The 266746-nt window shown below is 39.7% G+C and overlaps 1 protein-coding gene across 4 annotated transcripts; it reads left to right on the forward strand.

Annotated features, from left to right (window-relative positions):
* Nucleotides 1-18514: 18514 nt before the first annotated feature.
* afap1l1a (actin filament associated protein 1-like 1a) lies at nucleotides 18515-231487 on the forward strand. 4 transcript variants are annotated; one of them, XM_072590975.1, is made up of 20 exons: nucleotides 18515-18672; nucleotides 130223-130351; nucleotides 138741-138824; nucleotides 151797-151891; nucleotides 153088-153199; nucleotides 163296-163394; nucleotides 166870-167081; nucleotides 173277-173456; nucleotides 178267-178347; nucleotides 181435-181528; nucleotides 187648-187797; nucleotides 195424-195635; nucleotides 197296-197441; nucleotides 197886-197967; nucleotides 212795-212906; nucleotides 217797-217961; nucleotides 223562-223609; nucleotides 225426-225616; nucleotides 227333-227449; nucleotides 229222-231487. In XM_072590975.1, exons 1-20 carry the CDS (start codon nucleotides 18657-18659, stop codon nucleotides 229246-229248), a joined length of 2352 nt encoding a protein of 783 aa, XP_072447076.1. In that variant the 5' UTR covers nucleotides 18515-18656; the 3' UTR covers nucleotides 229249-231487. The 4 variants fall into 4 exon arrangements, with proteins under 4 accessions (XP_072447076.1, XP_072447077.1, XP_072447075.1 ...); XM_072590974.1 differs by lacking the exon at nucleotides 18515-18672 and adding an exon at nucleotides 114409-114594; XM_072590973.1 differs by lacking the exon at nucleotides 18515-18672 and adding an exon at nucleotides 121241-121324.
* The last annotated feature ends 35259 nt before the right edge of the window (nucleotides 231488-266746 follow it).

The following is a 266746-nucleotide window of genomic DNA, read 5'->3' on the forward strand; positions in this document are numbered from 1 at the left end:
ATTTCAAAATTTTAATCCAGTGATAGTGAAGGAGTGGCAATATAGTTCCAAGTCAGAATTTTGAGTGACTTGGAGAGAAACCTGCAGGTTTTCACACATCTGCAGGCCTTTTCATTCTAGGTGGTGGGTGTTCATAGATCCAAAAGGTTTCAATAAAGCTTTGAGGAGAACTCACTACCCAATGCCAATGATTGGATTTTTGTTAGTGCAACTTGCTGAGGCAAAACTCTTTACAATCCTAAATGTGAAGGATTGATACTGGCAAGTGAAGTTGGAATGAGAACAGTTTTCTGATGTTATTCAGGATACCATTTGGGAGGCACAAATAATTGTGCATGCTCTTTGACAATATTCCAGAAGAATATCAATACAGATAGCATAAGATAGTAAATGATCTAACCAAACTTAGCCACATTCATAGAGTTGTACAGCATGGAAACAGACCCTTCGGTCCAACTCATCCATGCTAACCAGATATCCTAAATTAATCTAGTCCAATTTGCCAGCATTTGGCCCATATCCCTCTAAAACCTTCCTATTCATATACTCACCCAGATATCTTTTAAATGTTGTAACTGTACCAGCCTCCACCACTTCCTCTGGCAGTTCATTCTATACACAAATTACCCGCTGCATGAAATATTTACCCCTAAGGTCACTTTATAGTGACATCGCATTCCTCAGTGACTAACTCCAGTTCAGATTCACTCCATGTGGATTCCAAATGAAGTTTTATCTTTCTCGTTACAAATCCACAAAGAATCATAGGTCTCTCCATGTGTATAGTACTCCTCAGACAGTTGTTCTCACTGCATCCTGAGATCCACACTCAGTGCCATGTGCCTCCATATGCACTCTTTTGATGTCTCTCTCCATCAGCATTGCTCATGATGCCTACCTTCTACCCGTACTTTCATATTATTTTCCAGCTCATTTAATATTCAAGAAACTTCTCTTCCTTACAGGCATTAAGGAATACAAGCTGCAACAACTCAAAGTTATCCATGGCCCTCTGGAAACTTCCTCCTCTCCCCTTCCCTCTGTCTCTAACCCTTCTCCTTACCCTACTTCTTCTTAGATATTCATTATGCCCTCTCACCTTCCACTCTCTATTCTGAGCATTCTGTACTCAGCAAAGGTCTTAGTTTTAGTTCATGACAGTCACTAATCTCATTTTATCTGGGCATCTCCCACCCACTGCCTTCAACGGTCATACTCACCCAACCCCATACAGCTATTTCTACTGTCTTCCCAAAATCCACAAACAAGACTGCCCAGACAGACCCATTGTTTCTGCCAGTTCCTGCCCGACAAGGTTTGTCTCTTCCTACCTTGACTCGATTGTTTTCTCCCCTTATCCAATCCTTTCCCACTCACATGCATTATTATTTGATGCTTTATGTCAGCTTCAGAAGTTCCATCTGCCATCTTCACTTCACCATGGAAATGCAATCCCTTTACATGTCCATCCCCCATTAGAATGGTCTTAGGCCTCTTTGTCTCTTCATAGTTAAAAAATAAAGACATGAACTGCCCCCATCCTCCACCACTCTCCTCCAACTGGGCATGCTCTTCCTTACTTTGAATAACTTCTCCTTTAACCCCTCTCACTTTTTTCAGGTCAAAGGGCGGCCAGTCCTATTTGGGTCTCTCCCCACAATTCTTTCTCAGGTACATCGATAATATCATCAGTGCTGCTTCCTTCTCTCATGCTGAAGGAAACATTTATCAATTTTGCCTCCAATTTCCCTGCCCACACCTTCACCTGGTCCATTTCTGAATCCTCCCTCCCCTTCCTCAATATCGCTGTTTTCATTTCTTAGGATAGACTAGTCACTAAATATCCACTGCAAATCCACCGACTCCTTTTGTTACCTGGACTTTATACCCTCATATTCTGCTTCCTGTAAGGACTCTATTCCATTCTCCCAGTTTCTCCATCTCCATCACATCTGTTCTGATGATGCCACCTTTCACAGGGAGATTTCAGAAATGTCTTCTTTATTACTCACCTGAGGCCCTCAGCCATGTCCAACACATTTTCTACATTTGTGCCCTCACCACAACTTCTTCACTCTTCTTCCCTCCCACAATGACAATTCCCCGGTTATGTTTGTAACCAGAAGATTAACACCAACAATTGAGAATGAGTGTTTATTATTAACTTAACTTGCGAGCATTTCAATCTCTCTCTACTTGGGAGTGAAAAAGTGTCAATACTGGATTCTGGGTAATCCAAGATGAAGGACAGGAAAAATTTCTGGCAGTAACAGCTGCTCCTTTTTTGAGGTGTTTTAGGTGCTGGAGGTGATTTCCTCGAATTCCAGGAGCAGCAATTACTGTTTTATATGCTGTTGCATTGTTTTGGAACTTTCGGGGGGAAAAAAAATCAAACAACAGCAGTTTTAAAAGTGAGAAGAACAGACAAAGGAAGCACATGGTGAGGTCAGTGCAGGAGAGAAAGAGAGAAAGAAACTGACACTGCCTTTGCTGTTTGAATTCATGTATCGCATGACATCGGAGTTAGTCTGGGAAAATTAACAAACAGTGAAATTCACAACTGATCTTGGGGGAACTGTTGGATGAAGTTCACAACACAGAATCAGATTACTGTATGGTTTTAAGTGGAGCCTACAGAAAGTCTGCAGTAGTGAGTAGAATGGGTTCTTTCTTGATTATATGTTTTTGGAGATTTGTCTTTTGATTAAACTTAACATATAAGCCATAACTATTAATTTAACCTGGGGCAGTGTTTATAGAGGAATAAGACAGTGTTATTTTCTGGGTCTGTAGATTGGGAAAAAGCAAAAATGGACATTAGTAGAGTGATATGTGCTTCTTGTCAGATGTGGGAGTTTAAAGAGAGTTGAAGGATTGCAGCAGATTATATCTGCCATAAATGCTGTTGGTTGTGAATCTTATCAGATCGCATGGATCGGTTGGAGAGACAGTTAGAAGCAATGAGGAATTTGCAACAACAACAGTATATGATGGATGGCAGTTATAGGAAGGAGAGAAAGTCGCAGATACAGCCACATGGATGAGTTAACTCCAGGAAAGATAAGAGGTAGGCACCTAATGCAGGAGTCTTTTGTGGCTATACCCATTTCAAATAAGTATGCTGTTTTGGAAAATGTAGGGGGTGATGGATTCTCAGGGGAACGTAGCATGAACAGCCAAGTTTCTGGTATTAAGACTGGCTCTAACGCCACAAGGGGTAGGTCAGGTTCCAAGAGATCAATTGTGTTAGGGGATTCTCTAGTCCATATAGACAGATGTTTCTGTGGCCAGCAGCAAAAAATCAGAATGGTGTGTTGCTTCCCTGGTGCCAGGATCAAGGATGTCTCACAGAGGGTGCAGAATGTTCTCATGGGGGAAACGGGCCAGCAAAGAGGTCATTGTCCACATTGGAACCAATGACATAGGAAGGGAAAAGGTTGAGAGTCTGAAGGGAAATTACAGAGAGTTAGGCAGGAATTTAAAAAGGAGGTCCTCGAGGCTAGTAGTATCTAGATTACTCCCGATGCTATGAGCTAGTGAGGGCAGGAATAGGAGAATAGACCAGATGAATGCATGGCTGAGGAGCTGATGCATGGGAGAAGGATTCACATTTTTGGATAATTGGAATTTCTTTTGGGGAAAAAGTGACCTGTACAAGAAAGAAGGATTGCACCTAAATTGGAAGGGGACTAATATACTGGCAGGGAAATTTGATAGAGTTGCTGAGGAGGATTTAAATAATAAGGTTGGGGGGTGGGGGGGAAACCCAGGGAGATAGTGAGGAAAGAGATCAATCTGAGACTGGTACAGTTGAGAACAGAAGTGAGTCAAACAGTCAGGGCAGGCAGGGACAAGGTAGGAATAATAAATTAAACTGCGTTTATTTCAATGCAAGGAGCCTAACAGGAAAGGCAGATGAACTCAGGGTATGGCTAGGAACATGGGACTGGGACATCATAGCAATTACAGAAACATGGCTCAGAGCTGGGCAGGACTGGCAGCTTAATGTTCCAGGATACAAATGCTACAGGAAGGATAGAAAGGGAGACAAGAGAGGAGGGGGGAGTGGCGTTTTTGATAATGGATAGCATTACAGCTGTGCTGAGGGAGGATATTCCTGGAAATACATCCAGGGAAGTTATTTGGCTGGAACCGAGAAATAAGAAAGGGATGATCACCTTATTGGGATTGTATTACAGACCTCCTAATAAACAGAGGGAAATTGAGAAACAAACTTGTAAGGAGATCTCAGCTATCTAAGAATAATAGGGTGATTATGGTAGGGATTCTTAACTTTCCAAACATTGACTGGGACTGCCATAGTGTTAAGGGTTTAGATGGAGAGGAATTTGTTAAGTGTGTACAAGCAAATTTTCTGATTCAGTATATGGTGCAAAACTTGACCTATTCTTGGGAAATAAGGCAGGGCAAGTGACTGAGATGTCAGTGGGGGAGCACTTTGGGGCCAGCAACCATAGTTCTATTAGATTTAAAATAGTGATGGAAAAGTTGAAGTTCTAAATTGGAGAAAGGCCAATTTTGATGGTATTAGGCAAGAACTTTCGAAAGCTGATTGGGGGCAAATGTTTGCAGGTAAAGGTATGGCTGGAAAATGGGAAGCCTTCCGAAATGAGATAACGAAAATCCAGAGAAAGTATGTTCCTGTTAGGGTGAAAGGAAAGGCTAGGTAAAAGGCTAGATATTCCTGATGAAGGGCTATTGCCCAAAACGTCAGATTTTCCTGCTCCACGGATGCTGCCTGAACTGCTGTGCTTTTCCAGCACCACTCTACTCCTGAAAGGAAAGGCTGGTAGGTATGGGAATACTGGATGACTAAAGAAATTTAGGGTTTGGTTAAGAAAAAGAAGGAAGCATATGTATGGTATAGAAAGGATAAATCGAGTGAATCCTTAGAAGAGTATAAAGGCAGTAGGAACATACTTAAGAGGGAAATCAGGAGGGCAAAAGGGGGACATGAGATAGCTTTGGCAAATAGAATTAAGGAGAATCCAAAGGTTTTTACAATTATGTTAAGGACAAAAGGGTATCTAGGGAGAAAATTGGGCCCCTCAAAGATCAGCAAGGTGGCCTTTGTGTGGAGCCGCAGAAAATGGGGGAGATACTAAACGAGTATTTTGCATCAGTATTTACTGTGGAAAAGGATATGGAAGATATAGAGTGTAGGGAAATAGATGGTGACACCTTGAAAAATGTCCAAATTAAGAGGAGGAAGCGCTGGGTGTCTTGAAATGCATAAAGGTGGATAAATCCACAGGACCTGATCAAGTAGCATGAACAGCCAAGTTTCTGGTATTAAGACTGGCTCTAACGCAATGAGGGGTAGGTCAGGTTCCAAGAGATCAATTGTGTTAGGGGATTCTCTAGTCCATATAGACAGATGTTTCTGTGGCCAGCAGCAAAAATTCAGAATGGTGTGTTGCTTCCCTGGTGCCAGGATCAAGGATGTCTCAAAGAGGGTGCAGAATGTTCTCATGGGGGAAGTGTACCCTCGAAATCTGTGGGAAGCTGGAGAAGTGATTGCTGGGCCTCTTGCTAAGATATTTGTATCATCGATAGTCAGGTGCCAGAAGGCTGGAGGTTGGCTAACGTGGTGCCACTGTTTAAGAAGGGTGGTAAGGACAACCCAGGGAACTGTAGACCAGTGAGCCTGACGTCGGTGGTGGGCAATTGTTGGAGAGGATCCTGAAGGACAGGATGTGCATGTATTTGGAAAGGTAAGGACTGATTAGGGATAGTCAACATGGCTTTGGGCGGGGGAAATCATGTCTCACAAACTTGATTGAGTTTTCTAAGGAAGTAACAAAGAGGATTGATGAGGGCAGAGCGGTAGATGTGATTTATGTGGACTTCAGTAAGGCATTCAACAAGGTTCTCCATGGGATACTGATTAGCAAGGTTAAATCTCACGGAATGCAGGGAGCACTAGTCATTTGGATACAGAACTGGCTCAAAGGTAGAAGACAGAGGGTGGTGCTGGAGGGTTGTTTTTCAGACTGGAGGCCTGTGACCAGTGGAGTGCCACAAGGATCGGTGCTGGGTCCTCTACTTTTTGTCATTTACATAAATGATTTGGATACAAGCATAAGAGGTACAGTCAGTAAGTTTGCAGATGACACCAAAATTGGAGGTGTAATGGACAATGAAGAGGGTTACCTCAGATTACAACAAAATCTTGACCAGATGGGCCAATGGGCTGAGAAGTGGCAGATGGAGTTTAATTCAGATAAATGCAAGGTGCTGCATTTTGGGAAAGCAAATTTTAGCAGGACGTATACACTTAATGGTAAGGTCCTAGGGAGTATTGCTGAACAAAGAGACCTTGGAGTGCAGATTCATAGCTCCTTGAAAATGGAGTCACCGGTAGATAGGATAGTGAAGAAGGTGTTTGGTATGCTTTCCTTTATTGGTCAGAGTACTGAGTACAGGAGTTGGGAGGTCATGTTGCAGCTGTACAGGACATTGGTTAGGCCACTGTTGGAATATTGCGTGTAATTCTGGTCTCCTTCCTATCGGAAAGGTAATTGTGAAACTTGAAATGGTTCAGAAAAAATTTACAAGGATGTTGCCAGGGTTGGAGGATTTGAGCTATTGGGAGAGGCTGAACAGGCTGTGGCTGTTTTCTCTGGAGCATCGGAGGCTGAGGGGTGACGTTATAGAGGTTTACAAAATTATGAGGGGCATAGATAGGGTAAATAGACAATGTCTTTTCTCTGGGGTCGGGGACTCCAGAACTAGAGGGCATAGGTTTAGGGTGAGAGGGGAAAGATATAAAAGAGATCTACGGGGAAACTGTTTCACACAGAGGGTGGTACGTGTATGGAATGAGCTGCCAGAGGAAGTGGTACAATTGCAACATTTAAGAGGCATTTGGATGGGTAAATGAATAGAAAGGGTTTGGAGGGATATGAGCCGGGTGCTGGCAGGTGGGACTAGATTGGGTTGGGATATCTGGTTGGCATGGACAGGTTGGACTGAAGGGTCTTTTTCCATGCTGTACATCTCTATAACTCTATGACGTTCCGACTACAAGCTACTTAAAACATCTCTCTCAAACCGTTTCACAATGTCTGCAAGAATGTCATTTCATTTGCAGAAATATAATTGGCAAGTGATGTACAAACAAGGAAAGCAGATGCACTTTGCTGACATGCTGTCTGGTGTTGAATTTCATTTAAAGTTGAGAATGCTAACACTGAATGGGAATTCTTCCAGATTCAATGAGAAGTAATAACAAGGCATGCTTTTAAAGTCAACAACTCAGCAAAGACGATTGAGCAGAGATTTATATGGGTTTTGAGTGATATGTACTACAGTTGCAGAATCAAATAATAATCAAACCTGTGTAAAGAAGGGTCACTGGATCTGAAACATTAACTCTGACTTCTCTCCACAAATGCTGCCAGACCTGTTGAGTTGCTGTTTCTGATTTTCATATTTTGGTTTATATTTAACCCAATATATCTGAGAGACAAGCACCCATCACAGCAATGATGCTCCCCAGAGAAGGATCATCAACCATAATGAGCAGTTACCGGATAAACTGCTAAAAATTGGTGTGCATGCCATGAAAAGCTTGAATGTTTTAGAGGTTATTTGCAGGTATAGCTAGAAGTAAGACTGATTCGAATTAACACAACTTTTATTCAAATAATGTTGCTTTATACTCCATTGGATAACTTGTAACTGCAAATGATAGTGCATGCAACTTCTTTTGTTTTTATACGAAAAAGAGCAAGCTTGGAGAAATGCATTCATAATGGCATCGTACACAATGACGTACTTGAGTCATGTGATCTCTGCTTTCATGTTAGAAAGAAGAGCCATTAAAGACCATACATGAAACACATTGTTCTTAGATGGATGTACAATCTTATCATTCATCTGGGTGTGAAGCAGATGTTGCTTTTTTCACATCTGAGGGCTCTAACAAATCTATGCTGCAATTTTCGTTCGACTTAATGTAGCCAGCATCTATATTGATTGCCTGTGGGAAAACACCACCTAAATAAACAAAAGTAAGGAATTAACATTATCATCACCACCATTCATTGCAAAATCTCTGACCACCCTATCCCAATCTCCCACTGGCCTAGTCGCAATCCTTATCTATCCCCCAGCAGTAACCTCAATCTCTGCAATCTTCCTAAACCCTCAATACTAGTCCTAACCAATATAGACAGTAACATGTTTGTTGTGCTTGGCCTATTTTTTAAGTGCACAAGCTGTTTAATTATTTTTCTGTGGCCTTATGTATGTCAAAAGGGCTGTGATTAAAGGGGTTGACTTGCACTTGTCCTGCATAGACTCTTTCAGGTTGCTACATGGCTGCAAAGCTTCATTTTGCTCCTGACCTCCTAGCAAATCTCAAAGAAGCTGATGACTCCCTTCTCAAATTCTCCAATGTTCCCTCAGATGGAGTCTGAAATTTACCTTTCCTCCTCCAATTCTTCACAATTTAACCTATTTACAGTCCTGAAAATTGAAGCATTTGACTTCTCATCTGCATTATGCTGGATTCAACGTAATCAGCAATAGCTACATCAACTCTAAAACAACATATACCTCAATGTAAACTTAATTCTGATCCTAGAAAAGTTCTGAACCAAATTATTTTCTATTCACAGCTATTGACTGGAATTTCTAATCTAGGCATTAAATTATTCTGCTTAAAATGAAATGTGTATGAGATGCAAATCAATCACTAATAATAGATTATTTTTAAAATGTAACCTGTTGGGTGAAAGATGTTTTGTTGATCTTTCATTTGTTTTGGTTGACTTGATGATTGTTTGAAAGATTGTTTATTGTGTCCATTATAAATGTCTGTCTTTGATTGGGCATTTCTTGAAAAAGCTCGTTATGATTTGAAATAATAATTTGTAAGGCTTGATTTCACAGATGGGAAAGAATGGCAAAGTGTAGATTGCAGAAAATAGGTAATATTACCATTTTGTCAGACAAAGCATTGTAATATTAAAAAAACCGAAAAATGGCATAGGTGACTGATTAGAGAGGGGCTCAGTAAAAGACAAAGCACCAATTCAAAAAGAAACTGATCAAAATAAGATTATCAAAGTGAAGTACAGAAGAGAAAAGCAAGTACAAAATAATTTAATCTTGTTACCAAAGTGATCAAGGTTTGTGTAAAGATTTGGAGATCAGCTGCTGGTTGCAATTGTCGTGGGTGTGTTTGCCAAGCTGGCAGGGTGGTTTGCAGATGTTTCGTCCCCCGTCTAGGTGACATCAGTCAGTGCTGTGGAGCCTCTTGTGAAATGCTGCTATACTGTGTGGGTTGGAATTTGTTTTGTTTCGTGCCCGTTGCTTCCGGTTGCCGGTTCTGGTTGTTTGTTGCAGTGGTCAGTATATTGGACCTAGGTAAATGTATTTATTGATGGAGTCTGTGGATGAGTGCCATGCCTCAAAAAACCTCTGGCTGTCCGCTGTTTGACTTGTCCTATTATTGTTGCGTTGTCCCAGTCAAATGCCGACCCTTGTCATCTGTGTATATAGCTACTAGGGACAGCTGGTCATGGCATTTAGTGGCTAGTTGATGTTCATGAATGTAACCAAATAAATTCCAACTGACATAGTACAGCAGCACTTCATGGGATGCTCCACAGCACTGAGGAACTCATCTAGAAAAGGGACGAAACAACTTCCCAGTTCGGCAAACATACCACAACAACTGCAACCAAAGTGATGCAGTGAATGGTAAATTATCCTTTCACTTTTGAAACATGGGTTCAAACATAACAAAAAGAAATATCATTCAAATATTTCTCTCCTTTGTGAAGTGTATTTATGAAATCTTAACTGCAGTTTTGATGAACACAAAAAGTGACATTATTTAGTCCACTTCACAAGTGAGATTGCTAACAGTGTTCACCCTGTGGACAGCTAACTGAATATTCACATGTATTATCAAATTCATCCTTGCATATTTCCAGGAGTCACTTTAATATGCTAGGATGTCTTGGAATATATGCTCTGTATTAGCTTATCGAACTATAGCAGAAAAAGTTTTGCTCTGTCAGCTTTGCTCGATTGCTAACATTCCCTAAGTCAAAATGTTGTTGGAGTTGAACTTCAGACAAGGACTTAAATATATATCTTTCTCGTAGTCAGGGTGTATCAAATTAGATGCTAAATTGGGATAAGGATTAACGATACCGTTACATTATTTTGTGAAAAGCAATAGGTGCTAACAACAATTTATCGCATATAGAACATAGAACAGTACAGCACAGAATAGGCCCTTCAGCCCACGATGTCGTGCCGACCACTGATCCTCATGTATGCACCCTCAAATTTCTGTGACCATATGCATGTCAAGGAGTCTCTTAAATGTCCCCAATGACCCTGCCTCCACAACTGCTGCTGGCAACGCATTCCATGCTCTTACAACTCTCTGCGTAAAGAACCCACCTCTGACATCCCCTCTATACTTTCCTCCCACCAGCTTAAAACTATGACCCCTCATGTTAGTCATTTCTGCCCTGGGAAATAGTCTCTGGCTATCGACTCTATCTATGCCCCTCATTACTTTGTATACCTCAATTAGGTCCCCTCTTCTCCTCCTTTTCTCCAATGAGAAAAGTCTGAGCTCAGTCAACCTCTCCTCATAAGATAAGCCCTCCAGTCCAGGCAGCATCCTGGTAAACCTCCTCTGAACCCACTCCAAAGCATCCACATCTTTCTTATAATAGGGTGACCAGAACTGGACGCAGTATTCCAAGTGCGGTCTAACCAAAGTTTTATAGAGCTGCAACAAGATCTCACGACTCTTAAACTCAATACCCCTGTTAATGAAAGCCAAAACACCATATGCTTTCCTAACAACCCTGTCCATTTGGGTGGCCATTTTAAGGGATCTATATACCTGCACCCCAAGATCCCTCTGTTCCTCCACACTGCCAAGAATCCTATCCTTAATCCTGTACTCAGTTTTCAAATTCAACCTTCCAAAATGCATCACCTCGCATTTATCCAGGGTGAACTCCATCTGCCACCTCTCAGCCCATCTCTGCATCCTGTCAATGTCCCGCTGCAGCCTACAACAGCCCTCTATACTGTCAACGACACCTCCAACCTTTGTGTCATCTGCAAACTTGCTGACCCATCCTTCAATCCCTTCATCCAAGTCATTAATAAAAATTACAAACAATAGAGGCCCAAGGACAGAGTCCTGTGGAACACCACTCACCACAGACTTCCAGGCAGAATATTTTCCTTCTACTACCACTCGCTGTCTTCTGTTGGCCAGCCAACTCTGTATCCAGACAGCTATGTTCCCCTGAATCCCTTTCCTCCTGACCTTCTGAATAAGCCTACCATGGGGAACCTTATCAAATGCCTTGCTGAAGTCCATATACACCACATCCACAGCTCGACCCTCATCAACTTTTCTAGTCACATCTTCAAAGAACTCGATAAGGTTTGTGAGGCATGACCTGCCCCTCACAAAGCCGTGTTGACTGCATTTAATCAAGCCATGCTCTTCCAGATGGTCAGAAATCCTATCCCTCAGAATCTTTTCTAACATCTTGCAGATGACAGACATGACCATTACTGGTCTTTAATTGCCGGGGATTTCCCTATTTCCTTTCTTGAAGAGAGGAATTACATTTGCCTCTGTCCAGTCCTCAGGTACAACTCCAGTGGAGAGCGAGGATGAAAAGATCTTCACAAGTGGCAAAGCAATTGCATTTCTCGTTTCCCAAAGCAGCTGAGGACAAATCTGGTCTGGGCCTGGCGACTTGTCAATCTTAATGTTTGACAAAATTTTCAGCACATCCTCTGTCTCTATCCATTCCAGCATGCACACCTGCTCTTCAAAGGTTTCATTCACTACAAAGTTCGTTACTTTTGTAAAGACAGAAGCAAAAAACTCATTTAGGGCTTCCCCTACCTCCTCAGACTCCACACACAAATTCCCTTTGCTATCCCTGATTGGGCCTACTCTTTCTTTGACCATTCTCTTATTCCTCACATAAGTGTAAAATGCCTTTGTGTTCTCCCTAATCCGTTCTGCCAAGCCTTTCTCATGCCCCATCCTGGCTCTCTTCAGACCATTTTTAGCTTCCTCCACCTTACGTAAGCTACCTTTTTCCTTTTGACGAGAAGCTCCACCGCTCTCGTCATCCAAGGTTCCTTTATCTTACCACTTCTTGCCTGTCTCAGAGGGACATATTTATTCATCACTTGCAACAACTGTTCCTTAAACAGTCTCCACATGTCTATAGTGCCTTTACCATGGAACCATTGCTCCCAATCCATGCTTCCTAACTCATGTCTAATTGCATCATAGTTTCCTCTTCCCCAATTAAATATCCTCCCATTTTGCCTAATCGTCTCCTTCTCCATAGCTATGTAGAATGTGAGGCAGTTGTGGTCACTATCACCAAAATTCTCTCCCGCCACAAGATCTGATACCTGCCCCGGCTCATTGCCGAGCACCAAGTCTAGAATGGCCTCTCCCCTCGTCGGCCTGTCAACGTACTGAGTTAGGAAACCCTCCTGAACACACCTTACAAAAACAGCTCCATTCAAATCTTCTGCTCGAAGGAGGTTCCAATCAATATTGGGAAAGTTAAAGTCACCCATTACAACAACCCTACTATGTCCACACTTTTCCAAAATCTGCCGACCTATGCTTTCTTCCATCTCCCTGCTGCTATTGGACAGCCTGTAGTAAACCCCTAAAGAGGTGACTGCTCCCTTGCTGTTCCTAGTTTCTTTATTACAATAAATGAACACAATATATTTCATAGTTAGGGGTCAGATCTGAAAAGGGCACAAATGAGGGCAAGTGGCCAAAGGCACTGCTAGCCTGTCAGATTTTAAAGAAGCTTTAAAAGATGAGAAGATAACAGTAAGGTGGAGAGGGTAAACTGGAGTAAGCTTTGGGAGAGGATTCCAGAGTATAGGGTGTTGTACAAGGGCATGTTTCTGAAGAAATTAATGTTGAATTTGCATTAAGCTCCATCCAATTTAATGATATCATATAGTCTGGAAGGCAGTGAAGTTCTCTACAATTTCCTGTGAGGAACAGATGAGTTCTGCACAGCTCCAGATAGTCCTAAGTAATTATGCCAAGCAAATTAATCCTGCCAATGATCTTAATGCAGGGAAACATGCAGAGTTCAAATGTGGAGGATGGAAGTATGGATGCAGGGCTGTAGCAAATGAGAGGACTGTGAAGAGAGAGTACTAAGGAATTTGTGATGATAAGAAGAATTTAGAAATGAACACAATGAGGGATGGGGTGACAATGGAGATTGGTAAAGAGACCATTGGGGTTTTATGTGAATTAGAATTTGAAAGTCTGGAATCAGTGTTAATGTAGTGTGCAGTTCAAAAAATTGGTGAGAGGAACTTGAGAAACGTTGTGTCTGGAGGTGACAAACGCTTGAATGATAGTTTCAGTGGCAATGGAATAAAACATGGTCAGAAACAAATGGTACTTTGTACCAGTAGAGATTGGCAGATTCAGTGATGGATTGAATGTTAAGGTTCAGATATTACATGTCCTCGGATTGAACTTAACTGGATATCCAGATAGCAGAGGGAATCAGAAGTTAAATTACTGCAGCAGTGGTGCATTGAGTTTTCTTTTGCCAGTATCAAAAAGAATGCCAGAATTAAACAACTTCAAGTATTTGTTTAGCTCAAACCTATTTCAAGGAACATCTTACCAGGTCTGGTGGCTGGAAAGATTATCTTCCAATGAGAAAATCTGCATTTAACTTTGAAAAAAAAGCTAACGTGCACATGCTTTTATCATGATGGGAAATCTAAAGTTGGATTTTTTAGGGCCACCTTTTAGCAGTAATGATAAAGTTAATTAAAACTCAGTTACCTCTTTCAACAAGATGTCATTTTTAAAAGATCATATATTTTTATTTCCTTCAGTTTTGGTTGTGGATTTAAAATGAAGACACTGCTTTAAACCAAGAAAACGATGGGAAAAGGTTGTTGCAGCTTTAAAAATCAAGTTTATTGGAGCATATTGTGAGTTGTATAAGATGCTGCCTTTTCCTGGAACAGTCAGAGAGAGAGCTGATGGAATAAAACCAATGGGTTCTGAAGGACCTCTGCTTGACCCCAATGTTATGATTGACTTTTGGCTAGGTGACCACAGCATGTGTGAAGCCAGTGGAGTAGGAAGATCTAGCCTGCAGAGACAATGTGTGAAAACCTTTTCTCTGTATCTCTGTCCAGTGGGGCAGTACCAGGAAGTCTCCAGTTGCAAATGGTTGGCTTCCTCTCACCTTTCCCTGCATATCTCCTGTTGATGGAGGAATAAAATGCCTTCAGAGACACTGAAAGGATGAATTCTCAACAGGTAACTGAAAGACTGAATGTTGGTTTGTATATAACCTTGTGTCAACATCAAAGAATGATAAGGACGTGAAAGAAAATAACTCATCCAATTCAGATTCATGCTCTGAAGCTATGTTTCCATAATTGTGTTCCTTTTTCAGCCTTAAAATGAATGTCTTACCTATTTTGTGTGTGAAAAGGAGAATTTGAAAAGGTGTGGAGCTAAATTATAAACCTATAAGTTAGCAATTTTTTTTTGACATTCGTTAGAGACAACTTGTTTGCAATACTTTAAAGTTAAGTACAGATAGCTGGTTAAAGCTTTACTTTAACCTACGTTCATCAGTCAAGTAAAGTGTGGGCTTTGCATACAATGGGTAAATTTTGTGATGACACTGGAAATGGTTGGTCTTGATTTTCCACACACTCCCCAATGGATCATGAATTTTCTTTAAGGGTTTTTACAGCAAGATTAGCAATGTAAGACTGGAGGTACTCACACTCAATTAATTTTTAACAGTACCATCTCGACTAGAGGGAGGTGTAGTACCTTAACTATGTATCTCCCTGAGATGACAGAAGCTTCTCAATTTCCACTTTATTCTGCTTTTATGTAGATGGTAAATAGGCATTAGGGAGTCAGAAGGTGAATTACTCAATGCAGACTGTTATAGACGAGGCTACACCCCCTCAAAACATTTCAAGAAAGTAGCCCAGATCCTAAATTTGCTAGTTTTTTAAAGCAGGTGTAACACAGATATTCCAGGAGGTATGCATTCGTCAAACCACGTAGTATCAAAGAAAACAGAATTTATTTCTCCTTTCTTAATTGAAGGAGGCAGCTCCATTAGCAGTTTGTCTGCTAATTCCAGCAATTTAAGTACCATTTAAACCAACCAAATTCAACATCCAGAACAAAAGACATTAACATCTACCACCTGCTGCCTTTGAGTCCAACAATCCTAATCCCAAATCAGAACTATCGAACAAATTCCACAAAGTGCCCCCAATTAGTTATGCACCAGGCCTGACCCCCTCAAAGCATTTCAAGAAAGTAGCCTAGAGTCTAACTTTGCTGGTTGTTTTAAGCAGGTGTAACACAGATATCCCAGGAGGGATGCAGTCGGTCAAACCATATAGTTTTTTAAAAAATGGAATTTATTTACAAGATTACCAAAAGGGAACATAATACAGAATAGTTTAACATATCCGACAACCCAACAGATCATCCCAACTTAATGATGTTGTTCCAATTGTTATGACACGAGGTAAACCCTCCTATTTAATAAAAAATCAGCAACACATCAATGATTTATCCCATGCAGTAATCTGTAAAAGTGTGAATGGCCAAGAACTACTTGAAGCAAAACTTATCAACTTTATTCCTTAAAGTATAGCAGAGAATAACTAACAACTATTTACCATTCCTTACTCTAACCTATCTGTTACCTTCCCTTCTATAATACTAGTCTGTTAGAACTCTCAATCAAAATTTACAAAACCACCCTTCTTATCTCAAAACCAGGCAGCTTTTGTTCTTCTATTCGGATCTTCCTGCGTCTTCTTTTCTTTTTCTTAGGAATTTCTGTGTCACAAGTTACTGATTGAAAAGGTACTTTTAAGAGAGCTATTTTTCAAACATGCTGTTTACATGCTAGGCTTGGCAGTTCTCCTCTCAACTGTTCAATTTTCCCCAGTCTTATATCCTTAAAGCATTAGATTGTGTCATTGGCTTTTAAGATTGTCAATATACTCAATTCAAATTGGATTGGAGTTTGATATTTTTGGGGGGTATAATTTAAACTGATTGGCCAAATTCAAATTTGTGCTCTTGTCTCATAACAATTCAGCGAGTGCTGATTGTTCTGAATCAAATGTTACTTTGTGAATTTTCCAGCACTCGGTGCACTTGCCAAGTCCTTCATTCTCTTCAAGGAACACCCACATCTTCATAACACAATACTTGCAACAATCCCCATAAACACCCCTTGGCACATAAGGTAAAATCAAACACAGGGACCTACAGGAGAGAAGGCAGAGAGAGGATCAACATGGACCTGCTTCTTTGGTCCAGCAGTTTAAAAACTGCCTGACTGCTTTCAGTGAATAGCCAGAATGCCAAAAACCAAATCAAACTAAAGAAAATCTGAGCTGGAAGAACTGGCCGTTCCCCTTTCATGGTACAAGTGTTTGCTTGTAAAAAAAAACTCAAAACTTTTGCTTGAGGCAGTATCTGTTAGCTATAATCAAATTGGCCCTAAAATCCTTCAACTTAGACTTTTCGGAGTCTGTGTCTTTTGCAATCTCTCTGAAAAGAAGCCAAGGACAACATAACCTTGTTAAAGGAGCAGCATTATCAGAGGACTTCCCAGCCTCTGACCTGCTGTTCTATCCACAATATGTCTGTTGTTGTTCAGTTTCTCTTCACTGGTAACCGCTGGATGTTGATGTGTCATTCAGCCATGGCATTAGTATTGGCAAAGTCATGCAGTTTCCAGGCTGCTTGTTGGAATAAAGATTGCACAGAGGCCTGGTGCAGGATGAACATGTTATGATTGCTGCCTGGTAGTTGGGAAGAGACCGGCATGATATGTTGCCTGTCATTTTAAAATAAAAATATAGAGGGAATATATTGAATAGCGGGCAAAACCTTGTGGGGTGGGGTCTATTTAACCCAACACCAAAAGAAATCTTTAAATTCAATTGTAGAGTCATACAGCATGGAAACAGACCCTTCTTTCCAACTTCTCCATGCTAAACAAATCCAAAACTAAACCAGTCCCACCTGTCTTGCTGGGCCCAGATCCCTCCAAATATTCCTTATTCATGTACAAAGTTAAAAATCACACATCACCAGGTTATAGTCCCACAGGTTTATTTGGGAGCACTAGCTTTCAGAGTGCTGCTTCTTCATCAGGTGGTTGTGGAAGGAGCAGTGCTTTTTACACCCCAATCCAACACCAGCACCTCCAAATCATAACTACCTATTCAGGTACTTATCCAAATGTCTTTTAAATGTTGTAACACTACCCACATCCACACTTCCACTGGAAATTTATTCCACACATGAACTAATCTCTGTGTAAAAACATCGCTTTTTAAAATCTTTCTCTGCTCACCTTAAAAATTTGCCCTCTAGTCTTGAAATCTCCCACGCTAAAAAAAGACACCTGCCATTCACCTTATCTGTACCCCTCATGATTTTATAAACCTCTATAATGTCACCCTCAACTTCTTACAAACCAGTGGAAAAAAATCCAAGCCTATTCAGCCTCTCCTTATAACTCAAACTTTCCATTGCTGACAACATCCTGGTAAATCTCTTCTGAACCCTCTCCAGCTTAATGGTATCCCCCCATAACAGGACGACCAGAATTGGACAAGACTCCAGACATAGTTAAGGAAGACGCAGCATGATGCAGTCTTCAGATTTTTAAATTGAGGATTATAGCATCTTCTGTTATAAAAGAACATTATGACTAACAAAGTTTTATTTAATTATGAAGTGAACGTGTATTCTTTTACATTTCGTCCTGTCAATTGTCAATCTTACTCTCCACCCTCTTGGCTCACATGCCTCATTCCTGATGAAGGGCTTATGTCCGAAACATTGATCCTCCTGCTCCTCAGATGCTGCCTGACCCTCTGTGCTTTTCCAGCACCACACTTTTGAATCTTACTCAGCGGTTGAGTTATAAATACCCTTTCATTCCTTGATAATTAGTCATAGAATCACAGAGATATACAGCACAGAAACAGACCCTTCAGTCCAACGCGTCCATGCCGACCAGATATCCTAACCCAATCAGTCCCACCTGCCAGCACCTGGCCCTTATCCCTCCAAACGGTTTCTATTCATATACCCATCCAGATGCCTATTAAATGTTGCAACTGTACGAGCCTCTATCACTCCCTTTGGCAGCTCATTCTATACACGTACTATCCTTTGCGTGAAAAAGTTGCCCCTTAGGTCTCTTTTATATCTTTCCCCCTCACCCTAAACTTATGCCCTCTAGTTCTGCCAAGTGAATTACTTTTAGTGGTTTTTGTACTATGTTCCTGATATGCTAGAAGTCATGAAATTAAATTCTCTCCAACTGTCTATTTGTGTGTTAGAGGGCGCTAGGACCCTGAGTTAGTTCTCTTTGTTTGTGGCTCTTGGGAGAACAAAGTTGAGAGAAACTTTAGGAGGATGCTCACTGTCTTAGGGAGTGAGGAACTGGGTGTTTTGATCAGTGTCAGCGCTGTTCTTTACTATGTTCCTTCTAGCTGCACCGTCTTCAGTTACTTGCAACCGTGAGCCTTGATTGACCATGGAGAAAAGCAGTGGTAAGTTTCTGTGTTCATTACTTTGAAGTTCTGTATCACAAGGTGGTCTGGCTAGCTTGAAAATAGCATTTAATTTGAGGCAAAATAAAACGTAACGTGTGCAGGAGTTTATAAATAATTATTTTGAAACAACTTAATAGGAAGTATTGAATGTTTAAAATATGTTGGTTACATTAATTGTTACTCCCCCCAAGTGATTCAACTGAAGCGTACCTGGGTTTTGTTGCAAAATACAATTTACCTTAGAATGTCGTGATTCATAATTTTTCTTTAAATGTCACGGCTGTCTGAACTCTTAATAGGGACGTTTTCGTACTTTTCTTTCTTCTTCAAGGTTTACTTTAGGCAAATGATTGACGCTGTTTTCTCGCTCTTTTCCACCCCCTCTTGTTTTTTTTTGTTTTTGGCTCCGACACAATCAAACACGTCTGAAAACACATCTGGCTGTTCTGGTGGATTATTGTAAGGTTCATATTAATTTTTAACTTTGGCAATGGAGTTGATGAAATAATTCAGCGCTGCTGGTCCATGCATTTTAATAATGCTGACATGATACATTACTTCATAAGTTTACAAGAGAGAAAAAAAATATTTCTTCTCCTTGTCTGAGACTGGAAAGGTTAGCTGTAAACTCGTTTCAGCGCAATCTCTTGAAATGATCACATGGTGTTTTAATTACGGTAGCCCAAACACTTAAACTTTGGTACATACTGTAAGTACAAAGGGGATATCCCTGCGGTTATATTGCAGCTGGTGTCTGAATAGCATTAACTATTATGCGTAGATACCATAGTCACTGAGCGGACTCACTGACCAACACCCAACAGCAAGGGAGCTCTGAGCATATGCACTTCGACCCACTTCCACTGCAGTTCACCCACCCACCTAGTAGTTTGCTTTTACTGTTATTGAGGGTGTAGGCTTGCATGCTTTTTCACAAAGTTAGAAGTCCCATATTTTGGAACATTGCAACGTGTGTTCGGAGCAGTGCTCCAAAAGTTCTAGTGCTTCCAAATAAACCTATTGGGCTATAACCTGGTATTGTGTTATTTTTAACTTTGTACATCCCAGTCCACCACCAGCATCTCCAAATCATTGGAGCTATGTTTGACACTACTGAGTAGAGCATCATTGATTGAATGTAGGTGGCTTTTGATGAACAGTTCAATGACCAAGAGTTTTCAATTACACTATGATATTGGACTTTACGTGATTCAGATGTGTCTCTATTAGGGCTTTCAGTCTTAACACAAGGAGCCTGGAGTCACATTTCCCTATTGCCTACTAACTTTGGCAGATAATTGGTAGACACCTTGAGAAGTCTATACTAAACCCTTTGGTCCAGGATTCTTTTTTTGTTTTTGCAAAACTCATTTTGAGCAACTGAAAGGAACCACCACCAAAAGCTGCTTAAATATTTTCCTTTCAACTGGTTCAGTTTTGGGTTTGTGGTGTTGTTTAAAGTTATGAAGTTGACAGGCTGCAGTGTTAGAGGTGGTAAAGACTTTGATTTTTTTGACCTTTAATGACTGTGGCCAGACCATTTGTTTTCAGTCATGGGTGCTGTAGTTACTGTTCCATTTGACCATGAGAAGAGATAGAGCAGCATCAACAATGATGAAGACAAGCTGCTCAGAGGGAAGTACAATTGGGCTTGCTCACTGGTTCTGCCATGGATCTCTTGTGTTGGTCTACCATGTCTGCTACACCAGTAATTAAGAGCAAAGCCTCTAAGAAATGCCAAACTATTCAGAGGGATGAACAAAAGGAACAGTGCAAGTAACCAATACTTGGCCTTCTAGCTGGGCTGTTGTGATAACCTCATTTGATTACAGTTCCACTGAAAACACTAGAAACCCCCCAATCTGCATCAGTCATATACTCTTCCATTCCCTCTGCCACTCACCATCTGTGTCTTCTTGATTAAAGAACAAAGAAAATTTACAGCCCAGGAACAGGCCCTTTGGCCCTCCAAGCCTGAACCGATCTACTGTCTAAATCTATCACCCAATTCGTAAGCATCTGTATCCCTCTGCTCCCCATGTACTCCTGCATCTGTCCAGACACATCTTAACTGAATCTATCGTGGCTGCCTCCACCACTTCTGCTGGCAATGCGTCCCAGACACCCATCACCCTCTGTGTAAAGTACTTGCCGCATGTAGCCCCCTTAACTTTTCACCTCTCACCTTGGAAGCGTGACCTCTCATTATTGAATCCTTCACCCTGGAAAAAAGCTTATCTCTATCTACCCTGTTTTATACCCTTCATGATTTGGAGATGCCAGTGTTGGACTGGGGTGTACAAAGTTAAAAATCACAGAACACCAGGTTATAGTCCTGATGAAGGAGCGTCACTCTGAAAGCTATGTGCTTCCAATTAAACCTGTTGGACTATAACCTGGTGTTATGTGATTTTTTAACTTTATACCCTTCATGATTTTGTAAACCTCAATCAGGATCCCCCTCCCTCAATCTCCTTTTTTCTAATGAAAATAAACCTAACCTACTCAACTTCTCTTCATAGCTAGCACCCTCTACACCAGGCAACATCCTCATAAACCTTCTCTGCACCCTCTCCAAAGCATCCACATCCTTTTGGTAATGTGGCAACCGGAACTGTACACAGTATTCTAAATGAGGCCAAACCAATGTCTTGTACAATTTTAACATAACCTGCCAGCTCTTATATTCAATACCCCGACTGATGAAGGCAAGCATACCATATGCCTCCTTGACCACTCTAGCCACCTGTGCAGCAACCTTCAGGGTACAATGGACCTGCACTCCTAGAATTCTTTGCTCATCAACTTTTCCCAAAGCTCTTCTGTTCATTGTATAATTCACTCTAGAATTAGACTTGCCTAAATGCATCATCTCACATTTCTCTGGATTGAACTCCATCTGCCACTTTTCTGCTCAACTCTCCGATCTATCTATGTTCTCCTGTATTCTTTGACAGTCCTTTATGCTTTCTGCTACTTCACCAATCTTTGTGTCATCTGAAAAACTTGCTGATCATGCCAACAGTGCCCTCTTCCAGATCATTTATGTATATCACAAACAACAGTGGCCCCAGCTCTGATCCCTGTAGAACACCACTGGTCACCTTTCTCCATTTTGAGAAACTTTCTTCAACTACTACTCTCTGTCTCCTGTTGCTCAACCAGTTCTTTATCCACCTCTCTGGAACACACTGCACTTTCTCTATTAGTTTACCATGGGGAGCCTTATCTAATGCCTTATTAAAGTCCATGTATATGACAACAACAGCCCTTTCTTCATTTATCAACTTGGTCACTTCCTCAAAGAATTCTATTAAGTTAGTAAGGCACAACCTCACCTGCACAAAACCATGTTGCTATTACTGATAAGCCCATTCTTTTCTAAATATAAATAGATACTATCCCTCAGTACCTTCTCCAGCAACTTTCCTACCACTGACATCAGGCTCACTGGTCTATAGTTACCTGGAATATCCCTACTACCCTTCTTGTACAGGGGGACAACACAAGCAACCTTCCAGTCCTCCGGCACCTCACCTGTGTTTAAGGATGCCACAAAAATATCTGTCAGGGCCCCAGCTATTTCCTCTTTCACCTCCCTCAGCAACCTGAGATAGATCCCATCTGGTCCTAGGGATTTGTCCTCCTTAATAACCTCTGGCCTATGCAACACATCTTCCCTACTTATGTCAACATGATCCAGACTAATCAAACTTCTATCTCTAATCGCAATATTCATCATGTTCTTCTCCTCAGTAAACACTGATGCAAAGTAATAATTAAGAATGTCACCTATTCTCTCAGGTTGGACACACAACCTTCCTTCATTATCTTTTAGTGGACCAATCCTTTCTCTAGTTACCCGCTTGCTGCTTATATAAGAATAAAATGCTTTTGGATTCTCCTTAATTCTGCTCGCTAAAGATACTTCATCACTCCTTTCAGCCCGCTTGATTCCTCATTTAAGACTGGTCTTATTCTTCCGATATTCCTCCAGGACCCATTCTGTTCTTAGCTGCCTGGACCTTATGTACGCTTCCCTTTTCCTCTTGGCTAGTCGTACAATTTCTCCTGTCATCCACAGTTCACAAATCTTGCCTTTCCTATCATTTGCCTTCAACGAGACGTGCCTATCATGCACTATCTTTAACCTATCTTTGAAAGCCTCCCACATATCAAATGTGGACTTCCCTTCAAATAGCTGTGTCCAATCCACATTTCCCAGCTCTTACCTAATTTTGATATAATTGGCCTTTGTACTCTTCCCTTAGGACCACTCTCATCTTTGTCTATGAGTATTCTAAAACTTTCAGAATTGTGGTCACTGTTCCCAAAGAAATCCCCCTCTGCAACTTCTACCACCTTGCCTGGCTCATTCGCCAACTAGGTCCAATATGGCCCCTACCCTCGTCAGACTATTGACATACTGCTCTAGAAAACTCTCCTGGATGCTTCTTACAAATTCTACCCCATCCAGACCTCTGACACTAAGTGTAGCCCAGTCAATGTTAGGAAAATTAAAATCTCCCATCACCAATTCCCTATTACCTCTGCAAATTTCCATAACCTGTTTACCTATTTGTTCTTCTACCTCACGCTCACTGTTGGGAAGCCTGTAACTGCACCCTTCTTATTTCTCAGCTCCGCCCATAATGCCTCACTACCCAAGCCCTCCATAGTGTCCTCCTTTAGCACAGCTGTGATATCATCCCTGACCAGCAATGCAACTCCACCCCTCCATCCCCTTTTACTTCCCTCCCTGTCCTGTCTGAAGCATCTATAATCTAGAACATTTAGTTGCCAACCATGCCCTTCATTCAACCAAGTCTGTGATTGCAATAATGTCATGCACCCAGGCACCAATCCAAGCCCTAAGTTCACCTGCCTCACACACTATACTCCTTGCATGAAAGTAGATGCACTTCAGGCCACCAGTTCTTTTGCGTTCATCTGCTCTCTGCTTACTCTTTCCCCTTATTAATGCTGTCTTCATGATTCTTACAGTCTCCGGTTTCCACCTCACTGTCTACTTGACTTCTCTTCTGGTTCTCAGCCCCCTGCCACTTTAGTTTAAAACCTCCCCAACAGCTGTAGCAAAGTGACATCCGGATTGACTAATGGCATCTGGACAATATGCTTTCAGTTAGCCTCATGGCTGAAATTAAAGCCACCACAAATGGCCATTCAGAATCAACTTGAATCCAACTTTCAATATAAAACACCATTGTTGCATCAGAGAATCCTGGAGCTTGCTGCCATGCTGTACATTTTTTCTTCCCAATCAGAAATTCTTCTTCAGAGTTCTTAAATCTGATGCAGGTGGCACTTACTTAGTGGAGCTAACCTAACTGACTGGGCTGCCTTGCTGAGGTATATAGCGCAACATATTATGTTTAGTTTTGGGCAACACATTACTATCACATCAATTGGTAAAACTAAGTTTGTCTGTTTTGACCATTGCAATGAACAGGCATGACTGCACAATGAGCTCTTTATGCCCATTCCCAGACTTTATCCATTTGTCCACCACTATTAATTTATATTTAAATTGTAACTTTAACATGAAAGCATGGGCAGATTGAACACTAAGCTTCTGTTTAAAGTTTCTTCAAAATGACAATGCAAACTACATCTATTATTCAATATGTATATATCATGTATGGTAATATATTGTGCTGATCTGAAACTGGCTGGAAAGAGAGAGAAAAGGTAGATAGAGATGGATTTGGATTTGTTTGGATACCAGCTGCAATGGTATCCTGCAGGAATTGGAGTTGGGATCACCGCTGCTTAGAAACTTATATAAATCATCTGTATTTTAATTGTTGGGAGATTGTGCTCATGACTGAATTATATTTAATCTGGAAAAATGCATGTGTATGCATTGGGCAGGGAGGATGCCCAATATGTGTACGTCTGTCAGGTAAAGGTATTAACAAAGGTGGAGTAAGTAAAGTATCTGGGAATTTTAGTGCATCTGTTTCTAGAAATGAATATAGACAATGCCACAAAGTAATAACTAGAGTGAATGAGATGTAAGAACACAAGGTTTAATTTGTCCATTTACTAGACCTCAGCTGGGCCCTATCAGGAATACATTCTCCAGTCTTGGTCTCTTCTAATGGCTGATATTGAGGCTTTGGAAAAGGTGTTGTGGAGGATTACTGGACTAATTTTCAGCACACGGAGTGTGAAGCAAAACTGATTTGAGGTTTACTTACAGGCATGGCCATTTCGTTGAATGTGAGGAAATAAATCTCTTAAAAATATGACAACAGTGGAGACAAAAACTCTGGAGTAGAAGCATGCTCTGATGGAGTGACAGCAGGATCCAAGGTCTTATTGGTAGAACTTAATGACTGTTGCAAAGGCAGAAGTTCCTGTTAAAGATGGCCAATCAGAAGGCACACAGCTCAACAGCACCAGGCCCAGTGATGACTGTTGGGGTGGCTGTTGAAGGATGAGGGCGTATCAATGGTTATACACTCGGGCAAATCAGGTAGTTGGGATCTGATGGCATGGGGGTCAGTCAGCCAGGCCCCAGCAATGTTGGAACATGGGTGTTTTTGATGGAGTGCAGTAGCATTGCTCTTGCTGTTAGCCGGCCAGATAACATGTGAAAAGAGAGGATCTCCCTCACCAATGGTGGAAGAAGAAGCGGTCTTTAGCCAATAGTTTAACTGACTCAAGTGAATCTCGGCCATCTGCCATCTTTTTTAATGATGTCATGTCCTTTACCTCCCAAGCCATCCTCAAAGGGATGGCAAATCCCACCATTACATATCAAATTAGGCTAAAGGTTTCAGGAAGCTACATTTTAGAGAACTATAGACTTTGGGATGATCTGATAGAGGTTTTAAAAGGGATGAAGATCTACATTTGCTTCATTATAATAGTTTATACTAATTAAACCATTTATGAAGAACCAAGGATTACAAATTTAAATTGTCTGATGGGAGATCTGCTTTAGATATTGAGAGATCGATCTTCTAGAGATCAGTTGATGTCAGGAACCAGTTGCTGGCTTGTGCCTGTGGATTCTGATTTGCTATATTCTTCAGACATGAAGACTGGAGGATAACAAATGTTGTTCCCTTGTTCAAGAAGGGAAGTCGGGACAACCCTGGTAATTTATAGGCCAGTGAACCTTACATCTGTTGTGTAAGGTGTTGGAAAAGGTTATAAGAGAGAGGATTTATAATCATCTGGAAAGGAGTAACTTGATTAGGGATAGTCAACATGGTTTTGTGAAGGGTAGATCATGCCTCACTAACCTTTATTATGTCAAAATGTGTTGTTATGAATGAGAGTGGTTTTCTGAATGGAATAGTGTGGGACATAGAACTTTAAATATTAGAACTATATTTGTTCTCTCAATGTGTTTTGGGGGATGTGGATACTCAATTTGCATGCTAGATGAAGGGATAAGGTTGGTGGGTGGAAGTAGGCACTAATTTGGCATCAGGGTATGAGAAACTATGGGGATAGGTCGAGGGCCAAAAGTTGACAGAAAAAAAATGAATGGTCATGAGGTGAGAACAGGGCTAAATTTGTCCAGGAGTGATGAGGGACCATGGCGTGTTGGCTTGGCATGGTTTTGATTGGATGTAGCAAGGAGAGACAGGGGAGAGAGGGAAGGACTGAAATTGGGAAGAATGCTTTAGACTATGTACACATTATTGGAGACAGGTAGACTTTCCTTCCAACTCCCTTTGGGATTTGACTCCCATCTTCCTCAATTGCCTGGCCCGACTGCCAACCTGACTGCATTTTCTGGACTGCAAATGGGAAGTTCAGGCCACCATTTTTAAAGGTCAGGTTCTTGGAATTAGGATTTCTCCTGCTTTTGTATAACTGATTTGGGAATGAAAACTTGGTTTCCCATGTAACTGTGATAATTTCTTCTTTGGAGCTTTTACTGATGGAAAATTAAAGATATGTTTGACCTCACTTAGAGTGGAAAAGCCAAGTGTGTGAAAGATAACAAAACCATATTCTTTCTTTCACATGTTACCTAAAATTACAGGCATTTAACTCTTACAATTAACTATTGAAAGACTATCAGTTCGATCAGATATTTGACATGAAACTCAATCAAATGTCTATAATACAAACAGTACACACTGTGCTGAAGTACAAGCACAGTCCAATACAAACATTCTCAACTTGTTAAAAATACAGTGTCTTATCATGTTCTCTTTTTGAATTGATACACAGGACATCAACGTTTTAAATGTAAACCAATTATTGTTGATCAAATTCATGACTTTTTTTTCCCTTCTCAGGTACTGAGTATGCATTTGTTAATACAATTGATTAAGGCTATAGAGGACTATCTCCTCCTGTGTTGAGCAGTGTTGTGTACCTTCTTGGAAATGGATTACACATAGAAAACACGTGATGCATATTAGTGGATTGATGGTGGGGTGTGATAATGTAAGAAGCCAATGGAAAATTTGCATTGAATTGTCTTCATATTGCCTTGTTGATTTTTGGGGTACAACATGAATAGCCTGTTTCTATTTTTAGACCTTCTATACCTGACATGGTACATAATATGAAAATGAGCAGAATAAATATTGACAACAAATTTCACCTTGCACTTTCCAAGCTTTTATAAAGCAGCAGATATAATTCAGAGGTCATTCTGTAACCTGACATGGGATGCTTCAACTTCTTTTGAAACAATCCATAATTACTTTACTCTGTCTCCTTTGCTATGCTTTTTAAATAGCATATTACCATTTCACATTAATGATTTACATCAGACTCTGAATATCATTTCATTGCAGCACATGGTTGCTACTATTTCATCTGATGCATCACCAGCCACAGTTAGTGTAAAATGGCTGGCTGATTGAACCTTGCATATACTCCTGTGCAAGTCAGATTTTGCAGATTTTCTGGCCTTAAAATCTATTGAAAAGCACAAGGTAAGTTTTTTTTTAATATCATACTATTTTTCCAAATATTGTGTAACATTCTGCAGGTTGAGTAAGTTACTATGAAGAGAATTCTTGACATATTTTCACCCATACACCATTATGAAATGTGAAATGGTAATCCTGATTTTATTGACATGTATTATCTCCACACCTGGAAATATAACACTCAAATCTTTTTAAATATCCTTTATTGCTGTTCGGAAGTATATGGTTTCATGGGAATGTACAAGAATCCATTCCTTCATCTTTAACCTGAACTGTGAATTTCAACAGACTTTTCTGGGTTTTTTTACTCAAATTCTTGTAATAATTGAATCATTTATTCTCATAATCTGGTCTTTTCCAATAGTAAAGCAAACAAATGCAGTACATGTCAGGCACACTGGGAATTGTATAACTTTGACATCTAGTCCATCCTGAGCTTAATGGTCTGTTCAGGCAACTGTTGCCTCAGGGCAGGGAAGACATCAACCAAAGCTGTTATTTTGTGCCTAGTGCCTTCAGAGAAAGAAAAATGTGTGCACTTACGAGTGAGGGGCTATTATTCATTGTTTCCTCACTAACTGTTTCCTCCTTACTGTTCAGATGTTTCCTCACTCACTGATGCCCATTCATTTTTCTTTAAGGCAAAAGTAAAAGAAAGATGAATATGTATCAACAGTGCTTCCAAACAAGGAGTTTTCTGATGTATTGGCAGTGTCTCTGGGATAGAAGGCTCCAATCCCACCTGCTATGGAGGTGTGTCATATACAGACCTATGGGGAGGGACATGGGGAAAGAGTCAGTAAATGAGATCATATACCTATATTGGGATTTGTTAAAATTGTTCCCAATTTAAAATGCTAATTCACTGGACTACTTACTACAGTGATTAAATAAATTGAACATGGACAACTAAGGTGATATTTTAAACATGCTGTTGCATCATTTCTGGAAAGGGTTTTCCTCTGTTATGCTGCTGGAATCTGCTGGATTGTCAAAGCATTGTCATTGATGGGAACCATGACAACAGTCACGGGTTGAACAAACTTAGAATTCACTGTTAGGTAGCATATATTAAGCATAACCATGTTCAGTAAGATCCTGATGAATTGAATCTCAGGGGAAACTGCTGTCAAATTTGTGTTAAGTGGCACTTTGAGATAGACAAGGAGGCCCTAATGCAACTTTATTTGCTAACAAACATGTTCTATGTCAGAAAAATGCCAAACAAAAAGGTTTATAGCAGTAAATAGGAGCCCAAGGTCTTTATTCAATTTTTACACCTCTTATAATGGCCTGGCATTGTAAAAAGCATTGAAAATATCAGGATAAAACTCCAGAAAAACTCAGTAATCTTTTTCTGCTTAAGTGTTCTGTTCTCAGGTGAGTATGATAATCAGTGCAGTCAAACATGTTTGCCATGTTTTCATACTGCAGTGTTAAATCCCAGCGCATCCAGATAGCTTTCACACCTTCAGCTAGGGAAACAGACAGGGTGGGTGGGCAGATGTTCATCAACCTTCTTCAGAGACTACAGGCCCCTCAATTGAACAGTGTACTGCAACTATGATTTTCTTATCTGGTCAGTTCAGTTCTTCAGTGTTGTTTGCCTCATTGTGCATTTACAGTTGTCTCTGTTGGAAATTCCACACCCAGCTTCTGGAGGTGAGCGAATCTATCATCAATTTAATTGGCCTTACTCTGCTCCTTGTTCTCACTGGCTTGCATAGTCTTAGAGGTTTTGTACTTACGGTGGTGAATTGTTGGCAATTGTGGCTTCTGTCACACACTTCCATGATATCTTTGTTATGAACATAGTCTGTACAGCAATTGTGTTGTTCTTTTGGTTCTTTTTTTTTACAGAATCTCTACAGTGTGGAAACAGGCCATTCAGCCCAACAACTCCACATCGACTCTCTGAAGGGTATCCTACCCAGACTCTTCCCCCTTACTCTCTCCCCGTAACCCTGCATTTCCCATGGCTAACTCAGCTAACATTCACACTCCTGGACACTATGGGCAATTTAGCATGGCCAATCTACCCAACCTGCATATCTTTGGACTGTGGGAGGAAAGCAGAGCATCCAGAAGAAACCACACAGACACTAGGAGAATGTGCAAACTCCACACAGACTGTCGCCTCAGGTTGTTTTGACCCTGGGTCCTTGGTGCTGTGAGACAGCAGTGCTAACCATTGAGCCACTGTGCCACCCTTGTTGATAGCTTTGCTAACCTGAGAAACCAGCTGCCTTGAATAGTGGGTTTTCATGTTCCTGATCATTCCTTGATCCATTGGCTGAAGGTTGTTTGTGGTCCTGGGAGGCAAGAATATCAGCGTGACTCTCTGTCAACTAACAATTTCAATGTGAGAAGGGCAGTTGTCTGCAGTGATAATGGTTTTGTACTATGCATATAGACCTGTGACAGTCAAAAGCAGTGTGGCTTCTTGGATCTTTCTGTCACAACAAGTATCAGTTTTTTGATGCCATCCATAATGGCACAGTGACCTCCTCCTTGCTCCACATTTGACCTTTAACCATCAAAGCAATCTGGCAAAAGACAGGAAAACAGTTGTTTCAACCATGTTAAAAATGTCTCTTAATGCCTACTTGTTCAGGATGTGGGCAATAACATTATGGATACAGTCATTTGTTAATGCTTCCAGAATCACTGCGTGCTCATGTCCTGCTGTATAGAAGATGATGCTGTGCCTTTTCTTGTATCGGTCCAGTATTCCATCATTCCAAGTCAATGTCTTATGGCTCAACCTCTTTGTCAGGCTGCCTGCTTCATTTCAGACTTGGTCATGAGATAAGGACTCAGTTCTCTGTCTGATACTGTGTTCAGATTGCCTTGAATCAGGTTAACAGAACATCTTCAATGATGAATAGGTAGGAGTCCCCAAACTCTTCCTTACCTAAAAGAATGCCTGCTTCTTGAATAATTCCATGATGTTCTGCTTGTGCTTCAGAATGGCTAATGAACTTGAGTTAGAATCTCTTGTTGCTTTCTGATGTCCACATTTTGCTTTCTGTCAGTTTTCCATTTCCTATAACAACTACACCTTTCCCCTAATTAATTTTTCTCAGGTTTAGTCATAATTACAGACATGACACAGCCTTTCACAGCCTTTAAATGATGACTTGCCCAATGCTTAATTGTTTTAGTGCTGTGTGGCCTAACGCGATTCTGGTCTTGCAGTCAGATGACAGTGACCTGTTTAGAATTTTGGCTTATCATAGGCAACATTCGTTTGGACTGCTTTTTCTCATGGTGGGAATGGTTGATAATTTTATGACAACAGGAGTTTTGTTTCATCTGAATTTGCCTTATTGTGACTTCACTGTATGCAGTTGTTATATTCAAACAGTATCAAAGTAAGCCTACTATGCTAGGTATTTGATTATTCCCTTGTACTGAATCTCCATTTCTTTGAAGCCTCTATTTATTTTTGCTAAATTAGGTTGCTAAATTAATATTTGCCAACTAGTGTGCATGATGTAATCCAACACCAGCATCAGTGTTGCAGCACACATCCACATTATCTAGAAGGTGATGTACACATCAATTGACTAGAATCTGTGCTTCTGTCCTGGAATCTTACTTTGTAATATAAACAATCTGAGTGTTGGTCAAAACCTTGGGCATAACAAATATATTGATAGGGTAATGAAAATCTGCCATCTCTACCCCATCTAGTCTACACTGCTTCAGATCTGCAACAACATGTTTGACTCTTAACTGTCATCCGAAATGGCATAGAAAACTGTTCTATTGTACCAAACCACTGCAAAAAGAAACTAAAACCACATGAATTTTCGTGGTTAAAGAAGGTAGCTACCAGGTTTCAATGATAATTGTGGCTCAATAATAATGCTCACATCCAAAAATTGAATATTTTTTAAAAAGTGTTGCTGGCACATGGTTAAAATGTAAAAGTATTTTGCCCTAGGGTATAAATAGTTGGCTGAAGAAGGAGCAAAGTTCAAAATCTCACAACAACAGATTTATCCTGATGAAGGAGCAGCATTCCGAAAGCTAGTGCTTCCAAATAAACTTTTCGGAGTATAACCTGGCGTTGTGTGATTTTTAACTGGTCCACCCCAGTCCAACACCGGCTCCTCCAAATCATAAGAAGGAGCAGAGAACTATCCCGAACATCCAGAAGTTTGGAATGAGAATTCAAATTTGCCAAGAGAATATATCTTAATTTCCTCTTATACTAAGACCTATTTAGTAACTCTCCCTCCTGAAATGAAGGCAGAAGATTATGAATGGCCAAAAATTAATTGCTAATGTGCATTCACAAGACAAAGTCTTCACAAATTGGCAAGAATTAAAGAAAAACCTTCCACAAGGCAGACTTTTCAAATAAGTACAGCAGATTTGTCAAAGATTTGATTTCAGAGACGGTTTTAGTGATTGAAACCTAATGAATGATGGCATTCTATGACCATTTCTATTGACTGACTGCTACAAGAAAAGACTTGGATTATTGCCAATGTGTAAAGCGCAATGAGTTGAGAATTTATGACTAATTTTATTCATTGTCATGAGTGCACAAAATTTCCTTGATTTCCTTCTCACAGCCAACAGCTCAGCTTAAAATGTTAAATGACTGCACCTCATCCTTCAGTTTGTTTGTCATTGATTTTTTTTCAAATCGGTGGAAGATTAATTTCAATGTGGGCAGGAACAAGATTAGCTAATCTACAAGGTTGTGAGAAAGTAAGGTCTGGAGTGGGATAGAGATTTCAGATGTAGCTTTTTCGCTGAGCTGGAAGATTCATTTTCAGATGTTTCATCACCATACTAGGTAACATCTTCAGTTGAAAATGAACCTTCCAACTCAGTGAGCAAACCTGCATCCAGAACCTCAACCTGAGCTACAAATCTTCTCAAAACTCGCTAAGAGATTTCAGAGTCCAAGTCCACATTCCAAGTATTGACAAATCATTTAAAAGCCTGAAGATGGATGTGGAAGGCAATGCAAAAGACTAGTGGAATGTTGGTCTTTAACAGAGGGGGATTGGAAAAAGAGGAAAGGAAGTCATACTTCAGTTGAATAGAGCCATCATCAGATTTATCTGGACTACAGTATTCAGTTTTGGGTACTGAACCTCGGATTATAAACTACTGGTGTTTATGGAGTTAGATTATGACAACCTATTTAATTCATTTGATGGATGATTAAGTGGAATATGATTGAGATGTTGTTTTGTGGGCGACACGAAACAAGAACAAGGGAATCTTACAATTAGAGTTTCTACATTAAACTAAATTCTAATTATTCTGCAGCAATTAACAACATCATACTCCAAGATTATAAGAAGTAGGAGCAGGAGTGAGGCATTTAGCCCATAGGGCCTATACCCTCATTTCAGTAGGATCATGGCAGATTTGATTGTGGACTGGGTATCATTAAATGCTGCTATGCAATTTTTGTAATGGGCTTTTAAAAAAACAATATGAGTTAATCTACTTTTTTTGTTTTATCCTCCATGTTTTATTGCAAATACCTTCCACTATGTAACATATAATTTGCCAGAATGCTCTAATTTGCCTCAGTTAGTCAGTGTATCAACAGTCTTAGACATGTATTCTGTGGTACAAAATATTTGCGCCACAAGCTGTTTGTTATTATATGCGCATGAGCCACACATTTACTGTCAAAAAAACTTGCCCACATTTTCTGATCAGACTGAAGAATGCAAAAGGCAAATTAGGCAATTTATTCACAAAGAATTCCAACATGCAGTACGTACTAGACAAAAAATCATATTTTTTTCTGTGCCCCTTCCTGTTTTAAACATTGTCTGCTTAGTGACATGGAAAGTTCCTTATATTGACTGAGGTTTAATCGGATATAGGTGGGACTGAAAAACTGAATTGTTTCCCCTGCTGTGATCCATAGCACTGCTGCTTCCCTAGGATTCTTTAATGAAACATCCGTTCTCTTTGATTGACATCCACTCAGTTCCTTCCTCATAACGCACATTTGTGCAAGTTTCCCTTCTAAAATCTGGGTGAAGGACAGGCCTTGAGATTGTTTGCTCGCTAAATAAGTGCTTCCTGTCCTCCAGGCTGAGAAACAGCTAGTCACGTTTACATTAGCAATGAGAAAGAATGCATCATTAAGCAAAGCAATAGTGACTTCACTACACATTCTCATGTGACCCCAACAGGGAGAGAAGGTCGGTGCCTCAAGATCAGGCTATCTGAATGTAATTAGGTGTTCTCTGTTAGAGATCAGAAAGCAACACCCTCACGAACCAACTTCATTTCTTTCTTTAAGGAAACTTGAAACAGAAAATTGGATACTACTTAAGACCAGATAAAACCATAAGATATAGGAGCAGAATTAGGTCTTTCAGCCCATCAAGTCTGCTGTGCCACTTGACCGTGATTGATATATTTCTCAACCCTACTGTCCTGCCTTCTCCCTGTAACCCTTACATAATAGAACATAGAATATAACAGCGCATTACAGGCCCTTCGGCCCTCGATGTGCGCTGACCTGTGAAACCAATCTGAAACCCATCCAATCTAAACTATTCCATTTTCATCCATATATTTATCCAAAGAACATTTAAATGCCCTTAATGTTGGTGCGTCTACTACTGTTGCTTAATATCCTCATAAGAAGCAAGAGTCCTGATAATGCCATCATAATATAATCAGTTTCCATAAAATAGCTGGTTTGATTGAGAATGGAATTAGGAGACTAAACTCATTCCTTGCTTTGCTGGTATGATTAAGAGACCTGAAAAAAAAACTTCTTTCAGGTTTGCAACACAACCAGTGGTTGAATGTATTTTTAATGTTACTCAGGATTAAGGAATATGACTTAATAATTTATTCTTAAGGTAATACCTACAAGGTGTGAGTTTGCATAATGTGGAAGATTTGCCAGTAATGCATGAATTATAAAATTACTTTCTGAAATTTTGAGTCACAGGGCTGACAGGCAAACAATTCTAGCAACTGGTGAGATATTTCATAATGAAAGAACAACTCAATTTTGATAGGTGGGAAAATACTGATTGTTTGTCATAATATTCATACCAGGATAATATTCAAATCCCATATGGTTTATAGGTTCCTGCTGAAATAAAAGACTTGGTGTTGACACAAATAGTTATCAAAGAAAAATGAAAAAGGTAAAGTCTCCATTGATGTACCAGCCAATATGGCTGCTCTCTCATTGGAGAAAAATGACTGTAGGTAGTTCAGCCTGAAGGTCTCCATATCTCAGGCAAGGGAAGAGGTTGAGAAGTGGCACTTCAAAATAGTGAATTGTAAATAAATGCTACAGAGAAAATAGAAAACAGACTAGAAATAGCCACCCCAATGGAAGTTATCATGAATGTGTGAAATAAATGCCTAGAAGTAGACTATCACATGATGCAATATTATCCAATCCAAACCAGTACAAATTATTCATACAGTAAATTGAATTATCTCTGTTCCTTATCAACAGTAAAGATCATTCAATGTGTTTCATGTCTAGTGAAATCAAAATACTGCAAATTCTGGAAATCTGAAACAAGCACAGAGGATGCTGTTATGGTAGTTTCTAGTGAGAGTAGAAATGTGGGAGTTGGATCAGTCACAATGGATCAACCCATCTCCTGCACTTCTGCTGTCACAGCTTTCCCTTATTCCCCAAAATAAATAGGGTTTCTCTTGGCATTACTTCCTACCCCACTTGTCTCTGCATCCATTCTCTACCATTTCCACCACCTCTAGTAGGATATCACCATCAAGAACATCTTCACTTTCTTCCACTGTCAGAATTCTGCAGGGACTGTATCCTCTGCAACACCCCAGTCCACTCTTCCATCGCTCCTAATGTTTCCTTCCTATTCAATCATGAAGTGTAATATTTGACCATCCACCTCCTCCCTCCTCACTGTCCAATCAGCAAACACACCTTCCAGGTTTCAATTGTCTTTCTTTAAATTTGGGCTCTTTTACATTGGCATGAACAAATGAAGACTTGGTGGCTGTTTTGCAAAACACCTCCATTGTGTCCAAAGGAATGACCCTGACCTCCCAGTTGCTTGCCATTTCAATAAACCACCTTGCTCTTAGATTAACATTTCTATCCTGGGAATGCTACAACATTCCAATGAAGTACAACACAAGCTCAGTTTTTGCTAAGTCACTTTACAGCCTTGAATTCTATAATGTCAGAAAGTAGCCACATTTATGTATGCTCTTCATTTCTTTACATTTTCTCTCCCCTACGTCCCACGATACATATACATAGCCATGTCATGTTTGTGTCTTTTTACATTGTACTTAATAGAGAGGACCGATTCTCTCCCTTTCCCACCTTTGCATGCATTTTACATCTCTTTTCTTTCTCCACCATTAACAACTCCATTTGTCTTTGCACTGGGTCTCCTCTATCAAAGATCTGTCCAAAAAAAATTCCAACACATTTTAGTTCTATACAGGTCATGCCAGACTCAAAATGCTAACTCTGTTCCTCTCCCCACAGGTACTACTAAACCTGCTAAGTTTGTCCAGTTCCTTTCCTTTGTGCACTAGATAATTGTTTCTCAAGCAAACACACTGCCATCAATGAACTAGTCAGTTAAATTAGCTCCAATGTTGACTTATTCCTCCATACATATTTTGGAAGATATGTTCTGAGAAAAGTACTGATGCCATCATACTGTGCCATATTGCCTATTTCTATGCCATAATGTATTTGTTTCTCATAATTATTTTTGTTTTAAAGCCATGATGGAAGGAGCAAACATCAGAGGAATTTATTGTGTATAAAGTCAGTTTAAGGGGTGAATCGATATTAATGAGTCAAAATTCATTTTTGTGCTATTAGGTTAAATATGTATTTTGGATGCATACTGTACTTGGCACTTGTTCATGCTCTATCCTTTACATGATTTCCAATATTCTGTATTGCTTTCCTGTAAGTGCTGACTCATATTGAGGTTTGACTCCATAGATACATACCATCAGGCTCTAGCACCTCACTGAAGTGGATATCTTCATATTTAAGGGGAAAGTGAGGATTGCAGATGCTGGAGATTAGAGTTGTGAGTGTGCTGCTAGAAAAGAACAGCAGGTCAGGCAGCACCCAAGGAGCAGGAAAATTGACGTTTCGGGCAAAAGCTCTTCATCAGGAATCAAGGGCTGATGAAGGGCTTTTGCCCGAAATGTTGATTCTCCTACTCCCTCGGATGCTGCCTGACTTGCTGTGCTTTTCCAACACCATACCATCTTCATGTATAAGATAGCTGGTGGTACATGACAAGTGATTTCATTGCCATGCCTACAATTAAGCCTGACCATGGACTCGATTGGCATATGCATACATCCAAACATATCCATCTACATTTTCCGACTCGAATCATTCGATTTATCCTAGGTTGCTCCAGGAAGCGAGAAAGGAAGTTACTAAGCCGCTGGCAAAGATCTTTGTTTTCTCACTCTCCACTGGAGTCATAATGGAGGATTGGAGGGAGGCAAATGTTCCTCTTTTCAAGAAGGGTAATAGGGAAATTCCTGGCAATTACACACCAGTCAGTCTTATGTCTGTGGTCAGCAAAGGTTTGGGAAGAATTCTGAGGGGTAGGATTTATGACTATTTGGAAAAGCATAGCATGATTAAAGGCAGCCAGCATGACTTTGTGAGGGGCAGGTCATGTCTCACAAATCTTTGAGGAGTTGACGAGACATGACGAAGGTTAGGCAGTGGATGTGGTGTATATGGACTTCAGCAAGGCATTTGATTAGGTTCCCCGTGGTAGGCTCATTCATAAACTCAAGAGGTATGGGATACAGGGAGATTTGGCTATCTGGATTCAGAATTGGTTGGCTGACAAAAGGCAGAGAGTGGTTGTAGATGGAAAGTATTCTGCCTGAAGGTCAGTTCTGAGTGGTCTCCTGCAGGGCTCTATTCTTGGGACTCTGCTTTTCACAGTTTTTATAAATAACTTGGTTGAGGGGTGGGTTAGTAAATTTGCCGATAACACAAAGGTTGGAGGTGCCATTGATAGTATCGAGGGCTGTTGCAGGCTGCCATGCGACATTGACAGGATGCAGAGCTGGGCTGAGAAATGGCAGATGAAGTTCAACCTGGACAAATACGAAATAATGCATTTTGGAAGGTCAAACTTGAATGCTGAATATAGGATTAAAGACAGGATTCTTGGCAGTGTGGAGGAAAAGCAGGGTCTTGGTGTTCAAGTGCATAGATTCCTCAAAGTTACCACCCAAGTGGATAGGGTTCTTAAGAAAGCATATGGTGTTTCGGCTTTCATTAACAGGGGGCTTGAGTTAAAGAGTGCGAGGTTTTGCTACAGCTCTACAAAACCCTGGTGAGACCACGCTTGGAATATTGTGTCCAGTTCTGGTCACCCTATTATAGGAAAGATACGCAGGCTTTGGAGAGGGTGCAAAGAAGGTTTACCAGGCTACTACCTGGACTGGAAGGCTTGTCCTATGAAGTGAGGTTAACTAAGCTTGGACTTTTCTCTCTGGAGAGAAGGAGGAAGAGAGGTGACCTGATCGAGATGTACAAGGTGATGAGAGGCATGGATAGAGTCAATAGCCAGGGACTTTTCCCCAGGGCAGGATTGACTGCCATGAGGGGTCATAGTTCAAAGGTGTTAGGAGGAAGGTATAGAGGTAGGTTCTTTATGCAGAGTTGTGAATGGATGGAATGTGTTGCCAGTGGTGGTGGTGGTGAAAGCAGAGTCACTAGGGACATTTGTAGCTGCTGGACATGCATTTGGAATTGAGGGGTGCATAGGTTAGGTTATTTTGTTTTAGATTAGGATTAATCCTTGACACAATATCGTGGGCTGAATGGTCTGTTCTGTGCTGTACTTTTCTATGTTCTGTATTAGAAATCCTAAGCACTCTTTTTCCTCTTAAGAATGGCTCTGTTATCATTTTTGGCTCATCTACAGCTACTCTGAACAGTTAACAAGAGTTCAAATATATGATCTGCTCTTTACAACTCAGTATTTCACTAACTGTTGTAAATGCCCAACAGAAAAGCTTGTTACAAAAACGATCTTATTCAAATAAATTTCATTCATTTACACCATTCAAATTCCTTTCCTTTGCATGCATAACTAAATTGTGCATAATTTATTTAAATAGTTTCTAACTTCATCACTTCCTACTATCTATGAATGAAGCATCCCCTTCTATGTGATCTGATTTATAGCTTGTAACTGATCTATTTAGTTCCTCTGTTTTAAGTAAGTTAATTTTATTAGAATAAACACTTGCTAAAGTAGTCTCTAAGTAATTTCTATTATATGTTGTGCAACAAGACAGCATTGTGTTGTCTATGGCATATTAATTGAATAGAGTAGTTATTCTCCGATGGATAGTATTAGTATAAACCTTGCAATAGGAGGGAAATATTGGAAAACCTCAATTAAATGTATATACTTATCAAATATTATGGTACCTCCTGCATAGAGAAACTTAGAGCAAAAGAAATATTTTGCACTTACTGTGTATTCTTTCTTACTGCATGTTTGGAATATTCAATAAATAATTTTATAACTGTAGTCACTGTTTATGTAACCAGGCAGCCAATTTACACAGTGCAAAATCTCCTAAATAATAATTGCAGTGGATACATTTCCATACAAACAAAAGGTGCTTGTTTGGCAAGATCTGTGGTGATTTAAACAGAGGTGGCATTTCAATCACTGACTGTTGTCTTGAAGGGTTGCCTATCTGAAACGTGAAGGGTCCTGACTGAAACGTTGACGCTGTTGCTCTTCAGATGCTGGCTGTCCTGCTGTGCTTTTTCCAGCGCCATGCTTTATCATCTGAAAACATAATGCTACCAATGGCACTTTCATGGAATCACTATAGTGCAAAATAAGCCATTTGGCCCACCAAAGAGCATCCCACACAGACCCAGCCTCCACCCCAACCCTATCCCTGTAACCTCACATTTACCGTGGCTAATCCACCCAGCCAGCACATCCCTGAACACTATGGGCAATTTAGCATGGCCTATCCACTAACCTGCATATCTTTGGATTGTGGGAGGAAACCAAAGCATAGGGTGGAAACCTACTCAGACACTGGAAACATGTGCAAACTGCACACAGATCATCACCCAAGATTGGAATCAAACCTGTGCCCCTGATGCTGTGTGGTAGCAGTGCTAACCACTGAGCCACAGTGCCGCCCTGCCTGCATTTCAGATTTCCAGCATTTGCAATTCTTTGCTCTCAAAGTTTTCTCAGTTTTAATTCTCATGGAATTAATAATGGGCGCAGAGTCAAGCAGGCTTCAAGGAGACTTCCCTACTTGTTGTATAACAACACAGGATGTTGGGAAAAAAACCTGAACTTAGTTTAATATTTCATCTGAAAGCGGATCCTCCAAAACTGTAATAGTGAAGTTAAATGTGGGTGTGATTAACTGGATCAGAAGTGAAAACATTTAAAGACAAATTTTAAAAGGATAAGTCCAATGAATGGTTAAGCATCACAGCCATGTTATAGACCCCAGAATACCTATGCAAAACACTGTTAGTACTTCTTTTACATCAAATGGAAAAGGAAATTCTAATTTTGGTAACATGCAAGTTGTTTGTGAAACTTTCCTCTTTCCCAGTAGATCAAAAAGGTTGTCCACTGTGATTGTTGTCTTACACAATGAATATATTTCACGGTAATGTCTGTTTGGAACTGTCTGAATTTCAGGAATGTTCAAACCGAAATTTGAACTCTCAAAACAACTAGTTGTTTATCTTTTCTTGATCACCACCCCTTCTCACACTCCATTTCTTTAGAAAACTGATTGCCAAGCCACACAGTTGGCCAAGAATAGAAAAGTAAACCTGTTATTTAACAAGTGAACTCCAGAAGCCTTGCTAAATTTACAGTGTCTCAAGAGGCATTGAGATATTACAGAAGTATTTCAAAATTCTGCTTCCATAGATACATTTGAATCATGGTGGTCCAAGCGTTACTTTCAGAGTCCTGTAATTCTCATCACTTCAACAGTAATTCTGGAATATCGCCTTCCTTTGAAAATCAATTTTCAGGCAGAAATTAGATATTTCTTTACACTCAAAACAGGTTTCACCTTGAAAACAAATGGAAGCCTTTATAGAAGTGCATCTTTCACATCAGGTCAATGATGCTACATGTTGATTGACTCTGTACTTTTATTCTGACAAAAGATAAAATCAATTTGTAAAGTGGTTGATAGAATTTCTGAGCCATTATAGATTGTATGATGAAAAAAAAATTGACTTACGTGAAATGATTTCCTATCAATAACAATAAAACAGCTGAACAATGTGGTCACTTAATGTAGTTCAATGTTATAGGTATAGCTTCAGAATGTGTTGTTATTTACCCTTTTTTTATTTATTCACAAGATGTGAGTTTTGCTGGCCATACCAGCATTTATTGTCCATTAATAATGACCTTGCCAAGGTGGTAGTGAGCTGTCTTCTTGAACTGCTGCAGTATCCTTTGTGCAGCATTACACATGGGAGAAGGGAGTTCCAAGATATTATCCAAGCAGCAGTATAATCTCACGTCTAGATGGTTTGCGGCTCTGAGGCAAATGTTTGGATTGGTATTCAATTGTGCCTGTTATCTTGTCTTTCAAGAAAGAAGAGGTCATAGGTTTGGAAGGTGTTGTCTCGGGAGCCTAAGGTCGGTCGTTGTAATGCACTTTTTCTGAAGGTATATACTGCTGCCTTTGTACAATGGCAATGGAGAAAATGAACTTTGAACATGTTAGGTGTGGCGTCAATCAAATGGGCTATTTTGTCCTGGGCGGTTTGAGCTTCTGAAATCTTGCTGGAACTGCACTCATCTTGGTAAGTGGAGAGTATTCTGTTAAACTCCAGACTTGTGCCTCAAAGATGGTGTTTAGACATTGAGTCAAGAGGTCCAACACTCACAAGAAAATCCCCAGTCTCTGAGCTGCTCCTGGAGCTATAGTATTTACATGGCTGGTTTAGTTCCTATTCAGTGGCACCCTAGTGCATTTGAGAATGTGGGATTCAATGATAGCAGTGTCATTTAGTGTCAGTGGATGATTACTGGATTCTGTCGTTGGTGATTGTACCACAAAAGAGTGCCAAGAAAGGAGCATGTTACTTGCAATTTATCAGCTGGAGCCTAAATATTGTTCCAGGTGCATTTGGGCACAGACTACTTCAGTATCTGAGGAGCCATGAATAGTGCTAAAACTTGCATCCGTGAACATCCTCACTTACTGACCTTATCTTCTTTACACTGTAATTCATGAAGTAACAGAAGATGATAAGGTCTTGGACATTACCCTGAGGTATTCCTGCAGTCATGTCCTGTATCTGACATGAATGATCTCTAACCACTGCAGTCTTCCTTTATGTAAGATATGACTCTGACCTTTACGATGTTTTCTGCCCTGATTTCCATTGATTCCAACTTTGCTCAAGTTCCTTAATGTCATACACTGTCAATTTCATTTATTCATTTGTGTGATGAGGGTGCCACTGGCTAGGTTAGCATTTATTGCCCACCCCTAATTGCCCAGAGAGTAGCCAAGAGTCAACCACATTGCGATGTGAGTAGAACCAAGTGTAGGCCAGACCAGATAAGGACTCCAGATTTCCCTCCCTAGGGTATTAGTGAACCAGATGGAATTTTGCAACACTCAGCAGTGGATGTATTCACATGGTTGCCACTAGGCCAGCTGTTTGTTTCAGATTTTGTTGAATTCAAATTTCTTCATCTTCCAGGGTAGGCTGCTGCCTTGTTGCCTCACCTTACCTCTGGAGTTCATCATTTTTGTTCTAAGTCTGTAACAAGGAGCCAAAAGAGCCTGGCAGAATCCAAATTGTTCACAAGTGAGCAGGTTATTATCAAGTAAGTAAGTGACATTTGTTAGAACCAATGATGGCACCTTTCATCACATTTTACTGTTGACTGAGAGGAGATTGATAAAGCAGTGACTGGCCAGGTTGGATTTGTCTTGGTTTTTGTTTATAGGAAGTACCTGGATAACCTTCCACATTGTCAGATAGGTGCTAGTGCTGTAACTATATTCGTGCAACTTGCCTGTGCATTGCTAGTCTGGAGCAAGGTCTTAAGCACTATTGCCAGAATGTTGGCAGGGTCCATAGTCTTTGCAGTTTCCAGTGCCTTCAGACACTACTTCATAGAGTGAATCGAATTTGACAAATACTGGCATCTGAGATGCTGGGGAATTCGGGAGGAGGTCACAATGGTAGTGCATTAGGTATTTCTTGCTGAATATGTTTGTAAATGCATCAAGCTTGATCTTTGAACTGATATACGAGGCTCCTCTGTCATTGAAAATGAGGATATTTCTGGTGCCACCTTCCATAGCTAACTGTTTTAATTGTCCCACCAACCTTCATATCTGGATGTGTCAAGATTGCAGAGTTTATACCAGATCTATTAGTTGTGGGATCACTCAGCTCTGTCTATTACATGATACTTTTGCAGTTTTGCATGCAAAGTCCTGTTTTGTAGCTTCACTAAGGTAATACCTAATTTTTGGAATGCCTTTGTCTCTCTGCTTGAATAAGGGGGACTATGATAGAATGAGGGAGGACCTTGCTAAAGTAGACTGGAAACAGAGACTTTATGGTGGGACAGTTGACGGGCAGTAGAGGACCTTCAAAGAAATTTTTCAAAGTGCTCAGCAAAAGTATATCCAGGTGAGAAGGCTGGACTGGAAGAGGAGGGGCTAATCTGCCATGGGTGTCTAAGGAAATAAGGCAGGCTATCAATGTGAAAGAGAAGGCATTTGAAGTGGGCAAAAACAGCAGGAATCTAGAAGATTGGAAAACTTTAAAGGTCAGCAGAAAGCCACAAAAAGAGCTATAAAGCAAAGTAAGATACAGTATGAGAAAAAAACTAGTACAGAATATAAAGACAGATAGCGAAAGTTTCTATAAATATATAAAATGAAGAAGAGTGGCTAAAGTAACTGTTGGTCCTTTAAAGGATGAGGAGGGACAGTTAGTTATGGGATATGATGAAATGGCTGAGGCATTGAAAAGGTACTTTTGCATCGGTCTTCACAGTGGAAGATACTAATAACATGCCAGTAAGTGATGAGACTAAGGTAGGTAAGGACCTGGAAACAATTATAATTACAGAAGAGTTTAGTGTTGGGTAAGCTAATGGAGCTAAGGATAGATATGTCTCCTGGCCCTGATGGAATGCATCCCAGGGTACTAAAAGAGATGGTGGGAGAAGTAGCATGTGGACTAGTGGTAATTTTCCAAAATTTGCTCGACTCTGGGGCAGTCCCAGCAGATTGGAAAATAGCAAATGTGATGCTTCTGTTTAAAAATGGAAGTAGACAAAAGATGGGGAATTATAGACAAGTGAGCTTAACCCTCTGTAGTGGGGAAGATGCTTGAATCTATTATCAAGGAAGAAATAGCAGCACATCTCGAAAGATATTGTCCAATTGTACAGACACAGTGTGGGTTCATGAAGGGCAGTTCATGCTTCACAAATCTTTTGGAATTCTATGAAGACATGTCGAGCAAGGTGGACAATGGGGACCCAGTGGATGTGGTGTACCTAGATTTCCAAAAGGCCTTTGAAAAGATGCCACACATGAGGTTGCTGCATAAGATAAGGATGCATGGTGTGAGGGATAGAGTATTAGCGTGGATAGAGGATTGGTTGATTGACAGGAAGCAAAGACTGGGGATAAATGAATGCTATTCTGGCTGGCAATCAGTCACTAGTTGTTGCCTCAGGAATCGGTGTTGGGACCACAATTATTTACAATTTATATAGGTGATTTGGAGTTTGCCGATGACACTAAGATGAGTAGCAGAGCAAAGTGTGCAGAGGACTGTGAAGCTTTGTAGAGGAACGTAGATACATTGAGTGGGCAAAGGTCTGGCAGATGGAATACAATGTTAGTAAATGTGAAGTCATACATTTTGGTAGGAGTAGCAGCAAAATAGATTATTACTTGAATGGTTAAAAAGTTGCAGCATGTTGATTTGCAGAGGGACCTGGGTGTCCTTGTGCATGAATCGCAGAAAGTTGGTCTGCAGGTACAACAAGTAATTAGGAAGGCAAATGGAATTTTGTCCTTCATTGCTAAAAGGGTTCAGTTTAAAAGCAGAGAGGCAATGTTACAGCTGTACAAGGTGCTGGCAAGGCCACACCTAGAGCAATGTGTGCAGATTTGGTCGTCTTACTTAAGAAAGGACATACTGGCACTGGAAGGGATGCAGGGGAGGTTCACTCGGTTGATTCTGGAGTTGAGGGAGTTGGCTTATGAGGAGAGACTGAGTAGATTGGGATTATATTTATCAGAATTCAGAAGAATGGGGGGGGGCGGAATCTTATAGAAACATATAAAATTATGAAGGGAATCAATAAAATAGAAATAGATAGGATGTTTCCATTGGCAGGTGAAATTAGGGCAAGAGGGCATAGCCTCAAGATGAGAGGAAGCAGGTTCAAAAGTGAACTGAGAAGGAACATTTTCATCCAGAGGGTTATTAATCTACGGGATTCAATTCCAGTCTTGGTTGACTGCCTATGTGCAGTTTGCACATTCTCCCAGTGTCTGTATAGGTTTACTCCAGGTGCTCCAGAATCCTCTCACAGTTCAAAGGTGAGCAGGTTAGATGGGTTGGCCATGCTAAATTGTCCGTGGTTTTTAGGGACTGCGGGCTAGGTGGATTAGACATGGTATATGCAGGAATACGGGATAGGGTGTGGGAGCTTGGTTTGGGTGGGATTCTCTTTGGAGGGTTAGTGCAGATTAGATTGGTGAATGGCCCCTTTCTGCACTGTAGGGTTTCTATGGTGTGGCATCCACATCCACAAAGATTTAACTTGAGTCTCTGGATTATTAGGCCAGTGACAAGGCCACTACAACATTGACTCACCCATGTTTTCTATCCTGTATTGTCCTCTTTGGTCTTCATATCAACCCATGCAAAGTTGCTGCAAGGCATTTCACAAGATGTTTCCCTATTATTTTATTGGTAATGCTATTTGTTGCTTTAGTCTGCAAACATGATTATCTACTTCAAGGCACAGGCAAGTACAAATTGGAAATATGGGTCTGTTTTGGTAACTGAAAAAAACTTGAGAAATTTATCATTGGATGGATTGGAATTTTCCATTACTGAAGATTACTTTCAATTATGTTATGCAAATAATAAAAACTGGAAGAACTGTGGAAACTGGACATCAGAAACAAAGATTGTTGGAAAAGCTCAACAGGTCTGGCAGCATCTGTGGAGAGAAATCAGTATTAACGTGACCCTTACTCAGTTCTCTTCCTCAACTCTGCTTTCTCCCTATAGATGCTCCCTATAGACCTGCTAGGCTTTTGCAGCAATTTCTGTTTTTAATATCCAAATGATATTTAATTACTGGTATCCTTTCACTGACCTGGGAACACTTAGTTGGTCTCCATATTTACTACTGAACTGGTTTATTTGCCTTTTACTTGCAAGTACGTCCTGGCTGCTTGAAAATCTGTGGAATTTTGGTACTTTTGAACGATCAATTCATGTTTTATTATGTAAACTGAGTACACTGATTAATTTTGAATAGCTGCTCTGACTTTTATAGCTTCAGTTCATGTATTTATTCATGTGATCTTTGCATAATAGCACTTTATATTTGATTTGTCTGCAGTTTACAACAATTATTAATATAACAATTAATAACATTGCTTTTAGAATGACTGCTTTATAGTTTTGTTTTCAGTGGCTGAAATATTGTTTGCTTTCAATTTTTATTTGAAATTTGAAAGCATCGCATAAAGATTCCTACCATCATTGAGACAAGGAAGTGTTGCTGAACAAAGCGACCTTGGGGTACAGATTCATAGTTCCTTGAAAATTGAGTCATAGGTTGACAGGGTGGTGAAGAAGGCATTTGGCATGCTTGCCTTCGTTGGTTAGTGCATTGTGTATAGGATTTGGGAGGTCATGTTGTGGCTATACAGGAGATTGATTAGACCACTTTTAGAACCCTGCTGTAGGAACATTTGTTAAATTTGAAAAGGTTCAGAAATGAATTTTGAGAAGATTTGTATCTCTGGTTGAGGCTCTGGATGTAGGTTTGGAAGATTCATTTTCTGACGTTTCGCCACCATACTAGGTAATATCTTCAGTGTGCCTCCGGACAAAGCACTGCTGATGATTCCTGCTTTCTATTTATATGTTTGGGTTTCTTTGGTTCGATGATGTCATTTCCTGTTCTTTTTCTCAGGGGGTGGTAAATGGGGTCCACATCAGTGTGTTTGTTGATAGAGTTCTGGTTGGAATACCATGCTTCTAGGAATTCTTGTGCATGTCTCTGTTTGGCTTCTCCTAGGCTGGATATGGTGTCCTTCCTTATCTGTATGTAAGGAAGCACACCAGTTCAACTGGGACAACACACCCATCCTAGGACAAGCCAAACAGAGACCCTCACAAGAATTCCTAGAAGCATGGCATTCCAACTGGAATTCTATCAACAAACACATTTTCTTGGACCCCATTTACTACCCACTGAGAAAAAGAACAGGAAATGATGTCACTACAGGAAATGACATCACTAACCCAAAGAAATCCAAACATATAAATAGAAAGCAGATCATAAGAGGTGCTTCATCTGGAGGCTCACTGAAGATGCTACCTAGTATGGTGACGAAACGTCAGAAAATGAACCTTCCAGCTCAGCGAGCAAACCTAATCCAGGGTTCAGAAAATAATTTACAAGCATGTTGCCAGGGTTGGAGGGTTTGAGCTACAGGGCAAGGTTGAATAGGCTGAGGCTATTTTCCCTGGAACATCGGAAGCTCAGAGGTAACCTTGTAGAGGTTTATAAAATCATGAGGATCATGGATAGGATAAATAGCCAAGACCGTTTTCCTAGAGCAGGGGGATCCAAAATCAGGGGGCATAAGTTTAAGGTGAGAGGGGGAAAAAATTAAAAGGGACCTAAGGGAAAATGCTTTCACACAGTATGTGTATGGAATAAGCTGCCAGAGGAAGTGTTTGAGGTGGGAGTTAGAAGGATATGGGCCAATGCTGGCAAATGGAGCTAGATTTAATTTAGAATGTCATAGAATCATACAATCCCCACAGTGTGGAAACATGCCCTTTAGCCCAACAAGTCCACACTGACCATCCGAAGAGTAACCCACCCAGACCCATTTCCCTACCCTATTACTCTGCATTAATCAGAGGTAAATGTTTCTAACCTAACATCCCTGAACATTATACTCAATTTAGCATGGCCAGTTTACCTAACGTGCACATCTTTTGGATTTGGGTAGAAATCAGAGCACCCGGAGGAAACACACAGACACTGGGGAGAACATGCAAACTCCACGCAGACAATCACCCGAAGCTGGAATTGAACCTGGGTCCGTGACGCTGTGAGACAGCAGTATTAATCACTGAACCACTGTGCTGCCTTGGTCTGTGTAGATGAGTTGGACTGAAGGATCTGTTTTTGTTCTACACAACACTATGTCTCTATAAGAGTAAGGATGTTTCTTGGTGACCTAGCCCATGTTCCTTATCAATAACCCTCACCAAAAATAGGTTGACTGATTTTTTTTATCTCTATTATTATTTGGGTGGCTTTGCTGGTTTAGGTTTACTATACAACAGTGGCTGCACTTTAACAATAATTTATTGACCATAACGTGCTTTGAAACCTCCTGAAGAAGTGATTTAGTGTTATATATTTCTTTCTTTCCCCTTCAATTGTGTACCATTAGCAAGAACAACAAAAGGAAGGGATTATAGATGCACAATAAGATTAGAATACTTACAGTGTGGAAACAGACCCTTCAGCCCAACCAGTCCACACTGAACCGCCGAAGCGCAACCCACCCAGACCCATTCCCCTATATCTACCCCTTTACCTAACACTACGAGCAATTTAGCATGGCCAATTCACCTAACCTGCACATTTTTGGACTGTGGGAGGAAACCGGAGCACCTGGAGGAAACCCACGCAGACACTGGGAGAATGTGCAAACTCCACACAGTCAGCCGCCTGGGGTGGGAATTGAACCCGGGTCTCTGGCGCTGTGAAGCAGCAGTTCTAACCACTGTGCCACCGTGCTGCCCAGTTAACAAAAATAAAGAACGAGCTGGATACATTCATCAGATCTGGTGGTATCTTTCATATTCAGTTCCCCAAATGATAAAGGCAGGCATGCCATACACCACCTTTACCACCCTATCTACTTGTATGACCACTTTCAGAGAGCTATGGACTTGAACCCCAAGATCCCTCTGTACATCAAAGCTGTTCAGGATCCTGCCATTAACTGTGCACTTCTCCTCAGGTGAATTGGCCATGCTAAATTGCCCGTAGTGTTAGGTAAGGGGTAAATGTAGGGGAATGGGTGGGTTGCGCTTCGGCGGGTCGGTGTGGACTTGTTGGGCCGAAGGGCCTGTTTCCACACTGTAAGTAATCTAATCTAATCTAATTTAATTTCCCAAAGTGCAGCACCTCCCACTTACCTGGATTAAACTCTCTCTACCGTTTTTCTGTCCATATCCGCAACTGATCTATAATCCCACTGTATACATTGACAACCTTCTACACCTATTCACAGCTCCACCAATCTTTGTATCATCTCTAAACCACCCATCTATGTTTTCATCCAAGTCACTTATGTGTATCACAGAGGTCCCAGTATGGATGCCTACGGAACACCATTAGACATGGACCTCCAGCCTGAAAAACATCCTTCCACGACTACCCTCTGTCTTATATGGGCAAGCCAAGTAGCCAAATCACTCTGAATCCCATGCATCTTAAACTTCTGGCTGAGCCTACTATGAGAAACTTGTCAAGATTCTCAGTAAAATCCATGTAGACAACATCCACTGTTCTACCCACATTGATCACCTTCATCAGCTTCTCGAAAAATTCAATCAAGTTAGAAAGACAAGACCTGTCCTGCACAAAAGCTATGCTGACTGTCTTTAAGTAGGTCATGCTTTTCTAAATGCACATAAATCCTATCCCTAAGAATCCTCTCTAGCAGCTTCGCAACCACTGATGTGAGTCTCTCCAGTCTACAGTTTCCTGAATTATCCCTATTTCCCTCCTTCAACAGAGGAACAATATTAGCTATTCGCCAGTACTCTGGGACCTGTTCATTGGCTAGCAAAAATACAAAGATTTTGATCAAGGCCCCAGCAATCTCCTCTCTTGCCTCTCTCAATAACCATTGGGCCCTGGAGACCTATCCACCTTAATGCTCTTCAAAAGACCTAACACCACTTCTTTCTTGATCTCAACATGTCCGAGCATATTAGCATGCTCCATATTAATCTCATTATCCTCTATATCCTTCTCCTGGTTGAATATCAACACAAAGTACTCATTTAGGATCTTGTCCACAAACTCTGCCTCCAAGCACAAGTTCCTTCCTTTATCCTTGAGTGGTCCTACCTTCTGCCAAGTTATCCTCTTGCTTTTAATTTGTGTATAGAATGCCATGGGATTCTCTTTCACTTTACTAGTCAAGGCGATTTCATGGCCCCTTCTTGCTCTCCTAATTCCTTGTTGAGTTCTTTTCTGCTTTCTTTATATTCCTCAGGGGTTCTATCAGATTTTAGCGTCCTGAACGTTATTCAGAACAACCTCGATTATCCAAACAAAATGGGTGGGGAGTATTTTATTCGGATAACGTTTTTACAGGACCTTGAGATTTTGTTCAGATAATCTGAATTTTGGATAACTGACATTTGGATAACTGAGATTGTTTTGTATTTGCTTGTTTTTTTTTCCCTTTTGACTAAATTCATAACCTTCTTCATTATCCAAGAGTTCCTTACCTTGCCGTCCTTGTCCATCCTCCTTACTAGAACATGTCGGTCCTGAACTCTGATCAGCAGGTCTTTAAACAACTCCCACATGTCAAATGTGGACTTGCCAGGGATGGAGGCTGAAGCACAGAGAGTATTTGGAGCCCGGTCACCAAAGTGGAAATAGTCAGGGCAGCTCGAGAGCCCGTCCACCCAGCTCTACTTCAGACCACACTGTCTCCTCTCCTCTCCTTCCCCCCCACCTAGACTACCACCATCTTTAATTTTGGGTATGGCCCATCAAATCCACACCAACTCTCTGAAGAGCATTCCACCCAGACCAATTCCCCACCCAATCCCTGTATCCCTGCATTTCCTATGGCTAATCCCCATAGCCTGCAGATCCCTGAACACATTGGCCAATTCACCTAACCTGCACATCCTTGAAACTGGAGCACCGAGAGGAAACCCACGCAAGCAGTGCTAATGTTTCGAGCACAGCTGGAATGTAAGATAGAGTTATTTAGGTATATCCCTTCTTACTGTGGAAGCAGTCTGTGACGCACAGTACTGCCTTAACAACTTTCAAGCTGTCCTATTAACACGAACTCTGTACTCAATGCATAGATGAAAATCTGCATCTTAATGCCCAGCATTCCAGTCTTGTCTTATTGCAGCTAGTACAAAGTGTAGGACTGATGAAAATCATTATTACTTTGACTCTTCCTCAAAAAAATGCTTCATCATAAGCTCAAAAGTCAAATTTTAGCTGAAGAAACATGATATTTCCATTCTCCAATTATGACTTCATTAAGTAAGAGTTCCCTGTTAGTATTAAACAATAGGCATTTTTGTACTAAGGTCTCATCCTCTGGGAATTGTGACGTGATTGTCCAAACACATTTTATTTATAACTGTGAACAACCATCAAAGTAAGGTAAAGTTTTCATCTCAGCCATAGGGGGACTCATGCTTAGAACTCAGGAGTGTTATATTAGAATTACATGCTAATCCATCACAACAACTGTTTCCAGGAGGAAACAGTGCGAGGAGGAAATTCTCATTCGTCAAGAAATGATCTTTTCTCCCTCACTATATTAAGTAGTTTTAGTGAGAAATAACAACCAGATGACCAATGGAAGTATTTTGCTGGATCACATTTCTTGGAACCATGAAATTTGAAACCTCTTTGTATATATTGATCATATTCCTCCAGTGTAACATGAGTGAAAATAGAGTCACGAGTCACACTACATGGAAACATATCTTTTGGTCCAACTCATCCATTCCAAACAAGTTTTCCAAACTAAAACTAGTCCAACTTGCCTGCATTTGGCCCATATCTCTTTAAACCTTTCCTATTCATGTACCTATGCAAATGTCTTTTAAACATTGTAACCGTACCTACACTGACCTCGCCCTCTTGCAGTTCATTCCACATATGAACCCCCCCACTGTGTGAAAAAGTTGCCCCTCAGGTTCCTTTTAAATCTTTCTCCTCTCACCTTAAACATCTGTCCCCTAGTTTTGAACTCCTTCACCCTAAGACAAAGATCTTTGCTATTCACCTTATCTATGCCCCTTATGATTCTATAAACCTCTATTAAGGCCCCCTCAACCTCCTACACTCCAATGAAAAAAGACCCAGCCTAGCCTTATAACTCAAAACCTCCATCTCAGCATTATACTAATAAATCTTTTCTGAACCCTCTCCAATTTAATACTATCCTCCCTATAGGAGGGCAACCACAACTGTACATAGCACTCCAAAAATAGCCTCACCAACATCCTGTACAACCTCAACATGACGTCCCAACTTTTGGTCTGAGAAATAAGAGCAAGGGTGCTAAATGCCTCCTTAATCACCCTGTCTACCTGTGATGCAGCTTTCAAAGAACTATGTACCTGAACCCTTAGTTCTCCCTGTTCAACAATGCTATCCAGGGCCATGCTATTAACTGAACAAGTCCTGCCCATGTTTATTTTACCGAAATACAATACTTCATATTTATCCAAATTAAACTCCATCTGCCACTCCTCAGCCCATTGGTCTAATTAATCAAGATTCCTTTGTAATCTGAGGTATTCTTCCTCACTGTCAACTATACCACCAATTTTGGTGTCATCTGCAAACTTACTAATCATGCCTCCTAAATACTTCTCCAAATCATTTATTATAAATGACAAACAAAAGTGGGCCCAGTACCAATCCCTGTAGAACGCTGTTGGTCTCAGGCCTCCAGTCCAAAAAACAACCCTCTACCACCACAATCTGTCTCCTACCGTCAAGTCAATTTTGTATCCAATTTGCAAGCCCTCCCTAAATCACATATGATCTAACTTTACAAATTAGTCTACCATGCAGAACCTTGTCAAAAGCTTTACTAAAGTTCATGTAACAACGTTTACTGCTCTGCCCTCATCAATTTTGTTTTGGTCTCATCCTCAAACAAAAAACTCAATCAAGTTTGTGAGACAAAATTTCTCAATCACAAAGCCATGCTGACTATTCCTAATCAAATGTCACACAACACCAGGTAATGGTCCAACGGGTTTATTTGAAAATACTAGCTAGTGTTTTCAAATAAATCTGTTGCACTATAACCTGGTGTCATGAAATGTTGACCTTGTCCAACCCAGTCCAACACCGGCACCTTCCCATCTATCCCTAATCAGTCCTTGCCTTTCCCACCACATGTAAATACTATCTCAGAATGGCCTCCAACAACTTACCCACCACTGATGTCAGATTCACTGGTCTATAATTCCCAGTCTTCTCCTTACAGCCTTTGTTAAATAAAGGCACAACAGTAGCCACCCTCCAGCACCTCCAGTGGTCTGTGGAACAATGGAACTGCCTGTAACAGTCTTACATTGTTAAAAATGTGGATCTATTTTAGGGGTACCTCACATCTGGCCAATATCCCTTCAAGTTAATCAGCAACTGTGTGGTTGCTAACTCCAGTTAAATGTATTAATTGCATTTTAAAAGATTTTTAAATACTTTCTGTGCTGCAATAAAGGAGTAATACTCCAGTACTTCCTACCCACTTTATAGTGTTAAAGATAAGCTTCCTACCATTGATTATTCTGAAGCCACGCTTCTCCCTGAATTTAACCTGAAGACCAATGGCCCACGATTGAATTCTCTTGCAGACTGGGTTGCCATTGGATGTGAAATATGTTGCCATTGGACCCAAAAATGCAGATGAGGGCTGAGGCCCAATTGTGGAATGGTTTTGAGCTCTTCTGGTATTTGTGCAGCATTGACTTCCAGCACGAGACCTCTAAGTACTTGATTCACAGTAGATTTTATACTGTGTAGTCAGTACATAAGTAGATTGCCAATATAAACAGAATATATCTAGTTATATATTGGATTAATTGGGTTATCCTCATTTGTTATTTTGGTTAATTAAGGAATTCCAACAGGTTAGAAAGGAATAATCTATTCCTTTTGACAAATGTACTTTCTCTTGAGATGCAGCATCTTGTAACCTTCTTTCAACCTATGCAATAGCAATTGGAACCAATCTCTTAAATCCACAGGATTATTGTCAGTAAATGTACTTTTCATGTTGACAGATCTTGGCTGTATTTAAAAATGTTAATCTTTGACAGTCCTGCTTGAAAAGTTGTTGTTTTGGTTGTCTGTACAAAGTAGGTCATTAGCAAAAAATCCGCAGTGTAAAATGCTGAAGAGAGAACTTAGAGATAATATTTTTCATCTTGCCTTTCATGTTCTGGATTTTCCTTATTTTTGATATTTGTCTGGTGCCATATTGAGATCTCCGTGTAAAGTAATGGCACGGAAACCCACTGCTGAACTTGGACTAGTAAAATTTCTCACTCCAAATCTCCTCCACTTGAGATGTGAGTAACTGACTTCACCCAACATCCGACCTAATTGGAGTCAGATATTGCAGTAGGTCCAACCCTTAGTAGAGGGAAAACTATGTTTTACCTCCCATTTTAAAAATAAACAGGAATTGTTGGCTGTTGGATGGCATTAGATGGATGGTCGTATTCTTTAAAACTGCCTTGTGATGATTGTAATTGCTGTTAGATATTCATTTTGAATGTTTTATCTGTTTCCAATTTGGTATTGTTTTGGTGCTCTGTAGATCCTTGAGAGACCCCCTTTTTGAAGATGATGACAAAGATGTTTGGGGAGGACAAGCTTATTGGGCACCATCAGAGGCATCTTCTGCCCACTTGCACATGATTATACGCTTACTCTGATGTGCATATCTTAAGTTCTATATTAGATAGTAGGTTGCATGTTTGATGTTAAGCCCATAGGGGAGATATATCCTCTGTTTGCCCCAGACATGGTAATTACTTCCAGCCAGAAGCTATTATTCCTACAATCAGTCAAAATAACCATGTTCCTCAGCATTTTTGCAGAAACGTCCCTTTAAGCTGCATTGGTAAACATACCTTAAATTAGTCATGTTGCTGTCAGCCAATGCATAAACTGAGTGAAAGATCTATTGTTTCAAAAACTTCATAGGTTATCAATTTTCTCCAGAGCTTGAACATTCGTAGGAGAGGGCATTAAATGTCTCTTAATTATACAGTTTAACATGGTGCAGGATGTAATGGATTGCACTCAGTTCCACACAATATCATGAGGTAGTTGATGGTTTTTCAGAAGAAACATGGGGGATGGAAGTAATTATTGCTTTGAGATGCAAGATTTTTTCCATTATTGGGCAAGGTGTGACGGCCTGCTTGTTACCATATGGTTGTGGTGTAAGAAAGCAAATGGAGTATAATGTGGGAAAATGTGAAGTTGTACTCAAATCCAATTACAACAAATGTCAACATCCATTAACCTTCCAAATTGTTCACTGCACCTGCATGTTGGTTTTCAGTGATTTATCAACAAGGACACCAGTGTCCCTTGTACACTCTGCACTTTCCAACCTCTTACCAGTTAAGAAATACTCCACACATCCATCAAAGTGGACCACCTTACATTTTCTTTCCACACAGTATTTCATCTGCCATGTTCTTGACCAGTCACTGAGCCTACTCAAATCCTTCTGAAACAGCTTTACATCCTCCTTACAAATCACATTCCCACTTACCTTTTATAGCATCCTCAAATTTGGAAATTGTTCCACACCTCATTTATATAGTGTACAGTGGGGGATAAGTGCCGATACTTGCAGTATCCCACTAGTCAGAGCCTGCCAGTGTAAGAATGACCCACTTATTCCTATTCTGTCTTCTGTTTGCTATCCAGTCCTTGATTCATGCTAGTACATTACCTCCTCTTCTGCATTTTTCAGTTTTGTTATCCAACATCCTGTGGGGGTCCTTATCAGAGACCTTCTGAAAATCTAAGTTTACCATCTCCATCAACTTACTTTTATCAAAGTAGGTCAAGCTCAATGTCGCGTGCACAAACCCAGACTGCCCAATCAGATCATTAACTAAGGCACAATCTTCCCAGCCAATGATGATGGGGGCCATGAAAACTTGGAAAAAATAGCATGAGATGGCCTGTGAAAAACTTTGCAATTTTGAGAGTAAAAAGACCTATTTTCTAACCAAGTGTTGAACAGTGAAATGAGATTCTCACTCATAAGCAGTGAGAGGCATTTTTGTGTGCAATATTACTTAATATCACCTCATTAACATGATTTTCTGTTCTCCCACTGCCAGAAAGAAGCTAGACAGCAACAATTCTTGACGTGAAAGTCAGATCAATTACTTAGCGACGCCAGTTCACAGCTTGCTGCTCCAGCCTCCATTTTGGACACCAGTCACTAACATTTCAGGGTAGAGAGTGTGGTGCTGGAAAATCACAGCAGGTCAGGCAGCATCCGAGGAGTAAGAGAATCAACATTTCGGGCCAAAGCCATTCATCAGGAAGTAATCTCCAGCACCTGCAGTCCTCACTTTCGACTAACCTTTCAGAACACGCTCCATGAGCAGCAACTACATTGACCTTGACATCTGACATGGACCAGTCTCCTTGCACTGATCATCGATCCACTTGCACTTAGAAGCGCATCAGCATTTTTCATTGCAGTGAAACTTTATATGCAGGGTCAGGCACATATCTCTTGGATTTCATTAGGCAGCATCTCAGGGCTTTTTGCATATTCTCTTAGCACTCATTCACTCTGTGCCTACTTCAGTGTTCACAGCATCCTTGCCTTTGCCTTTTTGCACTTTGTCCTCTTAGTCAGAACTTAAAGACATATGGTATTTCAGTGTCATCTTGCTACTTAGTGCAAGCACAAAGTCAGGCTATTGAGGTTTGGTTGTCAATAGTCATTAATCAAGGAGCTAACCATGTTGCTATGTCAATATCATACCTGCACCATCTGCTAATGGCCTAAGGAGCAAATACAGAGATATGTGCTTCAACTAAATGGCCTCGTCACAGTATTTAAGGTGAGTAATACTCCATCTAGTCAAGTTGGGTTGCCATCAATCAATCCTTGTGCAGTAATTCAAAGGCATTGACCAATCTCAGTTCAGAGATTGGAGATGGTTAGTCACCCTCTTGGGGCATTCCAGGTGCAGATGTCAGTATCAACACAATCCCAGAAATGGGCCATGTCAGTCCTGCAGGTTCACTGCATACGATCAAGGGATTCATGGTTTGTCAGTCAACAATCTAGCTGGGGCTATCCACTCAAATCAATCATGTGTGGGGTCACATTCATTCCCTCGAATCTACTCAATGGGAGTCAAGGGAGAGGTTATCTGGCGATACTGCTGTTTTAGGGAATTTGGGAAACTTAAATAACAGAATTTAAGGCATTACATTGAGGTGCAGAGGGGACAAACATTATGGAGGGGAAGTCAACATGTAAATGTGCGTGGAAGAGGTAAAGATGATACTGGGTTAAAGGACATAGAAGTTTTATCAACAGACACCTCAACTGTGGCCTTAACAGGGTGATTGTGCAGCGCGATGTGAGATCAACTAAACTCTAGATCTGGGGCTTAGGCCAGTAATGTTGAGTTCTGAAGGTGTAACTTTAGCTGGTTTTGGGATCACTTGAAAGCTTGATACTGATGTCAGGAAGAAAGCAATATGGAGATTCAAGGTGAGGGGTCCTCTATTACCAGGCTGAACCAAATGCACAGGGTGCCACTAGGATGTACGTTTCTTTACACATTCATCAAAATGCACACAACAAATGGAAAAACATTTGACTGACAAGAGGCCCTTCAAAGGGCAAGTGTATTCATCAGGTACTTTAATTGTATAGGTTGAAATAACCTTTAATTGTAGTGCCCTGCGTGTGAATCTCCTGCAGTGACCAAGTGTGTGAAATACAAATCCTAGTCACAAACAATCTTGATCTTGTCATTGGTCACTGCAGATTAACAAAAGCCATCTCAAAGTAATCCCAGATGATCTAAAATTAGCACCACAGGTCACAAAGCATGAAGACAATACAAAATTTCAGGTAACACTAAGGCATGGAGCTGACTTCCTCAAATCTTGAACTTCAAGTATTTGTCAACGTGCTCTTCTATGCAGTGATGCCATTCTTGGGTGAGGTAGGGATGGAAGCATAATGTATCCAATTTCATATAACACTAAAAACTCCTCCTCTCTTTATGGCATAACTTGTGCTGCATTCATTGAATACTTTTCAATTTTAAAGGTCCATGTGGAGGCATTCCGAGACCCTCCTTACACAGTGCCTCCTTGCAAAGGACCAGAGCCTTTTATCCACAGTGCCATTTCCTCCAGATGACTGAAACACAATGTCAGTGCAGGTTGATGAGGTACTGGAACACTGTCCTGGAACTATGCCAATTGCTGGACCAGGCTCTGCCACATGAAGGAGTGAGCGGCCATCTTACCCTGATGGCTAGCTGAGGTCAACCATTATGCAACTGGCTCTGTCCAAGGAGCCATCATGTACCTGCATGGCTACCTCACACCCTTGATCCAAAACATGTCAAGGCTTCGATCAATACAATTTGTATCAAATCACACTTCTTCATCACATTTCCCCATGACTATGTCAGTGCTTCAACTCGGGCAGTAGGCTTTGGCAGCAAAGCTGGCCTCCCATAGATGGATGGCACAATAGGCTGTACAGACATCGCACTGCAATTGCCATAATGTAGCTGAATTCATCAATAGGAAAAGATTCCATTCCATTATTGTACAAGGTCTGTGATTTTTGGTACTACTTCTTAGAAATCTGTGCCAGATATCCTGGGAGTTACCCTGATGCCGACAGCCTTGAGAGCTGTCTTGGTCCTGTTTCATTTGAGAGGCCTGATGCCTTACAAGGATTGTTACTGGGAGACTGGGGCAACCCTCTTCAACTGTGACTAATGACTCCATTGCACAACTCCTGACTGAGACAGATCGTGGAGACAATTCAGCCCATTATTTAACGAGGGCCAAGGTGTAGCAGAGGTTAGGTTTGCTCAAGATAAGGGTCCAATGCTTGGATCAGTCTATGGTGATGTTCCTTACAGTAATGTCTGGACAGAGTATGCCACATAAGCTAGCATGCTGTGCATACTCTGGACTGCAAACACTCGACTGGGAACTTGGTTGGGCTTCAAACATGCTGCCAGGAAAAACAAAATACTGGACATTAACAAGTACATCTGCCTGTGGTAGTGGGGTAATGTGACGAGAGGGGTGTGGTACATAGATAATGATCTAATTTTGGGACAACAGCACAAGAAAATGCTAGGCCTCACTGAAAGACCGCCTCTGTGAAACTCAATGAAAATGACACCACCAACTTCTGGTAAGATTCAACCTAATGTGTCCCATTTATCACATTGTTTCTGATGGATTCTAGCATTTTGCTTATGACTGATATAAGGCCAACAAGTGTGTAGTTCATAGTTTTCTCTCTCGCTCCTTTCTTAAACAGAGCAGTGGCATTTGCTAGCACACGATCTGCACGTTTTATTGCACAACCTACAGAATTTTAGAAAATGATCACCAGTGATCTATAGCCACTTCAAAATTCTGGGTGTAGACTATCAGGTTCAGCCTTTCCATGTATAGTAATTTCCTTCAAATCCTCATTCTGTTTAGTCACTTGGATCTCTAATTCTGGGTGATTTCTTGTATCTTCTGCAGTGAGAACAGCGAGACAGTAATATTAATTGTCTAATAGATAAGAATATGTTCTTTATGCAGCTAAATTTTCTACAAGAGGTATTGCCTGCTTTAGTATACCTGCTGCTCCAGGCATCCATGAGAATGAGAGATCAAGGGTACCTCTTCTATATGTAAACAGCAACAATTATGTCTGGAAAGAAATTGTCAATGTCTCATGCAAGATCTAACTCAAAAAATAGTTACAAGCTGTAGCTGTACATACAGTAGTATTTGTGCTATGTGCCTGCACAAGTTCACTACTGTCTTGCAATTGACAGCCATGAAAAAATAAAGGGCAGCTCAGAGTTTAGAGATAGAATGTGCAGTGATGTAGCATCTTTGTTCTCTAAAATGATTGACTAATGATGTCATGTAGTTAAAGTGGTCATTAAAGAGTGCTGAACGAGATATTTGTGGAAAGTATCTATAGGAAGACTGAGAACCTCTTTGTTCCTTTCCCACCCCCACCCCCAACTTGAATAAAATTTCAAAGTCAAAATCAAAGAAACCTTGTGCAGACTGACTACTAATGAATGAATTCATATCTTCAGTCTTTCTGCTCCCTCTAATTCTGACTGTCATTCGTCCAAAGGAATATAACTAATTTGCAGAGCAAGTATTGGTATGTCTATTAAGTCTTGATGCACCCTTTAGTTTTCAGTCTTAACCCTTGATTCTTAAAGAGTAAAATATTATGCTGCTGAAGCTTGCATTGCCTTGGTAAGTTGTAACAAACAACAACAAAAAAATTACTATTGCAGGATACTGACTAATGACACAACTACATTTTATAAAGTGAAAACAAGAAACCTAGGCAATTGCAATCTCTGGCAAATACCTCATTACCTGTGTTAAACTCTTGTCGCAAGAAATATTTAATGGACTGGTGCTTGATAGTGGACATTCCATGCTGTATTATTAATACAAAATTGTCAACATATGAACATGATAACAAGAACAACTGTGTTTGTATCGCACCACTAATATTGTAAAATGCTGCTCCTGTCTCTGTTTCCAAAGAACCAGAATTTTTATAGCAAAAATATACTTTATTCATTTTTTTAAAAATCATGTCTATGCACAGTTACTAAAGCAGTTCCATTCTACACAATCTTTGCATATGAAGAACAAACGTACCTGGAGTTTGACTTTCTGTACAGTTGTAACATACCCAAAGATATTTCTGACTTATGCAAGAAACTATTTACATGTATTTGAGGAACCAGGAGAGTCTGATAACTGAACAGACACCCATTGTACTTTGCTAGAAAGACCTTAGATCATGGTCTTTCCCCACTGAGCCTTGACGGCAACTGCCCCAAGCTTTAGTGCATCCCTCAGCACTTAGCCCTGGACCTTGGAATGTGCCAGTCTGCAACAGTCGATCGAGGTCAACTCCTTACTCTGGAAGACCAACAAGTTTCAGGCAAAGAAAAGAGTGTCTCCCCAAATTGCTGGCCTTCTACATGCAGTCAATGTTTGTCTCAGAGTGCGTTCCAGAGAACAGACCGGAGAGCCAGTATGTACTTTTTTTTAAGTTAGTCTTCCCTCTTTTTATATACCTGCAAATTGTCTGGCAATTTAACTGGTTTATCACAGGTTGGGATTCTATCACCAGTATGCTTTTCCTAACATTATAACAAGTACTGTGCTCTCATATGCGTTACTTACTATTTTCTCTCTTTCTTTGCTGTTTCCAATGTGATTCCAATTAAAATCCTAGGTGCCAGCAATATGCATGCAAAATGCATTGGATTTAAGGAACATTTTTCATTGGTGTAGCAGCAGTTATGGGTGGCCAATTAAAGAGCCAGTTTGTCAAACAGGGAAGCTATGCATCTCAGCCAGATTCCTACACAAGTCCACAGCTATGAACATAAATAATGAAAGCTTAGAAGTAACACAAAAATGCTTTTTCAAAATTAAATTTCATTTGTAAGTATTTCACATTACATATTTCACTTTATTCATGTGTGCATCATGATTATTTGTTGACATAAGCCTTGTAAGAACGCTAATTGTACTGGCACACTTTGGTTCAGGGGCTTTAGGGCATTATCTTATTTTTGGAATATAGAAAAATGAGGTGTGACCTTACTGAAACATATGTGATTCTTAGGGGACTAAAGACAGATCCAGAAAAGTTGCTTCCCCTTGTGGATGAGTCAAAGGCCAGAGACCTTAATGTCAAAATCAATGGTCACACATTTAAGACCGGGATGAGGAGAAATTCCATCTCTCAAGGGTGTGAATATATGGAATTTTTTAATGTTCGAAAATGGGTCACTGTGTACATTAAAATTGAGGCAGATTTTTAATCCGTATGGGAATCAAGAGCTGACGGGGGGGAAGGCAGGAAGGTGGAGTTGAGGATTATAAGATTGGCCATGATCTCATTGAATGGCAGAGTAGACTCAATGGGCTGAATGGCCACTTGTTTCTTGCTCCTACACCTTAAGGTCTTGAGGTCTTACTCTGGTCAAAATTGTGTTTCACTCTTTATCGGATATTCATGTTAGTGTCTAGTGTTGTACCCAATATTCTGTGAGACTCTGCCTGAACTTGCAGACTCAGCTGATACTCTCTACAATGCATTGTTTGTTGATAATGTGATTTTACAGTCTCTTTGGGGTAATTGAAATATTGTTGGTGAACTCGAATGCCTGTGAGGATTCTGCCAGCCAATACCCTGCGATTGATACATCTTGACAGAATGAACATCATTTGTTTGGCTCTTTATTTTCTTACACTGACTGTCCCCATCAACCCTTCCTGTTTTATCATGCCCTTCCCACTGTACTACTCCATGCCAAGGACTGCAATCTCTTTTTTTTTCTTCTTCTTCTTCTCCTCCATGCCTCCAAATCTACTCTACAAAGTTCTACACGACCAACTCCCCCTTATTGGTCCCGAGTTCTCCATGCAGTAGTTCAGTTATCCATTCTCCTCCCTTGGGCTATAGAATTAAACAAGGAAAAACTACTGATCTTCTGCACAAAGCTGATAGATGCATGCCTCCTTAAACAATTGTGAACTGGATGCCATGAAGTTTTTGTGGCTGTTGACTTTGGTATGATGGTGGGTTGTATTTTTAAAGGAAGCTTTTAATGCATTGTGCATGACATGTAAATGTATTGTAAATCGGAACCCACCACTGTCCAGAATAATGCCGAATGTGCCACAAACACACCACTGAGCTTATCTCTGCAAGGAGATAGTGAGGTCTGCAGATGCTGGAGTCAGGAGTTAAGAGTGTGTTGCTGGAAAAGCACAGCAGGTCAGACAACATCAGAGGAGCAGGAAAATTGACAGAGCCCCTCATCAGGAAAGAGGCTGGGAGCCTCGGGGGGGGGGGGGGGGGGGGGGAGGGGGGCGGGAGGAGAGGAGAGATTAATAGGAGGGGGTTGGGGCTGGGGAGAAGGTAGCTGAGAGTGCAATAGGTGGATGGAGGTGGGGGTAAAGATGATTGGTCAGAGAAGAGGGTAGAGTGGATTGGTGCAAAGGAACATTGATAAGTGGGACAAGTCATGAGGGTGGTGTTGAGCTGGAAGATTGGAACTGGGGTGAGGTGGGGGGAGGGGAAATGAGGAAAACGGTGAAGTCCACATTGGTGCCCTAGGGTTGAAGGGTTCCGAGGTGGAAGATAAGGCATTCTTCCTCCAGGTGTTGGGTGGTGAGGGAGTGGCAATGGAGGAGGCCCAGGACCTGCATGTCCTTGGCAGAATAGGATGGGGAGTTGAAATGTTCAGCCACGGGCAGTGGGGTTGATTGGTGCGGGTGTCCCGTAGATGTTCTCTAAAGCGCTCTGTGAGAAGGTGTCCTTTCTGCAAGTCAACCCACCCTGTTAGGGTGCAGAAAATATGTCTTCTGTTCCCCATTCTGTTTTTCCATTTTTACCTTGTCATGGCTCGCCTTTGCTGGTTTCTAAAATTCTTCCAAATCTCAAGCTTACCACCTTTACTACTTTACTGAAGGACTCTGATAGATTGTTGTCAACTTTCTAAAGTAATGATAAATAGTTTGGAATTTATTTTTTCTTCCTGATGGTGTTGACCATATCCTGGTATACAGAACTGTTTGTGCCAGACACCCACAAATGCCTTCGCAAGTAGTTATCTATTCATCTAGTCAGCATCAGTTTAAATGTGAGTGTAGACCAGGCTTGGCTACAATGCAACGTGTTGGAGATAAGTATGTTAGATGGATGCAATATTTAATGACTTTGAAAAACAACTGTGTAGATGATAAGAATGACATTAGCATTTCAGTAACTCTCCTAATAAGAACAAATGTGATCACTAAAGTTAATTTCTGACAAATTTGTCTGGTAGATCAAATTAATTAACAGTAGAATAATTGATTCCCAATGGATATGCATAAGTGAGTAATCTCAGATTTTGTAATAAAATAGCTGTGATGTTTCACTCTGACTTATGACTAAATTTGTGTTGGTACATAGCCACATTGTTTGTCCAGAAACTGCTCTCGTGAAGCAACACAGATCCAGCATTGCAATTAGATTTGGCTATAAACCCTGTGACCTTGAAATCAAATCCCAGCCTGACATCAAAGCTTGAATCCCCTTGGGTAGAAAGGAAAACCTACATCAAAGCAAGTAAATCACCGAGCAGGTGAATCTCAGTTTGGCCTCTAGTTTCATAAGGAATAGCTCTAATCCCTGAGCTCATGGTGTAATGCCATTTCATAGTTCAAATAAAATAGCTTTTTTTTAACTTGGGATACACTAATGTAACTCAGTCACATTTAAAAATCCACTTCATGTTATTATGGTAACAAGACACTCCGACCAAAGAACAGTGTGTCTGTCTCAGGGTTATTTGTGGGTGAGAGAGTGCGGACAGACGTCTGTCTAGAACTAAACAAGCTGTTGTTCAATACAGTCCGGGCCTATTCCTGCTACAGAAGTTTTAGCTATTTCCAGGAATTCGAACAAGGCTCCCTGTAGGAATGCCAGACCGTTGGGGTCAAGACCCAAATTCATCCAACATTTTTAAGTTTACCAAAAACGTATATGACATTTAACAAATATTTTAACCAAAACTTCCCCACTGAAAACTATTAATATTTCCTACATGGTTATTCTCACTTTTCTTCGCCAATTCCCTCCTCCCTTCCTTACTTCCTCAATTACCACAAGTTCGACTGCCTCTGCAACTCATGTGGTCAGTCTTCAAATGGACATTTCAGTTCATCCTAGGTGATTTCAGCATTATTTTAAACTTATCATCATTTCTCTCTGAATTCACAGTGGCTTGACCTGCCTAAATTCCTCACCAACCCATTGTCAAAGCTAGTCTTTTGACCTTGCTGTCTTACAAGGTCTTGCTCTATCTTGGTGTATCAATTACAAATAAGGCTGTCTCTTCCTTGTAGCATTCACAGTTTATGTCCGACTCCCACAAACCAGCCTAACTTCTTCATTATCTTCACTGGATTAATACACCCTCAAGTGAGTAACAACTGAGCTTTTAGGATCCCAATTGCTCAGTAATTGAACTTCCGTTTGCCACAACATTTATACAGCTACTTATTGGCTCGAAATCAATTTAAGATCTATTCTGGTCACCGTAGAAACGAGTAAAACTGTTATTGTATCTCGTCCTGATCAATTCCACTCACCCCCACCCTAACCCATTGCCAATGGAGCTTCACTCTCCATTCCCTAAACTCCAAAGAACCAAGATTCAATTGGATATAGCAGACAATGGGCAACTGGTTTAACCATCATACGTCAGATCTGGATGGACTACAGCAAACATGATTAGGTCCTGCTGTCATCAGTGAAAAGTCATGTTTATTCCTAGATCACCATGGAAAATAAAGGTAATTGCTTGCTTCTTTTATCTATTGCAAACCTTCTTCTTAAATTCCTGTTCCCTCCATCTGCCTCCAACAAGTGCAAAGAGTTCATGAACTTCTTTAAATGGTCCCAGTTTTAGTGGCAAACAGCTATTGTTGTTACTGTACTCCTTTGCACTATCCCACCTGGTCAAACATCCTTTAATTCACATGCCTTCCCTTAGTCCTGAACAAGCATCATCTTTCCTATCTCCCTCTTGCCACTTCTAAGCTCATCTTGTGCTTGTAAACTCCTCTTGTTCCCTTGATCCTAATCTTACTGAAATACTGACAACCCAATTATACCTTCTGATCCCTATATTTAAACCAATATTGTTCAGGAACTGTGCTGTTCACATTTAAATCTGCCATCATCATTATTGTCATCCCTATGCTTGAAAATCCAACCTTCAAACCTCATCTTTGCAAATTACAGCCCCATCCTAATCCTATTCCCTTCTCCTCCAAAATCCTTCCAGACCTGGTCCCATCTTTCCCAGAATGTCATGTTTGAATATACCCAATTAGGTTTTTACCTCTGCTGCAGTGCTGAATATTTTTTATCAAAATGATAAATTGCATTCCATGTGATTATTACAAAGGTAACTTTCTTTCCTCATTCTTCTGAACTTGTCTGCACTTGTCCCATCCTGAACTCTGTTCCAAGCCCTCAGCTCCATGCTCAACCCTGATTCAAGTTTTAAACTCAACCAGATTGTTATAAACTTGAAGTCATGTTTGATTCCAATATGAGGTTCTAGTTACCTATTACTAAAAGAGCTTATTTCCTCCCCATAACATATCCTGACTTTGCTCCTTTATCAACTGTTCCACTGAAACATCCAATTCAAATCTTTTGACATGACTATTTGGATTGACCAGTGCTATGAGGAAGTGGAAGTCTGGCTTTTGGGAGTTTCAGGAACGATGGGTTTGAATCATGACGACATGCTCAATGTCTTTGAAAAGGAAAGGGAGGTCAAAGATGGATTTATCATCACACTGCCTATGACACTGAAAGGAAATTGAATCACTGTTGTAATGAAACTGGAGGTTATTTGGAAGTGTGGTTACTGTTATAATGTAGGAAATGCAGCAGTCAATTTACACACAGCAGCTTCCTGCAAGTAGGAATTTGGTATGACCAGATCATATTTTATTTTGTGATGCTGATTGCAGGAGAATAACTCCAATATTCTTCTCAGTGCTGTGTAACTTGCAAATCGATCTTAGAGGGTAGACCGGGCTTTGGTTTGATATCATATCGAACAGTATTGCACAGCCTCAGCACGGCACTGCACACAAGTCTTGCTTACTGTGCTCAATAGTTATTACAAAACTCGAATCCACAATGTTCTGATCAAGATTTGAGAGTGCCAGCATCTCCGCCAAGGCTGACACCTCTGTGCTGAAGTAAACTCTCCTAAAAGCTGCACTCATTTTGGAGAACTGTAGTGTTTCTTTTAAAGGCATCATTGACCAGCTGGTGTAGAAACCTTTTAATTCTTAAGGACAATATCACCCAAACCCAGTTAGCAACAACCTAGAATTATATTGTCTGCAGTAGCTTAGCAATACAGTTTGAGCAGCATAATGCAAGTAGTCCTCCATTCTTCTCAACAGTCCATATTTTAGATTTGAACAAATTGTCAAGCCATTATATTTTCAGTTAATTTTTTAAAAATTGTCAAACTGAGGCAATAGCTTCCTCATATCTTTTTGGCTGTAGTGCTCTTGTATTTCTACTCCTTCATGCCTGATAAATTACATTACATTTCAAGCTTACAAACAGATAAATATATTTTATATCGCCTTGTATACAATTGGCTTATTTTGTATCAAACTGTGTCTGCTACATATTTCTATTATTGTAGTGTGCCTGAATTACTTGAAAGTCAATGTTGAGTGCAAGAACCTGGCTAGTTAATGAATCTGCAGTCTGAGAAATTAAGACAATGTGTTACTGTTATGTAATGTTCAGAAAGTGTCTTTCATTAAAATTCATATCTATCATCTTAACTTGTAATGCCAAAAAAATTGAGATCTGTGCCTAAAATATAGTTACATCATTAATACAAATCAAGTGTTATATTGTGATGGGTTGAAGCCAGATTTCATGTTTTCATGTATGTTCTTTGTTTCCCCACCCTGATGTCTCCAAGGGAACAAAAGTGAATGATACTCCCTGTATGTTGTATATTCAAAAAGAGCTTCAAGGTCAAAGTAGCTCAAATTTATCATGACATCAGCTTCAACTTTTAAGTTCATAAACTGAATGGTAATGCTTTGTACACTTTGAAAATTGTCTCTAATTATATCAAGTTGAATGAAGCAGTAGGCTTGTGTGGCAGTCGTATAGATCCACAAATCGTTTGGGAAGTAACTGCAAGCTCTGGTTTATAAAGACACTTATATTTAAAATAATGAGCTGCCAGAGATCCTTTGACAAGCACAGTACTTTTGCTAATAATGTGTACTAGAAATTCAAGGAGAAAACTTCAAACAAAAACCCATAAATATTTAATTCAAAATTTGAATGTAAAACCCAGGGTCTTTTCTTCTGAGTATATTATTCATTTTTTGATTTACTAATATTTTATTCTGGCCCAAACTTGCTTTTGCTCAATGGAGTTGGTGTGGGAGTTGATCATGTATGTGCCTGGGAGAGAATATCAGCATCCAGGTGGGTGGGACTGCACAGCTGCAGATTGCCTAGCCCACCTACATTTGCAGTTGTGTCTTCTGTGGCCAAGATATTGCACTTTATTTTAATTACAGATTTTCAAATGGGAGAAGCTGGTGGGAGTCTGACAGTATTAGCAATTCTGCTGTCAATTATGTCAATTAAGATACAACTCCCTTAAGAGATGGTCTTAACACAGCTGGATGAGATGATACAACAATGTACATTTAAGCGATCCCATCCAGGAGTAAGTTAGCTTTCACTGTGTGAGTTTATTAAATCTCTCAAAATCAACCAACAGAGTTGAATTTTGTATCTGTTCACCTTTATAAATTTTATCTAGAGGTAAATGATCACTTTGAGCCTGAAATGTAAACAGCCTCAAAAGAGGCACTTTGATTTAAATATTGGAGACAAAATTCTCACTTCAAAGTGCAAAGCCAATAAACCCAATTTGCATTAATCAGAAAGGGTTTTCTTACCACATCAGAGCTGCACTCTTTCATGAGTATGAGTGTGAAATGGAGCAGCATTTATCTTGACTAAAACCATTTCCTTTAAACTCTATGGGGAGCAGAATGTTGTGGTCTCCTGTGGAGGGCTCTATAAAATCTTAGGAATGACTTTCCCACCAACCCATCCCAAACTTGTCACAATTTTGCAAATGGCATGCAAGACCTATTATGGCCTATTTACACCAGTCGAACCCCTCAAGTATCCAATTTATTGTCACTTCCCATGCCAACTGCAATTTCTCAGTCAAAGGGGAGGATTTCGAAACAGGAGAAGCCCAGCAGGGGAACCTACTTGACCCTCCATTGAAAAAAGGTGGAATGTCTCCTTTACCCTCTGTGGTGTGCCCTTCACCCTGACCTTTGTACACTGTCCCAAGCCTCACCTCTTCCTTCCTCTACCAGCTGCACACCACTCCACCCCGCTCCTCACAAGCAAGCATCACATAGAACTTTCCGTCCTGGCCTTCCCAAGACCACAGCCAGTATTCGCTTGGATCTGATCTTTACTGTTTTTCACTGGCACCAAGTGCAATCCTACTGCATTCAGTGGTGCTGTTGAATTATCCAGTCAATCAATCTCAGAGGTGGAAAGTTCTGGGGTGGTAGGCAGCTTTAACTGGCTACAGAGCCATTGTTAACAGTAGAGGCAAACCCTTTGAAGACTTTCTTAGAGTCACAGAATCACAGAGATGTACAAAACAGAAACAGACTCTTTGGTCCAAATTGTCCATGCTGACCAGATATCCTAACTTAATCTAGCCCTATTTGCCAGTTTTTGGCCCATATCCCTCTAAATTACTCCTATTCATATACCCATCTAGGTGCCTTTTAAATGTTGTAATTGTACCAGCCTCCACCAGCTCCATTTACAGCTTATTTCATACTTGTACCACCATCTGCATGAAAACGTTTGCCCCTTAGGTGCCTTTTAAAATCTTTCCCCTTAGCGAGTTTTAAGAAGATTTGTAGCTCAGGTTGAAGTTTTGGATGTAGGTTTGCTCGCTGAACTGAAAGGTGAATTTCCAGACATTTTGTTACCTTACTAGGTAACGTCTTCAGTGGACCTCACGCGAAGCAATGCTGAAAATTCCTGCTTTCTATTTATATGTTTGGGTTTCTTTGGGTTGGTGATGTCAACAAAACGTCTGGAAATGAACCTTACAGCCCAGGGAGCAAACCTACATCCAAAACCTTTCCCCTTTCACCTTTAAACCTATGCCCTCTTGTTCTTGACTCCTCTATGCCAAGGAAACGACCTTGGCTATTCACCTTATCCATGATTTGGAGATGCCGGTGTTGGACTGGGGTGTACAAAGTTAAAAATCACACAACACCAGGTTATAGTCCAACAGGTTTAATTGGAAGCACAAATAACTACCACGTGATGAAGAAGCGACGCTCCAAAAGCTAGTGTGCTTCCAATTAAACCTGTTGGACTATAACCTGGTGTTGTGTGATTTTATACTTTGTACACCTTATCCATGCCTCTCATGATTTTCTAAACTTCTATAAAGTCACCTTTCAGCCACCAGCACTCCAGGAAAAATAGCCAGCCTATTCAGCCCCTCCCTATAACTCAAACCCTCCAACTCTAGCAACAGTTGTGGGGTCCTTCTCAGCAAATAGTAGCAATCTTTCCAGTCATTGACGTTAATGCAGATGTCTCCTGTGCCCTCTCCTGGAAGTGTTGGCCTTTTTGAGGGTTGAGAGAACAGAAACAAATTGGGATAGAGGTAGATGAGGGCAGTTTTTATTGTCTATACAGAGTGCCGGCCTGAATTTTCACTCCCAAATCGAGAGAACTCCCAGCTCTTCACACAGGATGTGGGAAGACGTGCTCTGGATGTTTGGATTTTTGTTCTAAAGGGGCAGATGTTAGCAGTTGATAAATGTTTCCAAAACAAGTTTGGAGGCAACCAGAATGGCTGCAGTGTGTAGAGATGTTCTTGATGAAAGGTGATCTAGAGTTGCTGTTGGGAGAGAAACGGAAAACAATAAACAGCCTTCCAGCGCTCTCCTCTCTCTTCATACACTGCACTCTCACTATGTTCCATCCATGCCAATCCATGCCATCACATATCCCCCACTGACCTCTATCACCTTCATAACTTCCATCCCTACCTATACCTCCCACTCACTTCTTACAGCCCTTGATAATCCCATGCCAACTTAGTGTAAACACATGCCAACTCATACCCTCTATACACCACTCTTTTCTCTTACATTCTTTACACCATCTCAGTCAATATCAGGTCTTACTTTGGTACAAGGCTGTGGTGACCTCAACTGATCTGTACCTTGGGACTTTTTTAAATTCATGGAGTTTTTTTTATTTCAAAAGTATACTTTATTCTTTTAAAAACCTTTTATATATTTATATTGTCAGTAAAGCAGTTAGCTTCTATATAGTCTTTCCACATGGAGAACAAACAAATATTATCATTTGTCTTTTCTGACTATTCCAACAAACAAACCTAAAAGGCATTTCTTATTATGCAAGATACAATTTACATATGTTTGAGGCATAGGGAGGGTCGATAATTGAACTGACTCCCCATTGTGCTTTGGCCGAAAGACCTTAGCTGCAAGGCTTTCCCCATTGTACCTTGGCAGCACCTGTCTTAAGTTTTAGGGCATCCTTTAGCACATAGGCCAGTAAATGCTGGTCTGTAACACTTGGTCTGGGTCAATGCTTTGCATTGGAAGACCAGTACATTCCAGGCAGACCAAAGAGTGTCTTTTCATTATTTCAGAAAGATATTTTATTCATAAAACTATATTTTATATGTTTACATAGTCACTGAAGCAGTTTGGTTCTGTACAGTAGCATTGTAAAGAACAAACAACCATTGCAGCTAAATCCAAGGCATTTCCTACTTGTGCAAGATTATATTTACGTTAATTTGAGGTAAGAGTTTGGGATCAATAACTGAATTGACCCCCATCTAACTTCAGCAGGAAGATCTTAGACGGTGGTCTGTTCCCACTCCACCTTAGTGGCAGCTGACCAAAACTTCAGTATGTCCCTCAGCACATAGTCCTGGACCTTGGAATCTGCCAGTCTGCAACACTTGGTTGAGGCCAATTCCTTGCTCTGAAAGATCAACAAGTTTTGGGTGACCAAGGAGAGTCTCTCACAGAGCTGATGGTCCTCCAGGCACAGTAAATGTTTGTCTCGGTTCATGTCCTGAGGAACAGACCATAGAGCACAGAGTCCTGCATCACAAAGCTAACCAGGACAAACCTCAACAAAAACCATTGCATCTTTTTTCCAGACCTCCTTTGCAAAGACACATTACAGCAGGAGATGTGTGACAGTCTCCACCCACCCACCTCCCACCCCTGACGTACCCCAAAGCCATTTCGAGGGCAATGTGCCATGGTACACAGAGTTAGACATTCTAAAAGGAGCTCATAGGTAGTGCCCTTCTCACCGTCAGCCAAACGATATCTTGGTGCTTGTTGGAAAGTTCTGGTGATAAGGTATTCTGCCAAATGATTTTGACAGCCTGCTCAGAGAACCAAGTGACAGGATCCACCCTCTTCTTTTTCCTGCAGGGTCTTGAGGATGCCTCGTGCTGACCACTTCACCAGTCCAAATTTGAAGTTGTCTGTTCCAGACTTTCTCCTCAAATCTTTTGAATTCATCACTATGAAACATTGAAGTTTCTTGCAATTTCAATTTGTTGGAACACATCCAGAGACTTGCAAATACTGAAACAAATGCTTTAGTCAGGTCAATTAATGCAATGATGAGTTCCCGATGGTGTTCTTGATACTCTCTTGATTGCTAAAACATATTGAAGAAAAGTGTGAGGATCTAAAGCCATACTCCGTCTCTCGGAGGATTTTCTCAGCTACAGAAAGTGTGTGATTCAGAGAACTATATATCAGAATTATCCCAGTTATGGACAAGAGGGAAATACTTTCCACAGCGTAATTTATATCCCTTAAAGATAGTTGCAATTGTCACATTCTGAAGTCAGGGCTGAAAGGAATTTCATTTTCCTGTCAAATACACAGGATAAGTCTGTGGAGTCTTGATGTGAGCAGAGATTCCCAGCTTTGAAGATCTCAGCTGGAATATTATCGGCACCCTAGGCTTTGTTATTTTGTATCTGTTTGATTACTTATTACAGCTTTCCCAGTGAAGGTGGCCCCCATAGACTTTAACCTTTGGAACAAGTGTATCTGTATCCACTTTCATCAGATTGAATTCATAGCTGAGATATTCTTCCCAGCATTGACTGATGATATTGTCATCTTTTAAAGCAAAAGCAATCCTGTCAGTGAAGGAGACTTTGTGAATATAAGCTTGGTCTATAACTAGCCTTGGTCATTTCAAAACAAACTTTGCATCTCATTGGTGGTTAGTAGGTTATTAGACAGTCTCTTAGGCGAAGACAGTCTCTTCTCACCACATATCCATGATCCTCCAGGTTTGTTTCTGGGTGGCAATCTTGAGCTGTTGGAATGCTGTCTACTTGTTTTGGAACCATGTGTTGTTCTGCAGAGCAATGAAGATTGTTTACTTTTGTCCCAAGAGGCCACACTTCTGAGTATTATTTTCATGGAACCATTCATTATGATGCTGATACTCGAACATAATAGTCTAGGCACAGGAACCTGATACAGCTGACTGTATTGGGCCCAGGTTTCTCTCTAGTATTGGGAGGTATACCAGCGCTCCTGAATCATGTCTCCCATGACATGGTGAAGATGATGACACTGTACACTTTCACCTCCCTGTATCTGGGGATCATGGTCTCACATCTGTGGATGAAATGGTGGCCTTTTGGAAGAATGCGAAGAAAGTGGCATTCCTGATATATATGCTCAAAGATCTGCATGCATAGAAAACTCTAGGAAAGAGCAATGCAGTAAGCAGTCTTCATGTTATTCTTGCCTCTTCATGAGCACCCTGATGATTTTTATAAGTAAATTTAGGAGCAAGGTGAATTGTACTACTTTTGTTAAACTGGACAATGAATTTGAGTTTACCTTTGGATCTCGAAAATATTCTCTTTTGTATATCGGTGAGACTCCATATGGAGTATTTTATATAATGCTAATGGTGGACTTAATAAAGGATAAAATTACATGAGAAGCAGTTCAGATATGGTTCCATGTACTCATTCCTGGGATTAAAGGGTTATTTTATGAGAAAAGTTTTGACAGGTTAGGCATTCATCCATTGGAATTTAGAAAATGAGAGGTGCTGTTATTGAAGTTATAGATTCTGAAGGAACTTAAACGTTGGTGCAGAGAAGAACTTGAACAGATTAGTGATCTCCCATTTAAATTGGAAATTAGCTATTTTTCCTCCAGATCATTGGTCTGTGAAATTCTCATCCACAGAAAGTAGTGGAGACGAGCTGATTGAATATATTCATGCTGAATTCGATTCTAGACAAGGGACTCAAATGTTATCAGAGCTAGATAGGAAAGTGGAGTTTAGGCAATGATAAGTTATTATGAAATGGTGGAGTAAGATTGTGAGAGCTGAATGGTCAACTCTTACTACCAATTTGTATGTCTGAATTGAGGAAAAGATGGGCCTTGCCAGCATGGCACTGGTCCAATGGGACTAATGTGAAGAGTGAACGGTGTTTGGAGATTAGAATAAACTAACAAACTGCGATAACCCAAACCAACGGCAGCAGGCAGCTTGCTAACTGATAGAGGTGGGAGATTTGATGGATTTCCACTGAACTGAACCGTGGAACAGAGGTGAATGTGGAGTGACTAGAAGAGGATTAGTACTCCTCTTGATGCCACTGAGGTCACGTTCGAGAGCCTTAAATGCTTCCACTCCTGCGGTAATCCTTCAGGGCTACTGGTCAGGTCAATCTGAGTCAAATACTAACAAAGTGCAATGTATTCTGGTTGCTACTTTTCAAACCAGGTAGAAATGATGTCAAGCAGATTGTAAGTATTTCAGTACAATTAATCCTGCGCTAGTGTTCCATTCCTGCCTTGAAAGCACATGGTTAAATATGTAAAATATATATTATGTTCTGGGATTTGGACTTGTAAAGAGGCAAAATAATGTAGCCAGTTTGGTAAAGGCTTTTTTTTAAAAAAGGTCAGAAAGTTCATTCGAAGCAGTGATTTAAATATATTAGTTCTAAGAAAGCGTATGACTATAGTAGACTGTCTGGGAGAACCCTTGCAGTGTCAATTGATAAATTGTACTGTTGGGTTTATGGCTGGCAAGAACAAATACTTTTTGACTTCAGAACAGAATGTTCAGTTTTAGTTCAGCAAAAGGCAAAGTTCAGTTCAGAAAACAGAAAGGTTTCTCTGAACCAGAGAATCAAGGCATCTCAGAGGGGGCAGTCACCTCAGCAGAAATGGTTTCCAATCTGTTGAGTTTCCAAACAAGGAGGTTTTGGATTGAAAACTTTCAGGTTGTTCAAACTGAAACAGTTCAGACCATTAAGAATGCCAGTGGACTTTGAAAGGAATCACAAACAAAAGGTCCACAATTTGAGAAAAAGAAACTTAGGGAAGCAGTTAAATAAAGATTTGCTCTTGAAAACTGAAATAGGAGTGATGTTTCTCTGGTATTGACTCTCTCTAATGGATGGTGTTGGGAAACAGGGTGAGACTTTGTTTTGATATTTTATTAAGATATTTCTAACTGTCTTCTATATTGAAGCTTTTTTTTGTTTAATAAATTGTTCTATTACTAAAGAATGCTTGCAGCCTTGAGTAAATATATTTCAGTGACTGACTACCATGTTAATCAACTGCAACAAAATGGTCTTTCATTCTGGGACCTGACTCATCTCCTGTTACCACCAACTGGTATCGTAACATCGTGATGAGAATTGGCCCTTTTTATTTCTGTTTTGGACACACCAGGTGACATTGCCTTAGTACTCAGATGTCAAACAGATTGTCTTTAAGATTCCTTTTAGCTCTAGTGGATGAAACAGAATGCACCTCCATAGCAGTTATAGGTGGTAATTTGAAAGATGCTCTTGTTCAAGGAAGAGGTTTCAATTTTACAAAGATCGCTGCTGAAATTAATTCTCAATTTAAACCAATTCATGTCATTTACAGAGATGAATTGACTTTACAGCATCAAATGCCTTTCAGATACAGTATTAAGCAATATGGCAATTGCTGGAGATTGCAATTCAGTTTGAATCACGCAAACTATTTAATGCCCAAATGTTTGTTGGGAAGCAAGACATAGATCGGACAGCTCCAGTTGTATGGGAGTTGGAGCCTTTAGTGAAACACAGACTCACAAGTAGTTCTTTTATATTACTCTTTCACTCTCAAAGGGACAAGCTTTAAACTGCAAATTCCTATTACCCATTCTGGGTGTAGCTATTTGTGAACATTATTTTTGAATTGATCTAAAATATTAATAAATACACAAAAAGAACTGAAAAAGACTGAAAACACTTCAAAGATTAATCAGCACCTGTGAGGGAAATTAAAATGCAAATGAAAATTTCAGGATCATAGCCTTCTTTCGAACTGAAAATGATGAGATCACAGCATCAGAGAAGTATTAGGCACAGAAAGAGGCCATTTTGCACATTGTGCCTACTCCGGTTCTGCCCCATTGGACAGGTTTGTTAACAATGTTAGCAGTGGAAAAGAAATAAATAAAATCAATCACTTTCAGTTGTTAACAGATGATTGAAGCAAACTACTAATCATGTACTAGAAATGAACATTTAAGAAAAAAAACAAAGGCTTGCTTTTTTTATGATAGTTGCTGTGGGTCATGTAAAAAGATGAAAAAAAACCCATTAAATATGTGAAGAATGTGTGAATGCAAATTGATTTGTTTTGAGAAGGTGCTTTTATATGGTTTACTGCAAATAAGGGCCATAATTTTAACACCAGAGGCAGCAATTCTGTACCAGCTCCAAGCCATGGCTTTTTTTTTATCTTGTTCCATTTCCTTGACCTTGTTTCACACCTATTGCAGAAAATATGAAATCCAATGTAAAATAGTCAACTACTTTCAGTATAATTTGAAATCCAGACTTCTGGAATCCAGCAACATCTATTCATAGAGTCCTTTTCCTACTGTCACTGCTATGTAGAATCCAAAATGAAGAACTCTCCTCCAGAAATCAATAACAAACACAACACTGACAATAAAAAAAAGATAGAGCAAAATTTCCAAATTAGGGATGCAAGGTAAATAAGTAAAACATAAATGTTTAAGCCTAAAGATAATAATATTTTATTGCCTTGTTGCTACATGTTGCTGTCACAAACTATTTCAAGTGATTTGGCGTGCACCGGTTTCTACATTACTATTAGTGCCCCCACAAGCATTATTAAATCAGCAGGAAGGAAGTGCATGGCAACTAACATTGTTCCATTACTGCTGTGATGATTGCTTCTTATTTTAAAGTTTTCCTACAGTAATAGTATGGTAAATGTGAAAGGAAGTTACCAATTTTCATTTCTATCAAAAGGACCAATCTTAACTACATGAGATTTGAAACACTAACAATTGATATTTTGAAAGATTTAGATCAAAATCCATTGAAAGGCTCCTGGATAGAACAAGTGACTCGAAATGAATTAGAAAAGTAAATGTGGTTCATGGTTAGCTTTGAATTGAATTGAACTGGGCTGGTGTCCACTGTCTTTCTCCTATTTTTAATTGCCTAAAAATGTTTCTTTATGACAAAGATAACTCAAATGGTTTTGTTATTATGAAATGTAAAACAAGAATTGGATGGCTTATTCTTCAGAAAAGAATAAAGGTTTTTTGTAGATTTATCTGTATTATGTTCATATCACATGATATTGAAAAGTAAATTATGTATAATCCAATGTTTCCATAGGTAGTATAAAGTTCAATGAGTATAGGAGATGAAAGGTGCCAGCATATTTGACATCAATGTCATGTAACATCAGCAGGGATCAAGAAAACATCCTTCATTCAGTTGGTTTATTTTACTTTGAACCATGGCTATCAAAACCGATTCCAACATCAGTGAAATTCTGGAACCCAAAATCAATGGTTCAGGTGACTTGTTTTTGGTTTTCCTCTCAAGTATAATCTAAATCTCTTAGAAAACAAGCAAATTGACATTTTTATAAAAAAGGTGAAGCTTTTATATAATCGAGGTAGGCATCAGACAATGCAACAAATCAGTTGCAAGTTAAGGTGCCCTTACAGATCATTATATTCATCATTTCTATTTATCATTGAGTATTCTAACACTTGCACTGATTTCCAACCCCCTTTCCTAATTTTTACAAAGTTATGATGATACATTATGTACATTCAATCAGTGTTCATTTTAAAAGGGACTCACAGTTTTCTTGCTATTACAATGCAAGAACCAGCCCTTTGATTTGGCATTTCTGCGCCAATCATGGTGCCATTCTAAACTAATCCCATCTGCCTGCATGTAGTCTACTTTTTGCAATTCTCTGCCTGTTCTGAGTCTGCCTAATTGCTTCTTAAACATTGCTATCATAGCTGCTGCTACCACCTCCCCTGGCAGTGCATTACAGGCACCTACCACCCTCTACAAAACTAAATGCCTCACACATCTTCTTTAAACTTTCTCCCTCTCACCTTAAACCTATGCCCACTAGTTTTAGACACCCTCACCCTCGAGAAAAGACCTTGTCTATTTATCCTAACCATGCCCCTCATGATTTATAAACCTCTGTAAAGTCACCCTTCAGGCTTTGATGCTGCAGGGAAAGTAGCCCCAGTCTATTCAACCTCTCCCTATAGCTCAAACCCTCTAACCTTGGCAACATGATTGTAATTTTTTTATGAACTCTTTCAAGTTTCATAACATCCTTCCTATAGCAGGGAGACCAGAATTGCATGCAGTGTTCCAAAGGTGACCTAACCAATGTTCTGAACAACCACATACCTTCCACCTCTTATACCCAATACACTGACCAATAAAAGCAAGCATTCCAAATGCCTCCTTCACTATATAAAAACTGAAAGAACTGCAGATGCTGTAAATCAGAAACAAAAACAGAAGTTGCTGGAAAAGCTGAGCAGGTTTGGCAGCATCTGTGAAGAGAAATCAGAGTTAACATTTCGGGTCGGTTCCCCAGTTCTGAGGAAGGGTCACTGGACCTGAAACATTTACTCTGATTTCACTTCACAGATGCTGCCAGACCTGCTCAGCTTTTCCAGCAACTTCTGTTTTTGTTGCCATCTTCACCATCTGATCTACTTACGACTCCGCTTTCAAGGAACTATGGACCTGCACTCCAAGATCACTTTGTTCAGCAACACTCCCCAGGATCTTACCATTAAGTGTATAAGTTCTACCCTGATTTGCTGTTCCAAAATGCAGCATCTCACATTTATCTAAATTAAACTCCATTTGCCACTCTTCACTCCATTAGCCCATCTAATCAAGATCCCATTGAACTCTGAGGTAGCCTTCGTCACTATCCACTACATTTCCAAATTTGGTGTCCTCTGCAAGCTTACTGACCGCTTGCCAATGTTTTAAACTCAGTGCCCTGACTGATAAAGATAAGCATGCTAGATGCCACCTTTACCACCCTGTCCACTTATATCACCACTTCAATGAACTATGGACTTGCAACTGAAGATCCCTCTGTATTATCAATGTATCATGCCATTTTTTTGTATACTTTCCCCTTGCATTTGACCTTCCAAATGCATCATTTCATAATTGTCTGGATTAAACCTTCCATCTGCCATTTCTTCATACAATCTTCCAATTGATCTATAACTTCCTGCATCCTTTGACAACCTTCCTCGCTGTACACAACACCAAGAGTTTTCATGCCACCTCCAAACTTACTAATCTGACCACCAACATTTTTATCAAAACCATTTATGTATATATTACAAACAACAGATGCCACCAGTCAGAAAAAACACACCTCCACAACTATCCTATATCTTCTATGATCAAGCTAATTTTAAATCCAATGTATCCATTCACCACGGAACACATATGACTTGATCTCTGGACGGCTGACCATGAAGGACATGTCAAATGCTTTAGTAAAGTCCATGCAGACAACATCCACTGCCCTTGCCTCATCAATCATCTTTGTCACTTCATTGAAAAACTCAATCAAATTTGTGAAACAAGACCTCCCCCACACACCGCCATGCTGACTATCCTCATAAGTCCATTCTTTTCCAAATACCAGGGAATCCTGTTCCTAAGAATCCTTTCCAATAATTTCCCTATCACTATTTGGAAGGCTCACCAGCCTATAATTTCTTGGGTTATCCCTGTTGCCCTTCTTGAGGAAAGGAACAACATTGGCTATCCTCCAGTCTTCTAGGACTTTACCTGTGGCTAAAAAAGATACAAAGATCTCTGTCAAGGCGCCAGCAATCTTCTCTGTTGCCTTCCTCAGTATCCTGGAAGAGATCCCATCAGGCTCTAGGGACCTAGCTACCTCAGGGAAGCTAACAGTTTTCAGTACCATTTACTGTCTAGGGTTAGTCCATTACAGGGTGTAAATTAATTGAAGATATGTAGATTTTTCACATTTACTGCTTTATATCTTTCATTTGATTTTATTTTAATGTAGAGTGCATTTGTTGGGAAATTTGTTTACACAGCAGCCCCTTCAAATCTCTGAAGGCTGCACTGAGCAACTGTTTCTGACATGCATTCTCTGTGATTAAACTCATCATAATTACACTGTTTGGCCAAATTGTTGCTTGGTCACACACAAATGAACATTGCTGAGAAAAAATGGTCATTCAGTTGAAGGGCAGATGGAAGGTTGTCAGATTTCAAAGACATCAATTTATATTTCTTGGAAAAAAAGGCTGTTACTTGATTGACAAGGGGACTGTGCTTAAAGCACAGCCTTTGCAGTAGCACCAAGGAATAATTTACCCCCCTTTCCGCTTAGCTATAGTTTAACATTCCAAAAAGGCAAGTCAACTCTGAGCCATATCCGGGTTGGAGTGCACAATGGAACAGTTGTCCCTGTTTGAAGAGGACAGGACCCTGTGTATGAGCATAAGCAGGAAAAGGGGCCCACATTACAAGTTGGTTAATTTGACTGCTAGTGTAGAACCTAGCTTGGGGATATTCGGAAATTGATGTCCCATATGTTATGTGATTGCTGTCATGTTGTTCTCAACCATTTCAGGAATCACTTCCTTTCTGGATTTTTATCTCTCTCAAAAGCCTCTTAATAGAATAACATTAAAAGTGCTAAAATAACTGGTTGCATAGGAAAGTGTAGTAGCTCACATCAAACTTCTTGACATTAAAGAAGAATTGGTCATATGATTGTGACAAAATTGCTTCCCATTAGCGAAAATGGAACACCAAAAATGGAAGCCATCAGATAAAAACACAAGTCACCTCTCCAATATGCCCACAAAGCTGAGATTTCCAAACATAAAATTACATAAATCTCTCATAAAACTAAACTGTAAAGCATTGTGCACCAAGTACAATATCTCCATTAAGTGAGACTTCTGTGCATACAATTCCTCAAACACAAAATATGAAATACCATACATTGCTCCCTTTAATTTTTTTCCCTTCTCTCTCCATTTCATCTCTATGTTCCATTTTCTTTCTCTCTACTTTTCCATTCAAAATCTTCCCTTTTGCCTGTCTTCTTACGTACCCTTTCCCTTTCATCTTGTCCACGATTGTTTTTGCTGTAGGAACATAGGAGCAGGAGTAGGCCATTCAATCACCCAGACCTGTTCCATTCTAGATCATAGCTGATGACCTGCCTCAATGCCCTATGCCACTGCTATCCCCCACATCAAATTAGAAACCAGAAATCTATCAATATCCATCTTGAGCGTACTTAATGATTGAACTTCCGCAGCCTTCTTGTATAAAGAATTCCAAACATTTACCACACTTTGAGTGAAGACATTCTTCATCATCTTAGGCCTATGTCTTGTATTCTGAGAGACCATCACCTAGATGTATCATAGCCAAGGGAAACATGGATTCTGAACTTACTGTGTCTGTCCCTCTAAGAATTTTGTAAATTTTGATGAGATAACTGCTTATTCTTCTAAACACAGAATGCAAGCACAGTCTCTTCAATCTCTCCTTTATAGGACAGTCCCACCATGCCAGGAATCAGTATGATGTTCCTATGGCAAGTATGTTCTTTCTTAGGCAAAGGGACCAAAAATTGCAACTGCACTCCATTATACAATGATCAATATAACTGAAGAAAAATGTATTTGCTTCTGTGTCCAAATCACCGTGGAATAAAAGCTGGTATACTGTTTGTCTTCTGAATTGCATAATACAGTGTAAAGGCATGAGTGATATCTTCATTCCTGAGGATTCAAGAGTTGCTAATGTTTTGCAGTACCACTTCAAGAAAAGAGAGAGTGGTACTTCAGGAACATACAAGCCAGCACATTAGTGATGAAGAAGCTTTTGGAAAGCTTTACTGAAGGCAAAATAATGTTTCATTTGGAAAGGCATAATTTAATCAAGGACTGCCATCATGGATTTGTGAAAAAAAAAATGTTTGATTACATTAATTCTTTGAAGTAATGAAGAAATTGTCTAAGGTGACACATTTGTTGTGGCATGTGTAGAGTTTGGAATGGCATTAAAATATCTCACATGAGAGGTTTTGTCAAAAAAATGAAAGCCCATAGAATTAAAAGGCATTGGCTCAGTGACAGGAAGCGTAATTGATTTGTTTGATTGTCACAGGTACCAAAGTACAGTGAAAAGCTTTGTTTCCAAACAGTACAGGCAGATCATAGTAAGCAAGGATGTACAGATCAAAAAGGCTTAAGCAGAGGCACACAGGTTACATTGCACAGGGCGTGCATTAGGCAAGGCGTTAGCAAGCTCAGCATTATGTTAGGCTAGAGAGTGCATTCCTCAGTCTAATAATGGCTGGAAAGAAGTTTAATAATAGGTGGTTGTTTTTCAGACTGCGAAATAGTATATTTTGATATTTCCCAAAGACCAGTTTTGGGTCAATTATCATATTAATTTTTTTGTAATTGACTTAGGATGTAGGGAGCAACACTATAAAGTTTGCAGATGATGCAAAATTTGGCAAACGATTAGATAGCAGTGAGAATAGTTACCAATTTCAGAATGACAATACAATACAGTGGAATGGGCAGACACTTAGCAGATGGAATTCAAAGTGAAGAATTGTACAATTTCAGAGGAATTAATGTAGAAAGATGATGTATACAGGGAGAACTAGCTATTTGGACACAGAATTGGCTCAAAGGCAGAAGGTGGTGGTGGAGGGTTGTTTTTCAGACTGGAGGCCTGTGACCAGTGGAGTGTCACAAGAATCAGAGCTGGGTCTTCTACTTTTTGTCATTTACATAAATGATTTGGATGTGAGCATAAGAGGTACAGTTAGTAAGTTTGCAGATGACACCAAAATTGAAGGTGTAGTGGACAGCGAAGAGGGTTACCTCAGATTACAACAGGATTTTGACCAAATGGACCAATGGGCTGAGAAGTGGCAGATGGAGTTTAATTCAGGTAAATGCGAGGAGCTGCATTTTGGGAAAGCAAATCTTAGTAGGACTTATACACTTAATGGTAAGGTCCTAGGGAGTGATGCTGAACAAAGAGACCTTGGAGTGCAGGTTCATAGCTCCTTGAAAGTGGAGTCACAGGGAGAGAGGATAGTGAAGAAGGTGTTTGGTATGCTTTCTTTTGTTGATCAGAGTATTGAGCACAGGAGTTGGGAGGTCATATTGCGGCTGTACAGGACATTGGCTAGGCCACTGTTGAAATATTGCGTGCAGTTCTGGTCTCCTTCCTACCGGAAAGGTGTTGTGAAACCTGAAAGGGTTCAGAAAACATTTACAAGGATGTTGCTAGGGTTGAAGGATTTGAGCTATAGGGAGAGGCTGAACAGGATTGGGGCTGTTTTCCCTGGAGCATCGGAGGCTGAGGGGTGACCTTATAGAAGCTTACAAAATTGAGGGGCATGGATAGGGTAAATAGACAAAGTCTTTTCCCTGGGGTCGGGGAGTCCAGAACTAGCAGGTATAGGTTTAGGGTGAGAGGGGAAAGATATAAAAGGGACCTTAGGGGCAACTTTTTCACACAGACGGTGGTACGTATATGGAATGAGCTGCCAGAGGAAGTGGTGGAGGCTGGTACAATTGCAACATTTAAGAGGCATTTGGATGCATATATGAATAGGAAGGGTTTGGAGGGATATGGGCTGGGTGCTGGCAAGTGGGATTAGATTGCGTTGAGATATCTGGTCGGCATGGATGGGTTGGGACCAAAGGGTCTGTTTTTGTGCTGTACATCTCTATGACTCTATGTATTAAAATATAACATATGAAAATGTAAATGAGCTTGATGTCTGTCTATATAAATTAGGGGAAGTTAAGCTGATAAGGCGGCACAGTGACTCTGTGGTTAGCACTGCTGCCTCATATTGCGAGGGACCCGGGTTTGATTCCATCCCTGGGGGACAGTCTGTGTGGAGTTTGCACATTTTCCCTGTGCCTGCATGGATTTCCTGCAGGTGTTCCAGTTTCCTCCCATGATCCAAAGATGTGCAAGTCAGGTGGATTGGGTATGCTGTACTGTCCAGGGATGTGAAGGCTTGGTGGGTGGAAGGGGTTGGGTATGGATAGAATGGTCTTTGGATGGTCAGTGTGGACTTGATGGGCTAGATGGCCTGCTTCTATACTATAGGGATTCTATGATTCAAGAAAGCATAATGTTTACTTTGGTTTATGAGTAAAGGAAGGTATATTACTAGTATTCAATTTTGTCTGACTGAATTGGGTTTTTTTATGGCCAGTTTATACAGCATGTTTTTAGTGGGTTTATTTGGGGGAGGTTACCTTTTGCACATGGATGTAAATGAGACGCATGGAGGACTGGAATTTCCAATGCAAGGGGGCCTACCAACAGCTAGTGGCGGCAGAGAGGGGTTTGGTAGAAAACAAAAACAGCAGAAGTTAAAGGGAACACAACAACAAAGTTATCCTGGCTAACAAGATTGTTTCTATGAGAGATGGGATGGAATTGATGGGAGGGATGAGGAAGGCAAAAGCAGAATGTGACACTTTCAAAGGAAGAATGACATGTGAGAGCATTAGCATGGGGAGAGTAGAATGGCATGAGAGGGGTGGATCAAGTGATGGAATTGGTTCAGTGTGGCAAAAATAAGGGGGCAATTATTTGGTACAATCTATTATTTGGCAGATTTATTTTGCTAAAAGATTCATTATGTTTTAATGAAACAGTTTTTTTTCAAAAACCTTAAGTCAGTTTAAAAAAATGCTTGGAATTTAATTTTATAAATGAAGATGTTGTCTATATTATATTGTTCCTACTCTGTCTAACTCAATGGACATGCCACCTCACAAAAATATGTGATCTGCCTGTATTGCTCGCAAGACAAAGCTTTTCACTTTGCCTTGGTACACGTGATAATAAATTCAATTCAATTCAATTCATCTTGTTGACAGCTCCAATTGTGCTTGGAGGGGAACTTGCAGGTAGTGGTGTTCCCATATATCTGCTGCCCCTGTTCTCCTAGATGGAAGTGGTCACAGACTTGGAAGTTGGTGTCCAAGTTTCTATATGCTGTCAGTGTTGGATTGACTCCTTGGTGTGCATACATTAAGACGTCTCCCTCTGTGGAAAGGAACAGTCATAATGTTGCCCTGATATTTGAGTCTGACGCAAAGACCTTGTCACGCCGTGAGATTGGTAGTTAAGTATTTTTGTAGATGCAGAAATTATTACAGGCAGATGCTGAGGAAAAAAGGGCATTCACTTCTCAACTAATATTGAGTTCGTCAGATGTAAACCTGCCAAAAACTTTTCCAATATAATAAAACAAAGAACTGCGGAGGCTGGAGATCTGCAACAAAAAACTTGAAATGGTGGAGAAAATCACTGGATCTGGAGACAACGCAGAGTTAACATTTCATTTCGGTAAATTTTTTCCTATTTAAACTTTCATATTTTATAATTATAAACTAATGACAAAATTAGATTCTTAACATTTTTTTCTTCTACTCCTACGCTTGTTTTTAAACATGAACAACTTTATGTCACTTTTTCCTGAATGGGAAGTTTTCATTTTTGTTGAAATCTTTGATAAAAATATAACTCAAAACCTTACATTTAAAAAAGTATGGTTTTAATAGAGATACTAATTTGACTGTAACTTTTTTATAGATCTCTATTAGTAGAATGCAAAAGTGACAACAACCTTGCTAAGATTTTATGAATTTCTTTTTAGGTAAGAGAGTTTGGAAATATTATCTTTGGGCTGAAAAACATTCAGTGGAACAGTCAGAGAGTTTCAAAATAATGGTATTTTTATAGCATCAATAGAGAATTAATTGTTTATTAAATATGTTGTTAATGGTCCAATTCACCTCATTTGTGTTCATTTTAGAAAACAAGCTAGACATTGTGAAAATTCAAATTGTATAAATCCTGGTGAATTCAGCTTGCCACAAGCTGTGAAAATTCTCCACAGCACCAAACATGCACCACCCACCCATGGAGATTGAGATCCGGCATTTGTCATCCCCTCACAACCATCATGCCACCTCTCCAATATATTTGCAGGACACTGAGGAAGCACAAACATGCATTTCGGGGCAGGTCAGGCACCAGCTTTAAAATGCATGGACAGATACCAAGTTCATGGGTCAGATTGCACCTCTGGCTGATTCCTTGGCCTGTTAGCACTCTCTTACTTAGCACCTACCTGCATGCCCATATCATCCATGCTATGTGAGCCAGAACCAGACGCTGTCAGTGCTGCTGTACTGATGGGCTTTTTAGTTGAGATAGACAAGTAAGCTGCTTATCAGTACCTGCCTGTCCATGGACAGAGACATGTTAATTTATCCATGCTAAGGAGTCAATCCAACACTGACAGCATATAGCAACTTGGACAGCAGCTTCCAAGTCCACGACTACTTCCATCGAGGAGAATAAGAGCAGCAGATATATGGGAACACCACTATCTGCAAGTTCCCCAAAATGAATTGAATTGAATTGAATTGAATTTATTGTCACGTGTACCGAGATACAGTGAAAAGTTTTATCTTGCGAACAATACAGGCAGATCACATATTTAAATAGCATAGATAAGTAAATAATAGGTAAACAGCAGCAATACAAAATCACAGGTACAGGCAAATGCTAAGAGTTTGTGAGTCTATTCTGTATCCTAACAACAGAAGGGTAGAAACTGTTTTGAAACCAGCAGGTGCGTTTGTTCAGGCTTCTATACCTTCTCCCCAATGGTGGAGGTTAGAGAAAAGCATTGCCAGGATGGGATGCATCTTTGAGAATGCTGGCGGCAAAATCTGCTGGATGTGGAGCAAATGGCAATCCAGGAGTAGTGTTCCAAGGATGACATGGAGAAAGAAGCCCTTCTTGTGCAAGAAGTGCTCAATTGCATAAGATGTTACAAGCCCCCTGACAGAACATGATTGAGGGCTGGATCCAGTCAATGAGAGCTGGAAGTAATTGACCATCATGGAGTGTAAAATATTGGTGGTCGTGACCCACTTTCACTAGTATCTTTACATACAGATGAGGAAGGTTACCACAACATATCCATCCTGGGCCAAGCCAAATAGACATGTATGAGAATTCCTAGAAGCATGAACTCTATCAACAAACACATTGACTTGGATCCCATTTACCACCCTCTGAGAAAAAAACGGAAATGACATCACCACAGGGAATGATGTCACCAATGCTAGGAAACCTAAACACACAAACAGAAAGCAGGTCACTAACACCAGTGTTTCACTGATGATGTAACCCAGAATGGTGGGGAAATGTCTGAAAATGAACCTTCCAGCTTAGCGAGCAAACTTATATCCACAACCTCAACCTGAGCTTACAAATCTTCTCAAAATTGGTGGTCATATTACCAGCACTTGGTTTGCATTATGGGGTCAAACCAATGCATGTTTTAGTTTTGTTTGTGTTCCCTTTTGATGACTGTAACTAAAAGCTCATATTTGGAGTTGTCTGATTGCTTGGATGCGTGCCATGATATTGCCAGTGAGAGACAATGTCAGATTGCCAACGCTTGTCAGAATGTTCAGAGGTCTTTTGAGCAATGGCATGTATGCAAGGACATCTGCTCTTTTGGTGGATATCCACTGAGTGGTAAATTGCTGTGGGACAGGTGGAATGGCACTGGAATCTTGTCAGAGCCAAGGTAGGGTAGATAGTTAATGAGACGCACCAAAAATCTTTCCTGTGCTTCTCTGCTTGAATTCCTCCAAACAAAAACCCAGTGTAACTCTCATTTCTCCTAAACAAAAAATGTATGATTTAGCTGGATAATTCACGACTTCTTCCACTATCCTTTCCCTTCTGATCATTTCTACCTCTTACTCTTTCCCTTATTTGAATCTTGAAAACATGATTTCATCAGCTGTTTAAAATTCTTGTGTCCAGAATACTCAGGTTTCTTCCTCAATGATGTAAATTTACTAAATGGTTGGCAGACTCTTCTCCAGTCAGAATAAAAATTAGTTCTTGAAGTTGTTCTTCGATAAAGTGCCTTAAGAATTTGTCCAATTGAATCCAAAAAGCCTGCAGTAGGCCACATCCTGTACAACCCTGACATTGTTGATTGGATGTTGATTATATATATTAATATCTGGCTTGGTACAGAGAGATGGCAATGTGCCTCCTGCAATAAGAAAGGATACTGTGTCACATTTAAACTGGAACACAAAAGCACTGGCATGTATAATATGTGACCTTAATTTTATAATGCATAACTTCAAGACTGAATTTATACTGGAGATAGTACTGACTGCAGATGCTGGAAGTCAGAGTCGATAAAATGTGGAGTTAGAAAAACACAGCAGGTCAGACAGCATCGGAAGAGCGGGAAAGTTGATGTTTCAACTCAGGACCTTTCATCAGAAGCCAACCTGGCCAAAACATCAACTTTCCTGCACCTGCACTGCTGTCTGACCTGCTGTGTTTGTTCAGCTCCACATTTTATTGACTCTGAATTTGCACTGGCTCACTGGTATTGCTCTCACTTTTCAATTCAGCAGGTTGTGGGTTCAAGTTCAGGGAGTTGAGCACAAATTCTAGGTTGATGTTTGAATTCTAGTCCTGCATTGTATTGAATGTGCTGTTTCTTCTATGAGATGTTAAACGGTCTGCCCTCTCAGGTTGGCTTTCCTTTTTGAAGAAAGGAAGGGTAATTTTCACTGGTGTCCTGGCTCATATTTATCCTCAACTAACTCCTAAAAGACTGACTAATCTGGTTGCATTGTAGTTGTGGGAGGTGTTTTTTTAATAAACTGACTGTAGCATTTTCTTCAGTAATAATTATAGACTAACTATTAAAAGTATTTTGATAACTATGAAATATTTTGGAATTCCTGAGCTGCTAGAAGGTATTAAATAAATAAGAGTCTTTATTTTCCATGCTTCTAACATCTGATGCATTTGTTATAAGATAAAGGAATCTTAGTTATAGGATTGAAGAACTTAAACTATTCTTGTGGTTTTATTCTTTAATCTGCAGCATTGCCCCCATCACAGTGCCCCATTGTAGCCCATATGTGCCCTTTAGAGTTTTGTCACAGTTAGTATATTTGACACTCTCACTTGAAAAACAAACTCATTGACACTCTCTAAAAAGATTCTTTTTTTTTCCCTTTTATGGGATTAAAAAAAGGACCTAATCGTGAAACTGCTTGTTCCATGAATGATTGATCGTGTTCTCCTTCATGTTGTACATTTTATTTTTATCAACAAGGAATGACAGAATATGTGCTATTACCTTAAATGGCAGTCTCTGTTTGGTGTTGTATTGCTATGACAAAGCACACAACCAGAATATTCATATTGGTAAAGGTTTATTGCTGAGAAATAAATCCTTCATCATACTGCCCAGGAGATTCATCTGAGTTTGATTAGAAGTCATCAGAATTGACTAGGTGATATGTTACTGCAAAAGAAACAAACCAGCCCTTAACTAAAGAACAAAATATCTAAAAGGCTCATGACTACTAATGTGAAATGAATGCTTCACAACAAGCTGCCTTCTCTCTTCCCTTTACATAGTGTGTATCATTATATATTAAATGACATTTGTAACAGTTTCTAATAGTGCATCCTTGTACAGCTTTTAAAAACCCCACTTCACAAATCAAAATGTGACTAGACATGGTACTTTGGTGGTGAGATTATGGGCCTACACCACAGGATGAGGCAGTGTCTTCAGGTAGAGGCGAGAATTTTTTTTTAGTTACTGGATGTGGGCATCACTGACTGGGTCAGTGTTTGTTGTCATTGAGAAAGTGGTGGTAAGCTGCCTTCTTGAACTACTGCAGTCCATTTGGTGTAGGTACATGCACAATGCCATGAGTAAGGTAGTTCCAGGATTTTGAAACAGCAACAATGGAGATCTATTTCAAAGTCAGGATGGTGAGTGACTTGGAGGGAACTTGCAGGTGTTGGTATTCCCACGTACCTGCTGTCTTTGTCCTTCTGCATTGTAATTAATGCTGGGTTTGGAAAATTCTGTCAAATGCTCCTTAGAGAATTTCAGCAGTACATCTTGTAGATAGCAACAATGTGTGCTACTGAGTGTCAGTAGTGGATGTTTGTTGATACAGTGCCAATCAAATGAGCTGTTTTTTTCCTGAATAGTGTCAAGCTTCTTAAGGTTTATTGAAGGCAAGTGGGGGGTATTCCATTATACTCATCACTTGAGTCTTGTAGGTGGTGGACTGGCTTTGGGGAGTCTGAGTTGTTTTTAGCAGAATTCCTAGCATCTGATTGCTCTTGTGGCCACTGTACTTACATTGTTTAGGATATTCAGTTTAAAGATTCCTACATCTTTGAACGTTAGTATTTCTCAATATTAATTTGTTCTTGTTAGCCTGATTCTGTCTGTTTTGTTAAGGAACAACATAAAGAGGATGCACTAAAAATGTTCCTTATTGCTGCTTAGAGTTAGATTTGATATCTTATTTACAATTTCTGTAAGATGTACTATCTATTTAAGAATGAGGAGAAAAAATCTTTTTGTCAATATATTGACATGTTATGAGGCAAACTTTTAACCTGCATTCCAAAAAAGTCATTTTCCCACATTTTACATCTTGTGATTACAGCATGCATATTTTCTTCCACCAGTGCTCTTTCCCTCAACCTATTTTTAATCATTAAATGCAATGCACACAGATGATCTGTTCTGAGATTTCTGTCTCAGCCACTCTGAAAATAACCTAGCAGAAGTACATGAAACTGGTACAGGTTGGCTGTTCCTGCTCTCCTTTACTTGTGAGGAAGCTCTTTCTCAAGTTTCAATGCTGTAGACTTTCAACTTGTTGCCCAAGTGTGAAGTTGTATTTTCAGATCAGCTACCCATCAATTCCAGTCACTAAGGCCTAACCACATGAAGGCATTACCGCCAGTGGTGGACAATGTAATTTGGAGTTGCATTAGAGAGCAGGGTTAATCGAATGAAAAGTTCTTATTGCACTATACAGCTGGAAGAAGGTTATGAAGCCCTGAGGGCATGAAGAGAAAATGAGAAGATCAAAGACTGTGTTTAGGCTTCCATTCCAACTAGCCAAATCATGAAATTAGCATCAGTTCACATTAAGGTAGGGTTTTGAATTTAATGAAATGCTCAGTTAACCTCTGTCATTTCAAGATTTGATATTGGAAATGTTAATGTTATTCCCTTCAAAATGAAATGAAAAATAATGTTGAAATCCCAGCCATTAAAATCTTAAGATGTCACTTATTAAGATTAACTGCTGTAGCTGTGAAAATAGCCATGTGTTCATTAATATATCAGAAAACATAAATGTTACTGGATATCACCATGACACCGATAACAGCTAGGGATATATTGCATCAACAAAAGATTCATGTGTTGCCATGTTTGGTTATGATAAAGAACGTGCAAAGCAAATATTAATTTTTTTTTCCTGAACTGATGATCTTCATCTGGTGTCATGATAGACCTGAATACACTCAGTGCTGCCTTTTATAAGTGAAAGGGGTTTTGTCAACATCTATAGGTTACTGTTTGCGGGGTTTTTTACGTATCTGGTTTCCAAAGCTTTTGTACAGAACAGAAAATAAAGTGAAAGGAACTTGTGCCTTTCTCCAACAATGAAAAAGATGGAAAATAACTAAGTTCAAAAATAGCGTTGCAGCTCCAGTTGTTTCCTCAAGTAAACAAAACTCTTTGATTTTGCAAGATGTAATTTGTATTCTTTTGGCAGAGAATTAGCAGTCACAGCACAGGAAGAATGCAACTGAGAGTGATGCTTACAAATTGGAAGAGGTTTAATGTGCTTTTGTAACATGGGTTGAGATGAGACTTTGGGGACAGTTTGTCCAGTAGGGAGTCCTGCCAATGGAGAGTGGATATCAGAAATTTGGACAGGTATTGTGAACAATTTTCCAACAATTAATTTAAGACTTCACACTGAGACTATAAAACTGCTGTGCTTTGCTCGTTTTTAAAAGCAGTCCAAAATCATATTAGATTTAATAATTATAGAATATACACTAGCATCTTGACTCCTATCCAGACACTTATATCACAGTAAGAGCTCCACATGTTTGCTGTGGATTCTGACATGTATTAAAACTTGAAAGTCAAACCACATGAACCTTTGGAATGAGGTTTAATATTGAGTGTTTGGGCCCCTGACTGATTGTTTGGAGAGTTGTTTTTCATATTACGCAAAGGTTTGACAGCACTTATTGGATTAGAAAGGTTTTGAGGTCATAAAGGATTCTTACTCTCTCCATTCACTATAAAATCTTTTGAGCCAAACAATTGAAAACGTATTTTTATTGTGGTAAATTGGCTGAAGAAATAGACTTATTCTTCACTCAAATTGGCTTCCTGAAAATTATATTTTATTCACTTACTACTTATCTCCTGTCCACTTTTATTTTCCTGAAGATGTTAATTCTTTGCTGATGGACATTTGCGAGTCACTTTTTATATAAGAGAGCTAGTGTCAGCAGATTATTTAATCAGGGATTGAAGGCATTATCACAGCTAAACCCAGAGTCCATGCCTGCCCTCGCAGTGATTTCCTTAACACTCGTCAAAGTTTATTTTATTCTCTATCTACTCTGTCTCAACTCTTACAATAATGCACGTCTCTTTCAAAATCTCCTTTCAACCTAGGCTTTAAGGATAAAATTCCTCATTAGATTTTTTAACGCCTACACCAACTAGTCTTTGGCAACATAATGCATTCAAATCCTCCCTATAAAATCTGATCAGTTAGAGCAAATGCTAAATACTTATGAAGATGCTGGGATCGTTAGAATGGGTAGAGGTGTTCTAACCATTCTCACTTAACCTTTGCTTGTATACCTAGCACAGTGCTGAAGGAACAGTTGAGAACTAGTCAGTTCTTTAATATTTTATAGAGTCCACAGAGACATTTAGTTTGCTTGAATAGTGTTCCATAACTAAGTCTGCACCCTTTTCTCACATCACTGGTCAATTATAGTTCTGGAATGAAATTAGGAAACAAGTGTATGAAAATTAATTTTTGACAATTGCTATAAACAGAGTTAAAATTTGAAGTTATTTGCAATGGAATAATTTACCTTAATGTTACAGATACAATTTAAAGGGATTACTGATGATCCTTATTTATTTTCTACTAATCACAATACTATTTTTTTCCTGTACACTTCATTAGATAGATTGTAATTTATTCCATGACCATGATATTATTTAGTCCTGTTTCATCAAAGCATGGCTAAGTAAATTTCATGATTAAAATGAAGAATGTATATTGTGGATTTATTCCAAAAGGAAACAGGATATTCTTCAATGATCATTTTATAATCAGTTTTTAATCGATAATGCAATCAATTTCACTCTCAGATAACTAACTGCATTCTTCTTGAAACATAAAAGGTCATGTATTTCTCACCAGGTTAAACAAGCCTGCTGGCAGTTCTGTTACAATTTCAATTTACATTTGAATAGGGTGAGTGAAAGATTAATTGTGCTGTGCCAGAAGTTAACAACAAATAATCTCACATAATTGCATCAACTAATCTGTGTGGAATTATACTGAGATGGTCAGCACTTTAGAAATTAGGTTTGTTTCCAAGGGTACATACAGTTGTAGAGGTGTTATATTTGGTGATAAAATGTGAAGGTAAGTTAATTCTTTGGGTCAAAGTCAAATATGAAGTTTCTAGATATTTTGTAATCAACCTGTTCAGAGATGTTATTTAGCATCCCAGGAGTAGGTGGGACTTTAACTTTGGCTTCTTTGCTCAGAGGTAGGGACACTATCGCTGAGTCACAAGAGCCCAAATATCAAGTTTATAAAGCTGTTATATTACTGGTACTGTTTCTTTAATCTAAGTTAGTGATGGAGTGATGAGACTGTGTGACCTCCTCTGCATTTGCCTGACGACAGGCTTAGGTGGTTTGTTTGTTTGTTACTACAGTAAAGGGTGGCACGTTTTGTTTTATTGGGAGGAAAATGCAAAACATTCACTCCTGTAGGTAGACAATGGCGAGACAAAATGTATGCTGCCTGTAAATGAACTGGTGGTCTCCATGTGACAGAGGGCAATGTTGAGAATGTCAGGTTTTATTAATGATTATACACCATATGATTTATTTAATAAGCTAGAATGCAGTCCAGAGAATAGCTAATAAATATTTCTACTGGATTCAAGGTCCAAGTGAGTAATGTTGCTGTGGGAATGTACTTTGGGAAACGAAGATCTTTGGGAAGGCCGCTGTAGTATTCGGGTTATAGCATAGTCTCGGATAATCCTAAAACTCAGTTGTAAATCAGCCTGAAAGAATCAAGAGAGCAGGGAGGGAGAGGCAGTCAATCCTATGCCTGAATCAGAGGAAATGCTGATTTTGTTCCTCACCATACAGTCTATAGCTCATGCTCAGATTGAAGAGACCAAATTCATGAATGAAGCTGGAAGTTTCACCTGGTTGTGGCTAGAGTGAAGACTTCCAGGGTTACCCTTGCGGTGGAAGTCAGTGCTGGAATTAAAGGTTTACCAGCTGGAATAGGAAAAAAAGCAAGTATTTCATCACAAGTGGAGAATAGCCTTGAACTTATTTCAGAAGATTGACATGTCAACTAAGGGGCAGAGTAAAGTATAATTTGGCAGAAAAATTTTAGTTATGTTAAAAGTGACCTAGGGGATCTTTTCTGTCATTTTAGGTATAAATTAGCACTAAATAGAAGTTCTATTTATGATAGGACAAGTCTTAAAGCGTGAAATCTTATCATGTGATACTTTTGGCCACTGAAAATTCAAATAGATTTGATAAAAGTCATCAGTCTCTAAGCAGATCATGACAGTGCTCGATTCTCTATACCCTTCTCATAGCACATTATATAACCAGTTTACACTTATACTTGAATCAGTGGAAGGAAAAATTCTGCAGAGATGATGCAAAGTAAGATGGAGCAACAAATATATGCAGACTTGCAACATTTACAATGATTATGCTACGAACAAATAAATAAGAAACTCATGGGCAGTTGTCATTGAAAAAACTTACTGGTAAAGTAGTCAAATGCAGAGCACTCCTTGTGATAATTAGTTCAATAAACAGCTGAATTGTTGATTCCTGTTATGATTTACTCTTCAAAGTTACCCAAAGTTTTCTTTAGACAGGGTAGCTCCTGATGAGGCCACGTGAAGTGATTCCATTCGCAATGGAAAATGAATTGTTTCCATCTTGTGCTTGTTTTGTTACAAAATGGTAATGCTTCCACAGGTAGTTAACTTTACACAATCAAGCAACTTGAGGGATTTGATACAGAAACAATTAAATCCACTTGTTGACTTCCTCATCCATTATAAGAACATGTAGTTGGATGGCCTTAGCAAACTCACTGGTAAGTGTCCTATCATGGAAGGATGGGAAAAGAAGGATATTTATGCGTGATCCTGCTGAAGGGCAACTTGCAGAACACTTTCCTGATTGCAAGTTAAGAAAATGTTTTTTTTTCTAATTCCTTCAGGCAAGGCTGATGTAACAGATAATCCAAAGCCTAAGAACATAATCCCTCTTTGCTTTGTGAACCATGAAGGTAACTTGTCCCTTATTTGTACAAACTGGTGTTCAGAGCATTCTGGTGGAAATGGTGGAATCTCCTTATTGACTTGTCTCTTATAAGCATGTGCTGTTCAAGGGCTAGATGCATCTCTGACAGCGAGGTAAAAACAATGACTGCAGATGCTGGAAACCAGATGCTGGATTAGTGGTGCTGGAAGAGCACAGCAGTTCAGGCAGCATCCAAGTAGCTTCGAAATCGACGTTTCGGGCAAAAGCCCTTCATCAGGATGAAGGGCTTTTGCCCGAAACGTCGATTTCGAAGCTACTTGGATGCTGCCTGAACTGCTGTGCTCTTCCAGCACCACTAATCCAGCATCTCTGACAGCACCCAGTTTGACAGGAGCTTGTGTGTTTTGAAACTGATGTAAGTTTGGCAATTTTGATTTATGTACCTGATTCTGATTCTTTATGCTAGATGATAGAGCTTTCACGAACCTCACCGAGCACCATCCCACAAAAAATACTTTAGTTCAGTATTTTCTATCTATCCAGTATCAACTGGGATTTTTTTCCACAATCAGCAGCAACTCTTTGGGGTTTTTTATCAGTCTGTGCCTAGATAACAAGGACAAAATAGCTGAATTCCAGAGGTGAAGTGAGAGTGACAGCCCTTGACATCAAAGTTGTATTCGACCCAGTGTAGCATCAGGAGCTCTAGTAAAATCAATGGGTATTGGTAGTTGGTGGGGTGGGGGGTGGGGGGGGTGCAGGTCCGTGATGGTTAGAGTCAAGCCTGACATATAGGAAGATGGTCGAAGTTGTTGGAGGCCAGTCGTCTCAGCTCCAGGACATCTCTGCAGGAGTTTGTCTGGGTATCATCTTCAGCCCAACCATCTTCAGCTGCTTCATCAATGACCTTCCTTCCATCATAAGGTCAGAAGTGGGGCTATCACCGATGATTGCACAATATTCAGTGTCCAAATACAACAAGGTCTGAACAATATCCAGGCTTCGGTTGACAAGGAGCAAGTAACATTTGTGCCACACAAATGCCAGGCTATGACCATCACCAACAAGAGACAATCTAACCAGCATCCCTTGACATTCAACTATGTTAACATCACTGAATCCCCTACTATCAGCATCCTGGGAGTTATCATTGATCAGAAACTCAACTGGACTCACCACATTAACACAGTGGCCACAAGGGCAGGTCAGAGGCTAGCAGCAGGTAATTCACCTCCTGACTTCCAAAAGCCTGTCCACTATCGACAAGGCACAAGTCAGGAGTGTGATAGAATACTCCCCACTTGCCTGGATGAGTGCAGCCCCAACAACACTTAAGAAGCTTGACACCATCCAGAACAAAATAGGCTGTTTGATTGGCATTATATCCACAAGCAGCCACTCCCTCCACCACTGAAACTCAGTAGCAACAGTGTGTACAGCCTACAAAATGCACTGCAGAAATTCAACAAAGATCCTCAGACAGCACCTTCCAAATCTATCTAGAAGGACAGGGGTAGCAGATATAAGGGAACACCACCACCTTCAAGTTCCCCTTCAAGCACTACCATCTTGACTTGGAAATTTATCACTGTTCCTTCACTGTCGCTGCAGTGTGTGTCTATCTACAGCACATGGACTGCAGCAGTTCAAGAAGGCAGCTCACAGCCACCACCTCAAGGGCAAATGGAGACAAGCAATAAATGCTAGCCAACCAATGACACCCACACTCCACAAAATGAATAATTGTCAAAAAAGAGCAAATTTCAGTCATACACCAAAAGGATCACTGACCCTGATTTATCACGAAAGCTCCCACTTCTTCATGCTAATGATTATTTTTAATGACAAAATCAAAATGATCAACGTGTTTGTTATTTCTGAGCACCTGCACAGAAGAAATAAGCTTAAATATCCTTCAGTTTCTATTATTGTATACATTATAGTTAAATGTAAACCAACAGCAGTGATGAATTTGAAGGTACGGCTATATTTGAAGGGAGATTAATACATTAATGCATTATACTCATTTTGACTTGTTTCCAAATAAGTAAAAGTGGCACACACTTGCTCCCATTCTATATTGCTTCGTCTTTGTTTAATAGTATTTGTCATTGATCTACTGTAGTTCTCAAGTTCAAAAAACATTCATTATGAATGTGTTTTAATGGCTTGGAGTTGGGAACGAAATCAGGGATATTGTTCCATTAATTTAGCTGTTTCGATGCTGTACTGCCAAATGAATGCGAGTACAGCAAGGAAAGGAAGCAGAAGGTTCTAAAGATATAATAACAACACCCAGAGTTTACAGGAAGGGCCATCTGTGAGCTGCATCCTGACTGACAATCTGAAACTAAACAGTTTGAAACAGTAGACAGACCCTATCCAAAAGGGTTCCATTCACATCTTAGTTGACAGCATGGGCCATTATACGATTTTTGTAATCTTTAAAACACAACTTTTATGGTTTGAGCAGAGCAGAGACTGAAATAATAAGTATTTTAAGTCAACCTTAGTGGAATTGAATTAACTTTATAATCTCCATTTTGAAGACCCACTTCATTTTCTTAATTTCCTCATCCCTGTGAATTCAGGGAGGAACATTTATTTCGCTACAACGTCATGGTGTTTGTCAAGGGAAATGGCTCTTTGATATAGGACACATTTCTCTTTAAAAGTGACTATGTAACCATTATTATTATTCCAAAATGCAATAATAAATTTTAATACATGAGAATGAGCAAGTTACTAACACTGCTTTCTTTTAAGTGCCATAGAACTCTCAAGTTAGATGAGAGTTCTGGTAAAGGTAAAGCCAACAAATCTCTTAATAGATTTTAGTAAGAAAACATTTGTTCACCTACTATGAAAAAAAAGTTTAGAAAGAAAGAAAATGTAAAATGATTCCCAACAAAAATTATATGTTTTCCCTTTTCTCCCTCCATCCATTAAGACATTTCCAAGGTTACGGTGCTAAACAACACCTAATGTCTTGCATGAGTGATATTAATCACTTCTGTACATGATCAGCTATTTAACAGAAAATAATATAATTGTGAGTAGCAAGACAAATAGCTAAGACCAGTTCTGTCCAAATACAATATCTGAATAAAATAATTTCTGATGAATAGTCAAATCATATTCAAAACGTTAACTCTGTTTCTCTTTTACAGATGCTGCTAGACATCTCTGGAATTCTCTGCTTGTTTGGCAGAGAAGGCAGGAACATGAGCCTGTGTGCTGGCCTCTATGTTCTTATTAGATTTTCTTTACAGAAACACACAGTGCTTATCATACTTCTTTTGTCAACAAATCCTTCTTTCATTCTGTTTCTAGATATAGATGAGAACAGGTGATCCTGGGCGGCATGGTGGCAAATGGTTAGCACTGCTTCCTCACAGCGCCAGAGGCCCGGGTTCAATTCCCGCCTCGGGCAACTGTCTGTGTGGAGTTTGCACATTCTTCCTGTGTCTGCGTGGGTTAAAGATGTGCAGGTTAGGTGAATTGGCCATGCTAAACTGTCCGTAGTGTTAGGTGAAGGGGTAAATGTAGGTTCTAGGTGGGTTGCTCTTCGGAGGGTCGGTGTGGACTTGTTGGGCCGAAGGGCCTGTTTCCACACTGTAAGTAATCTAATCCTCACCTGATCACCACTTGACTACATCTGAACCTATCAATGATTAAATGCATTTTTAAATTAGAAGCCAGGATAGTAATTGGGATAAAGAATTCTAGTGGACTTTTGTACTGATTAGTCAGTGCAAACTTAAATTTGAGCATCCCAACTATTCAAATTGACAAATTTTTGTTGTTCCTCCTTGGCATCCCAACAGGTTTCAACATGGTCTATCTTACATCCTCTTCCACTAGTGTTACCTGATTCGTGGGACTACACTTATTAGATTACATTTCAACAATGGCTTTTCTTTTTGCCAATCTATTAATCCAACACAAAGCAGTGGATTTATCTAGTCTGCTCTTCTTTCTTATCCACAAGCTGTGTCTAAACTCTGTCATACATGGAAAGCAAGTTAGCTTCTGTGGTCTGAATTTTCACCAGCTGGATTGGAAATGGGAAAAGGTTTTGGATCAAAATCCACTTTCAATAGAAAGTGAATTAATGTTCAGATTTTCTTAGGTAAGATTCGTTTAAAAATTGACTTATTGCCCATTTCTATCCAGTGGTAGCAGCAAATAGCAATAGGTAAGATAAAGTGTGCCTCTCATTTAGATTGCTCAGTGTAGCCATCACTGAGACTGCTGTTTGTCCTGAGGGAACGATATGCAGTTCCACAACACCACAGTAAAGTGAGATAGTACTGGGGAAAAAGAAGCCAAACATTGGGCAGGTTAAACTTTCACTTTATCAGTGCAGTACTGGATTTAATGTTGATATTGGGATGGAGAGGACAGAAGTCCACTTCATGGAGTTTGGCTGGAAGAGGCCAATTTAGCATGTACTGTATTGGGGAACCGCTCTGTTCAGCACTATCTCACACCACCTTCTGCTGCTGCATTTCTCTCACCTTCTTCTCCTCATTTGAGCCGTGACAGGCCAAAGCGTCACCACCCTCAAAGTCCATATCTCTTCAAAGCACCATGTTATGTCTCACTCATTGGCAGTCCTTCACAGATGGGAATGACTCTCCTCCACTCCCCCTTTCAGGGTGAGTCCATAGCCACAGATCGATGTGGCAACAACGGTCACGGGAAGGAGTAGGTGGGGCATTGGAGTGGCAGCTCAGTCCTTTCTTATCGCCTGGCTTCTGCTTTTTCCTGACAAGTCTCAACACCTTCCGGATGCTCCTCCTCCACTTTGGACAATGTTGGGCTATTGATCCCAGGTGTCTGTGGGAATGCCGTGCTTCACCAGTGAAGCCTTGAGGGTATCACTGAAATACTTCCTCTATCTACTGAGGGCTCGCCTGCTATTTCAAAACTGAGAGTAGAGCTCTCATGTCAGTCGTGTGGATGATGTACCCAGCCCATCACAGCTGAGATGCTGTAAAGAGCTTAGCTGACCACCACAGTCACTCACATTCTTGTAGGGGTACATTGGAGGGTATCCATCCTATTGAGCCTTATTGCCTTTCTCTTAAGACTTTCGAAGAGGGTTTTGTAAGATTTACAGGGTCTACCTTGTTCCCTAGATTCCATCCAAGCATTTACAGACTAGAGTTAAAATCTCAGACAGCCAGTAATCCTAATATGAGCAGATGAAGGATTAAAAGCAGCCACTCAAAGTGAGCAATAGACAGAGAAAGCTCTTGTTGTGATTATAATTGGACATTGAAGAATTGTTGATTTATCTCATTGACAAGTCAGTCAGTCCGTTAAATGCCTCACGGATTGTTTGTTATTTTGTTCATTCATAGAATGTAGGCATTACTGGCTGAGCCAGCATTTTGTCCCCAGCCCCAGTTGCCCTTGAAAAGGGGACAGTGTACTGCCTTCTTGAACTGCTGCAGCTAATTTACAATATGTAGACCTATAATGCTATTAGGCAAGGAATTTCAGAATAAACAAGATGATTCAGACCACTTGCTTGTGTAAGTGAGTATGCTATCCAACATCAACCCAGTGTGCGCCACATGTCGATATCAGTCCTGTTAATTTTGAAGCTTAAAAAGTTGACATCAAATAGGTTAGACTGTGTTCGGTGCAGACCAAGCTTCTAATTTTACCTCTTTGTGGTGTTCTCAAACCCAGAATTGGTTTGGTTTCAGTTCAGCTGCTGATATTTTGCGGTCTAGCATCACTGCAAATCAGAAACTGCTTCTCATTATCACAAATCATCACATCTTTCAGTCCTACAAATTTTCAGCTTGAAATAAGAACTTAAAAATAAATTTGCCACTGACTTCCTACCAAATGACCATCTGAGGTTTTTTAATAGACTTTCTTTGAAGTGATTGTGGTGGAAACTAGCAAGATCCTCACAATTCCTTACAAATTGAGGTTCATACAGTATCTTTAGGACCCAAACACCATTTTCATTGTCACCTCAAAGATCCTCACCTCCTAATAATGTAGAGTACAGGCTGTAAAACAATAGGTTCCAAATAAAGAAATCACTGGGAGCAGATCAAGGAATTTACTGAAGGAACAGCAATTCAGTTAATTTTGACAGCTCAAAACTACCAAATCAATAAAGACCTCATCCATTCAGAGTATATGCTTTTTGCTCCATTCTTTTCCCCCAACCTATATATCCCAGCCTTAACAATGCTGCTGCAGACACATGCTTAATGGGTGTCCTACCAACTAGACTTCCAGTTTATTGAAATATCGAACTGTTCCTTCTGGTGATTTTGGTGATGGAATATATTTATGGTGTGGTTCTGGATGGTCAACAGACCACTGCAGAAAAGGAATAGAGTGCACACGTTCCTTGATACTGACTGAATTCACAAAGTGGAATAAAAGTTGAAAACCACGAAGAAATTGATGGCCTGTTGACTTCGGCTGATGAAACAATTTGTGGTTAAAACTAAATCTTCACAGCAGTTGTAAAAATTGAACAAGACTGTGCTAAAGCTGAGGAGGCTCGAAAGAGCCATAGTTTTGCCAGACAGTTTGTAAAATCTCCCCAACTGCTCTGAAACACACAGCTGCAGAAAGTACTTTTGATCCAATTTCTGTGAATTACAAGCAAGGATTTAATTGAGGTTTTGAATCATTTCCAATTACGTTTAGATTGAGTGACTCTATAATCCATAGTTAAATGCGTTCTTATGAAATTGCACCTCTAAATTTGGACCACATTCAAATTAAAATCACACATCTTGCTACATCGGAAAAGCACATTCATATTCAGAGCAAATTTAACTAAAAGCGTTGCCTGAATGAAAAGCCAGTATATTTGTGATTGGAAGTCATCATAACATTAGATTTGCTTGTAGAAGTTGATAAGTCATGCTGAAATGGTACCATTCTGTTATAGATATCACAGTGAAGATTTCCCTTTTTATTTTGAAATAATCGGCAGATATCTTACAATTCAAGGGCAGGTGGGATCTATCCAAGGGTTGCACCTAAATAATCCAACCAGGAAAGGGACCACACAAGATCTGGTATTGGGGAATGAGCTTGACCAAGTGATTGAAGTTTCAGTGGAAGAGCATTTTGAGGAAACTGACCATAATTCTGTAAAGTTTTAAGTTAGGTATGGGTAGAGCGAAGAGTAGTTCTCAGGTGAAAGTAGTAAATTGGGAGAAGGCTGACTACCACAATATTAGGCAGGAACTGGGGAATATAAGTTTGGGGACAGCTGTTTTAGGGTAAGTTCACATCTGGTATGTGGGAATCTTTTGAATCTTAATAGTTCAGGACCAGCGTATTCCTGTGAAAACGAAAGATAAGGATGGCAAGATTCAGAAACCTTGGATATCAAGAGAAAGTGAGAACTTAGTCAAAAGGGAAAAAAAGGGCATACTTGTGATTTAGGAAACTAAAGACAGACAAAGCCATCAAGGACAAAGGAGGGAATTTATGTGTGGAGTCGGAGAAAGTGGGTGATATTCATTTGAGGAGGACATGGTGGATGGTGATTCTCAGGAGGGGTATGTTGATATTGTAGGGCCTGTCAGTATTAAAAAAGAAGGTATTAAGGTTGACAAGTCTCCAGGACCTAATGGGATCTATCCCAGAGTGCTGAGAGGGGCAGGTGAGGAAACTGTGGGACCTCGTACAAAATCTTTGTATCCTCTTCAGCCATAGGAGAGGTCCCAGAGGACGAGAGAATAGCCAATGTCATTCCTTCGTTTAAGAAGGGCAATAGGCATGATTCGGGAGATTACAGGCTTATGAGCTTTACATCAGTGGTAAGAAAATGTTTGGAGAATATTCTGAGTGATAGGATTTACTCATCTTTGGAAAAATATAGACTTATTAGCGATAGGCTGTATGGTTTTATACTGGGAAGATTGTGTCTCACAAATTTGATTGTTTTCTTTGAGCAAATGATGAAGATGATTGATGAGGGTAGTATGGTAGATGTTGTCTAAGTGGGCTTCAGCAAAGCCTTTGATAAGGTCCGTCATGGCAGGTTAATACAAAGGTGAAGTAATATTGAATCTTTGGTAAGCTGGTAAGATAGTACTAGAACTGACTTAGTCATAGAAGAGAGAGAGTAGCAGTGAAGGGCATTTTTCAGATTTGAAATTGGTTACCAATGGTGTAAATGATCTAGAAAGGAATGTAAGTGGCCTGATTAATAAAGTTTGCGGTTGGCACAAAGATTGAGGGAGCTGCAGATAGTAAGGAGGATTGCCAAAGTATACAGCAGAATATAAATAGGTTAGCAACTTGGGCAGAGAAATGGCAGATGGACTTTAAACTGGACAAATGCAGGATGATGCATTCAGAGAGATCAAACACAGGAGGCAAGTACAAAGTAAATGGCAGAACCTTTTGATAGCATCAACATAGCATGCTTGCCTTCATTGGTCCAGGCATAATGTATAAAAGTTAGCAAGTCATGTTGCAGCTGTGTAGAACTTCACTTAGACCACAATTGGAATATTGTGTACTGTTCTGGTTGCCACACTATGAGAAGGACATGGAGGTTTTGGAGAGAGGATGAAATTGCTTACCAGAATGTTGCTTGATTTGGAGGGTATTCACTATGAGGAAAGAGTTAATAAACTTGGTTTTCACTTAAATGTCGAAAAGAAGTTTACAAATTTATGAGAGGCATGGATAATCAGAGTCTTTTTCCCAGGGTAGAAATATCAATTGCTGGAATACGCAGGTTTAAAGTCAAATGTGATAAGTTTGAAGGATATGTAAGAGGCAAGTCTTTTACACAGAAGGTGGTATGTGTCTGGAATGCACTGCCAGAGGATGTGGTGGTGGATGCACATACAATAGCAAAGATTAAGAGGCATCTTGATAGATTTATGAATGAGCAGGGAATTGACCAATATGGACGGGATGGGGCAAAAGGTTTTTAGTTCAGAAAGGCACCATGTATCAGCACAGTGTTTTGGGCCAAAGGATCTGTTTCTCTGTTGTACTGTTCATTACGATTCAGACATGTTGCCCTGTTAAAAAGATCTGATGTTCAATCTGAAAATTCCAGACTCCTCTGTTCCTTCGTAGGATCAATAACTCCATCAAAAATTATTTTGCAAGTGCCTCGGTGAGAAAGACTAACTAGGCGTGTACTGGATAATTATCAGCACTATGACATTGGCTCAATATTTACTCTGGATTAGTGGTGCTGGAAGAGCACAGCAGTTCAGGCAGCATCCAACGAGCAACGAAATCAACGTTTCGGGCAAAAGCCCTTCATCAGGAATAAAGGCAGTGAGCCTGAAGCATGGAGAGATAAGCTAGAGGAGGGTGGGGGTGGGGAGAGAGTAGCATAGAGTACAATGGGTGAGTGGGGGAGGAGATGAAGGTGATAGGTCAAGGAGGAGAGGGTGGAGTGAATAGGTGGAAAAGAAGATAGGCAGGTCGGACAAGTCAAGGAGACAGTAACTGAGCTGCAAGTTTGAAACTAGGATGAGGTGGGGGAAGGGGAAATGAGGAAGCTGTTGAAGTCCACATTGATGCCCTGGGGTTGAAATGTTCCGAGGCAGAAGATGAGGCGTTCTTCCTCCAGGCGTCGGGTGGTGAGGGAGCGGCGGTGAAGGAGGCCCAGGACCTCCATGTCCTCGGCAGAGTGGGAGGGGGAGTTGAAATGTTGGGCCACGGGGCGGTTTGGTTGATTGGTGCGGGTATCTCGGAGATGTTCCCTAAAGCGCTCTGCTAGGAGGCGCCCTGTCTCCCCAATGTAGAGGAGACCACATCGGGAGCAACGGATACAATAAATGATATTGGTGGATGTGCAGGTGAAACTTTGATGGATGTGGAAGGCTCCTTTAGGGCCTTGGATAGAGGTGAGGGAGGAGGTGTGGGCACAGGTTTTACAGTTCCTGCGGTGGCAGGGGAAAGTGCCAGAATGGGAGGGTGGGTCGTAGGGGGGTGTGGACCTGACCAGGTAGTCACGGAGGGAACGGTCTTTGTGGAAGGTGGAAAGGGGTGGGGAGGGAAATATATCCCTGGTGGTGGGGTCTTTTTGGAGGTGGCGGAAATGTCGGCGGATGATTTGGTTGATGCGAAGGTTTGTAGGGTGGAAGGTGAGCACCAGGGGCGTTCTGTCCTCTCATGAGTGTTGAGGAGGTTTAGGTGGACTTGGCGACAGATTGGATGGAAGTGGGTACTGCAGATGCTGGAGATCAGAATCCAGATTAGAGGTGCTGAAGAAGCACATCAGGTCACGCAGCATCCAAGGAGCAAGAAAAATCGACGTTTCGGGCAAAAGCCCTTTATTCCTGATGATGGGCTTTTGCCCAAAGTGTCAATTTTTTTTTCCCTGCTGCTTGGGGACAGAGTGGTGGAGAGACTAAGATGAAGTGGTCAGAGAATGGTATTTTGACTCAGCAACTTGTGTCCTTTTCTTTCAAGCAGGTTTTCAGTCCAGACGCCAGCCTGATAGTTAGACATAGTATTCTGTGTTGAGCAGGAAACACTCCAGAGGAGGCCATTAATGGAGTAGATAGAGAGTTTACATTTGTGTTTATACTAGCATGGTAGGAGGGGAATGTGGTCACAGGTCAAGATTCAGCTGGAGGTGGGGGGGTGGGTGGACTGTAGTTGGAGAACTCTTGGAAATCCACCTGGTAAGGTTTAAAACTAGAAGATAATTTATATTTGAGGCATGGATCTATATTATATGTAAATAGCCAATCTGTCTTCTGGCATCTGGTTGTTTGCCTGCCTTCATCCTGCATCCATTAAGACCTGAATTGGCCAGTCTAATGGTAGGTTGAGTTTGAGTGTTTTCAAAACTTCACAACTGACTTGACTCCAATCCCCCTGTTTTTGGGAACCAAACTTCTCTCTCTTCTGTATAATTACTTTGTATATTTCCAATGCAGTTTATACCACAGTGACTAGTGTGGAGTTAAAAAAAAAACTGATCCAAATCAGTCATGATTTTATTAAATAGCAGAGTGGGCTAGAAGGACAAAATAGCCTAATGTTGGTTAGATTACATTACAGTGTGGAAACAGGCCCTTCGGCCCAACAAGTCCACACCGACCCACCGAAGCGCAACCCACCCATACCCCTTACCTAACACTACAGGCAATTTAGCATGGCCAATTCACCTGACCTGCAGGTCTTTGGACTGTGGGAGGAAACCGGAGCACCCGGAGGAAACCCACGCAGACACTGGGAGAACGTGCAAACTCCACACAGTCAGTCGCCTGAGGCGGGAATTGAACCCAGGTCTCCGGCGCTGTGAGGCAGCAGTGCTAACCACTGTGCCACCCACTGCCACTGTGCCACCCAGGTTCTAGGTGAGATTTGGTGAATAATAAAGTGGGGTGAATGGAGTGAATAGAGAGCTAGAGGAAGTGAACTGTCAGCAGATGCAGTATTCCGTCTTGGGCCTCAGTCTGATTTCACTCTGACCAAATTAGTACTGATATGTCGTTGAATTCAAAATATGGGTCACATGAATGCCAGTATCAGTTTAGAACCTGTGATCAAATGTAAATATTATATCTTTTGGTTGGATCTTTGATGGTGGGGTGACACAGTGGCTAGCCTCACAGCACCAGGCACCTGGGTTCAACTCCAGCCTTGGGTGATTGCCTGTGTGGAGTTTGCACATTCTCCTTATGTCTGTTTGAGTTTCCTCCCATAGCCAATCTACCTAACCTGCACATCTTTGGACTATGGTCAATTGCCTTGTCGTGTCCAGGGATGTGCAGGCTCAGTGGATGAGCTTTGGGAAATGTGGCACTTAAAAGACTTAAAATAGGAGGCTGGGTCTGTGTGGGATGCTATTCGGAGGGTCTGTACAGACTCAGTGGGCCAAATGGCCCCTCTTCACACTGTAGGAATTTTATGATTCACTGAATTTGGACTGGGTCCAATCTCCAGAATATTGTACAGTCACCTCAAAGTTTGCGTGACTGATTGAACCAAAATAGTTAATGGACAGTGAGGCTGAAGCAAGTCACACCCTTGCTGCATTTTGAAATATTGCTTAATAGTTAGCATATGTTCTATAATCTACCCAACAGGGGAGTAAACCGTCATTGTGTGTGAAGGGGAGGAGGGCAAAGCATAAATGTTTATCTTTTCAAGTCATATGGAGTTGGGAGTTATATTAAACAGACAGAATGCAGTATTTCTGAATTGTGTTCACCATTTGGGAACTCTCCAGTTTTTTATGAATTCAGTTCAATGTTTTACATGGGTGTAATAGTAATTTCTGCAGCTGGTATTGAAAGTCTCTGTAAAACCTGCATCTGGCACAGTTCTTGATCTGTTGGTCTGAAAGAAATGTAAGGAATTAACAACAGTGTTCACACCCTTGATTTGAAATTTGTGTTAATTATTCATAAAACTTATATCTGTTACATTTAGCAAGTGAAAACGATAAGTGCCTCAAAAAAGCTGATTCTAAAAAGAAATATATAATTTCCTAGATTGTGTGTAAGTAAAGGAAGAACATGCATTTATTTAGAAATTTTCACTTCACAATGTATTAATTATATTATAAAGTGCAATTACTGTCATTTTTGATTCAACTTCTGCACAATTAGATTTCACATACAGCATACAAAAATAATAATTAATTAACTATTTTGTACTGTTGATTCTGTGATAAATATTATTTGGTATAACATCCTATTTTTAAAATAGCAGCTTTTACATTAACCCCAGTAGGTTGTTGAAATTAGGCTGGTACTAGTGAGTGCATCCTCCAAAAGTGGTTTAACATAATATTAATCATGGGAAACTGATGTTTAGTATGCTGCAAAAGCTTGGAAATAGACACCATGTGGAAAGGGAGAACAATGCAACAGGTTAGAGGCCACCCATTTAATCACAAACTGCCATTTCAACTATTAACGCTCTGAACAGGTATATGATTGCTTTTCCTGTCACTCCCCAGTTGACCCGAAGACTTTAGTCTGGCCTATTCTATTCAATTCTAAGGCAGGGCCTGATAAAGGTAATGTGTGTCTGGTGGTCCTTGGGAACTGAGAACTGTCGGAAATCTGGAGGTGACAAAGCCAAACACACTCAGCAGGGGAAGTGATTTTGGGAAAATAAACTAACGCAGCCTTCCAAATCCACACAGCTTATCCTGAAACATTTTCATCCCCAGGAATGTATGACCTGAGCTCAAGCATTTGCTGAATTCCAATAATTGTTTTCTTTCCCTCTTACTGTTAAAATTTTATTTAATATTGTTTTGCTCAGTAAGCTCAAAGAAAATGCTATCAAAAGAAGTGTTAAAGCCTTGTGCAAGTTTCTTTTGAAATAATAATTACAGATAGTTTTGGCTTCTGTTATTTTATGATGCTTACCCACAGGAATATTTTTTTTAAATAGCAAGTTTCTTCTAATTCCTTTTATGTATTTTTTCCTCACTCATTTGAACATAAACAAAATCATTATGTTAATTTGGATCTGATGACAATGTCTGAATATCTATAAACTATTTTCTTTCTTGTGAGTATCATCTTATAAATATTATTTTACACATTTCCTCAAATAAGGAAACCAATACTGTACACGGTACACCCAGATGTGGTGTCTCCAATAACATTCTAAGTAACCTCCTTACTTTTTTGATTGAGTTTCTTTCACAATAAACGTTAACATTTTATTTCCGAGCTGTGTACACATACTTGTCATTTGCAATTCAAACACAAGGACACCAAAGTCCTGCTGCATCTCATAGTTCTGCAGTGTCTCTCCAGTCTTCCTTTTGATTTTTAACCAATCATTTAAGGAGCAGCAGAATGATATTGTGCCAGTCAAAAAATAAAGAACTATGTATGCTGGAAATCTGAAACAAAAACAGAAATACCTGGAGAAACTCAGATCTGGCAGCACCTGTGGAGAGAAATCAGAGTCAACGTTTCAGGTCTAGTGACGGTTCTCCAGAAGAGAAGAATCTGAAGAAGGGTCATTGGATTCAAAACATTAACTCTGCTTTCTGTCCACAGATGCTGCCAGACCTGCTGAGTTTCCCCAGCCATTTCTATTTTTGTTCAAGCCAATGAAATTGCCCAGAAAAAGGTCCGATCTTAAAATGATCCAAAGAAAGAGCCTAGCTGGAAGCAGCATTAGAACTCAATGTCAAGGTCAAAAAGCAATCCCAATTCTGCACTAGCTGGGAAGCATTTGTCCAGGAGTTATTTTTCCCTGGACAAAATATGCCAATTTGTGGCCTGGTAGGGGAGTGCTTTCTCATCCATTAAATTGGCAGATGGAATCTCCAAAGTTGAAAGGCCAAAAGAATTTTTGCCAGCAAAGAAGATGCAGAAACTTTCCCTACCAAATAACAGGTGGGGGATGAGACTTCTTTGACTTTTAAATTTTAAGATTAAAAATCGTAATTGTGGAATTAGATCCCTTCTTCATCTGGCATGTGGCTGCAGCTAAGGTACTGCAGGTGTAGGTGGAACCTAAAGGTGTGCCTAGAGTACTTATTCCCTGGTCCACCACCAGGAAGTTGACCCTACTCGACAGCCCCTCAGGATACCTGGAGGCCAAGTGTGTGGGCTTCACCTTCAGCCGTTGTTGAATGGCTGGTCCTGCCATCTCTCAGGGTGGAAAGTGGCCTGAGGTGAAAATGAATTGACATGCTGTCTGATGTCATGGAATCTACATCCTCCCCTCCTCCGCGATCACCTCCATCAGGACCAAAGAATCCAGTCCAAGTATTACAATTAAAACTTACTTTCTCTCAGCCATGAATCAACTTTCACAATTACCAGAGCACCAACTTTAGAAACTGAATTCACTTTTATGCAATAAACTTATGGGGAGCTGGACCAATAATCCTGTTGCTCAGGCTAAGGCTCTAGGAACATGAGCTGGTGCAATTTAAATATAATTAATTATATGTTTTAAAAATCTGGAATTGAATGCTACTCTGTCTAGTGGTGACTCTAAACCAATTATTTATTGGTCAAGAAAAAATCCAGTTCACTATTAGCCTTTAGGGAAGAAAATCTGCTATCCTTACCTGGTCCAGCATAAGTATGATTCCAAGCTCACAACAGTGTGGTTAACTCTTAACTGCTCTCTGGATTGGTAGCATAAGCCACTCTGATCAAGAGGTTTTTTTTCATTTAAGGAGTGTGGGTGTCAGTGGTCAAGCCACCATTTATTACTCATCCCTAAATGCCTAGAGGGCAGGTAAGTGTCAACCACATTGCTGTGGGTATGGAGTCATGTGTATGCCAGACAAGATAAGGACAGCAGTTTCCTTCCCTAAAGAACATTAGTGAACCAGCTGGGTTTTTCCTGCAAATTGACGATGATTTCATGGTCACCATTAGACTCCTAATTCCACCTTTTTTATTGAATTCAGGTTACACCATCTATCATGGTAGGTTCTGAACCCAGTCCCCAGAACAACTACCAGGGTCTCGAGATTAATAGTCTAGTGATAATACCAATAGGACATCACCTCTCCAAATTAGGGATGGGAAACAAATGCTGGCTTTGAAACAGACATCCACATCTTGTGAAAGAACCAAAAAAAAAGTCTCTCAAAATAGCTTCAAATGCTGGCTCTTGTATCAGTCATATATATTTTGTGTCTGCCTCTGTTTCAAGTCAAGACTGAAGATCACTGATTTCTGCAGCCCAAAGAAGGAATCTGGCTTTGGACTTTTAGTTTTGACTGCATACACAACAAATACTCAGGTGACAAGGAGGGTGGTTCCCTGGTGTTCTCAGCCTGAGTTTTTTTTTAAATGGAAGGAAGTCTGTAGACCTGCTGTGACCACACTCCATTGAAGGAAAAGACATTTGGGCTTGCTCTAAAATCGACCAAGTTAACCTTTTCGTAATGAAAGCAACAAACTGCAAAAATATTCTAAAAACTTTTTATTTTCACCGACTGAGTATAATGCAGGGAGATCAAGAAGTATTCAAGATGAGTAATATGGATTTATTTTAACATATTGCTATTGTATTACTTGGTACTCAAGAATTAATGATACAACTGGTATGAGTATAAACTCAATAAGCAAACAGGACAAGTACAAGTCATGACAGAATATGAAGTAGCTTAAATTACTAATTGAATTATTATTTAGAACTACAAGTCAGAACAGGTAGAAAACACCTCACAATTTCTAAATTTCTCTACTGATGTTTTAAGTGTAGTTTAAATTCTATACAGAGCTAATTCCTTTGCTACCTTACCTAAAGGGAATATTTTACATGTGTGATCATAACTGTCAATTACAGCCTGATTTGTTTTTGTCCATACTCCACACACATGCCCTTGCAATGCAAGTCACTACATAGCAGTCTGGAATGGAAATCCTGGAACACTATTCTCCTCCCATACCCAGGGCTGTAAGGTTACAGCTGCTCCTCTCACTTAGATCAGCTGAGACCAGGAATATGATACTCACTTTAAATAAAAACAGGAAGCAATATAAAGCGCACAGCAAGTTAAGTGGCAACCTGAAGAGAGAAGCAGAGATAATGGCCCTGGGATTTACTGAGGCAGGGTTTTATAGAGATAGGAGTTGCCCAAACCCACTAGAGTTTTAACTTCACTGTATATATAAGTCTCTCTCTCTTTTTTGAAATTAATTCCACCCAAGTTAATAAATTGGGTGGTCTGTTGAGTGGATAAATGTTTTAACATGAGATCACATCCCAGAAGCAAGATGATTTAGTGAGGTAGAGATCTTGGAGCAGGGTGTAGTACTGTAGACTGACTGACCTATTGATTGGCTGACTTGGGTGATTGTCAGTTTAGTGTACAGATATAAGGTTGGGTGGGATCAAGGGAGCAATTAAAGGTTGGGGAGAGGAGGGGATGTTTGCAAGTCAGAAGTTACGTGAAAGATCAAGGCTCTGTGATGAGATCAACAACAGTACTATCTCTTCAAATTGACTCAAGTAGATGGGTATTTTTAAGAACTGTCAAAATGTTTTTATTTTACAAATGAAAGTACTTTATGCAATATACCATAGTTTGCAATATAGAGCTATAAGTAATAGATGTAGTTTCTCCTGTGTGCTTGAATTCAAGTTGAATTGGCAGGATAGGTGAGGGTGAAAAGCTGAAACTGTGCACGAGCCTGGCATTAAGTTGGCAAAAGGGGTAAGAGAGCTTTGGGAATGGGTAGAGGACATTAGGTGCCATGGGTCATGAGAGGTCATTTTTTTAAAAATTATATTCTTTCATTTTAATTTTGGACACAGTGCTGGAGCATCAAGGCAGAGTTTCTGCCCTGAAGGTATTAGCAGCTAGCAGCCTCTTCAGCTCTTCCCAGGTCATTCAGTCCAATTTCTAATCTAGCCTGCAAGCCAAAATCAAAACTGGGGAATGCATATGGCTATTTTTAATGTTTGGGGTCACAGAGTTGGGCGTTGTCCTGCCTTTGAGTATCTGACCAGGAAACAAAAATCAGGGCTGAGTTAGGTCAACTTAAAAAGTCCATGGGAAGAGTTTCTATGTATAGTAGGATTAAAATGCAGCAAAATTGGCAAAGTTTGTTAGCTATTTCAAACCCTATTTATGTGGCATAGGAGAGTAATCAGAGTTAATTCTGGGATAAAGGGTATAACTTGGTAAGTTAGGCAAGCAAATTGGAATTCACACATTTGTGTCAACTTGTCTGCTGTCCTGTTTTACTAATTTTTGAGCATTAAAGAGCTTGTAATCTTGAAATAACTTGATTACTTTATTTATTTTCCAAGAAATAAGAATAAAACAAAAGAAAATGCAGTGGATTTCAGATTTCAAACTTAATTGCTATGCTCTGTTGCTGTAATAATGAGAATAGATGTTTATGCAGCAAACAGATGATGGGACATGGATAACATGGCAAGAGTTTATGCAATGATTTGGTCTCCAGTGACTGCTCTGAAGTAGAGACTTAGCTTTGGAAATATGTGACAAGTTTCTCTATGTTCTAATTGTGGGAAATTTCATAACAGTCCAAATTTGTCTGCACTGAAAAAAGCTGATTTTGGCTTTGAATGTAGGCAGGATCATACAACTTGCCTCAATGCTAATTTGTACCAAATAAAGGTAAAGTCGCCATAGTCCCAGAGAACCACAGGAGTGCAATCTCATTAAAGAAAGATGACTGGTAGCAAATTTAACTATCAAGTAGAGAAATAAAGAGCCAGCAGTCTTGCTGCTGATTACTATCTAATGATTCCTGCTGCAAACCGTACATATAGGTGTCAGTGATGATAGCATGGAGCTCAATTGTGATATCCATTGTGCAAGTTGAAGCTTGAACATGACCCCCCTCTATGTCAGGGTCTTTGAAGTTAGTGGAGTAAAATTGAAGAAAAAAATGACATATGCTGAATGAGATTTCAGTAAGGTCTACTGTGTGCATGATAGTTCTATTCCCATTGTGAATATCCTATTAATGGTATTGGAGACAAAACAGATGTTGTTAACTATTACATTGAAAATAGAATTACCAATTTTGGGTAAGATTCCTTTCTGAAATCTCGAAAGTTTCAAGGGAAAACTACAGATTTTAATTTCAAGAAATTTACCAAGTATGAACTGTGGTCTTTTCAATATCATTACACAGCACAGATCTAGTAATATCATATATTAATGGCAAGCAGATGATCTGGTGCCAGAAAAGGACAGCATCCCTTGGGATTAGCTGAGGCTGCGCTGAAAGGCATAAAAGAGAGGAACGTGGAATCAGAGAAACCAATCAAGTTAGTGTTAAGTTGCCAGTGGAGCAATTGTGGCAAGACACATCCCTGTGGGAGGGATCACAGCTGCTTGAAGAGCAACAAGAGAAGTAATCAAACCAAGGAACAGAACACTCTGCAATAACTGTTCAGTCTGAAGAGGAAAAAGTCCATGATCTGATTTAAAATATTCATTAGAATTACTTGTTGGATTTTTGTGTTAAAGATGTTGACTGCACATTATGTAACTGCTGAAAGTGGTAAGTTTTAATAATTAATTGTTTACTAAACCAACATATGGATTCTGTATTTTTTAATAGTACATTGCCCTTTTTATGCACTGTAAATGAAGTAAAATTAGTATAAAATGTACTGTAGCTTGAGATATGTAAGTCATTCTGTTATATAAGACAACTCCAGCTGCAAAAATCATAAATTTGCTTGTACTCAGCATATGAACTGACCCTCTCTTTTCAGCTACAGAGTGTGTTTTTTTTTAGTCAATGGCCTTACTTTCCATTCCACAATAGCATGTTTTACTCATTGGTATGTTACAACTGGGCAGAATGGATCAAGCAACAAAGACCACATGGTAATAAGCATGGGAGGTTAAGACACACCAAAACTTTGTGTGGAATTCTAAAGGCATTTCATAATAATGAGGACCCACAACAACCATTCACTTTTATCCTCAGTGTGTAATGTTGACTTATTTACCAAAACATACGATATTGTATATAAATCAAGAGTTTGCCAGAGTTTTGCTTGTGTCATATTTTTGATGCAAGTTGATATGACAGTATTTGAATAAAATTGAAATGTGACCTGCCAAAATATTATAACCCTTACTTTCCATTTTACAATATAATGGCAGTACCATAAGAAGAGCGTTGCTTTACTTTTTTCTAGATTCAGTATTGCTGTTAAGTGGTTCATATCATTAAATATATTTGTTGGGTGTAGCAGCTGCATTTTTTTTCTTTACTTTTTCATGACATACAGGCATTACTGGCAAGTTCAGCATTTTTTGCCTATCCCTAACTGCTCTTACACTGAGTGACTTGCCATTTGGTGACTTTAAACTTTGTAGAAATTGAAACAACCGAGTGGCTTGCAAAGATATTTAAGAGCCAGGCACATTAATGAGGGTCCAGAGTCTCGGGCCAGTACAGGTAAGGATAACAAATATCCTTTCCCAAAGGGCATAAGATTTTTGTAATAAATGATGAAAGTTTCATAGCAGTTTGATGAAAGTTTCACTGGGACTAACTTTTTATTCCAGACTCTTGAGTTGAATCTAAAGTATACCAAAAGACATGGTAAAATTAGAATTATTTCCCCCATTAGTCTGGGTATTTCCATTACTAGTTCAGTTAGATTACTACTATCACCATATGTTCCACTCTTGTATAGATTTGTATGTTAACTGGTGTCAGTCCGAAGTGAAACTGCTTTGCATGGAATAATAGTGCAGCATTAACCTACAGTTAACAACAATTAACACTGAATAAGAAGGATTGGACGTAACTGAAGATGTATCACTCCTTTTTCTTTTTAAGTCGAGTCTTAGTGCTTGATTTACAAGATGTGCATAATTGTGATAAAGTACACATGCAATCATAATACACATCAAATTCATAGCTTAAGAGATCACACAATTACAGGCATGATCAAATTATAAATGTGCCCTAAGTCATTTCAATCATTTACAGCCATCCATTGATATGCAACTCCAAACACATACTGCCCATCACCAGTTACAGAGCTTCATTTATGACTTTCACATTCACCTGCATTTGCTCAGATACTCTCTTCAAATAATAGCTTTTCTTTCATGTACAGCAAGAACCAAAATAATTCCTGTACTCTCTTTTAATTTTTGAGCAATTTTACAGCTTATCATGTTTTGTACTTGCAGTTTCTTTTAATGTCTTATGGCATAAGTATAGGTTATGTGAAAAGTGTGGGTTCTTACACATGCTGTATATTAGGCATGTAAATGATATGTAAACAAGTGCAACTTTAATTACCATAATTAAAGTAGAGAAATATATGATGCCAGCCTGGTACTTTTCTTGATCTGCAATTCTTTTTTGACCTACATTCATTTGATGTTGAACCTTATTCTAATGACATTCACAGGAACACTGATCATCGCATAGCATTGGCCAAATGGATTGGGAATGGGCACAATTTCAAGTTAAACGTCAGCTACTGGTGTAAATTGCCCAGAAATGTCGTATTTGAGAGTAAATTCTAAATGGTTTTACTCTACAAAAGAAAGATTTGCATTTGTGCAGCACTTTCAAGACCTCAGGATCCCAGGATCACTGAAGTATCAAGATTATATATGTTGAACAAATGCACTGTTAATCTAAATGTTTATTTAACACTGAGAAATCTGCTTTTATTGACAAAGCAGGACTGCCTTAGCAGTCAATAAAAGAGCATGTCATAAAATCCGAGTATCTTAACCATTTCAAACATATCATAATAGATTAACAAGTTGCTGGCAATTAGCAGCACTAAGGTCATCTTGCAGCATCACTGCCAGTGAGAGTGGCTAAGACTGGAATCTAACTTGAGAAAGTTATGTAGCTTAGGAATGAATCTGAAATTTTCTTTTTAAAGTGTAAATAATCAAAAGCTAATCAACATTTATGTGTGTTTATTCACAATCATTGTTTTACTGTATTAAGTAAAGTTTGCATTTAGCTGTGAAACAGCTGTCACATTGAGATGTTAGACCAGCAGTTTATCTGCAGGATTAATGCCTTTTCTGACCTATCATCAGTCTTACCACAACTTATAAAATATAAGTGTAGCAAGTACCTGGTTGTTCCATCCTTTACTCCATCTGCTAACATTTATAAGTTTTATTTTCAATTTTATTGAACTAGCATTTCTATGATTTTGATCTTTCTGACTTTGTTCTGAATCTGTCCATTATCATTGTTTCCTCATTTGCAAATACAAGATTCTTTTTACAAATACCATCTGTCTTCTGTTCTTCTATTCCACTCATCAGATTTTGAGGGATGGTTCTGACCGTCACTGTAAATCCCAGATGTACTGACATCAAACAACATGTCTCAATGTTAGATGTTCATCATAGATTATCTATTGATAACCAAGAACACAACACTTTATCAGTATCCCACAATCTATTTAACACATGGCTTCTCTCCTAAGAAAAAACAATGTAAGTATAGATTCTTGAAAATATCCAGAATTGTAAAATGGAGAGGAGCAAAGTAGGGTAAGTTCCTTCAGTTTCATAATCTATTTCAGGAAATATGAATGTGCCTTGCAAGCTGAAGGATTCTCTCCACATCACATGGACCATATGGCATTCTCAGGCAAGCCAAGGGGCGGTGGGGTACGCCGCCTAATTAGCACCTCCTGGTGCTCAGACATAGCGATCCTGGCAAGCCACTGCTCCCCAGATCTAGAATATCTTAGTGATATGTCATCCCTACTACCTACTGCAAGGGTTCACCTCCGCCATCCTGACAGCAGTCTACATACCATCCCACGCAGAGGTGAAGAATGCTCTGGATGAAATTTACACTACTACAAATGTTCTGGAGACAGAATTCCCAGCGGTCTTCTCCATTGTAGCTGATGACTTCAACCTGGCCAACCTCAAAAGGGTGCTACTAAAATACCACCAACATGTCTCCTGCCCCAATAGAGGATCGAACATCCTTGACCACTGCTACATAACCATCAAAGACACCTACCACTTCATACTCTGTCTGCACTTTGGAAAATCTAATCACAATGCTGTGTTCCTCCTCCGAGCTTACAAGCTGAAATTGGAACAGGGGGATCCTTCATAGAAAGTAGTACAGCAGAAGAGCTTCTCCAGAATTGTTTGGAATTGCTGGACTGGACCATATTCAGAAATCAGCAGAAAACCTAGATGAGTATGCCACCACCATCATGGACTCCTGAGCAAGTGTGTAAAGAACTGTCTGCCAAAAAAGTCAATCTTTATGTTCCCCAACGGAAAACTTTGGATGAACTGGGAAATCCATTGTCTGCTGAAGATCAGGCAAATAACATTCAAGTCGGACAACCCAGACCTATACAGGAAATCTAGATGTGACCTCCGCAAAACCATTAGAGATGCCCAAGAGGTAGTACTGAACCAAGTTAGAGGCCCAAACTAACCATAGGCATACCCGCTGCCTGTGACAAGACCTACACAACATAACAGGATACAAGATGAAGCAGGGTGAAACAGCAGATAAAAGCACATCCTTCCCTGATGTATTCAATGCTCAGTTTGAACAGATAACCAGTGGCACAGTGTCACCTGCCCTGACAGCCCCGGACGTACCTGCTCCCCGTCACCACGGCAGACGTCAGATCAGTATTCCTGAGTGTAAGTCTGTAGAAGTGGTGGCCCTGGGCAGATCAGTTGGCAGACGTATTCACTGACATCTTCCATCTCTCCTTGCTACAATCCAAAGTCCCCAGCTGCTTCAAGAAAAGCACCATCATCTGAATGACAAAGAAAACACATGCAACATGCCTCAATAACTACCTCCCTGTGGCTCTGACCTCCATAATCATGAAGTGCTTCGAGAGGTTAGTCATGGCCCACATCAACTGTAGCCTCTCAACCTGCCTTGATCCCCTGCAATTTTCCTACTGCCAAAACCGGTCCATAGTGGACGCCATTTCCCTCCTCCTACACTCATCCCTAGAACACACGGATAACAAGGATACCTACGTCAAACTCCTACTTATCTACTACAGCTTCACCTTCAACATCATAATCCCTTCCAGACTAATCTCAAAACCCCAAGATCTAGGTCTCTGTTCCACAACAAGATCCTCAGCTTCTTGACCCACAGACCACAATGAAGATAAGTAATAGCACGTCCACAATAATCCTCAACACTTGCGCCACACAAAGATCCGTTCTCAGCCCCTCACTGTAGTCCCTATGCATCCACAACTATGTAGCCAAATTCCATATGAATGCATTATCCAAATTCGCTGACAACACCACAGTGGTAGGCTGGATATCAAACCATGATGAGTCAGAATACAGAAAGGAGACAGAGACCTTGATGTCATGGTGCAATAATAACAAATTCTCTCTCAAAGTTGGCAAAACAAAAGAACTGATCATTGACTGAGGAATAAAGGAGGAGGACCCCCCCCCCCCCCCCCCACCCGTCTACATCAATGGATCAAAAGTGTCAAGTGACAATAACCAACAATCTGTCCTGGACCTTTGCTTCCTCAGGTGGCTTCAAAAATTCGGTGTGTCCATCAGGACTCTCGCCAACTTTTACAGATTCACCATAGAAAGCATTTTATCTGGTTGCATAATGGCTTGCTACAGTAACTACCCTGCCCAGGACCATAAGAAACTAAAGAAAGTTGTGTGCACAACCCAGACCATCACAAAAGCCAACCTCCCATCCATGGACCCCATTTATACATCTTGTTGCCGCGAAAAAGCTGACAACATCATTGAAGACCCCTCCCACCCAGTAATGCTCTTCTTTCAGGGAGAAGATACAGAAGCTTGAACGCACGCACCAACAGGTTCAAGAACAGCTTCTTCCCTGCTGTTATTAGACTGCTGAATGGGGTCCTCTCTCGTTTCAAATAGAGTTGATCTAGGTTTACGCTCTCCTGTGCAGCCATGAGCTTATGTACCTCACTCTGTCTAAGCACCCTATGATCTGTATGTCCTTGTTTTGCTATGATCTGCCTGTACTGTTCACAAAACAAAGTTTTTCTTACTGTACTTGGGTACATGTGACTACAATAAACCAAATGAATTCAGGAAAATAATGAGTTTCGTCACTGTAGAACTTAAAATGTGTTTTACATAAACCAGACCATGAAGTTAATCAGTTCTTGAACGATTGATTATTAAAGTATATTATTAATATGATGTATATAATTTAGTTTGGAGCAGGAGCCTAGTTGGTAGCACTCTTGCCTTGCAGTCTGAATTTTGTGTTCAAGTTCTAGTCTTGAACACAAAAATTTGGGCTGACTGACTTTCTCCAGACTGCGCTATTAAAAGCATTGCCTTTTGCATTAGACTTTAAACAGGTTCATTCTGTCCTCTCTGGTGAGTATAATAGATCCTATGATACCATTATTAAAAAGAAAGAAGTTGACTTTAGTGACTTGGCCAACATACCTCTCAATTATATCCCAATATCAGATTATCTGGTCATTATTGCATATTTATTTGGGAGAGTTAACTATATGCAGTCAACTGCTGCATTTCCTACATTACAACATTAACTTCAATTCACAAAAAACATACCTTGGCTATAAACACTTCCAAAAATTCCTGAGGTCAGGAAAGGTATTGTACTAATGCAAGTCTTTCTTTATTCCATGACAACCCTTAAAATCAGTGTGCATCACTTGGACAATTTTTTATTTATCTTCTTTATCTAGTTTAATTAATTAATTAATTCACCCTTCATTAGACTTTGGAATGAGTCAATATTCAATCTGTAATAATAGTAGCTGACTGTGTGATACTCAATAAACAGCCATTTGGAGATGGATGACAGCAGCCTTGAATGATTATTTGAGATCATGATAATGCCACTATGAAGCTCAGTTTTTTTTAATTTTTTCCCTTTTTTTGTTGTAATTTGGAAAATGGTTGCAAAATTAAATCAAGAATATACTCCAAATATTGAAGCACTGAAATGATTATGATATTTGATCAGATGATCCCTCTGACACATTCAAAGTACTGGATTTCTACTTTGATATCTTTTGACACATTTTCAAATCTTATTCCAGGATGAATGCAATAAATAATTAGTGTACTGAATAGCTAGTGATAGAGACCAGACAGCAAGCCTTAAAGCTTCAAAGAGTAGCCAATGAAAGATGCTTTTCACTTTAGCTTTTTTTAGAACTATTGACCAGAGATATCATATCTGCCCATGTCTGTCACACATTTTCGGTGCTGTAGCTGTGAAATTGTGGGTGAGTAACTCTTTACTTCACCTTATGCTAATGTTGGTTTGCTTCGTCTGATATATATTAGAGAGTTTGCACTGGCACAGAACTATAGAATGCTTTAAATATACAAAGACTGCTGCACCCTTATAATGTTAAACAGAAAATCTGCAGCCCATTTTAAGAAAATGGTATTAAGAGATAAATGTCTTAAGATTGTAGTCATAAAGATGAACAAGTTGTTTGTTTACAACACCAAACTAACCTGGGTTATTGTGAGCTTGGCTAATGAGATACTGAGCAATCATTAAGTTAAAGGTAATATGTCTTGAAGTAGAAGTCACTTATTTTTGTTATGGCCAATAGATGACATCAAAATCATTTCACTCAAAATGTTTATTGATATGATATTGAGTGCAGCAGAATATATAGTCATTTCAAATCATCCTTGTTGCAGTACTGCAATATTTATTCAGGAGAGGCCATTTCAATTCAGAAGCTTATGCATTCGGGGTGAACAAATTGTGTCTTTTAAAGTGTGTTTTAAACAAACCTATTTTATTGACTCAACAAGCTAGCAAATATGACAGTTACCTTTAGCAGTGCAATCATAAGCTGACAAAACAGCTTAAGTACTTCAATAACCTGAGGTATTTTCAGTGTTGTTTTTGAATAAATAAAGATGGACTGACACAACATAAAGCAAACTGTGGAAGAATTAGCCCAAACAAGCCACAACTGCAAACATGTGGTATTCAGCCCTCGGGAAGAATGTAGCAGTAGGTGGCGGAACCACCTGGGTTGCCTTGAGTTAAGACGGCGTATCTTTTAAATGTCAGCCCCGATTGCTGAAAATCTCTGATAAATCATGACAGCTAAGATAAAGAAAGAAGCCTGTTAACTGAAATTGCCTTAAATCCACTGTGACCTAATTCTTCAGCAGGTTTGAATTCCAGTGTAACTCATGACCTATTGCCCTACTCACATGAATCATTCAAAAATCTGCTTTCACTTGACTTCTGTTACTTTTAACTCTTAAGCCGAGTTTATGCTCAGAAAGCATTCGCCACAAAATGCACAATTTATTTTTCCAGGCTATAAATTAAACTCAGTAACCTATTTCTAGTCTAATATGGTAGGATACATTATTTAAAGTGTGAATGTGTCAAAACAATGCCTTAGTAATTGTACTTTGAGTAATTAATTGGCTATTTAGTGTTTTGGCATGCCCTAAGGATGTAAGAGGCATTGTATAGAAGATGTTTTGCTTTTTTTCAATCTGCTATTTCATCATATCTTTTTCCCCACTTTCAGTCGGAAAAGAAATTTGAGAACAAATGTTGAAAGTGTCAAATTGCCTAAACAATCATGCATGCCCACTTGCCTTAAACTGCAATGGTGAGTGTTTAAAAAGGGCACAGCATGGAATATTTTCAAACAAGCATCAATGGAATCACAGCTGTCGTTGTAAATACTGTATAAACCAAGGTATAGAAATAGAATTATTGAGAAACTTAAACAATACCACTCATGATTTTGAAAGTAGCAATGTCTTATAAGTGAAGCAGACCATCAAATTCCTCCTCAGGAAATGGATTGGACAAATCTTCACCAGAAACATCTTCACAGGAATTTGCTGCTGTGCATATCCACTTACTGTGTAAACATTATTGTGTTGGCCATGCTGAAGTTGGACTTATGAGTGTGGGTGCACCTAACTCTGATTTTGCAGTCAGTTAGAGGAAAGACAGGGCTATCGTAGTGTTACAGCATGGAAACAGATCCCTCAGTCCAATTTGTCCATGCCAACCAGGTTTCCCAAGCTAAACTACTGTCAATTGCCTGCATTTAGCCCATATCCCTCTAAACCTTTCCTATTCATGAACCTGCTCAAATGTCTTTTAAGTACTGTAATTGTACCTCCATCCACCATTTCCTTTGGCAGATTATTCCACAGATGAATCACTCTCTGCATGAAAACGTTGGCCCTCAGATCTCTTTTAAATCTTTTTCCTCTCACCTTAAAAGTATTCCCTCTCGTTTTGAACTTCCCCTAACCTAGGGAAAATACCTTTGCTAATCACCTTATAAATGCCCCTCATGATATCATAGACATCTTAAAAACCCCTCAACCTCCTACGCTCCGGTGAAAAAGTGCCAACCTATCCAGCCGCTCCTTATAACTCAAATCCTCTGATTCCGGTAACATCCTTGTAAATCGTTCCTGCACCCACTCCAATTTAATAATATCCTTCCTATAGTATACAGAAAGCTATTCCTTCAGATAAAGATAGCACTAAATTGACTAATAAAATTTAGGATTGCTGAAACTACCTGCTTACTATGGATGAATGACTTGCTTGGATTTGGTTGGCTAAGCAGGAAAAGTGTTAGTGGAAAATAAGTGTAAATGTTGGTGTCACATTACAGCATGCATATCAAACACCATCACAAAGCCTCTGATGAGATTATAAAGCATAACACGCTTCTGAAAAATATGTATCCTCACCCAAACACTCTTTACGGAAAAAATTAAATCATTGAAGGGGCGATTTTCAGTGTGGGATTAGGAGCCCAATACCTGGATATATTCTGGGTCTCAAAGCATCATTACGTGGATGCTCATTTTTAATTGACCAAAAGGTGAACCCAGCACTCAGTGAAAGGCACTAAAATACTAGTGTGTGGTTGGTGTAGTGGTGGGGGGTGGGGGTGCCGCCTTGGTGCCAATGGTAAAGGTACTGTTTGTTAGTGCCCTGCTAAAGTGAACTTTCAGAGGAGTTAACCTTTGGAGGGCCAACAGTGTCAGTCATTCAGAAGGGCTCATAGAGGAAAACCCAGTGCTTGCACTTCTTGTAGGTAGGTCTTCAAGGAAAATAGGTAGAGAACAAACCTTTAATTGACCCGGCAACAAATGCAACAGCTATGTGTAACATGTACCATACATTCAGGTATGCCAACGTGAAGGTTGAAAATTTCATTCTGCACTGAACATACCCTTTAATTAGATCCTTGAGAAGCTTAAGAGACCCTTATTTGGTGGTAAGCAGTCTGCTGTTCTCTCCCCAGTGAATGACCCCACCCTGTCACCAGCCCTATGGAAATTGCAAACTGACCCAAAGGCATCTATCCTGAGGGCAACTTCAGGGATCAGAAAATTTGAATCCTGCCTGCACTTGGTCCTGACCTTTAAAATTTAGTTCAATTTATTTCACTTTTAATTGGTGTACTTGGAATTCTCCACTGGTTGTCAACAGGTACGTCCCTTGAATTCTCACTCACTATAGTGGCTAATGGCTTAATTTGTGCATTTGTATCACTAATTTGATGAAATATGTAAAATGTCTTGCCCCCATCTTCCTACAGACTTGTAAATAAGGAGATTCAAGTGGCTAAAATGGAGAAGAAATTTAACTTGCACATCATGCATTAACTTGTACAGGTTTAGCATTTAGCAGGGATGCCTGATGAAGGGCTTTTGCCCGAAATGTCGATTTTACTGCTCCTTGGATGCTGTTGTGCTTTTCCAGCACCACTCTAAACTCTGATCTCCAGCATCTGCAGTCCTTACTTTTGCCCTTAACAGAAAGCTAGTTAATGTGTGCAGTAACAGGAGACAGAATGTTATTTAGCTTTTTGATCATTTACATTATAAAAATTGGAGCTATTAAGAAACTGTGTTTCATTGGTCACGACTTAGGGTCAAATCTTGTTGAGAGGTCTGGAGTCTCATTAGGTGATTTGGAGAGCTAATGACCTGCGTTGCTACTTTTTGGAAAGGCTTATCAAACCACTTACCAATGAATCATTGGTGAAGCTACCAGCAATTCCTTGTCTCCAGTCAGAGATCCTGCCCCAGCAAGAGCTGCCAGCCAGTCAGAAGTTGGCTGCTCTTTTGTGTCAGTAGTACCATGTAGACGATCGTGGCTATAGATGGAGGAACACACAACATCCCTCCCCCCACTGCCCCCCCCCCCCCCAACCAAATTCCCCAGATCACAGAGAACCCAAGACAAAAGTAATATGGTAGGGGGTGGTGTATTCTAGTTGGGGGCCATGGGAAGGGGAAGGGAGTCAAAAGCAAAGGCAGAGGGACCACTCCCAGCTATCAGCCCTTTGTCCAATGTCAAGTTTATCCATCAAACATTAATTGTCTTTGATCACTTCTGGATCTTTCCACCCAGGTCTTAATTCCGGCAGAGGTGGCATTGCTGCTGGGTTTAGGTATGCCAACACCTTATCCAATTAAAAGCCCTTCCAGTCTTCATGCTGCCTAACTTGAGGGCAGCATATTCCACTTTTGGTATATTTGAACATAATTAGAGCAGAATGCTGAAATTGTTATTGTTAAGATCCTGATGCAAGCTTTTTGCGGTTGGTATATGCAAGCAGGTCCGATGTTGTGTGAGGTACTATCCTAAACCCTTTGAAAAGGGTTGTATGTTTTGTTTTAAGTTAATTACCTTGAACGCTAGCTGGTGGAATCAGTGGATCTTAAGGCATTCTGAAGTATGGCCTGGCCTCTGAAATGCGCTGTCACCGTGCCCTTAAATTTATTATTATAGCACAGGCTATTTTAACACCAGCTAAGTACCAAGATACCTGATGTCAACCCTATTATTGTATTTAGCCCTTTTATGTGATTTCAATTATTGATATACTCCAGGAATTTATTATGGAGGCTTGGAGTTTAAAATGTTGGTAAATTAGTGATAAGTTCAATGACAATAGTGTTAATGAGTTTACTTTTTGACTCACCTTTGTGAAATTTAGTGTTCTTATGTTTTCCCAGTTCTGAGAAAATTGCACTTAAAAGCAGTTTGCTCCCACAGAAAGTGTTCAATGTTATTTATTGACATAGAAAATAGCCCCTGCTGATTGTTTGTGCTACTTATCTTCAGTTTGCTTTGGACTCTGATCTAGCTGTGAGGTACGATAAAGCCAAGAGGCCGAGGGGAGGAGGGCAAGGAGAACCAACCTTGTGGAGGTTGAAAGTTGTGTGGATGTGTTTAAAGCTGTAGTAATAATTTTGCTGAAGCATTTGCTGACTAGCAAAACCTAGATGATATTGATGACCACTTTTAACCAGATTCCTTAAAAACAATAAATTGAATCATGCAGTGGATATGTTGGACATTTTAAATTACCCATAAGAGGAAAAAAATGGTATTTTATCACTGAACTAATTCATTGATGTAAACAAGTTTTCTCACTGGTCTTCGGTAAAGTTTGCTAGTGGACATTAAATGTAGGTAGAGTTAAGTGACCCCACAATAAGTGGACTGCATCAAAACTGTCATCCATTTATGAATTGTGGTGGAGAATGAAGTAATGGTGGAAAAGGCCATCAAATGAGCACAAAGATAACACTAAAATGTTTACAACTATCTTTAGCCAGAAGTGTTTAATTGAGTGATTGTGTTAAGGTGGAGAGATTTAAGCCTGCTGATCTATATATTTGCAGATGAAGACTGCGGTTTAGGGATTTGAAAGTGTCTAATTATAACCTAAATCTCTACAGAAGTATTGTCATACAACAACAATTTATATTTATGTAGTGTATTTTGTAGGATAAAATAAAAATCATACAACACCAGGTTATAATCCAACAGGTTTATTTGAAAGTACAAGCTTTTGCAGTGCTGCTCCTTCGTCGGTCGGGCAAGACCATAAGACGCAGAATTTATAGTAGAAAGTGAGGACTGCAGGTGCTGGAGATCAGAGTTGAGAGTGTGATGCTGGAAAAGTGCAGCCGGTCAGGCAGCATCTGAAGAGCAGGAGAATTGATGTTTCAGGCATAAGCCCGTCATCATGAAAGGGCTTATGCCCGAAACATTGATTTTCCTGCTCCTCGGATGCTATCTGACCTGCTCTGCTTTTCCACCACCACATTCTCGACACAGGAGTTATAGTAAAAGATCAAAGTGTCATAAAACTGATGTGATGTGTTGAACAAACCTAGATTGCTGTTAAGTCTTTAATCACTTAGAATAGGGAAGCAGGTTTTGATTGATTAATAGGTAAATCCCAGAATTTCTTTCAAGTCTCAGCCCCGAGATAACTTAAGGTTTTATCAGTATTAAAAAAAAGGTAACATCTCAGGTCAGACAATACATTAAAGGTATAACGTTGGAGTCTGTATCCCAACCTGGATTCAGACCAGTTCAGTCGGTCAATGTGACATTTTATAAATTCCTACTTAAGAAATAGAATTAGTTTGAATCCAGGTTGGATACAGACAGACTCTAAACTCACATCTTTAATGCATTGTCTGAGCTGAGATGTCACCTTTTTTTTTAGGTACTGATAATACTTTAAATTAGCTGAGATTTACATATTAATCAACCGAAACCTGCATCCACATTCTAAGTGGTTAAAGACTGAACAGCAATCTAGGTTTGTTCCATACATTGCATCAGTTGTATGACACTTTGACCTTTTGCTATAAATTCTGTGTCCTATGATCCTGCCCCACTAACTACCTGATGCAGGAGCAGCACTCCGACAGCTTGTACTTTCAAATAAATCTGTTGGACTATAACATGGTGTTGTGTGATTTTTAACTTTGTCCATCCCAGTCCAACATTGGCACCTCCACACTATGATAAAATATTCTAAGCTGCTTCACAGGTGTATTATAAAATTAAATATGACACTGAGCCACATAAGGAAATGTTAGGACATATGGCCATGACTTTGGTCAGAAAGATAGATTTTAAGAAATGCCTTAAAGGAGAAAAGTGAGGTAGAAAGGGAGCTTGAGGCTTAGGTAGCTGAAGGTAAGGTCAGTAATAGCAGAACAATTAAAATAGAGGGCAGCATTAGACAACCATGTACATCTTGGGAGTGTTGTGGGGCTGGAGGGGAATACGGTGACACGAAGGAACAAGGACAAGGATGAATTTTAAAATAAAGATGAGAATTTTAATAATAAAGCATTGTTTAAACTGAAATGTAAACATGTAAAGATTATGTTCCAGTTCTTTTCCCCAAAAGGTGGTAGAGGCTGGATCTTTAAATTTATCCAAGGCTGAGTTGATACTCTTATGAAAGAGAAGGGAATCAAGAGTTATGGGTGCAGTCAGAATAGTGGACCTGAGAAAACAACTACAATAGCCGTCACACTATTAAATAGTAGAGTGGACTCAAAGGGCCAAATGACATATTGCTGATCCTAAGTCCTATGTTTCTATATTCTATCCTTCATCAGCTGAATATCAAATTAGTAACAGACTTTTCAATTTAGCTTCTTACTGAGGAACAATATCAAGGAATGGCTGCAGTCAGTATATACATCAAAATGCATGTGCCTGCTATCGTACTGAACCAGTCATGCATCTAACCAGGCTCTTGAATATATCTAGGCATGATCATATTGAATGACAGGATAGGCTTGATATTTTCCATGTTCCAATCTCCAACACTGGCATCTACCTGAAAAACTGGCAATCGTTTCCAGTATCCTGTTCACAAAGAAAAGGAAAAATCCTATTTAATGTTACTGTCACGGGTCAGATAGACACTAATATCAATGCCCAGTTGAGTTTCGTCAGGATCACTTCACTTCATGGAGAAGAAAATGAATTATAGGCGTGAGATGGGAGCCTTTGGTCTTGACCTCAAGCAACATATAATCAAGTGTGACATATTGAGAGAATGTTTCCTTTTGTGGGGAACAGCATGACTAGAGGCCATCAACTTAAGATGGATATCAAGAAATTAAATATAGGATGCAGAAGAAGATTCTTTATCCAATGAGTAGTGAGACAGGAAAATTTGCTACTAGAGGGAATAGTTGAAGTGGATAGTATTGATGGATTTAAAGGAGAATCTATACAAATAAAGGAAGAGGAGGGAATAGAGAAACACAGTGACCGATCTAGATGAGGAAAGATGGGAGAAAACTAAGTGGATCATAAACACTGGCATGTACTAGTTGTGCCAACTAACAAGTTTCTATCTATATATCCTATATTAGCGAGGAAACATGACCATCTGAAGTTCCCCTTCAAGCTACACATGAGTCTGCTTTGAAAATGTATCTCCTTACTACATATTCTCTGGGACAAAATCCTGAAAATCCTCATTCCATCACATGGAAGAATTAAAACAGGTGCCACGATGGCTCAGTGGTTAGCAGTGCTGCCCTACAACACCAGGGACCTGGGTTCAATTCCACCCTCAAAGGGTCAGTGTGGACTCAATGGGCTGAATGCCCTGCTTCCACACTGTATGGATTCTATTCTATTCTATTCTAAATTTTACCATCAAGTTCACTTTGCCATTATTTTTCAAGATGTTTGAGTCTGTTCTTTCAAATTTGAGGTTGTTTTCTGAAAACAACAACCTAAGACAAAGTACTCATGGTTACTGGTTTGTCACAAATGATGTGCCTATAGAAACAATTTGAGGTTTTGAATTAAGAGTATCATACAAAATATAAATTAGTATAATATTAAAACAGTTTGCTGCAATGTGTTTTTTGTATTTTTTTCCTGGATGGGTAAGTTACAAATATGTCAAAAAATCATAATGTCAGCACTGCACATGTTCTTCTGTTGATTTTCTCCACCTCTGTATCCCTTGTCTGATAACCTAACACTGATATTCTTCTCCTCACCCCTTCATCCTATCCCTTCCCTTCACAAATACCATCAGCTTATCTTTGGAGTTATTTAACTGAATTTTGTCTACCTTTCCACCTTCATGACTTGTTTTGATAACATTTCTCCTCAACTCCATGTGTAGCTGTCCATCCAAACCTTTTTATTCCACTCCCATTTCCCTATGTTTCTGACCCACTAGATCAATATCTTCATCATTTTCAAATGTTTTGAGGCTTTGCACAAGTTCCTGTTGTGGTTTATACTGGAAAATACAATTTGTGTTATGGGATTATTAAGGAACATGCTTTTCATCCTTTAGTGGTGGAGCAGCTGATCCCAGAACTGAGTCTCTTACTTAAGTTATTGGACCATGAGTACCTGAGTGCCACGACCCGAGAGAAGACGGTGACAGTGAGCAGCATGTTGCAGAGACTTCAGCCACCATCCGGTCAGTGACATCAGCAAACTGCTTTACTCCCTACATTAAATCAGAGTTCTCTAGTTGGGATTATGTCTTAGTTTATGAAGTATTAAGTTTTGTTTGCAAATTGTTTCCTTAATTTAGTTGTACACTCATAATCCCATTTCTCCCTCAACTGGGTGGAATGCACAATAATCTAGATTTTGTCACCATAACCGTCACTGCCACTGCATAGTGACCAACATGAGATGTGTCTTAAAGGAGTTAGCTCCCAAAATGAAAATCTCTGAATCCCAAAGGGCTTGATCTGACATTACAACTTGTCCCTAAGTTTGAATTAATAGTCAAGCTCATTCACTTTTAAAATACAAAACAAATGACACACCTGACCATAACGGTGCTCTTCTAGATATTTTTGAATTATTTTTAGATATAATATCTTCAAAATATATTATGACACACATCTCTGGAGCAGGTGGGATTTAAACATGGGCCTCCTGACCCAGAGGTAGGAATGCTATCACTGTCACAAGAGCACCAGGTTAGGGCTGAAGCATGTTGTTGGCAGAATAGGGGTTGCTATTGTGACATAATAGAGGCAGCTTTGTTGTACATTTATACATATGCTTTATACAATCTTAGATTGGAAACTTTTCACAGTTAATGCTTGAAATAAAATGTGTTCTATTCTCTTCACTGGTATCGCTCACCAGTTAGATTGTTAGTTGGGTTTCATAGAATCATAAAACTTCCACAACCCAGAAAGAGGCCATTTGGCCTAATGACCTCATGCTGTTAATGAAAAGCTACCCAGTGTAATCTCACCCTCCACCCCCACACCCCACTTTTGATTCTTAACCCTATAGATTTCACCTCTTCAGGTGATTGTTTCTCTTATGAGTATTTTCATACACATTCTCTTTAAAGTGGTGTCATCTCCTGTAATGAGAGTAATTGAAATTCCACTTTGCCATTGGAGCGGATATCACATTGCTGTCTAATTTTCAGCTATAGATTGAGAATGCTTATAACTTGTAGCCATCTGGTGATAAGTTCGCTCAACAGTTCTATAGTATGGGGCTTTGCATGGATCCATATGATAAAAGAGAATTATCAGTTTTACCCTTTATCATGTGACGATATGTGAAAAGAGCAAGTGTTTGCTTCAGTTCCTAGATGAGATTAAAGCAGTTTTGTTCTCTCTCAACAATTTCCAGATACAATGAGCCAAATGGTTTTACAGCTCTGAAGTTCTGCAGCGATTTGACAATGTCGTGCTGCTCAGGACTATTGTGAATTTCAGCTAACTCCTGAAGTGAGATTTATGTCAACCACGTTTAACTTATGTCAGAAAAATTTCAGTGACTGTTTCATTTACAAAACCCTAATCACTCAGATGGGTTTACAATAATCTGTGTCAGCATGTGGAATTCAATCATACTTATTTGGCAGCTCAGTAATTCGTACAATATGCCCACTTAAAATGTAATATTGCATTTCTAGGTTTGCAGTTTATCTTTTCAATGTAATTTGTGTTTTCAAAGCATCTTTTGAGCTGTGTAATGTTATGTGATAGTGATTTTTGAGAAGATTTGTAGCTCAGGTTGATAATAATTATGTAAGTTAGCTCGCTGAGCTGGAAGGTTTGTTCTCGGTTATTTCGTCACCATGACTAAGTAACATCATTAGTGAGAGTCTCCGGTGAAGTGCTGGTGGTATGTCCCGCCTCTCTCTTTATAGGTCTTGATTTCTTAAGGTGGGTGATGTCATTTCCAGTTCTTTCTTTCAAGGGAAGATAGATGAGATCTAAGTTGATGTGTTTATTAATGAAGTTCTGGTTAGAATGCCATGCCTCTAAGAATTCTCATGCATGTCTTTCTTTCGCCTGTCCTAGGATGTGTGTATTGTCCCAGTCAAAGTGGTGTCCTTCTCTTGTCTGTATGTTTGGAAACTAGTGATAGTGGGTCATGTCTTTTGGTAGCTAATTGGTGTTCGTGTATCCTAGTGGCAAGTGTCCTGCTTGTTTGTCGGATGTAGTGTTTTTTACAGTTCTAGCATGGTGTTTTGTAAACAATGTTAGTTTTGCTGGTACTATCTAATAGATCCTTTATATTCATTAGCTGCTGTTTCTGTGTTGGTAGATTTGAGGGCTACCATGATGCCAAGGGGTCTGAGTAGTCTGGAAGTCATTTCTGATATGCCTTTGATGTAAGGTAATGTGACTATAGTTTTTGGTTGTGTTGTGTCTACTTGTTTGGGTTTGTTTCTGAGGAATCGGAAGATTGTGGGTACTTGTTTTTCTTGAAAATGTTGTTATAGATTATTTTTCTTCTGCTGTTTGTAGTTCTTGGGTGCTGCAGTGTGATGTAATTTGTTGAAATAATGTCTTGATGCAGCTCTGTTTGTGCTGGGATGATTGCTTCTGAAGTTAAGTATTTGATCTGTGTTTGTTGTTTTTCTGTTGCCACTGGTTTGAACCTCTCCGTTAACTGTATGTTCAACTGTCACTTCTAGGAATAGGAGTCTGTTGTTGTTCTCCTCCTCCTTTGTGAATTTTAAGCCTGTCAGGATATTATTGACGGTGTTGTATGTTTTCTCTAATTTGTTCCATTTTGTGATGACAAAGGTGTCATCCACGTCGCAGACCCACAGTTTAGGTTGGATAGATGGGAGGGCAACTTGTTCAAGTCTCTGCATTACCACGATAAGACCTGATATTGGTGATCCTATGGATGTTCCGTTGACTTGTTTATAGGTTTTGTTATTGAATGTGAAGTGGGTGGTGATAGTTGTGGGTAATTGCCTTGGGTGAGTATTACCTGGAACGAATAAAGTCTTTGAAAAAGAATAATTGAAATATTTCACGAAATAAATGTTATCTCAGAACTTATGTTTTAAAGACACAGACTTTAATGATAGCAAGCTTTGTGTTCTGTTGATATTCCTCTGAAACCAACACTTTTCTCTGAACCTGAACATGTGCAGTTAAACGCAGAAAACCAGAAGTTGTTACCAGTGATGCTTTTCTTCTCAAAAGGACGCACTTTTGAGATTCCCCTTCCAGAATTTCCCCATCCTTTAATCTGCAATCAGTTGGAAATCCACAATTGACAATAGCCCACATTTATATTCTTTAGTTTTGCTATAATAATCAATTAAAAGGTTGCATCTTATTTTAATGACGTACAAAGTTCACGATTACTGCTAAACACCCTTACTTGTTCTGAAAGTGTCATTTAATATTTGCTGAATGTTAATTTCTTTTATTGTGATAAGAAATTCCATTAATTTAAAAAATATTACTTTTTCATAACATGAACATTTTTTATCTTCTAATTTAATCCCACAGGTATGTCCCAAATATTTATTTTGTTATCTGTAAACCTTAAAATTAAAATTAGAAACTTTCATTGTGTGTGTTTTTTAAAGTTCTTTTAGCTGTTGGAATATTTAATTGTGATTAGTTGCTTATTCTGCCTGATTACATCCCCTTGATTTGACACGAGAAATGAAGTGACATTTGGAAAATGGAAACCTGCGCCACAAAGATTGCTAAATCTTTCTTCAAGGTCAATTGAAAATTGATTGAAAATTTAGCCCAGTGATTGAAGTATGATTATCCTATAGCACTAGTTAAGGTTACCAGGAAGGACGCTCCTTCTCAACCTCTCCCCTTGCCTGAGGCATGGTGACCTTCAGGTTCAGCCACCTCCGAGCTTACTTTCACAATCAGGACTCCCGCTCACCTTCCAAGGACCCCTTCCCCCGCCTCCAACACACTCCATCCACCTAGACACCCCATGCTGGCCTATTACCCGCCCTTGACCAACTCCGCCAGGACATTAATCGTCTCAACCTGTCTGCCCCCCTCCCCCACTCCAACCTCTCACCCTCACAACGCGCAGCCCTCCACTCCTGCTGCTCCAATCTTGACCTCACCATCAAGCCAGTGGATAAAGAGGGCGCAGTGGTAGTCTGGCGCACTGACCTCTACACCGCTGAAGCCAGACGCCAACTCGAGGATACCTCCTCCTACCACCCCCTCGACCATGACCCCACCCTGCATCACCAAACCATCATCTCCCAGACCATACAGAACCTCATCACCTCAGGAGATCTCCCACCCACAGCTTCCAACCTCGTAGTCCAGGAACCCCGCACTGCCCGGTTCTACCTCCTTCCCAAGATCCACAAGCCTGACCACCCTGGCCAACCAATTGTCTCAGCATGCTCCTGCCCCACTGAACTAATTTCTTCCTACCTCGACACTGTCCTATCCCCCCTAGTCCAGGAACTCACGACATACATTCGAAACACCACCCATGCCCTCCACCTCCTCCAAGACTTCCGTTTCTCCGGCCCTCAACACCTCATCTTCACCATGGATATCCAATCCCTCTACACCTCCATCCGCCATGACCAGAGCCTCCAAGCCCTCCATTTCTTCCTCTTCCGATGTCCCCAACAGTACCCTTCCACCAACACTCTCATTCGTTTGGCCGAACTGGTCCTCGCCCTTAACAATTTCTCCTTCGAATCCTTCCACTTCCTCCAGACCAAAGGGGTAGCCATGGGCACCCGTATGGGCCCCAGCTATGCCTGTCTCTTTGTTGGCTACGTAGAACAGTCCATCTTCCGTAATTACACCAGCACCACTCCCCACCTCTTCCTCCGCTACATTGATGACTGCATTGGCACCACCTCATGCTCCCGTGAGGAGGTTGAGCAATTCATCAACTTCACCAACACATTCCACCCTGACCTTAAATATACCTGGACCATCTCTGACACCTCCCTCCCCTTCCTGGACCTCTCCATCTCCATTAATGACGACCGACATTTTTTACAAACCCACCAACTCCCACAGCTACCTGGATTAGACCACTTCCCACCATACCTCCTGCAAAAATGCCATCCGTATTCCCAATTCCTCCTCCACCATATCTGCTCCCAGGAGGACCAGTTCCACCACAGAACACACCAGATGGCCTCCTTCTTTAGAGACCGCAATTTCCCTTCCCACGTAGTTAAAGATGCCCTCCAACGCATCTCGTCCACATCTCGACCTCCGCCCTCAGACCCCACCCCTCCAACCGTAACAAGGACAGAACACCCCTGGTGCTCACTTTCCACCCTACCAATCTTTGCATAAACCAAATTATCCGCCAACATTTCCACCACCAGGGATATATTTCCCTGTCCACCCCTTTCTGCCTTCCGCAAAGACCGTTCCTTCCGTGACTACCTGGTCAGGTCCACGCCCCCTAACAACCCACCCTCCCATCCTGGCACCTTCCCCTGCCACTGCAGGAATTGCAAAACCTGCACCCCCATCTCCTCCCTCACCTCCATCCAAGGCCCTAAAGGAGCCTTCCACATCCATCAAAGTTTTACCTGCACATCCACCAATATCATTTATTGTATCCGTTGCTCCCGATGCAGTCTCGTCTACATTGGGGAGACTGGACGTCTCCTAGCAGAACGCTTTAGGGAACATCTCTGGGACACGCGCACCAGTCAACCACACCGCCCTGTGGACCAACATTTCAACTCCCCCCTCCCACTCTGCCGAGGGCATGGAGGTCATGGGCCTCCTTCACTGCCGCTCCCTCACCACCCGACGCCTGGAGGAAGAACGCCTTATCTTCTGCCTCGGAACACTTTAACCCCAGGGCATCAATGTGGACTTCAACAGTTTCCTCATTTCCCCTTCTCCCACCTCACCCCAGTTCCAAACTTCCAGCTCAGCACTGTCCCCATGACTTGTCCTACCTGCCTATCTTCTTTTCCAGCTATCCACTCCACCCTCCTCTCTGACCTATCACCTTCATTCCACCCCCATCCACCCATTGTACTCTTTGCTACCTTCCCCCACCCTCCTCCCCCACCCCCACTCACCTATTGTACTCTATGCTACTTTCTCCCCACCCCCACCCTCCTCTCATTTATCTCTCCACCCTTCAGGCACTCTGCCTGTATTCCTGATGAAGGGCTTTTGCCCAAAACATCGATTTTACTGCTCCTCAGATGCTACCTGAACTGCTATGCTTTTGCAGCACCACTAATCCAGATTCAGGTTAAACCATCACTAGTCATCTCTCTCTAATGACAGAGCAGCCCCATGACCTTATAAGATTATGGTAATTTATCCTTAATTTTACTACTTACAACACTAAATACATTTGGGGAGAAATAAATATGAAATGTCAGCAATTGTTGATTACCAGATGTAATAAGATAATGACTGATGATAGATTTTCATGCACAGAAACAACCTTTTCGTGCAGAGGGTGGTGCATGTATGGAATGAGCTGCCAGAAAAAGTGGTAGAGGCTGGTATACTTACAACATTTAAAAGGCAGCTGGATGGGTATATGAATAGAAAGGATTTAGAAGGCTATGGGTCAAATGCTGGCAAATGGGACTAGATTAATTTAGGATATCTGGTTGGCATGGAAGATTTGAACAAACGGGCCTGTTTCAGTGCTGTAGAACTCTATGACCAGATGCTAACTGGAAGAGTATATGAAACATATTTTCTTTTTCAATGAGAATAAAACAGTGATACCTGTTTCCATTTTAGTAACTTAAAATTAAACGGAACCTGATGTCAAATACCAGTGTATTGGGAGTGTGATTCTTTTGGAATTCTGATGGGAAGTTGGATGAAACTACGTAAGAATATTAAAGGGATATTAGTTACTAGGAAAGAAAACTCCCCTGAACTGAGATTAGGTGGGTACAAATTAAGAGAAGCTGTGAATTCAGGTCAAATTTACACCAAAGTTTACATGAACTTGAAGTGTTTTAACCCTTTCCCATCCAGCTGTTCCACCAGTTTTAATTGTTTTCATCAGAAATTTGAGATTGATTTATGTGTGTTATGATCTTAGACCAATTTCTTGAAGTCTGGTTAGGGCTATCTTATTAACTATCCTATTTAAAATAGCTCAAACATCACACGACACCAGGTTAAACTCCAATAGGTTTAATTGAAATCATAAGCTTTTGGAGTACTGTTTCTTCATCAGGTGATAACCAACTTCACCTGCTAAACTTCACCACTGAAAGCTTGTGATTTCAAATAAACTTGTTGGCCTATAACAGTATTGTGTGACTTCTGATGTTGTCCACCTCCGTCCAACACCAGCACCTTCACATCATGTCTGTTTAAAATAGATGAAGTTTGAAAATCCCAAATCCTTTATTAATAGAGTAAAGCTAGAGAATCAATGGGCTTTGAACCAAACATAATCACTACTACACCAAGTCAAAAGGTAAAATACCTCTCAATATCTCTATTACACTCCAATATGAGCATGAAATCAGAAATAGTTTACAAGTGGTGAAATAAGATATCCATAGATTTGTTAGCAACTTACCCAGAGTCAGTACACAATGAGTCATGAAAGTCTTGTTGACATTCAGATCTTTCTTCACAAGGATTTCACTCACCACCCAAGATTTTGCTTCATGATGTCACTTTGACATGGAGAGCCTGCACACTTGCTCACCTTCTAGAGATTCAATTTCATCATCTGGATGATTTTCTAATACCTACTCCTTCGCTAAACTCCAGGTCCCTGTGGTGTGCACACAGCCATGCTTACAGGCACCAATTCATTGCCTGGTACTTCTTCCTTGGTTCCTATGTCAGTCATTCAATAAGATCAGGAGATTTCTCCTTTACTTCTAGCTCTGCTCACCTTTTGTGATTTCTTTTGTTGTCTTTTGATTACTTTTAGAACTTCTGGATCCTTCTCATTATCTCCCTTTCTCACTCCTGGGAACAATGTTCAGTGATTTATTTTCCTGGTCACAGTTTTCAAAACTGCTGGATCCCTCTTCAGCTGTCTCAAGCCACCTTTGGAACCAGCTTCTCACCACCCTGGAATATTGGAACAGCCTTCTGTGCCCTGTTTGCTCTCTTTTTATACAGCACATACTGGGTCCTGTGACTTTTGGTTTTCCATGGCAGATCACTGGTGTACTCCCATCACCTAAATAGCCATAGCCCTTAAACATTTAAAAGAAATACTGAGCCTAGTGTTTATGGTCTGTCCCACTCTGTGATTGTGAGGGGAGTCCCAGGACATGCCAGGAATGTGAGTTCTCTGTTTTTGCCTGAAGACTGTGTCAGAGTTGTAGTAGATTTTTTTGTAAGATGCTTTAATATGAAATGACCTTCTCCCTAACCAGGCATAGCTAAGTGGGAGTTCCTAGAAAATAAACATTGGACGATGGCAGTGTATTACATGGAATGGTTTAGCTTGGGATACTACACAGCATTTTCTGTTCAGATTACTACTTGTCAAAGTTGATCAACTAACAGATGTGTAGAAGTTGAAGTTTCAGGGTATGATCACTTAATTTCTGACACTGTCATAATTAAAGTTTACCATTTCTCTTTCCACAGTTTCTGAAACTAATTATATGTATATGAACACGTCAGATTGTCGGAATGGGACAAGCTTTGTAGAATCCTTATTCGAGGATTTTGGTATGTCTATTTTTTTTCTATAATAAAGATTAACTACAGGACTAATTGTAAATTACTACAGTTATAAAGTTCTATTTCCAAGCTTCTACTGCTGTGGTGTCGTTACTTGAGGAGCCTACGAGAATCTTTTCAAGCCAGTTCTTATTATTTGGGAAATATAAACTCAGCAAATACTTTGTATGAGTCAAAAAGTGTGGCGCTGGAAAAGCACCGCGGCATCCAAGGAGCAGAGGAGCCGATGTTTCGGGCAGATGCCCAATTCTTGATGAAGGGCTTATGTCTGAAACATAGACTCTCCTGCTCCTTGGATGTTGTCTGACCTGCTGTGTTTTTACAGCACCATGCTCTTCAAAAAACACCAGCAAATCTGACATGATTTTTTCTTCATAAATCCAATATGGCTCTCCACAATAACTGTATTTTTCAAGTAACTAGTAATTGAATTCCAAACATTGTTTCAAGTTCTTGCTACTGACTGCTCTGTAATGGCTATGCTTATTCCTATAAGCTTTTTTTGAACAATGGCATAATGTTTGCAATTCACCAGTCCTTCAGCACCTCTCCAGACTACTGTGAAGATTGAAAGATGATTATTGGTGCCTCTGCAATTTTCAGTCTCATTTCCTTAAATATTTTCATATGCATCTCATCCAGACATGTTGCCTTATCAAACTTAAATGCCAAGAGCTTATCCATATCCTTGAATACAAACTAAAATTGCTTGTTGCTCATTGTACGCTAAACTATCAGTATCTTAGTCTATGTTTGAGTAATTAAATTTCCCCAGTACAACTACACTATGATGTTTGCATCCCTCTGTAATTTTCTTGTTATTGGGTCATTAATATATTGCATCAAGCAATGTAATTATACCTTATTTGTTCCATAGCTTTAGCCAAATTAATTCCAAGCTTGAATGCTCTAAGCAATATTCTTTGTCCATTGCTGTCCATAACCAAAGGTAGCACACCACCCTCTTTTTCCCTTTCTAATCTTTTCAAACTCCTTGTATTACTATATTACTCCCTGATATTCCTGTCTAATATTCTCTCCGGGATCCTATGCCTCTGCTGAGATAGTTTATATTCTCCCAACAGCACTAGGAAAATGCCCTGTAAGGAACTCTATTCCAAATTTGTTTAGGTGCAACCCTCTGGCTTGTACAAATGCCATCTTCCCTACAACAGTCCCAGAAACTGAACCCTACCCTCCCGTTCTATCGTTCCAGTCTCACATGCATCTGTCTTATCTTCTATTTCTATATTCGCTTGCACGTGGCACTGGGTTTTAATTTGGAGTTGACTTTATGATGTTGCTAATTTTCTGCTTATTCCCTGAATTCTGATTGCATGACCACATCCATCCCCTTGCCAATATCATTTGTCCCATTGTAGATCACAATCTCTGATTGTTCACTCTACCCAATAAAAATATCCTGAAGCTGTTCTGTGACATCTAGGATCATAATACCAAGCAGTCACACTGATGGCCACAGAAGCATCTCTCCAAACTAGAGGATATCCTATCAATCACTTAAACATTTAGTCTCTCTACCAACGATGCACAGTGGCAGCAAGATGCACAACAGCAACTCTCCAAAACTGCCAAATAGAGACACGCACAAGAATTCCTAGAAGTTAGCACTCCAACCAGAACTCTATCAACAAACACATTGATTTACCACTCACTGAGAAAAAAATCAGGAAATGGCATCACCACAGGAAATGACATCACCTCAGAAAATGATATCACCAACCCAAGGAAACCTAAACACATAAATAGAAAGCAGGCCATGCTGCCAGTGCTTCATCTGGAGGCTTACCGAAGATGTTACCTGGTATGGTGACGAAACATCTGAAAGCAAACCTTCAGGCTCAGCGAGAAAACCTACATCCAAATCCCCAAACCTCCTTCATAATCTTCCAACCCATGACCTCTACCATCTCAAAGCATAGGCAGCAGATATATGGGAACACCAACACCTGCAAGTTCCCTCCAAGCTACACACAACCCTGACTTGGAATCTTATTGCCACTTTTTCCTTCACTGTCTTTGCGTCAAAATTAATAAAGACCTTTCCTAACAACAATATAGGGTGTATCCATCCACCCTGGATTGCAGTAGTTCAAGAAGACAAATCCCCACCATCTTCTCAAGGGCAATTATGGGTGGGCAAAAGACACCAGCTAGTAAAGCTCGCATCCTGAGAATTAATAAAGGAAAATACATGATGAGCATCCTATTGTAGAGAGAATGAGATATAAAAACAAGAAGTTCCTTATGGGTAATTCAGATGACTTATTTCAAGAGCACAACTCTCTAAATATTCTGCAGTCAGCTTATATTCCACTTGATTTTAAATGAGAATACACAGCCAAATAACTATGGGTCACTTGCTTATTGATCAAATGTTCAGCATCAACTCTTTAATTACACTCTCAAACAAAATTTCTGGAAAAGCTCAGCAAGTCAGGCAGGCTCTGTGGAGAGAAATCAGAGTTAACATTTCAGGTCCAGTGACCCCCTTCCTCAGAACGGTTTTTATTTCTTCAATTACACTGTTTACTATCTGCTTATAATTTCTTCTCCCCTTTCTCCACTATAATTTAATTTTTATACATTATATAACTCTTAAGTGGCTATTCCTTTTGGTCAACTCAACCCACAGAGTTATTTTTGGTTATAGATCAATTGAGTCGTTTTGGTTTGAAGCAACTTGTATGATAATTAATAACATTTTGGATGGAAATCAAATTGGGAGTTAAAGCATCGAATGAAACTATCCAATTTTCAGGGTTTAAGCTCATGCTTCATAGTCAAGAATAGGTCAAATCAACTCATCAATGAAGATAGAAAAAATATTAGGAACCTACCCTACTGTAATCTTTGAGTCATTTCAAAACTAACAAGCCTTTTTTTGGGATTATCACTTAAATAATTCACAGTATTAAGTCAACATAAAAGTTAACTGATTGTATAAACATGTAAATGAAAATTATTAAGATGTGAAAGGTCAAATATGCAGAGCTTATCATTAGTCGATTTTTATTGCTAATACTGAACATCATATAGCTGTCAGATAAATGAAGGAAAGAATTGGTCTATTTATTTATATAGTCAATGGCACTTTGTCTGTAAATCCTTAGTGAGTGGTTTTTCCTCAAAAGACCAGCAATGGCTATATTATATGTGGAATAGAAAACTGAATATCTGTAATTGCAGGTTCTCATATTTCATAAAAGCCCTGTGTGGCCAAGCTATTAAAGGAAATTATGGAGACAAATATGTAACCATTATGGCTGATGACACCAAAAAGTGACTGCTTAATGATGCTGACCAAAGTAACAAGAAATACTTAAACAGTTTGAAAAGATCAGTTTCCTCTTCTCTTTCATCTGAAATATTCATCTCCAGTTTAAAACGTCAGTCACCCAAACTTTTAGTCATAGAGTCATAAGCGATGTACAGCATGTAAAAAGACCCTTTGGTCCAACTCGTCCATGCCAAACAGATATCCTAACCTAATCTAGTCCCATTTGTCAGCACTTGGCCCATATCCCTCTAAACCCTTCCTATTCATATTCCCATAAGATGCTTTTAAGTGGTATAATTGTACCAGACTCCAGCACTTCCTCTGGCAGCTCATTCCATACGCACACCACCCTCTGTGAAAAAGTTGCCCCATTGTTTCTCTTTCCCTTCTCACTCTAATCCTATGCCCTCTAGTTCCGGACTCCCCCACCCTATGGAAAATATCTTGTCTATTTATCCTATCCATGCCCCTCATGATTTTGTAAACCTCTATAAGGTCACCCCTCAGCCTCCGATGCGCCAGGGAAAACAGCCCCAGCCTATTCAGCCTCTCCCGATGCATCAAATCCTCCAACTCTGGCAACACCCTTGTAAATCTTTTCTGAGCCCTTTCAAGTTTTACAACATCCTTCCAATACAAAGGAAACCAGAATTCCATGCAATATTTCAACAGTGGCCTCACCAATGTCCTGTACAGCTGCAACATGACCTCCCAACTCTGATACTCAATGGTCTGACCAATAAAGGAAAGCATACCCAACACTGCCTTCATTATCCTATCTCCTTGCAACTCCACTTTCAAGGAATTATGAACCTGTATAAAGTCCAGTGCTTCAATCATTCAGTTCCTGGACTGAAAATAATGAGATATGATCAAATTGCATTCATTGACCTGTATATCATGACACAAATCCAGTGTTGCCAGAGGCATTTATTGGAAGCTTAACCTTTTGAGGAAGAATTTCAGCACAGCATTTTTGTTTAGAGAATGAATCAGCTGTAAACTACAGACTCCTGTTTAAAAAAGAACCAAATAATTTGAGGGAATAGTTTGAATGGCTGCTGATTATTGAGAAAAGTAATTCTTGCATAACAATGATGTTTATTCAGGATATATTGAAGCTGATAATGGGATTCACACAAATGGACTTGATTTAAATTTACACATTTACAAGATATTTTTAAAAAAGTCTTCTCAACAGATTGCAATCTATAGATTGCAATGTTAATACTGCCTGACCTACAAATTATTTTGCTTACCTGTCATTCATAAGCTGTTAAAAATCTCTGAATTTCTTCTAACTTGTTATGGACCAGGCCTGACCCCTCAAAACGTTTTTAAACAGGTAGCCCAGACTGTAACTTTGCTATTTGTTTCAGGTAAGTATATAGCGGACATTCCCAGAGTGAATTAGCTGATCGAATTGACAAGTTTTAAATCAACAGAATTTATTTACAAAATTACAGAATGAAATACAAAGAACAGAAAATAGAATACCAGATAACTCATCCTGTCCCAAAACCTGACAGACTATCCCGACCTAATGATGCTGTTTTAAAAACACTTGCAACAATCCCCATAAACAGACCCTTTAGGACAAAGAGTAAAAATGACACAAAAATCTTACAGGTCACAAAATCAGAAGGGCTGGAGGATGGAGAGAGCTTCCAGTTTCAACTGTGACTCTGATTCAACTAACCCCGACTGAACTGACCTGTGCAGCTGGAGAGCTGGCCACGCCACCTTGTTTATACCAGTTTTTTTTTAAAGATTTGCAAGCTTTCTGTTTGAAACATTATCTGTTAGGTATAAACAGAAAGAGCCCCAATAAAGCTTTCAAACCCAGTCTAGTTGGAGCCTGGCCAATTACCTCCCTCTGGAAAATAATAACCTTATAAAAAGACCAATATCATGACAAACTATTATGACCAAGTTATCTGTCTACACATGCTGCCAGACCTGCTGAATTTTTTCAGCACTTTTGTTTTTATTTCAGGTCTTCATCATCTGCAATATTTTGTTTTTATTTGAGCTTCTACCAAGGCTCTCCTATTTGCAATTATTGTATATCGTGCTCGGCAGATTGAAGAATTGAGCTCTTGACTCATGCATGTCAAGAAATGGGAAAGGAGTTTACTGCAAGGAATAGGAAAAGTGTAGGTAATCCTGTTCCACAAACAGGGTTACCCCTCATCATGAGAGAGTAGGCAAGACTGCCTTACAGTACAGATGGTTCAGATAAATGTGATTTTTTTTCAATATACTTTCCTGTGATATGAGCAGAATAGTCTTGACCTTTGCACATGTACATGACCAGTTTTCTGGACTTCAGTGGCCCAACACCACTCAAGGGTTACTGGAGATGGGCAGTAAATGCAGGCTGAGCCAGCGGTATCCACATCCTATAAGTGAATTTAAAAACAAGATGTACAAAACCCCTGTGGGTACGGGGGGACTAATGTTCCAAGACCTACTGTGGAAGCCCGAAACCACAGATAGGAACAAACCCATTCATTTAAATGGGAAATTTACCTTCCCAGCAGCCTCCTGGTCCATGGTTCCGGAAGGTTCCCCATAATGTGTTCAGGCTGTGGCAAACCGTAGGTAACTGAAACTGCGGAAAATGATTCCGCAGATACGGGGGTTGCTCTGTACTGTGCAAACATTTGGTAAGATGGAGCTAGAAACAAATCACAACTCTTTTAGTTCTCACTGAGTGAGCAACAATTGAAAGTAAATTTTCTTAGTTTCATAGATATGGCTTTGCATTGTATAATTACATAAGTATGTGGGTATACTATTTTCACTCGCATTGGTGAGCTATCTTGCGTGAGTTATACAAATAGTTCATAAAGTACACGCTGCATTTTCCTTTTCACCCAAAGTTTCAAGTATTATATTGGCTATTCTGAACACTTGGCACCAAAGTTATTGGAGGTTTTCAGGATGAAAAGAACTAAGTCAATCTAAAATACTTCACCATTGCTATATGTCAACTGTGACTCACTATTTGTTGCATTCTTGCCTCTTCAGTTCAAGTTCCACCTCAGGGACACAAATATCGAGGCTGACACGGCAATGTTTTCTTGAGGGTGCAATGCACTGTGGACTGTGCTTTTATTTAAAGAGAGGTTAAACCGAGGCTTAATTTTTCAACTGTTGTTGAAAAAGAATCCCATGATACTCTTTTGAAAAAGATCTGGAGAGTTATCTCTAATCTCCTGACCAATATTTAGCCCTCAATCCACATCAAACTGATTATTTGGTCATTATAACATTTCTGGTGTCAGGGAATTTGAGGGGAAAATTGCCAATATGTTTCCATATAATAGTGATGACATGTCAAGCAAATGCTTGTTTGTAAAGTGATTCGAGATGTCTGGTTATGAAAAGCACTCTTAAATATCACAGATTCCTGTTCCAGATTGATACGACTTTGTGTAAAGCACTCAGGTTATTTTTCAGCCCCTCAAATGATTATGATGCTTCTACTGGTCTTGTTATTATAACTGTGTCATCAATGGTAAGGACATCTCTAACCATCTCTTTAACAGACTCTACAACTTCCTTCTATTACATCCTTAGTTGACTTTCTCTGTTATCAGCCCTGCATTTTCTAAATCCCAACCAGCTAGCCTTTGCATCTTTATTCACCATACTATTTCTTCAGCTGCCAATCTTTTAAATATACCCTCACTTCCACATTTTCCCTTATCTATATGAAATCCATTACTTCCTCTCAATCTTTTCATTGTTTTGGTATGGCCCTTCCTCTGGTCCCCATATGTCCAAGGAATGTGGATTTGAAATATTGTTGTTGGAAACTGATTTCAACACTCATTGTCAGATCAGACAGACGACAAAAACACTCTTGGATCCTATTGTGTCCTGCCAAACTGCTTACGATTCAGCATCGTTCTAGAATGCAAAGGTTACCTCCAACATCTTTATGCCATTGCAAGTAGTCTTAATTTTTTCCTCCCACCACCCATCTATCTCCTCAATCAATGGACTTGCTCAAGGACATGTTTGGCATGAAGATTGATTTCAGCTTGTTCAAGATAACCCCTCTACACCGACTTGAATAGTGAACTATTTCCTATGTACCTTCATGCCCTCTTTAAGTCCATTAGCTACATTATTGTTACTGAGTTCTGAGAAAAGGTCACCCAACCCAAAATGTTAATCCAGATTTATTTCCACAGATGCTGAACTTTTCCAGCAATTTTTGTTTTCATTTTACAGCATCTGCAGTTCGTTTGGCTGTCTATTTAGAGTCATAGAGGTATACATCACGGAACCACATCCTTCAGACCAACTCGTCTATGCTGACCAGATATTCTAACCTAATCTAGTCCCATTTGCTAACACTTGGCCCATATCCCTCAAAATCTTTCCTATTCATATACCCATCCAGATGCCTTTTAAATGCTATAATTGTACCAGACTCCACCACTTCCTCTAGCAGCTCATTCCATACATGCACCACCCTCTGTGGAAAAAGTTGCCCCTTAGGTCCCTTTTATATCTTTACCCTCTTACCCTAAACCTGTGCCCTCTAGTTCTGTATTCCCCGACCCCAGGGAAAAGACTTTGTCTATTTATCCTATCCATGCCTCTCATAATTTTATAAGCTTCTATAAGGTCACCCCTCAGCCCCGGAGGGCTACAGAGAAAACAGTCCAAGCCTATTCAAACCTCCCCACTTAGCTCAAATCCTCCAAACCTGGCAACTTCCTTGTAAATCTTTTCTGAAGCCTTTCAAGTTTCACAACATTCTTCCAATAGGAAGGAGACCAGAATTTGCACGCAATATTCCAAAATGGCGTAACCAATGTCTTGTATAGCCACAATATGACCTCCCAATGCTCTGACCAATAAAGGAAAGCATACCAAACACCACCTTCACTATCCTATCTACCTCAACTCTACTGTCAAGGAATTATGAATCTGCACTCCAAGGTCTCTTTGTTCAGCAATACTCCCCAGGACCTTACCATTAGGTGTGTAAGTCCTGCTCTGATTTGCTTTTCCAAAATGCAGCACCTCACCTTTATCTAAATTAAACTCCACCTGTCACTCTTCAGCCCATTGGCCCTTCTGATCAAGATCCTTTTGGACTCTGAGGTAACCTTCTTCACTGTCCACTATACCTCCAATTTTGGTGTGGTCTGCAAACTTATTAATTATACCTCCTATTTTCACATCCAAATCATTTATATAAATGATAAAAAGCAGTGGACCCAGCACCGATCCTTGTGGCACACCACTGGTCACAGGCTTCTGGTCTGAAAAGCAACCGTCCACCACAACTCTCTGTCTTCTACCTTCGAGCCAGTTGTGTATCCAAATGGCTGGTTCTCCCTATATTCCATGTGGTCTAACCTTGGTAACCAGTCTCCCATGGGGAACTTTGTCAAAAGCCTTACTGAAGTCCATATAGATCACATCATGTGATTATGTTGTTAGGGTTGGAGGTCTTGAGATATAGGGAGAGGCTGAACAGGCTGGGGCTATTTTCCCTGGAGCATTGGAGGCTGAATGGTGACTTTATAGAGATTTATAAAATCAGGAGGGGCATGGATAGAATAAATAGACAAGATACTTTCTCTGGGGTGGGGAGTCCAGAGTTAAATGGCATAGGTTTAGGGTGAGTGGGGAAAGACAGAAAAGGGACCTAAAGGGCAACTTCTTCACACAGAAGGTGATGCGTGTACGGAATGAGCTGCCAGAGGAAGTGGTGGAGGCTGATAAAATTACAGCATTTAATAGGTATCTGGATGGTTAAATGAATAGCAAGGGTTTAGAGGGATATGGATCGAGAGTGTGGTGCTGGAAATGTACAGCAGGTCAGGCGGCATCTGAGGAACGCTGCCTGACCTGCTGTGCTTTTCCAGCACCATACGATCGACTCTAATCTCCAGCATCGGCAGTCCTCACTTTCGCTGAGAGGGATATGGGCCAAGTGCTGGCAACTGGGACCAGATTAGGTTATGATATCTGGTAACTGTTGTAATTCTTCTCTGATGTTGTCTATCTCGCTTCAAATTAATCATCATCAATCTCCCCTCAAAAAGGCAACACTTGATCCTTCTAATCGTCATTGTAACTATTCACCCAAATTTTCAATCTTTCTCTCCCAAGTCCCTGTCACCTCCAAAATCCATGCTGCTGTGACAGGTTACCATGGACACTATCTCCTTCAATGTCCTTGACTAGTCTGCAGCATTTAACGTGATTATTCACAAATTCTGCTCCATTAGCCAGTTTGGATATCACTCATCAGATTCCATTTTTTGCTATACAGTCGTACCCAGAGAATTATCTTCTATGACGTCTCTCCCACTCTCACACCAGTCTTTTTGCACTCTGCTATCTCTAAGGATCTACCGGTGATGACCTTTTTCTCATATTTGTGGTGCTGGCAATTAAAAAAATACATCAGCATTGACATTTACATAAAGGACACTCAGCTCTACACACCAATGCCTTTCTTGGTCCTTTCACTGACTCTTACTTACTAGATTGTTCATCTGTCATCTAGAACTGGATGAGCAGACATTTTCCTAATAGTATTGGCAAGTTCAAAGCCATTGTCTTTGGCCTCAGGCACTAATTCTAGTCTTGAGCCACTAATTCCATCTTTTAATCCTGGCAATTGCGAGAGGCTGAACTGGACCTTTTTTCAGTAACACACCTGACTCTGCTTTGCAAAACAAAATATTACACCAAATCCAATAAGATGTTCAAGCAGAACTTACATGGAGAATATATGGGGAGCACATGAAATAGATTAGATTCCCTAGAAGTCCACACCGACCCTCCAAAGACCCATGCCCCTACCAAATATTTACCCCTGACTAATGCACCGAACACTATGGGCAGTTTAGCATGGCCAATTCACCTGACCTGCACATCTTTGGACTGTGTGAGGAAACTGGAACACCCGGAGGAAGCCCACACAGACACGGGGAGAATGTGCAAACTTCACACAGACAGTTGCCCAAGTTGGGAATCGAACCTGGGTCCCTGACTGTGAGGCAATAATGTTAACCTCTGAGCAACCGTGCTAACCACTTGACATGAGTTTACATGAATGGAGCTGCTGGGAAGCCTACCACATCAATACGAAAGATAAGACTGAAGCCTTTGCAACAGTCTTCAGTAAGAAATGCTAAGTGAATGATCCAGAGATCCCCATCATCACAGATGCCAACCTTCAGTCAATTTATAACAAAGAACAGCTAGTCACACTGGATATTGCAAAGGCTATGGACATTCCCAGTATTTCTGCAATATTGCTAAATACTCGTGCTCCAGAACTTGCCCACATCCCTTGCCAAGCTCTTGTAGTATAGCGCCAACACTGCTATCTATCTGACAACATGGGCAATTATCCAGGTGTGTCCTGTACAATAAAAGCAGGATAAATCCATCCCAGCCAATTACCACCCATCAGTCTACTCTCGATCATCAATAAAGTGAAGGAAGGTGTCATCAACCGTACTATCAAGCATCATCTGCTCAGCAATAACCTGCTGAGTGATGCCCAGTTTGAGTTCCATCAAAGTTACTCTAACCTGACCTCATTACATTTTTGGTTCAAACACAGGCAAAAAAAGTTGAATTCAGAGGTGAGGTGAGAGTGACTACCCTTGACATCAATGCTGCATTTGACAAAGTGTGGCCTCAGGGAGCCCTAGCAAAACTGAAATCAGCAGGAAGCATGGAGAAAACTAAACTGGTTAGAGTCATACCTAGAACAAAGGAAGATGGTTGTGTTTTTTGGAGGTCCTCCACAGGGTATTGTCTGGGTCCAATCAGCTTCATTTATGAACATCTATCCATTGTAAGATCAGAGGTAGGGACGTTCACTGTGCGACTATCAATGTTCAGCACCATTCTCAACTCCTCAAAAGTGAAGCAGTCCATATTCAAATACTTCAAAACCTAGACAATTTCCAGGTTTGAGCTGACAAGTGGCAAGTAATGTTTGTGCTGCACAAGTGCTAGCCAGTTAACATCTCCAAGAAGAGAGAACCTAACCATTGCTCTTTGGTATTCAATGCATCACCAACATTGAATCCATCACGGTCAACATCCTGGGGTTACCATTGATCAGAAACTGAACTGGACTTATATAAATATAGTGATTGGAAGGTCAGAATTTAAGAAAACTGCAGCAAGTAAATCACCTTCTGATTAGCGAAAGCCTCTCCACTAGGCACAAGTTAGGAGTGTGATGGAATACTCCCCATTTGCCTAGATGAATACAAACCAAAAACCACTCAAAGCTTGTCATCTTCCAAAGCAAAGCAACCCACTTGATTGGCACTACATTAACAAAAATTCTACTACTAATGCTCAGTGGCAGTAGTGTCTACCTTAGGAATATTCATGGAAGAAATACACCAAATCTCCTTAAATAGCACCTTTCAAATCCATAATCATTGTCATTTAGAAAGACAAGGACATCAGATACATGGGAACATCATCGCCTGCAAATTCCCCTCTAAGCCATTCACCATCCAGGTTGGAAATGTTTCGCTGTTCCTCTGTGTCACTGGCTCAAAATCCTGGATTCCCTTCCTAAGGGTACTGTGGGTCAACATACATCACACACACTATAGCGGTTCAAGAAGGCAGCTCACCATCACTTTCTCAAGGGCCACTTGGGATGGACAATAAATGCTGGCCAACCAGCGACACCCACATTGCATGAGTGAATTGTATAAAAGGCATTGGGGTTGTGTTGGTGATCAATTGTGAGAGCTACAGATTTCATTATTTCTCTCATTTCTTTAAGGAAGTGCCAGCACTCTGAGGCAGGCCTTGTACGCACATTGCTCTGCTGCCTCTTGGGTTAATTCCAGAATTACCTGCCACAACTACTGTATAATCCAGCCTGTCAAAATGAAAATCAAATGTTTGTGATGGTAGTTTCTGGGTTGGGTTTGGAGACTCCTAAAATTACACAACCAAGTACAGCTCTCTTCAGTTCACAGATCGGGAGTGATATGAAAGATTGTTTGGATTATTACAGAATATTGAAGCAGCAACACATTTCAGGCTCCTCAATATAATATTTTTTTACAATATTTCTTAAATGATTCCAGGCATTTCTCTGCACTGTTTCATCAAGAAGTCCATTCCATACATTGATTACTGTGTTTACAAAGAAATTGCTGATATTGCTGCCAACATTGCTATGATATTATGGGATATTAGTCTATTTTTTAAAGAAAGAGTACTAATCAAATCAAATTACCTTTTGGCTATCTGACAATTGAGATGAATTGTCTGTGACTCTGAAGTCTTATATATCCAGCACAGGAGATCTCACGCAAGAAGAATGTGTATGGCAATTGCAATAATAAAGTTCTCTGGAAAAGAACGCTTGATACCAACAATGAGTATTGTGAAGAAAACACACTTTGTAAAATTTATTTCCTCTTTTGAGCACTGCCAGCACTCTGGAATCAGTCACTATCAGCAGCTTAATTAACGGTAATGAACCTCTTATCGTGCTGCCTCCTGTGACACATGAGCTACACAGAAAATGCAAAAAACCCTAATCACTCGATGCACTAATTGCTCGTGAACAATTTTGTGCTATTTTTAGAACAGTTACATTATAAACCTTGCTTGTTTAAATGCAGATTGTGAACTATGTGACCTTAAAGACATGCAGGAGGAACATAAGGATGGAAACCAGATTCAGATGCCTTCCCAGGAAGCTCCCCATTCCAAATCAGTGAGTTGAGTGTGTTTGGGCCCTTCCTAAATGCTGCTAAAATAATCAGTATAGGAAAGGAGCCATTATTTTTTTTTGACAAATCAAATCAATAAATACTTCTAATCTTTAATATGTTGACTGCAGCAAATCTTTTTACTTCCTCAAATCATTCTTGTTCAATTGCTAACTGTAGAAGTTTCCATTTTAGTCATAATTTTGATTGAGATTAATTTCTTTTGGGCAATGTAATTAATAAAAAGTAGAGTTGTCATTAGACAGTTATGTACTGAAGAATCAACAATGCAGTTTGTCCCCATAGTTAGGGAGTCCTGTTACAGTTGAGTTCTGCATAAATGTCATGTGCAAAATATAGTCTATAAATGAAGTCTAAAAAAGTCTAAATGAAGGACAACCAAAAAAAAAGTTGAACTTTTTTTATTATATTAGACTTTAGGACTTAAGTTGAACTTTGGATTCAGTTCTTATTCAATATGTCAACCACACGATTTAATTGACAGTTAAACTTGACCAAATTTAACCAAAATGTGAAGGACTTCTGAATGAAATATTTAACTGGCGGTAAGTATGCCTTCTCACATTTAAAAAAAAATGGAATAGCAAGATTCGAGGAAAAGCAGGAGATTTCTCTGTCTTGACTGGTATGTATGTTGTTACTCAGTGGCACAATTGTCCCCAAATTGCAAGGTTTCAAGTTCGAATCCTATTATGTTCATAAGAACCAAGACTGTCACTCCCGTGTAGTATTGACAGACCATTGATCAGTAGGAGGTGCTACCTTTTGGATGAAGTGTAAAAGAAGGCCCATCTACTTGCTTTCTGATAGAAAAGATCTCATAGCACTGTTTTAAAGAAAAGCAGGGAGGGTATCCCCAGTGAATTGGTCCATAGTTTTCCTTAATCACGAAAACCAGATTATGTGGTCAATGTCTCAATTATTGTTCACGGGAATTTGCTAACGGCAAATTAGTTGCCATATGTCCTACATTATAATAGGGACCACACTTTAAAGAGCACTTCATTGGCTAGAAAATTAGGTATCTGGTGGTGGTGAAGTGTGATATAAGCAAAAATCTTTTTTTTCAACCAGCATTATTGAAGCTGATTATTTCATCGTTATCAGTGTTTGTGAGACTTTGCGAATGTAATTGGTAGTACTGAAATTCTGATTTGTGAAATAAATTTCTCTTATTCAGGGAATGTCTGATACACCACCTCCTCTACCCACAACACCACCACCTGAAGATTATTATGAAGAAGCTGTACCATTAAGCCCAGGAAAAGTTCCTGAGTACATCACCTCTCGCAGTAAGTGTCTTGGTCATTTGAGGAGGAATCATGTGAATCTATCTTGTAATGACAGAACCACCATTTGTTTTCTTACTAAATCACTTAAATGATGAGCAATCTGTGAAAAGATTGCACCAGGTATGCTGGTTCCAAATGGAACCATGGGTAAAGGATTGTTACGTTAATCCTAGTTTCCTTTCAGCTTTCAAGCCTCATTTGGACAAGGTAACTGGACTTTACTTCTGGTTGTCAGTACAGTCAAATTGATGTGGGTATTTAAATGATAATTTTGCTGGACTAATCCAGAAGTGTGGAATTATTTGCCAGGGACATGACTTCAAGTCCTCCAATGGTAACTGTAGAATTTGAATTCAATTAATTAAATAATTAATTAGAATTAAGAAGTTGAATTAATATTAGTGACCAGAAAAGTACTGAATAGTTGTAAAAACTCATCTGGTTTACTACTGTCATTGACAGAAGGAAATCAGACAGTCTTATTCAGTTTAGCATATGTGTGACTCGTGACAATATAATTGTCTCTTAGCATTCCTCTGAAATGGCTTAACAAGGTATTCAGTGGCAGGTAAGAAGGTGGCTCACCAACAACTACATAAAGGCAATTAGGAATCCATAGTAAATTCTGCTGTTGCCAGTGATGCCCATATCTATAAATGAATAAAACAAAAAAAAAGATAAGATTCCAAGCAACAGTCTACATCTGTGAATTGTTACCTAAACCAGTCATGGTACTTGTAATATTTTCTGTGCAGTCAAAGAGAAAAGTCCAACGAAACAAATATACTCTGAAATCAGGAGGGGTGAATAGTTTGTTTTATATTGTGTAATTTTCTTTATTTATGTTGAAATTTTTAATTCCAGTTTATGTACTTGACTACAAATGAAGGATAAGATTTTACTGACTCAGCAGCTGATACCATCTAGTTGTTCAGCCAGAGCTGTGTGGTTGGAGTAGAAAGCATACAGTCAGCAAAAACCTCTAGTGCTTCCAGAAGGTTTGCAGAACAAGTCTCAGGTCAGCAAGGTTTAAATGCAGAAACAGCTAAGCTCATCTTCAGTCCAGAATTACATCATCACCATTAAGTATTTATGTTGTTAATAAAATATTGTAATGTCAACAACGTACTAAATAAACCAGTGAATACTACTTTCTCAGGACCCCATTTTGCAGTCTCAGTACACTTCAATCTGTATTTGATTAGAATTCTTCTCTGAAAGGTTTGCTTTCACATTGTGATGTCCCTGGTTGTCAAAATAATCTTGTGCTGAACAGATGGTCATTTTTGGAATTGTAACTATAATCTGGATTCCACACCGTAAATTGAATTTTTGTCAATCAAGTTATAAGACTAGGCAACAAATTTAATGCCATCTTATAAAATAATAAATTTAGTAAGATGGCCTGAAATGTTTACTGAAGCTTTGCTATTTCACTGCACAGCTAGGATAGAATCTATTTGTATATGTAAATAAATCACAAAAATATTTGCATTTTGTCTCTTCCAGGGATTGTTTCAATGTAGTGACATTTCCTTTAATTTTTTTATACACAGTATTTAAAAACGATTGTGTTCATTACATTGTACTGCTTGAAATACAATTGCGACTCAAATGCCTGCTTATGACAACATTTAAACATTTGTATCTGAAATAAAGCAATTACTCGGACTATCTATGGAATCTTTCCGCGGGGAATCGGCAGAACCCTATTGAAATTTAGGGTCAGTCGATCAATTATTGATCAAATGCAGTTTAGGAAATCAATTCCCCATTTTAAAGAAATCAATCTTGTTTGCAAATCTCTTCTGATAGAAGCCATGGGCACTTTGGAAGTTCAAAATTGAAGTTCAGCACTCAGTTAAACATGAGCTGCTTAATCAGTCACAAGACGGGCTGTCGTACTGCAGTTGCCTACTGCCTGGTCTAGCACATAGTAGACATGTATAAACCTGTTATGCAGTACATTGGATGTCATGCCAATTCATTCTTCTTCTTTTAAATTCATCAGCCAAACTCATCAGTAATCATTGCAGCTGCTTTTGCTGTATTCTGCTTGCAGTGTCCCTCCTGCTTGCTGACCTTCCCAGTTTCCACTTCCCTCTCTTCCTGTCTAGTTACAAACCTCTGGCATCCTCCCTCCCTCAGATGATCTCTGTCCCAAGTCTAAAGTGAGGATTCAGGAAAGGGATGGTCAGTGAGTGGGAGGTTTGGGTTTGTGAACAGGAGAGTCAGGAAGGGGTCAATAAGCAAAAGGATGGGGTGCACAGCAAGAAGCAAGATGAAGGGGAGGTTGGTGAACAGGAATCTTGGGGAGGCAAGGAAGTTAGCTGGAACTGGGAAAATAGTAGAACATAACAACTTCATTTTGTTTACTTTCCATTAAAATTATTCCCTAGCTTATTTACAACTGATTGCTCTATGTGGTTTTATTAACATAATTGAGAGTAGGTTTTTCATCACCAAAGGTGAACAGATTAATGAGTGTCAAGTCCTTGAACTTGTGAGTAACTTGATTTTATCATCACTGAGAATAGCTTTAAAAAAACAGTACCAAACTTTTTTATACCTTGATTTCTTTAACTTCTCAATTTCTCGCTTAGGAATTTTTATTTGACCAAACTTAAAGTGTGGTAACAAGTTCTGCACACCTGAAAAAATGAACACAATTTGTAGAGCCTTCCCAAACCACAGCATATTGCCAGAATCTCTCAATTCTGTCCAGGGATTTGTATAAATATTTAAAGATTATCATTAATTGCTGCAAGTTTAAAAATAAAAGAACTGTCACTACTAACATCAGTCAGAGGACTAGGTTACAGTTAATAAGGAAATGTAGAGAAGTAATGTTCTATGTATATTGAAGCAAGGTTACAAAGAACTTAACAATGTGCTCAGTTCCTAAAGTATTCATTTTTTCTAATCTTTTTTGTGACTTATGTACAAACATGTCTTTTTTGAAATTCTACTTGCAACCCAACTAACATTTTCCAATATTCTAATGATCCCCTTTTTTTTCTAAGGAATATCTCTAGTCTAGCAAGAATTGCTGTTTCCCAAAGTCTTATGCATCCATTTCCAGAAGATCTGTATTCAGTTTGGTTAGAAATCAAATGCAATAAAAAGTGAAAACATTTTTTCTTGTTTTTAATTCAACAACATAGATAAAGGGCCAAGGTAAATAGAACAGGATATGGCCAAAGTTGAAATGATAACAAAGCTGAGAGAAATTACAAAATGACAGTCAGTGAGATTTTCAAAACTTTTATGATTAAGTGAAGATCAAGGGACAGAAGAAATGCTACAGTTTGAGACTTGAGAAAATAAGTCGGAAATTACACAATCAATCTTCATTTCAGCTGAGTGAGCATAGTGGCCATATGGGACGCTATGCTTAGGAGAAGAAACACAATTTTAAAAGAACAGGAACAATTCTAGTATTTGTAAAATAGTGAAGATAACCATTGGGAGAATGGTGAGAAAAGCACTCTAGAACCTATCTTTGTACAAAATATTTTTTTGATTTGATAACTTAAAAACCATGTGGGCAGCATGGTGGCACAGTGGTATGGGTGGCATGGTGGCACAGTGGTGTGGGTGGCACGGTGGAACAGTGGTTAGCACTGCTGCCTCACAGTGCCGGAGACCCGGGTTCAATTCCTGCCTCAGGTGACTGACTGTGTGGAGTTTGCACGTTCTCCCCGTGTCTGTGTGGGTTTCCTCCAGGTGCTCCGGTTTCCTCCCACAGTCCAAAGATGTGCAGGTCAGGTGAATTGGCCATGCTAAATTGCCCGTAGTGTTAGGTAAGGGGTAAATGTAGGGGTATGGGTGAGTTGCGCTTCGGCGGGTCGGTGTGGACTTGTTGGGCCAAAGGGCCTGTTTCCACACTGTAATGTAATCTAATCTAATCTAAAACTAAGTTATTATTATTGCTATGTTATGTCATTTCTGCCATTCTCTTTGTCAGCAACCATTTTTCAAAATACAGCAAAATTATAACATACAATAAAGTCAGCTTTAGCTCAGTGTTGGAAGTTTTGCCTCTGAGTCAAAAGGTTGGAGGAGACGGGAAGTTTGGTTTTAAATTTCATTTAAAAGGCATAAGCATGTATTCTAGGCTGGCATTTACATTCAGTGCTGAGGGAGTGTTACACAGTCAGAAATGTTATTTTCTATCTGAATTAAACAATACTAAGTGTTTCCACCATTTCCTTATGGGTTCTGTTCCATAGAGGTCTATTTGGCTATCTCCTTTGTTTCTACAGATTAGTTTTGAATTTGCTGTCATTCAAGCTTGTTGATTTCTTGTTTCTGTCAAGTTGAAATAGCTTGTAGTGTATATCTAGGTACATGATGATTGGTACAGGTTTTGCCTGGAAGATTTAACTTGGATGATACCCCAGAAGCAGATGTTTGGGTCCTGATCCTAACTGATCTTTCCATATCCTATTCATCATACAAACATGAAAAGTAAACTTACTCAAATTAACTATTTCAGGTAAGTTGCAGTTTTTGAGGGAGTTGAAGTTTTCAGTACCACCAATGTAGAATTAGAATAAGGTCATTAGAATATAGAATATTCTTCCTTAACAGGTAGTAGAGACTTTGTCTTTAAGATTGAGTTAGTTAGATTTTTGATAGACAAGTGAGTCAAGGAATTTGGAGCGCAGATAGAAAAGTGAAGATGAAACTACAGCCTGATCAGGCAAGATCTGTTTGAAAGGTGGAGTAAGCTCAGAGGACTAAATAGCCTATTCCTGTTCCTAAATCCTATGTTCTTATGTTAATGTGATGCATATGAATGTAAGTCTTGCACATTTTTCATAGGGGAAGGCCATGTTCCAGCAGGTCTCTGTTTTCTCTTGCGAACATGAACAATACGTGAAGACTATATGCTTCAGCATTTTACCAAGGGAAAAGATTTTCAGCTATCCAATGATATCTTTTCCAGTCATTTTGTAGGTGCTTTATTATCCTTTCTAGAAAATGATGGACAGAACTGTAATATCAGCTAATTCAGGCTGGAACACAGATATTCGCTGACTTCAAATGATTTATATTTCCTTCATCTTAAATCCCATTGCTAGCTTAACATCTAAAGAAATACCTGTATAAGTTTTTTTTATCAAACAAGAATAAATGAGTGAGTCCATTATTCTTTCATGTTTCTTTTCTTTTGTAATGACAGCTTTTAAAGTTTTTAGACTGCTGCACGTTATTTTGGAAGGGAATGGAATTGTTTAAAAATCACAAAGGAAGCATAGTATTGTGGCCTTTGATGAATGGGCTAAAGTCAGAGAACAAAGCATGACATTTTTCATTTATATTGTTCTTGTGGAGTTGGGGGAGGGGAAGGTATAAGAAATAGAGCTTGAAATGTATTTTCATCTCAAAATGGCACAACTATCCTCAAGTGGTTTCTCTCAATGGGCTGATTGTGAATACTTCTCTTCATCTCAAATTCTCCCATCCGTCTAATATTGTTCTAGCTCACCTTAAAAATAGTGTACATGTTTTATATTTATTTTATCAATAACCAACAAATAAAATCTTACACTGTTTTTACAAGTAATATGATTATAACAAGCAGGCTTAAAACAATAATATACAACAGTCATATAATATATAACTGAGATGTGATTCTAATAGTAGGTTACCAAGACAACAATAGTCTTGCTGTATTTAGCCTTTGTCCTGTATTGTGCTTCCATTAGTATGATGTGCCAAACCAGAAACCAAGACTTTAAGTACTGTTTGCTCTAAGCAACATGGGCACGCAGAAACCCCCTAAAGACCTTTGGCAGACAACATGGTAGTTACAGCTTTACCTTTTTCAACAAAATAAATCAAAGGAGCAAAGCACTTCAATAAGTAACCTGTGCAGTTCACAAATGCAATAGAGAGAACGTATACACAAACCATTGCATACAGTCACAGGCACATGCACATATTCATGCACACACACACACACTCCTACCTCTCCGGCCCTCAGTGGAAAAGTCGGGTTGGAGTCTGCCAAGTTTACAAAACGCAGTGCCTCCTATACACCTACAATCATGTGCCATGTGGCCTTAAAAACATTTCTGACTCAAACCTATGACAACGCTGGAGCTTTAAGAGGTGTGTTTTGTCCTGGTTTCTTTTAGATAGAGATTGAGGAGTAGGTACCAAGCAGTCCATGAGAAGATAAACAACTTATGAGCCTTGGGTTTTTTTTTAATGTTAGAATAATAGAGACAGCATGGATGTTGTCAAGGTCTCTCAGATCCAGGATTTTTAGTTAGATTTCAGCAGTTATTGCTGGGGTCTCAGCAGCATCGGAAAGCAGTAAATCTCTTACAGCTGCTATATAATTTCTGAGTTCTCTCAGAATTGTATTTCAATGTTCTTTCTCCTGGATTGGAGAACTGCATGTCAGACAAATCTGTTTTCTGAATTTGACTTTTTGCCAAGGGTGCGTTTATGGGGTGTTACTATATTGAAACAGTTAATTAGTAATAGTTATTCATTTAGTATTCTGTTAAGCTTTCCATTAGAGTTAAGTTTCCAAATTCTTCTTCTTTTTGTTGTATTTTAACTATAGTGTTTGAATAAATTGTGTTTTGTTCAACATTGAGTAGTTTGACCAATTGAATTGTATCTAGAACACAGCACCTGACATTTATTTTTAAAATAAGAAAGCTTTAAAGTTTAGGCTACCTTTCTTAATCTATTTTGAGGGGAACCAATCTGGTCCATAACAAATTCCACTCCCCAACTGCTTCCAAACAGATGCCCTGCCCTCAATCTATAGAACTATGTTAATCACCAGCAGACAATCCATAGATGCTGAACTGAAAAGTACATCGAGTTATTAGATAGGGAGAGAGGGTGACTATAGGGAATGGTGGGGATAATTTGGAGTCTGGTGGGGGAGATACAAATGAGAAGTAGAATCTGCAGAGGGAATGTCCTCAGTGCCCACCGAGATCCCCAAAGAGTGTACAGCACCTCTCACGTTTTTAAACCCATGTGCAAAAATATTAGCTGGCCTCCTTCACTATTCCTGCCCAGCTGCACATATTATTATGTTGAGGCAGTTAAAGGCTTCAATGATGCCAAGGTTGGAGGAGTTGGCTGACATCTTAATATAATATGCAGTTAGTTCAGGGTTAGGAGTTATTAGAAAAGGTGAATACTCTCCATCCTGCACACTATCATGGCTTGCGGGGTTGTAAAATTCCTCCTATGCTCCACCACCCCACCATGTGTGAAGATTCCTCGTAGCTCCTGTGATGCACACAGCTCTATAGTTTGAGGGTCTGGCATCTGTTTTTGAAGCCAGTGGGGAGTTGAATTTGTTATGGACCGGAGCTGGGTTCTAGATACAATTCAAATGTCAAATTACTCAACATTAAGCAAAACACAATTTATTCAAACACTACAGTTAAAATACAACCAAAGAAAGAAGAACTTGGACACTTAACTCTATTGGAAAGCTTAACAGAACAGTAGATAGAATAACTATTACTAATTAACTGTTCCAAGATCGTTCCCACTCCTCTCTATTTAAACTAGGAAATTGCATTTTTTTTCATTAATTGATAGCCAGGATTCTGCAGTATAATCAGATGTGAACTACTCCTGTATTCACTATTATAGATCTCAGTACATTACCTTAATTCTGGCATTCGTAAATTGAGCACATCTTATTTAAGTCACAGAAATTATCACAGCCAAACCTAAATAGGTAATAAGATTTTACAAATTAGAATTGTTAATAGCACCAAAAAAAACTATTTTAAAGCTATAAAATCTAATCTGTTCTTTCAGTTGCAAATTGGGTACAGATGTGAGCAAGAGAGTGACAATTAAACATGTTTAAAAAATCCATAGTGACCAGTAGTAAATTTGATTCCTGCTTTGTTCTAAGTTAGCTTTTCTCAATGGAATATCAGGACAAAGTTTTCATCATTGCTACCCAATGATTCATTAATGGAAAGCATATGTGTGTTGGTATCTATCAAAGGAAGGAATGAGCTTACCAATGGAAGAATAGCTCTTATGGAAGAATAGCTTACCAAGATGAACTAACTAAAACATCACCACTGTTTGAGCAAGGTACTGGAATGCAGCCAGCACTGTTGACAGTGTATTCCAGCAAGAATTCGGCTCTATAAGAGGAGGCGCCTCATTTGAAAAAAATTTGAAGACATCAGTAAAACACAAAGATTTTAAATGATTCCTCCATAACACTAAAGATAGTGTGATGTAATCCTCAAATTATATCATTTGGTTGTACTGAGAAAGCTATGATTGGTAACACTCATGGCACATGCAGTTCCAACATTTGCTGTATGACAATATGCAATTCTATCCAACAGGAGGGGCTTATTACAAGGTTCAATGGGATATTCAGGGTATTTTGGCAGCCACTGAAGTGCAGTTCAATAGATTACAGACTGTTCAAAAAATTACATACAGTAGCATCTAAAGGTCAGTGAGCATCGAGTCATAGAGATGTACAGCATGGAAACAGACCCTTCAGTCCAACCTGTCCATGCCGATCAGATTGGAGATGGAGAGTAAGCTCCGTATGCTGATTTTTGAACTGAACAATGCAGGGGGAAGGGCTGAGCTAAGTCCCAAGAGCAGCTGGATAACTGTTCTGTTAGAACTCAGGCTATGTTCTTGGAGTTGTTATGTAGCTAGGTGTTGCAGTACGGCTTTGGAAAACTACAGGAAGTTTTGCAGGCTCATAAGAAGCTGCATGCAACTAATAATCAATACAGCTGAGTGTCAGAGTTGAAAAGCTACACACAGTATTTACTGCAATCAACTGAACAAGCTTAGAGCTTGGGAAAACCTTGGGACAGGTATCACTTGCTGAAACTAGTTGTCAGTGAAAAGCTGGAGTTTTAAGTCCTAGTGTAATTTTCAGAGCTGAAAGAAGTTTGGGCCCAAGAAAAGAACCAGAACATTAGCAGTCAATGAGGTAGTCCAAGATAGAATGGTTTTTAAGAGGAAGTGTCATGGTTCAGGTGAAGAATTGGAAGCCCTTGTGAAGTCTGCTGAGACGTGATAATCCATCATGTCATTAAAGTCTATGGAAATCATTTGAAAAATCAGTGGGATCTGTCTGATCATACTTATTGTTTGATGTGCACTGTTTTCTGTTTGGTCACACTTTATTACCCACATCTACCATGTATTAGTTTGAGTGTTATAATAAATTGTACAAGCACTATAGATTGTATTAATGTTTTGACTTGTACAGTAAAGCGTTATTGTTTGTTCAAACCTATGGAAACTTGTTCTTTTATTCTTTTAATAAGTCCTATGAATATCACCATTTGCCTACATTAAAAATAAACAATTATTCATTCCAGTGCAGATCATAACATAATTTGGTGGTCTTGTCTGGGATCATCCCATAAACTTGGCAGTCAGGTTTGGTTTTAGACCAAACGTGGTCAAATTTCAAATCTAGTCAAGCTAGTCCAGAATTTTAAATCAATAAATAAAGTCCAGTAAGAAAAGCAAATATTGAAATATTAATAAGGCGTTTAAGATAATAGTCTTCAAGGAAACAAGTTAGGAGTAATGTAGTTCTATTAATATTTCTGAAAACGCATAAGTAGAAGTATGTATTTGAAGACTGTAAGCGATGGAACCATTATTAATCAAGGAAGTGTAAAACATGAATAGAACACTGCACAAGTTACGCATTGTTGGAGGGCAAAATAGGCAAAAAATATTTTACAACCAGCTCATATTTAATAACTTTTAAAATAAAAGAATATTTATAAAAGATGGTAATAGTATTGTTTCAGTAATTCAGTGGAGTTGTTTTTGAGGGGGCATCTTGAATTTTTCATCTTGCTATTTGTGAGACCTTGTGCAGAATTTAGCTACTATTTTCTACATTGTAACAATGTTTACACTTTAAGTATTTCATAAACTGTGGGGTGCTTTGGAGCATGTTGAGGTTGTTAGTGCAAACGTTTTTTTTTTGTTTTTCTAAACCTATTTCAATTTAGTCAACATGATCAGCACTGGTTCAAGATTTTTTTTACAACAGGTATTTTTATAATTCTATATATTGCCTTTCTTTCAGACAGTTCCAGTCCACCAAACTCTATTGAAGATGGCTACTATGAAGATGCTGACAACAATTACCCACTTACCAGGATAATTGGGGAACATAAGCATTCATGTAGTTACATAATATTTTCTCCTTTATTGCTTACTTTAAAAGATTTAAATAGAAATAATTGTGTATAACATATGATGTGGTATGTCAAATGCTTTAGAAATAACTCACAATATTAGGTTTTTTAAAATGGCAGATAGGAAAATATACCCTCACAGCTGACAGATCCAATTTCTTTGCAGGTGGGGATAGGAGACAGGAAAGACATGACTCATATCGGAAAGAAAGACAAAATCATCAGGATCAAATTAAGTCAATAATTCAAACAGACCCTAGTTTGTAAGATGCAATGACATTAGCCTGCAATGTGGGAGTCATACATTATTGGAATTGATTAAATGATCTTGAGGCGTGCATAAAATCTATAAAACTGTCATGATCTGAAGTTTTTTTAGATCCCCTGCTCTTTAAACTTGATTTTTAAAAAAGTGTAGATTGCAGCTATCACTGATAATTTAAAATACACCTTTGCTGGACTGTTTTGATAATATTACCCATCTGCTTCAACTTAAAGAAAACTAATAGCATCTGGTCATAAAGTTTCCAATAGAGTCCTTTGTTAGTATTTCTCCAAAGGATATTATTTCATTGTGATTCTTCGGCTGAGTTTCAAAGGTTACAATTATCTCACCAGGGATTATAAATTTAGAGTTTTATTGAGGGTTTAATTTAAAAGATTATCCAAGATTGGTGGAGTGTCTGAACAGAAAAAAAACTTTGCTTTAATAAGAAATTAACCATGACAATTAAAAGTTTGTAATGTTTTATTTTTATGAATGGGAGCTTATTTCACTTATCAAATGTGTTGAAGTGAGAGCTCTTTTAGATGGTTTGAAGTTATTTTTCATTTCCACATGGCTGCTGAGGTCTGTCCATAGCAAGTACTCGGTGAGTGGCTATACAGTTGGCAGTGAAATATGAGTGCCCTTGGAAGATGGTAGGGGCCCTGAAATAATCTTGTGTTGGCATGAACAGTAAGTGGTACAATGACAATTGGGTTGGGGGGGTTGAGGGTGTATGAGCAGTGTGGGCTAGAGGATCTTATGCCTTCTGAAAGCAGTTAAACTCATGTTGAGGCCAAGGGTAATGGACCTAAAATGCTCACTCTGAAACTTCTGGTATGTCTGACTGAAATAGTGGTGGAAGCAAAAAAAGAGAAATCCAAAGGAAGTAGTAAGTTAGAGAATCGAAGCGAAAAGTACATGGAGTTCAGGGTTGTAAATAGAATGAAAGTGTCTAACAACCACAAGCTGTTTTTGAAGAAAAATCAGAAAATGCTGGAGAAACTTGGCATCTGTGGATAGAGAAACAGAGCTAACATTTTGAATCCAGAAATGCCAATTAGTATTTTTTAAAAACCATATATTTATTTTAACTTATAAATTCATGATTTCCGTTGACGTCAGTTATTTCAGGAGTTTTTGACTGCAAGTTAGAGATGTTGCCAGGGTTGAAGGGTTTGAGCTACAGGGAGGGGCTGAATAGGCTGGGGCTGTTTTCACTGGAGCGTCAGAGGCTGAGGGGTGACCTTATAGAGGGGCGTGGATAGGGTAAATAGACAAGGTCTTTTCCCTGGGGTGGAAGAGTCCAGAACTAGAGGTCATAGGTTTAGGGTGAGAGGGCAAAGATTTAAAAGGGACCTAAGGGGCAATTTTTTCACGCAGAGTGTGGTGAATGTATGGAATGAGTTGCCAGAGGAAGTGGTACAGGTGGAGGCTGGTACAATTACAACATTTAAAAGGCATCTGGATGATCTGGATGGGTATATGAATAGGAAGGGTTTAGAAGGATATGGGCCAAGTGCTGGCAAATGGAACTAGATTAGGTTAGGATATCTGGTCATCATGGATGAGTTGGACCAAAGGGTTTGTTTCCGTGCTGTACATCTCTATGACTCTAGCTCTAACGCATCTTGCAAATCCTCATTTCTTCAATTCGTGTTTGTGTTTTAAATTTCTGAATGCTTTTAATTATTTTACAAAATCTTTCAAAGGAATGACCAGTGAACCCATTTATATTTGAATGAAGGTGATATCTCAATCTATATGTCACCTGTGGAGTTTATAAAGAGTTTGCATAGTTTTAAAATTCTTTAAATAGGAAGCTCATGACTCACCACAGGGGTAACTGTACCCTACTGTGCAAAATCCCTTGATTCAATCCTAGCTTTGAATGTCATTCAAATTCAAGAGCATTCAGTAGTGTTGCCAGTTCTCAGCTGGGTTATTAGGCATAACACTTGAAGATAATATTTTGTTCTGCTTGTGGAATGTTCTACAATGAGAAGGCAGCTCTGGCTGCACGATTACAGAGTAGTATTGATGACGGCGATGGAGAAGTCAGCAGCAGAGGCTTTCATGCACACAATATGACATTTGGAAGGATGAGTTGTTCCAATCTGAACTCATATCATGTTCACTGACTGTTTTCTCCAAGGTTTTCACAATATTATGAGATCTATTGCCTGGTGAGCATTACAAAATACACAGGATATGCACTCAGCCATTATTCAATTCAGCAAAATTAAAATTTTAAAACAATGGCAAATTACAAAAGATATGAAATGAAAACAGGAAATGCTGGAAATACACAGCAGGATCATCATCCGATACTGGAAAAGATTAATTAACACTATAGGTGTGGACACTGTGACCTTGAAGCATTTCCTTCTAACAACTAAAGCCACATACTATCATACAGCTCTGTTGGACATTACTGCACTCAATATAAGAAGACTGCTTCATATGATCAATGAAGCAAGCAAACAAACCCAGGGTATTCTTCAGATAATTACCTTTCTTTCTTATTCTGCGAATTTTCTCACTTCTACGTACTATTGTAGATGCACAATTCTGGCATAAAGCTGTCTTGTTACTGCTCACAGATCAGTCAGCGCCTTGACCAAGTGAATAAATGCAAGTGGATATTATTCATGTACATTTTTTCAGAGACAATTTGATAATGAAAGGTATTACAACCAGGCCTTGTTTTTCAATTGTTGTTCACAATTGCATATTTCCATGCATTTCTTACCATCTTATGTCAGCTTTTCTGACAAAGGTTTTTTAATTGAGAGTTTTTCTTTCCTGATGTCAGTTACAAAATTGTTCCTTCAGTTGAACACAAGGATGGAATTATGTTTATAAAATAAGTCAATATTATTAGGATGAATAATTCTTTAAATGAAAGTTAAATATGCACTCTGTTCCATTTGACTCAGTCCAATGTTAAATATATGAAGAAAGTAGAATGTTGATGCATTGTATAGAATTATGATATAATGAGTTAGTTTGGCGAGGGGTCCAAAAGTAGCAGAGAGAGAATGAAGAATAAAAGACAAGATATACTGAGGTTAATAAAAATGTAGACAAGACTATCAAACACTACTTAGAACTATGTCTTGACAAATATATCAAAACTGCTGAATCTCCTGCAGATTGTAATGGTTTGTTGATAATATATTAATTGCTTCACATAGACAATGACTCGGATGTAATGAGCAGTGCATATGAATCTTATGATGAAGAGGATGAAGATGGGAAAGGTCAACGGCTGACCCATCAGTGGCCATCAGAGGAAGCCTCCATGGACTTGGTGAAAGATTGCAAAATCTGTGCCTTTCTGCTGAGGAAGAAGCGCTTTGGGCAGTGGGCCAAACAGCTCTGTGTCATTAAGGAAAACAGACTTCTGGTAAACTGATTGTTGAACTTTAAACTTGGAAGGGCTTACTGTTGAAACACATTAGAATTTTAACCAATTAACTGATAGGTCCAAGAGGAAAGGTTTCAGGACCAAGTCAAAATAGCCGCACGGCATTTTTAACAAAAATCTAAATGCAGCTTTAAGTGGAAACTATACTTTCGAAGATATATAATATTAGCTTGATGTGTACCACTTCTTGTGAGTAGATTCTTTGCACTTGTAAACTTAAAGCCTAATATCCCTCATATATAGAAACATCTATTTTCAAATTTAAATCCAATTCATGAACCAACAACTGTCAAGAATTCATAGTTTTAAAACATGCACTTTCTGAACATCTGAATTTGTTAGCATAAACTAGGAACTGTTGATGATACAACTATAATAATAGGCTGGATTTTCACAGAGTCAGTGAGATTCATTGGAAGTATGAAAATCGCAGTCAGGATTTCTAACCACATTCCTGGAAATTCTACTTAAATATGTAGGCTGGTTCAGGTTGCATGTCTGCACCCCAGGCTCTCAGCCGCACAGGCTCCATTGTAGAAATGCGCATGGTCTAAGTTGTCAGCAATTTTCGTGGAGTTGGGCCAAACTTTTAAAGGACTTGAGGTTCACAGAACCTCAGAAGTGCCATGATCCATATTCTGAATAATAGAAGCCTTTGAAAGGTAAGCTTAACATGTCTTTCTCATGTCACCTTATATAAAACTATGTCACCGAATCCAGCAAGACCTTTCATACCCCAAAAATCAAGCTATAGGACTTCAATGCCCATTCAGTAACCTTACATAACCAATGAACCCTACAGTGACAATACGATTTCTTTTAGAAGCTTTTAAATGTGTCTTTCAATCATAACTTTTCAATACCTTAAAAAAGTCTTTTCAGTACAAGATAATAAAATGGTCAATCATCCAAACCCTTTAAAGTACTAATCGCAGAAACTCTGTTAGGAATACATTGAGGCTTGGCTGACAGCCCACATATCACTAGACTGTTGAAACAGCTCAGCCTTCGAGAAAACATTGCTTGATTGACAGCTCTGACAGTGATCTGTTCTATCAATTGCATGATGCTTACTTACACAAGGTAAATCAGGTGCAAGTGCTTTCAGTTTCTGTTATTGATATTTTAAATGATGTATATGATTAACATTATTAAAGAAGCTGTTTTAAGACCATGGAAAGGTATAAATTATATTTTAAATAACATTTTAAACATATCCCTTTGTCAATGTCGGAATCATTGGTTTTATACAATGGGCATATCAATATATAAGTGGTATAGCTTGCCTTGGATAGGATGAAAGCCCGTGGCACAGCATGAGTTGGTATGGATGAGGAATGAAGAGTGTGTGGGGTGTGATGGGTGAAGTCAAGTGGGCCTTACTAGTTTCTTATAACTGTGATGAAATCCCACAGCACAGAAGTGAAACTTTTAAACAGTCTGCCCTCAGACCAGTTCCACTACAGAACACACCAGATGGCCTCCTTCTTTAGCGACCGCAATTTCCCTTCCCACGTGGTTAAAGATGCCCTCCAACGCATCTCGTCCACATCCCGCACCTCCACCCTCAGACCCCACCCCTCCAACCGTAACAAGGACAGAACGCCCCTGGTGCTCACCTTCCACCCTACCAACCTTCGCATAAACCAAATCATCCACCAACATTTCCACCACCTCCAAACAGACCCCACCACCAGGGATATATTTCCCCCCCCACCCCTTTCCGCCTTCTGCAAAGACTGTTCCCTCCGTGACTACCTGGTCAGGTCCACGCCCCCCTCCAACCCACCCTCCAATCCTGGCACTTTCCCCTGCCTCCGCAGGAACTGTAAAACCTGCGCCCACACCTCCTCCCTCACCTCTATCCAAGGCCCTAAAGGAGCCTTCCACATCCATCAAAGTTTTACTTGCACATCCACTAATATCATTTATTGTATCCGTTGCTCCTGATGCGGTCTCCTCTACACTGGGGAGACTGGGCGCCTCCTAGCAGAGCGCTTTAGGGAACATCTCCGAGACACCCGCACCAATCAACCAAACCGCCCCGCGGCCCAACATTTCAACTCCCCCTCCCACTCTGCCGAGGACATAGAGGTACTGGGCTTCCATTACCGCCGTTCCCTCACCACCAGACGCCTGGAGGAAGAACGCCTCATCTTCCGCCTTGGAACACATCAACCCCAGGGCATCAATGTGGACTTCAACAGTTTCCTCATTTCCCCTTCCCCACCTCACCCTAGTTCTAAGCTGCCAGTTCAGCACTGTCCCCATGACTTGTCCGGACTTGTCCTACCTGCCTATCTCCTTTTCCACCTATCTACTCCACCCTCTCCTCCCTGACCTATCACCTTCATCCCCTCCCCACTCACCCATTGTACTCTCTGCTACTTTCGCCCCACCCCCACCCTCCTCTAGCTTATCTCTCCACGCTTCAGGCTCACTGCCTTTATTCCTGATGAAGGGCTTTTGCCTGAAATGTCTATTTCGAAGCTTCTTGGATGCTGCCTGAACTGCTGTGCTCTTCCAGCACCACTAATCCAGAATCTGGTTTCCAGCATCTGCAGTCATTGTTTTTACCCAGTCTGCCCTCAGTACCCAGCAGCCCTTATGGCTATCTCTGAAATCCTTCTGGGGTCAACTAGCTTGACTGCAGCTTGCACATTTCAGGAATTTTCCCAATTCTCACTACCTTCCTTGAAGATAAAAATCCAGCTCAATGGATTGGTTCACCATGTTTCAGTTGACATAGCTACAGGAAAACACATGGTTATGCTTTAGAGGAAATACTGATGAGGAATTGTGTAGTGGGGAGTACTCGAGACTATCTGGTATGGCTATAACAGGTTCACAATACTGATTTGTCACTTGAGTTATACGTGGATGCAGGTCTTATTCTAACATTAGATATATACCTATATAATATGTAAAGTGTAGAATAAAACTTTCTCGACTTTATTGCAAAATATTTTCCTAAACGTGTCTCAGAGTTGTATGTACCCCGTCAGAGTGATACTCTGTTTCCCACATTATCCTGTGACATTCCTGTGATTGTTCTATTCTTTGCCAATTAAGACCAAACTGGGTTAATTTTCATAAAATATAGGTTCACCATAATGAAATTTTAATACACCTTAATTTCTTTTGATGACAATTAAGAATATATTTTTCTAATGCACCATAAACTTCTGGTTTAATTATGTTCAAGAACACTTCTTCAATGAGCTTCCAATATATATTCCTGCAACATATAATGTAAGATCAGAATGCAGGTGGGTTGGAATGCAAACCTGCTGTCTACTTATTGACTTTTCCATAAGAGTGGAATTTCAAGACCAAGGGACACATTTTCAAGGCAAGAGGAGAGAGATTTAAAGAAAGGCGTAAAAGGCCATTTTTTTCACACAGAGGGTAGTTCATGTGTGGAATGAACTTCCTGGGGAAATGGTGGATGTGGGTACAATTATAACATTTATAAGATGTTTGGATAGATACACGAATAAGTAAGGTCTGGAGGAATGTGGACCAGGAGCAGACAGGTGGGACTAGTTTAATTTGGGATTATGTTCAGCATGGACTGTTTCCATGTGGTTTGACTCTATGACACTGTGAATTTCTAACTTTAAATAGTCCATTGTGCTAACCTTGCAAAGGGACAGTTTTGGAAGATCTGTTGTTAGCAAACCTTTAATGGACAAATTTCAACCACATATATCCATGTTAAAAAGACCGATTAGCTAATATGGTGTAGTGTTTCAAAGGGAAAATGGAACAAAAAATGACTACACATGTAAGCCAATCAAGTTTTCAGTCTGAACAATTTGAAGCAGTGCAATTGGTATTCAGAAAATGAATTTGTTCCATAATTTGAATCTGATTAGAACATGCTTCTATGAGCAAATGATATTTTCCTTAACTTTAGTTGATACAGCAAGAAAAAAATTTAAATTCATTCAGTTTGCGAACCGAAGACGGTTTTGAAATTTTAGTTCATAATTTTTCACTAGTTTATACTCCATTTTGACACTAAAGCATGACTTATGCACTTAGTGAACAATGCTGTAGTTAGTCTGTAGCCCTGGCTTCTCTTGAAATGACGTGACATGGTATGAGGTAATTGTGCTGCTATGCTCTTAAATACAGGCTTAACATAGCTCTTTATTTCAATATATAGTTTTATTGATTGTAATTAAAGCTATCAGTCAAAAAACATGCAGAAATCTCAATTGAATTTTGAGAACATTTATAAAGTAATATACATATAGAAGAGTATCATCTCCAATGATGACATTCGTGATGATTTCAGTTTTTGACCTAATGCTAAAAATTATATTTGTAATGGAACATTTATAATACACAAGGCAGTTTCAGGTATGAATAGTTTGGCTACAGATTAATGAGACTCTGTTATTCATAGGGTGCTAAAGAACTGTTTCAATAGATGTCTGTTACTGGAAAGTTTGCTTCAGCTTTATTTTCATAAATCCCGATTGAGATGCAAGAATGAGTTAGATGTATTTAATAATTACAAGTGTACGAGATAACCAGCACAAACTGAATAAGTCGACACTGAAGCTATTCATTCCTGAGTTTCAGTGGACTTTATTGCTGTGTTTTCCAAAGCATTGTTATTTCACCTGTGCCCATTCTGAATACTTGTCTGAGTTTCAAACCCACTTATCTGAGCTGGAGATGCATTTTGTTGACACTTTTTTTAAAAAAGGATTGATTCTGTTTGAAATGGTCACCAAAGAGAAATTTGTTGTTTGTTTTTACAATAGAATAAGCACTTGTTAGGATTTACATTCTTTAAATTGTGTTCATGAATGAGTTTTTTCTTCAAATCAAGTGTGTGTGATCATTCTCTTAGATTGTCAGAAATTTAACTTTTTTTTCATTTTTACATAACTTTGGAAGCTTGCTCATGGTTAATACAAAGCTATGGAGGTGGCCTGAAAGGTTTGAGGGGGTATGATAGTGGCTTTGTGTTATGGGGATGGGTGCATATAAGTGAATGGGTAGATATGCTAGAAGGCCAATCTGCCTTTTATATAAGTTGGCAAAAGCATCAAAAAATTGAGACGAATCTTCAACAAAACCATGTCACCAATGACCTGCCTCCATGGATGCCATTTGGAATCTTCTGGACGGGATGGGACTAAATTGGCCATGCTTCAATCCCTGAAGGTAAAAAGAACTGCATTAAGAGATGGATCTACTAAATCAGGAGGTTTCCTGCCACAAGCTTCCCATCTTACATCTGAAAATCTGCCTCATACTTTTCAATGAGTTTTAGCTTAAAAGGAGTGATTGAGAAAAACTAAAATAAGACAAAGAACAGCAGATATTGGAGATTTGAAACAAACAAAATTGAAAATTTCTGGAGAAACTTAGCAGGTCTGGCAGCATCTATGAAAAAAAGAAAGAGTTAACAAATGCATTAACCATTCTTCAGAATTCACAAAGGATTACAGGACTTGAAATGTTAACTCTCTTTGTCTGTTCACAGGTGTTGCCAGGTCTGCTGAATTATAGAGTTACACAGCATGGAAACAGACCCTTTGGTCCAACCTGTCCATGCTGACCATAATCTCAAATTAAACTAGTCCCACCTGCCTACACTTGGCCCATATCCCTCCAAACTTTTCTTATTCATGCAATTATCCAAATGCCTCCTAAACATTGTAAACATCTAAAAGTTATACCCACATCTAACACTTCCTCTGGAATTTTGTTCCACACATAAACCACTGGGTAAAAATGTTGCCCTTCATATCCTTTATAAATCTTCTCCTCTCACCATAAAAATATGTCCCCTAGCCTCGAATTCACTCACCATAGGAAAAAGACACCTGCCATTCACTTATCTATATTGCTCATGATTTTAAAAACCTCGATAAGGTCATCCCTGAACCTCCTATGCTCCAGTGAAAAAAGTTCCAGCCTATCTAACATCTTCCTATAACTCAAACCTTCCATTCCAGGCAGCATCCTGGTAAAATAAAAATTTAACCCTCTCCAGCTTAATAAACTCCTTCCTATAACAGGGTGACCAGAACTGCACATAGTACTCCAGAAACTTACTGGGTTTTCTTTAATGAGGAAAAATAAGTTGCTTTCTATTGGAGTTTTCCTGCAAATTAAAGCAAAATAAATATGTATTTCTCTTTTTCTTAGTGTTACAAGAGCTCCAAAGACCATCAGCCTCATATGGAGTTACCACTCAATGTGTGCAATGTTATTTATGTGCCTAAAGATGGTCGACGCAAAAAACATGAACTAAGGTTCTCTCAACCAGGAACAGAGGCACTAGTATTAGCTGTACAAAGCAAAGAGCAAGCAGAGGAATGGTTAAAGGTACTGGTAGTAATTTATAATATGTGCAATACAAACCATGAATACCAAGATTTTTGTAGGACACCATTGTGCAAAATATTCCCGCATGTTTTGTAAATTTTGAAGTTTGAAACAATATTTTTCTGGCTCATACGATCATGTCAAAACTGCTGCTACATTTTTGGTTCTGATAAGCTCACAGAACATCTGCTGGAGGCTCAAATACAAGGTTGCTTCCAGCTGATTTGTTCACTGTTTAAGAGCTGCAGATGTTTCATTTGGAAGCGAAGAATTCGAAACAATTTATTAGCCAAAGAAAAGAGATTGTAGACTCATTTCATTAGTCCCATTGCTTCCTTCATCACTGCAGATCACTCCACTGGAATAAATCTCAATTGCTTACACTGTCCTTTATGATACTGGCATTTCAACTAATTTTAAATGTTCAAAGTGCCAATTTGATCAGACTATTTTCAATAAATGAAGATGATTACACTAATGCACCACTAAATGTAAGAAGAAAATTTACAAAATCTATATCACTCCAGAACTAGCCATGTCCCTGACTGACCTCTCCAGTTCAGTTGCACTAAATGCAACATGGAAAATTGCCTAGTTATATTTTGTTCATAAAAAAACAGGCTAAATCTAACCCAACCCCATATCGCCCTAACACTCACTCTCCATCATCAGTAAAATGAAGGAAGGAAACACCGACAGGGCTACCTAGTGTCACTTCCTCAAGAATAACCTGCTCGCCGTTGCTCAGTTTGTGTTCTGCCACTGTTACCTCACTTCTGACTACATTACAGCCATGATCCAAACATGGATTAAAAAGCTGAATTCCAGAGGTGAAGTCACAGTGACTGCCCATGACATCAAAAATGCATTGACCAATTGTGACATCAACGAACCCTACCAAAACTGGAGTTGACGGGAATCAGAGTGGGGGTGGGGAGATCTCTCCATCAGCTGGAGGTGTACCTGGCAAATAGGAAGATGGTTGTTGCAAGTCAATCATCTCAGCCCCAGGACACCATTACAGGAGTTCCTCAAAGGAGTGTCTTAGGTCTCACCATCTTAACTGCTTCATCAATGAATTTCTCTCCATCATAAAATCAGGATTATATTTTTTTTCATGATTGTACAATGCTAAGCATCATTCATGGCCCCTTAGATACTGAAGAAGCTCGGGTTCAAATGTAACAAGGCCTGGACAATATCCAAGCTTGTGCTGATAAATGGGGAAGTATGACTCTTGCAAAGCAACTGCCTGACAATTGCCATCTAAAATAAATCTAACCATCTCCCCTTGATGTTCACCTGCGTTACCATCTTTGGATCCTGTTTTGTCAACATCCTGGTGGTAACCATTGATCAGAAATTGAATAGGACTGGTCATATAAACATTGTGGTTACAAGAGTAGACCAGAGGCTAGGAATTGTGCGTTGAGTAACTCACCTTCTGGCTCCCCAATGCCTGTCCACTATATAGAAGGTGCAAATCAGAAGTGTGATGGAATAATATCCCCTTGTCCAGATGACAGGAGCTCCAACAACACTCAAATTTCTTGACACTATCCAAGACTAAACAGCCTGCTTGATTGGGACCCCACAAACCACCTTCAACATTCACCCTTTCACCACTAACACATTCTGGCTACAGTGTGTATCATCTACAAGATGATTTGTAGCAACTCATCTAGACTTCCTTCAAACATCTTCCAAGACCTACATAGCTAAATCATAAGGGCAGCAATGCATAGGAACACTACTATCTACAAGTTATCCTCCAAGTTTCACATTGAATTGAAACTATGTCACCATTCCTTCGCTATCACTAAGTCAAAAACATAGAACTCCCTTCCAAACAGCACTATGGGAGTAGCTACTATGGATATATTCATTACTTAAATTACAAGAAGATAGGTCACCATTTCCTTCTCCAGGACAATGAGGGATAGACAATAAATGCTGATCATCACTCACAGCCCATGAACAAATGTAAAGAAAAACGCTTTAAAAAAAAGTAGGCAGATGAATATTAAGGAAATAAGTTAACCATATATCCACAAATATCAGTCAATCGAACTATTGGAATACATTTAATATTGTCCATTCATCCTAACTGCACAATCATATCAATCCTTTCATAAACATTTGAGATAAAAAAAAGGTGTTTAGAACAGAATGGATAACAATGATTAAATTTAAAAAGTCAGACTTTGAGATGAATTAGCAGTCACACGTTCCCATCATCAAGCCAATTTATTTACACAACCATAAAGTTACCTGACTTTGCCACAGTCTCTGCCTCTTTGCCAACATTACTACTGGCCCTATCCTCATTCATATCTTTGTTAACTCCAGACCTAATTATTTCAGTGTATGCGTGACTGACCTGTCCTATTGCATTTGAGGTTATCCTAAAGTTATCTATGTCTTAATTTGCACCAAGTCCCATTCACTATCACTCCTGTGCTCTCTGACCAACATTGACTTCATTCAATAATAATACTGACTTTAAATTTGGATTTTAAATTTAAATACTCCACGACCACCTGATGAATGAGCAATGCTCTGAAAGCTAGTGCTTCAAAATAAACATGTTGGACTATAACCTGGTGTTGTGTGGTTTTTCACTTTAAATTTCTCAACCTTGTTTTGAAAATCTTCAGTGGCTTCATCGCTGCTTATCTCAATAAGCTTCTCCAGCCCCACAATCCTCAGAAAATCTCACATTCATCTAATTCAAGCCTCTTGATGATCTGAAATTTAATTATTCCTTAATGGTGGCTGCACCTTTAGTTGTATCGGCCCCAAAGTCTGAAATTCCCCCTCCGCACCTCTCTGCCTGTTTCTGTTTCATTTTCTTCCTTCAAGATGCTGCATAAATCTTATCTCTTCGATCAAGCTTTGGACATTTGACTTAATATCTCATGCAGTTCATTATCATTGTATTTTAAAATGCTCCTACAAATTATCTTTGGATGTTTTATTGTATTAAAGGCCTCTAGACAAAATGTAAGTTGTTATTCGTTAGAGTAGTGAAGGGTAATAGAGATCATTCATTGAATCTACGCTGCTGTCGCAAAGCGCACTTCTATATGCCTGTTGTAGTCTGCTGCTATGGATAGTGAGGCTCCAATTTGCTGTTCATTATATTGGCTGGCCAGGAGTCTCTCCTATTCTTATCACCTATCATTGATGTGTTTTAGAAGGATTTACAAGTTGATACTCAACCAGGTTTGCTGCACCATGGAATTAACCTTCGTTGGCCATCAGGCCTTAGGATAACACTTCTGGGTCAGAGGCACCCATGGTGCCACAAGACCTCTGTATTACAGTAATAATTTTCTCTAATTCAAACAGATGTCAAGCACATCATCTGAAAAAAAATTTAATGTACATTGAAATTGCTCTCTAAGGATATATTCATTACTTAAATTACAAGACTGGCAACTTGTTCAGAACATGAAGGAAGGGGTCCTTTCTAATAAAATAAATCATAGTATTATGTAACAAAAGATTACTTGTGACATCTTAATTCAAGGTTTTCAAATTAAATTAAATCATCTTGTAAATATATGTAGAAGATTGATTCTATTCCCCTGTAACTGCAGTATTTTAAACCATAACCTAAGGGAGTCTCTTTGAAGAAATCATATTTCATTAATTGAAACTATAGACAGCAAACTAAATCTAATTCAGATAAGTTCTCCACACGACACTTCTTTGATGACTCCGAATATAAGTACTGCCTAATGGCATTAGCAATCATAATAAAGGAAACCGTCGAAAAGGGTCAAAAGAATAATGATGTCACTTGCGTGTGAGTGTGCTCTACCACATTCTAACTAAATCTCTCAGTATTTCCATAGATCATCTTCAGAATGCTGGAGCAAGTTTAAAGGATTGTATGCATTAGATTTTGTTTGCGTCAGTCTTGAATTATAGCTTAGGGAAGCTGAGAAAGAAAATAGACACCCCTTCTGGAGTGAATTTTGTTTTTATTGGTGTGGAGCATAATTCTAACTACTTCTGTCTGATATCTGATCCTTTTGAATTTTCCACTTTGTTTTTTCTGCTGATCATTCACGGCTTCTCAGAGGGAATCAGAGTATTGGATTATTTTAGTCAGGAAAACCTTATCTCCCCATCGAGATGGTTTGATCCCACTCTAGGGCTATATACTTTACTGCAAAATCATATTGCAGTTTCCTTGCATTCTTTCACACATGGATTTCAGTGTTAAATGTTCAGAAAAATGCTTAAAGCGGAACGACCAGGCCAGACGTAACCTCAGCTGATCTGACCATAGACAGTCTACTGACCTAGGTCACCAAAGGAAACGTGAATGAAAACTCCAACTTGACTGACATATAGATCTGCAATTTGTACAAATATAGTTTGCATTTAAGTCAAAAATATATTGCTCTCTAAGCTCTCCCAACTGCATAATCCATCCCTTCACCACCAAAATGCTAACTCCTTGTAAAGTACACTCATCAACTTCTCCCTAATCCAGAAGTTTGATCCTTGATGCCTTTTGCAGTTTCTTTGCTCTTTCCTCACTGCATTCTCAAAGTTCTGTTCTAAGCTTGACTTTGTGCACCAAATTGGCCCTCATTTCTTTTAGTTAATATGCCTTCCTAATTTATGCAGCAAGATATATTGATTTTATGCTACATTTGCTGCCACTAAGTGCCTCAACATCAATGACATTAGTTTGAGAGAAACTTTTGTTTGACTTCAGTGGAAGTTAAACACGTGAGATGTAAAACAGACTGCTGACTTTCAAGTTTCATGTGCTTTGCTTTTATTTCTCTAGATCATTAGGGAAATATGCAGTCAGTGCAGTGGAACTGAGGGATCAACATCACCACTTCTACCAAAATTAGAATTGGAAAAGGTAAATGCATGATAGGTTTGAATTTAAATTATTTTTATGCTTAATGATAGACAACTGAAGTTCAGATTTATTTCATTCTGAAGATATTAGTTAAAAGCAAACTGGACTATGTTGACAATGGTGTGAAAGTGCTGGTGTTGTACTGGGGTGGACAAAGTTAAAAATCACACAACACGAGGTTATAGGCCAACAGGTTTATTTGAATGTACAAGCTTTCAGAGTGCTGCTGCTTCATCAGGTAGCTAGTGGGGCAGGATACGTGGGACACAGAATTTATACATACAAAATTAATGTGTCATACAGCTGATGCGATGTATTAGACAAATCCAGATTGCTATTAAATCTTCAATGATTTAGAATGGGAATGCAGGTTTCGAAACATTAACATGTAAATCCTGGAACTTCTTTCAAGTCACAGCCATGAGATAACTTGAGGCTTTATCAGTATATAAAAAAGATGATATCTCAGCTCAGACAATGCATTAAAGGTGTGAGGTCAGAATCTGTCTGTATCCCAATCTTGAGTCAGACTGGTTTTATTTCCAAAGCAGGAGTTTATTAAATGTCACATTGGCTAACTGCCTAAAGACTGTGTGTTTTTTGAACAAAATGGAATGTATCTGCAAATGCAAATTCACCCCATAGAATCAAATGTGAAGATTCACATGACCAAGGAGCAGTGCGCCGAAAGCTCATGGTTTTAGATGTACCTTTTGGACTGTAACCTGGTGTTGTGTGATTTCTGACTTTGTCCACCCCAGTCCAACATTGGCATCTCCATATCATATCTGGCCATTGGAAAGTCTTGGCTAATATAGTGCCCAAATGAATCTGTAGAGATGCACTATATAGTATAAGCAATCTGAGATATCCATCTTGGCATTTGATATGCATGAGCTATGTTATTTCAGCCTTGTTTGAGGGTTAAAAAGATCAACTGTTATTCTTGCTCTTGATTGTTTTCTACTGACCCCTATAGAAAGTCCATTGGTGAGGAATTAAGCTAAGGATAGCGTCAGGTATTTCTTCAGGTAGCATCCCTGTCTCTGAGCTAGGGGGTTGGGGTTCAAGTCCCACCTTCGCCAGCAGTGTGTAATACCATCTCTGAACAGTTTGATTAGAAAATATATACACATTAAGCACATATTCTGATTAAAATACGATGTCAGGTTTGTTTTTCTTTTTGAGGGATCTTGTGGTACATTGATTGTGTCCCTACCACAGAAGGCCTGATTTCAAGTCCCATTTGCTCCAAAGATGTGTAATAATATTTCTGAAAAGATTGATTTAGAAAAAAAAAGTCAAGTTTGGTTTTCCTGTTCCAGCTCCATTTTGATTGAGCTCCCCCTACCTACCCGCTTCCTCACCTCACTTTTGGTGGTCTGTGTTTTCGTTAATATATATAAAAAATTTGATTAATTAGAAACACAGGAAGTCTCTTATTGGTGGTGGACAATAGGTGAAAAGTACCATGAGTGATTTGGTGATTGGAAGAAAGCTGTTTGAGTATGTATGATAACACTTTTAGACATAAGAAAAACAAAGAAGTCAGGCTTGACTTTATGTTTGAATTGCTACTAATGCTACATAAGACCCAAATGGACCGAGTATCAGAAGGATGCTGATGGTAAACATATGGCGACTTTTTTTTATTCTAAATCAACCTGTTCAGAAATGTTATTACATATTTTTGGAGCAAATGGGACTCGAACTTGGGCCTTCTGGCCCAGAGATAGGGACTCTACCAATGTACCACAAGTGGCAGTGAATTCGTTGCCACAGCATAATTTTTCACCTTCATTGAACAAGAGAAGAATGAAGTGGAGAGAAAACAAAAGCTGTTGAGTACATTCCTCACATTCCATGTATTGGCAGGAATCAGGGAACAGATTATTTTCTCGTTTTCTTTAACTGGGAAACTGCACCAAGATATATGTAACACAATGAGTGAAAATAGAAGAAATATTTAATTTGTTTAGAGAAAGTATATTTAACTAAACATGATGATCACAGAAAACTAAACTAATTGAAACATCTGAAAATAGTCAGTCCAAAATGTTGCTTTCTTGTTCTTGCTAATGAATCGAAAGTGTATCTATTCACATTTAACTGGTTTTGGTTAATTTTATTTTGACAATGCATTTATTGCATCAACAGTTATTATTCCTTGATGCGTATGCACCTGTATAAAGACAAGATACAATGATTAACCTTTGCTCCAATGGAATTAGTCTAATGCACTATCAGAAAGTTTGTAGATTTCTTGGTATGGTATAAATAGGTGCAGATATTTCTTTCAATTAATCTGTTGTCAATTTCTTTTTATTTGAAGTCTTTTATTCATGTCTATTAGCTAAAAGTAAATAAATCACACTCTGTTATTGCCTCTCAGTGAATGAGTTGGCAGTAGATTTTGACCATATAATGATTTCATGTAAATAGGGTCAATTAAGGTTCTTAAGCATGCTTTCTTTTTAACTTTGGCTTTGACCAGAACTTTCTCATTGCTGTCAGAATACAAATCAGTAAATGGAAGATAAGGCTTCAACAGCTGTTCCCGTTAAATCTTAAATTACTAAATCTAACATAATGCTAACTATGAGGTAATGTTTGAAAATACTGCCAGCAAAAGTCATCTGCATGTATTGTTCCCCAGAAAGGTGAATATGAGTGATTATATCTTCACATATTTGCATAATGCTGAAACATATGGTAACCACATATGAGCCATAAGTATACAGAAGATAACAATTTTGCTAAATGGAAATCTTCAGATGTTTTATGAACAGAATGTAAAACTTTCAGATAGCATCTATAAGAAAATCCATCAAGAAGGTGCCTTTCAAAGCCAAAATATTTTTGCACCAACTTTAATGAAAAAGTAAACAAATATAAAGAGTAACATCTCACTATATTTTTATCAGAGTTAGCAAAGACCAGAATTTCAGCCTCATTGTGGGAATTGCTGTTCTTGCTTTTATCCCATTCACATCATGTACCTTGAGGCAGATGTCTGGGAAACAAGAGTAAGGCTTCCTAGTATTGTAAAAACAGAAGATTAATCTTGGTTTCCATGCCTTTCTACAGAGATTATCAAATGAAAAACAGACTTCAGACGCTGAGAGTGTAGTGATAGGGGAGAACGGATCTCCTCTTAATGGCAGAGAAAGTAGAGAACATGGTAAGTCATTACGTTGCAAAATAAACAATTGTTTTCTACTGCCTGGTTTCCAGTTCCATTAGTCTTTTCTGAAGCAAACCCTGAACGTAACATTACCATTATTCCATCAATGTGAATGAGGTGTTTCAAAATAAGAATTAAAATATTGCCTTGGGGCATATGACAAAGCACTAAAGTCTTTTTTTTCTTAATTTGACCTAAGATTGCTTCGCCTCTCCCAAGCTGAATGAGTAAGTAGGATGAGACTAGGACAAGCAAATGGTCTTTAACTGCCCTTTCTCATGTATCCATATACTTATACACACATACTTAAACTGAGAAAGCCCACTTTGTATCAGTTTGAAGTAATTAATGTTATTCAAATTACTAAATCTTCTGCTCCAATCTGATAAAATAAAACTTGGAGGGAAAATATACTTTTAGAATTTCAAAGAGATAGATGTTTATTTTGATTCTAAATATATAAAGCAATGAGATTAAAATATGGATCTGATAATTTATTGCAAATGAACCTAAGTATTAATAAGCAACTTGTACACAAATTCCAACTGTTTACTTATAATATTTTTAGAAGGTGAATAGATCAAATCCTTGTTTAGATTGCATTTTAATAAAATTTTTACAGTATACAATGGACCTCAGGTTAGCTGTCATCTAAACTCAAAGGTGCATAACATGTGCACATTGAAGTGATAATGCTTATCTTTTACAATGGGTTGATATCAGTAGGTCTGATCTGCAGACACTCAACATGTATGAGCACATGCATATAAAAAAACCGGTAATGCGATCACACAGGAGAGATATTCAAAGTAAATTATATCAACACAGAAAATTGGCATCTTTCATATCAGGTTTTTGAAATGTAGCTCTGAGCACAGCATGAACACAACATTGAATTCTCTCCTGAATTCCTATGTCATTAGTAACAACAAAAAAACTTCTGAAGTTCTTTCAGCATGCTAGAAATTATAGAACAGGAAGGGAACTTCTGAATAACAGAATGATGTTGGCATTCATATTGTGCTTTTGCATGCTCTGGCCATCTGAACACTGAATTGCTTTTGAAGTGCTTTCACTCTTGTAATGTATAAAACAACATTCTATGAACAGCAATGAGACAAATGACTAGTTAGTGGGGCAGCACGGTGGCTTAGTGGTTAGCACTGCTGCTTCACAGCGCCCGGGACCGGGTTCAAATTTCGCCTCGGGCAACTGTCTGTGTGGTGTTTGCATATTCTCCCCATGTCTGTGTGGGTTTCCTCCAGGTGCTCCGATTTCCTCCCACAGTCCAAAGATGGATGTTGCCAGGGTTGGAGGATTTGAGTTATAGGGAGAGGCTGAACAGGCTAGGACTGTTTTCACTGAAGCGTTGGCGGTTGAGGGGTGACCTTATAGAGGTTTATAAAATCTTGACGGGCATGGATAGGCTAAGTAGACAGTCTTTTCCCGGGGGTGGGGAGTCTAGAACTAGAGGGCATAGGTTTAGGGTGAGAAGGGAAAGATATAAGAGAGACCTAAGAGGCAACTTTATTCACGCAGAGGGTGGTACATGTTTAGAATGAGCTGCCAGAGGAAGTGGTAGAGGCTAGTACAATTGAAACACTTAAAAGGCATCTGGATGGGTATATGAATAGGAAGGGTTTGGAGGGGTATGGGCTGGCATCTGGCAGGTGGGGCTAGATTGGGTTGGGATATTTGGTCGGCATGGACATGTTGGACTGAAGGGTTTGTTTCCGTGCTGTACATCTCTATGACTCTATGTGCAGGTCAGGTGAATTGGCCATGCTAAATTGCCCATAGTTTTAGGTGCATTAGTCAGGGGTAAATATAGGGTAGGGGAATGGGTCTGGCTGGGTTTCTCTTCGGAGGGTCTGTATAGACTGGTTGGGCTGAAGGGCCTGTTTCTACTGTAGGGAATCTAATCTAATCTTTAGTCTGTTTGGTAAGGTGAGGGAGAGCTCCTCGCTCTTCTTCAAATACTGCCATGAGATTGAGGGGCACCATAAGAATGGGGTAGGTGGTTAATGAGGCTCATTGGACAAAATATGTTGAGAGATTTTGTCAGACCTTGTAGTGGGAAAAACAAACCTGACAAAACTGACACTGATACTGGATTAGTGGTGCTGGAAGAGCACAGCAGTTCAGGCAGCATCCAACGAGCAGCCTGAACTGCTGTGCTCTTCCAGCACCACTAATCCAGTATTTGGTTTTCAGCATCTGCAGTCATTGTTTTTACCAAACTGACACTGAGCCAAGAAAAGTAAGTTTCAGCCTTGCATTTATAATTTTCTAATGACGTAGAAAAGAATGTTGGAAATCTCTCTGAAACTTGCTTTGTTTTTGATATGCAAATAACTTCAAAAAAGCTTCAAAATACATGCCCAAATCTGTGTATGACTGTGTTGAAATCTTGAGCATGTAACTAACCTAAAGGTACAGGCATCTGAGGAAATTAGCTTAAATTCAGTGAGAGTCTGGTTTCACCAAGGAGGAACTTGTGCTCAATTCTAGTTCTGAATGCCTACACATCAATGGAAGGACAGGCTTAATTGCAATGATTTAGGCGCTAAAAAGTGTTTCCACCAAATTCCTCAGAAGCCAATTACTATAATTTATTTCCTAAGGGAAATGGTCAAATTATTGATTGAAGATTTTTTAAATGAGATGGTTCACTGTTTACAGATTTTATTGTAGGAAACACGGCTGGAAATGTTTTATGCAACTAGTGACATTTCCCTCACTGCAAGGCAGCCAGACAAAGATCACACCAGATCAGTGTGTGTTTATGTTAAGCACTCTATCATTGATAGCGAGATATTTCATTAGAATGAAACTCAAGCCCCTGCGGCTAAACAGTAGTATGCTTGGCCTGGATTTTACAGAATTCCTTGGGCCAGGTTGGAATTTGGTGGTTGGTGTAATTTTTGTGTATGTTGTTGGCACATTTCTTAGCACCTACCTGCCAAACTCATCACAGTCTTACCAGCATGGGAGGAGGCCTGCTCACAAGAGACCCTTAAATGGCCAATTAAAGCCACAGCAGGGTTTCATCCTGTAGCCACTAGGATTTAACCCTCAGCACAAGAGGCCCACACAACGTGTGCTACCTCACAGTTTTACTGTTCAGACTGGTGACCGAGTGCAAAAGAGGGGTACCTCTTTTATGAGCAGCCCTTACTCGTGGGCTGTCCCCCGGCCCTATTCACCAACAGCCCCACCCAGCCACCTCACATTCATCGCAATGAACCTGGTCCCAGCAATATTGCCCTCACCTCATGTCTTCATATCCACTCAGATCCGTCCATTGTTGGGGACTGGATACATCCCCAGCAAAGACCCCACTCTCAGTGATACTCTTGGACTAAGGGAGCTGCTGACTGCAGATGAGGCAGATGATGTTCCCCAAGTCAACTAATGGCACAACAGTCAGGGGTAACAAAGCAGGGGTGAGTACACCCCTGACCTTAACATAAGGGATGCAGACTCTGCATTCTGCTTTTCCATTCTGAGAAATCTTTTTCCATAAATGTCTATTTAATTTTGTATTGATTTACTTTTTGACTACTACAGTTTCACTTTGTCAAATCTTCATATCTTAAATCTAGGGGAAATCTTGGTTATGAAAGCTTTGCTTCATTATTTGAAGGCTTGAGAATTTCTTGTCTTTTTATTAATGTTTGGCAGAATCAAGTGAGCCATTAAAGCTGGGACTTTCATTTCTGAGCCAGAAACCTATCTGCCAGTTCCATTCTGGATCCTAACCCTGTGTAGTATGTTACAAACATGGTCACCTGGATTATCAAAGGGCTCAGGCCAACTGATGGCAGCAAATGGATTCTCCATTCAGTTAAGGATGCTAATCCAACCCTGAGGTCAGAGATCTGATGGGAAGCACCGATCTATTTGCAGTCAAGGTGTGAGCTGTGAGTTTGTGATGGAAAAGCGAGGCTAACTCAATGTGGAAGCACTCTGTGATGAAGGGCCAGTTTTTAAAAAGAGCACAGTTGGCTGGTCAGGATCATGCAAACAGCCCTAACCATCCTCAATTGGCTACTTGCCTGGAGGCAGTGATGTGACCCTGAGCCAGCCTCTCCCAAAATGGGTCAGGTCCCAAAGGGTGGGATCGAGTGAACTGGCATGACACAAGTGAAACTGGGGAGACTCATGGTCTCCAAACCTGACTGCCGTTTGCTTTTGAAATCTGACCATTATTGGCTAAAAATTGGTTAATTCGCTTGATAGTCTAACGAGTGGATGAAGGAATTGGCCATTGAAACCTGAGTTATAAAGAAGAGAAAGTTTGCATTTAAGCAGCTGAACTTGAGAGAAGACATCAGTTAGAGCCATGAAATGGCTTGGGCTGCAATTCAGATAACTATTGGTACCCTTAGATTTAGATTAGATTAGATTACTTACAGTGTGGAAACAGGCCCTTCGGCCCAACAAGTCCACACCGCCCCGCCGAAGCGTAACCCACCCATACCCCTACATCTACATCTACATCTACATCTACATCTACCCCTTACCTAACACTACGGGCAATTTAGCATGGCCAATTCACCTGGCCTGCACATCTTTGGAGTGTGGGAGGAAACCGGAGCACCCGGAGGAAACCCACGCAGACACGGGGAGAACGTGCAAACTCCACACAGTCAGTCGCCTGAGGCGGGAATTGAACCCGGGTCTCTGGTGCTGTGAGGCAGCAGTGCTAACCACTGTGCCACCGTGCCGCCCCCTTAAGGGAGATACATCAAAAGTAGATTAATGCCAAGAGCAGAGTAACAGTAAGTGAAGAAAATTGAAATGAAATAAAATGAAAATAAATAGACTATTAATTTTTTTCTGTTGAGTTATTAGATCAGAATTACAAGGCGACCCCTGTATCTGTGGAATTGTTGTCCACGGTTTTAGTTACCTGCGGTTTACCACGGCCTGAACATATTATAGGGAACCATCCAGAACTAGGGACCAGGAGGCTGCCGGAAAGGCATGTTTCCCATTTAAATGAATGGGTTCACTGTTATCTGCAGTTTCAGGCTTCTGCTGTAGGTCTTGGAATGCACCCTCCTCAGGTACAGGAGGATCACGATGGACCCAGATGTAGCTGAGTGATGGCAAGGAGGTGGGGTCCTAGGGTTTCAGAGATCGACATCATCAAGCAGAGAAAACCTGGCTCTCAACTTGCCCCTTTCTAATGCCAGATTCCTCAATTGGGCACTGAGTGCCTTTAATCAAGGCACCACCCTAAACCCCTTGCCTTTGTTTCACTGTCCCAGCATTACAAGTCACCTACTTACTGCTAGTTGAAACAAAGACAGAAGTTGCTGGAAAAGCTCAGTAGTGCTGGCAGCATCTGTGAAGAGAAATCAGAGTTAACGTTTCAGATCGGTGACACGTCCTCAGAATGGACCTGAAACATTAACTCTGATTTCTCTTCACAGGTGCTGCCAGATCTGCTGAGCTTTTCCAGCTACTTCTGTTTTTGTTTCTGATTTACAGTATCCACAGTTCTTTCCATTTTTATACTGCTAGTTGAATACTACTTATTTGGTGTCACAGCAGGCAGGCCATCCACTGACAGTCCTGCCACAGACTTCATTAGCGCATTAGCAACAAAGAGATGGAATCCCCACCCATCACCCTGCTGTTTGATTAAAGGCCTCTCCACCACAAAGCTCACCATCAGGGAGAACATAAAACTCCACTCATGTTTCTGTCAGGAATCTTGTAAACATTCTGTCCTATTTATACATTTTAAATTCGACACCCCAAGACTCATTAATCTCCTTTAACATATTGTCACCTCCCTATTTGTATGCCTGATGTATTTTAAATGCCATACTGAAATCTTCAAACTGTTCATTATTTACATTAGCCAGATAAAATACACAAATTATTATTTCACTTTAAAGTAGTAACTTTTGCTTGATACAAGCCAGGCTTTGTTACAGATGTAAAAGACATGTCATAGTCTGAAGAATGATATGATCTGTTGAATAATTATTCTCTATCTCACAAGAGCCCTCCTTAGCATTCCACAAGCAAAATAGCAGCTTTCTTTTTATGTAAGACATGCATATCAATGTGACCTGATTTTATTATTTATCATCATCTAGTGAAAGGGAAGAGAAGTGGTTTAGCCGAACTGAAAGGCACAGTTAGCAAGGCTGCAGGGAGGAAGATTACACGCATCATAAGTTTGGCTAAGAAGAAGCAAACTTCTGAAGAACAGACTTCTTCAACAGAAGAGGACATTCCATGCTGTGGTTAGTATGAGCCCCACCTTATGTTACCTGGATCGATAAACATTTTCAGCAAATTCGTGATGGTAACTGTTGTCATATGACCAAATATCAACCATGCTTATAGTACAATTTTGTCATAACACTAAGAAATACTCATCTTTGAGTCATCGCCATTTAGTTGAAGTACGTGCAGTACATTTGTCACTTAAGCTGCTGCACATGTTGCAAGATGCTGTCCAGCAACATGACCACCCTCTTGACTGATCATCACTGGGAAATGTGACAAGCTGCCTGGTTTTGTGCCTGTGATAAAAGGCAAGGCAGAATTACTGAGAGACTTCAAGTTGTGAATGAAGTGATAATGTACACAAAGACAAGGCAAGATAGAGGTCAGAGGTAGGTTCTTTACTCACAGAGTTGCGAATGCATGGAATGCGTTGCCAGCGGTGGTGGTGGGAGCAGAGTCATTTGGGACATTTAAGCGCCTGCTGGACATGCACATGCACAGCAGTGAATTGAGGGGTGTGTAGGTAGGTTATTTTATTTTACATAAGGATTAATCCTCGGCATAACATTGTAGGCCGAAGGGCCTGTTCTGTCCTGTACTTTTCTAATTTTCTATGTTCTAGAGATGCTGTGAACATCCAAGTAGTGAGTGAGCACCAAGAATATGAGCTAAAAGCCCTAAGATGCAACCTGTTCTAGTGCATGTGGTGGATGCCTTTTCCTGCACAAAATGGTCTGACAGCCACATTGCAATGTAGGTCATTGCAAAGTGCAGTATTGAAGTGATGAACTGTATCATAGGTGAAAGTATCATGCTGATGTGTTGAGACTTTGCTGATGCCAGACTCCATGGGTAGGGAATGCAGATGGTAGCTGTGTCTGTTAGGGAATGCTAGTGAAGATGGAAACCCAGAGAAGAGGCCAGCAAACTGCAGTCATAAGGTAACTACACTGACTTTCATATTGGGAATGGACACTACATTTCTCTCTGCTGCCTGGGGAAATAGCATATAAAAGTTATGAGGTTAGGTAATAATAAGATGATGCCACTGATGGTGACATTGTTGTAATGTCACTGGATTAGTAATCACAGAGCGAGGCTAAGGCTATGGAGAAATAGGTTTGAATCTCTTGTGGTAGATGGTGAAATTTAAGTTCTATTTTAAAAATACAGAATTAAACATTGGCCTGATAGCGACCATGTACCAACTGTTAATTGTCATAAAAGCCCATCAGATTTACTAATGTCCTTCAGGGAAGGAAATCTGCCATCCTTATCTGGTCTGGTATATGTGAAACCCCAGATCCACAGTAATGTGATTGGATCTGAACTGCCTTCTGAAATGAGCCCAAAATGAACCCCAATGAGCCATTCAGTTCAAGGGTTTATTAAGGATGGACAATAAACTCTGGCCTATCCCAAGAATAACTTTTTTTAAAAAGCTAATTGATGCAATTGGCAGTTTATCTCTTACTACCAGGATTCTCTTCTAGTCATTAAAAGCTTGTATGGAAAATCTAACTTCATCTTGACATTGAGAGTCTCACTTTTCCAATCTCACCATTATTTTCCCAACTATCTCACCATTGCCCATGTCATTCAGGATCTGGGAAAATTCTACCCATAGTTAAAATGACTATAGCTGTTTTTATTGCTCCTTGAAAACAATCATAGTTTCTAGTAATTTGTTCTACAATATTATCACCATTTTACAATAAAGTGTTGCCTATACTTCCTATTTTCTTAAACTTAAATGGTAGCCCCAATCCTCAAATCTTGAACTTAGCAACAAAAGTTACCAATAAGGTGGGTAACTTATACATGGGAAACATAGAGTTTTCTATCAGCTCTAACCTTATATTGAAGTACAGAATTTTATCTCAGCTCAATACTCGCAGCTTAAGTAACAATTGTTTAGCAGTTGTGTGGTCTCCAATCATTCTATGTTGTTCCCATTGTTTAGTGATCAAAACTGAAAACTTTGCTTTGCATGTGTCTTTGCAAAGCCTGATTGCCACAGTAACATAATTTCCTTAGACATAAGCAACCCCCTTAGTTTATCTCTCATCAGTACCTGTGAATGCTGAACCAAAACATCCAACAACATAAGCCCCAATACTTCTTTAATTGGTATAATGTCTTACTATTCGGAGTGTACCTTTCCTGAAAAATAGCTAATTGTAAATTTCACCTCTGGAGCAAACTAACCATGCACTCCCCCAGGTATGGGATATCGTGTCTTTTGCATGCTTTCCATAAATATAGCTCTGAACCTTCAATGGGTGGATGAGAAACGTTTTCATGAGACAATACCAGATTTAAAGTATTAAGCTGCTTTTTCTTATGGCAGCTAATGAAAATACAGATAAATCATTTCTAACAAAAGTTGCAATCGATTTTCATTTCATACCTTGAAAAATACCATATGCACTTTCCATACCAGTTTCATTGCTGTTTGATGATCATGTGAAAATGACAAACACGAAAAGAGCAGCTCATGATACCTCAAACAATATGACTCTTCTTACTCATGCCTGTAGTCATGCAGTCTCCTGAGAGAGAAAATAAACCAGAAGACAAACTGCCATCAGTAAATGAAAATCTTAGGAATTCCTATCCGTCCAGTTGAGGCAAAACAAACAAATCTTCTCATGTGGTGATACCTTTTTGTAGAAATTTTATTTGCAATAAATGAATTATTGCCTTTCTATATGCCACATCAAGCCCAGGTCTTTGTTGTAGTTTACTGGTTAAGTGTTTATTGGCTGCAGACATCTTTTCTCTCTCTCTCTCTCTCTCTCTCTCTTTTGACAAAATGATTAAACAGTAGGCAATCAAGAACTAAAATTGATAACTCCCTTACCTTAGGGTGTGGATTCCGAGAAATCAAATCCTACAGGTCTCAGAATGAATATGGGCCACCATGACTCAATGAGACATGGACGGGTAATATTGGGGTTAGCTGAGCTTTAAACAATCTGACTTTAGCCATACATATTTTCTTCAATTCCAAAAGTTTGTGACTTTTAAAACATGTATGCATTAATTTTGTGTCAAAACACAAAATTTAAAAGTCACTATTTCCCAGATAACTTGTGGGAAGAATAGAATTCAAAAATATTATAACAGTGGCATTTGCCGCTGCATCCAGATTGCTGTCAGTCAAAGTCATTATTTTCAAAATGTTTTTATTTCAAAGACCAGCTCTTTGCACTGTTGTGACCAATTGTAATGCCATTTCTGTTTTCCTGGTTGGGATTGGCTTAGCATGAATCCTGGGTACTTTCTGCTTTGTAATTCAGTACCCCACCAGGTATTGTATTTATTAGCTCAGGCATCAAGGAGATTGCCAACAAATTCATATTATATGATCAGTGAGTTATACCATTTATTAGACTTTGGTATTTGCCCATATGGTGTGGTCTGCAAATAGATGTAGGGCATTCTCCATATGTCAAGAGTCCTTTACAACCAATGATTCCACAAAGTGATGGTGTCCAGCACCCTGAAATGTACCACACAGGCCTCGTGATAAGTAACCAGATTGTGCTTGACTATGCAAAACAATTCAGAAACTGGATAATGAGAAACACTGGGCTTACACACCAACTAGGTTTAGAGAAGAGAACCCATTGTTGATAATATGGTGAGGCAAATAGCAAGGAGAAAAATTTTGAATGAAGGACAAGAATCTAGAAAACACGGCCTTTCGGTAAGAATAAAGACAATTTCAACTGAAAAGTAAAAGGACAAAAAGATTCTTATTGTTTCTCACCTACCCTAAGAGGAGCATTTGACTTTTTGGAAATCAAGACAATTTCAGTGACACAATTGCTGTTAAATCCATTACCATCCAGGAAAAATCAGCTTCAAGTCAACAAACACTCAATCATATGCCAGTACAGTTCGAGCTTTGAGTATGAGTTCCAGCGAAGGTCAGAATTTCAGTCTGTTTGCCATATGTTCAGTGGATATCATGAATTCCCACCAACCAGACACTTACCAAGGACACCTGCACCACATGACTAGCTAATACATTTCTCTTTTGCTGCTTCAATCTCAATAAAAGTTACACGGATGCTGGGAATAATTAAGATATCAATGCTCTAGACAGGCTGTCAAGAAAGGTTTACAAGGTGCCAGGAGCCATTTGACATGCAAGTAAACATAGTGAATATGCTGGGCTTTGAGGATGTGTACATTATGAGTAAAACTAGCTTTACAACATATTTGCATATATAATATCCATTAACAAGTGATCCTTTTTAAACTATACCAAATTTAAGCTTTTATTTGTAACAGAATAACAGGAGCCAGATGATACTGTCGGGCTAGCAATAATCACAGTCAGATGTTATAGCACCTGAGATGGTGTCAAAATAATCATTAGTGTAGACTTTTTCAAAAATAATTAAACTATGTTTGACTACTTCCCCATCACTCTTTCGATGCCAGCCGGGATCAGTCAATATTTTTAAGTGATGACTTTCCCTACCCTACGATTTCAGGCACGTATTTTGGATTGAAGATGAAGGGATAGACAGATTTCATGAGCAGGCTTTTCCAGTCCCAGGGTGACAGGCAGGGAGACTGAATGTGGTTGAGTGTTGGGGGGAATGAGAGCTGTGTTGGAGCTATTCCCTAACACAGTTCCATCACTAAGAAAGTCTCCCAGTGGGGAGGTTGGATGGTTGATGTTGGGGATTCCCAGCCCATTGACGTTTTGCTGGCAACACAGCAGCTCCCCCCTTCCCTCTCCTCCTGACACCCCATGGGGAGACCAGTACTTTTGAGCAGACTGTTTCCCTATAGCTAACACAAGGAGAGCCATAACTGGAGATTCCATGGAGCAGGGAGATGACTCACGGCACCAGTGTGTCCAGCGGAGCAGCCTACCCTTTTCAAAGCTTTTGATTTTAATTGTTTTATTTCTAATCTCTGATACCATCTCTATGTTGAGGTGCCCCCTCAATATCCAAAATTCCTGAATACTAGCCTCCTCTCTGAGTTGGATGGCCAAGGCTTCAAGGTTCCCAGCCTTCTGACTGGACCAGTAATATCTAAGTAGCATACACCACCTTTAATTAGATGGTGAGCCCAAAGCTGGCCAGTTAGTATGAATGGTCTTAGGAACCCATCTGGTCTGAATGGCAAGATCTTGAAACCTGCAGGAAAATCCTGCCCATGTTAATTACAATATGACGTGCCTCTTTTTAGTTGTCTTTAATCTGAAAATGATTTTCCAGTCTGATAAATCAGTTCACTTATTTATACTGCAGCAGGGTAGATACTGTGGTTTCATATAACTCTTAACAGTTCTAAAGTTTTGAGACAGGACAATTTTTAAAAAACTCCTCCCCCACTACCTGGACTAAGCTTTGGAAGCTCATTTGAATAAATCAGATTTCTTTGGTTGTTTTGAGATTTTTTTTCTCAGTGACATTTCTTTTCAGGAACAACTTATAGTGGGAAGCCGATAAAACTACAAACTGAAATGCACAGGTGTTAAACGTGGATCTGGACTCTGGATTCAGTTTAGAGTTTACATTTTTTTAAGCAATAGGATTTTGTCCATATTTCATAGGAAGGACGTACTGGCACTGCAGCGTGTCCAGCGGAGATTCACACGGATGATCCCTGGAATGGTAGGCCTAACATGTGATGATCGCCTGAAGATCCTGGGATTGTATTCATTAGAGTTTGGAAGGTTGAGGGGAGATCTAATTAAAAACTTACAAGGTAATGCATGACTTAGAAAGGTTGAACGTTGGGAAGGCGGGGAGACTCATCCTTGTGGGCACAGCCTTAAAATTAGAGGGGATCAATTTGGAATGGAAATGAGGAGACATTTCTTCACCCAGAGAGTGGCATTTATTGCCACGGAGCACAGTGGAGGCTGGGACGTTGGGTGTCTTGAAGGTAGAGATTGATAAATTCTTGATCTCGCAGGGAATTAAGGGATATGGGGAGAGTGTGGGTAAGTGGAATTGAACCGCCCATCAACCATGATTAAATTGGGGAGGGTGGACTTGATGGGCCGAATGGCCTTGCATCCACTCCTATGTCTTATGGACTTATTACTTTTCATTCACAACCATTCTTTTGCATTTTGCAAATTTTTCAATTCAGATTGGGATAATGGCACATAAAAATAAATTTGTTTGGTTTCACTGTACCTCTTATTGGGCAGTAGTTGTGTTGCAATATTTAACAAGCTTGCCCATTGAGTCTACAGGGTGCGAGTATGGACAATAAATCTTTCCTGCTCATTGTGATGAAGTTGAGTCTAAGACAAATTTAGCATCTATCTGTGTTTTGCAACAACACTGTTGTTCACCTTGGTAGCACCTTGCAGGCATGAAATGCAGCTCCACAGAATGGTGTGAGGAGGGTTTCTAATTTCAATTATCCAACCTCAGTTCTATCACTGAGTGGGTGCAGGGTAGGCACTTTGTTTTGAAGATGAAAGGAGGGATAGATGGGAAAACACCATCATCAGGTCATTCTTTGCTACTTCATGGCTGGTTTAAAGCAACATTGAAGGTAGACCATTGTCCCTGATAGTGATAATTGAAGATATCAGTAACCATTGTTCAAACATAAAATTTAGAAGGAACCAGTCTTTTTGAATTGTGTGTTTGAGTTGTCATATACTAAAATGGGATCCAAACTTCTCTGAGAGAATTAAGTGGATTTATGCTGCAACATCTATAAACAGAGCCAATAACTAGATCAAAATCATGATAAATGGCGTGAAGATTTGGAGATATGGTCCATTGTAGCACTGTCTGCAATGTGAAGCCAGAAGGTGGATGAATGGACCTTTTTCATAATGATGCTATAATTCTCAAACTGTGGGAACTTTTTTTGTTATTTGGTGCGTGTGTGTAGGTTTCAGGTTATTGAGTTAACAACTGGTGGATTTATCTGTGTGTCTGAAGTTAATTCTTAACTTATAAAGTATTTCTGTAGCCATTGTGATTTCTTTTCAAAAACAATTTCTCAGGCTAGTTGTAGAATGAATGGATTTTATGCGTTGCTACTGGACTTTTGTTTATTTTAGATTGTTTGTGATGCAATAAAGGTTTGTTAAAGGTGTGGTACTTGGCTTTTTTAAAAAAAACTTAATAGAAATGCCCTTTGCTGAGCGAGAAAGACTTGAGAGAGTTAAGTCACAAGTGACTTAAAACCTACTGCAGTGTTAAAACTTACACTGGTGTATTATATGAGTGGTATTTTGAGAACTGTACAAGAGGTGTGTTTTGGGTGATATGCAAAAGCTAATTTGCTTCTTTTCAATTTATAATGAAGCATTTTACTACCAATTGGATTATAATCTTACATGTGTTGGAAAATCTTTAATTCCAGATTATAAATAGATAGTTTGGATTATTCTATTTTATCTTCATTTCCTTTGTACTAAACTTCTGTTTTATTGTTGAAGCAAAATCTACAGCATTTTTGTCTTTATGGTTCAGTGGTAGACCACTTTGTTTCAATAAAAACAAATACAGTATGCTCTACCATACCAGGTCTGGAATCTGATTTGTCCAGTAGTAACATTATCTTGGATCATAACAGTTATATATAAATACTTATACCAGTCTATGTCATGCCTTATGCCTTTAACTCTATTCCAGGTTACTTGAATGTAATGGTTAACAACTACTGGAGAGAGCGTTGGTGTCGACTAGTGGGTAATACACTGTACTTCCACAAAGACAGGACAGATCTAAGGACACACATTAACTCCATTCTGCTGCAGGGGTGTGAGGTGATACCAGGCTTTGGACCAAAACATCCCTTTGCTTTTCGGATTCTTCGAAAGGGACATGACATTTGTGTGTTGGAGGTACAGTTATTTACAATGAATTAGACATTGATATTAAATAATTGGATAATGGTTAGTTTTTATTAAAGAACAAACTAAGTTAAATATGAAATTAAAGAAGATACTTAATCTCTCCAGCTTATTTCTGAGTATTTTAGTTCTTTTCAGACTAGTATCAAACTGCATTCAAAGCTTTATGAATATCTTTGGTTCCCTTAGATGGTACGGAGGATCATTCTATAGATACCTGCTGTGAGCACAGGGAACTTGTACAATGTTGTAATGAGAACAGACCAACATGGTCCTGGCTTTAACCATCACCTCTACTTCACATAAGCTTAATCAGGGCACTAATGACAGTTCTACATTTACTGTTAGTACCAAGTAAATTATAGCGGAGTATCTGCTCCTGATTGCTGGAAGTGTATCCATGTGAACAATAGATGGAAAAGGACTAGGTCTACATAGAGTTAGGGCTGGATTATGTTTTTCAACACTGAAATGGGTCTTTCAGCATGAAAGGCATTTGCCATTTTGCTGCTTTTTGTCAACCTTCAGACATGTTAGGACACTTCTGGGCAGGTGGGATTGAATCCATTTCACCTGGCACAGAGGTGGGGACACCACTACTGTATCAGCAGAGCCCTGTATGCCATGTACTGATGTTTGCACAAATATCCTCACATCTTTGAAAATGCCTCTGTTCCTTTCTGTCATGTGCTGGCCTAACATTCCCTAAGTACATCCATGCTATTTGCTTAAACCATTCTTATCATTCTCAGAATTTAATATAAGGTTTCTGCAGAGTTCCTTATTGAATTTGATAGTGCCTATTAAAAGTTTTGTCTAGGACCTGCCTCCAAGTAAAAACATCTTTTCAACATCAATCCTATCAAAACCGTTCAGAATGTCGAGGACTTCTATAAGGCCAGGTTTAATTGATAGATTTTCTTTCTTGAACATTTCACAGAGAAAGTAAATCAGAAATGAATGCAAATTAATAGAGAGCCTGGGTTTGATTGTTATGGTTCATATGGATAGCCTTCTGCTATATGCATCAAAGTTCACACTTGAAGAATGCCCATTTGTGTGAAGTATCTCACCTGAGAAATTAGTGTCTTCAGGAATAGAGGAACATAGAAAATTATTGAAACAAAAACAGTAAATCACAATATGCTAAATGGATCTTATAAAAGCTTTGGGCCAAATAATCAAAGGTCATTTTTGAGCATATATTACAACACAATGGCAGCCAGGTAGATAGATAGATAGATTCCTTGTGTATAAAACAAGACACATTATAAAAAGTTGGAGTTGAATATTAAGCTCAAGCATTGGTTGTCATTTTTGTGGCAATCCTCAACACTTTTGTAGCAAAATTAATTCAAAGCACAACCTTTATTTATTTAATTCAATTAATGTCTGTGACCGCATTATAAACATATCAATACCGCATACCAGCAATAAAGGAATACAATTGGCCTAGTCTTTCTATAATAACGTACTATGGAAATTAATGTTAGAATTAAAACAATGTACATCAGACATGTTTGTAAATCAATTTTAAAAATTCAAAGCGTGTTCTGGCAATGTTTTGAAATGACTTCCTTGTTAATAAATTTGTTCAGCATTATGATTTCTAGAGCATCATTCATAATGCTGTCTTGTGCCTCAATTGCAGACAAGCTCTTCTGAGGAGATGGGGAGGTGGTTAGGACTTCTACTTGCTGAGACAGGCTCCAACACAAAACCAGAGGCTTTGCATTATGATTACGTGGATGTGGAAACAATAGCAAACATAATGGATGCTGTTAGACATTCCTTCTGGTGAGAGCTTTATTCATTATTGTGAAGGTGAAGTTTCAAATTAACCTTTTTTTTGGCTTGTAGTTTATAATCATTTGTTTATTAAAAGATCAAATCCTTACACTGCAATTAGTATTTAGAATTGAAACAGTAAAATATGTGGGGAAGAAGCTGTCCAATTTTAATTAACATTTTTACTACTACTTTCAAACTAGCCTGTCGTCTTGTGTGGATTTTGATAGTGATCGTGAGTGAATCATTTTAATATGATGGCTCATATAAGCTAATAGTTCTTTGTTCACATAATATTGTGACGCATTTTCATTAGGGTTAACTAGACAGTAGGTAGAAGCAGAAATCTCCCCCTCCCTAATCTCTGGATGATAAAGTTAGTGGATATACTGTTGTTTCTGCATGTAAAATGTGGCCATGTTTAGGATTAACTTATTCTGTTTCAATACCTAGGTGGGCATCCTCCTCAAATAACTCAGCACTTTATCTATATGATTCCAGAACATATGATGATGTACCATATGAGAAAGTCCAGGTAAGGTATCCAATTATAGAGCCATAGAGATGTACAACATAGAAACCAACCTTTCAGTCAAACTCGTCCATGCCAACCAGTTATCCTAACCTAAACTAGTCCCATTTGCCAGCACTTGGCCCATATCCCTTGAAACCCCTCCTATCAGATACCTATCCAGAAGCCTTTTAAATGCTGTAATTGTACCAGACTCCACCACTTCCCCTGGCACCACCCTCTGTGTGAAAAAGTTGTCCTTTAGGCCCCTTTTATATCATTCCCTTTTACCCTAAACCTATGCCCTCTAGTTCTGGACTCCCCCACTCCAGGAAAAAGACCTTGTCTATTTGTCTTATCAATGACCCTCATGATTTTATAAACCTCTATAAGGTCACCCCTCAGCCTTCAACACTCCAGGGAAAATAGCCCCAGCCTATTCACCCTCTCCCTATAGCTCAAGTCCTCCAACACTTGGCAACATCCTCGTAAATCTTTTCTGAACCCTTTCAAGTTTCACAATGTTAAAAGTCACACAAGATCAGGTTACAGTCCAACAGGTTTATTTAGAAGCACTAGCTTTCGGATGCTTCCAAATAAACCTGTTGGACTATAACCTGATGTTGTGTGATTTTTAACTTTGTCCACCCCAGTCAAACACCAGCACTTCCAAATCAAGTTTCACAACATCCTTCCTGTAGGAAGGAGACCAGAATTCCACGCAATATTCCAAAAGTCGCCTAATCTATGTCCCAAACAGCTGCAACATGACCTCCCAACTCCTCTACTCGATGCTCTGACCAATAGAGGAAAGCGTACCAAACACCTTCTTCAGTACCCTATCTGCCTGCAAAGCTACTTTCAAGGAACTATGAACCTGCACTCCAAGTACTCTTTGTTCAGCAACACTCCCCAGGACCTTAACATGAAGTGTATAAGTACTGCTCTGATTTGCTTTTCCAAAATGCAACATGGTGAGAAATGTTCTGAAGAAATATTTAAACAGAAACCAAACAGGGGGCAAACCATATAGTTTTTATCAAATATTTTAAAATTAGCAGATTTTGTGACAGTGATAATTATGAGGCTAACAGCACAGGATGAATCAGCCAGAAACTTTAAACATCCACCCTTACAGTTAACTGCAAAAAAAAACTCCTCCTTCAAAAACTCCTAGGGCATACTGCTGTGGCTCCCCCCACCCCACGCCCTCCCTTCCCCCCCACCCGCCCCACCGACCCCCCCCCAAAACCCCAATCAAATCAGCGTTGAAATTGTTTCAGCAGGCTTAACTGGAAACACAAGCCATCAAGACTACTATCAAAAGTACTGAAAATGTTAGAGTTAATGCATTCAGAAGAAAGATTTTAATTATATAAATTGTTGTTACTGTTCATCAACCTATTTGGCCCTGAAAAGTTGAGTATTGCATTGGAAGTTAAACAACACCTATTTTTGTAACTACTCTTCCCTGTCCCTCCATCCCCCACCCCCCCCCCCCCCCCCACCAACCCCCCCCCCCCCACCCCCTTAATCACAACTACAATTCACAATCCCTATTTCACATTTTGTTCATGATTTAAATCAATTTTAGAGTTCCTGCTGCTTCATGATTTAACTGTTCCGTCTCTTAATGAGATTTTTTTTCAGTCTGTTTGGATAAAGAACCATGCTGTTGGACTTGCACGATTCTGAGCTAACATTGGGTGGATTGGCTCAGGTTCTGGATTGCCGCAAGTCTGTAAATTGAAGCATGTGAAATATTTCAGGGCTGCTGTCAGTAATGTGAACAGCAAATGCTGTTCCTTCATCAATGAGACCAAAACATTGTCTACTTGCATTGTAGGCACACTAGCTTTACTAAAAAAATGTACTCAGAACATTCACTTTGTAGATTCCATCCATCCTCCCTCCTGCATTACTCCAGTAAATGACTTCTCAAACTCAAGAAATTGACTTTTAGTTCAGCCAATTGCAGACTGGCATAGGGTGATTCAAGGAGTTAGTGCTTGGCTGGAGGACTGGTGTAAGAAAAGTAGATTTCAGTTCACGGGACACTGGCATCAGGACTGGGGAGAGTGGAATTTGTAGTGTTGAAATAGTCTACTCCTGAACGATGCTGGGACTGGTTTTCCTGTGATCTTCATAAGTAGAACCACAGAGAGAGTTTTAAAATAAAGAAAGGGAGAGGGGGGCATTGGTGAAGGTGAAGAATCAAGCTTGGATATATGTAAATCAACAGGTAGAACTGAAGCAAAAGACGTGTACATGCATTACTTCCAAATGATCTCTCTTAGAATCCTATGGTATCAGATCATAGGGATTTTGTCAACTTTTGGAGACAATTAAGGAAATAATACATTTTTTCTCTGCTGATGGTTGTTGCTTTATATTTATCAATTTTATTAATCCTTTAGTTAATATCTAGAATGTAATTTGTGCTTTCCACTGTGAAGATGCACAACTTCCTTGTTCAACATCTCAGTCATTGCTTCATAATGTTGCCTGTCCCTCCTTTTATGGTATCAATATTGACTTGCAATATTCACTCTTTTATAATTATGACTTCTTTGAAATATTTATCCACTGTCAGGATATTAAGTTAGTCACAAGAGGTTAGTCACAAAACCACATTTTATTTTTAAGGCGAGTTGAAATTGAATGGTTTGCATATTTGTAAATGGCACAACTTTCATTCACAACTGACCTTACATCCCTAGAAAATGCAGTTTATTATTTTAATTATTTCTTTCGTGTGTTTCATTGCACTGAAGTCATATTGCTTCCAGTTGAGTGAAAGTAGTAACTGAGCTGGAATTTATTTTTGTCGTGAGTTCCAGGTAAGTAGTTATTATAAAATGTAGCCTTTCAAAATAACTATTACGACTGACCTCCTAATAGCACACTGATGTGTAACAGTATGACTACAAGGTCAGTTGCATCTCTGTTTGACAGCTTAAAAGTTACCATTTTTATCTGGTTTTAATTGTAGGGTTGCTCATTCACATCATGGATTATTATTTATCTTCCTCACAGTATCATGATCTAACACTAGTATTTTGCTAGTCTTAACCAACATTGTATTTACCTTGTCTAGTTCCTCCTTTAAACAGACAACTCCAACCAGAGTACATTGAACATAGAACGTTACAGCACAGTACAGCTTTTGATGTTGTGCTGACCTGTGAAACCAATCTGAAGCTCATCTAACCTACACTATTCCAAGATGATCCATATGTTTAGCCAATGACCGTTTAAATGCCCTGAAAGTTGACAAGTCTACTACTATTGCAGGCAGGGAATTCCACACTCTTACGACTCTCTGAGTAAAGGAACTACCTCTGACATCTGTCCTATATCTACCACCCCTCAATTTAAAGCCAAGTGCCCTCATGCTAGCCATCACCATCTGAAGAAAAAGGCTCTCACTGTCCACCCTATCTAATCCTTTGATCATCTTGTATGTTTCAATTAAGTCACCTCAAACTTCTTCTCTCTAACGAAAACAGCCTCAAGTCCCACAGTATTTCCTCATGAGACCTTCCCTCCATAAAAGGCAAATTCTGGTAAATATCGTCTGCACCCTTTCCAATGCTTCCATGTCCTTCCTATGATGCGGCGACCAGAGTTTTGTACAGCTGCAACATAGCCTCATGGCTCCAAAACTCAATCCCTCTACCAATAAAAGTTAACACACCGTATGCCTTTTTAACAACCCTATCAACCTGGGTGGCAACATTCAGGGATCTATTTAAAACTCTCTCTGTGGTTCTACTTAATGAAAATCACAGGAAAACCAGTCCCAGCATGGTTCAGGAGTAGACCATTTCAACACCACAAATTCCGTTTTCCCCAGTCCTGATGCTATTGTCCCATGAACTGAAATCTATATTTTTCTCACACCAAGATCTGTACACATACCTGTGCACACCCACACTACCAAGAATCTTACCATTAGCCCAGTACTCTACATTCCTCTTACTCCTTCCAAAGTGAATCACCTCACAGTTTTCCGCATTAAACTCTCAGCCCAGCTCTGCAGCTTATCTATGTCCCTCTGTAACCTGCAACATCTTTCCGCATTTGTCCACAACTCCATCAGTGTTAGTGTCATCTGCAAATTTACTAACCCATCCTTCTACACCTTCATCAAGGTCATTTATAAAAATGACAAACAGCTGTGGACTCAAAATAGATCCTTGCGGTACACCACTATTAACTGCAGGATGAACGTTTATTATAACCCATCAACCATCACCCTCTGCCTTCTTTCAGCTCACCAATATCTGATTTAAACCGTTAAATCACCGTCAATCCCATGCCTCCATATTTTGTGCAATAGTCTACCATGGGGAACCTTATCAATGCCTTACTGAAATCCATATACATCACATCAACTGCTTTAACCTTATCCACCTGTTTGGTCACTATCTCAAAGAACTTAATAAGGTTTGTGAGGCACGAACTGCCCTCCACAAAACTGTGTTGACTAACCCTAAGCAACTTATTTTTTCTAGATGATTATAAATCCTATCTCTTATAATCTGTTCCAACACTTTACACACAACCGAAGTAAGGCTTACTGGTCTACAATTACCAGGATTGTCCCGATGCCCCTTCTTGAACAAGGGAATGACATTTGCTATACTCCAGTCTTCTGGTACTATTCCTGTAGACAATGACGGCATAAAGATCAAAACCAAAGTTTCTGCAATCTCCTCCCTGGCTTCCCAGAGAATCCTAGGATAAATCCCATTCGGCTCAGGGGATTTATCTATTTTCACACTTTACAGAATTGCTAAGACCTCCTCGTTATGAACCTCAATCCCGTCTAGTCTAATAGCCTGTATCTCACTATTCTCCTTAACAACATTGTCATTTTTCAGTGTGAATACTGACAAAAAATATTCATTTAGCGCTTCTTCTATCTCCTCAGGCTCCACATACAACTTCCTACTACTGTCCTTGACTGGCTCTAATCTTGCTCTCATCATTCTTTTATTCCTGAAATACCTATAGAAAGCTTTAAGGTGTTTCTTGATCAGACATGCCAAAGATTTCCCATGACCCCTCCTGGCTCTTATTAGCTCTCTCTTTAGGTTCTTCCTGGCTAACATGTAACTCTCAAGCGCCCTAATTGAGCCTTCACATCTCATCCTTACATAAGCCGCCTTCTTCCTCTTGGCAAGAAATTCAACTTCTTTAGTAAGCAACAGCTCCTTCGCTGAAGCACATCCTCCTTTCCTGACGGGTATATACTTTTCAAGGATCCATAGTAGCTGTTCCTTGAACAAGCTCCTTATTTCATACACGCACCACCCTCTGTGTGAAAAGGTTGCCACTTAAGTGACTTTTATATCTTTCCCCTGTCACACTAAACCTATGCTCTCTCGTTCTGGACTCCACCCCCACCCTCCACCCCCCCTCCACCCAACCTCTCCTCACCCCATTTCTCCTGTCCATACACCTCATGATCTTATAAACCTCTATAAGGTCATCCCTCAGCCTCTAACACTCCAGGAAAAACAGCCCCAGACTCTCCCTGTAGCTCAAATTCTCTAACCCTGGCAACATTCTTGGAAATCTTTTCTATACACTTTCAAGTTTCATAACATCCTTCTAATAGGAAGAAGACCAGAATTCCATGCAATATTCTGAAAGTGGCCTAACCAATGTCCTGTACCACTTCAATATGACCTCCCGACTCCAATACTCAATGCTCTGACCAATAAAGCAAAACATACCAAACACCTTCTTCACTATCCTCTATACCTGTGACTCTACTTTCAAGGAACTATGAAGCTGCACTCCAAGGTTCTTTGTTCAGCAACCCTCCTCAGGACCTCACTATTAAGTGTATAAGTCCTGATGTGATTTGCTTTTCTAAAACACAACATCTCACATTTATCTAAATTAAACTCCATCTGCCAATCTTCAGCCCATTGGCTCTTCTGATCAAAATCACATTGTAATCTGAGGTAAACTTCTTCGCTGCCCACTACACCTCCAATTTTGTTGTCATCTGCAAACTTACTAAGTAAAGCTCCTATGTTCACATCCAAATCATTTATATAAATGACAAAAAGCAGTGGACCCAGCACCAATCCTTGTGGCACACCATTTGTCACAGGCCTCCAGCCTGAAAAGTAACCTTTTCTATCACCACCCTCTCTCTTCTACCTTCGAGCCAGTTCTGTATCCAAATGGTTAGTTCTCCCTATATTCCATGATATCTAACCTTGCTAATTCAGTCTCCCATGAGGAACCTTAACGAACACGTTACTGAAATCCATGTAGTCAACAGCTCTGCCCTCATCAGTCCTCTTTGTGAGTTCTTCAAAAAACTCAATCAAGTTCATGAGACATGATTTCCCATGCACAAAGCCATGCTGACTATCCCTGATCAATCCTTACCTTTCCAATTACATGTAAATCCTATCCCTCCAGATTCCCTCCAACAACTTGCCCACCACCGATGTCAGGTTCACCAGTGTATGGTTCCCTGGCTTTTTCTTTCCACCTTTCTTAAATATTGGCACCACGTTTGCCAACTTCCAGTCTTCCAGCCCCTCACCTGTGACTATCGATGATACAAATATCTCAGCAAGGGGCCCAACAATCACTTCCCTAACTTTCCACAGAGTTCTAGGGTACACCTGATCAGGTCCTGGGGATTTATCCACTTTCATACATTTCGAGACATCCAGCATCACCTCTGTAATATGGATATTTTTGAAGATGTCACCATCTATTTCCTCACATTCTGTATCTTCCATGTCTGTCTCCACAGTAAACGCTGATACAAAATACTTGTTTAGTATCTCCCCCCGTCTCCTGCGGCTCCACACATAGGCTGCCTTGCTGATCTTTGAGGGGCCCTATTCTCTCCCTAGTTACCCTTTTTGTCCTTAATATATTTATAAAATCCCTTTGGATTCTCCTTAATCCTATTTGCCAAAGCTTTCTCATGTCCCCGCTTTCCTCCTGATTTCCCTCTTAAGTATACTCCGACTGCCTTTATACGCTAAGGATTCACATGATCCCTCCTGTCTATACCTGAAATATGCTTCCTTCTTTTTCTTAAGCAAAACCTCAATTTCTCTAGTCATTACAGCGTTCCTTACACCTACCAGCCTTTCCTAACAGGAATATACTGTCTCTGGACTTTCATTATCTCATTTTTGAAGGCTTCCCATTTTCAAGCTGTCCCTTTACCTGTGAACACCTGCCTCAACCAGCTTTTGAAAGTTCTGCCTAATACTATCAAAAGTTTAAGTCCTTCTGCGCAGCTCTAGCAAACTTTCCTGTCAGCATATTAGACCCCTTCCAATTCAAATGAAATCCATCCTTCTTGAACAGGTCACTTCTACCCCAGAAGAGATTCCAATGATCCAAAATGTGAACCTTTCTCACCTGCACCAGTTCCTTAGCCTCCTATTTCTGCCCTCACTAGCTCGTAGCACTGGAAGTAATCCAGATATTACTACTCTCGAGGACCTTCCTTTTAAATTCCTGCTTAACTTTCTATGTTCTCCCTTCAGAATCTCATCCTTTTTCCTTCCTATATCATTAGTTCCAATGTATACAACAACTTTCTGCTGGTCCCTCTCCCGTTTTTGAGAACACTCTGCACCCTCTCCAAAATTTCCTTGATCCTGGCACCAGGGTGGCAACATACCATTGTGATTTTTCACTGCTGGCCACAGAAACATCTGTCTGTGCCTCTAACTAGAGAGCCCCCTTACACAATTGATTGCTTGGAACCTGATGTACCCTTCTTTATGTTAGAGCCAGTCTCAATACTAGAAACTTGGCTGTTCGTGCTACATTCCCCTAAGAGTCCATCATCCCCTACATTTTCCAAAACAGCATGCTTATTTGAAATGGGGATAGCCACAGAATGGGGCACCTTACCTCAGTTCCAACCTTCCAGCTCAGCACCATTCTCATGACCTGTCCCACCTGTCAATCTTCCTTCCCACCTATCTGCTCCACCCTCCTCTCTGACCTCTCACCTTTACCCCCATCTCCATCCACCTATTACACTCTCAGCTACCTTCCCCCAGCCCCACCTCCCTCCCATTTATCTCTGTACCCCACCCGAGGTTCCCAGCCTCATTCCTGATGAAGGGCTTTTGCCCAAAACATCGATTTCTTTGCTCCTCAGATGCTGCCTGACCTGCTGTGCTTTTCCAGCACTACTCTAATCTGGTCTCTAATCTCCAGCATCTGCAGTACCCACTTCTGCACAGAAGCCTCCTGCACTATCTGCCTACCACTCCTACCTTTCCTGGAGTTAACCCATCTACCTGACTGTATCTGTGGCTTTTCTTCCTTCCTATAACTGCCAGCCATCCTACCTCCTAGCTCTTGTAAATTCCTCATTGCCTCTAACTGCCACTCCAGCCAATTCATGCCAGCTGATAGGATTTGCAACCAAAGACATTTCCTGCAGACATAATCCTCAGTATCATGTAAACTCTCCCTAAACTCCCACATCTGACAAGAAGAGCATATCACTCTACTAAAGGCCATCTTTGCTCATTCACAATCTACAGACCCAGAAAATAGCATCATCCATCGAGCTTCTGGATCTTTCCATAGCGTTAGCCAATCAGGAGATCCTGCTTAATGGTTACCAATAGTTTGGATGGCTTTGTTCATCACTAAATGTCCTGTTAATGTTTATTCCACTGATTTAGGCTTGAGTGTCTGGTTCTTGGCTGTTAATATCAATTCTTTGTTTAGTTGATGGGATATGGCTACTTACGGTAATTACTGATAGGATGTGTTCGTTAAACTATGCTAATACATTTAGCACCTAATTGTTGTTTGATGCTGCTTTCTGGGTTTTATGACTTCAGAGTTTTCCTTGGCCAACTTACCCAGCATCTCTTGCTGTCTGGCCAAGTTAGCATTATGTGATTTAGCAGCCAGGAGCCTGCTATATTACTTTCATCAATAGAATAGGATGCCACACTTGTTTGGAAACCATGCAGTCGTCATTGATTCAAAATTCGATAAATCAAGGTACTCCCTGACAGTTTAGCTATTCAAATAAGCTCCATAATTCAGAAGGTCCCAATTCATGCTGAATTTGTTGAACTAACCGTAGTGATTGTAAGGAGGTCAGCCATTTGGAATTGACAGAATATGAATTCCCTGATTGAGGCTGTTAATCTGGTCCAATCATGGAGCCCTGACTGACAGATATAAACAGCAGTGTCAGACACCCTGATGACACTGACAGCTGGCTCCAAAGAAGCTAGATTAGTGTCAAGGACTCTTCATGTATAAATAAAGGGTGACTTGATGACAGGATATTGGACCCTTTGGAGTTATTTGGCTGGCCATGCTTCAAGTAGCCTAAAAAACCTTGGCTACAATTGTCACATGACCACTGATGTAAGGCCAACTCACAGCAGAAAATATTATGCTTTTTTTCCCTCATGTGACAAAATGTTTCTATAATGGAGAGTAGAGGAAAATAGGAACAGAAGTAAGCCATTCAGACCTTTTTTGAGTCTGCTCAACCATAATATAATTTAACCATGTCTATTCAGTAATTTCCTTATCTACAATAGGCTTGATACTGTTACCTAATAAAAAAAATCACTCTTGGCCTTAGAAGCTCCAAGTGACCAAACATTTGCATCTAGAATTCTAGATTTCTGCTACATTTTTTTGTGTAATGGTACTTCTTGGAATTCCCTCTTAAATAGCTTAACTATAGTCTCAACATTCCACCCCTTTGTTTTTGATTCCTCCATCAGAGGAAATAGTTTCTCTCAAGTTTCACTAATAAAGTAAAAAATTTTTAAATTCTCAGTAAATTTTTGAGTTGGGCTGTGAAGTACTTATAATGCATACAAAGCTAAGACTTAACAAAACCATTAGTTCTAACTTCAGTTAATTGTTCAGACATCTGGTGGATATTGCAAGTGCTTGTGCACGTGCTTAGAATCACTATTGAAATATATAAAACTGTTCTTACTTTATGATGCCAATGATTTAGACTCAGTTAATGTGCCTTGACCCAAATATTGAAATCTTTAGCCTACAAAACCAAAGTGAGTCTCAGTCACACCCATTTTGGCAAGCGTCCTTCCCATAGTTTAAAATACTGTTTCAAATCTGTTTCCTGATGAGCAAGAAAGTGTTCCATTGCTGAAAGCTTTCACAGATGTTTCCACCAGTCTGTGACAGTCTCTATCCTGCACCTCAACACAATGGCCATTAAAACCAGCAGTCCATTGTTCCCTGTACAACAAATGCCCAATATTGCTCTATCTGGAACATGGTCAAGAGAACATGACCAACTGTTACATTTCACTTTCTTCTCGGAATAACGAATTTTAATAGAATGGTTGGCTAAGATTTTTTTCAACATTTCTATATTTTCACAGTGTGACTTTCACACTGTTACCTGTACATCATCCAACTATTCTTCTGAATGAGTTTTAATATTGCATTTTAAATGAGTGATCTGAAATTATTTGATTTTCCATCATATACGGGAGAACCTCTATTATCCAGCATGCGATTATCCGAACATTGGGTTATCCAGCAAAGATCGCAGTCTCGATGCTTGGCTAAACCATGTTATCTGGCATTTGATTATCTGGATTTCGATTAACTGGGCAGAACACTCCCCGGTCATGTCCTTCGGAAAATTGAGGTTCCTCTGTAAATAAAACTGTTATTGTAGATGGGGACGGGGTTTGGAATTGCCATAATAGGACATCCTGTCCTAAAAGAGAGAAAGACGTGTATCAGTGTGGGTGCGGTGGTCTTCAATTGGTATCCCATGAGAAGTTAAGAGTGCAGCGAAAGTTTCAGAAAACTGAGCATTAAGGCCATGTCATGCTCCTGCTCTCCTCTTGATCCTCAGTACCTTTTATTGAAGGCAGTATCTGCTGACACCAGGCACCCCACCCACTGTACATTTCATATCTTTCCAATTCCACACATGCACTGTCATAAAAATAGTTGTGTCGCGGAATTGCTTGTCTCACTGATGTTTGCTTTGATTCTGAAAAGGTTGGGAAACATTGAAATGCAATGTGTTTGAATAATGTGCCTGACATGTTTGAGTAATTGGCAGTGTTTGAAAGCTGAGAGAACAGGCTGTGAGACTTGTAGGAGTGCTATGTGTGAGGATGAGACAAAGCTATGAATGTTAAGTATGAGTGGGTTTTTTTGAGAATGCTGGCAGGTGAGTGAAAAATGGGTGGTGAATGTAATACTGTGAGGCAAATGGTTCATTTACAAGGATATGGCATTTGAACCCTGATCAGTTATATGAAGTCACTAATCCTCTTTCCCACCAGTCCTCAGGCTGAGCTACTTGCAGTGATGGCATTGGGTTTCTGGTCCCACTGCCTTCTTTGCATCTGTCTGCACTGGAGGGCACTAGTCTCCGAGGGATTCTCCTGCACTAAGGTTTCTAGTGCTGCATCAGAAAACCTGGATCAGAAAACTTCTAGCATCAGCCATAATCCCCACCTATTTCAAGAAGACCACTATCATCCCAATACCAAAGGAAACACATGCAACGTGCCTCAATGACTATGCACGGTGCTTCAAGAGAATAGTCATGACTCATAACATCTCCAGCCTCCCAGCCTGCCATGATTCCGAGCAATTTGCATACCTGTGCAACAGGTCCATGTTATACACTCATCCCTAGAACATCTGGATAATAAGGATATCTATGTCAAAATTCTACTTATTGACAACAGCTTTGCGTTCCACACGATAATCCCAACCAAACTAATCTCCCAACTCCAAAACCTAGGTCTCTGCAACTGGGTTCTCAATTTCTTCCCCTCACAGACTGCAATCAGTGAGAATAGGCAACAACACCTTGTTCACAACAATCCCCAACACTCATCCCTCGCAAGGATGTGTACTCCGCCCCCTACTGTACTTCCTGTACACTCATGACTGTGCAACCAAATTTTGTCCGAATTTCATCTACAAGTTCACTGACCACATCACCAATGTAGGCCGGATCTCAAACAATGACAAGCCAGAATACAGGAAAGAGAGAGTGCTTGGTGACATGGTGTAAAGATAACAGTCTCTCCCTCAGTGCCAGCAAAATGAAAGAGCTGATCATCAACTTCAGGAAGCAAAAAGCAGGCACCTATCTACACCCATGGAGCTGAGGGTTGAGAGTGACAATCACCAACGATCTGTCCTGGACCACTCACGTTAATGTGATGGTCAAGAAGACACAACATCTCTTCTTCCTCAGAAGGCTAAGGAAATTCAGTATGTCCATAAGGACTCTCTCAAACTATTTGGATGCATCATGCTTGGTAAGACAACTATTCTGTCCAGGACCATAAGAAACTACAGAAAGATGTGAATAGAGTCCCGTCCATCACGCAAGCCAACTTTCCATGCACTGACTCCCATGCAATTTGCTTACCTGTGCAACAGGTCCACACTGTACACTCATCCCTAGAACATCTGGATACTAAGGACATCTATGTCAGATTTCTACTTATTGACAACAGCTTTGCCTTCAACACTATAATCTACACTTGGAAAGGCAGCTAATATCATCAAGGTCCCCTTCTACTCTGGTTATAATCTCTTTCAACCTCTTCCATCAGACAGAAGATCCAAAAGCTTAAACACGCATACCAACAGGTTAAAGAACAGCTTCTTCCCTGCTGTTTTTGGACTTCTGAATAAACAGCTTAAATTTCAAATCTAATAGTTATCTTGCATTTTGTGCACTTTTTTGTAGGCATAACTTTGTATTCCTCTCTCTGTTCAATCACCCTATGATCTTTGCATGTTATGATCTACCTGTACTGCACGGAAAACAAAACTTTTCACTGTACTGAGGTGCATGTGAAAATAATAAATCAGAATCAGTGCACGCTGGTTTTCAGTAGAGCTGGCTAGCCTTAAGTGGTGCTAGTGTCTCCCAGATATGCCCCCCCCCAAACTGGGAATCTTACTGGCTCCATTGTGTTTTGCATGTCTGTTTCTGATATTATTAGGTTTTTTGGCAAAATTTATCAGAGTTGGAGTGATGAGGCTTTGGGCCAATTAAGTGAAAGCAAATGATTTTATTCTCTCCAAGCTAGGGTATGGGGCCAGGAGGGAGATGGTGATAGGTCAGGGGTGGGTGGGTGCTAAAATTGACTCCAGATGTTTTTTCATAACTGAGGAGATAAACAAAAGGAGATAAAACAAGTTTGCATTTCATAATTGGATCCTTCATCAGAAAATGAGCAGTTTTAACACTGTCCTTACATAATTAGATTAGATTAGATGACTTACAGTGTGGAAACAGGCCCTTTGGCCCAACAAGTCCACACCGACCCGCCGAAGCACACCCACCCAGACCCATTCCCTACATTTACCCCTGCACCTAACACTACAGGCAATTTAGCATGGCCAGTTCACCTAACCTGCACATTTTTGGACTGTGGGAGGAAACCGGAGCACCCGGAGGAAACCCACGCAGACACGGGGAGAATGTGCAAACTCCACACAGTCAGTCGCTTGAGGCAGGAATTGAACCTGGGTCTCTGGCATAAGAAATATTCACCTATCTTTAACCTTTCCTGATGACCTGTTTGAATCTTCTTTACAAGCTCTGTTTTTCTTTCAGATTCCTAGCATTTGCAATCCTTAATTCATACCTTTAAAACATTAATTTTATAACATGCAAAGCACTCTTTTCAATAGTTGTGCATTTGCTGCAAGTTTAAAACGTGAGTATGTAAGGTATTGACAGGTGTGGCATTAAAAAAAACATACTGTTAACCTCCAGGGGCCCATGGCTTCCTATGAGTCTCATTTAATTTATGACCACAAAAGCTCCACCTCTGATCTGAGAAGTCTCTCCCATAAACTTCCACAGGAACAAAGTCTTTTCCTACTTTTGCCTCAAGGGACTATTTCCCAGGCAGGAGGGACAGTATGGTGGGAATTTATACCATCTTACAGAAAAAACAGCTGTTTTCAAAGTCACTCCCTCCAGATGCAAATGTGATCTGAACCCTGTTGTGTCTGCACAACGCCAGGCTGCTTTTGGCTTTGTTTTTGCTAATCGTGGCTGATTTGAAAGGATGTGATAACTCAATTCTGGTGAGATCAACAGACGAATGCTTGAGGCCATAGATGTATTAAGTGATTTTCTGATGCTATAATGCCCAAAAGGTCTAATGACATACACTGTAATGCACAATGCTTCCATAATTCTGTTATCCTTCGTCCAAGGAAATAAATTTCCTTGACAATGGGCCTATATCCTAGAAATGGGAATGCCCAGCTATTAGGCTATAGCTCTGTTGCACAGTGAGCAGCTGCGTTCTTGGACCAGAAACGCATCAATCACATTTACACACATCTTGAAAAGTACAAAACTTTGAATATAATTAGTGTGTGAAGATTTTCCGTAGGAAAAGAGGTGGCACAGATGGGAAGGATCAACACTCCTGCATCTCCCCCACTCCTTTCTCCCAGTTGGCCCCCTTTCTGCAGAATTCACTTGTCCTGGTACCTGGTACAAAATTTAAAAGGCGCAGTGCAGCAAGGGGTAATTTGACTTGCCACAGTTATGATGATAAATCTGAAAGATCCATTTAGATTTTTCCTTCTGGGTACATTTTGTCTACATGTTGCATGAATTACACCTATTTTCAGTGACTAATGTACTTAGGCCCGAATTAATAAAGTTCTAATGGCCTCATCAATGCCTTAGCACAAATCAAACATCAAAGCTTATTGATTTGTGTTGCCAAATTCCACATCAGGCTGTGCATTTGCTCGTTTCACTTTTTAAGAGGCCTGTGGTTCACAGTTTTGTTTTTGCATTATTCAGATTGAAGAACAGAAGCGGCCTGTCACCTCTCAAGTAAAGCGCCAAGCTTCCATGTCAAATGATGCCTCACAGAGAACTAATTCTCAAAATAAAATTAAACGCCATGGCTCAAGTAAGCACACAGCCTTATTCTCAGTTTCTTCTTTTCCTATCGTCTGTTCCACCTTTAAGTAACTCTCCTCCTAAAGTTGATTTTGGGAAACAGAAAGGGCGGTTGAATGTGTAAAACAGAATACTTGAAAAAGTCAGCCCCAGGAATTGTCATGTATAAAGGTAGAAGCACTCTCAGCTGTTGGTTGGTGCACGGATGGCAGTTCAGATTGACGAGGTGAACCGTTACAGTTCAATAATAAGCTGGGTTTTCTTATTCGGTTCAGAAGTTTAGATTTTGTGGGTGTGGAAGGGGTCTGCAATTATGAAATAAAATGACACTACAGTTCTACATGAAGTTCAGCTGTTAAATCATTCACCTGAAAAGAGAACCTTGACCGATTTTACTACGTTATTTGGTTTTATAAAATAATCTATGGAGTTTTTGATAAAGTGACATAACTCTGTTAAAAGGACCAATTGCTGTTGTTTAATACTTTTAATTTTTTTTTAACTTGAGCCATCACGCAATTAAAATGAAATTGCAATTATAGTTCTGAAGTGACAACGGTATAGTTTACATACAGTTTGGTTCACAGTTCACTATAGCCAGGTTCAAGCCAGGTTTGACATTTACTAGAATATAAAAAATAGCTCCTCATATTAAAGGCTGCATTTCACTTTTTTAAAAATGTATTGAGTTAATGATTTTCTCTTATTAGTCCAGTATTGATTATTCCTTTATGTTACCTGCTTTGGAATGCAGTTTTTTTTTCTACAATCCAGCAGGTTAAGACTGGCAGGAGTGAGATTGTATCTTGATTTGTTGTGTTTGCTCTGTTTAGGATGAAAATCAGTGGGAACAGAATTATTTTATTTCAGGAACCAGACTTTTCATATCTGTAAATTATTGATATTTTCAGATACTGGACTCTAGATAGACATTTCAGTCTAATTCAGGATGGCTGCCAACCCTAACAACACTGGGGAAAAAAAAGTGTGACACGGAGAGGGTAGGATCTCTGATCCTAGTATTCCATCACCATTTTAGTCAACATACATTGTTTCAATACTGCTTTTGGTTTTGAAATTTGTTTCAAGATTTGCAGAATTCCTCTTGACTTACCATGGCACCTTTGATTCTGGGTAACTGAACATAATTGAAATATACTTTCAGCCTGTTTCTTCTGTCCCAGAGAATATCAAAAAGTGGCAAATCCGACAGGCTTTGTCACTAAACCAATCCTGATGAAAGATTCTGACCTGAAATGTTGATTCCCCTGCTCCTCTGCTGCTAGACCTGCTGTATTTTTTCCAGCTCCCCCTTTTATCAATTTGTCACTAAATCTGACATGCATAGAGCCAAGATAACCATTTCTGTCTCATAATTAAAATAATTTCTGGTGAATGTATTTTAAGCAATTTAGTTATGTTAAATTAGATCTTGCATTTAAAAATTGCAATGAAATGCACAGATTTAGTTCATTTGAAAATAATCATAATATTAGATAATATGGGCGGCACGGTGGCACAGTGGTTAGCACTGCTGCCTCACAGTGCCAGAGACCCGGGTTCAAATCCCGCCTCAGGCGACTGACTGTGTGGAGTTTGCACGTTCTCCCCGTGTCTGCGTGGGTTTCCTCCGGGTGCTCCGGTTTCCTCCCACAGTCCAAAGATGTGCAGGTTAGGGTGAATTGGCCATGCTAAATTGCCCGTAGTACTTTTTTTTTTAAGGGGTAAATGTAGGGGTATGGGTGGGTTGCGCTTCGGCGGGTCAGTGTGGACTTGTTGGGCCGAAGGGCCTGTTTCCACACTGTAAAGTAATCTAATCTAATCTAGATCCCACGACACAGTGAGTAGGTTATTGTTACCTGTTGTAAAAAATGTCCAAAGCTGAGGTCTCCACAGCAGGTCTAAAATTTCTAAACTCAAAAGAAATATTAATGTGATTATTCCTTTTACCAAATGTCGAACATATAATCTGTGCATGTTAGGTGGGATTTCAATAATAGTAAAACTAAACTGCATCAGTCAGAAAATAATCAAAATCTTTTTACTGCAAGCTTGCAAATAAAAAATATCTGAACCACGATTATATTTCATCCTAAATACACCAGTGATTTGTTGCTTAAAGTCCAGAGAAATTGAACTGAATTTTCATCTAAAAGTTTTGATGACCACAGGGCTGTCATAAAACCACAGCTTTCTGTGTGCTGCTAAGGTATTGGACAGGCCTGCAATTCACAGCTGAATGTTATGATTACAGATAGACACAAAAAATGATAAAACTGTTCTTGTGGCAAGGTGGTTGCTTTATTGATGTTTCAGCTTCTTTGCAGATTGTCGTGTATATTCCTTCAGGGTTAGAGCAGACAATTCATTACAGCAGAATGATATTAATTAACAATGGTTTATTACAATGAGATTGAGATGCAGTTTGAAGCGCATCCCAGCTCCATAGAGCATTTCTGGCAATTCTCCTTCCTTATCCTTCACTCACCCCTATCCACCTTCTAATCCTCCTCATTACCCCCATCCCATTCAAGTATTCTATTTCCTGTTCATGACTCCTCATAACCACCAAGTCCCCTCAATGCCTTTTCCATTTCCCCTAATACTCCCATGTCCTCCCCATTCTTCAAAATACCTCCATCCATCCATACTGGTGAAATCCAGTATTTACTGTGGGCAGTCTTCAGGATTCTTTCTATCTGCTATCAATGTAAAGGTAAAGCCAACTTCCAATCAGCTAAGTATTTCACTTGTGGACCAGGCCAAACCTCCTCAAAATATTTTAAGAAGGTAGACTAGACCCTAACATTTTCTTAATTTAAAGGCAGATACCAAGTGGATTGTCCAGGTGTGATGCAGCTGGTCAAACCACTTGACTTTGAGCAAAACAGAATTTATTTAAACACTACAGTTGAAATACAAACAAAAGAAAATGGAATTTAGTATGACTTAATTTTGGAAAATGTAACTGACCCAATACAGTAACTATTACTAATTAACTGCTCCAATTCAACAACATCCCTTAATCACACCCCTTGGCAAAAAGGTACATTCAAACACAGATTCTTACAGGCAGGAGGGAACAACATCCAAAGAGATTTCAGAAGGTCAGAGGTGTTGCTTACTGAAGCTTGCAGCTCCCTTGGACTCTCACATCTTGTGACTGCTGCAGCTAAAACAAACTAGAAAAACCTGAACTAGGATAACTGGCCACTCCCCTTCCATTGTTAAATGAGATCCTTCCTAGACTGTTTGGCACCTCTGCCTTTACAACCTCTTTTCAAGAAAACCAAGGACAAAATAACCTTTTTTAAAGTGACAGCATCATCACACTTATAGTTGATAATTGGCTAAGCATCCAAGCTTGGCTGTCAAACCAAACCTGAGAAAGCTAAATAATGGAGCCTATTTAAATTACTTCAGGTTTCCTATCATAAAAGTATTCCAGGAGTATGTAATTGCTTTTTGTTCGCTCTTAATTTAAAATGGCTGAGCATTTGAATCATTTCAGATTATCAGACTAAAGATCGCAAGCACTGTTTCCTTCAGTATTGAATGGATAAAAGCATCTTGTCAATGCGAATAGTACTCTTGTGCATCTCAACACTTACCTGACACTGATCAAAGCAATGGCCTATTTCCCTTTGCAAGATCAACTTATGTAGTTGAAAAAAAACTTTTTCTTTGTACTTCAATGTCTGTCAATCAAAAAGAGTCCAAGAGCAAGTGACTGTTTTAGGTCCCCAATTGCACTGATTTTCCACACAGTTCACAACTCCTGGAGGATGATACACTTCCTGAAAGAGGGAACTCAATTTTGTTAAGATTACAGGGGGGGTGGAGGGGGAAGACAAACATGTATTTGGAACTTGAGCTGCTCATCCCTGCAACAGAAGGATTGTTACCTTTACGTGTCACACAGATGAACATTGCTGGAAACAGAAACGGCATGAGGAATCTTGGACATCCTACCTGCCATTTTTAAAGGATGCCTGAGTTGACGAGACTCAGTGAAAATCTTGCCTTAAGTTTGTCTTTTCTGTGGTCTGTTAGCATTTCAGTGTCTATTTTCAATACCTGTTTAATTGCAGCTGCAGTTCCATCTGATGCTTAAACTTCTTCAGCATACAAACTGCTCCTTTACACAAGACAATTATAAGCCTAAAATCTGTTTTATTTTTCCGTGTAAATTTTTGTATGATTTTAATAGGAGTTGGCTATGTAAATTTGTCATGGCACCTTGTTGGCAATGGTGATACTGAGGCACCAAAGTTTTATTCTTTCAAGACTGCTATGACTATTGCCATTTAGACCAGCTGGGCTCACTTTAAATTTTTTTTTTGGCATGAGATAGAGGGAGGAAATTTTTAACCAGATATAATACAGAAAACAAAAAGAATTCATTATGTAATAACAGACCACAATAGGGCAATCAAACACAACTAAAGATAAGGAAAAACACGGTTGGTACGGAAAGATTCATTTGTGAATGACTGGGAGAGGTACAAAATTTTTTTATCAATTCCAAATTATTAGCTGCTCACATCTAATTATTAACCTCAGACTAAAAATTGAAGGTAAGACATTACTGTCCATATTAAATGAAAAGATTCATTTATTAATTTAACTATTTGCAGATTTGATGAATAACATGTTTTGGCAGATCTTGAAATTTTTGATACATATATGAATTATTTTCATAGAAATATGCATCTCTCCCCCATTGCACCCAACTGGGAAATTGAAACCAAATTGCAGTAGGGAGAATGGAATTCAAGCATGACTATTGTATCATTATGAAATGAAATGGGGATCAATTTGAGCTGCAAACCAAAATCTATTTATTGAAAACAAGTTTTCAATTTACTGCCTGTAGCTTGATGCCATCCATATCTTTCAGATGCGACTCAGTCCAAATATGGGAAGACACGAGCAGAAGAAGATGCAAAGAAATGGCTGACCGAACAGGAGGCACTTGAAAATCAGAAAGATTCAATTCGCAGAGAACTGATACAGCTCCGCAAAGAGAAGAAAGAGTTCCGTGAAGCCCTGAAAGCACTTAAAGGTACAAGCATTCACACTTACTCCCTAAAATTAGTAATTTTGGAGCTTAGTAATGGATTTGAATCACATCCATTTGTCACATGGGGACAGGAATCAATCAGTTGTTAAATACTGGATAAATAGTTAAAGATGTAAAGCCTTTTCTTTCAGTACTTTTGTTCTCAGAAGTGCCACGGTGAGTTAAAGATTTTTAACCTTAATTTCTATTACATCACTTTGGAAAAAAATAACTTAGGTCCACATGCAATTACAATTTTAATTTGTGTTCATTTTCAATTCTTAGCATCAGGGTGCCACTTTCATGCAACAGAAAATAAAATATGATCATCTTTCTCAATAAGTCAGCTAATACAATATAATCAGTGGAGGCTGAGCCATTATGCACCAAAGCTGAATTTCTGATTTGTGCTAAGTTAAATGATCAGGCAATTTCATGCCATGGACATAACAATTGACCCCACCCCATGAATTTATCGTTAAGATACTGGCCTAAAACTGCTCTTAAAGCACAGTAGATATGAACTAATCTTGTCACACAAAGTTAAGATTTGTCTAATCCAGTCTAAATACACTTTGTGCTATGTGATAATTTAATTTCTGAACAATAATTATTTCAAGGTCTCTGGCAAAGGGATGGTGCTCAGACTGACTTTGTAGAAAACAGCCCAAAAAGATCTAGTGGCTTGTAGAACATCAATTTCCCACATTCCAACATGGATTTGGAACTGTAAACGTCTATAAAGGGATCTGTGATATAGACCAAAAAAGAAAGTGCACTCATCAACCCAGCTGAGCAACAAAATTTACATTCTTACAACAGTTAACCAGGAATTTAAAAATTGTTCTTAAAGATCAAATTATAATTAACAGTTTAGTCATTGAACAGAAGGCAATTTAAAGATTGTGATGAACATATATCTTGAAGTCAGAACTGAAATATCAAATAAAAGAAATATTTGTTTTAAAATTTGTGTAATTTTCATAGAATCCCTTGTGTGGAAGCAGGCCATTTCAGCCCACCCAATACAGAAAAGCATCCCACCTAGACCCAGCACCCTATCGTTTCCTCATATCCCATGGCTAATCCACCAAACCTGTAGGTCTTTGGACTATGGGAGAAAACCAGAACACCCAGCAGAAACTATGCAGACACAGGGAGAAGGTGCAAACTCCACACAGACAGTCGCCAAGAGTGGAATTGAACTTAGGTGCCTTGCACTGTGAGGCATTAGTGTAACCGCTGAACCACCGTGACATTCCATATTTATCAAATTAGTTTTCCACAGCCAGAGAAGCTGTTCAGTGATCAAGACTCAGGACACCATCAACCCTTCAGTTCAAACGGTTTTTGCGTTTTCTATGTTCTACTGCAATGCAATTGGTGCATAAAATGTTGCATTTTATTTCAACTTACAGATTCTGATTTGAGTGCATCTGCAAAGACAGAAATAGTGCACCCAGTAAGGAGCAAGGTGTCGCTGACTGTAGTTGCTGGATTTTTGTTTAACTGTGCAGATGAGAACACCAGAAGTTGCTGTCAGTTTTACACAGGCAATGCAGAATAGTGACAGTTTTGCAGTCATTGGAGCCACATGTTGGGCCATCAAATTCATCCACTTTGATTTACACTACTTTCAGTCTTAATTTCATAGTCCTTCACTCTAAATTGTCAAGTGAATACACTATTGCTAGCCATGTTCATCCAGATCAGTGATGTCCTCTTTTCCTTACTGCAATGTCATTATCAGCTCACACAGTCAGCAATTCCTCACACAAAATATTTAAATACTCCAATGCACAATGGCAAATCTCAATCATCTGTTTCACATCTTTTTCTGTAACATCTATTGCCATCTGGTGGCCAACAAAAGTATACTCACCTTCTTTCAAGAAAAACCTTTTTTAAGTTATCCAGACCCCATCCATCAAATCAAAAAATCAGAAAAGATCCTGCGTTGGTTGATATTAATCCTCCAATCAACTGAAAACATTAAAAAACTAAATTAGCATAAATACACAAATAAGTAGCAGTAAAACAACAAAAATAACATAGACCAAAAGTTTTTTAGTGGTTCTGAAAGGATCAATATTGCAGATTGTATTAGGCAAAACCCAATCTGATGATACCAGGGAATAGAGGAGTCCAACTCCAGATCCCAATGAGGTCAGAAGTATCATCTTTGCTCCTGATACATTTAGAATAATGTCTAACTAACGAATGTAACTTGTAAATACTACTATTTTGCAATAAACTGCATTTTGTTAAAATGAATGCCTCTTCTTATTGTTAAGAAGAGGTTCATTCTCTACCACTGTTATCCAAATAGTCCCTCCAAACCTCTGAATCAGTGTAAAAAGGATTGATGATGACTTTGTTAGCCCACTGGTGGTTTCCGTGCCTCTGAGTCAGGGTGTGTCATAACATTTCTGAACAGATTAGTGGCAGTACCCTATCCAAACCACAAGCACCTAACCACACTGTCAAAATAAAAATAAATTATTAAAATGCGGCAGGGCGGCATGGTGGCTCAGTGGTTAGCACTGCCGCCTCACAGCACCAGGGTCCCAGGTTCGATTCCAGCCTCGGGCAATTGTCTGTGTGGAGTTTGCACATTCTCCCCGTGTCTGCGTGGGTTTTCTCCAGGTGCTCCGATTTCCTCCCACAGTCCAAAGATGTGCAGGTCAGGTGAATTGGCCATGTTAAATTACCCATAGTGTTAGGTGTTAGGGTCTGGATGGGTTACTCTTCGGAGGGTCGGTGTGGACTTGTTGGGTGAAAGGGCCTGTTTCCACACTGTAGGGAATCTAATCTAATCAAAAAAAAACTAAACATAAGAAGTGATACAGTAAGTATGTGCATAATGTCTTGTTTCAATTTGTTCATACCTCACCTTGAGCAATGGAAGTATTTAAAAATGTCTGAAAAAGCTCAGGAACTTTCTTCAGCTCAGTGTCTCTTCAAACAAGTTGATGCAGTCTGCAATTTTTTCAATCCAATCAAATATCTTTTCCATGTTTTCATGCAACAGTGCAAACATCCGGAGCTCGTCCATGGCCTTAACAGTATGTCAGTGGGCAGGCATTCGTCAGACTCTTCAGGATTACAAGACCCCTCAGCCATACTTGTAGGGATTCAAAGAGAGCTGTCAATGTCTAATGATGACTTGATGTTGATCTCACACAGTAGTGATGCTTCATTCTGTTCTACTTGGCTCATGTGTACTTATGGCAAGTTGGCACAAGTTGCGCTAATCCAGAGTTAGTTAAAAATCACGCAACATCAGGTTATAGTCTAACAGGTTTATTTGGAAGTACTAGCTTTCAGAGTGCTGCTCCTTCATCAGGTAGCTATGGAGCAGGATCGTAAGAGATGAAGGAACAGCGCTCCAAAAGCTAGTACTTCCAAATAAACCTGATGGACTATAACCTGGTATTGTGTGAGTTTTAACTTTGTCCACCCCAGTCCAACACCAGCACTTCTACATCATAATTCAGAGTTAGATAGTCTTTTATTGGAGATGGTTATTACCAGACATTTGTGTGGTGTGAATTGGTACTTGCCACTTGTCAGCTCAAGCCTGGATATTGTCCATATCTTGTTGGGGTATTTGAATATGGACTAAATCTGAGCAGTCATGAATGGTGCTGAACATTGTGCAGTCATTGGCGAGCATCCCCATTTCTGACTTTATGGAGGGAAGATCATTGATGAAGCAGTTGAAGATGGTTGGGCCTAGGACAGTACCCTGAGGAAGTCCTACAGAGATGTCGTGAAGTTGAGATGACCGACCTCCAACAGCTACAACCACCTTCCTGTGTGGCAGTCATCACTCCAACTGGTGGAGTGTTTGATCCACGCCCGCCCCCATACCTGGTGATTCCAGTTTTGCTAGGGCTTCTTGATGCCACACTCTGTCCAATGCAGCCTTGTTGTCAAGGGCTGTCACTCTCACCTCACCTCTGGAATTCAACTATTTTTGTCCATGTTTGAACCAGGACTGTGTTGAGGTCAGGAGTTGAGTGGCCCTGGCAATACCAAACTGGGTATCACTGAGCAGGTGCTGCTTGATAGTATTGTTAGTGACACCTTCAATCACTTTACTAAAGAGTAGAGTGATGGAACGATAATTGGCTGAGTTGGATTTGTCCTGCTTTTTATGCACAAGACACACCTGAGCAACTTTCCACATTGTCAGGTAGATGCGAATGTTGTTTTCCTACTGGAAGAGCTTGGACAGAGTGTGGCATCAAGGAGCCCTAGCAAAACTGGAATCACCAGGTATGGGGGGCGGGGGTGGATCAAATGCTCCACCAGTTGGAGTGATGGGAGCAACAAGTTCTGAAGCACAAGTCTTCAGTACTTTTGCTGCAGTGTTGTTACCCTTTGCAGTCTCCAGTGTCTTCAGTCTTTCCTTGATATCACATGAGTGAATCAAATTGGCTGAAGACTGGCATCCACTTGACACATCTGGCTTAAGATTGCTGCCTTATCATTTGCACTGATTTGTTAGGCCCTTCCATCATTGAGGATGGGGATATTCATGGAGCCTCCTTCTCCAATGAGTTGTTTATTGACTACCATCATTCATGATTGGATATGGCAGGACTGCAGTGCTTAGATCTGATCTTTTGGTGCGGGATTGCTTAGCGCTGCCTATCATTTATGCTGTTTGGTAGTTTCACAAGGTTAACACTTCATTTTTAAGTATGTCTGGTGCTACTTCTAGCATGCCTTCCTGTACTCTTCACTGAACCTGGGTTGATCCCTGGGCTTGATGATAATGGATAAGTGATGGGCCATGAAATTGCAGATTGTGCTGGAGTACACTTCTGCTGTTGATGACCCACAGCACCTCATGGATTCCAAATCTTGAATTGCCAGATCCGTTCAAAGTCTGTCCCATTTGGCCTGGTGATAGTGCCACACAACACACTGGAGGGCCTTCTGAATGTTAAGGCGGGACTTTATCTGTGCAGTAATCACTCTTACCAATACTGTCATGCATGTTTTTCCCCTTCTTGTTGCTTCCCTTTGCCACCTGCCACAGACCCAGCCTAGCAGTTATATCCATTAGGACTGGGCTAGCTCGATCAGTGGCGCTGCTACTGAGCCACTCTTGGTGGTAGATATTGAAATCCCTCATCCAGAACACATTTCACACCCTTGCCAGCCTCGATGCTCCCTCCAAGTGCTGCTCAACATCGAGGGAGGATGGTACATGGTAATAACCTGAAGTCATGAGATTTCGTGGGGTCTGGAGTCAATGTTGAAGAGTCCCAGAGCAACTCCCTCACAACTATGTGCCATTATACCACCATGTCTACTGGATCTGTCCTGCTGGTGGGACAAGACACATCCAGGAATGATGATAATGGTGTCTAGTATCTATCATTCAGTGCATCTGATGTAATCTGTGTGATAAGCTGAAAATGTTGACATCGAACCTGCTCACAAATAATGTTATGAATATTACACTCCTTGATTCTCCAAACCTTCCCAACTTGCCCAATCATGATTTTACTCATGCAACACAACCCCTTGATTGTTTGCTGTGTCAGTTTCAAAGCAGTTTCCTCAGTACAAATATTTTATGTCTCTAGGTGAAGACGATACAGTGCTATCACCAATGTCACTGGAAAGAAAAAAAGGTAAGTAAATTACATTTAAAGCATATTTAAACACTTATAAGAATCCATGCATACTTTCGTTGTGAATTTCTATGTGTAAGCAGAAATGATCCAGTTAATAAAAGGCAAAGTGACACAATGATAAACCATTGGAATATTGGTGTGTATTGCCATGAAATTGAGGTACATTTACTTGTTCACCAAGAGACTGGAGAAATGGGAGCAGTATGCTCCTCACTGCATGTGGCGAGAAAGGCTAATATTTGAATGACAAAAACAAAATTGCTGGAAAAACTGAGCAGGTCTAGCAGCATCTGTGGAGAGAAAGCTGCGTTAGTATTTTGGGCCCATTGTTCCTTCTTCAAAGTAATTGGGTGAGTTGGCCCTGGCGAGGTAATTGTTCACTTCTCACCCACTCAGCAATTAAGTGCCGGTTTCGAAGGTCCATCAGGGATGTTCTTGACTCACTGCCACTGAGATTCTTAAAGAGGGAAATCAATGGCATCAACTCACCATCTCCCTGTTTACTTAACTTCCCAACAGGTAGGTCAAGTGACTGGTTTCCCAACTAGGTAACTGGAGCAACATGCCTACAAGGCTTGAGGAGGTCGGAGAAAAGGAGGCTCCAGTCTAGAGCCAATCAGGAGCAGGAAAGCTGGGGGGGGGGGGGAGAAAGCGGGCGTTGGGAAGAAGGTGTGCAGGGTTAGCACACACTCTTGCCTTTGCCTCTGAACTCCTCTGAACTCTTGACTCTCTTCTCTCCACACACCACCAGACCCAAAAAGATCAGATCTATATTCTTGCCATTTGGAAATCTTCAGGTGATTCGGTGACCTTAAGGTCCCAGATGCTGGCCTCTGGCTGATGTATTTTGGGAAGACAGGACTTTAACACTGCAAACTGTGACTTGCTGAGAAGCTCTTTGCTAACTGATCGAAGCCCAATCTGACAAACTCGCTCATTGGTGGGATGGGGTGGAGAATTTATTACTACACCTCTATACGCAATCACTAGAAAATTAAATATCAGTCTTAAAGATGGAAAATGTGGGGAAATGTGGTCAAAGTGAAAAAAAATTCAAATTATCTTTTTCTATCAAAATTTCAATTTCCCCTTTGAGGTTTAAATGGCACGTTCAGAATCTTGTTCATGAACACCAACCTTATTTTAATGCATTGTCACCTCATTATTCACCCAACCAACCTCACTTCAATGCAGCTTCAAATTCTCCATTCCTTCCCTGAGAAATAAGATGATGCCAATATCTAACATGAGAGTCAGAGCAATGTCTCGCTTTACACTTTCTTGAAAACTGCCAGCCTCTCTGGCTTGCACTGAATTATAGCACACAGGGAGATGCAGGCAGTTCGTAACAGTGTGGAGCACTGAACGATTGAGAGGTGGACAGGTTGCTATATGGTACTGTGATACATCAATGTCACATCAACAGCAAAAGTCAGCTGGCTTCTTTTGCAAAACACACTGCAAGTGCTTCAGCCAGATGGTGAGGCCCGTTAGTAGAATGGAGACTAACATTATTGCAATTCTAATGTGATAAGCTGTCAACAGTGTCAGAAGAAATGGTGAGGAAATTAGCAAGGAAAAAGAATGAATGTACCAGAATAATATCAAGGGATAGGTACTCATTCTCAATTGATCCTAAGTAATCCATAACTGAAACTTCCTATAAATTGAGAGTGGTTCAATTCATATAATTTCAGATTAAGCTACATCTTGTACTTGGAATTCTTTAGTAACTCTTTACAAAGGTTTCATTTTAGATGTTAAAAGGAAATATGAATCATGCAGATGGTAATTCTGTTTATAATGTTCCCAGGTAAAAAATCTCAAATTGCTCTCGAGGAGAAACTCAGATTATTGGAAGAAAAATGTAAAGATAAAGAGGTTGAACGGGTGGATGTGGAACTCAAATTAACACAAGTAAAAGAGAATCTGAAGAAAGCCGTTGCAAGGGGAGCAGAAATTAATTCATCCATTGACTCCAAATCAGACACTTCTGGTCTACAGGTACTTGAAAAATACTATTTTGCAAAAAAAAAATCAATCATGAAAAATAAAACAATTAACCTCATATGTGTTATCTAGAAGAGGTCAGTTTATGGAAATTTATTCTCTTTGAGTTAGGAAGTTGTCTGTTCAAGGGTCACTCAGTTACTTGATCACAGCTTAGGTTCCGATATCAGTACAAGATTGACAAATGCAATACTTCCTCAGTCTATCAGTTTTACTAAACTCCCAGTTGCCTCTTCAGTTAAGTGTAAAATATATTATTATACTATCTGTAAGTGACAGCAGGTTCTTCTGGTGTTCTGACCAATATTCCTCTTTCAATCAGCAACAAAAACAAGTGAACAGATCAGCCATCTTATTGTACCATTTTGATATGTGCAAAATCTTCCAACATGTTTACAAAATGAAGCAGTAATCTCATTTTGAAGTAATTAAATTGTATATTGAGTGCTTCAATGCATTTCAAGAACTATATTATCAAAGTCCCAAATAACATTAGTCCTTTTACCATTCAAGGAAAAGAAAAATTTCCAAAAACTGTTCACCTAAGCTTGAAAGTGTTTCCCTAAGAGGGTAGATTTTGTTCACCAAAATTGAGTTCAAAGTGAAAGTGATGCCCTAGATAATTTTTAATATCTACAGTACAGATTCAAGTTTTTCCCTCACCTAAAAGGTTATTTTAAAGATTCTATTGACCTCTGAACTCCTAAGCTAAAGAAAGGGTTCTTTTGTTTTGGAGGGGGAGGGGCTGCTGCTATGAGTGAGAACTTACAACCTTCATGTTAATGACTTGTTCCAAAATATTTATCTTAAATGTTAAATGAGGCAAGATTCAGTATATACCTGAATTTCTATTCTCATCTTGCTGGGAGTACAAAAGTAGAAAGTCTTCCTTTTATGTTTACACAACAATGGATTGTATTAATGATTCCCTAATAGCTATACTATCAAATGCACTGTCTGGAATGTGATTAAGCTACATACCGAAGAATATCACCGGTATCATCTCAAACTCACCTTTAGCTGCCTCATTAAAGCAATGGGCAAAGGAAGGGAACGATAAACCTAGATACTCAAAATCCCTGATTTATCACCAAATTTGTTTGGAAAGTGTACTCATTTGAACATGATTTGGAGGTGCAGGTGTTAGACTAGGGTGTACAAAGTTAAAAATCACAATAATCACCAGATTATAGTCCAACAGGTTTATTTGGAAGCAATACTTTCGGAGCGCCGCTCCTTCATCAGGTGGTTGAACATTTCAGCTAAAACAAATGATGTTCTCATCCAATGTCTTCAATATTTACATATACCACCAACACAAAAACAGATCTCTTACCTGACCATTTATGTGAACTAACAGAGGATTTTTAGTCAGTGTGACTTGGCACTTCCAAATAGGTCCAGAAACAGAGTACAAAATCTATGCTGCAGCAAATGAAATGGTGGCTTGGTGGAATATTTTGACCAATGGCATTAATGTTCTCTTGGTGAGAACTGTACTCAAGCTTAAAGTGAAAGTATTTGGCTTCCACTTGCAATTGTGTGGTCCAGCAATTCCTTTTCACATTTGGTATGTATTGTCACATACTTAGTTTCGGAAATAAATGAACAGATAGAATGTGTTTTTGGTGGAAAATAAGAAAAATCTCTGCTCTTCACTGCTATTGGTAAGTAGTTTAGTTATTAAAATATTGTCTTGTGTTCCCCCAGGGTGAGAATAGTTATACAGAACACCATTTTCTCCCTGTGAATTGTGCTTCAGAAATGAAAAGGAGAGCTCCCACCATGATATCTTCCAGTAAAGGATGTGTGTTACAGAAGGCCAAGGTATCAGCATGTTTTGATAGCTTATCTTTAGTAGGAAACAAGACAACATGGATTTAACTCCAGCTTTCCACCATCAGTACGCCAATTACATTTTTATTCAAATGACAGTTTCTCATCAGTATATAAATGTGTTCCCCATCACGAGGAACATGACTGGAAAAGCATGTGCACAAACAGATCCATCCCAGATCACAATGTACAAACTGACCTTCAAATAATCCTTTTGAAAAAAAAACTAGACTTATATATTGATTATAGAATATAAACTACCAGCATTGGTGCAGAAGAACATTTCTATTTCAGTTGTCATGTGTATACATACCTTAAACACATGGCAACATGACCTATCTTGACTGTTCAATCCTATCTGCCAACTTCCAAGACAAGTATAACCCTAAACATGCATTGGAGCTGAAAAGATTCATTCCAACACTTACTGGGAGTATAGCCATAAAGACAAATTTATCAGCTGAAAAGTAGGATCAATGTATACACTAATTCTGGGCATAAACATGCATTTTGGGAGCAAAAAAATGCATATTAAAACTATGCATGTCAGTATACTTTTACGTCATTATCTATGCTGAGTTCTGCATTAATATCATTTATTACACATGAATTTAATGGAAAATCATTTATGGAAGAGTATTGTACAAGATGAATTGGATTTCTGCATTGTAAAATCCTTAATTTATGGTAGTGTATCCAAATATCTTGCAAACATTTTCATACAGCACAGAAAATATGTATTGCCATTCACCTTACCCCCAGCACTCCTCAATGGTTCCCTTGGCATTGTTACACAGGATCTAACTCAAGTGAGAGTTAGAAAACTTCAGATATTCAGTGCTACATGACTCTGGTAGTAGGTAGCATGCTGGGAGATGTTTCATTGTTTGGGATGCCTCTTCATAGTCAGATGGTGTAGCAGAAAACAAATTAAATTCACTTTAATCATTTCTACTTGTGAATGTATAAAAGTAGTGATATATTTCACATGGGCTAATACATGAAAAAGCTGTTTATTGAATTCAGTACAAAATGTGTTCAGATTTTGCAGTCAGTTGTGATTCAATAGCACAGATTTTAAGCTGTCCACAAAAACTTAGCACAAAAACCTAATTTGAGTCTGGAACAAAGATATGGGGATCTCCAGACATCCAGAAATAGTGACACCATCAAACAGGGTAAGCAGCCATTCACTCCCATTGAAGGGTTCCAAGAAAATAAACCAAGAAAAGGACAGCCTTCATACTTCATAATTTGCGAGCAAAGCTTTTAATATGTACATCCAAAATGTTGACAAAAAGATAGTTTGGTTCATAACATTAAAATAATAGAAACACAAATAGCATTATACAACTATAAAATTAGTGTTTCATGGCCAAACATTGGCACAAGTCTGCATGTGACTTAACATGCCATTAAGAACTGTTACACTTCACAAGGTTTAATTTGCTCGGTTTTTAAAATGTAGTATCACAACAAGTCCATAAAGATGGAAATGTGGCCTGTGGTGGAGCAGAAAATTGACAGTAAACTGGATTTTTTTTACATTTAACCACACATTCTGTTGATTTCAAAAACAAACACACTCATTAAAACTGCAAAAGTTGGGATCCTTGTACAGACAAATCAAGTCAAAATAGAACCTTTGAGGGAATAATATCAATCAAGCAACATTCCAAAGCATTAAAAAGGACAGTGAATTGTTTCATGATTCACAACTTGATTTGCCAAATTGTAAAGATTTGTTTTGTTTTCAATTATAGGAATGGGAGAAAAAGACAGGAACATGAAATGGATTGAAGAAGGTGGATGCAAAGTATTATTTATTAAAATGGAAAAAAAAGTAATAAATTTGAAGTGTCAAAAAATTTTCAGAATGTTGCAAATGCAAGATCTTCCTACTCCTTCAGAAACAGCAAATGGGAGCATGTTCAGAAAATGAAATGCGATAGGATGTGGAGTCATAAGGGATTGTCATAGTTGTATTATTATTGTATTTCAATACGAAAATCTTTCTTCAGATTGTGTTTCAGAATTTCTCCCATATGTCACAGAATTCATTCCTTTATCTTGTAGTGACTATTCTAATTAAGACTGGAATGAAAATCCAATACGTTCAAACATTAATCAAAGACAAATTCTTATTTATAAAATTGTACATTTGCTATAGTAAGTGCGTGCCTTCAGGAATAAATCAATAAATGATCATAACAATTTATCCTGATAAGTATGGATGATGATAGTTGGACTAGCCTTTAATATTGTTAGGTTAAACATTAAACAAGATTTTAACAAAAAAAAAAATCACTGACTCTTTTTGTATAAACTGTGAACGATGAGCACTTTGGGATGGAACCTAGACTGCTCAGTTAATGGGAAAAAAAAACCAAAAATATTTTTAAATGTCTGAAATTAATTTGGGACATCAATGCACAATTCACTCCCAAGCATAACTACATCATGGTGATATTTCACTCTAACCTCCCTTTCCTGCCTCAGGATCTTTATGCTCTGATCTATTAATGGCATTAACATCTGGAACCTAAACGCCTTTCTCAACAGCTATGCAAAATTAGTGTTCGGGTTATCTGTCCCACAATGTTAGGAGATAAATTTCTTATATCTGTTTCTCTTTAAGTATGTAGGTATAATATTATCAAGCTCTATAAGTCCAGACAAAGCTCATAACACCACATTTACCCCATCGTACATAATGTATGGTTCTGATGTCAAATTTTCTTAGACTTCTTCCTTCCAATGAATAAAAGGAGTTAGTTGTTCAATTTGGTGTCCATATTTCAATTAGATCAATGGATTGAGACAAATCATAGCCTGATCACTAAAACTATAGGTAATCCAGAAGTATTTTGTTAATACCATGTCACAGAGGTAATGAATAATAATACTTCATACGATTACTTTTTATAATTCAAATTATTCATAAAATGTGGCATGGTGTGGCTATGATTACTGTAAAATTACAATATATATATTTTGAGAATGAAAGCAAAATAGCAATACCAAACCACCTAAAGAGATTAGATGGCATGTAGAAGCCTTTAGTTAAAATAGTATCTTTTAAAAAATGAAGTAAAAACAGAATTCCAGAGCTTTAGGTCCTGGGCAACTGGAATTGCAAGCAGGATTGGTGGAATAATATTCAAGAAACCAGGTTAGATGAGTCAACTCTCAGGATTGTGGAGCCAAGAGAAGGTTATAAACAGAGAGAGGGAGACATTGCTACTACCATATTGCTGCTATTTGACAAAAAGGCTAAACTAGATGGGGTTCTAATATCACCAGAAAAAAGCCAGAAGAAATATTCATTTTGAACCTTAAAAATGTTAAATGTGAAAAGAGTTTTGAACAAATTGTAGCTATTCATTCAGTACCTTTTGAGAAGCTGCAGGATTCAAAAATTGTGTTAATCTTACAATCTTCAAAATGTAACATTTCTGATACTTTAATGCTATTACCATAAAAATATTACTGGTCAAAAATATTCTGAAACTCCTGTTTTGTTTAAAGCATTTTCTGAACTAATTTCTAATTTTTAATACTTGGATCAGAGCAACAAATCTTTCCTAAAAAAATGCATATCTTAAAAACAGGTTGTAAATAAGTGGAATCAATTTGCAGTGTCTTTATATGTTTCAAATGAGAATTACCATGTTTTCTTAAACAACTGTCCACTTGCCTTATTCACATAATGTTACTGGTGTCTGCTTGTTCATTCCATTTTATAGTGAATTCTTCTGTGTACCTGGATAAAAGTAGGAACCAATGCTGTTGACGTTTTTTACTCTGATATTTCTTGCCAGTTGACTGATTTGATATTCAGTCATGTACAATTTGATTGTCAGTTTTCAAACTTGCAATAAATATGGATTAATTTGTAAGCACTTTAAAGGGATAAGATTCTGCATATATTTAAGGACTAATGAACAGTTTTCTTAATTAACAGTAACAGATCGGGTTATCATGTAAACTCCCTGCCCCACCCTCAAAAATAAACCTTTTGCATAACAATGTTATAATTGAGTGCACTATGTAACTGCAAACCATTTCCAGGACGTGAAATGTGACTAGTTTGTGCCATGACGCGATCTCTAACATGACAGGTTGAACCCTGTGCTTTTGCTACATTTCTGCTTATTACTCACTCACTGACTATATTCTTAAAAATAGTTCCTGGATCACAAGCAACAGAAAGCATCAACATTTAGAAACGTTTGGAAGAGTAAGCAGTGAAACATTTAAAGTTTTCCCTCTGCTTAGTGAATCAGTAGGAAAACAGGAGAAAGTGAAAGTAGACTTCTGTTTCCCTGCTCATCATAGTCAAACTTAATCCAGATAACCAAGGTTTTGACCATCAGCTGGAGATCCAGAGGGAACTCCAGAATACCTTCTTTCTGGCAGTATTGAGGGGTTACCTTCCCCAGGGCAAGGATCCGGAGGGGCAGAAATCCTGTTTTTTGTAAACTGTTAGCCAGTAGAGCTCCATTTCAGATGGTATAATCAGGAACAGTTGCAGTTGTCAGCAATACACCAACTAGAGGCCCAGGATCAATGATGTTCTTACTGTTTAGTGAGGGCAGTTTGGGGCTACATGGAAAAGGTCTCTGGGTTGGGTAGGGGAGGACAGGTTGGAAGAAATGCAGAGGGCCCCTCATGCATTCTTCCTGATGCCTTGATCATCCTTCAGATCAGGTACTGGGTGCCAGCTGATGAGGAATCCTCTGGGACCTTGCCAGAAGGATTTAGTTTTCCTTCCAGAATGTTCAATGGAAGCCAAAAAGAAGTGTTTGCCCTTTAGAACTGGAATGTATTTTCTGCTTATCCTGTTTTGCCAACTCCAGTCAAAGCAGGACTTGTCACCTGGGCCAGTGTTTAGGATAGTTCAGAAATTGCCTGTGGATTGAATTGATTTACTCATAGGGAATAATTTAGCATGATTAAAAAACTATAGAAAGAACCATTTCCATGTAGTGACCAGAATAACGGATAAACAAAGTCCATCACTAGAGGCCACAGTATTACCATGAGTAAAGGTCAGGGTAGCTGAAATTCTTTCGGGGGTGAGAATAATTCAAGGGAATTGCTTAGTATGCCTTTATTAAAGCTGAAAATGTGTTGCTGGAAAAGCGTAGCAGGTCAGGCAGCATCCAAGGAGCAGGAGAATCGATGTTTCGGACATGCTCCTTGGACGCTGCCTGACCTGCTGCGCTTTTCCAGCAACACATTTTCAGCTCTGATCTCCAGCATCTGCAGTCCTCACTTTCTCCTATGCCTTTATTAATTCAGGTTCAGAAAGCAGATTGGAAGTTAAGTTAGTAAACATAGTCAGCTCACATGGAAGCAAAGACTGGAAGAGTTCAGGAGGGTTATTGTATTGAAGAAAGTGGAGATACCATAACAGACTTGCAAAAGAAGAATGTATGGCTGTTCATTAAATAATGGTATTGCTCAATTCTTGTAAGGAGAATTGAAGAATTAATAAATTCCTATGGCAGAACATATAGGAATAAAACATCATAGAATCCCTACAGTGTGGAAACAGGCCATTCAGCCCACAGAATCCCTAGTGATCCTTTGGAGACCATCCCAGCCAGACACAACCCCTATCTTGCATACCCCTTGGCTCATCCACCTTGCCTGCACATTCCTGGACACTACAGGGCAGTTTAGCATAGCCAATCCACCTTACCTGCACAACATTGGACTGTGGGAGGAGGAAACCGGAGCACCTGGGGGACACCCATGCAAACACTGTGAGAATGTGCAAACTCCACACAGACAGTTGCTGGAGGGTGGGTGACAAGTACTGCTAAACCGGTATGTTAGCTGGTCAAGATTTCAAGAGGATGTAGTGCAATTCTACTGTACAATAGATAATGAGAGTTCAGAGACAGTATGTTCCTGTTAAGGTGAAGGGCAAGGCTGGTAGGTGTAGAAAATGCTGATTGATTAGAGAAAAATGGAGGTTTGGTCAAGGAAAATAAAACATATGTCCAGTATAGAAGGAGGAATTGAGTGAATCCCTAGAAAGGTATAAAGGCAGTAGAAAGAGTATACTTCAGAGGAAAATCAGGAGGGCAAAAAGGGGGACATGAGACAACTTTGGATTCTCCTTAACCCTATTTAACCCAAAGGGATTCTTCAAATAAAGGAAAGAATAGGGCTCCTTAAAGATCAGCAAGGCCACTTATGGGTGGAACCTCAGGAGATGGGGGAGATACTAAATGAGTATTTTGTGGAGAAGGATATGGAAGACAGACAACATGGGGAAATAAATAGCAACATTTGAAAATTGTACATATTACGCAGATGGGGTGGTGGTGATGGACTTCTTAAAATGTATGAAGGTGGATAAATTCCCAGGACCTGATTAGTTGTCCATTAGAAGCTAGGGAAGGATTGCTTGGACCTTTGCTGAGGTATTTGGATCATTGATAACCACAGATGAAGTGCCAGAAGACTGGAGGTTGGCTAACATAGTGCCACTATTTAAGAAAAGCAGTAAGGAAAAGTTAGGGAATTACAGATCGGTGAGCCATGCTGGTGGTGGGGCAAGTTGTTGGAGAGAATCCAGAGGGACAGGATTTACATGTATTTGGAAGGGGAAGAGCTAATTAGGAATAGTCAACATGACCTGATGTGTAGGGAATAGTGTCTCACCAATTTGATTGAGTTTTATAAAGAAGTCATGAACAGGGTTGATGAGGGCAGAGTGGTAGATGTGATCTGTATGGACTTCAGTAAGGTGTTTGAAAAGTTTCCTTGTAGGCTGGTTAGCAAGGTTAGATCACATGGAATACAGGGAGAACTAACCATTTGGATATAGAACTGGCCGAAAGGTTGAAGACAGAGGGGCATAGTGGAGGGTTGCTTTTCAGACTGGTGAAGATGATACAAGGCAAGGGTTCGACTAAGTCCCAACACAAGGGACATTTGCCAGCAACATTGGGCATGCCCACAACTGCAGCTACAGCCTCTTTGCAACTTTGTTGGAATCACCGACTCAGCAGACCTTGGCTGCAGAGTTCGTGAAACTCTGGGAAATGAATGAAGTGTCAATCAAGGAGAGTCACACTTGGCTGGAACCGATTTCGACCATGTTGCTAAAGCACAATCAGGAGCTTGAAGGGCTTGGAAAGCAAATGTAGGAGGTAGAACAGCAGACTGCAGCAACGGAGACCATGATCGAGTCCACAACGCAGTGGATCCAAGCCCTCGAGAGCCAGGTCCAGGCCTTAACTGAGCAGGTCGATGACCTCAAAAACAGACAAAGGAGAAAGAATATTCGTGTCGTTGGGCTGCTGAAGGGATTGCTGGAAAAGCGCAGCAGGTCAGGCAGCATCCAAGGAACAGGAGAATCGACATTTCGGGCATAAGCCCTTCTTCAGGAAACGTCAATTCTCCTGTTCCTTGGATGCTGCCTGACCTAATGCGCTTTTCCAGCAACACATTTTCAGCTCTGATCTCCAGCATCTGCAGTCCTCACTTTCTCCTGCTGAAGGGATTGTCAGACATGCAGCCAGCAAGTCTTTTTGAAGACTGTCTGTCACGATTTCTTGGTTGGGAGGCCAATGCAGGCTGGGTTGCAGTGCGCAGGTCTGGTTCGGACCCCTGGTCCTAGTGTGATTCCAACACTACAGGGACAAGCATAGACTTATGGAAGCTTCCAGAATGCAGGGGAAGGATCTACAGGCCTTGATTTACAAAAGGAACTAGGATAATATTCTTCCAGGACTTTTCTGCAGCCATGATCCATAAAAGGAAGTCTTTTGATGAGGTTAAGAGAAGCCTGAGGGACCTCTGTATTGAGTATTCTGTAAGGTACCTGGTGCTGCTTTGTTTTACAAATGATGGGACTATACGCTCATTTGATTCTTCGGAAAAAGCGAAAATGTTTCTGGACACTTTAAAATAGATTGGATTGTCTAACGGATATGGACAATAATGTTTTTTCTCTTTTTTTTGCACCTCTCTTTCTTAAAGAAAATGTTGTTGGATTTTTTTTCCCAATGTTTATTGGGGTTAATGTATAGTTGGGGATGGGTAGAGTGCTCACTTGTAACTTCTTTATTAACATTACTTTTTTTTCCTTTCTTTTGCTTGAGTTGGGGTGCAGCTCAAGCTAGAAGAAGTTATGCAGGTGTATATGGGATACTTAAGCGATCTCTGTAGGCAGGAAGTAGAGTCCCCCATTAAATGTCTTTTGTATTTGGTCTAGTTTGGTTTTTTTTTGTAGATGTAGTTTTTGAAAGTTCTGTTCGTTTTTTCGATGTGGTAGTTTTGGTGTGTGTAGTTTTTAGGCTCCATGAGTATTTTTCCATTTATACTCTGCGATTTGCATGTCGAATGCTTCCTCTCAGGGGTTTAAAGGTTGTTATTGAGGGTCATGACTAATTGTGTTCTCAAATATTGTACCTGGAACATTAAAGGAAGTCACTTGCTGGTCAAAAGGACAAAAGATACTTGAATCTTAAAAAGGAGAGGGTTGATATTGCCCTATTGCAGGAAACTCATCTTGATAAGGAACATTTAAAATTACAGCAGGGTAAAGTTTAATTAGGTGTTTTTCTTTTCATCCTTCAATACTAAGAGCAGGAGAGTGGCCATACTTGTTCAGAAGAATCTCCCATTTAAGTTATTAGATTGTATTAAAGAGGAGTATGGGTGGTTCATAATTCATAAAGCCTCAATATTCAGTGAAAATACAGTACTTTGAATGTTTATTGTCCCCCAGTGCAGCCCTTAAATTCCTGATAGATGCATTCTCCAAATTGATTGCCCTTGCATTGCGGCATTTTATTATGGCAGAGATTTTAACTGTTGTATAGATACCACAGTGGGTAGAATACCCAAAGACATCCCAAACCTTTTTCTGCAATCTAAGCAATTAGTTGATTTGTGTGTGGAGTTCGGGCTGGAGGATGTTTGGAGGCATCTCCACCCTACGGATAGGGACTTTACATTTTGTTCTAATCCACGCAAGTGTTACACTAGGATTGATCTTTTTCTAGCCCCCGCAACTTTTTTGGATTCTGTGACATCCTGCAAATTGGGAATATTATCATTTCTGATCATGCAGCAGTATCCTTAATGGTCAAGATTAAGGGCAATGTAACAGGTTCATTGCACTGGCGAATGGATCCCTTTATTCTCAGGGACAGTAAGTTCATGGAGTATTTCTCTAATAAGTTTAAAGCATGCTTGGCCATCAATTTTGATATGGCTAGTGACCAGTCAATTCTCTGGGAGACTGCTAAGGCTTATGCTAGGGGGATAATTATCTCCTACACAGCCAGTCGGAAGCGACAGAAGGGAGAGCAGCAGCGTCTGCTCGAGGCACAGCTGAGGGCAGCCAAGATGGCATATTTTGAGCAGCCATCAGTGGCTAAGTTGCAGTAGGTCACGGGTCTTCTGTTGCCTTGAATTCCATGCTCACACAGACAGCGAGGAGGGAACTTTCTTTTGCGAAACAAAGGTTGTTTGAGCATGGTGATAGGCCAGGCAAGTATTTGGCATATCTGGCCAGGAAGAAGAACATCCCCCAATCTACTACCTCAATCAGGGAAGGGACTGGGATTCTTACTGGTGATTCTAAGAAGATCAATGCTGCATTTCGGAGCTTTGACTCTGAACTATACCACTCAGAATGCTGGGAGGACAAATGGGCTAAAATAGAGTCCTTTTTCAAGAACCTGGAGCTTCAAGGCATGACTTCCAAACAGGCATCTCTCCTTAATGCCCCTTTAACAATGAAAGAGGTACAGGAGGTAGTAAAGCAGCTTCAAAGTGGAAAGTGCCCGGCACTGTAGTATTCACTAGGAAGACCATCAAAGAATTTATAAATATATTGTTAGGGCCAATGCTGGACATGTACAATTGCTCATACAGTTATGATTGCCTCCCACCATCCTCGATAGAGGCTAATATCTCTCTCATCCTTAAGAAAAGGAAAACCCTGCAGGATTATCCTTCTTACAGGTTAATCTCGCTTCTAAACTCTGATTTTAAAATTTTGTCCAAGATTCTTGCATTAAGGCTGGAAGCAATGTTACCTTCCATTGAGAAAGAGGACCAGATGGGTTTTATAAAGGGCCGCAGATCCTTCAACAATGTTAAGAGGTTACTTAATATGGTCGAAGTGTGTCAGCAGTGATTGGTTCAGGGATTAATGATCTTTTTAGATGCAGAGAAAGCATTTGATCGGGTTGAGTGGCCATATCTTTTTTTTATACCCAAGAACAGTTTGGTCTAGGTGAAGTCTTTATTAGGGTCCTTTATAGCGATCCTCTGGCTGCAGTTCTCACTAATGGTGAAAGATCCAGTAATTTTAGTATCTGTAGGGGCAGTCAGCAAGGTTGTCCCCTCTCACCTCTACTTTTTATGTTGGTGATTGAAAGACTGACAGAGGCCATCTGTGGGGATCCTAAATAGCTGCCCCAGAAGTGGGATCAAAGGCTCAAAAGATCACACTATATGCGGATGACATACTTATCTTTTTGTTGAACTGAGTAGTTTCTGTACCCCATTTGATAAAATGTATTAATTTATTTGGTTCTATTTTGAGCTAGAAGATTAATTATTCAAAATTAGAGGCTATGCCGATGGGAGGTCTTGGGGAATATCTGACGTTGAGGGTGAGTCACAGTTTCCCTTTAAGTGGTCACAGGGAGGTTTTCTTTATTTAGGCATTTTTGATACTCCAGTCTTCAATCTGTTATTTAAGGCTAATTTTGTCCACTTGTCCATTTTTCCCAGGCAAACATTTCGAAGACTTAATGGCTGGTTTAGTTCTTTTATCTGGCACAACAGGCAACCCTTTATTAAGCTCACCAAATTGCAATTGCGCCAAGGCCTGGGGAGGGGTGGGGGGGGGTGGGTGGAGTGGATCTCCTGGATATTAAAAGATAAGCAAAGAAGGTTACCTCAGATTACAACAGGATCTTGATCAGACAGGCCAATGGGCTGAGAAGTAGCAGATGGAGTTTAATTTAGATAAACATAAGGTGCTACATTTTGGGAAAGCAAATCTTAGCAGGATTTATACACTTAATGGCAAGGTCTTCGGGAGTGTTGCTGAACAAAGAGACCTTGGAGTGCAGGTTCAAAGCTCCTTGAAAGTGGAGTCGCAGGTAGATCGGATAGTGAAGAAGGAATTTGGTATGCTTTCCTTTATTGGTCAGAGTATTGAGTACAGGAGTTGGGAGGTCATGTTGCGGCTGTACAGGACATTGGTTAGGCCACTGTTGGAATATTGCGTGCAATTCTGGTCTCCTTCCTATCGGAAGGATGTTGTGAAACTTGAAAGTGTTCAGAAAAGATTTACAAGCATGTTGCCAGGGTTAGAGGATTTGCGCTATAGGGAGAGGCTGAATAGGCTGGGGCTTTTTTCCCTGGAGCATCGGAGGCTGAGGGGTGACCTTATAGAGGTTTATAAAATCATGAAGGGCATGGATAGGATAAATAGGCAAAGTCTTTTCCCTGGGGTCGGGGAGTCCAGAACTAGAGGGCACAGGTTTAGGGTGAGAGGGGAAAGATATAAAAGAGACCTAAGGGGCAACTTTTTCACACAGAGGGTGGTAGGTGTATGGAATGAGCTGCCAGAGGAAGTGGTGGAGGCTGGTACAATTACAACATTTAAAAGGCATTTAGATGGGTATATGAATAGGAAGGGTTTGGAGAGATATGGGCTGGGTGCTGGGTGACACTGAATTGGGTTGGGATATCTGGTCGGCATGGACGGGTTGGACTGAATGGTCTGTTTCCATGTTGTACATCTCTATGATTATTTATTTCCTCAACTATAAGACTGTATCAATACAATGTGCCTCATTTCTTTCTAAGAAGGATCTATAGAAGGGGTATTTGCAAATGCCAAGAATTAAAGAGAGGCCTGCTTTTGTCATAAATAAGTTATATCACTCGCAACTCATACCATATGAGTTAAAAATTACCACATCTACCTCCCAAAGATTTAACAATCTAGTTGCAGTTGAAGTCCCTGTGTAATTTACATTGCAACATTTTCAAAACCCAATAAACACAGGGGAAGAACATGCAAAACAATATGAAATACCTTATTAAATGATTACAAGTATTATTAGTCATAAATTTGGCCAAAAAAGCCACAAAAGTTAAAAGTAATTTACCTGTGACATATAGGATAGGCATTAGGTGTTGCCATGAACAGGCTTTTAGGCTTGTGGATGCTTTACCAGATATTTGTGTACAATTTCAGCATGATAGCCATACCTTTCAAAAGGTTTGTTAAAGAAACAAGCAAAAAGGGAATGGTAGAATGCCATATAGTCTTAGAGAATCTGAAGGCAATCTTGCTCCATTAACCTGTGTTAGCCACCCCTGACTTTTCCAAACCTTCATAAAAATGGTGGTTAATACTAATGACTTAGGTTGGTGCCATCTTGTTACAACATACGGAGTCAGGAATACAGAAGTCAGTAGGATACTTTACCAAGAAACTAAACCAGTACCACAGGAAACATACTCGACTGTAGAAAAAGATACTTTAGAATTGGTGTAAAACTTCGAAGTTTTGAAGAGCTGCATCCAACAGGATAGCAAAGAAACAATACTTTATAATCAACCATAATCTATTGGCACTTCTTGAAATATTTAAAACTCAAAAATGTGTGGCTATTCAGGTGGAGTTAATTGTTTCAATCATTTCATGTAAAAATTATTCACTGGAAAAATGATGCAATTGCCAAATGTCTGAAGTGTAAAATTACAGAAAAAGTTAAAAAAGATTTAAGAAATACTGGTAGACATAGGATTGCATAAGTGTTTTGGTGGGGTGGGGGGAGTGTGGAGGGAAGTGAATGGATGCAAGTCTCACGCTTTGATCTTTATGTATCATATACCTCCTGATGAAATGCATTTTTGAAATAGGATTTCATCTCTTAAGGATGGTGGCCTATAAACACCACCGTCTGTTCCTTTACATTGGATTATGAACCCAAATGGGAACAAGATGCTGCTAATAAACAAAGGACTGTGCAAGCAGCAATTTTAAGAGGAAGTTAATGGACCTTATTGTAAAGTTGTGTTTGCCCTTGTTGCTTTGTTGAAATAGTGTGGGAAGATGTCTAGGGATCCACAGTACTGTTGGTGTAAGAACAATGCCCAGAAACCGAGTGCTGATTGTTCAAAATCAGATCAGGATCAGTTGTGAAGATCAGAAGCCACCTGGATAACAATTGATTGTTCATCGTTACCAGGTGAACAGAGAAAGTGTGTGAACAATACAGTGGCAGAAGCCTCTGGACTGCAACAAAGGAAGAGTTCTCATTCTCCCTCTGCAGTTACATAACCAAAACCTGGAAGATAGCTATTGTCTCCCACGATTTGTTGTAAGTTGTCATCTCTAACCCATTACTTCATGACTAAAGAATTTGAGTGCCAATTGTCCTGTGGCTGCAATAAAAGGACTGAAGGACATTTTTGAAACAATGAGAAACTTGGAGATGAGAACGGCTTGAGAAGCACAAAAAAAGAAAGGACAACTTATCAATTCCCACAGACTGGTGCTATTGAAGAGAGTTTCCTTAGTACTTCTTTCTCCACAATAACATACAGGTCACAGAAACAGGAACACATGAAGGCAACTGGAGAGGATGATACAAAGTCTGCAGAGGAATATAAATGAATTAAATAAGTGATCAAAAACTGGTCAGATGGAAAATAGCGTGGGAAAATGAGATCAGAAGAATAGGGCAGCTTAATATTACTTAAATGGAGAAAAGACTGCAGAAAACTTCAGCACAGAGATTTGGGAGTCTTCAGCATTCAAATTCAGAAGATAATAGGGAAGGCAAAAAGAACGTTGGCCTTTTTTTGTTCCATTCATATTTTAAAAGAGGGAAACCTTTCTAAAATTAAAATTAATCAACACTAATCGGACTACAGCTGAAATACTGTGAACAGTTTTGCTCTCTTTATTAAAAGGAAATATATATTGACATCAGAGGCAGCTGAGTAAGGATTCATTAGGTTGATCACCACTATGGAGAGATTTTCTGATGAGAAGTTGAGTAGGTTTGACCTGTACGCATTAGAGTTTAGAAAAATGAGGGAGACTCAATTGAAATGTAAAAAATTCTTAGCGGACTTGATAGGGTAGATGCTTGGGGTTGTTCTTCATGCTCAGACCAGAGGACATAATCTAAGAATAAGGGGTCACACACTTAAGGTAGAGATGAGAAAAGTTTCTTCTCTCGGGGGTATTGAATCTGTGGAGCTCTTTATCACAGAAGGCTATTGATGCTGGGTCATTAAGTATATTCAAGGCTGAGAGAGTCTGTTTTTTTACAAGAATCGGTGAGAGAATCAAGGGTTGTAGGGAAAAGACGAGAAAGTGGCATTTGAGGACAATCAGATCAGCCACAATCTGAGTCTGTTCTGACGTTCAACGGGCCAAATAGTCTACATCTACTGCTTTGGAAAGGAATGTTTAATTGTTCATTCATCTATATTTCTGTGTGTACAGAGGTTTAAGAAAGGGGTTAGAGTTTTATCAATTGAGTTACATAGGGATAATTCAGTTGTGTTTGCCCGTGGTTGGAATTGATCATTTTTGTGATTAGTATTAGGTTCTTGTCTAGTGCAGAAACCAGATCAGTTTTTTTTCCTATTAATTTGAATTCATCAGGCATGAAAATTGGGAATTGCAAATAGTTTGATTAATCCTTTAACTATTGTGATGACCCTGGGAGTAGTGGGTCAAATATCACTTTCCCAAATGGGTCATGACAAATGTGACTTTGACACTTGTCTATTGACAAAAGAAACCTTTTAAACAATTTCAGATTGTGTTGATGCTTCATTTTCAGCTCGAGGACTTCTTGTAAAAACAGACTCCATTTGAACAAACCCAACTTTGTTTTTAATATTCACACATGGGATGTGGATGTCACTGGCTGATCAGCATTTATTGCCCAGCCCGAGTTGCCTTTAAGAAGGCGATGCTAAGCTGCCTTCTTGAACAAATGCAGTCCATATGTTGTAGGTTGACCCACAATGCCCTTAGAGGAAGTTCCAGGATTTTGACCTACCAGCACAGAAGGAATATTTCCAAGTCAGAACGGGTGGGTGGCTTGGAGAGGATCTTAAAGATGGTGGTGTTCTTAGGTATCTGCAGTCCTCATTCTTCTACAAGAAAGTGGCCGTGGATTTGGAAGCTGCTGTCTAAGGAGCCTCGGTGAATTTCTACAGTGTATCTTGTAGGTAGCACACACTGCTGCTACTGAACAACAGGGTGTGGGGGGGGGGGGGGGGGGGGGGGGGGAGTGGATACTTTTCAATGTACAAATCAAACAGGCTACTTTGTTCTGGATGAGGTCACACTTGAGTGCTATTGGAGCTCTGCAATCGTCCAAGCAAGTGGGGAGTGTTGCATCACACTCTTGATTTATGCCTTTTAGATGGGGGATAGGGTCTGGGGAGTAAGGAGGTGAATTACTCACAGTAGTATTCCTAGTCTTTAACCACTTTCGTGTTTATGCGCAAGTCCAGTTGAGTTTCTGGTCAATGGTAACCCCAAGGATATTAATAGTGGTGAGATTCATTGATGGTAACACCATTTAATGTCAAGGGGCAGTGATCAGATGATCTCTTTTCAGAGATGATTGTTGTCTGGGACTCACGTGGTATGAATGCTACTTGACACTTATCAGCTCAAGCCCAAGATTGAGCTGCATTCAAAATTGAGAGATTTGCAATAGGGCACATCTCAAAAAAAGTCATTCTTTAGTCTGTTTAAAAATCTAACTGGCAGTTCCAAAAAGCATTTAAATAATATAACGAATGGCTAGTGGTAAAAGATTCTAATATTTTCTAAAACAAGCTTCTCCCCACACCCCGCCTACCCCATTCCTTGATACTTCATTACTTAAATAAATAACGAAGTTGCTGTGGAATTAGAATCCCTGGGAGTTTGGTTGCCTTAAACAATCTGCCAAACTATCAGCTTTTAAAAGGAGTGAAGATTATTGTGGTGATATAAAAATTGAATGCTCGCCACTCACCCTTCTCCAATATGTGCTGAAAATATAATGTATTGTCTGATGCTAAATTAAGCAAGCATTTCATTTTGCTAAAGTGTCTCCATGCCAAAGCTTCAACAAAAGTGTGAAGAGGTGCCTATCACAGCAAAAAAACTTTGAAAACTAATTGTTAAAATATTTCTAAGACTTCAAATATTTTAATATCCAACTGTCAACAATGCAAAATGAGTTTGAATATGACATTAAAACCTCATTGTAACAAAAGTGCTGCATGCAAATACTGTCCCTATCAAAAACAAAACTTGCGTTTGTATAGCACCTTTGATAGCCATAGAAATGTTCCAAAGTGCTTCACAGCTAGTGAAGTACCTCTTCAAAATGTAGTCATCATAAACAGTGCCATGACAGATTTTACACCTACAGAGGGTTGACGAGGCAGGTTGAGCAGATGACTAATCTCTGGGGGTCCATGTCTGTGTTTTTCTTTGAGGGTTGGGGTGGGCTCATTGGCAAAGTAGCACCAGGACTGACAGCAGTGCCACCCACTATTGTCATCTCATTCATGTGCTATCCATAGCCTCCAAAATGATTATGTACCACTGCCAACCTCTATCAGTGGCTACCAACACTGGCCATAACACCCTCTCTATCTTCAAAATCCCACATGCGTCCCATTAACATGTGTGAAAACCACCGACTTGAGCCTCTGAAGAGGAGAGTATGAAGGCCTCAAAAGAAAGCATTAGCAAGGCTGCTTCCTGCATCTTCCACCAGCTCAGATACTGACACCTCAGTCCAAACCCTCACCCTTAGTTTCTGCAAATGGACCCAATGGACTATTTATGGCCGACTCCCTCGATCGACATAACTGGACAAGATGTGCCTAGCCCTCTTCACTAGTCCCAAAAAATCTCCCTGATCACTTTAGACCTACCCCTGGACTTGGTGTTACAGCAACAGCAGACTGACTGTGCCCCAATCCCTGCACTGCAGAGGTACAAGATCCTTGATTGAGACCCTCCCACTCAAAATACACATCTAACCATGGCCAATGCCCTTAACTGGTATGGAGGCTGCCCTGGATTCACTGTGCAGGGACCCCCTGACTGACACTAATTCAGTAAGGTCTACTCCTTGAAGAGTTGAATACATAGCTGTAGGCTTACTGCATGTGGTGTTTGTATTTCATACACTACAGACACATTGTGCTACATCAATCTCCCACCTGCACAATGCCACACAGCAAGCTATGCACTGCTAAGCTGAGTGCTGCATAGTAGTAGTGCTAACTGCCACATTGTGTGACTGTGCTAATTGGCAAGACAGATATTCTGATAACCTGGGTTCAACTCCTGCCACAACATTTGGTGGAAATTGAATTTAACAAGAATCTAGAATTAAGAGTCTAATGACAACCAGAACAATGTTGATTGCCAGAAACGCACATCTGGTTCACTAATGGCCTTCAGGGAAGGAAACTGCCAACCTTACTTGGTCTTAGATTAGATTAGATTCCCTACAGTATGGAAACAGGCCCTTCAGCCCTACAAGTCCACACCGACTCGCCGAAGCATAACCCACCCAGACCCATTCTCCTACATTTACCCCTTCACCTAACACTACGGGCAATTTAGCGTGGCCAATTCACCTGACCTGCACATTTTTGGATTGTGGGAGGAAACCAGAGCACCCGGAGGAAACCCACGCAGACACGGGGAGAACATGCAAACTTCACACAGTCAGTCGCCTGAGGCGGGAATTGAACCCGGGTCTCTGGCACTGTGAGGGAGCGGTGCTAACCACTGTGCCACCGTCTTGCCTACATACAACTCCAAACCCATAACAGTGTAGTTGACACTCAACTCTGGGCAATTAGGGATGGACAAAAAAAATACTAGTCTATGAAGCCCACATCCTGTAAAGGATATTTTCTTCACTTAGCAGTAGTATTTGCCTCGTCTGTAAATAAAAACTTTGGTTGAAGAAAGTAAACTATAACTGACAAAGCTACAGGCTGTTCTGCTATGGTGCACCTTTTAGCAGCACAAGTTGGCTACAATGCAATTGACGAATTGTCAACATGGTTTGGATAATGCAAACGTTCTACTGAATGGATATAGCAATTTGTATTAGCGATCTTCGACAGTTTGATTTTCTCTAGTAGTTTTCCACACAGCGAGGCTGCAGAGGCACATCTGTCACATTATAGCAGAACGACCTGTAGACAGCACAGGCAGAATGACATGCAAATGGAATGCTGAAAGTACTCTTAAAATGGACGTCAATGCATTATGGAACATATGTACAGCAGAAACCAATACGTCTCACTTCAGAGCAGACCACCATGCTTTGCCCTTAAATTCCACTGGATTAATGAATGACCTTAGAGTTAAGGCACCCCTAGGTTACAATGAATACATTAAATTTTAAAGAAGATTTTGTTAAAAGAAAACTTCAAAACAGACAAAGGAGGACCCACCATCTATGGTCAACAAAAGAAAATTAGCGAATGATCAAACTTAAGGAAAAAGCATATAAAAGGTTGGCTGGTATATCAGACAATTGATCAGAAGGAGGAATGACAAAGATAAATCAAGAGAAAAGAATTAGAATGCAAGAGGTTGCTAGTTCAGAATGTAAAAGCAGATAGCAGAAGTTTTCTACAGTTATTTAAAAAGGGAGAGTAACCAAAGTGAATTTGATCCTCTTAGAGGGTGAGAATGGGGAGTTAACAGTTGATAATAAGGAAATGACACTGAAATGAGCAAATCTGTTTGCCTTCATGACTGAGGACGCAAACAAATCCATAATAGCTGTGAATCAGAAAGTGGGAGAGGGAGAGTGGAATTTAGCAAACTTACAATTTTGAGCAAATTAATGGATGGAACTGTGGGCTGACAGGTCGACAGGTCTAGATGGACTTCATCCCAGGGTCGTAAAAAGGCTACTAATGGAGGTAACAGATGCTTTGATGCTAATTTTCCAAAATTCCCTCAATTTAGGAAAAGTTCCATTGGACTAGAAAGAAGCAAATTTCTATTTAGGGGTAGGATGGGAAGAGAGGGAGAGGGGAAATTACAGGCCAGTTAGTGAGATGTCAGTCATGGGAGAAGGTATAGAATCAAATCATTAAAATTGTTATGGCTGTGCATTTAGAAAAGCTTAAAGAGGCAAAAAAAAATTATGAAGAGCTAGTTGGATTTTCTCAAAAGGGAAATTATGTTTAAACCAATTTATGGGAGATCTTTGAAGGAGACATAACATTCCTGGATTTCCAGTTGGCATTTGATTAAATGCCGCAGAAAAGTTTTGTGGAAAAAATGCTACAGGGGAAACATATTGACATGGAGAGAAGACAGATTTTTGCAAGGCAGCCACAGTATGCATAAATGGATATTTGATTGATAGAATTTGACAAGTCAAGTCCTACATGGATCTGCACTGGGGCCTAAACAGTTCAAATCATTATGCAAATATAGAGGAGAGTGGATTGTCTTAGGAGGATAAGTTAGGCAGGTTAGACTTGTTTCCACAAGGAGTTTAGAGAAAAAAAAAGGTGAGGAGTGATTTGAAGTGCAAAAACTCCTGAATATTCTTGATAAGGTGGACATGGAAAGGATATTAAGTAGAAAATGCTGGAGAAACTCAGTACATCTGGCAGCATCTCTGGAGAGAGAAACAGAGTTGATATTGACAGTCTAGTATGACTATTGCTCAGGACTGAAAAATTGCCACTCTGAAGAAGTCCTATCAGACTTGAAGCATTAGCAATTTCTCTCCACAAATGCTGCCAGACCTGCTGAGTTCTTCCAGCATTTTGCTTTTATTTAAAAATGGAAAGGATGGTTCCTCAAGAGAGAATCCAGAACTAGGAGACAGTGTTTGAAAATGGGGCCTGCCCTATCTGTACAGGGAAGGAGAAAATGGAGGATTGAGAGATTTAACTCTGCCTCAGAAGGTAGTGAAAGCAGGGTCAATGAATATTTAAGACAGAGTTAGACCGACTTATGTTAGACAACAAAAGCAAGCGTTAAAATCAGAAGTAAATTGGAATTTGGAACAAATAAATCAGCTATGATCTTATTGAATGGTGGAGAAAATGCAAGGTGTTCTTCACATGTTGAAGAAACACGATCAGATGGGCCAATGGTTGAGAAGTAGCAGATGGAGTTTAAATTTAGATAAACGAGAGGTGCTGCATTTTGGGAAAGCAAATCTTAACAGGACTTACACACTTAATGATAAGGTCCTCAGGAGTGTTGCTGAACACTCGGAGTTCAGGTTCATACTCCTTGAAAGTGGAGTCGCAGGTAGATAGGATAGTGAAGGTGGTGTTTGGGATGTTTTCCTTTATTAGTCAAAGTATTGAGTACAGGAGTTGGGAGGCCATGTTACGGCTGTACAGAACATTGGTTAGGCCACTGTTGGAATATTGTGTGCAAGTCTGGTCTCCTTCCTTTTGGAAAGACGTTGTGAAACTTGAAAGGGTTCAGAATAAATGTACAAGGATGTCACCAGGGTTGGAGAGTTTGAGCTTATAGGGAGAGGTTGAATCGGCTGGGGCTGTTTTCTCTGGAGTGTCGGAGGCTGAGGGGTGACCTCAAAGGTTTATAAAATTATGAGGGGCATGGATAGAATAAATAGACAAAGTCTCTTCCCCAGGGTGGGGGAGTCCAGAACTAGAGGGCATAGGTTTAGGGTGAGAGGGGAAAAGATATTTTAAAAAGTTTACGAGGCAACTTTTCACACAGAGGGTGGTACCTGTGTGGAATGAGCTGCCAGAGGAAGTGGTGGAGCTAGTACAATTGCAACATTTGAAAGGCATCTGTATGGGTATATGAATAGGAAGGGTTTGGAGGGATATGGCCTCCATTCCTGATGAAGGACTTTTGCCAGAAACATTGATTTTCCTGCTCCTCGGATGCTGCCTGACCTGCTGTGCTTTTCCAGCACCACTCTAATCTAGACTCTGGTTTCCAGCATCTGCAATCCTCACTTTTGCCTTGGTGAGATATGGGCCAGTGCTGGCAGGTGGGACTAGATTGGGTTGGGATATCTGATCAGCATGGATGAGTTGGAAAGGAGGGTCTGTTTCCATGCTGTATGTCTCAATGACTCTATGACAACCAGCTCAGAAGCTAAATTGCCAGGAGAAATGCAACCTGACGAAAAAGAAAGTCCTATAGATTCTGGAATGGACATTAGACAGGGTGTTGAAAATGTGCAATAGTATTGTTCACAGTTCTCTGACCTGCTGAGTCCCTCTAGTTTTCATGTTCTGGCCCAAAATAAAGGACAAGATTAGTCTATATCTCGATGACTTAATTCTGTACTCGCAGCTTCTTTTACTTCTCAGATCATGGGTAAAAAAAGGTTAGTTTTTTATTCCTCTCTGCTACCAAAAGGTAGTTTTGACTGCCATTCTTATATAAGTTATTTAATTATTTGACTCGGAAGAACTGAAGACTGCAGATGCTCGAGATCAGAGTGAAAACGTGTGGTGCTGGAAAAGCACAGCCAGTCAGGTAGCATCCAAGGAGCAGGAGAATCGACATTTCAAGAGTCAGGTCTTCATCAGGAATGAAGAAAATATGCTCGAAAAGTCAACTCTCCTGCTCCTCAGATGCTGCCTTACTGGCTGTGCTTTTGCAGCGCCACTCTTCTTGACTTTATTATTTCAGCCTATTTACCAGTTCACACAATTGGCCCAAAGCAGCTGGTGTTAGAAATGCAAATATTATACTTAAGGAACTAAGCAAGATTCTCTCACTCCCAAACACCTCAATTCATATTAATTCTAACCAGACTAAAACAATGGTTGTGCAATTAGAGGCAAGTTACAAAAAAGGTTTCAATTGCATTTTAATTGATAATGCTTCAAATGTACATCGATGATAAACCTACAGGATTGGAAGGCAGGTTTTAATTAGTTTGGACAGTGTCATCTAAAAGCATGATTTTCCTCACAGCATGTTTGTTCATTAAAATCTCTTCACAATGAAGCGTTTAGGGAATGTTGTTAAACACTTAAAAAAATTAACTGACTTGAAGCTTATATTCGGCTTCTCTCTCTATGGATGCTGCCTCAGTTTTTTTGTAGCGCTTTTTCAGCTTTCCAATGTCAGCAGTAATTTACTTTTGTTTTTAAAGCTGACAGCTGACTAAAGAATTTTTCTTAAATGTACTGCAGCCACAAGAATAAAAGGTCAAATACGTGGCGGATATTAACAGAATTGAACTTTCAAACATGCCTGCTGATGACTCACTAGTGTCACGTGATTCGCTTTTGTGAAAATAAATGGGACATTCTCTCAGCATAGCAAACACCAACTATAATACAACTAATTGCCCAAAGATCTTTAATGCTTTAGTTGGGCTATGTTGCAAAACAAACTTGTGCCTAGCGTTTTCAAATCATGTTTTTCGGTAAAGCAGGACTGTGAAATGTCAAAGTCACCTACGAACCACATGGGGATTTTGGGTTTTTTTGTGGGCCAACATTAACAGAAAAAAAAAGTGATGGAATAAATACGATCATTATGAAACAACTACGTGAGCAAAGAGGATTGAACCTTATGAATCAAATGCCGATTTGAAAACATGGTGAACATTCAGAGAATTAAGTCATCATTGCTTTGTACAAAGTAGTATATCAGGTAATGTAGATACATTCTAGAAATTCAATAATCCCGCCTTTAAAATTGCACATCTAGCTGATAAACATGAAGAATAACATTTCGTATTCAGATAAGATATTGGTCATTGGTTTTAAACACTATAGTACAACCATTTCATTTCTGTTGTTTATATTGTCTGTATTTATCCTGAAATGCCATGAAAGGATTGCGTCAGCTCAGCATGCAGTTCAACTCTGATTTGCTCTTCAAACGTCAAACTCAGTAGGTACTGACCTTGAACTTGGATTGGCTTTTAAATTTGGATTTCGCAAATGAATTTTTTTTTAAAACTCAATAGGGACGTATTTGCATCTGGACAACGCATCTTTGCATAGCCTGAATACTAACAGGTGTTTGAAAGATCCGCAAAGATTCTCCAGTTGGGATGGCAGATTCCAAGAGATTGGTGCAAAGGTTTTTAATTTGCTAACCTTGCCATCTTGTTTGCAATTGTACACAACTGCCACCAGGTGGAGCCTGGGTACTTTAAATCTTTTAAATCATTCTTAAAATGAGTTCCTTGCATCTCGACATTGGATGTCCGAAGGTAACAGAATTGAAATTAGTGATAAAACAAATCCTTACAAATAGTCACCTACACAAAGCTCAACAATTGGACCCTCCCTTCAAATTTGGAATCTGCTGATGATGCAGAATACAAGAAATAGGAGCTGGAGTAATCAAGTTTTTCCAATACGATCATGCATCAAGTCCACTGAAGCGCTCACACTATCTCGTTCTCAAAATAACCAATCCTTTCTGTCTCCAGCACTTCTTACTCCCTCACTGGGAGTACTGCAACTTGCACGGTTCTGCATGCTCCTGCACCCATTTCCGTTATGCTTAAACCTGAACTCACTGCAGAATTGTGGAACGGACAGAAGCCCAGGACTGTTTACGACGATGGGTTCCTTTTGCTCCGTTCCTTTCAGATGAATACCAACCAACCCTAACATTTTACGCTGTATAATTTGCTCTCCAATGTCAAAATACTCCTCTCATACAAATAGCAAACAGGGAACATCAATGAAGAGGTTCCAGTTTGAAATCCTTCTTTCTGTTGTCACTGGAAGAGTGAGTGTGTGAGGCTACAACGTAGCAGTACGGCATTCACTTAAACACTGCACCAGTCAGTGAATTTTCTATCTAGATTATGTTTGGGACACATCTGGCAAGCATAAACTGATATGTCCACGGTAAATCGAGGAGGAAAATGCAGGAGAAATTTCACACTAAGACAGGGTGAGTGTGTGTGTGTGTGCGCGCGTATTGGGGTTGGGGGGTTTAGGTAAGCCGGTGTTTCCCGGTAACCATCCTTGTTAAAAGAAAAAGACTGTTATCTGTGAATGTTTAATTACGCAAAAATCACAGCGGCTCCAGAGATCTCTCAAGTGAGATCCAGCAGTATTTTACTTCAGATTCCAGTCTTCCGTTTTCTTTGAAAGCCATTGTTGATGTAAATGTTGAATGTCACACCGCTTATGAAAACCAACTTTGGTCAACATTACGTTTAGTCATTTTATAATGAGAGGTGTTGCAGGATAAGATGCAAAAAAATCTTAAAGCACAAGAGAGAGCGAGACACACACACAGATGTTTGGTGGTGTTTCCACCCAAGGGTCACGATGCCTCAGGCGAGGTTGAGAAGGCAGGATCTTTATTTTAACTGAAGGCAGTGCAGGAATTGAATTCATACTGTTGTCACTCTGCATTAGAGGCCAGCCATTCAGCCAGCTGTGTCAGAGTCAGAGCTGTACAGCATGGAAGTACTCTTTGGTCCAACTTGTCCATGCCGACCAGATACCTAACCTAGTCTAGTCCCAATTGCCAGCATTTGGCCTATATCCCTCTGAATCTTTCCTATTCATATACCTATCCAGATGCCTTTTAAAATGTTGTAATTGTACCAGTCTCCAGGAATCCCTCTGGTAGTTCAGTCCATACACACACCACCCTTTGCGTGAAAAAGTTGCCTCTTAAGTCCTTTTTAAATCTTTCCCATTTCACCCCAAGCCTGAGGAAAAGATCTTGTCTATTCACTCTATCCATGCCCCTCATGATTTTTCAGTCTCCATAAAAGGTCACCCCTCAGCCTCCAACATTCCAGGAAGAGTAGCCCCAGCCTAGTCAGCCTTTCCAAAACCGGCAACATCCTTGAAAATCTTTTCTGAACCCCTTCAACCTTCACAACATCCTTCCTCTAGGAGGGAAAAATGAGGACTGTAGATGCTGGAAACCAGAGTCTGAATTAGAGTGGGGCTGGAAAAGCACCAAGGAGCTCCTGCTGACCTGCTGTGCTTTTTCAGCCCCACTCTAATTCAGACTTCCTACAGGAGGGAGACCAGAATTGCACATAGTTGTGCTAACTGACCCCCTCCTTCTCAATCTCACCAGGTGATCCTCAGAATGAACTCACCAACAGTCACTCCTCTCTCTCTGATGACCAGCCCTATGGTCCTCCAGGACAATGGTAACTTGACCATATGGAAAACCTGTCAGTAGCTGCATACTCGAGCTCTGGGCATAGAGTCTACCCAGCCCCTGAATGACATGGGCATTGGCAAGAAAGTTAGGAAAATAAGGCAAGGGTAAAATGTCTGATTCTGTAACTAAGTATTCAATGTTAGTCAAGAATTTATAGCTAGTGAGTGACAGACTTCAAAACACCTCAATTTCACATTGAATATGGGCATTTATTCTCCCACCCATTGGTTAGGAACCAAGTGACAACAATTCTCAATATGAAGTCAGTTACTTTGTGACTCCAGTTCACAGATGGCTCCTCCAGTCTTGGACAGTCATCACAAAGCTCACAGCATTGTCCATGGGCAGTGAGTGCACACCTCTCCATGCACAGGGATTGACAGATATACCAGTCTTAGCACATGAAACATCTTAAGACCATTTCCAATATACACCTTAAATATTGCACTTTAGAGTACATGGGTCCCTTTCCCTGGAATGCTACTGTCAGAACATTATGCATGCAGGGATAGGCACCCAAATCTTGGTTAGGCCCCTCTCACTTGCTCTTCTAATTGCTCACTCTTGTGCCTACTTCAACAGTCTCAGAATCTGTCTTGATTTACTTTTTGGTGTAAGTACAAAACTGGGCAACGTATCACAGGATATTAGCAGTAATCTTTCAATGGACTGGACATTACCATGCTATGCTATGTCAATCCCACACGTATACAACATCTCAGTAAACTCACTGTACGTGTATCAAACTAATGGCATATCTCAAAGGCTTAGGAGAATAGAGTTTGGTCAAGTCAAAGCTCGGTGTCATAGCATAGTAAATCAGGGGCAGCCTCCAGATCAAAAATGTTGTTGACATAGTCAGTCACTAGGAGCAGTCAGAGGCAGAAAAGGGGATAAACACTGCACTACCATAATTGATATGATGTCATAGTAGCGATGTCATGCCTGAGCCTCAGTTAAATGGGGATATGAACAGTTAAATAAGCAGGTTGAGTAGGAATTTGGGAAAGAATAAAGCAAATGAGGTTGACAGAGATAATTAAAAAGTGAATATTTGGGGAATCATTTAGACTGAGACAAAGTCAATGATGCACTCTATAACATAACAGTTATTTCCTTCTTTCGTCATTGAAATTGCAAATGTGAAATGGAGATGGGAATGGATGCCACAAGCCAGTGAATGGTTGAAGGGCTTTGCAAAGTCCTTCAGGGAGCAATAGCATGAAATATATAACCATACCATGCTATATGAACTTTACACTTTGACTAGTGTGTGGAATCCAAATCCGGGCCCACATACTCTTTGCTATTCATGAAAATCAATGCTGCTAATGGTATTTATGAACAAGTAATGTATTCAAGTCTGGAAAGACTTACCCAAGTTGCCAAAGTAGCAATCACCTTCTGCAGTCTTATCGCCCAGTCTGAAGGAGCTGCTCATGTCATACCTTGGACCTTAAAGCAATGCATCACCACGGATGGTTAGATTCTGGATCTTAAACATTTCAGTTCTAGGTAGCCAGGCATTTACAAAAATGAACATAGAGTCAGAGATATAGAGCACGGAAACAGACCCATCAGTCCAACCCGTCCATGTTGACCAGGTATCCCAAATTAATCTAGTCTCATTTGCCCATATCCGTCTAAACCCTTCCTATTCATATATCCATCCAGATGCCTTTTAAATGCTGTAATTGAACCAGCATCCACCACTTCCTTCAGCAGCTCATTTCATACATGCATTACCTTCTGTGTGAAAAAGTTGCCCCTAAGGTCCTTTTTAAATCTTCTCCGTCTCACCCTAAACCTATGCCCTCCAGTTCTGAACTTACCCACCACAGGGAAAAGACCTTGTCTATTTATCCTATCCAGGCCCCTCATCATTTTATAAACCTCTAAGGTCACCCCTCAGCCTCTGACACTCCAGAGAAAACAGCCCCAGCTTATTCAGCAGCTTCCTATAACTCAAACCCTTCAACCCTGGCAACATCCTTGTAAGTCTTTTCTGAACTCTTTCAAGTTTCACAACATCCTTCTTATAGGAGGGAGACCAGAAGTGCACACAGTATTCTAAAAGTGACCTAATCAATGTTCTGTACAGCCACAACACAACCTTCCAGCTCCTATTTACAGATGTGAAGGCACATCTAAAAGTAATTTAATCTGTGCAGAAAGACCTCTTCCTTCCCCTCCAGCATAGCCTTAATACACTCCAGATTAGCTCGCTGTCCCATTGGCCTTTCTCTGGTATGTGCCTAGAATAAATTTTGACTGAGGTTGCTCTTTCAGCTGGGACCCGAATGACACTGCCGGGTTTCCTTCTGCAAAGCGAGCCAGGTCTCCGAAGGTTTTGCGGTGGCAATAGTTGGAGCGATGGAGTTTAAGGCCACACAATAATGCACAGTAAACAGACGGAAGATACCCCTTGGACAGTATGCTTTGGATTAAAAGTGGATGAACTCAACTCCCCCCCGCCCCCCCAAAACCAGAAACGAAAAGGTTTGGCTGCAGGAAGCATCATTCCACATTTGCCATTTTCTGGTCAAACAAGAAATCATCTCACGGGCCACAATGTAATTAAGGAAGCACTGACTGCGGTCACTACGAGAATGTTAAGAATTAAGTAAGAAATAATTACAGCAATCCAAAACATATCACTCAGTGCTTCCGCAGTAGCAAGACAAGTGGAATTGTCCAAAGACTACATCCCGCAAGTGAGTTTCTCTAAACGTCGTTATCTGGGAAATTTGTAAACTGAGAGCACATTGCAGAATTTGAGAAAGGACGTGGAAATCAATGAAGTGAACAAATAATAATTGATGATATTCATTAGACAATGGTGAATTGATACATTTTGGTTTAAAGAACATGGAAAGTATAAAGGATACTATTTGTAGAAGCAGAGAGGACAGTGTCTGTGCAGTTATCATTAAAGGAGGGAGGCCAGATAGAAAGCTGATGATAAAAGCAAACAGGCAGTCCCCGGGTTGCGCTCAGATTCCGTTTGAGTTTGTTTGCAAATCAGAACGTGATGCGGGACAGTGTAAAAATAGCCTTTCGTAAGTACAAGAAAAGTGTTCATTTGTGGATCTGTGAAATACCTTGGATGGAACTGCATTCACGCGTGCAAACGTTCATAAATCAGCAACTCCTTGTACTCTGTACTAAGTTGGGGCAGGCAACCTTAACTCTATGGCAAGTGTATAGAAAACACTGGTTAGACCTCAAACGGAGTACTCTGCAAAGCTCTGGGCACCACACTATAAGATGTTTTTGAATATATTGGAGTGTGTGTGGAAGAGGACTGAGACACTTGAATTGTGAGGAAAGATTGGAGGAATTGGAATGTTTAGAGGAGAGATTGGTGGTACACTTTCCAAGGGGGGGGGGGGGGGGGAGGTGGAGTCTACACAGTATTTAGAAAGAAACTGTTCCGGCTTAAAGGATTGAGAACCGGGAGCATAGCTTTAAAATGTTTTGGAAAAGAAGCAAATGGCAAGGCAAGAGAAATAAACCTCGGTCCACGAGTCGTCCAGGTTTGGATTGCATTGGCTGCAAGCGTGGTGGAGGCAGATGCAATGAAGCATTAAGTGATTTGTTATTTAAATATCACAGGCATGGTTTGCCAAAGGTCAAAACCTTAACCCATGCGAACATGATGGACTGAACCGCCCTGTAGTAAGTTTGGTGAATAAGACAGAGGTTAAGAACAAGCCAGCTGGCTGAACTCGTAACCATCGTCTGCAGATGTTTATCCAATGATAAGAGTTTTGCTGTTCTTTAGATTAAAGCCCACCTCATTCACTGTCACTCAGATAAGTAAGTTGACGATAGAAACAGGAAGAATTGTAACGGAGAGGTAAATTAGAGTCCGCACCTCAGATATGGGAGTAGATTCCCACAGTTATGTGGTATTAGCAAAGAGTAGAGGGGTTTCGGAAATGGAGAGATCCAAAGTTTTATTCTTGACGGACTCCATTTCCTAGCCTCAGTGATTTGCAGCAATATTATTTTAAAGCTATAAAAAGTGTTATAATAGCAATCTTCCAACTTATTTAATTTTGGTTACTTATGTAATATACAGAATAGAACTAAACACGCGAAGTGAATATTTAACTTTAGAAACCTGAACTGCACAGTCCGCTTTAAATGGAAAAAATGGACTGAGTCACGTACCACACGTCGTGCACGTTGTGTTCTTTAATTATTTATTAACGTACCTTCAAAGTAACCGCTCCGTGTGCCAAATTCTTTCGTTGCTGCACTCTCCCAGGCTAGAAATCAGACCAATAAATAGCCACAGTAAAAAATCAGATATTTTTGTTAATATTTCTTCTCCTGCTAACACTTTTCAACACACCTCGTTTGTTTATTTCTGTTCTTTTACACTTTATGTATTAGCACTTACTCTTATCTATCGTAATCAAGTTTATAAACCGGCCACAGCCCACAGTTAACACTTCGGACTTGATGAATTACGAATAAGCAAATAACCGGTGTTAAGTACAATTAGATCAAACTCACTTGTCATGAAGGTACCACTTCTCGCTGGTGTTAATAGTGGATTGATTTGGAAAACAGTAATTGACCCAAAGAGGTAAATTAAAGTAGTTTATTCATTTATTCTCCCAGTTGGGTTCAGTTAACCTTGCAGGCATTGTGGAACATGAATGATTATCACAGCCATCTTGTTATCAGCCTATTGAAGGTGGAGGTCTGAGAGTGGTAGAGTTGAAAAATGTGTAGCTGGAAAAACACAGCAGGCCAGGCAGCATCGGAGGAACAAGAGAATCGAAGTTTCGGGCATAAGTGGTAGAGGGTTGCTTTTCAGACTGGAAGCCTGTGACCAGTGGTGTGCCACAAGGATCAGTGCTTGGTCTACTACTTTTTGTTATTTTATATAAGTGATTTGGATATGAACGTAGGAGGTATAGTTAGTAGGTTTGCAGAGATACTAAAATAGGTGTAGTGGATGGTGAAGAAGGTTACCTCCAAATACAACAGAGTCTTGATCAGAAGGGCCGATGGACCAAGGAGTGCCAGGTCAAGTGTAGATAAATGTGAAGTACTGCATTTTGGGAAAGCAAATCTTAGCAGGACGTATACACTTAATGGTAAGGTCCTAGGGAGTGTTACTGAACAAAGAGACCTTGGAGTGCAGGTTCATAGCTCCTTGAAAGTGGAGTTGCAGGTAGATAGGTTAGTGAAGAAGGTGTCTAGTATGCTTTCCTTTATTGGTCAGAGCAATGAGTATAGAAGTTGGGAGGTCATGTTGCAGGTGTACAGAACATTTTGTTAGGCCACTTTTGGAATATTGTGTGCATTTCTACGCACACCCCCACCCCCATAGGAAGGATGTTGTGAAACCTGAAAGGGTTCAGAAAAGACTTACAAAGATGTTGCCAGGGTTGGAGAATTTGAGCTAGAGGGATAAGCTGAGGCTGTTTTCCTTGGAGTGTCAGAAGCTGAAGAGTGACCTTTATAGGGTTTATAGATGATGAGGGGCATAGAAAGGGTAAATAGACCAAGTATTTCCCCTGGGATGGGGGAGTCTGGAAATAGAGGGCATAAGTTTAGTCTGAAAGGGGAACGATTTAAAAGACACCTAAGAGGCAACTTTTTCAGAGGGTGGTGTGTGTATTGAATGAACTGCTAGAGGAAGTGGTGAAGGCTGGTACAATTACAATATTTAAAGGGCATCTGGATGGGTACATGAATAGAAAGGATTTAGAGGGATATGGGCCATGTGTTGGCAAATGAGACTAGATTAATTTAGTGGAACTGGTTAGTATGGATGGGTTGGACTGAAGTGTCTGTTTCTGTGCTGTACATCTCTTTAACTCTATCACCAGATTTACATGTATTTGGAAAGGCAAGGACTGATTAGAGAGAGTCAACCTGGCTTGGTGCATGGGAAATCATGTCTCACTAACTTGAGGTTTTTGAAGAGGTGACAAAGAAGATTGAAGGCAGAGTAGTAGATGTCAATAATGCAAGGCATTTGATAAAGTTCCACATAATAGACTTGTTAGTAAGGTTAGATCATATAGGATCCAGGGGGAGCTAGCCATTTGGATATAAAATTGACTTAAAGTTAAGAGATTGAGGGTGGTGGTAGAGGGTTGATTTTTGGACTGGAGGCCTATGACCAGCAGAGTGCCATAAGGATTGGTGCTGGATCCACTGATATTTATCACTTACATGATTTGGATGTGATTATGTGGTACAGTTAGTATGTTTTCAGATGACACCAAAATTGGTGGTGTAGAGGATAGTGAAAAAAATTACATCAGCATATGATGGGACCTTGATCAGATGGGCCAACAGGCTGAGGAGTAGCAGATGGAGTTTAATTTAGATAAATGTGAGGTGGTGCATTTTGGTAAGGCAAACCAGGACAGTACACTTACAGTTAATGGCTTTTGGGAGTGTTTCCCAACAGAGATTCCTGGGTGCAGGTGCACAGTTCCTTGAAAGTGGAGTCATAGGTATATAAGGTGGTGAAGAAGGCATTTAGCATGCTTGCCTCCATTGGTCAGTATATTGAGTATAGGAGTTGGGGTGTCATTTTATGGCTGAAAGGACATTGGTGAGGCCACTTTTAGAATACAGAATTCAATTCTGGCCTTCCTGCTAGAGGAAGGATGTTGTAAATCTTTTCTGCACCCTTTAAAGTTTAACAAGGATGTTGCTACCTTTGGAAGTTTTGAGCTATAGGGAGAGTCTGAATAGGTTGAGGCTATTTTCTCTGTAGCATCAGAGGCTGAAGGGTGACCTTATAGAGATTTATAAACTCATAAGGGGCATGGATAGGTGAATAGTCAAGGTCTTTTCTCCTAGAGGGCATTGGTTTAAGGTGAGAGGGGAAAGATTTAAAAGTGACCTGAGGGGCAACATTTTGCATGTATGTAGTACACGTATGGAACAAGCTGCTAGTGGAGGTGGGTACAATACAACATTCAAAAGTGCCTGGATGGATGCCTGAATAAGAAGCGTTAAGAGAGATATGGTCCAAGTGCTGGATATCTAGTTGGCCCAGACGAGTTGGGATCTATAACTCTGATTGTATAAGTGATAAAAGAATCAGTACCCAAAGGGCATAGATTTGAAATGATTGGCAACAAAAAAGACTTCAGAATTCAAATCCCTACAGTGTCGGGACAGGCCCTTCAGCCCAACAAGTCCACACCGACCCTCTGAAGTGTAACCCACCCAGAACCATTCCCCTGACTAATAACCTACACTGCGGAAAATATAGTATGGCCAATTAAACTGGCCTGCATGTCTTTTGGACTGTGGGAGGAAACCCACGCAGACATGGGGTGAATGTGCAAACTCCACACAGACAATCCCCTAAGGCTGGTATTGAGCCCAGGTCCCTGACATTATGACATAGCAGTACTAACCACTGAGCCACCATGCTGCTCTAGCTTGATGAGAAAACATTTCTGCACCAAATTAGGACCGAGAGGCACTGAGAATTAGATTATGTAGCAAATTCAACAGATTAAGAATATACTCAACAACATTCAGTGATGACCTGGAAATGATAGTGGGAGGCGAAGTGGCTTCAATTGCAATTTTTAAAAAACAGACTTGGTAAATACACTCCGAGTTGAGTGGGACTGAGATAGCTCTAAAGAGCTAGCATAGACTCAATTGGCAATATGGATTCTTATTCTGTGCTGGATAATTTTATGAACTCTATCTTCATAATATCTCTCATTTTGTTCTCCTACCTTTGGTCCATCTACAATTGATACCATCATCTGTGCTTTTACATTGGACCCCACCTCCAATACTCTCTTGGCTGCTCACCCATACTCCATTTTCCTTATATCTTGATTCATTCCAAAAACCTGCTGTTCATATTTTATTCTGCAGCAACCTTATGTATCCATCACATTCTGTGTTAATTGACCTGATTCTCAGCCCCTCATTTCTTAAATTTAAGATTCTCATACTATTATTTAAATTCTTTCATGGCCTCAGCCCTATATATCTGTGATGTTCTGTATTGCTAAAAAGCCCAGTAATTCTTGTTGACTTGACTCTGGTCTCTTGTGCATTCACTGATAACAACAGTGCTTTTGAGTTACCAGAGCTCAGAAATTAATACCATTAAATGCTTCAAATTCCATTCTTCATTTTTATTCTGTTAAAATCTCCTTTTTCTTTCTGCTTTGGTTTGATCATACATTTGCAAAACTCTTATTGTGGCATTTTTATTATGTGCAAGTTACAATATAAATCTAAAGGATATGAAAGGTGTTCTTAAAATGTATCTTTATTTTCTCTCTCAGTAAATTACTATTTACATGGTATGCTAGGTAAAGTTGCATTGGTGGGCAGATATTAGTTATCATCCGCTGTCTCTGTATTTGAGAATGATATTTACTCAGGATCATGTGTTTTGCCTGAGCCGTCATATGACTGAATAGGTTAATTAATAAACATTGACTGTTGATCCATGTATCTTTGGTTGCATAACAAATTAGTTATTTTCACAAAGATAATTAATGGTTGCCGATTTGTCTAATATTAGTTCAGATACACAGGTACCTGTTTTAGGTCCATTGCTTGTTTTAAAGTTAATGGTTGGATTCAACACGTCAGGGTAACAATCAATAAAGGCTGCATATGCTAGATGTCTTTCAATGCTGCTAAAAATGTTGCTTTTGGGCTAAAGTAATTTGGTGCATTCATACAACTCCTTGGGAGAAGGACCTGAGAATCTCTCAACATTGCAGTTCCATGAGTATTGCAGTGCTGCTATGAAAGTAAATCATATAAATGCATAACCATGACAAATATGAAAGGAGTACATTTCTTGCCTCTGAAAGGCTTTTGTTCAGCCACATCTATATATTCCCTTCACATGGCAAAGAATATTGAAGCAAAGAGGAGAATCATTTGATATGTTCTTTGTCATCAGGATAGACTTTGGAAACTGAAAGCTATCACTCTGAGATATGCTTTAGGCAAATCTGATTTAGGCTATTTTTTAAAATAGAGAGAAAATTAGATTTGATCCAGAAGCAATTTTATTATTTGATTAAAATAGGCAAAAGAGGTTGAAGGACATAGTACATGTTATAGGAACTGGTGTCGGCCATTCACCCCTTTTCAGCCTGTTCCACCATTCAGTGAGATCATGACTGATCTGTGGCTTGATTGCACATAGTTGCCTTTGACCCTATTGGGAGAGGTGTCAAAGAGAAGTCTCCATTCCGGTGTCCAGCAGCACAAGTCGACATTTATTCCAGAGCTCTTTTATCACACATGTGGGAGAGGCCAGACACCCCTCCAAATCTGGCTTTCACGTGGAACACAGTTGCCCCCTTAATTACGGATCCATTTGGAGGAGAGGTCAATGGCATTCTGGCTTCCCCTGATGAATACTGTATTTTTATAGATTGTTACAATAATTACATGCAACATTTGATGTCATTGTTCCATCCCCTTAATCTATATTCCGATCCTGTAAAATACCTGAGCAGTGATGGATAGCCCTAGGTTCCCCATGCTCTTGTGATGTTTACCAGACATTGTTGTCATCAGACTTTGAGATCTTATGATTTGCCCCATTAACTTACATTTCAATGTTAATGGTTAAACTTTTTCTCAAACATTTGCCAAACTTATTTATGTCTAAGGACTGTTCAAATTATGTTATTCATTGCTATCCTTATCAAATTCTGATACTTATTTTCTGTTACTAATCACAGAAGATATGGGAAGACGCTAATTCCTATGAATTGCCATTAAATTCATAGTTAAAAGTCACACAATGTCAGGTTATAATCCAACAGGTTTATTTGGAAGCACTAGCTTTTGAAGCGCTGCTCCTTCATTAGGTGGTTGTCTGATGAAGGAGCAGTGCTCCGAAAGCTAGTGCTTCCAAATAAACCTGTTTATAAATTTGCGTGAATTTAACTTTGTATACACCAGCCCTATACTGGCACCTCCAAATCATTAAGTTCATAATATCACTTCTAATATATGCTTAGTTATATAAAGTTATGTAGTTATACTTAGTGTTAGAATTATTTAGCCAATGAGTTACGAGCAGTTTCTGTCCCATCTGACCTTGGAAGGTTCAGCAAACACTGTCACTCTATCTTGCAGCTACAACTAAAACCCTTTCTAGTCATGTGCTGTCTTCTAAGATGAAAATTACTGACTCTATTCTAAACATTTCTACACTAACAGTTTTACATAATAAGGTAACATCTATTCTACTGATAAGACTGAAACTCAATCACTTTCACAGCTTAATGAATTTGTCTGAACTTCTAGGGTTTTGCGAGACAATATCTTGCTCATCCTTTACCTTATTGTGGGATCATATTTTTCTTTTAATTCCTGCTAAACTAAAAACTTCAGGCTGTCTATTCCCAGACATCTCTTATCAGACTATTTCTTACAGACATCTGCAGCTGTGGGTTTGCACAGAATTCCCCATAAAATGCTTTGTTTTGCCTGGATAATGTTACCTTGGATTTATCTTATTTTCAAAGTTACCATTATCATAACTTATGATCTCACTTTAATTCTGAACTCGGCAAGCTAATTTTGTTACTGCAGCTAAATATCTTCACCATATTTATGCGAATTAAAAATCCACGGGCAACCACCTCTGGCCATGTGTTGTCCAACAGACCTATATCCCTTAATAACTTTTGCTTGCAAACATTTACCTATCTCTCCCATTTTAAAATTAAGAATTGGTTCAGCATCCACTTCCATTTGTGAAAGTGTGTTCCAAACATCTACCACTCTTGGTGTGTAAATGTGCTTACTAAATTCTCTCACTAACAGTCTGGTCCTAATTCTTGGACTATACCCCTTGTTCTAAAATCAATTAGTGGAAGTAGATTAGATTCCCTACAGCGTGGATACAGCCCCTTCGGCCCAACAAGTCCACACTAACCCTCCGAAGAGTAACCTACCCAGACCCCTCTGACTAATGCACCTAACACTATGGGCAATTTAGCATGACCAATTCACCTGACCTGCACATCTTTGGACTGTGGGAGGAAAATGGAGCATCCGGAGGAAACCCACGCAGACACGGGGAGAATGTGCAAAATCCACACAGACAGTCACCTGAGGCTGGGATCAAACCTGGGACCCTAGTGCTGTGGGGCAGTAGTGCTAACCACTGAGTCACTGTGCCGCCCCAAGTAGATTATTTTCATCTTCCCAATCTTGTAAAGTCTTAATTTGTGTAATCCCATTATCGACCCATTTAGATAAGGATCCAGAAAGTACTAGCTCAGACTCTAATGGCTGTTAAGATATCAATATATGAATTCCCTGCAAGCATTTAATATGAAGCTGGAAGTATTCATGCAAGTGAAAGAAAGCTTGAGTTAAAGAAAGCAGCTGGGGTAGCTGGCCTAGAGAGTCACTATGGTCTCTGTACTGTACATTTGTTTGACTTTTGAAGGTTGAAGAAGAGTTTCCTGGAAGTTATTTCAGAGTTAACCTTAGCTTTATTTTCAGTGTTTTTGACTCTCAGAAAGTTGAGGGTAGACAGTGTAAGTAGATTGAATGATGTCAGGATGAGACAGGTCTGCAGGAGCAGTTGCGTTGATTTTTAAACCTTAGTTGAACCAATAACCTGTCCAGACGATGGTGATGTGAGACTCAGTTAATCTTAATGTTTTTCCTCCAGTGAGTTACCAACAAACAACCAATGGGATGTGGTAGTTGGTCATTGGAAGGAACAAAAGGTCTGGTAGCTGGAGCCCAGAAGCTGCTGCTGGTGATACTCTAGCTATGACTAGCTAGAACAAAATGGAACTAAACTGCCAGGTGGATAATGGGAGAGAAGCATTAGAAATAAAATGACTTGGTTAGTTCATGAATTCACAAAATGGAAAGTCACAAAGACTAATGATGCAGTGAACGGTGGAATGCTTACTTAAATGGGCAGGGAAAGAAAATATAAAAGTGCATTTGTATTTCAGAAGTACTTCCTGAAACTATTTCACAATGCTTAAAATTCCTAATGTTGAAACTGCCCCCAAGGTCTTCCAGGAGGCAGTTTCTATAGCAGTTACATTCAATTTTAAAACAATAGCAAACAAAGAAGTTTTTGTATTCAGCATTGTTTTAAACCCATTACACAGTCCCAGGTTTTTCTCCTCATTAAAGCCCATCAGCTCAAAACGGTAAAATAAATAACCTGGTGTCAAAATTGTGATCGAGGAGGGATTTCTTGGGATGCCTCTGAAATCCCTAGGAGTCTGGAAAACCATTGGGATGGAGATCTAATTGGGGAAGAAGCCTGGTGCAGGGGAGGCCAAAACCTGCCTTAGGGACCTTGAGTTCATCAGTTCCTCCTAATTCCACAAAAGCAAGTGGAACAATGGTGCTTTCAGAAAAATATGTATATTTAAAGGACCTCCCAATTTCCAATCGGTATCCTTCTCCCAATTGGCAGATGACAAAATCTTGGCAGGTGAGTTCCATGAATATTTTTAATGGCCAGTCAGCCTGATTTCTGCTTTTTCCCTGTCTTTTTCAAGAAGTTTACATGGAAGCACTCTGCCTCATTTACTTTGCACCATTGCATTATGTTGGAATGTACTGACGGAAAATGTATTGCAAAGCTCAAAATCACTGAAATATATCACTAGTCTGTCTACATAGCTGAGACGTCAGCCCATACATGCCCTGAATCTCAGATGTCAGTCCAATTTAAAATCCAAGCAAAAATGTAGAGCTGTCATTGGCACCTCAGAGGCATCCCAAGAAATCCCTCCTCGATCACAATTTTGACACCAGGTTATTTATTTTACCGTTTTGAGCTGATGGGCTTTAATGAGGAGAAAAACCTGGGACTGTGTAATGGGTTTAAAACAATGCTGAATACAAAAATTTCTTTGTTTGCAATTGTTGTAAAACTGAATGTAACTGCTGTAGAAACTGCCTCCTGGAAGACCTTGGGGGCAGTTTCAACATTAGGAATTTTAAGCATTGTGAAATAGTTTCAGGAAGTACTTCTGAAATACAAATGCACTTTTATATTTTCTTTCCCTGCCCATTTAAGTAAGCATTCCACCGTGTACTGCATCATTTGTCTTTGTGACTTTCCATTTTGTGAATTCATGAACTAACCAAGTCACTTTATTTCTAATGCTTCTCCCCCATTATCCACCTGGCAGTTTAGTTCCATTGTGTCCTATCTAGTCATATATCACCAGCAGCAGCTTCTGTTCCTGCTTCTGTATTATTACCCTTGGAATACTGCCAACACCTACCCTTGGCCCCTTCTTATTTTGCATCCACATGCTGCAATACTGTAGCATCAGCTGTAACACTGATGTTCGATTCTACATACGTTCATAGTACCCAGCTCTATCTCTCCAGCCTTTCCACCTTTCCACTTATTTGATGCAATACTCCTCTAACATTCAGTATTTGATAAGCAGAAATTTATTCTGGTTAAACAAAGGGAGGATGGAAATCATTGTCATCACACACTAACACAAACTTTATTCCCTAGTCACTGACTCCACCTCTTTTCCTGGTGACTAAGTGTCTTAGTCTGAATCAGATAATTTGCAACTTGATCTAGTATTTGGTGATGACATGAGTTTCTGTCCCATCACCAAGACTACCGACTTCCACCTCCACAACACCACCCAACATCACCCCTGCCTCAGTTCATCTGCTCCTAAAACGCTCAGTTATGTCTTTGTTACTTAATTGCTCATATGAAGTACATTGGGGCATTTTACTATGTTAAAGGCTCTATATAAATTTACATAGTCTTTGCATGTTTCAGACGTTTGTCCAATTCAGTCAGAATTGTACAGCACGGAAACAGACCCTTCAGTCTAACTCATTCACACCAACCAAGATTCCCAAACGAAGCTAGTTCCACTTGTCTGTGTTTGGCCCATATCCCTCTAAACCTTTCCTGTACCTGTCCAAATGTCTTTAAATGTTGTAACTCTACTTGCATCTATCACTTCACCTGGCAGTTCATTTCACATGCAAACCACCCTCTGTATTTGAAAAAAAAAGTTGCCCCTCAGGTTCTTTTTAAATCTTTCTCCTCTCACCTTAAAGATATG

The sequence above is a fragment of the Chiloscyllium punctatum genome, chromosome 20 (assembly GCF_047496795.1).
Source record: "Chiloscyllium punctatum isolate Juve2018m chromosome 20, sChiPun1.3, whole genome shotgun sequence".
In the NCBI taxonomy this organism is placed as follows: domain Eukaryota; kingdom Metazoa; phylum Chordata; class Chondrichthyes; order Orectolobiformes; family Hemiscylliidae; genus Chiloscyllium; species Chiloscyllium punctatum.

Excerpts from the sequence above, each read along its gene's own strand:
- afap1l1a (XM_072590973.1), top strand. The coding sequence starts at position 121,282 with ATGTCTGTCACACATTTTCGGTGCTGTAGCTGTGAAATTGTGG. Across the intron at positions 138,825-151,796 it reads ATCCTTATTCGAGGATTTTG|ATTGTGAACTATGTGACCTT; the intron begins GTATGTCTATTT and ends GTTTAAATGCAG. Across the intron at positions 153,200-163,295 it reads TGAGTACATCACCTCTCGCA|ACAGTTCCAGTCCACCAAAC; the intron begins GTAAGTGTCTTG and ends CCTTTCTTTCAG.